We start from the raw sequence: 288358 nt of genomic DNA on the forward strand, positions 1-288358 counted from the left end.
AGTGATCCAAAATGCCAACGAGAAGAAGAATCTATTAAAAAAACAGAATTGACCAGATGGAAAAGGAGATTCAAAAGCTCACTGAAGAAAATAATTCCATTAAGATTAGAACGGAGCAGATGGAAGCTAATGACTATGGAAAATCAAGAAATTATAAAACAAAACCAAAGGAATGAAAAAAATAGCAATGTGAAATGTCTCATTGGAAAAAAACACTGAACTAGAATACAGAGACAGGAGAAACAACTTGAAAATTATGAGACTACCTGAAAGCCAGGATTAAAAAAAGAGCCTAGATATCATCTTTCATGAAATTATCAAGGGCAACTGCCCTGATATTCTATAATCAGAGGGTAAAATAAATATTGAAAGAAACCACCAACCACCTCCTGAGATTCCAAAAGAAAAAGTCCTAGGAATGTTGCTGTCAAATTCCAGAGTTCCCAAGTCAAATAGAAATTAATGCAAGTAGTCAGAAAAATAAACAATCTGAGTATTGTGGAAATACAATCTGAATAACACAATATCTATCAGCTTCTCCATTAAGGGATTGAAGGGCATATAATCTGATATTCCAGAAGTCAAAGGAGGTAGGATTAAAACCAAGAATCACCTATCCAGCAAAACAGAGTGCAATAATTCAGGGGATAAAATGGTCATTTAATGAAATAGAAGTCTTTCAAGTATTCTTGATGAAAACACCAGAGCTGAATAGAAAATTTGACTTTCAGACGCAAGAATCAAGAGAAGCATGAAAAGGTAAACAGGAAAGAGAAATCATAAGGGACTTAGTAAAGTTAAACTGTTTACATTCCTACATGGAAAGATAACATTTGTCACTCTTGAGACTTTTATCAGTATGTGGGTAGTTAGAGGGATTATATACATATAGACAGAGGGCACAGAGGAAGTTGAATAGAAAGGGGTGATAGCTAAAAAAATAAAATTAGGGGATGAGAGAGGAATATATTGAGAGGAGAAAGGGAGAAATTTAATAGGGTAAAGTGTCTCTCCTTAAAAAAGGCATGAAAAAGTTTTTTTTTTTTCAGTGGAGGGGAAAAGGGGGTAGGTGAGAGAGAAAAAGTGAAGCTTCCTCTAATGATATTTGGCTTAAGAAGTGAATAACATGCACACTCAATTTGTTATGAAAATCTATCTTACACTATAGGAAAGCAGGGGAGAAGGGGAAAAGTGGGATGTGGGGGGATGGTAGAAGAGAGGGAAAATGGGAGGAGGGGTAATTAGAAATAAACCATTTTGGGGAAGGACAAGATCAAAAGAGATAATAGAATAAATGGAGGGCAGGATAGGATGGAGGGAAATATAGTTTGTCTTTCACAACATGACTTTTATGGAAGTCTTTTGCACAACTACATATGTATAACCTATATTGAATTGCTTGTCTTCTCAGTGGGGATGGGTGGGAAGAGAGGAAGGGAGAGAAGCTGGAACTCAAAGTTTTAAAAACAAATGTTAAAATTTGTTTTTACATGTAACTGGAAAATAAGAGATACAGGTAATGGGTATAGAAAACTATCTTGTCCTATAAGAAAATTGAGGAGATGGGGTTGAGAGAAGTGTGGGGTATAATAGCAGGGAAGGCAGATGGGGGGAAGGAGTTGTCAGAATGTATGGTGTCTCAGGGTGAGGAAAGGAGAGAAATAAGGAGAAAATTTGCACCACAAAATCTTGTGGAAATGAATGTGGAAAAGTGAAATAAATTAATTAATTTAAAAAGAAGAAAAAAGACATAGGCCTTCCTACAAATCTTTCCTAATCAAACTCCCCTTAATGGGCAGGCCTATTAATGGGTGAGGAAGATTTTTAATCACATTAAAATAATTAGCAATACAAATACATATACTGTTTCTAGTTAAAGAAACTCTTGTTTCTGTACTTAGTCCTAGTAAAGATTCTTTGTTGATAAAGGCATGATTCATTCATAGGCATTTGATTGTACTAAAACAAAAACAGCAAAAGATCCCACTTTTCTTGCCATCACAGAAGGTGGGGACTGAAAGAAGGGAGGGCAGTTCAAGGGAGGTGGTAGACAAAAGCAAAACATTGATGATATAGGAAAGGGTAAAAGAAGAGAGAAGACAAATTGGAAGAAGAATAGGAGGAAGGTAAATATACAGGTATAATGAGATGACCTCACCCATAAAATGGAAGCAGAGAGAAGAGTGGACCAAAATTAGTATCCTATAATATGTTGCATTTTTGAAGCACAGAGACACTCACAGAGGACAACCTGGCAAGCAAGACTTCTAGGAACTGATGCAAAGTGAAATGAGAAGAATCAGGAATGTATTGTACACAGTATCGGTGACATCATGTGATGATCAACTATGAATAACTCAGCTTTTCTCATCAACACAATGATCCCAGACAAGTATAAAGGACTTATGAAGGAAAATGCTATCCATATATAGATAAAGAGTTAATGGACTCTGAAGACAGATAGAAGTATGTTTTTATTTTCACTTACCTTATTCTTTCTAGTCTTTTTCATATGGTTTTGATGTATTTCTTCTTCCACAATCATAATGAATATGGAAATATGGTTTACATGATGGTATATGTATAAACTATATCATACTGCCAAACATTTTCAGAAAAGAGGAGAGGAGAGAGGGAGAAAAAGAATTTGGAACTCTAAATCTTGTAAAAATTAACGGTAAAATTATTTTCTCGATTTGCAATTATTAGAAAAAATACTATTTAAACCAAAAAAATGGTAAAAATTGTCATGATATGTAATTGTGTGAAAAAGTAAAATATTATTTAAAGCAAAAACGTAAAATTAAAGGGTGAGAAAGGGATGCACTCGAAGAAAGGAAAAGGGGGAGATAGAATGGGATAAATTGTTTCCAGTAAAAGAGCTACTAAAGAGCTTTACTGCGAAGGGAAAGATGAGGAAGTTGGTGTATGAGGGGAAGCCTTTGAATCTTATTCTAATCAGAACTGGCTCAGAGGGAATAATATATACACACAGCTGGGTATAGAAATCTATCTTTCTCTACAGAGAAGTAGAAGAGGAAGCAAATAAGAGAAAAGAGGGCAGTTGAAAAAAGGCAGGGTGGATTAGGGGAGGAAGATCAGAAGCAAAATGATTTTGAAGAGGGGTAGGGTAAAATCAGACAGAGAGAAGGATAAATGGGAACATAGTATAAAATAATTTACAGCAAGATTTTTTTTGATGCTGTTTGTCCTTCCTTCTTGAAGAGGACCATGAGGAATTGATGAATTCACCTACTGAGAGGTTACAGAGGGGGAAAAATGTGAGAAACCAGAACAAAACCTTGGGAAAACCTACATGTAACTGAAATGACTTAAATGATGGATAAATGAAGAATACTGAGGAGTCAAACAGTTAGAAGGATTTCTAGAAGTTGCTGTTGATGTTGTTTGTCCTTCCTTCTTGAAGAAGACGATGACATCAGGGAGGTCATGCAATAACATGTAAGTGAATTGGATTTAAACGTGCTCTACTAGGAGAGAAAAATATCATAAAAACCCAGAGAAGGCATTATCCAGGAGAACAATGTGGTTTATAGTGGAGGTCAGATATAACCTCTGGGTCTGGTGGGTCAAGAAGGTTGAAAATTGAGAAAAGTAATAGATTTGGCAATTAAGAGTTCACAAGTAATTTGGAGAGAGGAGCTTCAATTGAGTGATGAAATCAGAAGAAAGGTTACAGAAAGTTAAGATGACACTAACAAAATTAGGATGCTAAAGCAATGATTATAAACAGTTTCTTTTAAAGGATTTCGACTGAAAGAGGTGAAATATATCATGATAGCTGGAATACATCCAATGACTTTTTTAATGATCCACACTTCAGAATTTGTAGGCATCAAAGAAGGGAAAAGTAAGAAGAGATCAAAAGTTAAAAATATAGAAGAAATTGGATCAAGATCAATCTTTTAGAGAATGTAGCAGGTGGTGGGATCAAGGCAACATTTATTTCTGACAGGTCTCAGTAAGAAGATCCATGTCTTTATTATACACTGGAGTAAGAGGGAAATAGTGTTTGGGGAATGTTACGTCAACAGATTAGGAATATCTGTTGATATTTGGGGAAAAAAAAAGAAAATTTCAGGGACTCAAGGTTTGGGGACTCATTACTTGAGAAATCATATTCAATGAATGAAAGTTTTAATCCAGTATCTCCAAGATTATAGAACAAGGTGTCCATTAATTTGGAAAGAATCTTTCTTTATGAAAAAAGAAAAATTGCATTATAAGGCACCGATTTTTCCCCTAATAGTCAAACTTGGCAGGACAGGAATATTTTATGTAGTACTTTCTCCCTAGTAATTTTTCAAGGTGCTGATAAGTCATTTTTTAATTTCTCAACTAGCCTGGTAGCAGAGTGAATAAATAGAGTGTTGAGTCTAGAGTGAAGATGACCTAGGTCAAAAGCAGCCTCTGACCCTTTCTGATCCTAGGCAAATAGCTTACTTTCTACCTTGTCTTTCTCAACTGTAAAGTGGAGATAAATAATCTTTCAAGGTTGTTGTAAAGACCAAATAAGACAATATTTACAAATTTGCTTAGCATAGTGCCTGTCAGATAGCAGATATTAGGTGATGATGATGATGATGATGATGATGATGATGATGATGATGATGATGATGATGATTTTAGCAGTGACATTCATAGGTGTTTTCCTTTGCTTAATCCCAGGAAATGAAGGTGATAGCACTTTGGGATACAATCAGTACTTTCAAAACAATTCTATAAGGCACTTGTCGTATTCTGTAAATTTTGATGTTGAATATAGCTCTCAAAAATCAGTATCATGATGGAGAAACATAGCAAAGGATTAAGAGATAAATCAGTAATTATGTTTACAAAGGATCTTTTAATTACTGCTAATACTCCTTTAGAAATCTAATTTCAGAAGAAAAAAAATTGAGTTTGCACATCTTTATGACCTCATAATTCCACAATAAAACTGCCTTCATGAACCGACTTTACTGTAAACTTCTCAGTCCTTTCTCTTTTCTTTTATCTTCAAAAATCAATCTTAAAAGATGCTACTTTTTTGCCCTCAGGAACACATTTTGAAGCAACCATTAAATAGGACTTCTTGTTCTCTCTTTCTGAATTTTCTACCTTTTCACCAATAGCCTTGTAATTTTGGAGATGCCTTCAACAGCGTGTCTCCCTCCTCCACTGTGATGGAGGAGTTCCTGCTCAGCACCAGCATTTCATGAAGTTTTCAGGACGTTGATATACATTTCTTTCCTATATTGATTCAACTCTCTGAACTTTTTCCTTTTGACCTGCACCCCATGCCTCCCTCTCCTATTGTCTCTCCTTCCAAGATACCTTTTATGTGCTGTCTTTTCTCATCAGATTGCAAGCTCCATGGGGGTAGGAATAAACTTCTTTGTTTGTTTTTGCGTTCTCAGAACTTAGGACAGTGTGTGGCATACAATAAGAACTTAAAAATTCTTTTAAGAATTTAAATGCTATAGTATTTGGTGCATTTCAACTCTTTGTGTATCACTCATTCTTAAACATGGTTTTTGATACAACATAATGTTGGATTTTTATTTTTAATACTTTCTGTTATTCTTTTCCGTTTTATGAGTTTGTTGATCTCATTCACATTCAAAGTTATAATTACTATTTGTGAATTTCCCTCCATCCTATTTTCACTATTGTCTTTCTCAGACTCTGTTTTTATCATACTCCCATTACCGTAGCCACTCCCCTTACCCTTCGATTTCTTTTTCTAGTCATGTCTCTTAAGAGTTTCCCCTTATCTTTTCCTCTCACTCTCCTGAATCTTAATCTACACATCTTTCTGAAAGTTCTTCCCTCATCCTGTTCCCTGGTTTTTCTTGTTTCTTTATAAAGTTAGAAGACCTTTGCACTCTTTTAGAGTGTTCCCTTTTTAACTCAGATCTGATGATAATAAGGTTGCAGCACTACCAGTCCTTCACCCTCACCTGCTTCCTCTCTATCAGTTCTCCCTTTCACAATTTTATGAGACAGTTATTCTTGTTTTTACCTTTTCTTACCCAATTTTGTGTTTTTAGAATCATCTCATCATAGTCAACTCAGCCCCAACCTTTCTTTCAAACTATCCTAGTAATGACGACAATCTTAAGCATATTGATAACATTTTCATATATAAGATTTTAATAGTTTTACATTAATGAGTCCTTTATAATAAGTCTTTAATGTTTTCCTTTTATTTCTCCTGAATCTTTTACAGCAAATAGTCCATTAATTTCTGGTCTTTTTGTCAGAAATGCCTCAGTCTTTCAGTTCATAAAATGTCCGTTTTTTTTTTTTTCATTCAGGATTATACTCAACTTCACTTATTAATACTTGGTTGCAACCTCAGCTCTTTTGGTCTTTGAAATACAGTCTTCTAATGCATTACAAATAAGAACTAAACTAGTAGCAAAAATGGCATTCTTTACACAGACGAAGCAGATATGATCCAGGGAAGCCCCAAAACAACAGAAGCATATTCACCACAGCTGGATAACTGTCTGTGATTATCACAAAGGGTAACAAGGTTTTGTTCAAAAAACCCTGTCCCTTTCAATGAACTCCACTTGCATTACCCCACCTTTCCCACTTTCTCATCACCTGCAATATTTCCACACAGCATAACATATTCATGTAACTATGTAAAACCCTTTAATTAACTACAAGTGAATTTCAAATTACAAACTACAATGAATAAGTAATATGTAACTCCTTTCACATAAGTCACTTCAATTTGGCAAGTTTTTGGAATTGCTTGACTTTCACTTTCACTTCTTCTTCCCCAAGTCTAAAACACTTGTTACTGCTTCTTTACTCAAAGATTAGAAGCTAACTATTAGAGAAGGAAGTACTTTAGAATACACTCTGAAATATGCTTTAAAAAGCCACGCCTGAGGTCTGAAACCATCACCATCAGTTCCCATAGTGATTCTAACCAATTCAGGTCATGTTCTCTCACAGCTTACTCCTGAAACCCAGAGACAAACAAGATAAGTGGAAAATCCCCAGAGATCATTAGTCTCCTAGGAGACACACACACACACACACACACACACACACACCGCACACCACACACACACATGCACACACACACACTTAACCCTTTGTGGTATGGGTTTCATGAATAGATTTCATAGAGATGTAGATAATTTACAAAAAGAATAGCATGAAGGATAGAGCTCTAGAACACTATGAGTGTGGATGCTGAGTCCTTTCTCTAGTTTTTTTTTTTTTTCCCTGTGAACAAGTACTGTCATTATTATCAGACACATTGTGGAGTTCAACTGATTTTGCCAATCATAAGTGGGAATATGACCCCTTTTATGATCTTTTACTTCGCAATAATTTTCATGAGGCCATGAAGGCGGAGAGTGACCCTAGGCTGCCTGCTGGTCAGTGTTCCCCTTACATGTAAATATGTGCTTCTCTATGCTACACAGTTATTGAACTCTGGGCACGGAAGTCTCTGAATTGATTAACTAATTTGTATCCTAGGAAAAGTTATTTGTATCATCTGTGGCCTTCACAGAGGAATTAAAATCATTTCTATTTTGGCACCAAGTCCATTCTTAGGTCTCAAGTTGAATACATTATACTCCTAGTCACATCAACCCCAGTTCAATAACTTGAATTCAGTCCTTCCTCATTTTTGTCAAGCACAGATCACCTGAATTGCCTTTGTACTAAAACATTTTTATGCTTTTGGTACCTACACAGTCCCTAAAATTTTCTTCAAAAATCTTATATTCCATTTTCACTATCAGACCTTCTAATCTACTAGACTATGTCTCCATACTAACCCTCATGGATTAATTTCTTGGTCTCTAAACTTTCTTAATACTAATATTAGCACAAATATTAGCAGAAATATCGCACCCAGTTACTCAACCTCTGAATTTAATTTTCCTTTTCAGTTTTCACCAGATTTAGAGCTGGAAGGAAACACAAAGATCACTCAGTCTGATCTTATTTTAAAGTCTGAGAAACTCAAGTCTACAGGGGTTGTCTGCCTTAATCCAAGGTCACACAGGTCCGAAGTAATAGAATCAGAATTCAAATGCAGGTTCTCTAATTTCAAATCCAGAACTTTTTCTATGGCATCCAATTGCTTAGAACTTGATCTTGCAAGTCTGTTCAATTATATCAGATAATTTAGTTGCATGTATTTCTTTGTTATCCACTTAGCTTTATGAAGTTTTATGATTGAGGGAAAGTACTTTATTTAAGCCTTATGTCTCCCTCCAGTGCCTAGCATAATACTGTGCACAGGACAGGAGAGCAATAAATATTTGCTGAATGAATGAATATTTATAATTCAATTACATATCATTTACTCTGCCCCTGCTTAAGCTGATTGGGGTTGGGGAAATCACTTTGAGTTTTGTTTTTAGGTGTTGTATTGTGCTTCTTCTAATAAATTATATAGGATCATTTTAAATATGGATAAGGATTCTAACTAGTAGTTCTTTAAATTCACTAATCATCATTGTACTATGTTGTGATCGTACATAGGATTTGCTTTAGTGTATCCTGTGAATATAAACACTCTTGGAACAAGAGCTGAACTGATAGAGGTCAACTGAGATTTTTGACAAGCAACGTCTTCTATTTCTCAACTTCATTAAGTTTAGAATATTTTGCTCTGTCTTGTCTTTTAAAAAATCATATTTCATTGTGAACATCCTGAGCCTATAATTAGGAAACCTACATTTATATCATATATGTATATATGTGTTTATGTGCTTATTTTCCTAACACCCCAAATATTGAATTTCTAAGGTACACAATATAGCTCTGAAAATCAGGCTTTCCAAGAAAACCAGATCCATAATGAGGTCACTGTAACTGATTCCCACCACTTGTTGAAAAGTTGTTTATCCACACGTGCACCAATATTTGCCAAACTAACAATGGTTTTGTAGGTTTTTGTTTTCTTTTCACTTTAGATTTTGACATTTAATTCCCCTTTCTCTGAAAAAAAAATCTGCTTGCTTTCTCAATTTGTTCTATTTTTCACACATCTTTCCACTTCTTAATAGAAATGGGTGAACGCTGTTTTAATCAATACTATTATAACACCTACTTCTTCAAAAATAAGCTAATGCCATGTTCAATAGACAGTCCACACTAGCAGTGTGCTGCTAATGTGTATAAGAGATTCCATTAGAAGAAAAATCCTGTCTGATCTATGATTTCACAGCTCAGTGTTGGCAGAGCAGGATTGCACATGTCAGTGCTCTGTGCTCAGTCAAATAGAGTACAACTCAAGGGTTCAACGCTAGAATAAGAGCAGGTCTCTGCAGATAGCAATAATACAGTAGCTATCTGACCAAGTTTCCAAATGGTTTGAGATATGCATGAGAGAGGGTAAATTCCGTGTCCTGGCTAGAAAGCATTTTATATCTGTGTTTGATTTTTAGCAAGATGTTGATACAACAGAAAATGTTGAATCCCCTCTCACCTGGTTCTTGTCCTACCTATCTGACTGGATTATCTATGATTTTTGTTAGATCTTTATCCATATCATAGTCATTAACCGTGCATTTCCCATGAAGTTCTAGGATGTAACTTTGGACTTTCTTCTCCCTGTATTCTGTAGTTATCCCTTCCACATCGTGGGGGCTAAGGACATACTGCCCCCATGCTCTGGAAAATCTATATAAAATTTTTGGCCCTTCTTTCATACCAGAAAACAGAAATTGATTATATTTGTGGCATTATAAGATAAAATATACTATTGTACAATACAATACATTTATTTTATGCATTTCTGAGTTTCTAAATTTTTCTGTATCATCCATGGGCCTTTCGATGCCATCTGTGGCTTACACAAAGCTCCCTAAAATTCCCATTTAATTTCTTATGCCTTAAATATATCAAAACTATGACAGGAAAAGTTGTGATGTGGAAGGGATAACTTTATTTCATTTGGTGATTCCATTAATTCCATCAACTTCCATGTATTCAGCTGTCATCACTGTGTAGATTGTTCTCAGATATATTTGTCCAGCCTCAGCCTCTCTCTTGATCTTCAGTCTCACATCTCCAATTGCTTATTGGACATCTTATTCTGCAGGTCTCAAAGTTATTTTGAGCACATAATATTCCAAACTGAACTCATGATCTTTCACCAAAAAACCCTTGAATCTTCCTTACTTCCCTATAACTTTTGAGGGTACTTCTTCTAGTCAACCAAGTTAATAGTAAACTCCTCATTTTCATGTAATCACCCACTGACCATATCTTACCAGTTGCCAAATCCTGTAGTTTCTACATTTCCAACTTCTTTGGAATATGCTTATTCTCTCTACTGACATTGTCATTGCTGAAGTTCAGATCCTCATCCTATGATGCCTGGACATCTTGCTATTTAGACTCACTCCTTCAACTCTCTCCCAACTGCAGTCCATCTTCTACTCAGCTGTCAAACTGATGTGCCTATAAAAGTGCAATTCTGATGATATCCCCATCCCCCATTCAGCAAACTCCAGGAGTTTTTCTCCAGGACAATTATTTTTAAATGTTTGACTTTTAAAACCCTGCAATACATGTCCCATTCCTACTTTTCTGGTCATCTTATACCTTCATTCTTCCCTTCCCACCTCCAGTGACAAGGATCATTCTGAGAGTAGGACAAGAGAATAGACTGAGAATTCTTAGTGGTCATTCTCCATTCCTGGAACTGTCTCCTTCATCTCCATCCCCTAAGTTCCCTGATTTCCTTCATGTCCCCATCCTAAATTTTCATCTTCTGTCAAAATTCAATCTCCATTAGTGCTGGTGCCATCCATCTGTTGTTTTCCTCAAAAAGTTATTTGCCTATTATCTCCCCAAATAGACTGTTAGCACCTTGAGAGCAGAGACTTTCTTACCATCTTTTTTTTTTAATTTAAATATAGAGTGCTTCACAGAAAGCCTGGTATACAGCTGGCTTACTGACTAAATGTAATGTCATTTCCCTTCAAGTTCATTAAAGAATTCTTGAGTTCTACTTGTTTGTTGCTGAACATCTTATAGAAAACAAACTAACATTTTTCAAAAGTACGTAATTCTTTAAAGAGAAAAAATAAATGAAAATATCTTTTTTTCTTTTTAATTAATTAATTTACTTTTAGTTTTCAATATTCACTTGCATAAGTTTTCAATATTGTGTCCCTTTCTCCTCCCTCCCTCCCCAAGACAGCACACAATCTGATACGGACTATCCACATACATTCCTATTAAACATATTTTCACATTACTCATGTTGCATAGAAGAAATATAAGGAATGAAAGACCATAATGAAGAAGACAAAACAAAAAGGAAGGGAAGTCAGTTTGCTTCACTTTGCATTTCAATTCCACTGTTTTTTCTCTGGATGTGGATGGCAGTTCACATCATGAGTCCTTCGGGATTATTTTAGGTCCTTGTGTTGCTGAGAAGGGCCAAATATATCAAAATCACTAATCACACCCTGTGGCTGTTTCTGTGAATAGTGTTCTGGTTCTGCTCACTTCACTCAGCATCATTTCATATAAATCTTTCCAGATTTTTCTGAAGTCCGTTCATTATTTCTTATAGCACAATAGTATTCTATTACATTCATATACCACAAATTGTTCAGCCACTCCTCAATTGATAGGCATCCCCTCAATTTCCAGTTCTTTGCAACCACAAAAAGAGCTGCTACAAATATTTTTGTACATGTGGTTCCTTTTCCCCTTTTTGTGATCTCTTTGGGATACCGCCCTAGAAGTGGCATTGCTGAGTCAATAGGTATCCACATTTTTATAGTTCTTTGGGCATAGTTAAAGAGAATAAAGAGAGATAGTAGAAAAGAAAAGAACAAAATCAAGAACTTAAGGCTGTAAATAAGGGTAAGCGATGGAACAGCAGAATTCCAGGTCCAGTTTCTGGTTCTGTATTTAACCTCAACAATATTTTCAATTAGTTAGGTCAAACATCAAAGTAGAAAATTTCACTGTTCTGATTCTTTCCACAATCCCTCAAAAATAAAAAATATGTGTATTAGAACCTCAGATACTAAAACAGACCTATTTTTGTAACTGCCCTAATTTACTTTAATGTATATTTATGTATGTATGTATGTGTATATATATATATATATATGTATATACATATACATATACATATATATATATATATATATATATATATATATATATATATATATATATGTTAGTATATGCTCAAACTGAATGAACGATTTTGCAACACATTATAAGCAAGATTAGCATAGGGGAGCCATTTCTACAAATGATCTCATTGTAAAGTCTAGTGAGCAGGTAAATAATCTAGAGATACTTGACTTTTTCAAATTGCCATCAGGAAATGAAACCTCAAGAGACAACGTGTCGGATGCAATAAACACAAGCAGCTTACTTTTTTATTCATCTGTTTTTATTGAACTTGATGTGTAATTATTTATCTCTCTCTTTTTCTAAACAAATACTTTCATGGTTTACTCTCCTTTAAAAGAAAGTCTGAAAGATGCCAGCACCTCTGTACTCCCATATGACCCTGCAATATCAGTTCACAAAATGTTTAGAAACACCAGTGAAAAAGTCAGTTTCTTTGCAGAGCACTTCACAGAGCATTAGTGATTTCCCTTTCATGGGCTTTTTGTGGGGACTCTAAATTTTTACTGGTTTTGCACTTAATGATTTTAAGTTAAATTTGCTGATTCTTAATTCTTGGAATCTTGATTAGGTATATTCTATTAAAATGGTAATTTTAATAGAATATCTAAAAAGATAAAAATGGAATAATGCCTTAAAACAAGTGAATCATGTTCTTAATAAATACATACAGACACTTATTTTTTACCAGGTACTATGCTTTGCACTGAAAACGAAAAGAAAAAAATGCATTCACTGCCCTTGAGGATCTCACAACATGGCCATAACAATAAGATATATGATTATGTTTGTCCTTCCTTCTTCAAGAGGACCACGACATCAAGATGATGACGACTTGCAGTTGACTTTGATTTGTGTGAAAGAAGGCTTTGCAAAGTCAACAAACTCACTTTCTTCTCCTCAGTCATCTGGGTCCAGTGCCCTGATATTCATCAGGAAGACTGGACATGGCCCAGGATGCAATGTGAGACACTGGCCCTTTCACTTTGAGAGAGATACGCTTATTCAAGGAATAAGCTTCTTTTACTCAAGGGATGGCCCCTTTAATTAAAAAAAAAATCAAACTGGGAGAAGACCCTCAGGGTTCCTGAGAAAAAGAGAAACAATTACTATTTAGTTCTTACATTCACTCTGTGCTAGGTGGGTGAGGACTTGTTGTCCAGTCTATGAGCTCCAGAACGAATTGGGTTTAAGGCTTGATCTTCTATACAGGGTAATCCTAGAAGAGAAAACATGGGAAAAGGCCTCCTTTAAAAGACAGCATTCAAGCCAAGTCTATAATGATACCAGGGATTCCAAGAGATGGAGGTAAAGGAGATAATTTCAGCAACAATGATATATGAAGAACATAAGTGAGTAGGAGGGGTGAGGAGAATAAAATGTAAAGTGAATGCAAAGACAAAGGATCAGGATGAGAAGAGCTGAAAGTGCCAAACAGAATTCAGACCTGTTAACTAGAAGTAATAGGGAGGCACTGGTGTTTATTGACCAATTTGGTCTATTTCTAAGGAGAAGTAAGAACATTTTTTGGCTCTACTGTGAATCAGAGCAGCAAAAAAAGAAAACAACTGGTAGGAGAGGAAGCTAACTCAGAAGGTTATTGTGGATAGTTGTTTTACATGTATGCCTGCTTTTACATGACCTGAATAGATTGCAGTGATCTCTCTCTTCACTTGATCTAAGAACTTCCTGTCTGTATTATAATGTCATTGGATGTTAGAGTAAGAAACAGAAGGGCCTTAAGAATTTATCTAAAATGATACCACAGTTTCATGAGGTGAAAACTGAGGTCCAAAGAGGTAAGATGAAATTCCCAGAGACACATAGATAGCAAGAAAAAGAGTCATGAATTTACCCAGATATTTTTTTTATTTCAAATCCAGTGCTCCTCAACTAACATTTTTAATTTGAAAATTAATCACTTCTAATAAGTCTCTGCATATTTTCCTCTTGTCATTTAGCTTTATTTTTGTTATTTAATTTTTCATGCATTTATGCATTATTTCTTCATCTAGACCTCAAGCTTCTTGAGGGCCTGAATGTAATAGCAGATTAATTTATATTTAACCACAATATTTCCTAGAACAGTATTTCCATAATTATTTCTTAATTTGATTTAATGAAGTTCTACTTTTTAATGTGATTATATTTTGGTGAATTTAAATGTAGAAGCAGCTATTCTTATCAATGAACTGTCATAATGATAAAGTTGAGAGAACATTAGTAAAATAATTATAAAATCCTAATGAAGGAAAAGATAACGTATCATTTTCCCACAACTTCTTTCTATGGCATAACTTGAATAATAACATCATCATCTATGTTTTTTTCAATAATCAAACAAGTTACGCATTTATGGCTAATCTTTTCTAAAAATTAATACCAGTTTTCCAGATTTGTAAAATATATAATGATATCGAGTTTGCAAATGTTTGAGTAAAATGGACAATGAAAGTAAGTTCTTTTTTAAAAGTTATTATCAATAGTTGATTAGGTAATGCAAAAAAGAAAGCTTCACAGACTTTGATTTTGAGATTTAGAAGATATGATTATTCCTTAGTTTGGGGACTTGGGACATTGAATTATCCCTGTTATTATGCATGTATATGTATGTATGTATGTATATCTGTGTGTATAATGCATGAATATATACATATATAGAGATACACACACACACATATATATATTTATATACGTGTGTGTATATGTATGTATACACACTCACATATTTCTTCCTTGGTCCACTCAAGGTTACTGATGTTAGTAGAAAGGGAAGCATAGCTAAAACAAAATCATTCATATTTAATTTTTGAATGTGTGCTTCTTTATTATTGGAATTTTTTGCACTTCAAACAAAGGGATGAAGCCACAATAACCTAATCTAGTTCCCTCTCTGCCCTTCTACACAACACTTTCCACCCCCAGAGCTCCTTACCACATGCAGAATTAAGTAGGAAGATTAGCAAATACTAAATAGATTATTGAAAGTAAAGAAACTCCATATCTAAGCCAAAATATGTATTTCAGTTCATGATTTCTTTTATCCACTTTGTTTTATTCTTTTAATCTCACTGTTGGCCTTTAGCTTCTTTTATATGGAAGAAGTAAATTATCATCTATAAACCCGATGTGAGAGCTTCTCTGGGTAATAATCATGAAGACGACGGGGTAGGGGTGGGGGTGGGGAGCAAATACTGCATAAACCAGAATACCCCCGTGACAAGAAGTTTGCAATTGTTGTTGTGAGGATTTATTTACTCTTCTTTCCCTTGAGCTTTGATATTCTGAAACAAAAGTCACTTAGTAACATGGCCTTTGCAGAATGGCTAGATCAAGCTCACCTAGATTATGAAGTAATTAAATGATCTGTCATAGAAACTCACTGACTTGTGCTCAGTATATCAAGAGTCATTGCTTTCCAATGCCTCTAGGGTAGATTTAGATAAGTTCAAAGGTCCATCAACACTAATTCAAAAGCCTGAAGTTGAACAAAAAACTTTTCTTTGGGAATGAAAGAGGTCTGCTATTCATCCTAGGAATTGTCACTACATAATTTGGATTTCACTGGGAGATAGTATAAAATAGTTTGGAATCTACCTGACAAGTCACCTCCAGGAACTATATAAACAAAATTACAAAACATTTTTCACACAAATGGAAGGCTGTGGTGTGTTATAGCATGTGCTGTATAATTGCAATAGAATACTATTGTCCTGTAAGATATGACTAAACAAATGTGAAAATGTTTTTAAATTAATGTTTTCCAAGGAGGGAGATAAGTAGGATAATAACTAAATGTCATGGGTGTTTCAGAATTTGACTTTTTTTGAATTTGTGGAAGATATGGATATGTTTGTAAGCAGTAGAAAGTCAGCCAGTAGACAGGGAAGGACTGAAAATAACTGACACAGGGGATAGAGCAAAAATGGCAGAGTACAGGTAGAGACTCACCTGAGGTCCCCCAAACTCTCTTTCAAATAACATTAAAATAGTGCAGTGGAATTGCAGTGGAATTCTGCAGCGGCAACCCTAACAAAAGGACTGTGCAAAATCACTTTCCACTCCAAGAAAAACAAAAGATCAGTAATAACAGTTTGTCTTACTATGGTAGAGTGGAGAACAGTCCAGTTTGGGCTGCACTAGCACTGGCTGAAACTGAGGAATCCAGCTGTAGGCCTCATGAGCAATTAAATCAGTAGCATGGATGATTCCTGAGACCTCAGCCCAAGGACAATAAGAGGGTCAGAAAACTGGTGAAAAGAATATTAAGAGACCATTTTGCTGCCAATGGGTATAGCATTTGGTTGCACTGCCTGTAGGTAGCTCTGGTTCACAGTCCCACAGTAAGCAGGAGGACTAGCAAGAGCAAAGGACTTGGAAACACTTCCAGGACAAAAAACAGTGCTTGTTGTCCCTCAGAGACCACAGCAGAGACCAGGAGAGTACTGATCACATCTCTCTTTACATCAAACTATCTTAGAATAATTGAAATTTATAGACTCCCAGAACTAGCTCTAAACACAGCAGAATGAAAAAACTACAGTTTGAAAGAGTGCAGTATCAATTCGGGTAGCAGAGCCAAACTGTGCTAAACGAAAGGAAAAAGACCAGAAAAACAAATATATACATATATGGTTTGCATGTATGTCCATATATGTATATATAATATTTATATGTGTATATATTATACACATATGCACAAACAGATACATGTGTGCATTTATACACATAGACATGTATACACATGCATGCATGCATATAGGCATATGTACAAGTATGTATATATACATATATGTGTATATGCATGTACATACATATGTGTGTGCATGCATGAATATACATAAGCATATACACATGCATATACACACACATATAAACTTTACTTTAAAAAGTTAATGTGGTAACAGGAAACATCAAAACACGACCTCATGAGAATTCAATAAGATCAAAGTATATGCAAAACCTCAACGTAAAATGTGAATTGACCTCAGGCTCTGGAAGATATCAAAAATGACTTTAAAAATTAAATAAGAGAGGCAAAGGAGAAAAATGGAAAAAAATGAAAGTGTGGAAGAAAGATCAACTGTTCAGTAAAGGAGGCACACAAATATACACAAGAAAATAATACCTTGAGGAAACAGAACAGATGAAATAGTTTTATTTTTTAAGGCACAAAAATCCCCTGAAGAGAAGACTACTTAAAAAGTAGACTATGCATTTAAAAAAAAAAAAAAGATGCTCAAAAATTCACTGAAGAAAGTTAAAAATTAGAATTGGGCAAATGTAAGTTGAGACATCAAAAAACATAAAACAAGATCAAAATAATGAAAAATAGAAGAAAATGTTTTCTCAATAAAAACAATTGACCTGGAAGATAGATTCAGGAGCAATAATTGAAAAAAAAAATAGTGAACTTTCTGACTTTCCAAAAACCCTGATGAGAGAGAGAGAGAGAGAGAGAGAGAGAGAGAGAGAGAGAGAGAGAGAGAGAGAGAGGAGTCTGGACATCATATATCAAGAAATTATCAAGAAAATGTCTGTGATATTTTACCAGAAAGTAAAATATAAACTGAAAGAATATAATGATCACAAAATGAAAACTCCCAGGAAATCCGAAGGCAAATTCTAGAGCTCCCGGATCAAGAAGAAAATATTAAAAGTATCCCAAGAAGAAAGAATTCAAAAATGATGGAACCAGTCAGGATAATACAAGATTTAGAAGCTTCTATGTTAAAGTATTGGAGTGCTTGAAATATGATATTTCAGAGGACAATGGAGCTAGAATCACAATCAAGGATCACTCACCCAGCAAAACTGAGCATAATCCTGCAAATGAAAATGGCTATTTAATGAAACAGAAGACCTTCAAGAATTTCTGATGAAAATACCAGAACTGAATAGAAATTTTGGTTTTGAAATACAAAAGTCAAAAGAGTATATAAAGGTAAACAGAAAAGGAAAATCATAAAGGGTTCAATAAGGTTAAAATGTTTACATTTCTACACTGGAAGGGGATACTTGTTAACTCTTAAGAACTTCATCATTGTTAGGACAGTTAGAATTATACAGAGATACAGGGTATGAGTACAAGTTGACAAAGATATATATATATATATATATATATATATATATATATATATATATATATATATATATATACATATATAATAGAATTAAAAGTGAGAACGAGACACTGGGAGAAAGGGGAATTGAAAAGTAGAACGGATTAACTTATCTCACATAAATCTTAGAACATGATATTGGGAAGGGAACAGAGATAGTAATACAACAAAGTGTCACCTACCAAGAAAAACTGTATATAATCCTACAAGGGAAAAACAAATCTTATTTAAGGAAATAGAGGACTTTCAAGCATTCCTAATGAAAAGGCCAGATCTCAAGAGAAAAATTGACAAACACGACTCAAGAGAAAGACAAAAAGTAAACAGAAAGGAAAAACCAATACTATTTCAATAATGTGAAGATATTTATAATTTATGTGGGAAGATGATATTTGTAATTTTTATGAATTATTATTTTTTCTTTATTAAGGAAGCTAGAAGTAGCACACATGGATAGAAGGCAGGGTTGTGATTTGATTATAATGGAATAATACCCCTCTTTGCCAAAAAAAAAAAAAAATCCACAAAATTAAGGGGTGAGAAAAACAGATGCACAGGGAGAAGGGGGAAGGGAAAGGTGGAGTAGTTTACATTATTTCACATATAAAAAGGTGCTAAAGAGCTTTGATAACTCATGAGATGATGGGGGGTGGCAGACAGTACATGAACCTTAATCTCATCAGAATTGTCTGAACTAGTGAATAACATAGATACTCAGTAGATTGTAGAAATATACCTCACTCTACAGAGAAAGAGGAGAAGAAGTGGATTAGAGAAGGGGAAGATTTGGTAGAAGAGAGGGCAAATTGGGGGAGGTGTTGGTCAGAAGGAAAACAATTTTGTGGAGGGACAGAAACAAAGGAGAAACAAAAGGATAACCAGGGAAAAAAGCAGGATGGAGGTAAATGAACAGTTAGTAATCATAACCACGAATGAGAATGGGAAGAATTCACCCATAAAATAGAAGCTTATAGAAGAGTGGATTAGAAACCAAAATCCTACTACATGTTGTTTATAAGAAAGACATCTAAAGTGCACAAGAACGCACATATGCATATACACACATACTCACACAAAAAGTCAGAGCAAGAAACTGGAGCAGAATGTATTATGCTTCAGTTGAAGATAAAAAACACATGTAGCAACTTTAGGCAAAGCAAAAACAAAAATAAATCTAATTAAAAGATAAGCAGGAAAACTACATTTGCTAAAGCGGCAATACAAAAAATGAAATAATGTCAATGCTAAACATATGTAGCAAATGGTACAGGATTTACATTTTAAAAGAAGTTTTACGATTTACATGAGGAAATAGATCATAAAATTATGATATTAATGGACCTCAACCTGTCTTTTCTGGACTAGTTAAATCTGACAAAAAAAAAAGAAATGGACAAGAAAGAAGTTAAGGAAGTGGAAGCAATTTTAGAAAAGTTAGACATGATAGACCTCTGAAGAAAACCAATGAGAAGAGAACGGAGTATTTTTTTCAGTTGTATGTGGCACCTTCACAAAAATTGACCATGCATTTGCACATAAAATCTCGAATCAAATGCAGAAAATAAGAAATATTAAATATATCTTTCTCAATTCATAATGCAATAAAAAGTACATTCAATGAAGGACTCTAGAAATACAGGTTAAAATTAATTTGAAACTAACTACTCCTCAATAATGAGTGAATTAAAGAGCAAATCAGAGAGGCAATCAATTATTTTATCAAAGAAAAAGACAGCAAAGAGAAAATATATCAAAATTTGTAGGATGCACCCAAAGTCATACATCAGGAAAAGTGTATATATCCAAATGCTTATATCAATAACGTAGAGAAAGGACAGGTCAATAAATCAGGCATGCAAATAAAAAATTAGAAGAATAGCCAATTAAACACCCCCAGTTGAACACCAAATTGCAAATCAAAGGAGAAATTAATAAAATTGAAAGAAAACCATCAAACTAAAAAATATGCTTGTTTTATTAGAAAGCACAATTAAATAGATAAAAACTGGATATTTTGCTTTAAAAGAAAGAAAGAATAAAATCAAATTTACCAGTATTAACAATTAAAGGGGTGAATTCAATACCAATGAAGATGAAATTAAATCAAGCATAAGGAGTCATCTGCCCAATTATGTACTAATAAATCTAATATTTTACATGAAACAGATGAATATTTACAAAAGTAGGAATTTATTATTATCAGAAGAGAAATTAGAATAGCTAAATAAACTTATCTTAGAAAAAGAAATTGGACTAATCATTAATGAACTCCCTAATAAAAACAAAACAAAACAAAACATTAGGTCCAAATGGATTCACAAGTGAATTCTCCTAACATATACAAACAGTTAATTCCAATACTATGTAAATTATTTGAAAAAAATAGGCAGAGAAATCCTTCCCAGTTAATTTTATGACAAAAATATGGTGCTTATAGCTTATAGAGAAAAAGCAGAGAAAGAAAACTATAGACCTAATACTTACTGAATATTGAGACTAAAATTATAAATAAAGTATAAACAAAGAGATTATGGCAACATAAAGATCATAAGGTATTATAACATGAGACCAACTAGGAAAGCAGGGATGGTTCAATATTAGGAAAACTATTAACATAATTGACCACATCATTTACAAAACTAATAGAAATCACATGATTATCTCAGTAGATGCAGAAAAAGTCTTTGACAAAATGCAACACCCATTTTAACTAAAAAAACAATAGAGAAGATAGGAATAAATGGAGCTCTCCTTCCAATGATAAATAATAGCTATCTAAAGCCATCAGAAAGCATTAGCTTTAGGGGGGATAAGTTAGATGCCTTTCCAAGCAGGTCAGGGGTGAATCAAAGATGTCCATTAGCACCACTATTATTCAATATTTCCTTGGGTAATCAAGTAATAAACCAGAATAATCATTAACAACTTTAGCAAAGTTGGAAGATTTAAAAATAACACGTAAATCTTTACCATTTCTATATATTACCAACAAAGTCCAACAGAAATTAGATTTAAAATACCTGTAGACAAATATAAAACACTTGGGTATCTACTTGCCAACTAGAAACACGGGAACTATATTAAAGTAATTGATAAACTCTTTTTGCACAAATAAAGCAAAATCTGAACACCTGGAAAAATGTTAATTACTCATGGGTATTGGCTGGGTCAATATAAAAAATGACAGTTCGACTTAAATTAATTTACTTATGCAGAGCCATAGCAATTAAGACACCAAAAATTATTTTATGGAGCCTAAAAAAATAAAAAAAATTATTTAGAAGAAAAAAATTCAAGAATATCAAAGGAATTAATGGGAAAAAAATGTGAGGAAAGGTAACCTAGCAATAATAGATGGCAAACCACATTTTGAAGCAGTAAATATCAAGACACTGGCTCTGATTAAGAAATAGAGTGGTGGATCATTGAAATGTATTTGGTACATGATACACAGTAGTAAATGACCACAGTAATATAACATTTAGTACGCTCAAAGATGAAAGCATTAGGGATGAGAACTCACTAATTGTTCAAACTCCAGGGGGTGGGGGAATGAGCCAAGACAGTAGAGTGGAAAGATGGACCTGTAGAAGCTCCACCACATAGCCCACAAAATACTTGTAAAAAATGACTCTAAATAAATTCTAGAGCAGCGAAAGCCACAAAACAACAGAGAGAAAGAGATTTCCAAACTGAGACAGTCTGAAAGGACGACAGGAAAGTTCTACTGCATGGAGTGGAGTGCAGCCCAGCATGGGCCGTGACATGACAGGGACAAGACCTGGAACAGGTTTCAGGGAGCCACCAGCAGAAGCAGTTCCAAGATTGCTCAACCCTCAAATGGCAAAGACAGATTCAAAGGTCAGTGAGAAAATTCTTTCACCCAGGAGAAGGGAACACGGTCTGGGCCTCCAGCAGCAGGCACTGCAGCAGCAGCATCCATTGTTGGCGGAGGTGTGAGCTGATCCAACTATTTTAGAGTGCAGTTAGGAGCTATGCTCAAAGGACTACAAAAATGTGCACACCCTTTTACTCAGCAATATTGCTTCTAGGACAGTATAACCAAGAGATCGTAAAAATTGGAAAAGATCTCACATGTACAAAAATATTTACAGCAGTTCTCTTATTGGTGACCAAAAACTGGAAGTAAAAACGATGCCCATCAGTTGGGGAATGACTGAAGAAATTGTGGTATATGAATGTAATGGCATGCTATTGTGCTATAAAAGATGATCAACAGGAAGATTTCAGAGAGATCTGGAAAGACTTATATGAACTGATGCTGAGTGAAAGGAGCAGAACCAGAACTTTGTACACAGCAAAAACCACAGAGTATGAGGATTTTTTCTGGTAGACTTAGTTCTTCACTACAATGCAAGGGCTTAAAAAATTCCCCATGGTCTCATAAGGCAACATGTCTTCCACATCCAGAGAAAATAATCTATGGAATTTGATCACAGAGTATAACAGATCATTTTCCTTTGTATTACGTTTTGGTTTGTTTTATGATTTCTCTCATTCATTTCAATTCGTCTATGCAATATGACTAAAATGAAAATGTATTTAATAAGAATGTATGTGTAGAACCTATACAAAATTCTATGCTACCTCAGGGAGGGAGTGGGGAAGTAGGGGTAAAGGGGGGAGGAATGGGAGAAAGCCAACATATATGGCAGCGATTATAGAACACTGAAAACAAATAAAGTAATAAAAAAATCCAATTAAAAATAAATCATTAAGGAAAGCTGTCCTGATATTCTGGAACCAGAGGGCAAACTTAATATCGAAAGAATGCAATGATCACCGCCTGAAAGATCTGAAAAGAGAAACTTCTATGAATATTGAAGCCAATTTCTAGCTTTCCCAGCTCAAGGAAAAAAATATTGCAAGCAACTAGAAAGAAAGAATTGGAGTATTTTGAAAATACAGTCAGGATAACATAAGATCTAGCAGCTTCTACATCAAGGAATCAAAGGACTTGGAATATGATTTTCCAGAAGTCAAAGGAGATAGGATTAAAATCAAGAATCTCCTACTCAGCAAAGCTGAGGACAGTATTTCAGGGGAATGAATGGTCATTCAATGAAATAGATAACTTTCAAGCATTCTTGGTGAAAAGACCAGAACCGAATAGAAAATCTAACTTTCAAACACAAGAATCAAGAGAAGTATGAGAAGGGAAACAGAAAAGAGAAATAGTAAGGGACTTTCTGAAGTTGAACTATTGACATTCCTACATGAAAGAAAATATTTGTAATTTTTGAGACTTTTCTCAGTATTTGGATATTTGGAGTGATTATACACACGCACACTCACACACACAGAGAAAGAGATAGAGAGACAGAGCACAGGGTGAGTTGAATAAGAAGGCACGATATCTTAAAAAATTTTATTTATTTATTGGCTTATTTTTTATTTTATTTACTTATTTTTTATTATTTATTTTTAACACAGTTTATATCAGATAAAGCAATTCCAACTTTTGGTCAGGTAATACTTCTTTTTAAAGCATTTACAATATGGACCACAAAAAAAAAATTTTTTTAAACATTAACCAACCGAGACACAAATGACATTTATGTTGCTAACTTCACAAGCTCTTGACCTAATTGTCTCCACATTATTACTAAGAATCAAAGGACCCTAACTTATTGTTGATGGTCTAAAGTCCTATGCCTAATAGCTTAATTTTAGACAACCTCAGATGTTACCGTACCCATAATCTATAATTGAATAGATCTGGTATTAAGCTTACAAATCTTTTGACTATAGGAAATTGCCACCAATAGTAAGGATACTGCAGGGATACAATATCTCCCCAACTTCATGTCAGTTCCAGGCTGGATTAGATTATCCACGTGCATTTAGTCAGGCTTAAAGACTTCCAGGTGTCAGTAGGGAAATTGAGTCAGGAGAATCCCACCTCAGCCCATGCTGAACAGCTGTTCTCCCACCCTTCCCTTGAGATCACCTAGGCAGTTCATACCAGCATCTCATCAGTTTACTGGCATCATGGACTGCAGGTTCAGATCACTTTTCTCATTACCCATACCTGGAGTTAGACTCAGAAGAACAGTCACTTAATAGTCCCATAGCATCTAAAAATCGCAAGGTCCAATAACCAGGTTTCAAATATGATTAGAGTTTCACTTTGGCTAAGGGACATCTTTTGAGGCAAGTCTTAAGTGGCTTACATGTCTTTCTATATATGTTCAGGTTCCTGATTAAATGGCAATCATAAAATCAAATTTGCCATTAAAACCTTGGCTTTTCCATCAATGCCAAATTTTACCCGAGGTTACCTTCCTCTAGGAAATTTAGACTGAAATTCTTTTCTCCAAACTAAAGATGTCACTGATTTATTCTCAGTAATTAGTTCAGTCTATTTTTTAATATTAATTGATTTTACCTCACTTTGTAACATGTCCAATTTTTCTCCCCATCACTCCCCTCCCCCTCCTTCCTAATACCTTGCATTCTGATTACTCCTTCCCTCAATATACCCTCCCCTCCATCACACCCCACTCCTCTCCTATGCCCATCGTCTCTCTTTTCTTGTAGGGCAAGAGAAATTTCAATACCCCTATCCCTGTAGTTATTATTTCCCGATTATATGCAATAAAAATTCTCAACATTCGTTTCTAATACTTTGAATTCCAACTTCTCTCCCTACCCCCTCCCTTCCCAGCCCTACTGAGAAGGCAAGCAATTCAATAGAGACTAAATATGTGTTGTTTTGCAAACGACTTCCATAGTGATCATGTTGTGTAATACTAATTATATTGCCCTCTGACCTGCCCTATCCCCTTTATTTTTACCCCCTACAAATGACCTTGTCCCTTCTTGAAAGTGTTTATTTCCAGTGACTCCCTTCTCCCATTTACCCTCCCTTCTCCCATTTACCCTCCCTTCTAACATTCCCCTCACTCTACTTGTCACCTCCTCTCCTACTTTCCTATGGTGTATATAAATTTTTATATCAAATTTAGTGAGCATGTTATTCCCTCCTTCAGTGACACTTAGGGAGAATAGCTTTATTTTCCCCCCTCTCCCCTTCTCCCTTATCTTCTCCATTGAATAAGATTTTTCTTATCTCTTTTATGAGTTGTAGCCTGTCCCATTCCATTACTCCCTTTCTCTTCATGGAATTTTCCTCCTTCACGCCTTAATTTTTATTTTATTTTATTTTATTTTTGTGTGTGTGGCTATCATCTTTTCTGATATAACACGCTCTGCACTCTCTGTCTATCTATGTGTATGTGTGTGTGTGTATACAATCTCTCCAACTACCCAAATATTGAGAAAAGATTCGAGTTAAAAATATTTTCTTTCCATGTAGTAATGCAAACAGTTCAGTTTTAGAGAGTATTTTATGATTTTTCTCTTCTGTTTACCTTTTCATGCTTCTCTTGATTCTTGTCTTGAGAAGTCAAATTTTTAAATACAGATCTGGTCTTTTTCTCAACATGAAATCTTGAAATTCAACTATATCACTAAATGACCATTTTTTCCTTGAAGTATTATATTCAGATTTGATGGGTAGGTGATTCTTGGCTTCAATTCCAGTTCCTTTGACTTCTGAAATATCCCACTCCAAGACCTTTGATCCCTTAATGTTGAAGCTGCCAGATCCTGTGTTACTCTGATTGTATTTCCACAGTACTAAAATTGTTTCTTTCTACCTGCTTGCAGTATTTTCTCCTTGTTCTGGGAACTCTGAAATTTGGCCACAATATTCCTGAGAGTTTCTCCTGGATCTGTTTTCCAGGTCAGTTGCTTTTCCAATTAGTTGTTTCACATTATCTTCTATTTTTTCTAATTTTTGGTTTTGTTTACTAACTTTTTGGTTTAACTCATAGTCAGTCGTTTCTCTGAACTCAATTCTCTCTTTCAACGAATTATTTTGGTCAGTGAGCTTTTGAACCTTTTACTCCATTTGGCTAATTTTGCTTTTTAAAACCTCTTTCTCCTCACTGACTTTTTGGACCTCTTTTTTCCAGTTGAGTTAGCCTCTTTTTAAAGGTGTTATTTTCTTCAGCATTTTTTTTGGTGCTCCTTTAGTAAGCTGCTGACTTGTTTTTTAAGGTCTTCTATTGCCTGAGCCCATTGTAAGTTCCCTTTGGAGGCAGAGGCCTTGACTTCCTCTGATAGTAAGCCTTGTTCTTCCTCACCCTAAAGGATGGGAGGAGACACCTCTTTTCCCCATTTTTTTGGCATTTTCCCATCCAATTACTTGACTTCTAAGTTTCCTCTCCACAACCTTCTGGCCTGAAGTTTGGTACAGCCAGCGCTTGGCGGCTGAGATTCAAATGCACTGCTCCCAAGCCTTGGGGGTTTTCAGCGGGGGCAGGGCTGCTATTCAATGTGAGATTAAGTTCAGCTGCTCAGGTCGGGGCAGGGCCACCACACTAGGCTCAGTTCCCTCCGGGGGTTTAGGAGAAGACCTTCAACAATGGATGTGGACTACTGCCTGCTTTGGGAGCCCCTGTCACCTGCTGCCTCTGCTGCTGCCTCCTGAGGGCATCTGAGTTATGTGGACACCCTGCTCCCCTCTCAACCAGCTGAAAAAACTCTCTCACTGACCTTTGGAGCCTGTGGGTTGAGGGATCTTCACTGCTGCTGGAGATTCCATCCCTGAAGACTGCTACTATCTGTTTCTGCTGTGTGGCCAAGGTAGGGCTGGGCCCTGCTCTAGGTCCAATACGTGACAGATCTTTCCTGTTGGTTTTTCAGGTCTCTCTGGAACAGAAATCTCCTCCATTCCATTGTTCTGTGGCTTCTGCAGGTCTAGAATTTGTTGATAGTTCTTCTTTACAGGTATTTTATGGGCTGTGGAGGAAGAGCTAAGCATATGTGTATCTTTCTACTCCATCATTTTGGCTCCTCCTTCACATCTTAAAAATTAAATTAAGGGGTGAGAAAGAAATACATTAGGAAGAGAAAAGGAGAAATGAAATGGGGCAAATTATCTCTCATAGGAGAGGCAATAAAAGTTTTTTTTTTTCCAATGGAGGAGAAAAGGGAGAAGGTGAGAGTGAAAAACTGAACTTCCTCTCTTCACATTTGGCTTAACGAGGGAATAACATGCTCACTCAATTTGGTGTGAAAATCTATCTTACCCTACATGAACGTAGGGGAGAATGGGATAAGCAGGTTGGAGGGGATGACTGAATGGATGGCAAATGAGAGAAGGGGGTAATTAGAGGTAAACACTTTTTTAGAGAGAGAACAGAATAAATGGTGGGCAGGAGAAGATGGAGGGAAATATAGTTAGTCTTACACAATATGACTGTTATGGAGTTCTTTTGCAAAACTACACATTTATAGCCTATATTGAATTGCCTGACTTCTTTCTCAATGAGGATGGGTATGGAAGGAGTCAGGGAGAGAATTTGGAACTCAGAGTTTTAGGAGCGAAAGTTGAAAATTGTTTTTGCATACAACTGGGAAATAAGAAATACAGGTAATGGGGTTTAGAAATCTATCTTGCCCTACAAGAAAGGAGAATATTTCTGAATAAGGGAAGGGAGGTTGCGACAGAAAGGAGAGGGCATTGGGGGAACGGGTGATCAGAATACAAAGCATTATGTACTGGGGGGAGATGTGATATGAGGAGAATATTTGCAACTCAAAATTTTGTGGAAATGAATGTTGATAACTAAAAATAAATAAACATTAAAAAATTAAAAAAAAAACTACTGGGGAAAAATAGTCTGGCAAAATCTCAGAACAGACCAAGATCTCAAACTGTACATGAAGATATGATCAAAATGAGTATATCATTTACACATAACAGGTGATACTATATGCATATTAGGGCAGCTTAGAATAGTTCTCCTGTCAGATATATGGAGAAGGGAAGAATTTATTGCCACATAAGAGAAAGAGAGCAGTACAAGATATAAAATGAATAATTTTTGTAATATTAAATTAAAAATAAAGGCTTTTGCAAAGTATATTCTAATTCTGTCAAGATTAGAAGGAAAGCAGAAATCTGGATAGGAAGGGCAATATATAACAGGTGTTTGTGTTAAAGAACTCATTTGTCAAATATATCTAGACCTGTGTCAAATTTATAAAAATACAAGTCATTCTCCAATTGATAAATGTTCACAGAATATGAACAGGCAGTTTCAGATACAGAAATTAAAGATCTCTATAATCATGTGAGAAAATATTCTAAATCAATATTGATTAGAGAAACACAAATTAAAGCAGATTTAAGGTTTCACCTCACATGTATCAGGTTGGCTAATGTCATAAAAGAGTAAAACAGCAAATGTTGGAAGAGATGCAGGAAAATTGGGACACTAATGTAATGTTGGTCCAGCTGTGAATTGATTCAACCCTTCTGGATAAAAATTTGGAACTGTGCTCAAAAGGTTATAAATCTGGGCATACCCTTTGACACAGTGATACCACTAACCACTACCAGATCTGTATTTCAAAAAGATGTAGAAGGAAAGAATGAAAGAAGGAAAGAAAGGAAGGAAGGAAGGAAGGAAGGAAGGAAGGAAGGAAGGAAGGAAGGAAGGTAGAAAGAAAGAAAGAGCATCTACCTTAGAAAAACAAAAATTGAGCACCTCTTTTTGTGGTAACCAGGAATTGGAAATTGATGGGATAGCTGATCAAATGATGGAATACTGTTTTCTTATAAGTAATGATGAAAATTATTTCAGAAAAAAATTGGAAAGACTTATATGAACTGATGCAAAGTGAAATGAGCAAAATTAGAGAATACACAGTAACATCAACATTGTGCAATGATCAAATGTGAATGACTTTGCAATACATTGATCCAAGAAGATTTCAAATGACTCATGAACAATGTTACTCATTTCCAGAGAAAGAAGTGATGCAGATTGAAGTAGACCATTTTTCCCCTTTTTCTGGTTTTTTGTTTGTATTTTTCTTTCACAACAAAACTATGACAGAATTATGTTTTGTAGCATTGTGCACATCCAGCCTACATCAAATTGCCAACCTACACCAAACCTAAATAAAATTATATCAGAGAGGAAGAGGTAACAAGGAGGGAGAAGATTTGGATGTCAAGGTTTTTAAAAATGTTAAAAAATTTTTACCTATAATGCAAAAAATAAAATATTAAAAAAGAAAATGTTTAAAAGAAAAATAAGTGTGGCAATCTAATTTAAAAAAAAAAAGGAAGAGGGAATGGGAACGCCTGTGCATGTAGAGAGATTTTCTTTGGCAAACAGAAGGGTTATATCTTCATGTGAGAAATAGTTGAAGCAGGAATTACTAGTAAAAGGCATCTGAGTGAAGTGAGATGAGGAGCAGAGAAAAAGGAGTTCTTGGTGAATTACCTCAATTTTTAAAATGAAATAAGAGAAATGATTTTCAGCTGAAAGAATAAGGACTCAGGGGACTGGGAGGTTTGAAAAGGCATGAAAAAATTTGGAACAGTCACTGTTGGAAGTAGCTTAGTTAATCAATTAGGTAACTATAAAACTATTACTTTGAATTATTAAGGGATCACTTGAGATTAGGTAACATATATTTATAGTGGACCCATTCAGCATGGTTTCCTGATTTTCTCCAGCTTCATTGAGCAGCATGGGAGTAGAAGAGAAGGCAGCTGATGGAGAAAGTACTCCAAGGGCTGTATTTGACAGGGCAAGACAGGATAAGGAGGCAAGGAACTTGGGGTAAAAAAAAAAAAAAAGAAAAAACCCAACAAGGTAGAATGTAATTGATACACGAAAGGGTGTAAAAACAACCAAAGTGGGATTTTTGTTGTTTTCTTTTTGGAGTTCAGTTTCCCAGACTCCTTGGAAGCATCTGAAGGCTCAATTTCCTTTGAACCCTGGTAGTTCTCAGCTGCGCTGAGTTACATGAGTTGTGATGCCTTCAACTATATATACTCAAAAATTAGCATTTTGCTTAAGGGGTTTGCTTAGGAGAAGGACCTTTCGGTTCCCTGGAAGGGACTCTGAGGAGCTGTCTGTTAAGAGCCCCTGACTATTCAGAGGTTTGTGCTCTTCCAATTTGTTGCTGTGTGTAGGAGTTTTTATTACTTTGATCATACAGTAGGGGCCTTATCTGTTGAATCTCTGTGCTAATTTCATAGCTTTTATTTTCTCCACTTTCAGGGTGTTAACCTTTCCCTTGGACTAGTGAATGACATATATGCTTAATGAAAGAACGATTGCTAATCCCCTCTGAAGCTGCCTTTCATTTATAAAGCAGATCAAATAACCGGTGCTAGCAGGCCATCCTGGATGTCCTAGGATGCTTGCTGGTAAAATGGGTAAATATGAGAAAGAGATTGTAGCCAAAAAAAAGGGAGAAGGCCTAGCATGAAACTGGGGTTTATGGACAGGAGATATGGTAGAAATAAAATGATTTAGAGTTGTATAAGAGAGGTGGAATGACAATAGATGTAATGAAAGAACTTCAGGGTTCATGAAATGTTAGTGGAAAACAAATTTGAGCAATTTTTGTCCATGGACAAGAGAAAGTCAATAGATCTGTACTGCAGGAGCTACTATGATTGCTGTCATAAGTTTTAAGTAGCTAGATTTACCTCCATATCACAGAGAGGTTAATGATAATTTAGGAGGTCAAAGTAAAACCTTTTTTTTTCCTTCGTAATTCTAGGCTTTTGATGAAAACCCCAAAGCAAATTAGACCCGAGAAAAGATTTCATTCCATTCACAAACAGGCAGATTTATATTGTGAGGGCAGTACTCATAACAAGGTTATAAGTTGTCTTTGATAGGTGGTTGACTAACAATAGTGAAACATGAATGATGCTCTGCTGACTCAAAGTTAAACAACTTACTTAAACATTTTCTAAACTAACTTTCTTACGGAACATTTTTGAAATTGTGATATGTTGCAGGTATTGAATTATAAGGTCAAAGCCAAAATGACACTTAGATTCTTTAAGCAATAAGAGATTTATAATACAGAGTTCATCTAAACTATTGGTGTCTAATGAATGAACTGCAAAGCAAAGAGCAGAGGTGTCATTTTCTTTTCTATCAGTCGTTAAATTAGTAAGCATTTTTAAGAGTAATAATATATCCTGGATATTGTTTGGGAGTCTAAGTATAAAAAGAAAAAAATTGAAATGCCCTCTAGTTTTAAGGAATTTATGACAGAAGACAGCTTGTACAAGAATATACAGAATAAATTCAAGTTAGTTAAATACAAGGAAGAAAGAGAAAAAGGGAGAGAGAGAGAGAGAGAGAGAGAGAGAGAGAGAGAGAGAGAGAGAGAGAGAGAGAGAGAGAGAGAGAAAGAGAGAGAGAATATGAGACAGAGACACACACAGAGAGACAAAGGGAAAGACAGACAGAGACAGAGAGACATAAAGTTACAGACTGAGAGACAGAGAGAGCCAAAGAGACAGAGAGAATTAACAATGGTGTTAGGTAAATCTGGAAAGACATTGGGTAAGAGGTGGTGCTTGAGCTTTATCTTGGAGGAAATAATAATCGTAATCATAAGTTATTAAACACATGATATTATGATAAATGCTTTATAAATATTATCTCACTTATGAATAATAAAGATACAATAATTAGCACGTTAAGGTTTGAAAAGAACTTTACATGTAATATCTCATCTGGTCCTTGCAATAACTGTGAGTTAGGTAGTATTCCAATTTCACATAACTGTAAAACTGAAACTGAAGCTTTCATTAGCCCAGGATTGAGATACTTAACCATACATGAGAATCCAAGTCAGCAGGGAACAAATTTTGAAAAGTGTATATTAATGTAATCTATTTTCTATTATATGTTTATTTGGTTTGTTAAAAATTTCCCAATGACAATTTTAAAACTGGGTGCATAGTACTTGGTTCATGTGTTTGACACCTCTGCCTTAGACACCGAGAATATTCACCGTACAGGCACATGAACACAAAATGAATTCTGCCAGCGAAGAATAGAGCTAGTTCATTTTGGCTCATTTGTAGAGAGGGGGAAAAAGAATAAAGTGTAATGAAGCTGCAAAGATAGGGTGATTCCAAGTCACCTTGTTTTGGTATACTTCTGGGAGAGGTAGGATATAGGAAATTCAGGTGAGAATTTACATGATTCTTGATGAAAAAAGATTGTGGGGGTAGGTTAAATTTTATCAAAAAGTGAAAATTCCCCCTATAGCAGGAGTGGGGAATCTATTGCCTCAAGGCTACATGTGGCCTTTAAGGTCCTGGTATGTGATGTTTTGACTGAACAGAAGTTTTGTAGAACAAATCCTTTTATTAAGGGCATGTGTTCTGTGAAATTTGGCTCCAAAAGTCCACCCTTGAGTACCGGGAAACCACATGTGGCCTTGAGGCCTGAGATTATCTCCTCCTGCTATATAGCCATAGTCCAGATGACTTGGGGTCAATTTTAGAGCCAAGATTAGAGAGAGGAAGAATATCAAGTCACAAGTACTATAGGACAGATAAAAGGAAGTATAGGAAGGGGAAAGGAAGCAATTTTATTTAGTTGCCTTTTATTTGCCTAAAATATTATCCCATTTAAGCCCCAATAATTCTGTAAAGTACTAGTACTATTATTCCTATTTTACAGAGGAGAAAACCCGAGGCAAGCAAAGGATCAGTGACTTGCCAAGGGTTCCCACAGATAGAAAGTTTCTTAAGCCAGATATGAGTTCAGGTCTTTCCATCATTGTCCAGCACAACTTTGCCACCTGACTACCACTTTATAAAATCTTAGATTCAGAGCTTGAAAAGACTTTAGTGGCCCTTTACTATAACCCTATTACTTTACAGAGGGAGAAACTGAGGTCCACATAAATTGAATGGTTTGCCCAAAGTCATTCCTTTATCAAATGGCCAAAGTGCGGTTTTTTTTAATCCTATTATTCTATTTTTCTCTTCAAATTGTATTGAATCTAATAGGGATCAGACGTTCTCAATTCTAAGTGTATAATCACTATTTTCCCAAACTGAAAATTAAGTTACAAGTGTGCGTATGTTTGTCCATATTTGTATACATACACAGCACTAAAAGACTCCCACTCCAAAGTAAAAAAAAAAATAAGCTTTTCTTGAATTTAAAAATGTCACAAAGTTTACCATAATAATCAGGTTTGTGTTTTAGATGATATTGTTATTAGAAAGGTATAATTTCTTCCAATGCATGTCATTACATTCTCTTTAACTTAAAGTCTTGGAGATTTGCATTACAATAGAAGTGATAAATATGTACTAGGGGTGTATGCTGCCAGCAAAACTCCTAGTTATTCCAGAATCACATGAAAATGTAATTGGGAAATATTTTTAAAGTGTCAGTATGAAACAACGAGTATCCCTAAATAAATATGTGTGACCTGTGTTTCAGTTTTATTTTGGCACTATTTGCCTAAGAGGTTAATTGACTTGCTCAGGGTTTGACAGCAAGTATGGGTCAGATGTGGGATTTAAAATCAAGTCTTCTGGTTTTTAGAATGCTTTATCTACTATTTTGCGTTGCTTGCACTTACTATATTTATTCTTTTTGTGTCACACTCCTCATGATCATCCACTGTCCTATGATTGCTTTTTTTTAAAGAAATACCCACACATATCTCACAAGCTTATTTTTTTTAACATTTTCACCATAGTATTATTGCATAGAAGAATTAAAATGCATGGGAGAAATCATGTAACAAATCAAAATGTAATACAAAATAAAATGGTCTACTACAATCTGCGAATGAATGTCATAATGCTTTCTCTGGCTGTGGAAGGCATTTTGCCTTAAAAAACCATTGGGAATTTTTTAAGACCTTGAATTGCAATGAAGTTCTAAGTATACCAGAAAAAATCCTCACACACTGTTGGTGCTGTTGTGTACAAAGTTCTCCTGGTTCTGCTCCTTTCACTGAGCATCAGATCATATAAATATTTCCATGCCTTTCTGAAGTCTTCCTGTTCATCATTTATTATAACTCAATAGTATTCCATTGCATTAACATACTATTATTTGTTCAACCATTCCCCAATTTATGGCCATCCCCTTGATTTCCAGTTTTTGGCCACCACAAAGAGTGCTTCTATAAATACTTTTGTACAGGTGGAGCCCTTTCCCATTTTTGTGATCTCTTTGGGATACAGTCCTAGAAGAAGTATTACTGGGTCAAAGGGTATTTGCATTTTGTAGCTGTTTAGGCATAGTTCCAAATTGCTCTCCAGAATAGTTTCATCAACTTACAGCTCCACCAGCAATGAATTAGTGTTCCAACTCTCCCACATCTTCTCCAACATTTATGATCTTCCTGTTCTGTCATGTTAGTCAACCTGATAGGTGTGATGTGGTATTTCAGAGTTGTTTTGATTTGCATCTCTCTAATCAATAGTGATTTGGAGCATTTTTTATATGAGTGCAGATATCTTTAATTTCTTCCTCTGAATACTGCCTGTTCAAAATGCTTTCTATCTCTTCTTTAGTCAAAAATTCTTCCCTTCTCCATAAATCGGATAAATACGCTATTCCTTGCTCCATTAATTTGATTATAGTATCAGTTTTTATACCTAGATTATGTACTCATTTGGACTTTATTCTTGTGTACAGTGCTAAGCATATGCCTAGTTTCTGCCACACTTTTATCCAGTTTTCCCAACAGTTTTTGTAGAACAGTGAGTTCTTATCCCAGAAGCTGGGATCTTTGGGTTTATCAAATACTAGATTGCTATATTCATTGCCTGCTGTGTCTTGAGTACTTAGCATATTCCACTTTCCTATCCTTCTGTTCCTAAGCCAGTACCAAGTGGTTTTGATAATTGCTGCTTTATAATACAATTTGAGATCTGGTAGAACTAGGCCACCTTCCCTAGCATTTCTTTTCATTAGTTCCCTTGATCTTCTGAACGTTTTGTTCTTCCAGAGGAATTTTGATATTATTTTTTACAGCTGTAAAAAATGATTGTCTGATTCTTTGATAGGTATGGCATTAAATAAGTAAATTAATTTAGGTAGAATTGTCATTTTTAATATATTGGCTCAGCCTACACACAAGCAACTGATATTTTTCCACTTCCTTAGATCTGACTTCATTTGTTCGAAAAGTGTCTTGTAATTGTGTTTGTGTAGTCCCTGGATTTGCTTTGGTAGGTAGACTTCCAAATATTTTATAGTGTGTACCCTAGCTTTAAATGAGATTTCTTTTTCTATCTATTGCTACTGGGCTTTTTTTAGTAATATATAGAAATGCTGAAGATTTGTGTGGGTTTGTTTTGCAACCTACAACTTTGCCCAAGTTGTTTATTATTTCAAGTAGTATTTTGCTTGATTTTCTGGGATTCTCTAAGTATATCATCATATCGTCTGCAAAGAGTGATAACTTAGTTTCTTCTTTGCCTATTCTAATTCCTTCAATTTCTTTATCTTCTCTAATTGCTACAGCTAACATTTCTAGTAGCATATTGAATAATAGTGGTGATAATGAACATCCTTGATTTACCCCCGATCTTATTGGAAATACATCTAGCTTATCTCCATTGCATATAATGCTTGCTGAAGGTTTTAGGTAGATACTGCTTATTACTTTATGGAAAATTCCCTTTATTCCTATGTTGTCCAGTCTCAAACAATGCTCATCTCCTTCCCCTCTTTTCCTCTATTGTAACATAATTTGTCTTACTTCCTGTGATATAATTTACCTTTTCTGCTTCCTCCTTTTCACATCTCCTGTTACAAACCCCTTTGCATGTTTAAATCTCACTTTTATTATTACACAATTTACTTTATACCTGCTCCCTCTATCTATCTCTCTGTCTATATATCCCTTTTATAATTCATAATAGATATAAAATTCTCAAGATTAACAAGTATCATCACACTTAATAGAGAGGTAAACTATTTGCCCAAGTTGAGGAACAAGCTTTCTTTTTCTATGTTTACCTTTCTATGTCTCTCTTGAGATCTGTGTTTGAAGATAGGATTTTCTATTGAGTTCTAGTCTTTTTATCAGGAAGGTCTGGAAACCTCTTCTTTCATTGAATGTCCACCTCCTTGCCTGAAACGTTATACTGAACTTTGCTGGGTAACTGATCCTTGGTTGTAATCCCAGCTCCTTTGCCTTGCTGAATATCATATTCAAAATCCTTCTAAATTTAATGTAGAAGCTGCAAGGTTCTGTATGATCCTAATTTTACCTCCTTGATATTTGAATAGTTTCCTTCTAGCTGCCTGTGGTATTTTCTCCTTCGCTTGATAGTTCTGGAATTTAGCAACAATATTTCTTGATGTTTTTAGTTTGGGATCCCTTTAGGGAGGTGAACGGTGGATTCTTTCGATGAGTATTTTGCCCTCTGGATCTAGCATTTCTGGGCAGTTTTCTTGGATGATTTCTTGGAAGATATTGTCCAGGCTCTTTTTTTCATCATGTCTTTCTAGTAGGCCAATAATTCTTAAATTTTCTCTCCTGGATCTATTTTCCTGGCCAGTTGTTTTTTCAATTAGATATTTTACATTTTCTTCTATCTTTCTATTCTTTGAATTTGGTTTGACTGATTCTTGATATATCACTGAGTCATTAGCTTGTACTTGTCCAATTCTAACGTTCATCAAATTGTTTCCTTCAGTTAACTTTTTCACCTCCTTTCCCATCTGTCAAATTATTCCTTTTAAGTAATTCTTTTCTCCAGTTAGCTTTTATACTTCATCATTTGTCCAAGTTTACCAGTTAGGTTTTGTGGTTCTTTTCCATTTGTCCAATTTTCCTTTTTAAAGTGCTGTCCTCTTCAGTGAACTCTTTTTTCACACTTTTAAAATCATTGTCCATTTTTTCTTCTATTTCCTTCTTCAGCTCTTCTCAGAGTGTTCTTTGTGCATATAAGCAGTTCATAGTCCATACTGAAGTTTCAGATGGAAGTATAGTCTCAATACTGACCTCTTTGATATTTATGTTTTGGTCTTTGTCCCAATAGAAAGATTCTATGATCTTTTCCTTCCCCCTTTGCTTCTTACTCATGATGGTGAGGCTTTGTGTTTTGTGGCCTCTGGTTGTTTCAACTAGAAACTAAAGACCCTGGTCCTGAGCTGGCTGGTGTGAGGAAGCAGAGGCAGGCTGGATTATTTATTCCCCCCTGGATTAGCCCTGATGCTGGTTTTTAAGTGTAGAGAAGGGGTGGTATGTTCACAGGAGATCTCCTCAGCTGCGGTAGAGCTAAGACAAGCTCAGCACTTGATGATCCCTGATGCCTTGTGGTCTTCCCGTTTTCCCTGAGGCACACCTGAGGTCCTGGTGTGGGCCTCCATCTCCCTGGTGCTCTGGTCCTCTGCCACAGTAAAAGAAAATCTCCTTAGAGATTTTCCTAGCTTTAGGTGCTGTGCAACTGTTTGCCCCTTCTGCTGATTCCACTAATCCAGGATTTTTCTGGGGAAACATTTTATGATTCTTTCAAGGTCAGCAATGGGAGGGGAAGAGAGCATTTACAGATTATTCCGCCGTTTTGCCTGCTGGAAGTTGAAGTAGGTGAGTTAAAGACATTTAATCTGTGGGTTGAAAGTCTCAGGTGCAGTTGCTGCAGAGATTCCTGGGGATACGTCTGTGGTTCTCACTTGCTCAGCTACACTTGACTCTCACCCTGAGCTGCAATCCCACTGTGCTGCTGCTTCCTCAGACTTCCCTGGGACTTTCCTGCTCAGCCCCCACTCATGGCAGGGACATGGGTGCTGTGTGCTATAATCTCCTCTGCCCCCATGGAACAGATTGTTCCTGTCAATTTCCAGTCTATTCTGGGCTGTGAAACTGCCACAGTCTGTCTCCTTTTGGATTCTGCACCTCTAAAATTTGTCAGATTCTCTTTTTAGAGATATCTGAGGGAATTTTTCCGAGAGCTTAGGTGAGTAGTTGCTCTTATTCCACCATCTTGGCTCTGCCTTCCATATTTTTTTTAAAAAGAGGAATTATTGTGGGCAGAGCCAAGATGAGGAAGTGGACAGAACTGTAGGAGTTCTCCCACCACAGCCCATAAAATACCTGCAAAAATGACTGTAAACAAATTCTAGAGCAGCAGAAGTTACCAAACTACAGAGTGAAAGATATTTCCAATCCAAAGCAGCCTGGAAAGCCTACGGGAAAGTTGGATAGCTCAGGTCTCACAGCAGAGCTCAGCCCAGCTTTACCCACACAGCAAGACACTGAGAACTTGAGCAGCCTTCAGTCCATGGAATACTGGGCAGCAGTTGTGATTCCCAGATTTCTCAAACCACAAATGCCAAAGACAGCTTTAAATGTCAATGAGAAAGCTCTTTCACCTGAGTGAGAAGGGAGCATGGTGTTACCCTAGTTCCAGCTGCAGGTGGTGGCACCAGCACACATTTTTTGGAGCCCTACAATTAAAGGATATGGGAGAATTGAGTGGCTGCCCTGAGTCTCAGCCCTGAGTTGCAGCCCTGGGGTGAGGAAGAGCCCTGTCCTGGGGGAGGTGATGGAGGCTCTGGAAAGGTAATTCTACATGCAGATACTGGGCAAAAAGCTTCTGATGGCTCCTACATTACAACACAGACCAAGAGAAAAGTAAATTCCTTTCCCTTGATTATGGAACCTTGGAGGAATTGAGAACTTATAGGTACCCAGATTATGCCCTCCTTTTGAAAAAGGATTCAAAAGTCAAGTAACTGTCTGGAAAAATGCCCCCAAAAGGGGAAAAAATACAACTATAGAAGATTACTTTCTGAGTGAACAGGTATTTTCTTTCATTCTTTTATATGAAGAAGAACAATGCCTAACTTCAGAGGAAGATATAAAAGTCAAGGCTTCTGCTTCAAAGACCTCCAAAATAAATATGCAACAGTCTCAGGCCATGGAAGAGCTCAAAAGCGATTTTTAAAAACAAGTAAGAGAGATGGAGGAAAAATTGGGAAGAGAAATGAGAGCATTGGAAGAAAATCATGAAAAGTAAGTCAGCAACATGCTAAAGGAGACCCAGAAAACGTTGAAGAAAATGACATCTTTAAAAATAGGCTGATTCAAATGGCAAAAGTAGTCCAAAAAAACAAGGAGGACAAGAATGTTTTATAAAGCAGAATTAGTCAAATGGAAAAGGAAGTTCAAAAGTTCACTGAAGAAAATAGTTCTTCAAAAATTAGAATGGAGCAGATGGAAGCCAATGACTTCATGAGAAACCAAGACATTACAAAACAAAATCAAAAGAATGAAAAAATGAAAGATAATGTGAAATATTTCATTGGAACAACAACTGATCTGGAAAATTGATCCAGGAGAGACAATGTAAAAATTATGAGACTACATGAAAACCATGATCGAACAAAGAGCCTAGACATTATCTTTCATGAAATTATCAGGGAAAAGTGCCCTGATATTCTAGAACCAGAGGGCAAAATAAATATTGAAAGAATTCACTGAGCATTTCCTGAAAGAAATCTGAAAAGAGAAACTGCTAGGAATATTGGAGCCAAAGTCCAGATTTCCCAGGTCAAGGAGAAAATATTTCAAGCAGCTAGAAAGAAACAATTCCAGTATTGTAGAAATGCATTCAGGATAGCACAAAATCCAGCAACTTCTACATTAAGGTATTGAAGGGCTTGGAATATGATATTCCAGAAGTCAAAGGAGATAGGATTAAAACCAAGAATCACCTAAGCAGCAAAACTGAGTACAATACTTCAGCAGAAAAAGTGGTCATTCAATGAAAGAGAGGACTTTGAAACATTCTTGATGAAAATATTTCTTGACCAAAGCTGAACAGAAAATCAGGAGAAGCATGAAAAGGTAAACAGGAAAGAGAAACCATAAGGGATTTATTAAATTTAAACTGTTTATATTCCTATATGGAAAGATAATATTTGTAACTCTTGAAACTTTTCTAAGTGTTTGGGTAGTTGGAGGAATTATAAACATACACATACATACACACACACGCGCACACACACAGAAGGTAAAGGGTGAGTTGAAAATAAAATTAAGGGGTGAAGGAGTAATGTAGTGGGAAGAGAAAGGGAGAAATTGAATGGGGCAAATTATCTCTCATAAAAGAGTGAAGAAAAGCTTTTTCAATGAAGGCATGAAGGGGGGAGGTGAGAAGGAAAAAGTGAAGCTTACTCTTATCACATTTGACTTAAGGAGCAAATAACACACACTCAATTTAATATGAAAATCTATCTTACACGACAGGAAAGTAGGGGAGAAAGGAATAAGTGAGGTGGGAGAATGATAGAAAGGAGGGCAAGTGGGAGGAGAGAGTAATTAGCAGTAAACACTTTAGGGGAGAGACAGGGTCAAAAGAGAGAATAGAATAAATGTGGGACAGGAGAGATTGGAGAGTAATAGAGTTAGTCTTTCACGACATGACTTATGGAAATCTTTTGCAAAACTTCACATATATATCCTATATTGAATTCCTTGCCTTCTCAGGGGAGACGAATGAGAACAAAGAATAGGAGAGTAGTTGTAACTCAAAGTTTTAGGAAGGAATGTTGAGAATTGTTTTTGCATGCAACTGAGAAATAAGAAATACAGGTAATGGAGTTTGAAATCTATCTTGACCTACAAGAAAAGAGAGAAAATGGGGATAAAGGGAGGGAGGGGTGTGACAGAGGGAGGGCAGCTTGGAGGAAGGAGTAATCAGAATGCAGAGGTTTTGGGGTGGGCAGAAGAAAAAGATGGGGAGAAAATTTAGAAACCTTGTGGAAATGAATGCTGTAAAAAAAAAAAAAAAAGGTCTCTCCCACACATTGATGGGACTGCCCATTGTGAGAAGCTTTATTTGGGGAGCTGTTTTGTAGGAGGGTACCAAGTACCATTTTTCTTTTTTATTGAGACACTGGGTCAAAAGCTTGTGATGCCCTCTGGCTCTAAAAAGGTATAAATATTCTGAATTGAGGCTTTACTTTGGGGCTTAGCTTTTGGTAAGAAGCTTTGAGTTCCAGATCAGGACTCTGGGAACCTGCTAAGGAGTCCAAAGTTTTGACAACCTGGATGTCATGCTTCCCTCTTTAGCAATGATAGTCAGACAGCTATAACTGGCTTTTGAATTATGGTCTTGCAGAGGAAGCCATATTTATTGATTACTTTGGGGCTTGCTTACTGGAAGCATTTGCTTCACCAGATGAGGACTCTTGGAAACCACTAAGGACCCCCCCCTGGCTTTGAGAATCCAAATACCATGCTTCCCTCTTTGGTAACTATCGTTAGAGAGTTGTGGTCCACTTACCAAATTCAGGAAAAAGAAGCCATATGTGTTGCTGAACTTTTAAGTTATCTGTGTTTTCTTTGAAATTCAGGGTGCTGACTCCTTGAACTAAATGAATGGTATATATATTTGATTAAAGAAAAAAAGAGGAATTATTTTAAGGTAAAGAATGATGGTGCATAGTAGAGGTGTCAAATCTTGGCAGAAACAGATTAAAATGAAAATAGTAAATGCTTAACTAAATAAGTAAAAATACTAAAAAAAACCCATAAATAATAGTAATTTGAAGCTTTTAAGACAATGGAGATACTTATGTCTGTACCCATTTTTTATTTGAGTTTCATACCATTTATTATTTAGAATAGAAAATGAACGCAAATGTAAATTGTTTTACTAATTATTTTAGATGCAAAGTAAACTAGAACATAGAATGCTCTATAACAGAACAAGAGAATAAAACCTTTTATGTTACTGCATTCCCATGGCAAGGAAGAAGATTTCACTGTCTAATATTTGGAATTTAGGCTGCATTCCTTGTTAGTGATATGAATTACTGGGTAGGTAGTATAGCCCATGTTCCAATTAGACTTAAACAAAAAAGTGCAACTTACGTTATGTACGAGTGGGAGTGCTTAGTCTCATGTTTTATATAACGGTCCGAAGTTCCTCCTCATAATTCAGTGCAAGGTGGGATTTGTACTTCTTGTCAGATGCATTTTTAATATCATCTGTTATATCTTTCTCCATGTGATTCTTTTGTGAGGTCTGAGCAGCGCATTCCATAGAGTCCTAATAAATCTCCTGCGACACATTCATAGGTTATATTATGGCCCTATGTTCATACATGGTTATTTTGGGATAGGGATACTGGTGGATTTCATCTATTCCAGTAGAAAGGGGTACAGGAGCAGGGTTTTGCCCTCTTAATTTGTGTTCCCTTTCTACAAACAGACAGGCATGTGCACGTGCACAAGCACAAACACACACACACACACACACACACACACACACCGATTCTGTTAGCAGACTAGAAGGGAGGTGAAGTACCTTTCAGGTACACAGACTAAATATTTGTTTTTGTTTTTTTCTGTGCTTCAAAGACACGATGTAAAAAAGATTTTTGGTTCCTAAATAAGAATAAAGTTATTTTGGATTACCTTTCACATACATATACATATGCATGTACACACACACATATATACATATACATATACATGTGTGTATGTGTATATATATGTATACAAGTTTGTGTATATATGTGTGTATGTATATATTTATACATGCTCTGGAAATGACTTGTTAATATTTTTCCTAATAAAATTGTTCTAACCAAGTATCTAAACAATTATTCTAAGCTTATATATGACTGTGACTATTGATGGCTGTATTGTAGAAAATATGAAGGAAACCTTTCTTCTTAATGTGCATTATGTGAGTAAGAAGATATTAGAGTTTAATTTGCTTAGTGTAAAAAAAACTTTATGATATTGATTAAGCTATTACAGCTACATATAACTTGAATTGAGAAGAATAAATGAAACTATGCAAAGAAATGACCAAATGATTGTGTAACAGAGGTTATGCAGGGAAGACAAATGAACAATGAAGTTTTGTCTTTGGTTTTTAGAAAAACTGGAATGCAAATGAAAATTTAAAAACTACTTTTCAGCCTTTAATCAAAAGCAAATTGAATAGAAACCTATGGATAAAAATTTAAATTACAATTTATAAAGTCTCAAATATTTTCGTCTGACTCATGATAAGAACTTCTGCAGAAATCTGGAATGCTTAACAGAGGTATATACCTTTTGGAAAGGATTGTAACTTAATAAAATATGTATCTATGTGGTTACTGGGGGGGGTACAGAGAGAGGGACAGAAAGAGAGAGACAGAGAGAAAGAGAAAGAGAAGAGAAGATATATCTATATAAATTTTTTTCTATATGTGGCTATTTATATATGTGTATAATCAGATGAATTAAAAGACAGAATAATGTATTAGGCTCGTATATAATTTTAAGATTATGACTCAGAGTTGTCTCACTATTGAGAATTTCAAACCCTTTTAAGGAAATTATATTTTGAAGAAAATACATTTTAAAATGAAAACCTTTTGTGAATGAAAATATAGAGAAAGGAACTATTAAATACTGCTATACTTCCAGGCATATTACATATGATTGTTCAAGTATCAGAAGGAACATTGTTATTATCTAAATTGGTCTCTCTTCTCAGAAAAAAAAATGTAGAGACCATGAAACACTGTAGCAGCAACTGCAGCAAGAAGTATTAAAAGTGAGGTAGGCAGAACAATTTCATATATGATTTACAATTCTCTCTGCCTTTAGGGAAAAAAAAAACAGAATATGAATTTTTAAAGAAATAATATGTAAACATTATATATAGAGAAAAAAGGTTTTTTTTGTGTGTCTCTACATCTGCATGGTGAGATGTTTATATTTATGAGCTTTTTTTTCTCTTCTAAGGAATTGAATATCTATTGGGACGTCATAAACAAGAAATGTAACTCATTGATGATCTGTTACTTTTCTTTCTCCTCTCTCCTCACTCCATGAAACTGAATAACCCTTCACACTCAGCAGTCTCGATTTCCAAAAAGGCATTCTATTCTTTCTCAAGTGTTTCTGCTGTAAGGCAGTAGTAGTGACTTCATGTCTGAGCTGTAGGGTCAGAGTCTAGGAAAGAATTTTAACATAAACAGAATTTGTCTTTGGCAGCCTCGCCTTCAATTATTGAACAATTTTACTTCCTTTGGCACTTATTAATGTAAAAAAATAAATGCTCTCAGAAGTACATTTAGTTTTGTCTGTCATAGTGGGAGGTGATCACATAAACTAATCCAAACTAAGGTGTAATCAAATAAATGTTTCGCCCTTCCATTTGGAGTACTCCCATTTCAAAATAAGTATTTAGCATACTTATAACACCTCACTCCTCAAATTACACTCTGAGCTTATTTACATGCTAAATTGGGTCATAACTAACCATATGAATACGTACTTTACATGCAGGGTTAAAAGAAATCTATAAGAGATTGTTTAAATATAAGATTTTCAAACTGAACTCTTGAGAGAAGATACTGATTTGATTCTGTGTTTGTATCCCTTGTGTTTTCTGTGGTTAATAAAATTTTTGCTCAATTGGATTTTTCGTGTTTTTTCTTTAATTTTAAAACCATTGATACATTGCAGAGTGAATAGAATTCTGAAGTTGAAGTCAAGAAGACGAATTTAAATTAAACTTCAGATATTTACCAATTGATTGACTTTGGGCAAGTCACTTAACCTCTGTCTGCCTCCGTTTCTTTGCTTTTTTAAATGAGAACAATTATTATTCCTTCATCCCAGAGTTCTTGTGAGAATAAAAGGAGATGACTTTATAAAAAGGTGTGGAAACTTTAAAATACTACATAAATGTTAGTTATTGTTATCATTGTTGTGTTATGATGGTGTAACAAGAAAGGCTGTAAACATAAGCACCAGAAATGGGAATAAACACAAAGCGTCCAAAGATAAGGGAGATACTCAGGAAGTATCTAAAAGAGATTCCAATTAGAGGATGAAAAAAATAATCAAAATATGTGAGAATTAGAAGGGACATCAGCAATCATCCACCTTAGCCCACAATCAAAAGTATTTTGCATTGCATTTTATCCAAGAAGATATCATTCAGACATTCCTTGAAGACTTCCAATAATATGGAATACTTCCTAAGGCAGCTCATTTAATGTCAGTAATTTCTTCTTAACATCAGATCTAAATTTGAAACTATTACCCTGTTGCTCTCACTCTATTTTGGACAATATAGAACACTTCCCATCCATTTTCCACATGATTATACTTTAATTACAGGATGATTCCCATCATCTTTCACCTGAATCTTCTCTTCTGTAGGCTAAATATTCTTAGTTCCTTCAGATGACTTTCATATGTCATGTACTCAAGCCCCTTAACTCTTCTGTTTGCCCTTTACTGATCACTCTATAGTTTCTCAGTGTTCTTTTATTGCTTGAAATGCTGACATTTAAGATACATTACAGTTTTAATTTTGTGTGTCTTACAGTGGTTCCAAAAAATGCTGTGTTAGTGTCATGGAAATGTACATTACTTCCAAAACTGCTTAATTAATGATAAATTAAAATGAACAGAAAACAAACAAACAGAAATACACTCAAGATCAGGCACAATGCATATAGTTCAATAAGACTAGCAACTTCCTGTTCCTAGAAGCTAAGGACATTTTAATGCAGCCTAAGTTTTCATTAGATTTTTTGGCTGCTATCATATACTGATGATCATATTGAATTTGCAGTATACTAACATTCTCTTATCTTACTGTGAACAATTGCTTTCTGTCTCTGTGTCCTCCACCTTATACTCAAGTTGATTTTCTCATATCCAAATACAAGAATTTGACATTGATGGCTATCAAATCTCATCTTATTATATTCAGTCTAAAAGCTTAACTCTTAAAATTATTAAGGTTTCCTGATTTTTATCCACCTTGTTGGTGATGCCTACCAGTTTTTGTAATATCTGTTGTGTCTATGTGTATACTATTTATATCTTTATTCAAGTCACTGATAATGATTGGTCAAGAGCATAGGGCCAAACATCTTACCATGTTTATAGTTGTCTATTTTAATGCATCTTTTTTATTTCATTATTTCCCAATTGCCTGTAAAAATTAGCAGTTATTAAAAAATGTTCCAAATTCTCCGCTTCTTTGTACCCCTTCCATGGTCACTGAGAAGGCAAGTAATTTGATGTTGATTATCCATGTGACGGAATGCAAATCTGTTTCTATAATAGTCATCTTGCAAAAGAAAGCAGAAAAAAAATCACATAAGAAAAATAGATTAAAAAGTATCTTTCAGTCTGCAATCAGAATTCATCAGATCTGTATCTGGAAATAGATAACATTTTTCATCAACATTATTTTTGGAATTTTCTAGGATCATTGTCTTTATTAGAATAGCTAAGTCTTTTACAGCTGATTTTCCTTTAAATATTGCTCTTACCATACGCAACATTCTCTTTCACTTTGCCTAAATTCGTATAACTCTTCCCAGTTTTTTTTCTTTCTGAAACTATCACGTCTTTCATTTTTAAATTATTTCTTTCGTTTCTTGTAGCATAATAATATACCAATCATATACCACAATCATCTTTCACAATCTGGTCAGCAATCTCACAACTGCTGACCATCCCCTTGATGTCCAATTCTTTGTCATCACACACACACACACACAAAACTGATATAAATATTTTGGTACATATACTTCTGTTCCACTTTTCTTTGATCCCTTTGGGAAAAAGACTTAGTAGTTCTTTTGCTGGATCAAAGAATATACAAAGTTTTATAGGTCTTCTGGACATAGTGCCAAATCATTTTCCAGAAAGGTTGAACTAGTTCACCACTCCACATCTGTTAGTGTCACAGATTTGTCACATCTCTTCCAGCATTTGTCATTTTGTTTTTTGTTCATGTTAGCCAATATGACAGGTGTGAAGTGGTATCTCAGAATTGTTTTAATTTGCATTTTTCTAATTAGTAGTGATATGAAACATTTTTCATTCAAATATGGGTAACTTTGATTTCTTCTCTTGAAAATCACTATTTCATATCCTTTGGCCATTTATCAACTGGGGAAAGGCTCTTATTTTTATAAATTGCCCTTAGTTCCCCATGTATTTGAGAAATCAGCCTTTTAACAAAGACACTTGCTGTAAATTTCTTATTGACCTTCCTATTTTAACTACATTAGTTTTGTTTCTGCAAAGCCTAATAAATTTAATTTAATCAAAATTTTCCACTTAACTTTCCATAATCCTCTCTACCTCTTATTAGCTCACAAACTTTTATATATAGACTTGACAGAGACATTGTTATGTATTTCCCTAACTTACTTATGATATCAGGTCCAAATTATTATTTTGACCTTATCTTGTCATATTGTGTGAGATGCTGTTCTATAGGTAGTTTCTGCTAAATGGCTATCTAGTCTCTAAGTAATTTCTGTCAGTTGTTGAGTTCTTACCCCCCCCCCTTAAAAATATTGGATCTTTGGTTTATCAAACAATAAATTTCTATGGTGATTTACTATTGTATACGTGTGATGTGGACATTGTATTTGTAATGTGAAAAAATGTAGAGGTAGAAATTATGATCTCAAATAAATTAATGTCCAAAAAAGGTTTAATTAAATTATATTAACAAAGCAGAGGTAAGATGGTGGAGTGACAGCAATGATTCACCTAAGCTCTTAGGAAAACTCTTTCAGATACCTTTAAAAAGAAAATCTGACCAACTTTTGGAGGTGCAGAATCCAATAGGAGACAGATTGTGGCAGATTCACAGCCCAGGACAGACTGGAAGGTTGATGGGAGGGATCTGTCAGAAGACAATAGAGCAGCCAGGATCACCAAACCCTGAGCTCGCCTTTGCCTCAACTCAGCTGAGGAGATCTCCCAAGACCAGACCACCTGTTCCCCAGACTTGACAAGTTACTCCCACTACTGATCTGGGAAGCACAAAACAAAAAGATAAAAAGGCATCTGCCGTTAGCTTTTTTACACCAGTCAGCTCAACATAAAGTTCCGCAGGTTCTAACTATAAGAACCAGAAACCACCACACAAATCATCATCATAAGCAAGAAAAAGCAAATCAAGGGTGAAAATGCCATAGAATCTTTCTATGGGGACAAAGACCAAAACACAAATACCAAAGAGGTCAGTAGTAAGACTGTACTTCCATCAGAAACTTCAGAAGGGACTATGAACTACTTGCATGCACAAATAGCTCTCCTGGAACAGCTGAAGGAGGAAATAGGAGAAAAGCTGGTCAATGATTTTAAAAGTATGCAAAATGAATTCACTGATGAGAACACCTTTTAAAAAGGAAAATTGAACAAATGGAAAAGGAAGCACAAAACCTAACTGGGAAAATTGGACAAATGGAAAAGGAAACACAAAACTTAACTGAGAAAACTGGACAAATGGAAAAGGAAGTAGAAAAACTAACTGGAGAAAATAACTGCTTAAAAGGAAGAATTGGACAGATGGGAAAAGAGATGCAAAAGTTAACCGAAGAAAACAATTTGATAAAAATTAGAATTGGGCAAGTAGAAACTAATGACTCTATGAGATATCAAGAATCAGTCAAGCAAAATCTAAAAAATGAAAAGATAGAAGAAAATGTAAAATATCTAATTGGAAAAACAACTGACCGGGAAAACAGATGCAGGAGAGAACATTTAAGAATTATTGGCCTACCAGAAAGCCAAGATGAAGAAAAAAGTCTGGATAATATCCTTGAAGAAATCATCAAGGGAAACTGCCCAGAACTGTTAGATTCAGAGGGCAAAATAGTCATCAAAAGAGTCAACTGTTCATCTCCCTAAAGAGATCCCAAACGAAAAACACCAAGAAATATTGTTGCCAAATTTCAAAACTATCAAGTGAAGGAGAAAATATTACAGGCAGCTGGAAAGAAACCATTCAAATATAGAGGAGCTACAGTTAACATCACACAGGACCTTGCAGCTTGTACATTAAAAGATCGAAGGAATTGGAATCCTATATTCTGTAAGGAAAAGGAGGTGGGACTACAACCAAGGACCAATTACCCGGCAAAGTTCAGTATAACATTTCAGGCAAGGAGATGGACATTCCATGTAATTAGGGATTTCCAGACCTTTCTGACTAAAAGGCCAGAACTTAATAGAAAATTAGATCTTCAAATGCACGTAACAAGAGAGGTATAAAAAGGTAAAAAGAGGAAAAGAAAAAAACTTGTTATTCAATTTGGGCAACATGTTTACCTCCCTATAAAGGAAGATGGTACTTGTTAATCCTGAGAATTGTACACCTATTATATAAAAGTGATATACATAGAGGGAACAGGTATAAAGTAAATGATACGATGATAAAAATGTGATTTAAGCGTGCAAAGGGATTGTAACAGGAGACATGAAAAGGAGGAAGAAGAAAATGGCAAATTACATCACAGGAAGAAGTACAAAATTATAGTAGAGGGAAAGAGGGGAGAGAGATGAGCGTTGTTTGTGAGGTGCTCATCTGATTTTGTTCAAGAAGGGAGCAATAAACAAGTATATAAATCTAACTAGCTTTACAGGCAGTAGCAGGAGAATGAGGAGGAAAGGGGAGGGGAAGATAAAAGGGAAGGAAGAAGTAGTAAGGGTAATGGGGATTAAAGGGGGGGAGGCTGAAAGAAGGAAGGGAAGACTGCGGTAGGTGGTGGTGAAAAGGAAAAACTCTGTTGAGGAGGGGAAGAGAGACAGAATAACTGAAAGCACTAACAATGGGAAAGAAAATGGAGGGGAAGACACACATTGTAATCATAACTGTGAATGTGAATGGAATGAACTCTCCCATAAAACGGAGACAGATACCAGAATGGATTAAAAACCATTGAAATGGGGGGATGCACACAGGGTTAAGGTAAAAGGTTGGAGCAGAATATATTGTGCCTCAGATGATGTAATAAAAGCAGGAGTAGCAATCCTAATCTCAGGCAAAGCAAAAGCAGAAATAGATCTAATCAAAAGATATAAGGAAGGAAAGTATATCCTGCTAAAAGGCATGATAAACAATGAAGCAATATCATTACTAAACATGTATGCTCCAAGTGGTGTAGCATCCAAATTCTAAGAGGAGAGGTTGGGGGTGTTGAAGGAAGAAATAGACAACAAAACTATACTAGTAGGGGACAATCAACCTCCTCCACTCTGAACTTGATAAATCTAACTTCAAAATAAACAAGAAAGAGGTTAAAGAGGCAAACAAAATTCTGAATAACGTATATATGATAGATCTCTGGAGAACGTTGAATGGGAATAGAAAGGAATATACCTTTTTCTCAGCAGTACATCGCACATATACAAAAACTGACCATGTTTTAGGGCATAAAAATCTCATAGTCTGTTGCTGAAAGGCAGAGATAGTCACTGCATGCATCTCAGATAATAATGCAATAAAAATTATATGTAATAAGAGGCCATGGAAAGATTAATCAAAAGTTAATTGGAAATTAAATAATCTAATCCAAAAGAAGGAGTGGGTTAAACAAGAAATGATAGAAACAATCAATAACTTCATTCAAGAGAATGACAATATCGAGACAGTCTGCCAAATCTTATGGGATACTGAAAAAGCAGTCCTTAGGGGAAGTCTTATATCATTGAATGCCTACATGAATAAAATAGAGAAAGAGGAGATTAGTGACCTGGGCATGCAGCTAAAAAAACTAGAAAAAGAACAAATTGAAAATCTCCAAGTAAATACCAAATTAGAAATGATGAAAACCACAGGAGATATTAATAAAACTGAAATTAAGAAAATTCTTGAATTAATAAAGAAAACTGATAGTTGGTTTTATGAAAAAAGCAATAAAATTGATAAACCTTTGGTCAATCTGATTAAAAAAAAGAAAGAAGAAGACCAAATTAGTAAAATCAAAAATGAAAAGGGTGGATTCACCTCCAATGAGGAGGAAATTAAGACAATCAGTAGAAATTACTTTGTCCAACTTATGCCCAGATTAACAGAAGAGGAAGTTCAATACTTAAACAACTCCATCTCATAAGAAGAAATTGAATAAGCAATCAGTGAACTCCCCAGCAAAAAATCTCCAAGGCTGGATGCAGTTACAAGTGAATTCTATCAAACATCTAAAGAACAGTTAATTCCAATACCATATCCAAGACTATTTTTAAAAATTGGGGAAGAAGGAGTCCTCCCAAATTCTTTTTATGATACAAATAAATACAAACCAGAAAGAGACAAAACAAAGAAAGACAATTATAAACCAATTTCTCTAAGGAATATAATGAGAAAATTTTGAATAAGACTTAGCAAAACGAATACAGCAAGGTATCAAGAGAATAATACAATATGCTCAGGTACGATTTATACCAGGAATTCAGGGTTGGTTCAATATTAGGAAAACTATTAACATTATTGATCATATCAACAACAAAACTAACAGAAACCACATGATTATCTCAATAGATGTAGAAAAAGTTTTTGACAAAATACAACACACATTCTTAGTGAAAACACTGGAGAATACAGGATTAAATGGAACTTTCCATAAAATAAGCAATATCTATCTAAAACCTTCAGCAAGCATTATATGCAATGGAAAGAAGCTATATGTGCTTCCAATAAGATCAGGGGTGAAACAAGGATATCCATTATCACCAATATTATTCAATATGGTGTTAGAAATGCATCGTGTAGCAAAAAGAAAAAGAAGTTGAAGGAATTAGAATAGGCAAAGAAGAAACTAAGTTACCAGTCTTTGCAGATGATATGGAGATATACTTAGAGAATCCAAAAGAATCAAGTAAAAAACTACTTGAAATAATAAACAACTTTGGCAAAGTTGCAGGTTACAATTTAAACCCGCAGAAACCTTCTGCATTTCCATATATTACTAACAAAGTCCAACAGCAAGAGAAAGATAAACCCCATTTAAAGTTATGGTAGACATTATAAAATATTGGGGAGTCTATCTGCCAAAACAAACCCAAGGACTATATGAACACAATGAGAAAACAGTTTGGGCACAAATAAAGTGTCAGATCTAAGTAAGTGGGAAAAATGGGATGAGCCAATAAAATAAAAACAATTCTAACTAAATTAATATACTTCTTCTGTGACGTACCAACCAAATTATCAGATAATTATTTGGTAGAGCTCAAAAAATATTATCAAAATTCATCTGGAAGAACAAAATGTCCAGAACATCAAGGGAACTCATGAAAAGAAATGCTAGGGAAGGTGGCCTAAATCTACCAGATCTCAAATTGTATTATAAAGCAGCAAATATCAAAACCACTTGGTACTGACTAAGAAATAGAAGGGTAGACCAGTGAAATACTTTAAGTACCCAAGACACAGAAGTCAATGAATGTATCAATCTACTGTTTGATATACCCATGGACCCCAGCTTCTGGGATAAGACTTAACTATTGGACAAAGATTGCTGGGAAAACTGGATAACAGTGTGGTAGAAACTAGGCATAGACTAATGCCTGACACTGTCCACAAGAATGTAGTCCAAATGGTTACGTGATGTATGTATAAAGACTGATACTATAAACAAAGTAGTGGAGTAAGGAATAGTATAATTATCAGATTTATGGGGAAGGGAATAATTTTTGACTAAAAAACAGATAGAAAACACTATGAAGTGCAAAATGGATAACTTTGATTAAATTAAATTGAAAAGTTTTGCACCAACAAACCCAATGCAACCAAGATTAGGAGGGAAGCAACAAATTTGGAAAGAAGCTTTGCAGCTAGTGTCTGTAATAAAGGCCTCATTTCTAAAATAAATAGAGAACTGAGTCAAATATACAAGAATACAAATAATTCCCCAACTGGTAAATGGTCAAAGGATATGAATAGGCAGTTTTCACAGGAAGAAATCAAAACTATCTATAGTCATATGAAAAAATGCTCTAAATCACTATTGATGAGAGAAATTCTAATCAAAACAACTCTGAAATTCCACATCACACCAATCAGATTGGTTAATATGAGAAAACATGATGATGACAAATGTTGGAGAAAAAGTGGGAGAGTTGGAACACTAATTCATTGTTGGTGGAGCTGTGAGCTGATCCAGACATTCTGGAGAGCAATTTGGAGCTGTACTCAAAGGGCTGCAAAAATGTCCATACCCTTTGACCCTTCAATACTTCTTCTAGGATTGTATCCTTAAGAGATTATAAACATGAAAAATGGTGCCACATGTACAAAATTACTTATAGCAGCACTCTTTGTGGTGGCCAAAAATTGAAAATCAAGGGAATGCCCATCAGTTGGGGAATGGCTGAATAAACTGTGGTATATGAATGTAATGGGATAGTATTTTGCTGTAAGAAACGATGAACAGGGATACCTCAGAGAGGCCTGGAAAAACTTATATGAACTGATGCTGAACGAAAGGAGCAGAACTAGAACTTTACACAGAGCAACAACCACAGTGGGTGAGGATTTTTTCTGGTAGACTTATAACTTCATTCAATGCAAGGACTTAAAAAATTCCCAATGATCTCTTAAGGCAAAATGCCTTCCACATCCAGAGAAAGAACTATTGAATTCGATCCTGAATGTTGCAGATCATTTTCTTTTGTATTATGTTTTGGTTTGTTTTATGATTTCTCCAACTCATTTTAATTCTTCTATGCAAGATGACGTAGGTGAAAATCCATTTAACAGGAATGTATGTGTAGAACCTATATAAAATTGCATGCCAACTTGGAGAAGAAAGGGGGGGGGGAATCTAAGTTTTACAGAGGTGATTGTAGAACACTGAAAACAAATACAATGATAATAAAATTTAAAAAATTAAAAAAAACTTAAAATTTACTATGATCATAATTATCCATTTTACATTAAAAATTTTCTCTGTCTCTTATTTAGTTATGAATTCTTCCCTTCCTTATATATCTGACATATAAACTATTCCTTGCTGTTCTAATTTGCTTACGGTAGTAGCTTTATGTTTAAATTCTACATCCATTTTGACCTTATCTTACTATATGGCATAAGATGTTGGTATATTGGTCTATTATTATTGGTCTTTTGCTTTACAGTTTTTCAATTTTCCCAGCATTTTTTTTCTTTTCTCTTTAGATATGCATTGACCATCTCTTTAGTGATTTATTCTAGAATTTACCTGTGCGCTGAATTCAAATTCATTGACCTGTGTTTTAAAGACTGTTCTTTTCATAGATTTTGAAAACTCATATTTGCCCTTCTCCAATTTTATGATATCTCTCCTGCTTTTGATGACCATTCAGCTCTCCCTGATTGACTCAGCAGTTACATTTGCACATTGTTTTAGAATATTAGGACATAGTTCGTTAGAGTCAGATAACATGAATGGTTGAGGAAGTTAGGTTTTCTTTAAAATTAATATATCCTTATTTATTCTGAGTATAAGCTTCTTGTTTGTCATTTCATTCTATCATTTCTAATGTAAAAGACATTGTCTTTTGGGACAGAAAGTAGTAAAATAAAAATTAAGTATCCTTGTCTTTCTTCTCTTTGTTATCAATGTCACTGTTCTATCTACTATAAACAAGTGTCCTTTTCATTCTTGAATTTTCCTTTCTCTCCCCTTGATATAAGGGGGAAATGTTATTCTTAACTTCTAAAGCTAATTTCTACTCATTCTTATTTCTGGCATTGCTGATATGTTTTTGTTACAAGATCATGCTATGCTCTAATATTAACATTCTGTTATTTGCTAATAACTTTACTTCTTACTTCAGTATATTTACTTTCAAAAATCTAAGTGGTTTTATGTTTCTTATAAATCTGCATCAATTCCATGAGGTAAATCTCCACTATGACTCATGTGTCCCAGAAAATATATATGGAAATGCAATCCATGCTGGCAAGATTACCTAGGGATGTGGTGTTAATCATAATGAGTTAGATCTCTGTGAAGACTAAAACATGGAAAGAATAAGAAAAGGGGAAAAATCCTTAAAGGTGAGAAGAATACTTTTTTTTAATTTATCGTAAAGCTGTTCAAGAAAATAATGGAAGTGGTGGGCAGATATTAAACTAAATATTTTAGTGGTAGTATTATGACTTCAAAATTTCAGGCCTGAGTATCTCCAATCCCTGTGAGCAGACTTAATCCTGAACATTTTAATCCATGGGATTGTAATTTTCTTTCCTCTGTATTGTTTAAAATCTTGATTCCCAAAATCAAGGATGTATGTGTGACTTTTGCAGAATTCATCTCCTTTTATATCCCAAATTCAAGGTTGCATAATCATTTATCCCTGGGTTTACCATCAATTTCACCTTAGAAATCATTATTTCTCTATGAGTATCAGCTTCATCATAGTCTTTTGATTTCTTGGTTTCTCCACTTTTGGAAGAGTGAAATTATTATGGAAGCAAAGTAAGAAGTTATCAGCTTCTCCAGTGCTTTTTTCCAGATGAATTTGCCATTGTGACACATTAAAAAGTTTGAGTGACATGATTTCTGGGTTATTAATCATTTTATCAATACCATAGAATATCATCAATAAAAGAGTCAGTGACACTCTTTAATGCCAAAGACCCCTGATGGAACTCACTGAAAGTTTATATGTCCTTGGGAGAGTGTGTATTCCTGAGGGTGGAAATCAACTCTGATTGGTTAATAATTAATGATAGAATGAATATTATGAGGGCTGGCTTGTTTTAATGAGGAACTGGGAGATGTGACTTTGATCACTAAGCTTTGGTCAAAGAGAATTATCTATATCCATATCACTTTATACTCAGAGGCAGAGTCCACACTTTCCTAAACCTGTCTGAGTAAATCACAATGATCCAGAATCCATCAAATCACCAAACTTTGCCTTTTGAATAGATGAGTTCTTTCTCTAAGTGTCATCCCTGAACTTCAAAAGCTACCTCAGTAACCTACAGGCACTGATTTCTGATTCAATAGTTATTGAATAGGGAGCCAAGACGGAGGAGAGAGGGTATTTGCCTCAGCTCTCCCGCAAACCTCACCAGAGACCTTTAAATAATGCTCTAACACACAAACTTAGAAGGTCAACAGGAAAGGTCTGTCAAACAAGAGTGAGTGGAACTCATTTCTATACTGGTTGTGCCAGTGCAGATTGAGCCACATCAAACCAGGGACTTGGGAGTGATATAATCATCTTTAGTAGCATCTGCTTGCAGAGCTGTCAGCTCATACATATAAAGAGGGTCAAAAAATTTGTCAGAAGGAGATGACAGGGGTATATTTGCTTGAACTGGGAGCAGAAGTCTGTTGCTTTGTCCATACTTAGATCCAATTCAAAGTTCTGAGTGGGAGTCCCAGGATAAGGAGGAACACTAGCACAATAGAGCTTGTAGCTAGAGTGAAGTGGGGACCCTCTTCATGGTTCCAGGGCAGAAAAGAGACTTTGTGGTCAATAACAGACATGACCATAGGCCAGAAGAGGAGCAAAGACCTCTTCTTAGATCATATCACTTGGGAATAGCTGAACACTTACAAGTTCCTAGAAGTAGCTCTGAAAACAGCTGCACAAACCCCCTGAAACTAGTGATAGTCACATTCTACTCTGGAATCAGAGAACTACTTTAAGAGAATGTTAAAATTCAATAAATAGACTGGCTAAATAAGCAAACAACAGAAAAATGTTGACCATGGAAAGTTACTATGGGGACAAAGGATCAAAAACCTCAGAAGAAGAGAGCAAAGTCAAAATTCCTACATCCAAAGCCTCTAAGAAAAATATCAATTGTTATTTGTCCATGAAAGGGCTCCAGAGGGATTTTTGAAAATTAAGTAAGAGAGACAGGAGAAAAATGGGGAAGAGAAATGAGAGTTATACAAGAAAATTGTGCATAAGCAGTCAACAGTTTAGCATAAGAGGAACAAAAAATAATAATTAACAAAATAATAGCCTAAAATAGAACAGACCAAATGGCAGAAGAGGTACAAAAATCCATTGAGAAGAAGAATGCCTTGAAAAACAGCACTGGCCAAATTGAAAAGGGTATACAAAAATTCCCTGAAAAGAAATCTTTACAAAAAAGAATTGGTCACTTCTTTGAGGAAAGGGTCGTGAGATCTCAGACTAACAGAACAGATCAGGAACTGCTTTGGGGGAAAGTAGGGGTTGTGGGCCATGTGTGAGAATGGGCTGCCTTTGAAGGGATCAGGCATAGAGGTGACAAAGGTGACAAGAAATCAACAGAAAAGGCTTTTGCATGTCTAAACCACTTTGTGGTATATACCATACAGTTCATTAACCAATTTTCTACAGTTTGTGAAGAGAAGCTGTCAACTCTTTCTCTTCAGATCCAACAGATTGAAACAACTCTTAATATTTTGAATGCAAGCCTAGCTTCTACTCTGGATTTGGACGTTAAATTTGAAATGACTGTAGATGTTAATGGTGTTACAAATATACTTGAAATCTCCCAGGTCAATACTGATCTCTATCTACTCAATCTGAGTAGAAGAGTATAGAAGACACTGGACCACAGAAGTGTGAAGTGGAAGTAGAACATATCTTAATTACCGCCAAGGATTCAAGATATGTCACATATTCAAAATGGTTCAAGTGAGTGTTTCTGTGATGACAATAAGAAAGTGATATCTGAATGATGGTACCCAGATCTTCCTGAAAGGACAGATTCCCCAGTGCCTGAAGGGGAAGGGAAAAGCAAAGAGAGTTCAGATAGTGAACTCCTTTTGGTGACTGAATTTCATGTTTACCATATAGAAATTATATATCTTTATAATATATAAGTGCAGAGAAGAAGGGATGTCTTGACAGCTTGTAAGATTCAGATGTAAGGAGAAATCCATGTCTATTATTTTGGAGGGCAACAATTTTAAGAGATCACTTCTCTTTCAAGATATTTACTAGCCGAAGACTTTTCAGGTTTTCATAATTATTTCAATCACAAGATGAAAAATTTATTAACAGAACTTCCAGGACCCAAGATGGCAAAATGAAAGTATTCTCATGCTTTCTTGTTGACCTTAAAACACCCAGATAATATTGCCCCCAGAAAAAAATCTGGGAATAATGGAGGCAGCAGAGGGGGTACAGCAATCTTTTAGCTCAGGAGACTAGGGAGAATGAAGGAAAGGTTCCCTCTTCTGTGGATGAAGGAGACAAGTGCAAGACTGGAGTTGTCCCTACATGCCCCACCTAAGAAGACCAGCAAAAGATCCTGAGCCCTGGGGGTGGAATTGGCAAGCACTGCCACCACTATCACAGGCATTCCTTAGCATAGCCAGGGAAATTGGGCCCACCACAGCACAGACAGGATTCACCATCTTCTGAGCCTGCCCATTCACTAGTACAACCCTAGAGGAAGAGGAGAACTCCCTCAGCCACACCACCCCAAACTCACATCTCACTCCACAAGCTTCAGTGAAATCCTGGGAAAACTCAGATAAGCCTCTAGCACTCAAAACAAAAAGCTTCAGACAGAGCCTCTTGTGCCCCAGAAGAAGAGATTGATGTTAAAAGTCAGGAAAAAGCAAGATATAGATAAGCAAGAAAGAAAATGGAAAAGTAAATAACACAGAACCTTGTTATGAAGGCAGGGAAGATCCAAAAATGAATTCAGAAGAGGAGCATTGACACTATAATCATATCTGAAACCTCAAAAGAGAATATAAACCGGTATCAATCACAAAAAGGATTCCTAAAAGAGTTCAAGAGGGATTTTAAAAGCCAAATTAGAGAGACAGAAGAAAAATTGATCAAGGATTTTGAAAATCCAATCAGCTCTTAAATACAAAATTGGCCAAATGAATAAGGAGATATAAAACCTAACTGGAGAAAATAACTCCTTTAAAGAAATGATTGGACAAATGGAAATGGAGGTGCAATAGCTAATTGAATGAAACAATTCCTTAAAAATTAGAATTGGGAAAATGAAAGCTAATGACTCTATGAGACATCAACAATCAGTCAAACAAAATCTAAAGAATGAAAAAAATAGAAGAAAATATAAAATGTTTCCCTGGAAAAACAACTGACTTGGAAAATAGACCCAGGAGAGAAAAATCTAAAAATTATTTGTCTACCAAGAAACTATGATGAAAAAAATCTGGACAAGCTATCTATAGTCCCATGAAACAATCTTAATCACTACTGATTAGAGAGATGCAAACAAAATCAACTCTGAGTTACCACATCACACCTATCTGTTTGGCTAAAATGACAAGACAGGAAGATGATAATTGTTGGAGAAGATGTGGGAGAGTTGGAACACTAATTTGTTGGTAGTGGAGCTGTGAGTTGATCAACCACTGTGGAGAACAATTTCGAATTATACCAAAGGGCTACAAAAAGGTGCATAAGTTTTGACCCAGCAATATTCCTTCTATGTAGGACTGTATTCCCAAGAGATCAAAAAAATGGGAAAACGACCCACATGTACAAAAATATTTATAACAACACTCTTTGTGGTGGTCAAGACCTGGAAATTAAGGGGATGCCCATCAAGTGGGGGAAGACTGAGCAAGTTGTGGCATATGAATATAATGGAATATTATTGTGCTGTAAGAAATGATGAACAGGAAGATTTCAGAAATTCCTGGAAGGACTTATATGAACTGATTCTGAGTGAATTGAACAGAAGTAGGAGACACAGTAGGGGCGGAACCACGATAGTGGAACAGAAGGACAGACATGGTCTAGGTCCACCTAGATAGCCCATAAAAAAAAAGTGACTCTAAGTAAATTATCTAACAGCAGAAACCACACAGAGTGAAGGAGATTTTCAGCCTAAGACAGCCTGAAAGACTGACAGGAAAGGTCTATTGCACTGATCTCACAGTGTAGCATAGCCCAGCAGGGGCCATGTAGCAGGACTGGAGTAGGCTTCAAGATAAAAAATCATGTTAGCAGCTGCTGTTACCAGATTTCTCAACCCACAAATGTCAAAGATGGCTTAAAATATCGAAAGAATGCTTTTTAACCTGGTTGAAAAGAGAGCTGGGTCTGGCCCCAGACCTGGCCCCAGGGAGGCAGCAGCCACTGCAGCAGCAGCATCCACTTTTACTGCGATCAATCTAAATACCCAGGGGGAATTGAGCAGTGGATTTGGGTCCCAGTAATGAGTGCCAGTCCTGGGGGTGAGGAAGAGTATTGTCATAGTGGAACTGATAGCAGTTTCTGAGAGGAAATCCTACCGGCAGATCCTGGTCAGAAGAGTGCTTTTGTTTGCTCCCAGACCAGAGTGTAGGGTAAGAGAGGAGAAAACTCCCCTCCCTTGATTGTGCCACCTTGGAGGAACTGAGAACTTACAGGTCCCTGGAGTATACCCCCACTCTTGAAAAAGGACTCAACATTCAAGTAACTAACTGGGAAAATGCCCCCAAAAGGGGAAAAATAAGGCTATAGAAAGTTATTTTCTTGGAGAATAGGTATTTTCTTCCATTCTTTTCGAATTGGAAGAATAAAGTATACCATTAGAGGAAGACATGAAAGTAAAGGTTTCTGCATCCAAAATCTCCAAAGTAAATATGCAATGGTCCCAGGCCATGGAAGAACTCCAAAAGGATTTTGAACACCAAGAGAGGTGGAGGAAAAATTGGGAAGAGAAATGAGAGCAGTGCAAGAAAATCCTGAAAAGTAAGTCAACAGCTTGCTAAAAGAGACCCCAAACTGCTGAAGATAATAATACCTTTAAAAATAGGCTAACTTAATTGTCAAGAGAGATCCAAAAAGCCAATGAGGAGAAGAATGCTTTAAAAAGTATAATTAGCCAAATGGAAAGGGAGGTTCCAATACTCACTGAAGAAAATAATTCTTTAAAATTATAATGGAGAAGCCAGAAACTAAGAACTTTTTGAGAAACCAAGAAATTACAAAATAAAACCAAAGAATGAAATAATAGAAGACGTGAAATATCTCATTAGAAAAACAATTGACCTGGAAAATAGATCAAAGCGAGATAGTTTAAAAAATATTGTTCTACCTGAAAACCATCATCAAAAAATAAATAAATAAATAAATAAAGCCTAGACATCATCTTCCAAGAAGTTATCAAGGAAAACTGTCATGAACCATAGGGTAAAAGAGAAATGGAAAGAATTCACAGGTCACCCCCTGAAAGACATCCCAAAAGGAAAACTCCTAGGACTCTTGTAACCAAATTTCAGAGTTCCCAGGCCACAGAGAAAATATTACAAGCAGGCAGAAAGAAACAATTCAAGTATTGTGGAAATACAATCAGGATAACATAGCATTTAGTAGTATCTACATTAAGGGACAGAAGGGCTTGGAATATGATATTCCAGAGGTCAAAGGAAATAGGATTAAAATCAAGAATCACCTGCCTAGCAAAATTGAGTTTAATACTTCAGGGGAAAATTGGAATTTCAATGAAATAGAGGATGTCCAAGCATACTTTTTGAAAAAGACTGGAGCTGAATACAAAATCTGACTTTCACTTATAAGAATCAAGAGAAAGATGAAAAGGTAGACAGGAAAGATAAGCCTTAAGGAACTCATTAACATTAAAGGGTTTACATTCCTACATAGAAAAATGTTGTCTTTAACTCATGAGACATTTTTCAGTATTAAAGTAGTTAGAGGTAACACACACACACACACACACACACACACACATATATGTAGGTTGGTATGGGCAGATCTGTATATGTACATGAATGTATGTATGCATATATACGTATGCATATATGTATATTATGTGTGTATACATATGTGCATATGTATACACACATGCATAGAGGGAACAGGGTGAGCTTAATATGAAGGCAGAATATCTAACAAAAACAGAATTTACTTTTGAATGGAATGTACTAGGAGAAAGAGAAAGGGAGAGGTAGAATGTAGCAAATAATCTCAAATAGAAAAGGGAAGAGCTTTTACAATAGAGAGGAAAAGGGGTAGATGAAAGAAAATAATTGAGCCTTACTCTTATGAGATTTGACTTAAGGAGGGAATAACACACGCTGAAATGGATATGGAAATCTCTTTTGTACTGCAGGAAGGCAAGATGGAAGGGGACAACAGAGGAAAGATAATAAAAGGGACAGCAAATTTGGGAAAGGGATAATCAGAAGCAAACACTTTCAGGTGTACAGGTCAAGGGAGAGATTGGAATAAATAAAGGGCAGGATAGGACAGAGGGAAATGTTCTTTTAGAACTTATCTATTGTTAAAGTAATTTGTGTTGTTCCACATGTGTAAGCTATATTGAATTGCTTGTTTTCTCAATGAGGATGGGTGGGGAGGAGAGAATATGGAACTCAAAACTTTAAGAACGAATGTTAAAAATTACTTTAGCAAGCAAATGGAAATTAAGCTATAGAGATAATGGAATATAGAATTCTATTCTGCCCTACAGGAAAATAGAGGGAATGGGGGATGGAAGATGGGTAGGTAATAGAAGTCAAGACAGATTGGAGGAAGGGGTGGATGGGAAGCATGCTATTTTGTGTGGGGGGTGGGGACAGATGGGGAGAAAATTTTGAATTCAAATTCTTGTGGAAGTGAATGTTAAGAACTGAAAATAAATAAGCTGTATATCAAAAAAAGAAGATTTATGAACATTGAACAAACTATCAGCCACAGTATGTGAGGACTATTTCTGCCTCAGAAGGTCTATTTCTGGTAGACCTAGAGCTTCATAGCAGCACAAGGAACTAAAATATTCTCAAATGACTATTGAGGCAATATGCCATCCATATTCAGAGAAAGTACTATGGAATCAGAGTGCACAATGAAGCAGAATATTTTCTCTTGTATTATGTTTAGTTTTGTTTTTTTTCTTTTCTCATGGTTTCTCCCATTCATTTTAATTCTTGTATGTGGCATGACTAGTGTGAAAATGTGGTTTATAAGAATGTATGTTTATAACGCATATAAGATTGTATGCCATCTCAGATAGGGAAGTGGGAAGGAGTGAGAGAAAATCTAAGACTTATGAAAGTGATTGTAGAAAACTGAAAACAAACAAATTAATTATAAAAAAGGAAAAAAGTGAATACAAATTCCTTGAAGTCCAGGAATCTTTACTTTGGTATTTATTTCTCCAGCAATTGCACAATGCCTGCTACATAGTATTCACTTAATAAATACTTTTTTATAAAAAATAAATTATAATAGTTTCATTTATGTCAATGACAAATGCTTACTTTGGCAAATATATTCCTGTGTATTAAAATACTAGTCCTCTGATAGAACGTGCAAAATAGATTTTAATAATCTTATTAAACTTTCCTTTTGTTAAAAAAAAGAAAAGAAAATTACCCAAATGGAAAAAGAGGGACAGTAATTCACTGAAGAAAAGAACATCTTGAAAAATACAATTGTCTGAAAGGAAAAGTCTAAAACTTCACTGAGGAAAGTAATTCCTTAAAAATTAACATTGAGCAAATAGAAATTAATGACTCTATGTGATATCAAGAAACAAGAAACAAAACCAAAAAGCATGAAAAGTTAGAAGACAATGTGAAATATCTCATATGAAAAGCAACTGACTGTGAAAGTAGATCTAGGAGAGATGATTTAAAATTATTGCACTACTTTGATTTAAAAAAAAAGTCTAGACATCACTTTTCTCAAAAAAATTATAGGGGAAAACTGCCTTGAAATTCTAGAACCAGAAGGTAAAATTGGAAATTGAGAGAATCTACCAATCACCACCTGAAAGAGATCCCAAAATGAAAACTCCCAGTAATACTGCAGCCAAAATTCAGATCTCCCAACTCAAGGAGAAAATATTGCAAGCAGCCAGAAAAAACATCAAATATCATTGAGTCACAGTCAGTATAAAATAAAATGTAGTGGACTCTACATTAAAAGATCAGAGGACTTGGAATATGATAATCCAGAGGACAAATGAGTTAGGATTACAACCCAGAATCACCTACCCATAAAAACTGAGTGTAACTCTTCAAGGGGAAGAGTGAGTGTTCAATGTATTAGAGGACTTTCAAGCATTCCTGATAAAAAGGCCAGAGTTGAATAGAAAATGTGTCTTTCAAATACAGCACTCAAGAGAGGTATAAAAAGACTAGCAAGAAAGACAAATCATGAAGGACTTTATAAGGTTAAACCTTGTAAGGTTACAGTCCTACATGGTAAGATGATACCTGTAACCAATAAAATCTTTCGCATTATTAGAGCAGTTAGAATGAGTGTATATAGATAAAGGGCACAAGTGTGAGTTAAATGTAATGAGATGATATTTAAAAAAAATAAAATTAAGGAGTGAGAAAGAGAAATGCCCTGGGAGAAAGAAAAGGGGAGAGGTAAAGTGGGGTAAATTATCTCTAATAAAGGATGCAAGAAAACATTTTTGCAATGGAGAAGAATATGGGGGAAATGGGAGTGGAACAGTGAGTGAAACTTACTCTTATCAGAATTGACTCAAAGAGAGGAACAAAAAAAAAAAATACATCCTCAATTGCCTATTGAAATCCATCTTATCCTACAGGAAGGTAGGAGGGGAAAAGGATGAGAAGGGAGGGATACTTATAAAATGGAAGGTTGAGTGGGGGAGGTAATAGTAAAAAAAAAAAAAAACAAACAAACTTTTGAGGGTTGTGAAAGGAAAGAATAGAATAAATGAGCAGAAGATTTGGATGGAGAAAAATAAAGTTAGTAACCAAAACTGCAAAAAAAATAAATGAATAAGGCAAATTTCTCTGATGGAGGCTTCATCTCTCAAATGTATAGAGAATTGAGTCAAATTTATAATAATAAGACCCATTCCACGCAGTCAAATGATAAAAAAATATGAAATAAGTTTTCAGAAGAAGTAATAGAATTAACTATACTCTTTTGAAAAAATGCTCTAAATAACTATTGATTGGAACAATGTAAATTAAAACAGCTTTGATGTACTCTCTCACATCTATTAGATTGGCTAACAGGATAGAAAAAGTAAGTGACAAATGCTAGAGGGGATGTAGGAAAACTCAGACACTAATATACTATTGGTGGAATTGTGAACTGATTAAAACGTTATGGAGAACAATTTGGCACTGTGTCCAAACCTTTATAGTAGCTCTTTTTTGTTGACAAAGAATTGGAAATTGAGTGGTGCCCATCAATTGGGAAACAGTTGAATAATTTGTCATGTATTATTAGAATAGAATACGATTGTGCCATGAGAAATGATGAGGTAGATACTCTCAAAAAATATACAGAAAACTTAAGTGAAATAATGCGATGCAAAATGAGTAGAAACACAAATGTTGCACACAATAATATCAGTATTGTAAGATGATCAACCTTGAATGGCTGAGCCATTCTCAGAAACACAATGATCCAAGATGTGAGCTGATGGAGTCTGAATACAGAATGAAGCATTTTATTTCTACTTTATTTTTCTTGGGGTTTAATTTGATCTGTGTTTTCTATTGCACTATAACTAAAATGGAAATATGTTTTGTCTGACTGCCTACGTATAATCCGTATCAAATTGCTTACCTTCTCAATGAGTGGGGTTTGGGAGGGAGGGAGAGAATTTGTAACTCAATTTAAAAAAAAAATGAATGCTGAAAATTGTTTTTGCATGTAATTGGGGAAAATGAAACACGAAATTTAAAAAAAAAACTACTTATGAAATACATGAGAGAAATAATCATTTCTATAAGTCTTAGGAAAATCTCTGTTAGGTCTTCCATAGGGCTGCAGAAAAGTATCAGAACTTTTTTATCATTTTAATTTAAACAAATTACTTACTTAGTGATCCTAAGCAAAGAGTGACTGAATACTGCTTTTCTTCCCCTGATTCTTACTGAATGAAGTCACCTGACAACTTTTTTTTAGCCACGATTTATTATTCTTTTATAGACAAGCAAATTCTTCTTTTTCAGAGTATACATTTCTTTCATTTTCAGAAAAAATCCTTAAATATTTTTTAAGGTCCAATTGAACAGATGCCATCTTCTTCCCTTTCCTTTTAAAGTAACATTCTGCAGCTTTCTAAAATAATAACAAATAAAATAATGGGGTCCCCTATATTCACCCTACCTGAATTGTAGAAAGGCAATCCTTTAGTTTTGCCATTTTCTCTTCCAGTTATATCAGCCTATCATGGCAACACAATATTCCATTAACGCATTGTAGAAATAAACATCTCACATTCACTGCAAGACCCTACATGGTTTTCCAAAAGCTCTATGATGATTAAGTTTGTGAACCTTATTCCTTTGAACTAATAGTCGGTGCTTCCACTTAAACATTAAGTACCACACAAAATGCTTACAGCCAATTATCTCCTCTTAATATATTGACAACCTCATTCAAAATAGTTTCCTTTGTCTCAACAATTCCATAACTTCAGAAACTTCCCCTTCAACCTTTCACCAACCCCCTTTCGATTTACCCTATCCATCACTCTACATTATTTACTTAATGCTCCATTTTTTTTACCTCACTTTTCACAATCCTGTGAATCATTATTTCTCATCTTTTCTGAGTTTATTTTTAAGTTTCTATTCCCATATGCTCATAGTATCAGCTTAATTTAAAAAAAAATCTCAATTTTGCTTGATCCTGCTTCTATTTCAATGTAGAAGCATAAATTAATCAGAATCTGGACCTTGAGATTGTTTTCCTTCAAATATTTTCCAGTTTCTCCCAAATTTTACCAAATTTTTCCTCTTTAAATTTAACTTTGAAAATGTTTCACTAGTCTAAATCCCTCCTATATGATTGATTTCCTTTTCCTTATTCAACTTAAATCCTTCTTTCTCTTCCTGTTCCTCTCACAACATTCTCCCATAGAATCTGGAAATAAACTCTAAAAACTCCTCCAGAAATATGGAGTTCAGAATTTTTTATCACTTGATGGCATGGTTCCTTTCTCCTTGTTCACCCAGTTTATGGATAGCTGTAATATGCCTTTTCATAATTAGGTTCTACTATTAGAGATATAATGACTTAAGAGGCTAAGAAAATTTATTATTTTGCTGTCTTTTGGGTGAAGAGACTGCCAATACTTCTCCAAAGCTAACATTTTTTAAGCTGAGTGGGGTTTTTATCATTGTTCAAGATGTCACCTGTCTCAAAATACATAATTGCCTTAAATGTTTCCCTTTGATAGTTTTACCAAAAAATGGCATTCTTCCAATCCAGAATAGCCAAAAGCAATCAATTTACTCTCTATCATTGATATTTAAATGTTTATTCTCAATAGCCTACATATTGGTCAAGAGCATTGAGGCACAGGAGATGTCTTCTGTCTTCTCACGGAGCAATAATTAAAAATGATTATGTCTTCCAGAAAGGGATTCAAAGAACAAAACACTTATCAATTTATACGGATGTCCTGATTAACCTGCTATTTATTCTACTAGGGAGATATAACACAGGTAAAGGTAAATAAATCAATTTGGGGGAGTGCCAACACTGGGCAAGATCAGGAAAGGGTAGACTTAGAAAGAAATACCTAGGCTGAGTTTTAATAGAAACTAAAGATTTTCTGACATGAAAATGAGGGGGTTGTGCAAGAAACGAAAAAAAGAAGTAAGAAAGAAAGATGGCAAAATGCACAAAGATTCAAGATGGAATATCAAAGTTGGGGAATAGTTAAGAGGTCAATTTTTCCAGAATATATAATATAATTCTATAATCTATAATATAGAAGGATAATGGTGTGAAAATGTATGAAAAGATAGGAGGGAATCATTTTATGGAAAACTGAAACATTTTTATTTTTATAATACAGGTAAAGCGGGTCAAGGGGCCTAAACCATTGATGTAGATTTCTGACCATCTACAGTACAAAAATTCAGGTCTAGGAGAAGCAGGATTGCTTTGTACTTGATGGATGTCTCACTGTCCTTCAAATCATCATAGCTTTCTCACCAGATGCATTTCCATATGGAAAGATTCAAGGCATTGTGTCTAATTCAATCAGGGTTATATACTGCTGAATATTATCTCTGTGTCAATGTTAACTCAATTTATTTTTTGTTCAATGTTATATGATCATGAGTATCTCTTTTCTTTTAAACCTTAAGCCTTAGCTACCATATCTACATGAATCAAATCTGGCCCATATTAAAAATTACTTGTCAGGATTAGAATAGAGTGATCTCACAGTTATCCTTATTATTGAAGTAAGGAAAGGGGTGGTTCAGATCCTCAAAATATTTAAATAATTGTATGTAATACAATTCCCATAACATATGTGATTATAGGTACACGTGAGGAAAATTCTCAAAGGGTAGGAGGTAAGGTCCTACCTAAACCAATGGAATTAGGACAATGGATGCTAAAGAGAGTTGCCATGGAGCGTAAGTAAAGTACTGGAGAATTATCCCCTACCTGTTATTAATAGACCTAGAAAAATTAGACTGCTAGTGTAAGGGAAAATGACATTAAATTGTCCTTACTAATTCAGAAAATAGAGTCACATCTACTAGTTTTAGTGTCTATGCATTAAAACCGGTATTTTTCAAAATCTTAGTAAAAACAGAAGCTAAAGGAGAGCGAGAGGTGGTGATGTTAGGAACAGGTGCCAATCAGATGTGATTAGAAAGAAAAGGCTGTAAAACACCATTCTCCAAGGAAAATACAGGGAATTCTGCCGAGATCAGGGTTAAGTGTAGCCACTATGGGCATTAATGGTTGCTAAGACTTTGGAACCCATGGGGGGGGAGGTGTCACAGCCAAGATGATACAGGAAACACAGGAACTTCTAGAGATCTTCCCCCAACTCCAGTCAAATACCTGTAAAAATGACTAAACAAATTCTAGACCTTCAGAAACCACAGAATGACAGAGTGAAGCAAATCTCCAGCCCAAAAAACCTGGAAATTTGACAAGAAGAATCTGTCAAGCAGGTCTTGGAGCAGAGCACAGTTCAGCAAGGGCCATGCTGGCAAAGATGGTACCTGAAAAGATCTCAGGGAGAATGACTCTCTGGCACCTGTGGTGATTTCCAGACTTCACAACTCCAAACTTCCACTGAGGACAAATTGGAAGTTCAGTGGAAAAAATCTGTCAAACCTGTTTGAGAGAGTAGAATGATTCAGTCGTAGCCTCAGGGCAGCAGAGGGGATGGAAGAGCCAGCAGCAGCCACAGCAGTAGAACAGGCAGCCACAGTGGCTCCTTCTGAAGCTCTGGGATCACAGATTGTGAGGGAATCAAGCAGCTGACAGAACACTACCTGATTCCCACAGTAAGCAGAGAACTGCCTTGATAAAGAGCCCAAAAGTCAAATAAATTGCTGGGGAAATGAGCAAAAACAAGAAAAAGAATGAGAATATATAATCTTACTCTGGTGACAAGAAAGAACAAAATATACACACAAATGAAGACAACAAAATCAAAATTCCTACATCCAAGTCTCCAAGAAAAATATGAATTGGTCTCAGGCTATGGAAGAGTTTAAAAAGGACTGAACATTAAATAAGAGAAGAAGAAGAAAAATTTGGAAGAGAAATGAAAGTGATGCAAGGAAATCACAAAAACAAAATCAACTGCTTGCTAAAGAGTACCCAAAATAATGCTGAAGAAAATAACCCCTTAAAAATAGACTAACCCAAATGTCAAAAGAGATCCAAAAAGCCAATGAAGAGAAGAATGCTTAAAAAAGCAAAACTGGCCAGATGGAGAGCGAGGTCCAAAAGGTCACGGAAGAAAATAATTCCTTAAATATTAGAATTGAGCAGATGGAAGCTAATGACTTTATGAAAAATTAAGAAATTTAATCCAAAACCAAGTAAATGAAAAAAAGCAGAAAATGTGAAATATCTCATGGGAAAAAGAACTGACCTGAAAAACAGATCAAGGGGAGACAATTTAAAAATTATTGGACTACCTGAAAGGCATGAACAATGAAAGGAATCATCTTTCCAGAAATCATCAAGGAAAACTGCCTTGGTATTCTAGAAGCAGAGAGTAAAATAGACATAGAAAGAATCCACCTACCACCTGCTGAAAGACATCCATAAAGGAAAACTCCTAGGAATATTGCAGCCAAATTCCAGAACTCCCAAGCTAAGGAGAAAATATTGCAAGTAATCAGAAATAAACAAATCCAGTACTGTGGAAGCAGTCATTGTAACACAAGATCTAGCAGCTTCTACGTTAAGGGATTGAAGGGACTGGAACGTGATATTCCAGAGATAAAGGAGCTAGGATTAAAACCAACCTACCCAGCCAAACTAAGTATAATACTTCAAGGAAAAAAAATGGTCATTGAATGAGATAGAGGACTTTCAAACATTCTTGATGAAAAGACCTGAAGAGACAATAGAAAAGAGCTGAATAGAAAATTTGACTTTCAAAACAAGAGTCAAGAAAAATATGAAAAGGTATACAGGAAAGAGAAATCATACGGATTTACTAAAGTTGAACTGTTTGCATTCATTCATGGAAAGATAATATTTGTAATTCTTGAGGCTTTTCTCAGTATTAGGATAGTTGGAGGGATCATATACATACATACATACATACACACATATATATGTGTGTGTGTGTGTGTGTGTGTGTGTGTATACACAGAGAGAGAGACAGAGATAGAAAGACAGAGGGACAGAGAGGCAGAGTCAGAGACAGAGAGACTGAGGGCACAGGGTGAATTGAATATGAAGGGATGGTATGTAAAATATACAATTAAGGAAAGAGGACTATATCATGAGGAGAGCGAACTAGAAAGGGGTAAATTGTATCTCACATAAAACAGGCAAGAAAAAGATTTTTCAGTGGAGGGGGAGAGGGAGGATGTGAGAGGGAAAGAGTGAACCTTACTGTCATGGGATTTGGATTAAGGAGGGAATAACATATACATTCAACTGGGTATGAAAATCTATCTTACAACACAGGAAAGTAGTGGTGAAGGGGTTACACGACCAGTGTGATGGAAATTATAGAAGGGAGGGCAAATGGGAGAAGGGGATAATTAGAAGTAAACACTTTTAAGGAGGGATGGGGTCAAAAGAGAGAATAGAATAAATGGGGGGCAAGATAAAGTGGAAGGAAATATAGTCTTTCACAACACTACTGTTATGGAAATGTTTTGCATGACTACACCTATACAGCCTCTATTGAATTGTGTACCTTCTCAGTGGGGAGCAGTGGGGAGGGAGGAAGGGAGAGAAGTTGGAACTCAAAGTTTTAAAAATAATGTTAAAATTTTTTTACATGTCACTGCAAAATAAGACACATAGGTAATGGGGTATAAAAATCTATCTTGCTCTGCAAGAAAATAGAGGGGAAGAAGATGAGAGAAGGAAGAGGTATAATAGAAGGGAGAACAGATTGGGGGAAGAGGTAATCAGTATGTCCAATCTCTTGGGGTGGCTGGAGAAGAGAGATGGGAAGAAACTTTGCAACTCAAAATGTTGTAGAATGTTGAAAACTAAAAAGTAATTAATTAATTTTAAAAGAGAACTGGGAACTCACTCCCACAGTGAGAGAAGGGTCAAATAAAGTAGTCAGCATAATCTCTGAAGCTTTTCCTGACATTGTTAAAACAATACCCCAGACCCAAACTCCAAGTAAGTACTATGCAAATATTTACCTTGTCAATATCTCTTCCTCCCCCTTTCAGTCAGTCAATGAACATAAAGTAGAAAAAGAAGGAAAAAGTTGTAAATATGAAAGAATTTGGAGAAAAGAAGAACAAGCAGTCACAGCTAATATATTTCTCAGAACGTCGTTGCTTTAGGATGCTCCTTGAATGTTAACATGTCATGGACACTGTGATATTCATTAATCAGTCACTTCTTTGGAGCCATTGAGTGTGACTTAATGGTACATAATGAATTTTCAGCCTCCTATAACTCCTTTTGTGTTCAGAAAGCATTAAGGTCTCTATGCCCTTATATTATACTTGACCTTTAAAGTCACTAATCCTTAGCTCAATCTTGTAAGTTCAGGAGAAATCAGACACTGTGACTATCTACAGTGAATCAGAGTGACAAACAATTTATCAAGCTTTAATTAGATTTCCTTCTTTACAACCAAAGACTCAATATCTCTTTCATAAAACACCATGGAGAGAATTGGTCTACATAGGCTCAAGACAGCTGGAGGAACAGGTTGGAAGTGAGGGGGTCACATAAGTAGTTCACAAAGATTATGGTACCAAAGACCAACTGTCTTTTAGATTTTACATGGAGCAGATTTTGTTTCATTTGTAAAGCAACATTTGATTTATAGATCTCTTTCATTATGTTTTTATCCTATAAAACTGACAGTACTGACAATTCAATTTGCTACTCCATTAGGATATCCCATAGGAATTATGAAATCTATCAGGTTCTCACATGAAAACAGATAAGACAAAGGGGGGAATAGTAAAGCTTTTTTTTTTTATCATTACCACCGACTAAACTAATGAGAACCACATCTTTAATGACTCTTTAATGAAGTCTTTGAAACTATTAGGTGCTGAAAGCAAGCATAGTGGCAATGCCAAAATAAAAACAAAAACCAAAACAAAAACAGGCAGGCACTGAAGCAATGTACTTTCTTTTTCTTCCCACATGTATTATTCAGATCAATTCTTCCCTTCTCAAGACACAAAAATGAAGAGGATTATAGCAATTTTAATGCTACCTCATATGATCATAAATTTAGAACTGGAAGGCTGTTGATTTAAGCTCCCTCATTTTAGAGATGAGGATACTGAGGCACACAGAGACTAAGTAGTTTACTCAAGGTAACATAGCTAATGAATATGTGGAGAAGAATTTGAACATATCCATGATCTATCCATGCTGCATCTCTACAGGGGAAGAAGGAGTGGACTCATTCCTTGGATTGTCATCCTCTCTTTCTCACTGCGTGGTTTTTGTTCTATTCAAGGGATGATAAGAGACAAATTTGGATTTCTGATAATTCATGACGAATTTTGGATACATATTTGCTTTTTTTTTTTTGTCTAACCTTCTGACTACATGAACTAGACACTACCTGAGAGCCATTCTAAAACACAGAATTTAAATTGGAAAGGATCTTAAAGATAATTTTGCATAACCATTTCAATTATGCATAAGGAAACTGAGGACCTAAGTAGTGTGTTCTTAATTATTCAGAATTTGAGTTGAGACCTTCGGGATTTTGTAATCCAGTTAAATAACATGTCTGCTTTCAGCATTTAAAACTTGAATGTAATAGAATAAGTATTTTAAATCTGGAAGATATAGAGTACACTTCTTCACATGTGTTCTCTTTTAGTCATTATAGAATGGTGTTTGCCTTATAACACACACACACAGACACACACACACACACATATATACATATATATATATTTAAAATATGTATCAAATGAATCCTATCAGTTATTATGGAACGTTATTATGGAATTATTATGGAAAATATTAATATGTGGTTTTGATTACTTTTAATATTGAATTGATTTTTCAAGGCGTTAATAGCATTACTAATTAATGTCTAAAGATAATTTTGGGTGAGCAAAAAATCAAATGTGAAATAACATTTTTTTCAGACTTCAATTTCATACAGTTTTAGAGTATCCATATGAGCAAGACCCAAATCCTGCCTCAGAGAAATTACAATCATACAGAATATCTATCCATTAGAATTTAAAGATAGTTGGTAAATATATATGTAATTACTGAACCTCATAGTCCATTGGTTCCTTAGCAATCATCTAACTTAGTCTATACTTTAAAAAAAAAAAAGTTAAACAGCATACTTGACAAGTGCTTCTTCACCAGAAATGATTATTATAATTGAGGGGAGACACTATTGAATATATTCAAATCTTTGAATATAGTTAACTACACATGCCTGCTTACCCTCCCACCCCAATCAAATCCTTCCCCACTACTTTTCCCCATTGCTCTGGCTAAATAAAACGTGGTACAAAGAACTATAAACAAAATTTCATATGTTTTCTGAAAAGGGCCTAATACACTCACTGGAACTATCAATTTCTTTCATGAATTTGTAGTTTGGAGAATACCTAGAGATCATCTAGTCTCACCCACTCACTTCATAGATGTGGAAACCAAGGATCAAAGATGTTAAGTGACATAAAAGAGGTCAGAAAATGCTGTGAGGAAAAGAACAGCAACAAAAACGTAACTTAGCTAGGTGGACTTCCAAATCAGTTTTTCTTTAATTATTCTATTACTTTTTTCTTTTAGTTTTTAACATTCACTTCCACAAGATCTTGAATTCCACATTTTCTCCCCATCTCTCCCCTCCCCCCAAGACAGTGTTTATTCTGATCACCTCTTTTCCCCATATGCCCTCCCTTCTTTTACCACCCCTTCTCTTATTCCCTTCCCCTCTATTTTCTTGTGGAACAAGACAGATTTCTGTAACCCTTTGCCTATATGTCTTACTTCACAGTTGTATGGAAAAACAACTTTTAACATCTGTTTTTTAAAACTTTGAGTTCCAACTTCTCTCCTTTCCTCCATCCCCACCCATCGTCATTGAGAAGGCAAGCAATTTGATACAGGCATGTGTAGTCATACAAAACACTTTCATAATAGTCATGTTGTGAAAAACTAATAATGTTTCTCTCCTTTCTGTCTTGCCCCTCCCCCCATTTATTCTATTCTCTCTTTTGACCCTGTTCCTCCTCAGAAGTGTTTACTTCTAATTACTCCTCCTCTCATTGGCCCTCCCTTCTATTATCTGCCCTCCTACTTATTCCCTTCCCCTCTACTTTCCTGTAGTGTATGATAAATTTTCATGCCCAATTGAGTGTGCATGCTACTCCCTTATTAAGCCAAATCCCATGATAGTTAGATTCACTTGTTCCCTCTCACCTCCCCCTTCCCCCTTCATTGTAAAGCTTTTTTTCTTACCTCCTTATTGGAAATACTTACATGAACTGATGCTGAATGAGGGGACCAGAAGCAGGAGAACATTATACACAGTTACAGCCACATGGTATGATGACTAACTTTGATAGACATGGCTCTTCTCAGCAATGGAATATTCTAAGAAAACTCCAAGCGACTCAGTGCAAAATGCTATCCATATCCAGAGAAAGAATTGTGTATTCTGAATGTAGATTGAAGCATATTATTTGCTCTTTTTGTTTTGTTTCTTCTTTCTTGTAGCCCATTCCACTGTTTCTAATTCTTTTTTTAATACGAATAATGTGAAAATACGTTTAATGTGAGTGTATATATGTAGAACCTATATCAGATTGCATGATATCTTGGGGTGGGAGGGGGAAAGAGAGAGATGGGGGAAAAGTTCGTGGAATTGAATTTTATAAATCATGTAAACTTAAAATAAATATATAAATACATTTTAAAAATTTTAAAATCACAGAAAAAAATGTTAAAAGGATTAATTCTGAGGAAAATTTACCTTTTGTAAAAAAATCTATAATGAAAGTGTCCTGATAAGTGCCTGATTTGACACTGTAACAGTCTTAATATCTAAACAAAGCAAAATCAAGAAAATTGAAAGGAAATTATAGGCCAATTATTCTAATGAATATTGAAATAAAATTAAATAAAATATTAATAAGGAGAATAGATAAATATCACACAAATGGCTCCAAATTAGGAAAATTATAAACATAATTGACTATTCACAGTAAAACACAAATATTAGGATTATTGCAATAGAAATAGAAAAAAATTTTAAATTACTTTTATTCCTGCTAACAGCCTGTTGAAGGTCCTCAGCAATAGTCAGACTGTGATTATAATTGTCTCAATTTTTTTTTATTTAACTTTTAACATTTATTTTCACATAATTTTGGGTTACAAATTTTCTCCCCTTTTATCCCCTCCCCCCCCCGAACCCAAGCTTTCTAATTGCCCCTGTGACCAATCTGCTCTCTCCTCTATCCTCCCTCCCTGCCCTTGTTTCCATCTTCTCTTTTGTACTGTAGGGCCAGATAGCTTCCTTGACCCCTTAACCTGTATTTCTTGTTACCTAGTGGTAAGAACATTAAATTTGGTCCTAACTCTTTGAGTTCCAACTTCTTTAGCTCCCTCCCTCTCCACCCCTTCCCCTTGGAAGACAGGCAATTCAATATAGGCCATATCTGTTTAGTTTTGCAAATGATTTCCATACTAGTTGTGTTGTATAGGACTAACTATATTTCCCTCCATCCTATCCTGTCCCCCATTACTTCTCTTTTCTTATGGTCCTTTCCCTCCCTATGAGTGTCGACCTCGTATTGCATTCTCCTCCCCATGCCCTCCCCTCCATCCTCCCCCACACCCTGCTTGTGCCCCTGTCCCCCACTCTCCTGTATTGTGAGATAGGTTTTCCTATCAAAATGAGTGTGCATTATATTCTTTCCTTTAGTGGAATGTGATGAGAGTAGACCTCATGTTTTTCTCTTGCCTCCCCTCTTTATCCCACCACTAATAAGTCTTTTGCTTGCCTCTTTTATGAGAGATAATTTGCCCCATATAACTTCTCCCTTTCTCCTCCCAATATTTCTCTCTCACTGCTTGATTTCATTTTTTTTTAAGATATGATCCCATCCTCTTCCGTTCACTCTGTGCACTCTGTCTCTATGTATGTGTGCGTGTGTGCATGTGTGTGTGTGTACTCCCACTCAGTACCCAGATACTGAAATGTTTCAAGAGTTACAAATATTGTCTTTCCATGTAGAAATGTAAACAGCTCAACTTTAGTAAGTCCCTTATGACTTCTCTTTGCTGTTCACCTTTTCATGGTTCTCTTCATTCTTGTGTTAGAAAGTCAAATTTCCTTTCCAGCTCTGGTCTTTTCATCAGGAAAATTTGAAAATCCTCTATTTCATTGAAAGACCATTTTTTCTCCTGAAGTATTATACTCAGTTTTGCTGGGTAGGTGATTCTTGGCATCAGTCCTAATTCCTTTGACTTCTGGAATATCCTATTCCATTCCCTTCTGTCCCTCAATGTAGAGGGTGCCAGATCTTGTGCTATGCTGATTGTATTTCCACAATACTTGAATTGTTTCTTTCTAGCTGCTTGCAATATTTTCTCTTTCACCTGGGAATTCTGGAATTTGGCCACAATGCTCCTAGGAGTTTCTCTTTTTGGATCTCTTTCATGCGGTGTTCTGCAGATTCCTTGAATATTTATTTTGCCTTCTGGTTCTAGAACCTCAGGGCAGTTTTCCTTGATAATTTCATGGAAGATGACATCTAGGCTCTTCTTTTGATCATGGTTTTCAGGTAGTCCCAGAATTTTTACATTGTCTCTCCTGATTCTATTTTCCAGGTCAGTTGTTTTTCCAATAAGATATTTCACTTTATCTTCCATTTTTCGAATCTGCACTGTATGTTCTGAGATATCTGTCTTTCTCATAAAGTCCTTAGCGTCCATCTGTACCATTCCAGTTTTGAAAGATCTATTTTCTTCAGTGAGCTTTTGAATCTCCTTTTCCATTTGGCTAATTCTGCTTTTGAAAGCATTCTTCTCCTCATCGGCCCCTTGCACCTCCCTTGCCAGCTAAGTTAGGCTAGTTCTCAAGGTGCCAATTTCTTCAAGATTTTTTTGGTTCTCCTTTAGCAGGGAGCTGATCTGCTTTTCATGCTTCTCCCTCATCCCTCTCATTTCCCTTCCCAGTCTTTCCTCCACCTCTCTAACTTGATTTTCAAAATTCCTCTTGAGCTCTTCCATGGCCCGAGCCCATTGGGTGGGCTGGGACACAGAATCCTCGATTTCTATGTCTTTGCCTGATGGCAAGCATTGTTCCTCCCCATCAGAAAGGAAGGGAGGAAGTGTCTTTTCTCCTATAAAGTACCCTTCAATAGTTTTATTTCTTTTCCCTTTTCTTGGCATTCTCTCCAACCAGTGACCTGACCTCTGAATGTTCTCCTCGCACCCACCTCGCCTCCTGGTCCTCCCAGCCAGCGTTTGGGGACTGAGATTCAAATGCTGCTTCCCATCTTAGGGTTTTTGGAGGGGGCAGGGCTGCTATTCAGTGTGAGAATTAAGTTCAAATGGTCAGGTCGGGGCAGGGCCACCTCTCAGGCTCTGTTCCCTCAGGGGGTTTATGCACAGACCTTCCACAATGGATCCAGGCTCCCGCCAGCTTGGGGAGCCCCTGTCGGCAGCCACCTCTCAGCTTCTATCTCCCGGGGGGGCCCAAGCCATGGGGGCAACCCACTCCCCTCTCAACCCGCCAAAGAGATTCTCTCACCTACCCCCGTCACTCACTTGTTGGTGGGGGGGCTTGTGCCGCCGCTGGAGATCTTGTCCCCGTAGCCCGCTCGGATCTTTTCCTCACGGTGTCGAGGCCGCTGCAGGGCTGCACTCAGCTCCCAGTCCTGGCGCCACGTTCGCAGCTCGAAGGACCCCCCGCGAGAGGTTTGCAGGTCTCTCCGGAACAGAAATCTCCCTCGCTCCAATATTCCGTGGTCTCTGGGTGCAGAATTCGCCCTGGGTTAGTCCCCTTTATCCGTTCTGTGGTTTGTGGGTTCGGAGCTATGTGTATATGCGTCTTTCTACTTCGCCATCTTGACTCCGCCCCCAATTGTCTCAATTTTTTATCCATCCTTCTTTTATTCCACCACCCCACTCCACCGTTCACCAAAGTTAATTTTCATAAGACACAGATATGAATATAGTTTTCCTCTACTTGGCATTCTCCAGTGGTCTCTATCATCACTTGGATCCTGATATCAGGTATACCTCAATGAGATAAAAAATAAAGAATACAAGTGGGTTTCAAGAAATAATAAAGGAGATTGTCTTTGAATGAAACCTTAGGAAACATGATGCAAAGTGAACAGATCTAGGAGACCAATTTACACAATAAAAGTAATAGTATTTTTTTCTTTTTTAATCATCATAAAATTTTTATTTTAATTATTTGTTTTCTAATCATTTATTTTGTTAAATATTTTAATTATGTGTGAAGTAATTTTAACAATCATTTAAAACATTTTGAATTCCAAATCACCTTCCTCCTTTTGGCTCCTCTACCTTCTCTGGAAAAGCAAGAACTTTTATTTCATTTATATATGAGAAATCATGTAGAATATATTTCCATATTAGCCAAGTTGCAGAAGAAAACACAGACAAAATTTTGAAAAAAATTTAGGAAGTTTGCTTCAGTCTTCAGAGTTCATCAGTTCTCTCACTGGAAGTCAATATTTATCATGAGTCCTTTGGAATTGTCTTGAATTATTGTCTTGATCTAAGTAGCTAGGTCTTTCAGAGTTGATCGCCTTTAAAATATTGTTTTTACTGTATACTGTACTGTACTGAGTACAGTTTTCTCCTGGTTCTGGTTGCATCACGTTGTATGAGTTCATATAAGTCTTCCCAGGTGATTTTTGTTTTCTGGAACCATCCTGCTCATTGCTCATAGTAAAACAGCATTCCTTAACAATCACATAACACAACTTTTTCAGGCATCCCCAATTTATGGGCATTGCCTCAGGTTCCAAATTTTTGCCACCAAAAAAAAAACTGCTATAAATATATTTTGGTATAAAGGTCTTTCCCCCCCCTTTTTACTTTGATCTACTTGTGATACAGATCTAGCTGTAGTATTCTTGGGTCAAAGGGTCACAGTTCCCACAGTTGTCCATTGTTGCAAATTATTCTTGAAATTGGCTGAACTAGTTCACAATTTCACCAACAATGCATTTATGTCTCCATTTTTCCACCTCCCATCCAGCTGTTGTCAGTTTCCTTTGTTGTCATGTTAGCTATTCTGATAATTCTAAGGTTGTATCTCAGAGTTGTTTTAAAATGTATTTCTCTGCTCAGTAGAGATTTTGAGCATTTTTCTTGTGACTACATGTAGCTTTGTTTACTACTTCTCAACACTGTTCATTTCCTTTGACCATATACGAAGTCATAAACGACACTTTTTAAAATAAATTTGCTTCTGTTTCCTACATATTTCAAAAATGAGTCTGTAATCAGAAAAAAAATTGATGTAAACATTTTCCCCTCTTTCCTATTTCCTTTCTGATTTTGGCTGCATTTCTTTTGTTTGTGCAAAAGATTTTTTTTTAATTTCATGTAATCAAAATTAGATAGTTTTCTTCCTGTAATTCCTTCCATCTCTTATTTGGTTATCAAGTCTTCCATTATTCATATATCTGACAGGGAAATTCTTCCATAGTCCTCTAATTCGCTTATGATATCACCTCTTATGTCTAAGTCAAGAAGCAATTTTGAACTTCTCTTGCTATATAATGTAAAATGTTGGTCTATGCCTAGTTTCTGTCAAACTGCTTTCCGATTTTCCTGTCAATTTCTTTTTTTTAAAATCAAATGTTGAGTTCTTACCTCCAAATCTTAATCTTTAGGTTTATCAACACAATATTACATTGGTCATTTACAGCATTGTGTTGTATACTCAGTCTACTTCACTGATGAACCACTCTCTTAGTTTGAAATATGGAATAACCAGGCTACCTTTCTTAATATTTTTCCTTTGATTTCCTTAATGTTCTAGACCTGTTGTTCCAGATCAATTTTTTTAAATTATAGTGCCCAAATTATAAAACGATACTTGGCAGTTTGACTTAGATATGGCACTAATAAAGTAAATTAATATAAGCATTTATATTTTCATTACATTGGCTTAACCTACCCATAAATAATTAATATTTTCCCAATTGTTAACATATGTGTGAAAAGTGTTTTGCAATTTTTTTCATGTAATCCCTGTGCCTGTGTAGACACAAAGACTCACAAGTATTTTATAGTGTTGTAATGGCAAGTAAAATAGGATCTTTTGCTATTTGTATTTTAGCATAATCAAGAAATTTAATGCCTCTATTTGAATGTGATTTAGGAGGATCTTTCTCACCCATTTTCTGGCCTGGAAAATTTGTACCTTTTTTTAATAAGGCACTTATTCTCAAGGGATGTGATGTTCTCTGGCTCTAAAAAGTGTATAAAGACTCTGATTTGCAGTTTTATTTGGGGACTTACTGACTGGAAGTGTTTGTTTGGTCAGATGAGGATTCTGAGAAGCCAATAAGAAGACCCCTGGCTTTAAGAACCCAGGGGTCATGTTTCCCTGTCTGGTAACTGGTCAGACAGTTGGAACTGTCTGTTGAATTCAGAGAGGAAGGCATGTCTGTTCACTTTTAATTTCTCTGAACTTTCTTTGAATTTCAGGATGCTGACTCCCCTGAATTAGGTGAATGATATATGTGCTTGGTTAAAGGAATGATATATGTACTTGATTAAAGTGATTGTTAACCCCTCAAAACTTGTCGTTCCTTATATGAATGCAACTCTACGAACCTGTGATAGCAGACTCCCCCTCCCCATGTATGTTGGGGTGCTTACTGATAGAATTGTGTGGATTTATTTTGGATATAATTTTGCTTTCTATCTCTGGCTGCTGGGTTTTATTGGTAGTATATGGAAATGCTGTTATTTTGTGTGGGTTCATTTTATATCCTGTAGCTTTGCTATAGGTGTTAATTGCTTCAACAAGTTTTTTTAATTGTTTGTCTAGGACTCTGTAGTTATATCATCACATTGTCTGCAAAGTGACAGTTTTGTTTTCTCATTGACTATTTTTATTCAATCAATTTCTTTTTCTTGTCTTATTTCTATAGCTAGTATTTCTAGAAAAATATTGAATAATAATGGTGATAATGGACATCCTCACTTCATCCTTGATTTTATTGAGAAGGCTTCAGGTCTATCCCTATTACAGATAATGTTTTGTTCTTGGTTTTAGGTATATACTACTTATCAGTTTAAGAAAGATCTCATTGACTTCCAGGTTTCCTAGTGTTTTGGTTGCAATGGTTATTATATTTAAAAATTAGGGAGAATTTGCCAACCATTAGGACAGCTTCTAAATTTGAAAGTCATTTCTCAGAGTCTTCAAGTAGTACAGTTTTTTCTAGAATATAGAGTGTACAAGATGGAATAATGTACCTATAACTGATCAGTCTGGCATCAATCTGTCAGGAAAGAGATTGGAGCCAGAAAATTTTGAGTATGTATCTTATCTGAGTTAATGCAAAGTCCCTGAAGTTTCTTGAGTAAGATGATCTTTCACAGCTGGTCCTACTCCTCACATTTTCTGTAATCACCATGGTTCAGGTGCTCATTTTGTTCCCTTTTCTACTCCCAAAGCTTCCAGTATTACCATGTTATCCACCAACTCAAACACTTTTCATTTCTGTCCATATGAAGAACATCATTATGAGTCTTGCATACAAGGTTTGTAAAATCTGACCCCAGTCCACCTGTCTAACTTTATCTCATATTATTACTTTTTGGTGCTTACATATGGCAAGCTTCATCAAACTGTACTACTCTCTATTCACTACTCTTTACTTACTGTCCCCTGTGACAGTAATTGTAATTCTGTTGTTGTTGTAATTGTTTAATCATTTAACCCATTCCTAATACTTTATGACTCCATTTGGATTTTCTTTCCAAAGGTACTGGAGTGGATTGTCATTTCCTTCTACAGCTCATTTTACAAATGAGGAAACTGAGGCAAACATGGTCAAATGACTTGCCTAAGACCACAAAGCTGTTCAGTATGTGAGGCCAGATTCAATTCAGTTCTCCTAGATACTAGGATTGGCACTCTATCCACTGCTCCACCTAGCTAGTGTTGACCACATGTCTAAAATAGACTTTTGTTTACTTTTATTACCATTCTCTGTTTGTTGAAACTTCTCAATGCCTTTAAGGCCCATATTACATATCATCCCATGGTATTATTTTCTTTGACACCCTGTCTTCCCTTCCACAAATGAATGTAACCAATGTCTCAGAATTGTTATAATATTTTTGGCTAGACTTCTCTCTTATTTTTTTCATTTAATCTCGATCCTGGCATCATAACTATTATCATTAAATCATATTATCATCACTACATATCTTTAATTCCACTAATTATTAAGTTATTTGATGTAGGAAACCATTTATTTATCTTTATACCCTCAACACTTAGAGCAGTCTGATAAATCAATCAGCAAATGAACAACCACTTATTTAGAGGCTTAACAAATGTGTGTTGAGCTGTTGCATTGAATTGCACTGGGGTAGATCTTGTTTAAGACATTATCTACTTTAAGTTCAACATGTGAAATTGAATTGCTTGAGAATTTGTGTATTCACCATTACGTTTCTTTCTTATTGTTTTATAGGCAGCAAGTGAATAAATCAATCAATAAACATTCATAAGTGCCTACTATGTGCCAAGCATTGTGCTAAGCTTTGTGGATATCAAAAGAGTCAAAACTTAGTCCCTCTTCTCTGGAGCTTACCATCTAAAGGGGGAGAAAACAAGCAATCAAATACATACAAAGTAAACTATATACAGGACAAGTAGAAAATAATTAACAGAGGAAAGGCATTAGAATTAAAAGGAGCTAGGAAAGATTTCCTTCAGATGGGGAATTAATTGAAGAAGGCAGGAAATATACTTGGAAGAGATCAGGAAAAAGAGCATTCCAAGCATGAGGCACAATCAGATATAATACCTAGAGCCAAGAGATACAGTGTTTTGTATATTGGTTTATCTGTTTTTTGGAACTTCCAGGAGACCAGTGTCACTGAGTCAAAAAATACAGTAGGATGAAAGGTATAAAAAGACTGGAAAGTAGAAAGGCGCTAGGTTATTGAGGGTGCCAGACAGCATTATATATTTGATCCTGAAGGTTGTAGGGAGTCACTGAAGCTTATTGAATAGGGAAATTACATGGTCAGACCTGAACTTTAGAAAAACATCTTTAATGGTTGAATTAAGTATTCATTGGAGTGAGGAAAGACTTAAGGCAGGCAAACACCCAAGCAAGTTATTGCAATAAGCCATGTGTGAGAAGATAAAGGCCTAAACTAGAATGGTGGCAGTCTCAGAAGAGAAAAAGAAGTATGTGCAAAAGAAGTGGTGGAGATGAGATTGAGAGGCCTTGGAAATAGTTTGAATGTGGGAGTATTGGAGAGATTATGAGGAGTTGAGAACAACAATTGCCTAGGTTTTGACTCTGAGGAATTGAGATTGTCCTGTAAAGAAACAGGTGTGTTCATCCTTCGTTGCAATACCATGCCATCAGAGAAATGATGACATGACTTGCACTTGACTTTGTTTTGAGTGAGGGAGGGCTGTGCAGGTCACCAGCCTCACTTCTCCTCCAGAGCCATCTGGGTTCAGTGGCCAGATATTCATCAGGATGACTGGAGATGACCCAGGATAAGGCAATTGGCATTAAATGACTTGCCCAAGGTCACATAGCTGGTGAGTGTCAAGGGTCTCAGATGAGATTTGAACTCACGTCCTCCTTAATCCTGCACTGATGCTCTATCCACTGCACCACCAGCTGTGGTAGATGGCCAAACCTTCAATCCTGATTAATATATTGAAATAATGTATTTACCATGCAAGTTTGATTCTTTCTTTCTTCAGTATATTACCTGAATATTGTGAAAGCCATCATGGAATCTTAAAAGTAAATCACCTAAATAGTCTTAAAATACCCTTTGTTATGAAAACAAAAAAATGTTTATTCTCTGGAGATAAAACAGTGGTAACAATTATGATCAAAGTATGTTTCTTTACATCAAATTTACAATAATGTCTCTTATATATCAAAGATGCTCCAAGTTGCCCCTAGAAGCCATAAGTTTGTGATATTCTATGAGGCGTTGAAATACTCCATTTTTATTGGAGAGAAAAAAAGTTTGAATCCAAATCAAAATGTATCCTTATTTTGATTAAAAGATACAAAAAGACTCCTGGACCCTGCACAGGACACACTAGGCTCAATGAGAGAAGCCATTTAATTTCATCTAGCTAAGAGAAGACCACCACCATGCTCCACATATACCCAACCCTGCCAGCTGAGCAAAAGAAGGAACTGTTGGACGTTGCTTTTCAGATTGTTGCTCTAAGCAAGGGAATTTTGGCAGCTGATGATTCAGTAGGCAGTATGGCAAAGGAGCTGAGCCAGATTGGGGTGGAGACCTTCTCTCCCCTCTCCTCTGTCTATCTTCTTCCTGTAATCATATGGTGGCAGCATAGGCTAGTGGGGAAATTCTGAATTTGGGTTCAGATCCTGACTCTGTCACTTAAGACCTGTTGATTCTTCAGAAAATCTACTACCCTTTCTATATCTCAGTTTCCATATTCCTTAAAATGATGACAGTTGAACTAAATTACATTTTAAGTGCTTCCGAGATTTAAGTGTATGAACTTAGACTCATTTCTCTTGGAATATTTCATCCCATGGGATCCTCCCACCTCTCATTTTCCCCTCTGCTTTGAAATTTTCTCTCCAAACATCTAAGGTATATGTCAGATTATGGTAAGAGTAACATCAACTCCATTTAGGACAGGCTATTTTCCCCAGAAAAGACAGTAAAACTGTCATTGAGACTGAAAAAAAGGCACAAAAAAGCTACAGCTAAGTAGGGATAAATTATTTAGATACAATCATCTTTTATCTAAAGAACTTAACTGATCTAATTTTTGATAAATGCAAAATTTCAAGCTTTGGGGGAAGGATATTATTTGAGAAATGTTGCTGGGAAAACTGAAAAGAACTAGTCATAGACCAACATCTCATACCTATATCAAGACAAATTCAAAATTGGCATATGATTAACATAATTAGGGAATTATGAGAAATTTTCTTATATATGGATAAGGAAAAAGTTTATGACAAAAGAAAAGAAGGAGAAGACCATGAGAAACATAACAGATAATTTTCATTATGTGAAACTGAAAAGTTTTTTGCACCCACCCACACACACACACACACACACACACACACACACACACACACAATGCAGCCAAAATTACAAAGAAAATTGGAAACTGGGAAAATTTATCAAAAATTCATTTGATAAACGTCTAATTTTTCAAATATATGAAGAACTGACAGAAATTTATAAAAAAAATATAGACCATTTCCCATTTGAAATATGGTCAAAGAATTCAAAGTCAGTTTTTGGAAATAGAAATCAAAACTACCAATAGCCATAGGAAAATACGTTCATTATCATTATTGAGTAGAGAAATGCAAAATAAAACAACTGTGAGAAATTACCTCTCACCTATGAGAATGAATAATATGATAGAAAAGGAAAATGATAAATGTAGAAGAGAATGTAGAGAAAGACTGAAGCAAATGTACTATTGGTGGAGTTATGAGCTGGTCCATTCTGGAGGACAGTTTGGAATTATGCCTAAAGGTCGTAAAACTATTTATACACTTTATTCTAGCAATATCAGCATAAGGTCTGTACAACAGAAAGATCAAGCAAAAGAGAAAAAGACATATATGCACAAAATATTTATAATATTTATTTTTTTGGTGGCAAAAGTGGGATATTGAGGGGATGCCTATTGACTGAAGAATGGTTGAACAAGTCATTATATATGATTGTGATATATTGCCATTGTGCTGAAGGAAATGACAAGCAGGGTGACTTCATTAAAAAAACAACAGCATCTTTGAAAGACTTTTATGAATTGATGCCAAAATGAAGAATCTAGAATCAGGAGAAAATATTATGCAGTAATAGCAATCTGCAATGAAGATCTACAGTGAGAGACTTAGCTACTCTGATCAATACAACAATCCAAAACAATTCTGAAGCACTCATGATGAAAAATGCTATCCACCCTGAGAGGGAAAAGTGATGAAGTCTGAATACAGATTAAATTAATTTTGACTTTCTTTTTCTTGGACATATTACTTGCCTTCTTAATGGGTAGGGAAGGTGTTGGAGGCAGTGAGAGAATTTAGAATCCATAATTTTAAAAAATGTTAAAATGAATGTAAAATGAGCTTTTAAAATTGAAAAAAAGAAATCTGTAAAACATCAAGTAAATCAAAATAGCTTGTTCTATAAATGTTTTGTTTGGGAAAGGAATATTTGGAATTTTTGAATATCTACCAGAAAATAAAATGTTGACTTATTACAATTGGCATAGTGATATTGATTGAGATTAGGGAAGTTGTTTTATGGTCATTTGTTTTTATTTAAGACATAAATGTGCTTATCTTAGTTTATTATATGAGGAGCAGAAAAAGATAATTAGAAAGACAATCAAGAGACTTTTTCTAAGTAATTAATTTGGATTAATTATCTGTGATATTTGAGTAAACCAAAAAACTGATTTATGAAGTGCATACAAATTAAAGGTATACTTTGTTAAGTGTACTTAGGAAGATATTTTATATTAACACTGCTTTTTGGGGAGCAAAATGGAGACTATTCTATGGCTCAAAATATTTAAATACTAAATTCTTGAATATGTTATTTTGTGAGAGATGCCCACAAAGTGAATTGGAGAATTGGTAATATATTTCCTAGGTTTCAGCACATTGAGAGTAGGGAGAAGTGTTCAATAAATAGGGCAGCAGACTGGACTATAAGACTATAGTTGTTTTGTTATTATATCAAGCCATTACCTGAAAGTTGCCCTTTCTTTCTTAGAAATTACCATTTCACTTTGAAATAGAAATGAATTAAAATTAGAACAAAATTAACATCTGACAAGTATACATCTTCTATATCTCTTTTCCTATATTCAGTTTGTTTCACAAATTCTTCAGAATCTCAAAATAAACCAAATACGTCTTAATGCTTTATTGATTTTTTTTTTTTTGGTAAGTGGAATTAGACAGAGGCTGAGTGAAAAAAATAACATACTCTCTGGAGGAAAACTTTCCTTATGTTGTAGTTAACCAGAGAAACTATGATAGAACTAATTTGCACCTAAATATTGTCCTGCCTCTTAGGCCATTGCCAGCAAAAGGAATGTCATGTAAACACAACAAACAAACAAACATGAATTTATGAAAAATATTTATTAAAAGATTTCAGCTGCCACGGGATACTTCTAAGATTTCAAGTATTTGTTTAATAATTATAGAGGAGAAAATGCATATTTGGTAGAGAAGGGAACAATTCTAAGTATGACTAAAGAGAAAAATACCACATGCCTGGGAACTTTCCATGCTTTACTTAAGCATCAGGGGGTATGCAAAACATTCTTTGAAAGAGGAAACCAAATTAAAAAAAAATGAAAACTTATTCTCATTTGACGACTGATACATCAACAATCTCTAAAGAACATTAAATATAGTGTAATAGTTGTTCATTGAGGTCAGAAGCAGCAGGCTATTTAGCCTATCCAGAATATAATCTCAAGTCCTTTGGATCAAAGACTTTCAAAAACTATGCTCCCTGATTTGGGATTTGTTTCCAACTACCATTCAGAGAGCTCTATCTCTTTTGAAATTTAAAACCAAAGTCAAGATTTCTGAAAATGCTTAACATTGTTTTGGGGTATAGTTACGTATACATGAGAGATCACTAGATGACTCAAATGCATAGAGTGCTGGACCTGGAATCAGGAGGACCTGAGATCAAATGTTGCCTCAGACACATATTGGCTATGTAAACTTCTGCAAATCACTTAACTTTTGTTTCCCTTAATTGCCTTAATCCACTGGAGAAGAAAAAGGCCAACCACTCTATTAACTTTGCCAAGTATGTTCCTTGGAATCACAAAGAGTGACACCCAAATGAATGAGTGAATAACAACAAATTTACACATTAAGACAAATTAATATTCCTATCCATTATTGTAAAATACTCAATTGACTCTTGGTCAACGATACCTTTAAAATAAAAAAACAGGATTAGTTAATGTTTTGCCTTTTTTCAGAGTCAATAGTGACATCCATGAGAAGAGACAAAAACAAATTAAATGAGCACTTGCAATTGTTTTGAGTAATTTTCCAACTCCCCCAGGAATAGAATTGGAATAATAGATATGACAGATTTAAAATCCTCCACTGGGACACTTGCCTACCTTGTGGTTTTCATTTTTGATTGCTCAAAGGTGACATACAAAGAGAAGTAGATTCCAGTTGAAAACATATGGGCATTAAAAATAAATAAATTTATTTTATCAGTATTTTAATTCCCCTCAATTCCTGGTAATTCAAGTCTATATTTGGAGATATTCTAGGGCCTTTTGGTTACTTTAAATATCATATTAACTTCTCACTTTTGATTAAAAATCTTTACATTTGTTAATGCCGGTTAAGTTGGTACAAGGGAAAACTTTGGTCTATGTAGATTATAAAAGATATTTCATTTTAATTAAAAGTATGCTGAACATGATACTAGAAAGTGAAGTAAACAACATTAATATATGAACTTTTCCAGTCAAATCAACTGCTTGATATACATCTTTGTTAATTTATAAAATATATATTCACATTTCAGGAGTTGTGCCATTTGGGAACATTTTCATATTTTTAAACAGATTCTGGGAACATGCCAATCTCTTACTACAATGATCTTGACACAACCTGAATGTTGACCTTGGAATGGGGAAGAGACAAAAGACAATTTTATTCCATACAGAAATACATTTAAAATATAACTACCAAGACATCTATTCACTATTTTTAAATTGCATTTTCAAAGCTTGATTTTGAGGAAATGAAAATTCCATACATTCTGCACTATATTTAGCATGAAATATCTTGCTCTAAGCATATCTATAGGGAAAATTTATGAGTTGTTATTCCCATTAGCTGTCTCCTCTTTGGTTTTAACTTTCTTTAAAATACAGAAACAAAGAAACAAAAAACCCTAATCTTAAAAAGACTTCGGGACCATGTTTCCTCAAGGGATGCTTATTAAAAAGAGAGAAATGATTGCAGTTGTATTCTGATTGTCGCCTTCTGAAAAATCAAGTACCCCACATTTCAAACACTGCTATCTTCTTTTGGTGAATACCAGTTGTTTTACTAGTATGGCCAGTGGTATCTCCTTGAAGAGAAGAAATGACATGTTGGGGATTGAAGTTCCACCAATCAGAAAGTATATTACAATTAAAAATGTACCTCTTGAATAGTTATTTGGAGGATGAACAATGGAGGCAAGTTGTGTATGTGGGGAGGCGGAGGGGTTGATTTTTGAGTTGAGGTTTCCTTGGGAGAATGAACTGTTGGATTAGTTTTTTGTCAAGTTAAAAGATGCAATGAAGGTCAAAGAAGATGGTGTGAGCCTTTTTATCTTTAGATTTTTATTTTGAAATTTAATGGTAAATAAATAAAACTATAACACTCCAAATCTCATGCATGGCTTGGTTTTCTCTTAAGATGTATAATAAATTCAACATGTGACTTTCAAGGTTGTCTTACTTATCCACAAATATTTTGGGTAATCCCTTTCTTGTCTTCTGTGCATAAAAAAATGCTTGATTTATGGTTTCTCTTCCTCCCTAACCCTAACCCTAACCCTAACCCTAACCTTAACCCTAACCCTAACCCTAACCCTAACCCTAATCTTAACCCTAAATGCGCTTGACTCAATTCTAACCTTCGATTCTAACCCTAACCCTAAATGTGCTCGATTCTAACCCTAAATGTGATTTTAACCCTAACCCTTCCCTTCTTCTTTTCCCTTCATACTTCCTTTTATTCCATTTCAATTTTTGGCTACCCTATACCTGGCATTCCTCTATCTCTCATTCCTCTACCTTAAAACAATAAGGACAGAAACAAAAACCAGAAAATATTGTTAGTCAAACAAAATATATTCTAATATTTTAATAAAATAAAATCTAATATTCCATTTCCAAAATCACATGATATATTATCCATATTAAGTACATCATCACTCTGTCAGAGTGTGGGCAGTTTTTTTGTTTGTTTTGTTTTATTTTATCATTAGTCCTGTGGAGGCAACTTTTGGTTGGTTGTTGCATTAATTGCAATTCTTGAATCTTTCAGAGTTCTTTATCTATACAAATATGTTGTAAAATAATATGTTCTCTTTTACCTAGGAACCCTGAAGGTCTTCCCCTCCGGGTTTGATTTCTGTTTTTTGGTTAAAGGGGCCTTCCATTGAGTAACTACTTAAAGAAGCCTATTCATTGAATGGGTATATCTCACTCAAAGTGAGAATGTGAAGACTTTAGCCTAAAAGGGCCAGGGTCTCACATTACATCCTGAGCCATCTCTAATTCTCCTGATGAATATCAGGCCACTGCACCCAGAAGGCTCTGGAAAAGAAAGTGAGGTTGGTGACCTTGCACAGCCCTTGCTCACTTAAATCAAAGTCAATTGCAAGTCATGTCATCATCTTGAATCATGGTTTTCACAAATGATTGACAAACACAATTTCACTCAGCATCAGTTTATGCAAGTATTGTCAAGTTTTTTTTTTCAATGAAGTCATCCTTTTCATCACTTGTTGTGGCACATTAATGTTAAGTTATAACCATATACAATAATTTGTTAATCAATTAACCAATTTGATGAGCTATCTCTTCATTCTCAGTTCTTTAGTCATCTAAAGAGTTTAAACTAAGAGTTGAAGAGGCTCAGAAATTTTGAACTGAGCATAAATGTCAGAGCATTTAGCACAGTAGATAGATTGCCAAGCCTAGAATCATGAAGAATCATATCATCATCCTGAATTCAAATCTGGCCTCGAACACTTGCTAGCTATGTGACCCTGGGCAACTCATTTAATCCTGCTGGCCTCAGTTTGCTCATTTGCAAAATGAGTCAGAAAAGGAAATGACAAACCACTCCAATATCTCTGCCAAGAAAACCCCACATAAGGTTACAAGGAGTCAGATATCATTGAAAATGACCAAGCAACAACAAAATTGAAAAGACTAGCTGCTTTGAAAGAAACAGGCAGTGGTTGGGTTAGGCAGGAAGCTGATGATTTTGAATTGAGTGTTATAAATTTAAATGGCTGTAGTAACAGTGGGAGCAGTGGGAACAGTGGGCTATAGGAACCACAGTGGTAGCCAAGATGTGTATAAAAGAGAGAGAGGGGAAACTACAAGAAGGAGGTCTCCTTTTTCCAGCAGGACAGATGGGGAACTTAGGACCAGAGTGGGGAGTTTTAGTCAATATTTCCTCTCCCTCTCCTTTCTTTTGAATGAAGGAATGTCTAAATCCATCGTGTTCTATTCTTTAAAATTGTTTACTTGCCATTTTACTTAATATCAAAGTAAGCCGACTTTAGATAAAAAAAAAAGAATCCAATTGTGTTTAAGCTTTGTCTGTCCTTATTTGGAACAGTGGGGCTACAACAGAGAGGAAGGATATAGAATATAGAAAGGGGTATAAACACAACGAACGTTCCAATATTCAAACCCTGGTCCAATGGTATCACAATTTCTCCTCACAAAGAGTTGAACTAAATCAAGAGGGAATCTTCTGATCTTATGATTTTGATTATGCATTAATATATTTTTATGAATTTCTTTTTTAATAGTGAATAAATATTTATTATATCTATGCTATGTTCCAGAAGATACAAATACAAAAAGAAAGACACTAATATACACATATTTCTATGTACACACGTGTGTTTATGCAAATATATGTATGTGTATGTATATTAATACACACATATCTACAGATAAATGTATATACATATACTTTATCAACACCAATTTTCTTTGCTCCTAGGCACATTTCAATTTATTTATTTATTATAGTTTTTAGCTCTCACTACCAAGATATTTTGAATTCTAAATTTTCTCCCCATCACTCCTCTCCCCCACCCCATGAAGGAGGGAATTCTGATTACTGCTTCCCTCATTCTGTCCTCCCTTCTATCACTCCCTTCACTCCTTGGAATATTTTCTCCTTGACTTGGGAACTCTGGAATTTGGCTACAATGTTCCTAAGAGTTTCACTTTTGAGATCTCTTTGAAGAGATGATCAGTGGATTCTTTAAATTTCTATTTTACCTTCTGGATCTAAAATATCAGGGCAATTTTCCTTGAAAATTTCTTGAAAGATGATATCTAAGTTCTTTTTTTGATCATGGCTTTCAGGTAGCCCAATGATTTTTAAATTATCTGTCCTGGATCTATTTTCCAAGTCAGGGTTTTTTTTTTCAGTGAGATATTTCACATTCTCTGCTATTTCTTCATTCTTTTGCTTCTGTTTTATAATTTCTTGATTTCTCAAAGAGCGATTAGCTTCCATTTGCTCCATTCTAATTTTTAAGTAATTATTTTCTTCAGTGACCTTTTGGACCTCCTTTTCCATTTCTCTCATTCTGATTTTTAAGACATTATTTTCCTCATTGCCTTTGTGAACCACTTTTGTCATTTGTTCTGGTCTATTTTTAAGGCTATTTTCTTCATTACTTTTTTTTGGTCCCTGTTAGCAAGCTGTTGACTCTATTTTTCGTTATTTTCATCATTCTCATTTCTCTTTTCCACAGTTATACCTTACTCCTTTCCAGGTCAGGCTTGTGCTTCTGTTCATCCAGTTAGCCAGGACCTGCAAATCAGGGTTTCACTTCCCTTTCTGCTCTCTTGCAATTAAAGCTATCAGATCTGTTGCCTGTAGGCTAGATGTGATTGTCAATATGATTGTGTCTGCTGCTGATAATATTGGTGCTACTGTAGCTACCAAGGTGTTATTGCTTTCTGCATTATCCTGTTAATACTATCACTTTCTGAACTGATAGTTAGAGCTCAAGTGTCAGTGCCCAAGTCTGGGCTGCTAAGGCAATGATGTCCCCTCACTTCTTTATATTTGTGAAAGAAGGCTCACTAGACTTAATATCATCTTCATAACCAATTATCTTGGTCATGTTTTCACATCTGGTGTAAAGAACTACTCAAGGCCTGAGTCTTAAGCTATAGATTGATAAGGAAATGGGCTGAACCCTTTTGTAACAAGAAATGAATAAAAATAGCTCTAAGACTAGGCAGGCAGCTTCTGAGACCTTAGGGAAATTCTTTGTAGGCTGCTTTAGTTTCATGTGGGGTAATTTGATTTCATTGATTAGTATTTTTATTTCAACTTAGGGGGTGAGATGGGGAGTTGCTTATTATTACATTATGTATCTTCCATTTTCAGTTGTACAACCACTACCAGATATTGGGCAAACCATTAAAAATTCATGCAAATTAAGAAAAGAAAATAAACCTGTTTTTATTTAGGTAACTATATATTCACACTACTGTATCAAAACTCTAACATGTTGGGTTCATCATTAAGACAGCTAAGATAACTATAATATAAAGGAAAGAGGACTGTATTTGGAGTTACAAGATCTGCTGGTTTTGAGTCTCAGTTGTGCTACCTACTAGTTGTCTAAGAGCAAATCTTTTAGATATTTCATCTGTAAATTGAGAATAATAATATTCCCATTACTTACATAACAAAGTTGTTGGAAGTATCAAATACAAATATAATGAAGTTTATAAAATGTCTTATAAACCGGAAAACAATGCTAAAATGTTACCTATTATTAGTTTACTAATACAACATAACTGACCATAATTGACATTAATTTGGTGTTTGCACTAGTATATACAGACACACTCAATGTTGTTTTTTAGTGAATATATTTCCACTCTTCTGAAAATATAAAATTATTTATAAAATATAATGATTATTTTCACTTCACTTTGACATGTAGATTTCTCTGTTTAACGTAACAGAGCCCCACTGGCCAAGAGTTTCAGATCATTCAAACTCCAAGAAAGTTTCATGCAGTTACCCATCCGACCCCAAGACCTTCAATTCCAAAAGCATTAGCTTCCTTTCTTACACTAAAGAGGAATGTATATTAAGTTGTAAATAATACTCATCCCCTAGTGGTTGTATTCCTTTCCAGCTTTCCACATTTTTGAAGGCAAAACTGTTGTAGTCTTCTCTATATTTTTCCCTTGTATTAGTAGCAACCAAACTACTGACAACAGCCAATGCCCTTCCAATGGTTCACTAATCATAACACATTCCTATTAACCTAAACATTTTTTTGATTTACTTTTGAAAATTGGTTTTCTTTTATGACCAATATAGGATACCAGGAAAAAACAAAAGCAAACCACAATTTTATACATCAGTAGTATCAATAAGGAGGGAAGGCAAATTCCTCTAACTTCCTTCAAAAGAAAATAATCTAAGTTCTCCAGATCACCCACTGGAAACTTCTCGTAATGATATCTTCCTTTCAGGGAGGTTGACTGGAAGTAAAGTAATATTCACCTATTATAATCACGATCTTCAACAAGACGGTCTTCTTAAAATCTAATGGCTCAAGAAAACAATACACATATGGTTTTAACGAGCTGCCTCAAAGCATAGGCTGAGAGCAGTGCACAAGAACAGCTTCAAAGTAGTATGCCATGGGCAATACAAAGGACAAAACAAACACTGGGTTTCAACTGCTCATTACTCTCTCCTGTTGACCACCCCTTATACACACAGATACAGACAAAGACACAGACACAAATACATACAGGCTTAGATATATACACACATAGAGCTACAAATCAAAATTTGGTATAAGGAAGCACCCTTTTAGAAAAAATGAAGTGAGGAGAGGAGCCAAGATGGTGGAGTAGAAAGATACACATATGCTAGCTCTGAACCCACAGCCCATAAAATATCTGTAAAGAAGAACTCCAAACAAATTCTGGAGAAGCAGAAGCCACAGAACAATGGAGTGGAGGAGATTTCTGTTCCAGAGAGCCCTGAAAAACAGATACAAAAGGTCTGGCCCGCACCGGACCTGAAGCAGAGCAGCCCTGCCTTGGCCACCCTGCACGGAGAGAAGCAGATCCCAGCAGGCTTCAGGGACGGAATCTCCAGCAGGCGCTCAGGTCCCTCCACCCACAGGTGACAAGTGTCAATGAGAGGGTCTCTTTCACTCCCCGGGAGGGGAGCAGGGTGTCTACATGGTTTGGGCCCCCTCTGCAGGAAGCAGCAGAGGCAGCAGTGGACAGGAGCTCCCCAAGTAGGCAGGAGCTCGGATCCATTGTTGAAGGTCTCTGCATAAACCCCAGAGGGAACTGAGCCCCATGTGGTGGCCCTGCCCCCAACTGAGCACCTAAATTTAATCTCACACTGAATAGCAGCCCTGCCCCCACCTAAACCCCTGAGGCTGGGAAGCAGAATTTGAATCTCAGACCCCAAGCGCTGGCTGGGCAGATGTGGAGGCAAGGTGGGGGTGGAGAGGATACTCAGAAGGATATTCAGATACTCAAGACACTGGCTGGGAAAATGCCCAGAAAAGGGGAAAAAATAGGACCATAGAAGGTTACTTTCTTGGTGAACTCCTCCCTTCCTTTTGGATGAGGAAGAACAAGGCTTACCATCAGTGAAAGACACAGAAGTCAAGGCTTCTGTATCCCAGCCCACTCAATGAGATCAGGCCATGGAAGAGCTCAAAAAGGATTTTGAAAATCAAGTTAGAGAGGTGGAGGAAAAACTGGGAAGAGAAATGAGAGAGATGCAAAAAAAGCATGAAAAGCAGGTCAACACCTTGCTAAAGGAGACACAAAAAAATGCTGAAGAAAATAACACCATGAAAAATAGGCTAACTCAATTGGCAAAAGAGGTTCAAAAAGCCAATGAGGAGAAGAATGCTTTAGAAAGCATAATTAGCCAAATGGAAAAAGAGGTTCAAAAGCTCACTGAAGAAAATAGTTTTTTCAAAATTAGAATGGAACAGATGGAGGCTAATGGCTTTATGAGAAACCAAGAAATCACAAAACAAAACCAAAAGAATGACAAAATGGAAGATAATGTGAAATATCTCACTGGAAAAACAACTGACCTGGAAAATAGATCCAGGAGAGACAATTGAAAAATTATGGGACTACCTGAAAGCCATGATCAAAAAAAGAGCCTAGACATCATCTGTCATGAAATTATCAAGGAAAACTGCCTTGATATTCTAGAACCAGAGGGCAAAATAAGTCTTCAAGGAATCCACTGATCTCCACCTGAAAGAGATCCAAAAAGAGAAACTCCTAGGAACATTGTGGCCAAATTCCAGAGTTCCCATGTCAAGGAGAAAATATTGCAAGCAGCTAGAAAGAAACAACTCAAGTACTGTGGAAATACAATCAGGATAACACAAGATCTAACAGCTTCTACATTAAGGAATCGAAGGTCGTGGAATAGGATATTACAGAAGTCAAAGGAACTAGGACTAATACCAAGAATCACCTACCCAGCAAAGCTGACTATAACACTTCAGGGGAAAAAATGGTCTTTCAATGAAATTGGGGACTTTCAAGCATTCTTTATGAAAAGACCAGAGCTGAAAAGAAAATTTGACTTTCAAACACAAGAATGAAGAGAAGCATGGAAAGGTAAACAGCAAAGAGAAGTCATAAGGGACTCACTAAAGTTGAACTGTTTAGATTCCTACATACAAAGACAATACTTATACCTCTTGAAACTTTTCAGTATCTGGGTAGTTGGTGGGATTACATACACACACACATGTGCATGCACGCACATACAGAGACAGAGAGGACAGAGTTAATGGAACAGGATGGGATCATATCTTAAAAGAAGTGAAATTATGCGGTGAGAGAGAAATATATTGGGAAGAGAAAGGGAGAAATGGAATGGGGCAAATTATCTCTCACAAAAGGGGCAGGGAAAAGACTTTTTAGTGGAGGGAAAAGAAGGGGAGGTGAGAGAAAAACATGAAGTTTATTCTCATCACATTCCACTAAAGGAAGGAATAAAATGCACACTCATTTTGGTATGAAAACCTATCTTACAATACAGGAAAGTGGGGAAGAAGGGGATAAGCAGGGTGGGGGGGGGAGGATGGAAGGGAGGGCAATGATAGGGGGGAGCAATTTGAAATCAGCATTTGGGGAGGGACAGGATCAAAAGAGAGAATAGAAGCAATGGGAGGCAGTATAGGATGGAGGGAAATAGTTAGTCTTATACAACATGACTATTATGGAAATCATTTGGAAAACTACACACATATGGCCTATATTGAATTTCTTGCCTCCCCAAAGGGAATGGGTGGGGAGGGAGGGTTGAAGAGAAGTTGGAACTCAAAGTTTTAGGAACAACTGTTGAGTACTGTTCTTGCTACTAGGAAATAAGTAATACAGACAATGGGGTATAGAAAGTTATCTGGCCTTACAGGACAAAAGAGAAGATAGGGACAAGGGAAGGGAGGGATGATAGAAGAGAGGGCAGATTGGTGATGGGGCAGTTAGAATGCTTGGTGTTTTGGAGTGGGGGGAGGAGACAAATGGGGAGAAAATTGGGAACCCAAAATTTTGTGAAAATGAATGTTAAAAGTTAAATAAATTAATTTTAAAAGAAAAATGAAGTGACTCATTTTTGAGCACAATGAATGTTTTAAATGACCTTTTTTTCTTTGCTGCTGATTTCTCTTCAGTTCAACTTGGGTTGTCACCATTGCTAGATAAAGGTCATTGTACAGGCCCAAATCCACCTTCTCTAGATTTTTGACTGATAAAAGTTACCAAAAGATTGAGCATTAATGATCACTTTTTTTTTTTTTTAGATTATCTTAATCTCACAAGCAAATGGCATTCTCAGGTCAAGAATCCTGCCCACAATCCCAACCATCAGAAATACTTGACTAGGTAGTAGGTAAATCAATTTTAACCATACATTCATGATTTTTAAAAGGGCATATTGTCTGGTTAGGAATATTTATTCAATACCTTTGCAAACTTTCACTTTTCACTAATAGCAAATGAAGTGACTTAGTATAGCACTATTTAAGTTAAATCATTTCTGTGGGCCTCATATTTCTCAGTTGTAAAAATACAGTGTATTAGATTACATAATCTTTATGGTTACTTTTAGCTCTAAATCCTGAGACTGTGAAATAGTGCTTCAAATGTTGTCGCTTCATTTGTATTTTAACTTGTTCAGCTAATCCCACAAGATAAACCTAGCTTCACTCTGGTGTCAAAGTGAAGTCTCTGTTCTTCATTTGACAGGCTAAATATCACACATATGTCAGTTAGTTCAAAAAAAAATTCAGTTTGTACTGAAATTGCCTTACCACTAGCATCCCTAGTCATGAGGGAGCACTAAGTCATCAAAGTAATTGTCCCATCTAGTTACTTCTGTGACATAATAAAAGATCCATATATCATATATTCAAAGCATAATATGTAGAGTGATTAAAAACACTTTTAGTTAATTTCTGCAAGTTTTAGGTCATGAACATTGAAGGATGTGGTTCAGATTGGTAAGTAACCGATACAATTATTCTTTCACCTTTTCATATACTGAAACAGGGCAAAGAACACTTCCCCTGCTTTCCTCTTCTCAAGAGATTGATAATGTCACTTGTGGGTATGACTAATCCTAGGTCAAGTTTTCAGACTCTTCGTGGAGCTATAGAAGTCTCCCTCTTCCATGTGTGGTTCTGTAATACTGATTTGTCATTAGCAATGTGTTATTTCCTTGAGAAAGTGTAACCATCTTTTGCAAAATATTTATTCCATTGAGACCATATTGAGGAAGATTTATTAATTCACAGCTTTCTTATGAATCTGAGCTTCCCCCAGGAAATGCTCTAGCTGTTTCAGATAGTTTCCTTTCCCAAGTGTGTTAGTAAGTATTTATAAACTGTGTCTAGGAAATTTCACATCCGAGCCCAACACAGTGGCTGGACACACCCTTTCTGAGCTGTGGAATATAGCTGTTGATCTTTTTTTTAAGAAAATTTGTCTTTTTTTCATATAGCCATTGTATTCTTTGGCTTTATCTTATAATAAATGTGAGGTGTTCTGGTGAGGAAAAAGTCATTCTTTGTAATGTTTCATAGGATATAGTCAGATTCTCTGATTCTTGTGCTCTGTTCAGCCATATTATCAAAGCGTATCTTTTCCTACACACACACACACACACACACACACACACACACACACACACACACACACACACACACACACTGTACTGTTGGCTATCAGTTACAAGCTTCAGAGAAGTCCAATGAATACTCTTCAAGTCAAGTGTTTACCCCAATAGCATTTCCAAGATTCTGTACCTCTGAAGAATGGTGGTAAACATTAAATTCTTAAATGTTCCAAAATTTCACCAGTCATTCTTCCACTTATATCATGTTTTCTATGAAGGAAACAAAGAAAGGCAGCATAATGTGCCTACAATAAAAATTTGTGTCTATGTCATAGACTTCGAATTGAAATCTGTCTTTCATTACTTAATGTATAGTTGACCATGGATAAAGTATGTAATCTTTTACTACCCTAGTTTCTCTATCTGTAAAATAATACTACTGGGCAAAATGACATTGAAAATCCCTTCCAGTTTTTTCACCTAGAATATAGTCTTGATGGAACTGATAAAAGTTGTTAGGTTGGGCATGCCTTTCTGTATATAATTTAACAACAAGTAATGCACATATTTCAATATATAATGTTGTTCTACCTCTACTATGCAAATTATCCATTTCTTCCAGAAACAAGTATCTTTAAATATGAAATATGATGACTAGGACAGAATACAAGGTTTGCAAGTTTCATATTTTAATCTTGTATGTTCTATAATTACAACAATTCAGATTTTAAGGCCAATTATATTCTTATTCAATTTTATTAAACAAAAAAGTGTTGATTAAATACTGTGTGGAGTTAATATGCTTAATATAATCTATGTGACTTTACTCCCAAAGTTCATGTTTAGTTAAGACCAATGCATATATACATATACAAAAAAAATCTGCATATGTGTGTATATATATAGGAGTCTAGATTAAAATATATGCATATGAAAAGCATCTTCATATTGGTAAAGAGAAAAATGAGAGAGACAGAGAGAGACAGAAAGAGAGAGAGAGAGAGAGAGAGAGAGAGAGAGAGAGAGAGAGAGAGAGAGAGAGAGAGAGAGTAGATAGAAACTGGAGAGGAGGGAGAGAGACCAGAGAGAGACTGGAGAGAGAGAGAATTTGCTGGGGCCATAGGAACCTGGAATGAATTATGTAACATAGCTAGATACATAGGATCTGGGACCTGCAATACGTCATTCCATATTTCCAAAGTAGATTGCAATTTCCCCTGAATAAGACGGGAGTTAGATGCTTACTCCTTGATTTTCATATGACCAAAAGAAGCCTTGACATATAATTATGCACACATCACATATTTTCAGTCTGGGAGTACATAAAAAAGTTCTCTTTGGAAGTTCTGAGTAAAATTTTCTTTCCCTAGTCCTGAGTGTGAAGTAGTAGTCTTGCCTTGGATCAGGAGAATTACAGTTAGTTTATTTCCACTCAGCATTTCTCTCCACCACCAAGCACTTGTTATACAAAAGGCAACCATAGATAGCAAGAAATACTATTTATACAAGTAACGTATAAAAGAGAAATGAGTAGTTTTACAAAATTGAATAGATAAAAAAAAAAAGTGAACACAGATTTGGATGCAACATAAAATTTCAGCTCAGCCCAGAGGAGAGGGATTGATCTTATCAGATAAGTCTTATCTTAGTTTTTGGGTAATGCTTTTTCTGGACATCAAGAAACATAATGGGAAATTTTCCTCATATTCCCATGCTTAAAAGAACTATTATTAGATCTTCAGAAATGGAAAACTTCCTCTTTCAAATTTTTCTATACTGATCCTTTCTCCAAACTTTCTCTCCTTCACATATAGTCTACTCAGGTTCATCCTTCAGGCAAAGGACCAAATTGTCTGGGAACAAGCATGTGTGCACACATGCATATACATTCACAATGCATACTTCTGTATATGTACATATGAACACACGTATTTACATGCATGTGTAAACAAAAATACTATTTCTGAAAAATTTCCAAACAAGCAGTTACTATTATTTGTGAAGAAATTAATGCCCTTCAAAGGTTTCATATCTAAGGGATAATGCTTTATATGAGACTGTACAGAAAAAAGTTACAGAAATTCATGATATATGAATGCTGTTGAAATATTATTTAACAATTAGATGTACCATACTTTCAAAATTGACTTCATTCAATATGTTGATTGTTCAAGGTGAAGAGATTCTATTCTTTCAAAGTCTGACTTTTTCTATAACTTAAATGGTCTTGTTTTCACCCATATCACATCTTTTCCCTTAGGCTCACAAAGTCAACAAAGCCTATTGTGATAGCCACACTTAAAGAGATATCTGTCAAAATAAAAACGAAAAAGAAAACACGTTATGCTACACATTTATGTCTAAAAACATACAAACTGAAATCCAATTTGTAGACATTGTTAAGAAACCGCTCACTAAATCCCTCTCCAGTTGTATAAATGCTTTAAGAAATATAGTTTCCACTGATAAGCACAGTATTTCTACTTCCATGCTTCACACACTTGCAACAGCATCAGTGGTCATTTCACATGCCCAGACTTACCTGTCTAGGGAGGTGGATTTGAGTGGCTATCTTTTCATTTAAAAGCCATCTCAATGTGTTTTCTGTTGTTTCCTGCTGCATGCAGATGCATCCTAATCACTTAAAAGCCATTTGGAAGAGAGCTCACTGATCTTGACTGGTAGTGCTTTTTCAGTCATTTTTCTCCTATGGAAGGAAATGTGTCATCACAAGAGCTAAGGCAACTTTGAGAAGTCATCTATTCCATTTTCCTCTCTCCAGAGAAAATTCTCTCAGGCGGAAGAGATCATCTATCTTATTTTAAAGTAAACATGGGTGAAAATGCGAACCAACACTAATGGACATCATTGGATAGCATGCATGAAGAAATAGGATAAGACATGTGTATATATGTGCATATATGTATGTGTATGTATGCATGTGTGTATATTTGTATGCTTATGTGCATGTATACAATATAGGTCCTAGGTATAGTTATTATGCATTGACCATATTATGTTTTTCAGATTCTTCAGTTCCTTGTAATTTCTCTTCAATTTCTTGATATTCAGAGATACCATACTAATCTCCATGGTTTCTGAAACACAGTCTGTGCATTTATACTGTAATGTTTAGGAGTCAATAAAAATGAAAATTTTTTTTATCAATATTGCTTTCCCTTTATTTGATTGAATTACTTCAGTGGCACCTTACAATTTTATAACTTAACTGGATGTGCAATAAAATATAAAGCAGCCTCTGACACTTTAACATTCTTTCATAACCTGATCTCCTGCTGAGATCGTCCTGTCTGCTTTTTCAGCACTTCTCTTAAAATTATCAGATGCAAACCATTTCAAAAGAAAGGATGGCTTGTCTTTAGAAGTATGCTACATCTTCTCCCTGATTCATGGAGGCCTAGACCCAATTAGTTTATATAAGCAAGCTGAGAATTTACCATTTAGCTTCATTTATTTCCCTATTTTTAAAAGATCAGATATGACTTGGTTATCTTTCCTTTGTGTGTCCCATATCTGTTCCATTTTCCTTCAATGGAGAAATCTCATTTTGCCCTTTATTTCAACCTAGAGGGTAGTAAGTCACTCCCTTAGGGCCAATAAACAGGCCACTAACTGTGATTCATTTAGCAAGATGGTGATAATGATAACAATATTTCAAAATCCTTTACCCCAGAGAACCTGCAAGATGCTGCCTGTACTTACTCTCCTACATTATGAGTTTCATGAACTGCACCTGAAGGTTTAAATGTAGCCCTAAGCAGAAAAGTATTTCTAAAAGTGGCACTTTGCTATTATTATAGCACACATCTGTTCCCTTTGAGCCTTCAGAGTTGTCTCTGCTTATGACAACAACAAGTTTTCACCCCTGTCAGCAAGCACAGGGCAACTGGGAAAAGGTGAGTGAGAATGTTTTATTCTTGTTTCCTCAATTCTCAATAAAAGGTTGGGACCTCCTTTCTTCTTCTAGATCTTGACTGAGGTGTGGATGTTTAAGGAGTTAATATGTCCTACATAGACACAAAGCATATAAAGTTACTTATTCAGAAAAGTAGAAAGGACTAATTCATTTTGTAAGAAAAATGAGGTTGGTGAATTTTGCATATTAAAATGTACCACCTTAGCTTCTGAAAAACAGTCTTTTTTTTTTTAATACTAAGCATATTTTTACACAGTACTTATTAACACCATGACCTTGCTGTCTCCTTTCTCTATGTTGCTGTTCATGCGATAAGAGTGAGAAGGAGAATTGGGATAGTATGATGTAAATAGCACTGGTTATGGACTCAAATGACCTGAGTTAAATCTTACCTCTGACACTTTCTTAATCACATTAGATAAATTATTTAACTTTGCTAGTACTTAGTTCACTTATCTTTAAAACGAAGGGGGTGAGTTAGATGATTTCTAAAGTTCATTGTTTCTCGAAGGCACTGATCTTGAAATTTGGGCACAAAGAAATTTGGGAGAAGAGATATTCGAGTTTTGAGACAGGGCTTTATTTTGAGTTGATTTTTATTGGGTTGCACAGTAGAATAATATAAGACAAGCAAAATTTCTACCCCCTTTGTGTTTGTCCTTCCTTGCTAAAGAAGACCATGCCATCAGAGAAATGATGAGATGACTTGCACTTGACTTTGTTTTGAATGAGGGAGGGCTGTGCAGGTCACCAGCCTCACTTCTCTTCCAGAGCCATCTGAATCCAGTGACCAGATATTCATCAGGATGACTGGAGATGACCCAGGAGGAGGCAATTGGGGTTAAGTGACTTGCCCAAGGTCACATAGCTAGTGAGTGTCAAGTGTCTGAGGTGAGATTTGAACTTAGGTCCTATTGCCTCCTACACTGGTGCTCTATCCACTGCACCACCTAGCTGCCCCACTACCTCTCTTAGTCACTGTGAAGTCACTGTGACGAGGAGGTGAGCTGAAGGAAGGAAGGTCTCAAATGTGATAGCAGACTAGCCAAGCTCAGGCTAGCAAAATGTACAAGTTTTGAGGACAGGTCTGGTAATAAGCTGTATGTTCATCAGTGGAGGCCTAGCCTAAATAAATTTGGGGAAGCTAATCATTGGATTACCTGTGAGGGAATAAACAGCAATTCCTGAAGTTCATCTACTAAACAGTAGTTCAGTATTTACCTGTGTTGATTGAAGAAGTCTCTCCCTACCCCTAACAAAATCACTGAAAATCAGAGTGCTGGATTAAGAAGTACTGTATTAGAAGGGTAGGTGGTAAATTTGGGGGAATAAGAGTGTGGGAAAACATCCCAGATTTGAGATTTATGGTACTATTTTGCAATTATTGTAGTACCTTAGAAAAAAAGATGAACTAGATCAGAAGCATGTTAGAGCCAGATCATACTGGCTGAGAGCTGACTTAAATTTTCATTGTGATCATTTATACCTCAGAAATTGGCAAATTTTATAGATCAAGTCTGGATTCATTGTTTTGTCTAGACTTAAGAAAGTGATGGGAAAAAGTGTTAATAATGTAGATTAGAAGTAAAAATGTTTCTTCTATTTTGTAGAATCATCAAACCAGCAAACTGAATTGAGTTCAAGTCCCTAATCTGACAATCTGTCTGACCTCTGTCAGGCCATTCAGTGTGCCAAGCAACTCTTCAAGACAATATATCTAAAAGAGTTTCTTATCTACTTTGCCATAGGAAAAGTTTAATCTCCAGGAATTTGTGCTTGTGGTTATATGTATAATTTTACATTTTACATATGAAGAAATTTGACTTTTAAATTGGTGTTTAAATGACTTTCTCTAGGTCACTCACAAAGTAAGAGGTAGATCCAAGTCTTGAATACAGGCCTTCTGTCTCAATTTGCAGTGATATTTTTTTTTCCTACAGAACTCTGCATTTTACGTTTGGTTAACATTGGGAAGTTACTAACTGTGAAACATAGTCTTATTCGAGAAATAGATTGAGAATAGTTTAATGATAATCCTTAGGGTTATCATTAAATTCCTAGGGAGTTGTATAGTAAAATGAAGATAGAAAACCTAATTAGAGGATTTTATTTGTTCATCTAGATGAGATTAAATATAAACTTTTTTTTTTTTGTAAACCCAGTTTTTGGTTTCATTATTTGTAAAGGCTGATTTTTTTCCTAGACAGTTTAGCAATAGTTTCTCTATGTGTGGAGTATGTACATGTTTATGTGTGTGTGCATATGTGTAATTGTAAATGAATATGAGCATGGAAGACAGGGTAATAAATAATAGAAGGGGAGAATGGAGAATAAATAATGAAAGGTGAAAAAATTTTTCCAAAATGTTACTGGCCAACAAAGCCTAAATATTTGATTCCTATTAAACAAGTAAGAAAGGTTTTTACATTCATTGTTGTCAAGGTCAGTGCCTTCCTTTTTGACAGTAATAGAATTACAGCATATATAGCAATCCTCCATGTGCCCATCTGAGCTCTCCTTCACAGAACGTGAAGCACAATAATGGATGTGCCAATGTTTTTATTACTTCAGATCATCTCAGATATTCATGACCATTTTCCTCCCTGCCAAATTCATCTTTCAGAGTCTTCAGAAAATATTTAATCACATTTCTTCAACAAAATGATTCTAAAGGCTTTTAAAATATATTTTGGATAAATGCAGGCTATGGAAGTTACAGAACTGAATTTTTGTTAACATGTTAAAGACCACATAGTGTAATAAAACATCAAATTGTATAATGTATGCGTATGTTTGTGTATCTATATGTAGCAACTTAATTAACGTTTATATAGCATTCTATGGTGGGTAAAGGACTTTATAAAGAGCATATCATCATATCTTTACAACAACCATGGGATGTAGGTGCTGTTATTACCCCCATTTTACAAAGGAGGAAATTAAGCCAAAGAGAAATTAAATGACTTGCCCAGCTTTACGTGACTTGTAAGTGTCTGAAGCCAGGTTTGAACTTTTGTTTCTAGGATTACCTTCATGGATAAATTGTAGTCTGGGTTTGGAGTTGGGAAGAAATAGCTAATTTGCAGCCATGGATTTGCCAACTAGGACCTCCTGGGTGACCTTTTAAGCAGGATTTTCAGTCAAATGGCAGGGACAGAAAACAGATTGTACACAGCTAAGGAGAAAATGGAGACAGTGAAGTTATTTCAAAAGTTTTTTAATGTCTTAATTCTAGAAAGCAGTTTCTAAATTTCTAATGTTATCCGTGTGTGTGTGTGTGTGTGTGTGTGTGTGTGTGTGTGATAGAACAGATCTCATTTTGTGGGAGTAATTCTAGGGAGTTCAACTGACATCCAAAACCCAGACGTATAATTTCTTCCTTTGCAATACAGAGAGAATATCATTGAAATTTCAGTGATTTTAAGACGGAAATATCAGCACTATATAGACTGTCTACCTGTCGCCTCTGTTGACTTGTGTACTGTTGACCATATGACCCCATGAAGGCTTTTTCTTTGGGTTTATATAATTTTCTATGAGAGAAGAGTCATAGACTGTGAAGACATATGGCAACTTCCTGAGGGTATCGGAGAAGGTATTATCTGGTTGAAACAACTAACACTCAATTGTTTCTTCAGAAGCAATCTTATTTTCACCTTCCGTGTCAATCCATATCTCGGACAATATTTTTAATCATGGCTTTTTGATCCAACACACTGTAACAGTTCTGAGGAGTCATTATGAACTACAATTTAAATTTTCCTTAGCTCACAGATTGCTCTCCTTTACCATAAATACTTCATCCTGTCTTATCAATATATTTGGTTATTGTTCATGGAGCTGAAGTCCACGTGAAATCGTTGTATTCATGTATGCATGTTATATGCTCCATACACACATATGTGTAATGGACCCACTGGGCAGTCTGGTGAAGCCATTGGTCTACTTTGCTGGATTTTTTTAAGTTATCAAAAATAGGATTTCAAAGAAAGCCAATGATATTGAAATATAGCTATCAAAACATTTAAAAAATATTAATGGATCTCAGGTTAAGAACTCCTGTCTTAGAGAACTGCTTAGAATAATGAAAGTTTAAATGACATAGAGCTAATAGTTGCAAGAAGCCTTACTTGAACTCAGGTCATCTTAGTCCTAAGGATAGCACTCTATCTATTATACTATATTACCTCTCATACTCACATATCCAGTACAAAAACACATAGAATAAATTTTTATGAAGTATTTATTTATAAAATGGATCATATATCATAATGAATAGAACACTGGTCTTTGATTCAGGAAAACCTTAATTCAAATTTAGCCTCAGATGTCTGCTACTTGTGTGACCCTAGGCATGGCATTTAACCTCTGTGCCTCAATTTCCTCATCTTTAAGTGAGAGTATCAAAACTGATGATCCCTAATGTTTCTCCTAACCCCAAACCTGCGAGTCTTTGAAGTTTCCCACAAATGGATGATTTTTTATCATTCCTTTATTTTTGGCATTTCCATTTCCACTTTGTAGGTCAAAATGTATTCTCTGCCATCTTGCAATCTGTTCTACTAAAAACAGTCTCAATAACAACCACTTGTCCATTGTATGATTTATTCCACAGTACTTTAAAAAAAATAGGTATTGGGTCTTTGAATGACTTGCTACACTACTTTTGGAAACAAGGTGGTTGTGATGATCTACCACTGTAAAAACATAGTGGGGGAAAACCAAACAAAGAAATAAAAAGTCCATAGATTTATATAGCAAAAGGGACTAATTTCATTAGTGAAAAGTTCCCAGTAAGGAACTCACTCTACCAATGTAGGTAGAGGATGAAAAGAAAACTAAAATTGATTCTTGATATTTAGTGTATTAAATTTTAAATGTAAATTGGCATTGCCTCAATAATAAAAGAAATTTCCTCTGCAACTTTAATTCAATGTAACTGCATGGCATGAAGAAGACATTGGGTTATTGAAAGTTATCTCAGCAATGCATGAGGTTAGGCATGTTCAACATAGTAGGGGAAAAATATTTTGAAGATGATGCTGCTAAGAGACTGTCAGCTTTCTGAGTACAAGACTAGCTAACTATAGACAAATTCATTACTGAGAGGCTTATTCAAATTTGCTTTCAAGTCTGTGCAACCTCCATTTGTTTCGGAGGTAGTGGTCTATAACTGGCACTAAAAAAAGAGTGATGGTGGTGGAATAGAGTGCTAAGAGACTTAGAGTATATCATAAACACGAAATTAGCTTCCCTCTTGCTTTTTATAGCACTAGATAGAAGTACTGATAGCTCTTTGCGAGAATTTTATTTTTATTTTATTTTTATTTTGCTGAAGTTATTAACCAGGTCAAGTAGTTTCTTTGCTTCTTTTCTTTGTCTAAGTAAATTATCATCTCATCTGCAAGTAGCAATAATGTTTCATGTCTCCTCTTTGCTGAATTAATACCTTTAATTTATCTTGTCATTTCATACATACCTTCTTAAACAATATTTTAGAATGTTGGGAAGGAAACATCGTTCTAATACTCTTGCACTTTGAGGGGAAAGCATGCAGTGTTTGTCTTTTGCAAATAATGTTAGTACTTGGTTTTTAGATATATAATTCTGATCATTAAAGACAGTCTCTGTGCTTTTCATGTTGGTATTTTTTGTTAAAGGTTGCTTTTTGTACTTAGCAATATAAGTTCATAGTACTTCTTTCACCCACAAAACTAATTTCCATGATTGAACACAGAACATATTGGAGGAATACATTTCTTACAAACTTTTTGTTAGAGTTTTATTAAAAATTGTGGTTAATTTTCATTGATGAACTGATTTATTGCCATCTTCTCCTACATTATCCCTCCATTATTAGCATGTCAAGATCATATTTTTCTTACTAAAAGAGATTGACAAAATGCCCTTTTTCTCAAACATTGAAAATATTTTTGTATCATGAATATTAATTGCTATGATTATATTTGATAGAATTCATTCGAAATTTATCAGGATTCATATTCCCTATACCTATGACTGGTGATTCATTTACAACTTCCACAGCTTCTCTTTTTGAGACCATACTGTTTATTTTATTTTTGTTAATGTGGCTCTTTTATATGTTTATATGTAAGCATCCACTTCCTTTATAATTTCTGTTTTGTTTGAATAAAATTTTGTAAATTAGCTTATGATAATTTCGTTGTGTTGCCTTTCTGTTCATTGTACCTTTGCCTAATTCATTTAAAAATTAGTAATCTGTTTTTCTTTATTTTAGCAAGCCAAATAATTATTTATCAATGCTGTCTTTTTAAAATGTAGTTTTGCCAATTCCTTAGTTCTTTTCTTTCCCAACTCAAATTCCCAATAGATCTTCTTTTATGTTTTTTTGAGAGCTGCTAATTTATTTTCTAAAGTGTTTTTGAAAATTGTAGAATGGTTCATTATTTAGCTCCTTTTCCCTTTGTTAATCTGTTTTCAGACATGCAAATACAATATTATTCAAATCAGTAAATAGACATACATATATATATATATATATATATATATATATATATATATATATATATATATATATATATATATATATATATATATACATATGTATGTGTGTGTACATATTTCCACATGATGAATTATTTAGCTTCAGTGTAACAATTTTAGTGTCTTATTATATTTTTATTTTTTTTAACGCACTTAAACATTGTTTCTTTAATTCTTCTTAGATACACATTCAGATTGTCGTTATCTACTTTAGATTTAGTTTTGTCTTTTCATTTATTGTAATTGCTACGTTGTTACCTCTGTGTGACTTCTGTATATCAAGTCAAAATTATTTTTTTAAATGTCACATCTTTATGAAAATATACACATTTTAGCCTTTGAATTTAAGAACATTACATGATCATGCAGGTAATAAGTTGCCAAATCAGAATTCAAATCCCACTCCTCTGGTTTTAAATTTGGTGCTCATTATATTGAACTGTGCTATTTCCCTACCCAACTCATTGATACTTTTCAGATATTTACTATAAACTTGTCAAAGTAAAGCATATCTGGTGAAATTAATAATTATGTGAAAACTGGAAATAATCATATTCATTGTTTGCCAAAAGGAAGCTAAATTTAATATTGTCAAACCTTCAGGGAAATAAAAATATTTATATGAATTTCCACATTAATCATTCAAACTGAAATATACCATTGATTGTCACCCACAACCATTTCCTATGTCAGGAATGACACAAGAAAATCAAGAGAACAAACTGCCAGTTTAGTATCAAACAGGAAACTTAAATTAATAACAGGTATTACCAAAAAAAAATGACAGATATTACAATAGAAGGATGTTGGTTATGTATGTGTATGGTTGGCTTGTCATATATCAGTTGTTAATAATATACTTGTTCCTTTGTATTCTTTATCCCTTGTTAGTATAGTGCTGTCTTGGTATTGCCAAGGAGATCAGGATGCTGTTGTAAAAATTGCCCACTAATATTGGGCAGAAATCACCTCCAAGATTCTCTTCAGTCTCCTAAGCAGTTGACCCCAACTTTCTTATCGACAGGGCTAGACGTTGTTTCAGGCTTTCCTACCATACTTTTGTATTTGTGAACATACTCTCTATTTCAACATGTCTTTCTCTCTCAGTCAGTTCCTTGACTCTCATACTATTCTAGAGAACTCTTCTTTCAACAGGACCCAAGAAGAAATGTAATGAAAAAATGGTAAATCTTTGTACTCAGTAACAGCTGTGTTAGTCATAGTCCTGCCCCACTTCTGAGTTGAGGCACTGTCAACACACTCATTCATTCCCTAGAGGGATGCTGGTATAGATATTTTTTCTGTGTCATAGGAGGTTAGAAAATTGAATCTGTAATTATTTTTCCATATCTAAATTCCCAGATGGGAATTTCCCCAAAGGAGGAAAAATAGAAAGAAGAGGAGGGGGAAGAGAAGAAGAAAAAAGGGGGAGAGAAAGAGAACAAAAAGGGACAGGAATAGGATAAAGAGGAAAAAGGATGGAAAGATGGAAGGCAGTTTTAAATCTGTCTCTCTAGCTCTACTTCAAAACACAATTCAAATGTTCCCTACAACTTCATTTGAATAATGACACAGAAAGATGAGCAATACTAACGTCAATTACATTTATCAAAATTGCCACTTAAGAGATCAAAAGTAAGCATAAAAGTAAATAAAATTTTTAGACAAGAAAGACCACCTCCCCAGAAGAAATCCAAAAAAGAAGAACGGGTAAAGGGAAAACCACAGTTTCTGTAATTCAGTGGGATTTCAACAATGCAGTATCTATCTAATCTCAGAATCTGACCATAAAGCTTTTGTCTTACAGTTTGAAACTCTATTTCTTCATACTTATGTATATTCTCTGGTTGTACTGACTTTAACATTGTCTGTACTCCATTTCAGTGTACTCATCTTTCCCCCTTCCCTTAAGATGGAAGTAACTATCTTGTTATTCAAATTCCAGCTCAATCAATCACATGGTTAAGGAATACATACTGGGGGAATCAAGGAGGCAAATGCTGGAATTCTGCTGTATACTAATGGAAAGTCATCTCCAGCATTCTGATCTTCTTGATAATATCAAGGAAATTCTAGACTGGTATTTCTTCTTAGATACTTTCTCTGTTCTTTCTTGACCCTCTTTTGCATTTAAGTGTGCTACAAATTATGTGAGGAAAAAGGAAAATGTATTAAGATGTATTTTACTAAAGAGAAATCCTTATATCAATCTTAATACTTCTTTTGATCATATTTCTTGAGGGCAATTTGGCTTCAGCTAATTTACATCTTGAAAGAACTTTGTACTTTATTTAATATCTGATTTGAGCCTTTCCACTTCATGAAACATGATTTTATTTCACCTGAAGCTTATTTGATGAATTATGCTGGGTCTGACACAGAGAAGGTATCTATCTTTACTTGTGATCCCATATTTCCCATTCAATAAGTAAACACCAGAAGACCTTAATTTTCCTTTGCAAAAGATCTTCAGTGAATGATAGTTTTCTCTTGTTTTCTAATCTGGTTGTTTTAAAGTCTTTGGAAAGGCATATGCAACTTGGCATATAGAGTTCCACGTAATTTGATGTCATGGAATGTAAACATTTTCTGAAAGTTAAAGACATAATTTGGACTTTCTTGTGATTTCAGGGCGTACTCTAGCGTCTTTGACAGATTCAGATGTGGTTAGGTATTAAGGACAAGTGAGGGAAAATAAAGAAACGGAAACATATGCACTTGAAGTCCCTTTTCTTTAAAAGACTATGTTCTGCGGTGCTATTTTGCCTCTTTACATGACTTTGGCAAATCTTTGCCACTGCTATTGCCAATACAACAACAGGATATTTGTATTTCCTGTGCAAAGTTTGAAGTGTGTCCCTCCACTGATAAAATTATCACCCCTTGGTGTTAGTGTCCATGGAAGTCTTTGACCCTTCGTTGTACGCATGTGATTTACCTATCACAAAATAAATGATGTATAGCACCCAAGAGAGGATGCTTTGGGGAATTTGTCAAACCTTGACTTTGTGTGAAATCATGAGATCTCATGGCTTGATTCTGACTTAAAATTTCTTCTCCCCTTTATCTTGTCTAATCTTTTATGTTTCATTTAGAAAACAAAGGCATTCATATAGCTTATTTATTCACAACAAATAATAAAGACATCCCTGTAATAGAGGCTTCATTTCCAACTGTAGAAATAAATCAGAAGTGTGTTAAATAGTAGGTACACCCAATGTCTTCCTTCCTGTCCCAGTACCTTCTACGTATTATACATAAACACCCAAAATGGCAGGCAGAGCTAAAGTGTAGCAGTCAAATTTCCTGTCATTCTAAATTGAGTTGTAAGCTGAGCTGTCACTTAGAATGATTTCCATTCATAAATGGACCATGTTCGATATGTTTCCATTGATGCAGCAGAAAGTTGCAGGGCTCTATCAGGGTTTTACCTAGTGACAAACCAGTACTAGGAACTCAAGTAGCTATATATCAGTTTCCTCACCTCTGGTGCTTTCCCTTAAATTTATTTAATTGTGCCTCTATCCCTTTCATTCAGAGTAAGCACAAAAAATTATTTCCAAAACATGGGATGAATGCTACATCAAGGAAAGCATATACCTGAGTTTTCTTACTGGTTCTCAATTTTAAATTTTCAGTACGATCATTGGCCCTTCAGTAATCAGCAACTACTTCAACTCAGGACTGAATTTATTGTTTTGTTGAATATCTGGACTTAAGAATGTGATGGAGAAAATATTCATCATTTAAATACTTGTTAGCACATTCTTGTCTATATGTAATAGTCTTTCTAGGACAGTTGGAAAAAGAAAAAGGTGGAAGATCTTACAAACATGGGTTATCTCCCACTTCATGTTCAAGAACCATCCTTTGTTTGTTTTTAAGTTTTTCATCTTGACCTGCTCTGTCACATTCACTGTCACTGACTCATAAAAGATCCTGGATGTCTGTATGGATGGGGAGGTCTTATGTCTCTATGCTGTACAGAAGAAAGTTTTCTGACATGTGTATCTACTGAAATATTATGTAAAAACTGCATTTTTTTGTTTCACATAGCTCAAACTAACTTGCTTGTATTTAGTTCAGGGTCTACATTTAACATCACTGGGCATGAGAGTCCTTGTCTTTAAAAGTAGGATGTAATCAATGAAATTCTAAGTGACTTGCATGGCTAAAATCTTATGATTCAACTAACTTTTCACTGAAACAGCATAGACAGATAAGGACCATTGAAGTAATTTTCACCCCATGCAGAAAAGCATGCTATAATACCATAGTTTCTGGTTAAAATTGTCTTTCCTTTTTTTTTTTTTTTAAGTTGAGAGAAGATATTTGATCCCAATAGTTCTGGATCCCACCAACTGAGTTAAATGAAAGCTGCTGAGAAGCTCTGTGACACATTTACTTTGTGGACTAAGCATTTGCATTAACATCAACTTCAGAACTTCTGATTTCAGAAGGGAAAGGGAGTGTCACACACTCTATCAAAAAATCTTTGTCTGTGAACATCTGATATCCCTAGGACACCAAATCAGAAACCACTTAAAATAGTTTCTGGGTCAGAAACACAAAAAAGAAGATGAGGATGAAATAGCCAAATCAGCAGGCAGGGTCTCCTAAAGTCCCTTAAACTAAGTTTATGTACAACGCGTTACAAGTTAGCAAGAGATCTCCTTGGACAACCTACACTGCAGGAAAGGCACTGAAAAAGGAAATTGTCATAAGAAATTGGTTCCAATGGAGCCTGCATATTGAAAGACAAATGGAAGGTTGGCGTGTATTATTCATTGTCCTTCTATGATGTGGTTTGTTTTTCAAAGTTTTCAAGATTATTTTAGTAAATATGCCATATCCAACATAATACATTTACAACTGCAAACCATCTAGATTAAGACTCTTATTTCATAGTTTAGGAAACTGAAGTGAAGAAAGGTTAAGTTACTTGTTCAAATTCAAACAGATTAAAAGAGACAAAGACAGGAATTTCATCCAGCAAGATCCTCCAACTCCAAAATCTGAGGTGTACTTTATTGTACGATACTTCATTATATTTATTCCCTCTTAAACATAACTAGGTGGTACAGTGGATAGAGTGCTGGGCCTTGAGTTAGGCAGATTTGAGTTTAAAACTGTACTGTAGAATTTATTAATTGTGTGAAGTTGGGCAAATCATTTGATATCTATTTCCTTCATCCGTCATCCTGATGAATATCTGGTCACTGAAACCAGATGGCTCGGGAGGAGAAAGTGAGGCTAGTGACCTTGAACAACCTTCCTTCACTCAAAACAAAGTCATTTCATCAAGTCACGTCATCATTTCTCTGATGGCATGGTCTTCTTCAGAAATAGAGGATGAACAAAATACAATTTGCCTCAGTTTTCGTAACTAAAAAATATAAATAATAATAATACTACCTCCCTCTCTGAGTTGTGAGGGTCAAATGACAAAATATTTAAAATGCTTAACATAATATCTGACACATAATAGGTACTTAAATGTTTGTTACCGATTCTCCCTTCTTCCTTTTTTTCCTTTTGTTTCTTGATGGACAATATTTAGTCTGGGTGAATTTAAGATCAATCTAGCAGGGACTGCACAAAACAGGAGAAGTTGCTACCTCATGATTAGTACTTACATAGTCTCTTCTAGACCCTTAGCTACAAAATATGTCTTTCCTTTTTCATATTTCTTTGACCCCATAGAATACTGGATAGAACATTGGACTAGGAGTTAGGAAGAACTAAGTTCAAATCTGGCCTAGACTCTTACTGGCTGTGTGAATCTGGGCAAGTCTCTTAACCTCTATTGCCTCAGTTTCCTCAGGTCTATAATTTAAATAGTAAAAGTAGCTACTTCCCCATATTGCTGAGAGGATGAAAAAGTTAGAAGATATTTATAAAAAAATGCTTAATATAGAACCTGGAACGTATTAGACAAAATACATATTTCTGGGCACTTATTTGGTACAGTGGATGGTGATGGACCTGTAGTCAAGAAGACTGATCTTCTTGGATACCAATATGGTCTCAAACACTTACTAGCTGTGGGATCTTGGGCAAATTACTTAACTTAGTTTGCTTCAGTTTCTTCATATGTAAAATGAGCTGAAGAAGAAAATGGCAAATCATTCAATATATTTGAAAGAAACCCCAAATGGGGTCACAAAAAGTAAGACACATCTGAAATGACTGAATAACATATATTTTTACTTAAAAAATTTAGTAAAGCAACTACTGAAAATATCATACTTTTAGTGGTATATTTTAATTACTTGTTCAGATTCTATAAGTATTAATACTTATAGAGTTCCTATAAGTATTATGTATTCTAAAGAATATATTATGTAATATATATTATATAAATATTAATGCTTATAACATTTTAAAATGTTAAATGAACATTAAAGCTGTAGTGAAGCCAAGATTGTTGAAAAAAGGCAGCAACTCACCTGAGCTCTGAACAAATCCCCTCTGATCACCCTTGAATGATGCCATAAAACAATTCCTAGAGCAGCAGAACCCACAAAAGGACAGGGTGAAATAACTTTCCAGGTGAAGAAAAATTAGGTCAACAAGAAAAATCTGGTTCCCTTGGGTGAGAGTAGAACAGAGTTCATTGAGGGGCATGCCAGCCCAGATGCAGGCCCAACAAACCAGGACTAAGCCATGAGAACCACTGATTCAATGGTGGTGGATCCTGCTTCCAGAGCTCTCAGCCCAGAGACCACAAGGGTGTTGAAAAACTAGTCGAAAGGAGATTACAGGGTTCTCTTTGCAGGCAGTGGGGGCAGGGCTCTGTTGCTTTATTCATATTCAGATCCAGGTCTCAGTCCAGGGTGGCAGACACAGGGTGAGGACAACTTGCAAACTGGAAGTAGTGGCCAAAGAGGAGCAGGGACATTCAGCCAATTCCAGGACAGAAAAGAATGCTTGTGGTTACTCACAGAACAGAGCACAGGCCAAGAGAGTAGTAAATAGAACTACTGGGATCAAATATCTTGTCTCAACTAAACCACCTTGGAAGAACTGAAAATATATAGATTGCTGTAGGTCTCTCTGAAAACAGCTGCAAAAAACCCCTGAAGCTTGGAACGGTGCACACTCCATCCTGGAAACAGAGCACTATTTTTATTTTAAAGATTTAAATTAATTAATTTAGTTTTAGTTCTCAGTATTCATTTCCACTTGATTTTGAGTTCAAATTTTTTTCCCCATTTCTCCCCTCCCTCACCCCAAGATGTCATGCATTCTGATTACCCCTTCCCCAACTCTGCCCTGCCTTTTATGATTCCCCCCTCTAATCCTCTTTGCATTCTTGAAAGGCAAGATATATTTCTATACCCCATTATGTGCATATTTTATATCCCACTTGCATGTAATTTTTTAACATTTGTTTTCAAAACTTTGATTTCCAAATTCTCTCCCACCCTCTCTCCCCATGCACCTCCATTGAGAAGGCAAGCAATTCAATATAGATTACTCATGTGTAGTTATGCAAAGCACCTCCATAACAGTCATGCTGTGAAAGATTAATTGTATTTACCTTCATCCTATCCTGCCCCCCAATTACTCTTTTTCTCCTTTGACTCTCTCTTCCAAAGTGCTTGCTTCTGGCTACCTCTCCCCCAATCCTCCTTCCCTTTTATCATCCTCCCTTCCTATCATCCAACTATCTTCCTGAAGGGCAAGATACCCAACTGAGTGCCTATGTTATTCCCTCCTTAAGCCAAATCTGATGAGAGCAAGGTTCATTCATTCCTTCTCATCTCCCCCCTCTTCCCCTCCATTGTGAAACCTTTTTCTTGCCTCTTTTATGTGAAATCATTTACCCCATTCCATCTGTCCCTTTCTCTCTCTCCCAATATAGGCCTCTCTCACCCCCTAATTTAATTATTTACATATTATCCCTTCATATTCAACTCACCCACACCCTCTATTTGTCTCTGTCTGCCTATCTATCTGTCTGCCTATCTATCTATCTATCTATCTATCTATCTATCTATCTATCTATCTATCTATCTGTCTGTCTGTCTGTCTGTCTGTCTGTCTGTCTGTCTGTCTGTCTGTCTGTCTGTCTGTCTATTTGTCTCCTCAAACTACCCTAATACTGAGGAAGGTCTCATGAGTTGCAAATATCTTTCTATGCAAGAATGCAAACAGTTCGATTTTAATAAGTCTCTTATGATTTCTCTTTCCTCTTTACCATTTCGTGCCTCCCTTGATTCCTGCACTTGAAAGTCAAATCTTCAATTCAGCTCTGCTCTTTTCATCAAAAATGTCTCCTCTATTTCACTGAATGTCTATTTTTGCCCCTGAAGGATTGCTGGGTAGGTGATTCTTTTTTTAATTAATTAATTAATTTTAAGTTTTTAACATTCACTTCCACAAGATTTTGAGGTCTAAATTTTCACCCCTTCTCTCTCCTCTGTCCACCCCAAGACATTATGCATTCTGATAACCCATTCCCCCAATCTTCCCTGCCTTCTATCACACGCCTCCCTTCTCTTATCCCCTTTCCTTCTATTTTCTTTTGGGCAAGATATATTTCTATACCCCATTGCCTCTATGTCTTATTTCCCAGTTACATGTAAAAACAATTTTTAACATTTGTTTTTAAAACTTTGAGCTCCAACATCCCTCCCTTCCTCCTACCCCACCCATCCCCATTGAGAAGGTAGGCAATTTGATATAGGTCATACATGTATCGTCATGCAAAACATTTCCATAACAGTCATGTTGTGAAAGACTAAATATATTTTCCTGCATCTATCCTGACACTCATTTATTCTATTCTCTCTTTTGACTCTGTCCCTTCTCAAAAGTTTTTACTTGTAATTACCACCTCCTCCCTTTTGCCCTCCCTTCTATCATCCCCCATGTCCTGCTTATCTCCTTCCCCCTACTTTCCTGTAGCATAAGACAGATTTTCAAACCAAATCGAGTGTTCATATTATTCCCTCTTTAATTAAATCCAATGAGAGTAAGGTTCACTCTTTCCCTCTCACTTCCCCCCCCCCTTCCCTTTCACTGAAAAATTCATTTTTTGCCTTTTTTATGTGAGATAATTTACTACATTCTATTTCTCCCTTTCTCGTTTTCCTAATGTATTTCTCTCTCACCCTTAAGTTTGTATTTTTTAGATATCATCCCTTCATATTCAACTCCCCTGTGCCCTCTGTCTATAAAAATATAATCCCTCCAACCAACAGTTGAGAGAAGTCTCAAGAGTTAAAAATATTATCTTTGCATATAGGAATGTAAATAGTTCAACTTCAGTAGCTGCCTTATGATTTCTCTTTGCTGTTTACCTTTCATGCTTCACTTGATTCTTTGGAAGTCAAATTTTTTATTCAGCTCTGGTCTTTTCATCAAGAATGCTTGAAAGTCCTCTGTATCATTGAATGACCATTTTTTCCCATAAAGTATTATAATAAATTTTGTCGGGTAAGTGATTCTTGATTTTAATCTTAACTTCTTTGGCCTTTGAATGTTATGTTCCAAGCCCTCTGATTCTTTCATGTAGAAGTTGTTAGATCTTGTGTTATCCTGATTGTGTTTCCACAATATTTGAATTATGTCTTTCTGCCAGTTTGCAATATTTTCTCTTTGACCTGGGAGCTCTGAAATTTGGCTACAATATTCCTAGGAGTTTTCCTTTGGGAATCTCTTTCAGGAGATGATCAGGTGATTCTTTCAAATTGTATTTTACTCTCTGGGTCTAGAATATTAGGGAAGTTTTCCTTAATATTTTCTGGAAAGGTGATATCTAGGGTTTCTTTTTTGATAATGTCTTTCAGGCAGTACAATAATTTTTAAAATGTCTGTCTTGAATCTATTTTCCAGGTCACTTACATTTACAGTGACATATTTCACATTGTCTGCTGTTTTTTTTTTCATCTATTTGTTTTTGTTTCACAATTTCTTTATTTTTCATGAAGTTATTAACTTCTATCTGCTCCATTCAAATCTTTATGGAATTATCTTCAGTGAGCTTTTGGACCTCCTTTTTCATCTGGGCAATTCTGTTTTTTAAGGCATTCTTTTCCTCATTTCGGATCTCTTTTGAGATTTAGGTTAGTCTATTTTTTGAGGTGTTATTTTCTTCAGTATTGCTTTTGGTCCCCTTAGCAAGCAGTTGGCTTATTTTTCATGATTTTCTCAAACCACTCACACTTCTCTTTTCAATTTTTCCTCCACTTCTCTTACTTGATTTTCAAAGATCATTTTTGAGCTCTTTAATGGCCTGAGACCAATTAATATTTTCTTGGAGGCTTTGGATGTAGGAACTTTGACTTTGTTGTCTTCTTCTGTTTGTATATTTTGCTTTTCCTCATCACCAAAGTAAGATTCTATAGTCTGATTCTTTTTCCTGTTTTTGCTCATTTCCCCAGTCATTTACTTGACTTATATTCTCTTTTGCAAGGTATTTCTCTGCTTCCAGTGGGGATGGAGAGGTATACTGTCAGCCACTCAATCCCCCCACAATCTGTGACCCTAAAGCTCTAGAAACAGCTCTGCTGCCCCTGTTGCTGTGGCTGTTTTGGATTCCTCCACCCCTTCTGCCACTGTGTGACTGAGAGCAGACCACTGTACTCTCTCACACAAATCTGATGTTGGCTTTTTTTTTTTCACTGACCTTCCAATTTGTATTAAGTGTTTTGGGGTTGTGACATCTGGAACCGGTAGAGGTGCCAGAGATTCAGTCCCACCAAGGCCTGCTCAGGTCTCGTTTGTGCGACAATGGCCCCATTTCATAGTGTTCTGCTCCCAGTGTAGCATGATAGATGCTTCCCATTGACCTTCTGGGCTGTCCTGGGCTGAACATTTGCTTCACTCCATCATTTTTTGGGTACTGCAGCTTCAGAATTTGTTTAGGGTTATTTTTATAGGTATTTGGCTAAACTTGGGGGTGGAACTCTAGAAGTCCTTGCTTCTATTCTGCCATCTTGGCTCTGCCTTGATTATTGGTTTTAATCCAAGCTCTTCTGACCTATGCATGTCATATTCCAAGCCCTTTGATCCCTTAAAGTTGAAGCTGCTAGATCTTGTGTTATCTTCATTGTGTTTCTACAATGCTCAAATTATTTCTTTTTGGATTTTTGCAATATTTTCTCATTGACCTCAAAGCTCTAAAATTTGACTACAATATTCTTAGAGTATTTTTTTTCTTTTGAGATATCTTTCAGAAGGTAACACCTGTGTTCTTCTAGTATCTGTTTTATTCTCTGGTTCTAGAATATCAGGGCAATTTTCCTTGATAATTTCTTGAAACATGATGTGCAGGCACTTTCTTTGATCATGGCTTCCCAGTAGTTCAATAACCCTTTAATTTTCTCTCCTGGATCTATTTTCCAGGTCATTTGTTTTTCCAATGAGATACCTCACATTGTCTTCTTCTTTTTCCATTCCATTTTCCAGGTCATTTGTTTTTCCAATGAGATACCTCACACTGTCTTCTTCTTTTTTCCATTCCTCTAGTTTTGTTTTATGATGTAGTGATTTTTCATAAAGTCATTAGCTTCTATCTGCTCCATTTTAATCTTTAAGGGGTTATTTTACTCAGTGAGCTTTTGGATCTCCTTTTCCAGTTGACCAGTTTTGCTTTTTGAGGCATTCTTCTTCTCACTGTCTCTTTCAACTTCTTTTGTCATTCAGGTAGTGTAACACCAATGTATTTTTCACAGCACCCACAACAGTCATGAATATCATGGCACAATACAGAATCATGAAATATTACAGACTCTCCACGTGGAAGGCAGAAACAAAATATTTATTCAAACCCATATCCATCACAGCAACAAAAATCTATACTCAATAAAAATGCATAGGGCAACACTATCCCCAAGCCTTCCCCCACTATGCTTCCCGCAAAACAGGTCCATTACACTCATCAAAAGCAGGCTGTCTTAAACAAAATCACAAACAATCACAAAATCACTCTGGCTACCCAGGGGGGTGCATCCTTCCTAGCTCTGACTACTCTCAAATCTACCTTGTTCTCAGCTCTACTCTATCTCTGCTTGCACTTGCTCCACTCATTCAGCAAACTTCTCCCACTACAGGCTTCATGTGATTTAATGGGCCTGTTCACGAATAGGAAAGATTTTCCAATTCAAATGACCATTACAATTAGTCCATTTTAATAAGGTGTTATTTTCCTCATTATTTTAGCAAGTTATTGACTCTAGTTTCATGGTATTCTTTCATCACTTTCATTTCTCTTCCCATTTTTTCCTCTGTTTATTTTGTTTGAATTTTGGTATCACTTTTACGCTCTTTCATGACCTGAGACCAATTCATATTTCTCTTGGAGGTTTTTGACATAAGACTCTGCTGTCCTCCTCTGGTTGTATGTCCTGGTCTTACTTTTCACCAAAGTAAGATTCTGTATCCTGAGTTCTTTCATGATGTTTACTCATCTTCCCAACCAAACACTTGACTATCAGACTCTTTGTAGAGGCAGGATTCTGCTTCCAATGGTGGTGAGAGTGGGGTGGGGTGTACATTCCCAGGGTTCAGGGATTTTGTAACAGCCTCTCCATCTTTCACCCTCTTTGGACCCAGAATTTCAGAAGCAGCCTCTGTCACTTATGATGCTGCTGCCATGACCACAGGCAGTCACCAGCACCACCCCCAACACCCTGGTGCTCCTCTTTCACCCAGTTCCCACAGTTTTCTCAATGACATTTTTGGTGTTTGTGGGTTTAGAATTTTGGAAGCTGCTACAGCTGCCACGGCCCCTGCAGCCTGCTCTGGCCTGTCTGTGCTGGTGTGAGCTCTGCTTCTTCCCTGGTGCAAAAGACTTTTCCTGTCACCTTTTTCAATTGTCTTTGGCTGGCGTTTTGTTTCACTCTGTCATTTTGTGGGTTTTGTAGCTCTAGAATTTGTTTAGGGTCACTTTTACAGATATGTGGAGGGCACTGGGGGCAGAACTCAGGGAAATTCTTGTTTTTCCCTTACCATTGTGGCTCTGCTGCCCCCTCTCACCCCCAGAGCACTGTTTTAACAAGGAGTTATAAATCAAGAAATTAGCTGGGGAAATAAGTAAACAACAGAAAAAAAATTCTCACCATAGAAAGTTATTATGATGACAAAGAAGATCAAAACACACAATCAGAAGAAGATAACAAAGTCAAAGCTACTATATCCAAAGCCTCCAAAAAATACAAATTCTTCTCAAGTCACAGAGGAGCTCAAAAAAGATTTTGAAAATTAAGTAAGAGAGGGAGAGGAAAAATTGAGAAGAGAAATGAGAGTGATCCAATAAATATTGATAAGTGAGTCAATAGTTTGGTAAAAAAGACACACAAGAAATATTGAAGAAATACTGTTAAAAAACAGACTAGTTTAAATGGTCAAAGAGATTTAAAAAGCCAATGAAGGGAAAAATGCCTTAAAAAAAGCAGAATTAGCCAAATTGAAAAAGAGGCAGAAAAATCCACTGAAGGAAAACAAATACTCCTGATAAATTAGAATTGCCCAAATGGAAAAGAAGATATAAAAGCTCACTGAGGACAGTAATTTCTTAGAAATTAGAATTGAGCAAATAGAAGCTAATGCTTTTATTAGAATTCAAAAAGGAATAAAAAGTAAAAAAATAAAAAAAGGAGAAAAGAATGTGAAATGTTGCACTGGAGAAAAACAACAGAACTGAAAATTGATGCAGTAGAGATAATTTTAAAATTTTTAGACTACCTGGAAGTCATGGTAGATAAAAAGGAGTCTAGACAAGGTATTTCAAGAAATTATCAAGGAAAACTCTCCTGATGTTTTAGAACCAGAGGATAAAATAGAAATTAAAAAAATTCACCAAACATCTTATGCAAGAGATCCCAAAAGGAAAACTTCCAGGAATATTATAGCCAAATTCCAGAGCTCCCAGGTAAAGGAGAAAATGTTGAAACAATCCAGAAAGAGAATTCCAGTGTCATAGAGCCATAGTCATTATACACCCACATTTAGTAGTTTATACATGAAATGAATTGAGGCCTTGGAATATTGTATTCTAGTGGGCAAAGGAACCAACTTTACAACCTAGAATCACCTACCCAGCAAAACTGAGTATAATCCTTCAGAGGCAAAATGAATATTCAATGAAATAGAGCCCTTTTAAGCATTCTTGATGAAAAGATGAGAGCTGAGTAGAAAATTTGACTTTCGAATACAAGATGCAAGAAAAGCACAACAAAGTAAACAGGAAGGGAAATTATATTAAGGTTACATTATTGACATAGCATACACACTTATGTGTAGTAAAAAATAAAGAAATCTATTACCATACAGAAAAGTAGGAGGGGAAGAAGGTAAGAGAAAGAGGTAAATAATAGAAGGTAAGGCAGATTGGGGGAGAAAGGTAGCCAGAAGCAAAACCTTTTTGAGAAGGGACAAGGTAAAAGGAGAGAGAGAGAGAAAATAGAATAAAAGGAAGGATAGGAAGGAAGAAAACACTGCAACAATGACTCAAAAAAAGCATTTGATTCAAGTTTCTCTGATAAAGACCTCATTTTTCCAATACATGGAGTAATATGTCAAATTTATAAAATAGGTGCCATTCCCCAATTGGTAAATGATCAAATGATTCAAATAGTTTTCAGACGAAGTAATCAAAAGTATCTATAGTCATGTAAAAATGTTCTAACTCATTATTGATTGGATAAATATAAATTAAAGCAATTCTGAAGTACTACCTCATATCATTTAGACTAACTAATAAGATGAAAGAGGAAAATGAAAAATGTTGCAGAGGATGTGAGGGAAATGAGACATTAATGAATTGCTGGGGGAATTGTGAACTGATTCCACAATTCTGTAGAGCAATTTGGAACTTGCAGGTAGACACCTAAGTATTTTATATCGGTTATGGTTGTCTTAATTTTTATTTCTCTTTCTATCTCTTGTTGGGTTTCATTGGTAATATTTAGACATTATCATGATTCATACAGATTTATCTTATATTCTGCAACTTTGTTAAGTGGTTAATCATTACAAGGAACTTTTTTTAGTTGATGTTGTAGGGTTCTGTAGGGATAACATCATATCATCTGCAAAGAAAGATAGTTTTGTTTCCTCATGGCCCAACCTAAATCCTCCGACTTATTTTCCTTCTTTTATTGTGATAGCTAACATTTCCAGTTTTATGTCGAATAATGGTGATGATAATGGGTATCCTTATTTCAACCCTGATCTCATTATGAAGACTTCTAGCTTATTCTCATTATAGATAATCCTTGCCAATGGTTTTAAAAAGATGCTACTTATCATTTTGAGGAGCATTTCCTTTATTTCTATACTCTCTAGCTGATTACTGTATTTTATCAAAACCTTTTTCATCATCTGTTGAGATAATCATGATTTCAGTTCGTTTTGATGCTAATATTTTGAGGGTTTTATGCCCTAGTGCATGTTCAATTTTTGTGCAAGTGCCATGTGCTACTAAGAAAAAAAATGTATATTTCTTTCTCTCACCATTCAGTTTTCTCCAAAGGTCTACCATATCTAACTTATCTAAAATTCTATTCACCTCCTTAATGTCTTTCCTGTTTAATTTGTGGTTCAATTTATCTAGATATGAGATGTGCAGGTTGAGGTCTGCCATCAATATAATTTTGCTATGTATTTCTTCCTGTAATTCACCAAACTTCTCCTTTAAGAATATGGATGCTATAGCACTTGCTGCATAATTATTTAATATTGATATTACTTCATTGGTACTTTTTAGCAAGATATTACTTCCTTCCTGGTGCCTTTTTTTTAGATTTTACTTGCATTATCTGAGATTGGATTTGCTAACACTGCTTTTCATTTCTTCAGTTCAACAGTAATATATTTTACTCCAGCCTTTTACCTTTAACCTGTGTGTATCTCTGTCTCAAATTAGTTTCTTATAAAGAACATATTGTAGGGGTCTGGTTTTTAATTTGCTCTACTCCCTGCTTCCACTTTATGAGGGAGTTCATCTTATTCACATTCAAGATTATAATTACTAGCTGTATAATTATCTCCATCTTATTTTCCCCATTTATACTTCTCTTTCTCTCTCATTTAACCCTGTCCTTCCTCACCGGTGTTTTGCTTCTGACCACTGCCTCCCTCAACTCTTCCTTCAATCAGCCCTCTCCTTTTTTATTCCTTTTCCCTTCCTATTTCCTCATAGGGTAAAACAGTTTTCTTTCCCAACTAAGCATGTATGTTCTCCTCACTTCTAGCCAAATTCAAAGGTTCACACAATGCTCACAGAATCCTTTCTCTCCTTCTACTATTATAGGTCTTTCAAGTTTCTTCATGTGAAATATTTTGCCCCATCATGCCTCTCTTTCCACCTTCTTCTAGTATAATCCTTTTTAGCACCTTAATTAAATTTTTGATCATCACATCAAAGTCAACTTACATCCACTTGTGTCTATGTATACTTACACTTTTTTCTATGTATACTCCTTCTACTTACCCTAATGGAGATACAGTTCTTAAGAGTTACAGGTATTGCCCCCAAGTCCTCCAAGTACCTGTAAAAGAATACTCTAAACAAATTATAGAGCAGCAGAACCCATAAAATGACAGAGTAAAACAAATGTCTAGCCTAAGACCACCTAGAAGGTCAACAAAAAACGTCTGTTATGTAAGTCTGAGAGAAGAGAGCAGTCCAGTACAAAATGTGCCAGCACAGACCTGATCCCAGCTACCTTGGAGCAGGCCTCAGGGGACTGAATCACTGGTAGATATGGCAGTTGTCAGATTTCTCAACCCACAAATGCCAAAGACAACTTAGAAAATCAGTAGGAAAGGCCTGTGAGGTCTGGTGAGAGAGGAGCATGGTCCATCCCCAGCCCTGGGATGGCAGAAGTGATGGTGGAAGCAGATACTTCTGGATTTCTTCACCAGAGGAGGAATCAAGCAGCTGATAACAGGGTAATTGCAGGGATCTCTTTGCTGGCACTGAGGCAGAATTCTATCACTTTTCTCATGCTTGGATCTGGGTCCCAGCCCTGGATGGCTTTCTTGGGATGAGAAGTGCTAGTGTGGCAGAGATTGTGGAGGTGGTAGAGAAGGAACCCCTTGACAATTCTAAGGCAGAAGAGAGTGTTTCTCATCACTAGCAGACCAGAGCACAGATTAGCAGAGGATTAAGCACTTCTCTCTTAATCATACCAATGTGGAAGAACTGAAAATTTACATGTCTCTAGAAGGATCTCTGAAAAGAGATGCACACAGCCCCAAACGCTTGGGACAATGCACCCTCCATGCTGAGAGCAGAGTATTACCTTAATAAAGCATTAAAAAGTCAGGTAATTGATTAGGAAAATGAGCAAATAGAAGGGGAAAAATCAGACTATAGACTCTTAGGTGACAAAGAAGATCAAAATGTGCATCAGAAGACAACAAAGTCAAAGCTATTACCTCCAAAGCCTCCAAGAAAAAAACAGCATAAAAATTGGTTGCAGACCATAGAAGACCCAAAAAAGTATTTTGAAAATCAAATATGAGAAGTAGAGAAAAAATTGCGAAATAAATGAGAGTGATGCAAGAAAACTATGAAAAATGAGTCAACAGGATGTTAAAGCAGATCCCCCAAAATACTGAAGAAAATATGACCTTAAGAAATAGACTCACTCAAACGGCAAAAGGGGTCCAAAAAGCCAATGAGGAGAAGAATGTCTTTAAAAGCAGAACTGGGCAAGTGGAAAAGGAGGTCCAAAGGTTCACTGAAGAAAATAATTCTTCAAAAGTTATAATGAAACCAATGCAAGCTAATGAGTCTTTGTGAAATCAAGAAAATATAAAGAGTAAACAAAATAAAAAAAATACAAGACAAAATGAAGTAACTCAATAGATAAGCACCTGACCTGGAAAATAGATCCAGGTGAGAGAATTAAAATGCAAATTTGTACATAACACACACACATATATACACATATGCGCATACATATATGTATGTGTGCATGTATACAAACATGCATGTGTATATATGTGTGTATATACATATATATGTATATATATATTGAACTGTCTGAAATTCACGATCACAAAAAGAGCCTAGACATCATCTTTCAAGAAATTACGAAAGAAAACTGCCCTCTAGAACCAGAGGGTAAAATAGATGTTGAAAGAATCCACCAGTCACTTCCTGAAAGAGATCCCAAATGGAAAACTCCTAGGCACATTATAGCAAAATTCCAGAGTTCCCAGGTCAAGAAGAAAATACTACAAACAGCTAGAAAGAAACAATTCAAGTATACATGGCACAGGGTGAGTTGAGTATGAACAGAGGATATCTAAAAAATAAAATGAAGGGGTGAGAGAACAATGTACTTGGAGAAGGAGAAAAGGAGAGGGAGAATGAGCTATGAGTAGAATTGAGTAGATTTATGATAGTAGTAGTAGTAGATAATAATAGTAATAAATAATGAGTAGAATTATCTCACATAAAAGAGGCAAGAAAAACTTTCACCCTGGAAAGGGAGAAGGGGATGTAAGAGGGAATGACTGAACCTTACTCTCATAGAATTTGGCCTAATACACATCCAACTTGATATAGAAATCTATGTCACCCTACAGGAATGGATGTGGGAAAGGAATAGAAAAGTGGGGAGGGGTCAGTGAGCAAAGGGAGATCAGATTGGAGGAGGGTTTAATCAGAAACAAACACTTTTGAGGAGGGACAGGGTCACAGGAGAGAATAAAATAAATGAAGGGGCAGAATAGGATGAAAGGAAATATAGTCTTTCACAGGATAACTTTTCTGGAAGTATTTTGTATGACTACATATGTACAATATACTGAATTGCTTTCCTTCTCAATGAAGATGGGTGGGGAGGGAGAAAGGAAGAGAATTTGGAACTCAAAGTTTTAAAAACTAATGTTAAAAATTGTTTTTACATGGAACTGAGAAATCAGACATATTGGCAGTGGGTTATAGAAATCTATCTTGCCCAATAGGAAACAGAAAAGAAGGAGATAAAAGTAGGGATAGGAGGGAGGATTGCAGGAAGGGTAATCAGAATGCATGCTGTCTTCATGTGGAGGGAGGGAAGAGATGGACAGAAAATTTAGAATTCAAAATTTTGTGGAAATGAATGGTGAAAACTAAAAATAAATAAATTAATAATTTTTAAAAGAGTTAAAAATAGGGGGAGGAGCCAAGATAGTGGAGTAGAAAGACACACGTATGCTAGCTCCAAACCCACAGCCCATAAAATATCTGTAAAGAAGAACTCCCAAAAAATTCTGGAGCAGCAGAAACCACAGAACAATGGAGTGGAAAGGATTTCTGTTCCAGAGAGACCTGAAAATCTGACGCGAAAGGTCCCTCGCGCACCAGACCCAGAGGAGAGCCCAGCCCTGCCTTGGCCACACAGCACCAAGAGGAGCTGATCCAAGCAGGCTTCAGGGACAGAATCTCCAGCAGCCATGCAGGTCCCTCCACTCACAGGTGAGAAGGGTCGGTGAGAGGGTCTCTTTTGCTGGTCAAGAGGGGAGCGGGATGTCCCCATAACTCAGGCCCCCTTAGGAGGCAGCAGTGGAAGCAGCAGCAGACAAGGGCTCCCAGAGCAGGCAGGAGCTTGGAGCCATTGTTGAAGGTCCCTGAGGGAACTAAGCCCTGTGAGGTGGCCCTGCCCCCACCTGAGCAGTTTAACTTAATCTCACATTAAATAGCAACCCCGCCCCCCCCCCCCAAAGCCCTGAGACTGGGAAGTAGCATTTGAATCTGAGATGCCAAGTGCCGGCTGGGTGGATCTGGAGGCAAGGTGGGTGTGAAGAGGGTGCTCAGAAGTCACTGGCTGGGAAAAGGCCCAGAAAAGGGAAAAAAAATAAGACCATAGAAGGTTACTTTCTTGGTGAACTGATATCACCTCCCTTCCTTTCTGATAAGGAAGAACAATGCTTACCCATCAGGGAAAGACATAGAAATCAAGGTTTCTGTATCCCAAACAGGCAAAATTAATATTCAGTGGACTCAGGCCGTGGAAGAGCTCAAAAAGAATTTTGAAAATCAAGTTAGAGAGGTGGAGGAAAAACTGGGAAGAGAAATGAGAGAGACGAAAGAAAAGCATGCAAAGCAGGTCAACACCTTGCTAAAGGAGACCGAAAAAAATGCTGAAGAAAATAACACCTTGAAAAATAGGCTAACTCAATTGGCAAAAGAGGTCCAAAAAGCCAAAGAGGAGAAGAATGTTTTAAAAAGCAGAATTAACCAAATGGAAAAGGAAGTTCAAAAGCTCACTGAAGAAAATAGTTCTTTCAAAATTAGAATGGAACAGATGGAGGCTAATAACTTTATGAGAAACCAAGGAATCACAAAACAAAACCAAAAGAATGACAAAATGGAAGATAATGTGAAATATCTCACTGGAAAAACAACTGACCTGGAAAATAGATCCAGGAGAGACAATTGAAAAATTATGGGCCTACCTGAAAGCCATGATCAAAAAAAGAGGCTAGACATCATCTTTCATGAAATTATCAAGGAAAACTGCCCTGATATTCTAGAACCAGAGGGCAAAATAAGTCTTCAAGGAATCTGCTGATCACCGCCTGAAAGAGATCCAAAAAGAGACACTCCTAGGAATGTTGTGGTCAAATTCCAGAGTTCCCTGGTCAAGGAGAAAATATTGCAAGCAGCTAGAAAGAAACAATTCAAGTATTGTGGAAATACAATCAGGATAACACAAGATCTAGCAGCTTCTACATTAAGGGATCGAAGGGCATGGAATAGGATATTCCAGAAGTCAAAGGAACTAGGACTAAAACCAAGAATCACCTACCCAGCAAAACTGAGCATAATAATTCAGGGGAAAAAATGGTCTTTCAATGAAATTGGGGACTTTCAAGCATTCATTATGAAAAGACCAGAGCTGAAAAGAAAATTTGACTTTCAAACACAAGAATGAAGAGAAGCATGAAAAGGTAAACAGCAAAGAGAAGTCATAAGGGACTTACTAAAGTTGAACTGTTTACATTCCTACATGGAAAGACAATATTTGTAACTCTTGAAACTTTTCAGTATCTGGGTAGTTGGTGGGATCACATATACACACACACACGTGCACATGCACACACAGAGACAAAGAGGATAGAGTGAATGGAACAGGATGGGATCATATCTTAAAAAAATGAAATTGTGTGGTGAGAGAGAAATATATTGGGAGGAGAAAGGGAGAAATGGAATGGGGCAAATTATCTCTCATAAAAGAGGCAAGCAGAGAGGGGGCGGAGCCAAGATGGCGGAGTGAAAGCAACGACTCACCTAAGCTCCTGGAAAAACTCCTTTGGATATTTCTGGGGGGAGAGTCTGACCAGACTTTGGAGGTGTAGAATCCAGTGGGAGACGGACTTTGACAGATTCGGAGCCCAGGCTGGACTGGAAGGTCCACGGGAGGGATCTGTTCCGCGGGGGTAAGACCCCGGCGCACAGCGCAGCGCGGTCGGCGCGGCAGGGCGGAGGCGACCCGAGGGGCCCGAGAGTGGCGGGCGAGACCAGCGGAGCAGGAGATAAGCCAGGCCGAGCCAACGATATCAGCGCAACAGCCTTTGAAATCTTCAGCCTAAAGACGGGACTTCAGTGGGTCACTACTTGAACATCCAGGAGCTGGGATGCCGGAGTGATCAGTAAGTGCTCTCCCCTCCCCCCCATGACCGTGAGGGAACCATAAAATTCTTCCCCAGATTAATCCTGGATCAGTGGGAACAGCAGAAGGGGGCGGGTGGTCTCATAATACCAGAGGCTGGAAAAGTGGCAAAGGGGGATTCTTCCCACCGTGGTGGAGGCTATCTGGAGGGACAGACGACCCAGGGCAGAGAAAATTCGCACTGAGACCCAAGCAAGCCTCAGCCCGGGAGACGAGCCCCAGGAGGGGCCGGAACACGCATTAGCCTCTAGGCGTGCCCCAGCCCTCCAGGGGAAAGGGAAGACAATAGGGAAGCTGGGATCACCATCCCCCCGGACCTTGCCTTTGCCTCAGGCCAGCTGAGGAGATATCCTGAGAACAGACCACACCTCCCACACACCTATCAAGCTAAACCCAGGGTTGATCTGGGAAACAACAACAACAACAACAACAAAAAAAAAAAAAAAAAAAAGCCTGCTTTTAGCCTAGACAAACATCAACTCAACTTAAAAGATCTGTATCTTCTGACTGAAAGAACCAAAAGCTACAACACTCAGCCAACATCATGAATCGGAAAAAGCAGACGAAAAGTGAAAAAACCATAGAATCTTTCTATGGGGATAAGGACCAAAACACAAACACCAAAGAGGTCAGAGCTGAGACTGTACTTCCATCTGAAACCTCAGAGGGGACTATGAATTTCTCGCAAGCACAACTAGATTACCTGGAACGTCTGAAGAAGGATATAAAAGAAAAACTGGCCAATGATTTTAAAACTATAAAAAAAGAATTCACTGATGAGAACATCAATCTGAAAAAGAAAATTGAAGAAATGGAAAAGGAAGTTCAAAAATTAACTGGAGAGAATAATTCCCTAAAAGGAAGAGTTAATCAAACGGAAAAGGAAACTCAAAACCTAATAGGGAAAATTGATCAGATGGAAAAGGAAACCCAAAACCTAACTGGGAAAATTGGTCGAATGGAAAAAGAAGTACAAAAATTAAATGGAGAAAATAGCTCCTTAAAGGGAAAAATTGGCCAGATGGAAAAGGAGATGCGAAAGCTAACTGAAGAAAACAATACGATCAAGATTAGAATTGGGCAAGTAGAAACTAATGACTCAATGAGGCAACAAGAATCAGTCAAACAAAATCTAAAGAATGAAAAGATAGAAGAAAATCTAAAATATTTAATTGGAAAAACAACTGACCTGGAAAATAGATCCAGGAGAGAAAATCTAAGAATTATTGGCCTGCCAGAAACCCATGAGGAAGAAAAGAGTCTGGACAATATCTTCCAGGAAATCATCAAGGAAAACTGCCCAGAAGTACTAGACTCAGAGGGCAAAATAGTCATCGAAAGAATCCACCGTTCCCCACCGGAAAGGGATCCCAAACTCAAAACCCCAAGAAATATAGTTGCCAAATTCCAGAGCTATCAAGTGAAGGAGAAAATACTACAAGCAGCCAGAAAGAAACAATTTAAATATCAAGGTCACACAGTCAGGATCACACAGGACCTTGCAGCTTCTACATTAAAAGATCGAAAGAATTGGAACCCAATATTCCGTAAGGCAAAGGAGTTGGGACTCCAACCAAGGATCAACTACCCAGCAAAGTTCAGCATAACATTTCAGGCAAGGAGAAAGTCATTCAACGAAATAAGGGATTTCCAGAGCTTCCTGACCAAAACACCAGAACTCAATAGACAATTTGATCTTCAAATGCAGGTCTCCAGAGAATCATAAAAAGGTAAACAGAGGGGAAAAAACAAAAACAAAAACTTGCAACTCAATTAGGGCAATCTGTTTACCTCCCTATAAGGGAAGATGATACCTGTCAATCTTGAGAACTGTGCAGCTATTATGATAAAAGGGATATATGTAGAGGGAACGGGCATAAAGTAAATGATGTCATGTCAAAAATATGATTTAAGTATGAGAAGGGAATGTAATAGGAGGTGTGGAAAGGGGGAAGCAGAAAATGGCAAATTATATCACAGGAAGAAGTACAAAACCATAGTAGAGGGAAGGAGGGGAGGGAGATGAGCATTGTTTGAGAGGTACTCTCATCTGATTTGTTCAAAGGAGGGAACAATAATCTTAAGCAGATAATCCTAACTAGCTCTATAGGTAGTAGGAGGGGAAGGGGGAAGAAAGGGGAGGGAGGCTAAAAGGGAGGAAAGAAGCAATAAGAGTAAAGGGGACTAAAAGGGAGGGGGGCTAAAAGAAAGAGGGGAAGGCTGCAGGAGGAGGGGGAGAAAAGTGAATACTATTGAGGAGGGGAAGGGAGACGGGAGAGTTAAAAGCACAAATGGTGGGAAAGAGGGTGGAGGGAAATACACAGATTGTAATCATAACTGTGAATGTGAATGGGATGAACTCTCCCATAAAACGGAGACGGATAGCAGAATGGATTAAAAGCCATAATCCAACGATATGCTGCTTACAAGAAACACATTTGAAACGGGGGGATACACATAGGATAAAGGTCAAAGGATGGAGCAGAATATATTGTGCCTCAGCTCATGTAAGAAAGGCAGGAGTAGCAATCCTAATCTCAGACAAAGCAAAAGCAGAAATAGATCTAATCAAAAGGGATAAGGATGGAAACTATATCCTACTAAAAGGCACCATAGACAATGAAGCAATATCATTACTAAACATGTATGCTCCAAGTGGTATAGCATCCAGATTCTTAGAGGAGAGGTTGGGGGAGTTGAAGGAAGAAATTGATAGCAAAACTATACTAGTGGGGGACCTCAACCTCCCCCTCTCTGAACTAGATAAATCCAACCTCAAAATAAACAAGAAAGAGGTTAAGGAGGTAAATAAAACTCTGGATAAGGTAGATATGATAGATCTTTGGAGAAAATTAAATGGGAATAGAAAGGAATATACCTTTTTCTCAGCGGTACATGGAACATTTACAAAAATTGACCATGTACTAGGACATAAAAATCTCACAATCCAGTGCAGAAAGGTAGAGATAATCAATGCATCCTTTTCAGATCATAATGCATTAAAAATTACATGTAATAAAAGGAAATGGAAAGAGAAACCAAAAATCAATTGGAAACTAAATAATCTAATTCTAAAGAAGGATTGGGTCAAAGAAGAAATCATAGAAACAATCAACAACTTCATTCAAGAGAATGACAATAGTGAGACAACATACCAAAACTTATGGGACACTGCAAAAGCAGTTATTAGGGGAAGTTTTATATCTCTGAATGCTTACATAAATAAAATAGAGAAAGAGGAGATCAATGACTTAGGCTTGCAGTTGAAAAAGCTAGAAAAAGAACAAATTGAAAATCCCCAAGTAAACACCAAATTAGAAATACTGAAAACCAAAGGAGAGATTAATAAAATTGAAATTAAGAAAACTATTGAATTAATAAATAAAACCAATAGTTGGTTTTATGAAAAAACTAATAAAATTGATAAACCTTTGGTTAATCTGATCAAAAAAAAGAAAGAAGAAAACCAAATTACTAATATTAAAAATGAAAGGGGTGAACTCACCTCCAATGAGGAGGAAATTAAAACAATAATTAGAAACTACTTTGCCCAACTTTATGCCCACAAATTCGACAATCTAAATGAGATGGATGAATATTTTAAAAAATACAAATTGCCCAGATTAACAGAAGAGGAAGTTGAATACTTAAACAACCCCATCTCAGAAAAAGAAATTGAACAAGCCATCAATGAACTCCCTAGGAAAAAATCTCCAGGGCCAGATGGATTCACAAGTGAATTCTATCAAACATTTAAAGAACAGTTAATTCCAATACTACATACACTATTCTTGAAAATTGGGGAAGAAGGAGTCCTCCCAAATTCTTTCTATGATACAAATATGGTTTTGATACCCAAACCAGGAAGAGACAAAACAGAGAAAGAAAATTATAGACCAATTTCCCTAATGAATATAGATGCAAAAATTTTAAATAAGATTTTAGCAAAACGAATACAGCATCTTATCACGAGATTAATACATTATGATCAGGTAGGATTCATACCAGGACTACAGGGCTGGTTCAATATTAGGAAAACTATTAGCATTATCGATCACATCAACAACAAAGCTAACAAAAACCACATGATTATCTCAATAGATGCAGAAAAAGCTTTTGACAAAATACAACATCCATTCCTACTAAAAACATTGGAGAACATAGGAATAAAGGGAACTTTCCATAAAATAATAAGCAGTATCTATCTAAAACCTTCAGCAAGCATTATATGCAATGGGGATAAGCTAGATGCATTCCCAATAAGATCAGGGGTGAAACAAGGCTGTCCATTATCACCACTATTATTCAATATGGTACTAGAAATGTTAGCTGTAGCAATTAGACAAGATAAAGATATTCAAGGCATTAGAATACCCAAAGAAGAAACTAAGTTATCACTCTTTGCAGATGATATGATGATTTACCTAGAGAATCCCAGAGATTCAAGTAAAAAATTACTTGAATTAATAAACAACTTTGGCAAAGTTGCAGGGTACAAAATAAACCCACACAAATCTTCTGCATTCCTATATATTAGCAACAAAGTTCAACAGCAAGAGATAGAAAGAGAAATCCCATTTAAAGTTAGGGTAGACAGTATAAAATACTTAGGAGTCTACCTGCCAAAACAAACCCAGGGACTATATGAACACAATTACAAGACACTTTTTGCACAAATAAAGTCAGATTTAAGTAAGTGGAAAAACATTAGTTGCTCATGGGTAGGCCGTGCTAATATAATAAAAATGACAATTCTACCCAAATTAATATACTTATTTAGTGCCATACCAATTAAACTATCAGACAATTACTTTCTAGAGCTGGATAAAATAATATCAAAATTCATTTGGAAAAACAAAAGGTCCAGAATATCAAAGGGACTAATGAAAAGAAATGCCTGGGAAGGAGGCCTAGCGCTACCAGACCTTAAACTGTACTATAAAGCAGCAATTATCAAAACCACTTGGTATTGGCTAAGAAACAGAGAGGTAGACAAGTGGAATAGACTTGTCACTCAAGATGCAGCAGGCAAGGAATATAGCAACCTTCTGTTTGATAAACCCAAGGACCCCAGCTTCTGGGATAAGAACTCATTGTTTGATAAAAATTGCTGGGAAAACTGGATAACAGTGTGGCGGAAATTAGGCATAGACCCATACCTGACACCGTACACAAGAATAAAGTCCAAATGGGTACATGATTTAGGTATAAAGATTGATACCATGAATAAACTGGAGAATCAAGGAATAGTGTATTTATCAGATCTATGGAGAAGGGAAGAATTCTTTACTAAACGAGAGATAGAATGCATTATGAAATGCAAAATGGATAACTTTGAGTACATTAAACTGAGAAGTTTTTGCACAACCAAACCCAATGCAACCAAAATCCGGAGGGATGTAGTAAATTGGGAAAAAATTTTTACAGCTAAGCTCGGGGATAAAGGCCTCATTTCTAGAATATACAGAGAACTGACCCAAATGTATAATCATACAAGTCATTCCCCAATTGATAAATGGTCAAAGGATATGAACAGGCAATTTTCAGAGGAAGAAATTAAAGCTATCTATAATCATATGAAAAAATGCTCTAAATCACAATTGGTTAGAGAGATGCAAATCAAAACAACTCTGAGGTACCACATCACGCCTATAAGATTGGCAAACATGACAGAACAAGAAAATGATAAATGCTGGAGAGGATGTGGGAGAGTTGGAACACTAATTCATTGTTGGTGGAGCTGTGAGCGCATCCAACCATTCTGGAGAGCAATTTGGAACTATGCCCAAAGGGCTACAAAAATGTGCATACCCTTTGACCCAGCAATATCACTACTAGGACTATATCCCCAAGAGATCATAAAAACGGGAAAGGGTCCCACATGTACAAAAATATTTATAGCAGCACTCTATGTAGTTGCCAAAAACTGGAAGTCAGGGGGATGTCCATCAATTGGGGAATGGCTGAATAAATTATGGTATATGAATGTAATGGAGTACTATTGTGCCATAAGAAATGATGAACAAGAAGACTTCAGAGAGGCCTGGAAGGACTTATATGACCTGATGCTGAGTGAAAGGAGCAGAACCAGGAGAACTTTATGCACAGCAACAACCACAGTGTGTGAGAGTTTTTTCTGGTAGACTTAGATTTTTGTAATAACACAAGAACTTCTGAAAAAAAAAATCCCAATGGTGGACCTCAAGGCAAAATGCCTTCCACACTCAGAGAGAGAAATATGGAAGTCACTCACATAATGTAGCAGATCATGTTTGTGTATGTGTATCTGTTTGTGTATCATGTTCTGATTTGTTATACGGATTCTTTCATCTATCTTAGTCTGACTACATAGCATGACTATAGTGAAAATATACTCAATAGGAAAGTATATGTAGAATCTATACAGAATTGTATGCAGTCGGGGGGAGGGAGGGAGGTAGTGGGGGGTGGGTGGGGAGGGATAAAATCGCAATTATATGGCAGTGATTGTTAAACATTAAAAAAAATAAAAAATAAAAAAAAAAATAAAAAATATAATAAAAAAAAAAAAAAAGAGGCAAGCAAAAGACTTTTTAGTGGAGGGAAAGGGAAGGGAGGTGAGAGAAAAACATGAAGTTTACTCTCATCACATTCCACCTAAGGAAGGAATAAAATGCACACTCATTTTGGTATGAAAACCTATCTTACAATACAGGAAAGTGGGGGAGAAGGGGATAAGCAGGGTGGGGGGGGAGGATGGAAGGGAGGGCAATGGGAGGAGGGAACAATCTGAAGTCAACACTCTTGGGGAAGGACAGGATCCAAAGAGAGAATAGTATCAATGGGGGGCAAGATAGGATGGATGGAAATATAGTTAGTCTTACTTAACACGACTATTATGGAAGTCATTTGAAAACTACACAGGTATGGCCTATATTGAATTTCTTGCCTTCTAAAAGGAATGGGTGGGGAGGGAGGGATAAAGAGAAGTTGGAACTCAAAGTTTTAGGAACAACTGTTGAGTACTGTTCTTGCTACTAGGAAATAAGAAATACAGGTAAAGGGGTATAGAAAGTTATCTGGCCCTATAGGACACAAGAAAAGACGGGGACAAGGGAAGGGAGGGATGATAGAAGAAAGGGTAGATTGGTGATAGGGGCAGTTAGAATGCTCAGTGTTTTTGGAAGGGAGGGGACAAAAGGAGAGAAAATTTGGAACCAAAATTTTGTGAAAATAAATGCTAAAACTTAAATAAATTAATTTTAAAAAATTAAAACAAGATTTATAAATATTATCCTCCCATGGAAGGAGGTAAACAGTTAAACATTAGTCAATACCATGTACTTTTTTTCTTTCCTATTTACTTTTTTATGCTTCTAATGAGCCATGTATTTGAAGACTAAATGAACTCTCGTCTTTTCATCAGGAAAGTTTGAAAGTCCTTTATTTTTTTGAAAGTCCATTTTTTTCCCTACAAGACTTTGCTCAATGTTGCTGGGTGGTTGATCCATGATTTGTAATCCCTCCTCTTTTGCCTTCTGGAATATTATGTTCCAATTTTAATGTAGAAATAGATTAGCCCTGTGTAATCCTGAGAGTAACTCCTTGATGTTTGATTATTTTCTGTTTGCAGTATTCTCTCCTTTACCTGATACTCCTGGAATTTGGGTGCATTATTCTTTGGAGTTTTCATTTTGGAGGTGATCAGTGGATTTCTTTCAATGACTGTTTTACCCTCTGGTTCTGGTATGGCAGAGAAGTTTTCCTTGATAATTTCTTGAAAGACACTGGCTTTCAGGTAGTCCAATAATTCTTAAATCATCTCTCCTGAATGTATTTTTCAGATCAGGTGCATTTCCACTAAGAGATTTCACATGCTTTTTTTTCCTACTCTTTTTCATTCTTTTCATTTTGTTTGACTGATTCTTGATGTTTCATAGCCATTCACTTCCACATGCCCAATTCTCCTTTTAACATTATTTTCTTCATTTGGCTTTTGTACCTCATTTTCCATTTGCTTTATTAAGTTAATTTTTTGTGCTTCATTTTCCAAGCTGTTGACTTTTTTCATACTTTTCTTGAATAATTTTCATTTCTTTACCCAATTTTTCTTCTAGTTCAACTACGTCATTTTTAAAATCCTATTTTTTAGCTCTACCAAGAGTTTGTGTTTAGATTTTCCCTATTTCCAGAGTACCTTTCTATGGTTAGGGTTCTTTCTGGTTTTTGCCCATTTTTAAAAGTTGATCTCTGCTCCTGGAGCACTGGTGGCACCATCCCAAGCTTCTTGCTGTGAGGTCAGGGGTCTGTCTGGTCACTGGATTTCTGCACTGGGGATTCTATGGCTAGTGTCTTGCTCAGTGCATTCTACTTCAAGGTTGAAAACCTTCAAATATAGACCCATTCATATTTTTCTTTTCATCTGAAGACCAGAGTACATATATTTGGAGAAATTCTTTGACAGTTTGGACAGAGAATAATATACTTTTGAGGCACAGTGTCTGAACGAATATCTATTAGTTTATAGAGCTGTTGTACCTCAAATCATGGATGTTTGAGTTACTGAAGTATATAACTTTTCAAGTTTATCATTGTAGAACATTATTCAAAGAGCAAAAAGCATTTTTGTGCCATGGAAGTTTTTTTTGGAATGTTAGTGTGTAAAATGTTCTGGAATGGAGAAGTTTATAAATCAGATATCAAAAGGACATTTCTAACCATAAGTGATAAAGAGGCAGGAGACAGAGATCCAGCCCTTGGTGACAAGGAAAAGATTTGGAGAAAAAATTTTAAAAGTCTATGGGCACTGCTTAAATAGCTAGTATTTCTGTGATCCAAAGACCTTGGCTCCTAGGGTTAGACTCTTCTTTTGAAGCAGACTCTCAAGGTTCTGTGAGGTCTAACAGACTTGTCTTATGAAAAGAGAAAAAAAAAACAGCTAGGTATTCTCCTCCTTCCAATCCCTCAATTTGATAACTGAGTGTGTAAAGGTCCTGCCCTTTCTAAAAGTGCTGTATTTCAAGCCTTTGGGCTTCAAGTTAAAAGAGGGATTACAGAACCAACGATTCCTCAAGAGGAATAAGAAAGAACCTCCTCTAAATACTCCAATTATATCTAGTGGTGAAAGTATAGGAAATGTCCACAAACTTGTACTTAGTCGACCCACACTTGGCAGAAACTCTCTGGAACTAAGGGAGTACAATCACACAGTCGCATTAGCCCAACAGGAAGAAATTTCCAGTAAAGTAGCTTTTTAGATACAGTTCTGAAAAAGGCAGAAACTAGCCAGATTGACATGTGAAATTACTAGGAAGCAGGTCCAGTGAAAGCAATTCAAAGACATCAGAAGAAATGATTCACAGTCGTGTAACCTTGGAAGGATAGGTTAACCTGCCTTAGCTGCACCTTAAGTCTTCCTATATGTGAATGCTAGTCAGATGCGGGTCCTACATATGCATAACTCCACAAGTGTATATTTAAGGGAGGGTATTTTCTATGTTTATGGATGGAATGTACTGTTTTTCTTTTTATTTCTGTTATTTTGAAGTAATTTATATTCTAAACATTTGCTACAAATTAATCATTTCACCTGTGTGACTAATTAAAGTAGATATGTTAGTGACAATTTGTGAGAAAGGGTTTCCCACAAATATGGGCTCACAAAATACCTTGAAGGTGAGATAGCTTGTCTGTGGTGACCCATGAATAAATGGGGGTGGAAGAGAGAGGTGAGGTGGGATAAGGAATAACCCCATGTTCTACAACATCATAATCAGAGCAAATTCATTTTCAAACTGTGTCTTAATTTTATCAACTGAGAAAGTTATTTCAATAAGTTGTTATACGTTTTAAAATGTTATAGTTTTATCACCATTTCATATATTATTGTTAGTTTTGAGTTCAAAGAATTTTACTTATCTCTGATAATATTATTAGTACATTATGCACTCCTCATTTAAGAAAAAAAATGTGATAGATTTGATGAAAGATAATTAACATTTTTAGATAAATCTAGCGTTTTGTAATAAAGAAAACAAGCTCTTTTGATGCAGAGATCTTCTCTATATGGAAAAACATCCAACTCTATGGACCCTTGGCAACTATCTAGAAAACTACTCAAATATAATTCAGGTAGTCAGTGGACTGCAATATTTACTGTTTTCCTTCAGAAACTTTTCTATTTACTTTCCTTCTGTCCATTTCAGACATCCAGACTGTCCATTTACGGAGTGTCTACCTAAAATACTCTTCACTTAATATGAAGAAAAGTATTACTCCATATTTTACCAAATGTCAAATTTTCCATTTAGGGAATTATAGTAAGGATTATAATAGTCATGTAAGTCTAATTCATCATTGACTAAAAGGAATCCACTCTGAAACACACAAACGATAATCATGTTTTTGCTGACTTTGGGTCAAATTATTAATTTACAATTTCTCATTTTTTCCTTCAATTTAATTACACCTGTGGTTATTTTGTCACTAAAAAGACAAATTAATAGAAAATATTGTCTTCTTCACTTTCATCTAAGGCTGGTATAAATCGTCTCAACAGTTTGGAAAAACTAAAGAATAATTTAAAACATTTTATTATCTTTTGAAATTACTATACCTGTTTTTAACTTAAAATTTTGTAATTGAAGTGGTTGTTGAAAGTGAAAGTAAAAAAAATTGGCATCAATTTTTATTTTTCCGACATTGATACATAGAAAATATTAACTAACAGAGTGATCTTAGGCAGAGTTAATGAAGCCTGAGTTTTTATGAAGTTTTTAATCCCTCATTAGAAAATGTAAATTTAACGTTATTGTATAGCCATTGTAATATTTCCTTGTATTCCTTATTAGTGTTATTTATCCTTTTCCTTTACTTAAAGCTCATTGATAGGCAAGCAGAAGACATAACAAAATAAGTTTCAATTAGCTCTGTATTAAAAATTTTAACTCAAATGCAACACTTAAATCTTTAGTAAAAATGTTAAGGAAATATTCCATCCAAATTTTTTATGACATGTGAGTATACAATTTAAATTCTAAAAATTAATAAAATAAAACCCCCTAAGAAAAACTAAGTATCTCTTTGTAAAAGAGAAATTATTTGACCCGAGGCATTTCACTTTTCTTATCTTCAGTTAATATTTCCATAAGGTGTCTAGCCTTATTAATTTTACTTAACTTGTCATAATCCAGAATACTTTAGATATATCTAAAGTATATTAAACCACAAAACATCCAGAAAATGGATAATTCAAGTAAGAATTTCTGTTTCTGATGTCATTAATCAGTTCTTGGTTATGGAAGAACATGTACCTTTCACCATGGCAAATGCTGAATTTTGGATTCATCATCTGATCACTTTTCAAATGTGTAAATATATATCTCTAAGTTGCTCATTCACTTTGGTTTCTATGTTTTTCCTTTTCAAATAATGTATTTGCTACTGGTTTCATATGGTTGACTCTTAAAATTCAAGGGGAAAATGTTTTGCCAATATTGGCAAATATATTTCCGAGTGAAGAATTTTAACTAAATAATGATGCATTTAGTTTGCATGAGTACATAAAACCATTGTTTCTTTTTATTAAAAAAAAAATCTATCCACACAAGCAAAATAAACATAAAACCAAACAAAGAGGTAGTGAATTTATCAGTAGAAACAGTGTGTCAAATTATAATTTTATATTAACTCATATAACTGCTTTCACAAAATGTTTTCCTCATAATACCTCCCTAAAGCAGTGGTGACATACTCAAATAAAGGTGTGTGTGTGCATTTGTGTCGTGTGTGTGTGTGTGTGTGTGTGTGTGTTAAGTCATATATAAGGAGGACTGCAGTCAGTATATAGACTTAGAAAATCACAATTTCAAGTTATGTTTTATTATACTTTTATGTGTTTTGTTAAGTATTTCCCAATTCCTTTTCTCTGGTTCCCTGAGGCATTGTATTATGAGACTGCATCGGGTCTCAAGCCATTGACACTACCTATATTTCACCTTTGCATTCTATACCTACAGAAGAAACTGCCGAGCCTTAGCAAATTTACATGACTTGCACAGGATCATAAAGCTATTAAATTCTGGAAAGAAGATACTAACCTTGAACTCTTCCCTGATTCCAAGTCCAGTACTCTTTTCATTACATCACAGGCCTATCACTTAAGGTGAAAACAAAAAAAATATCCTCTACCTTGCTTGTTATGTATCTATCTATAGACATAAAGATATATTTGCTTATTCATTTTTATCGTCACTACAGCATTGAGGATGGGGACCACTTGCCATAATTATCTCCATTTTTTAATATCCTAGGTCCAACACCAAAGCAGAACAAACCTAGTATAATCTGAGTAACTTTCGTAGCTTTGTCTATACTCAAACAGTTTTCCCTGTCCCATAAATCCATAGTGTCCTTTAAATTTTAGTTCAAATGTCAATAGCTCTATGAAGATTTTCTCTATCCACATAGTGGGCATTTTTTAAATTTGATGAAGGACTTAGTTTTGTAGCTCTATGGCTTGTTTTTCATGTGTAATGGGCGGGGTACTCACAGTGTTGAATCTCAAGCCTCTTACACAGTGCATATAAAAATATAGTAACTCTCTGGCCTGTCTCAGTCATAATAATCTATGCTTTCACCAAAAAGTCTACTTTCTCAGAGTATCACAAACACTTAGATGAATTAAAATCCTCTTACGATCCTGGGAATAACCCTGTGTATTTGAGAGGGAAGGGTGGATAGCACTTTGCCCTATAACATTTGAACCCCCATTGAAGTGTTTCTATTTATGAAAACCAAGTTTCTCACTATGATGTAACATTTGGATCTTTAACATAATCTTTTACTCAAAAAGTAAGACAAAATAAGTAATATCACAAGTATTCATACATTAAAGCAAACGCAGAAATAATAGATATATCACAACCCACCCTTAAACTTATGGTGTACCCTCCTACTATTATACTCAATCCATGGGGGAAAGCAGGCACATACTTACAGAAACCTGGCAGAGAAATACGTGAATGAAGAAAGGTCATGTGTTTGAAGAAATTCAATTCTGGATTACACATTGATGTCATTAGCATATTAAAGAACAACCAGACCATATAAAGTTATTGCTAACTGTTTTTCTCTTGGTAGTTCTCATCAACATTCAAACAGGCAAAACCTTTTTCTCTTCTTCCCTCAAGCCAAACATTTTCATGCCCTCCCATCCCATATAAAAAGCAATCCTTCTTTTCATTATTTTGGGTTTTTTAAGTTGCTTTTTATTAAGTTGAAATTATTTTCTCATCCCTTTCAGGCACCAAACTCTTCATCTGTGAGAGAAGAAATATCTTACACCTTTTGCCAGCAATTTCATTGCTTTTCTTTGTGTATTTTTTTTTTCTCTTTCAGTACCGCCTGTTTGATATAACAGGCAGTATGATGCATAGAGCACTTATGATGTACCTACTTCCCAAAAATTGTACTAAACATTATTTAATATTTTGTTATCTATGCATGTGCCATGTTCTTCCAATAGATTATAAGTTGACTTAGGGCAAGATTTACATTTCCCCTAGTATAATGATACTAATAACAGATTCTATAAGACTTACTGTGTGTCAAGCACTGTGGTAAGTAATTTATAGTTATTATCTCATTTGATCCTCACAACTACACTGTGAAATAAGTGGTACTATTTACTCCATTTTACAAATAAAAAAATAACTGAGGTAATCAGGTGTTAAGTCCAGTTCAAACCAATAAATATTTATTAAGTGTCCACTATGTGTTAGGTTGTGATGAGCTCTGGAGATGATTTTTCTCTTCCTCCTCCTCCTCCTCCTCCTTCTTCTTCTTCTTCTTCTTCTTCTTCTTCTTCTTCTTCTTCTTCTTCTTCTTCTTCTTCTTCTTCTTCTTCTGCTTCTTCTGCTTCTTCTTCTTCTTCTTCTTCTTCTTCTTCTTCTTCTCTATCTTCTTCTTCTTCTTCTCCATCTTCTTCTTCTTCTTCTTCTTCTTCTTCTTCTTCTTCTGCTTCTTCTGCTTCTTCTTCTTCTTCTTCTTCTTCTTCTTCTTCTTCTTCTTCTTCTTCTTCTTCTTCTTCTTCTTCTTCTGCTTCTGCTTCTGCTTCTTCTGCTTCTTCTTCCTCAATGTTGACAACTACTTTTACTACCACTGTAAGAACTACTACTGCTACTACAATAAGTCTAAAATGATCTGATCTCAAAGCAAAGAGGTCACAATCCAAAGAGGGAGACAACACACAAAAGAAGGAAAGATGCAGGATGGAATAATCCAAGTTTGGTTTCTACTCTCCATAAAGGAAGATTTTGGGAAGAGCTTAGGAATCTCTCCTCCAGGCCTCCAATCAAAGAGGAGAAGAGACTGAGAAAAGTGGTATCAATCAAGACTTGAGTTATTAACATGGTCTTGAGTTTAGAAGGGATGAGCTTATCCTGGAAGGGGACATCTTATTTTTTTTTAATTTACTTATTTGACATTCATTTTAACAAAATTTTGGGTTCCAAATTTTCTCCCCTTTTGTCCCCTCCCCCCCCAAACACCGAACATTCTAGTTACCCCATCACCAATCTCCTCTCTCTTCTATCATCTCTCTTTGCCCTTGTCTCCATCTTCTCTTTTGTCCTGTAGGGCCAGATAACTTTCTATACCCCTTTACCTGTATTTCTTATTTCCTAGTGGGAAGAGAATTACTTGACAGTTGTTCCTAACACTTTGAGTTTCAACTTCTTTACCTCCCTCCCTCCCTACCCCTTCCCTTTGGAAGGCAAGCAATTCAATATAGGCCAAATCTGTGTAGTTTTGCAAATGACTTCCATAATAGTTGTGTTGTATAAGACTGACTATATTTCCCTCCATCCTATCCTGTCCCCCATTACTTCTATTTTCTTTTGATCCTGTCCCTCCCCATGAGTGTCGACCTCAAATTGCTCGCTCCTCCCCATGCCCTCCCTTCCATCATCCCCCCCACCCTGCTTATCCCCTTATCCCCCACTTTCCTGTACTGTATGATAGGTTTTCATACTAAAATGAGTGTGCATTTTATTCCTTCCTTTAGTGGAATGTGATGAGAGTAAACCATGTTTTTCTCTCACCTCCCATCTTTTTCCCCTCACTAAAAAGTCTTTTGCTTGCCTCTTTTATGAGAGATAATTTGCCCCATTCCATTTCTCCCTTTCTCCTCCCAATATATTTCTCTCTCACTGCTTGATTTCATTCTTTTTATTTTTTAATTAATTTATTTAACTTTTAACATTCATTTTCATAAAATTTTGGGTTCCACATTGTCTCCCCTTTTGTCCCGTCCCCCCACCCCAAAACACCGAGCGTTCTAATTGCCGCTGTCTGCCAATCTGCCCTCCCTCCCTCCCCATCCCTTCCCTTTGGAAGGCAAGCAATTCAATATAGGCCAGATCTGTGTGGTTTTGCAAATGACTTCCATAATAATAGTGTTGTGTAAGAACTAATTATATTTCCCTCCATCCTATCCTGTCCCCCATTACTTCTGTTCTCTCTTTTGATCCTTACCCTCCCCATGAGTGTTAACCTCAAATTGCTCCCTCCTCCCCATGCCCTCCCTTCCATCATTCCCCCCACCCTGCTTATCCCCTTATCCCCCACTTTCCTGTATTGTAAGATAGGTTTTCATACCAAAATGACTGTGTGTTTTATTCCTTCCTTTAGTGGAATGTGATGAGAGTAAACCATGTTTTTCTCTCACCTCCCCTCTTTTTCCCCTCACTAAAAAGTCTTTTGCTTGCCTCTTTTATGAGAGATAATTTGCCCCATTCCATTTCTCCCTTTCTCCTCCCAATATATTTCTCTCTCACTGCTTGATTTCCTTTTTTTTTTTTAAGATATGATCCCCTCCTCTTCAGTTCCCTCTGTGCACTCTGTCTCTATGTGTGTGTACGTGTGTGTGCATGTGTGCATGTGTAATCCCACCCAGTACCCAGATACTGAAAAGTTTGAAGAGTTACAAATATTGTCTTTGCATGTAGGAATGTAAACAGTTCAACTTTAGTAAGTCCTTTATGACTTGTCTTTGCTGTTCACCTTTTCATGCTTCTCTTCATTCTTGTGTTTGAAAGTCAAATTTTCTTTTCAGCTCTGGTCTTTTCATCAAGAATGCTTGAAAGTCCTCAATTTCATTGAAAGACCATTTTTTCCCCTGAAGTACTATACTCAGTTTTGCTGGGTAGGTGATTCTTGCCCTTCGATCCCTTAATGTGGAAGCTGCTACATCTTGTGTTATCCTGATTGTATTTCCACAATACTTGAATTGTTTCTTTCTAGCTGCTTGCAATATTTTCTCCTTGACCTGGGAACTCTGGAATTTGGCCACAATGTTCCTAGGAGTTTCTCTTTTTGGATTTCTTTCAGTCAGTGTTCTATGGATTCCTTGAATATTTATTTTGTCCTCTGGTTCTAGAATCTCAGGGAAGTTTTCCTTGATAATTTCATGAAAGATGATGTCTAGGCTCGTTTTTTGATCATGGCTTTCAGGTAGTCACATAATTTTTCAATTGGCTCTCCTGGATCTATTTTCCAGGTCAGTTGTTTTTCCAATGAGATATTTCACATTATCTTCCATTTTTTCATTCTTTTGGTTTTGTTTTGTGATTTCTTGGTTTGTCATAAAGTCATTAGCCTCCATCTGTTCCATTCTAATTTTGAAAGAACTATTTTCTTCAGTGAGCTTTTGAATCTCCTTTTCCATTTGGTTAATTCTGCTTTTGAAAGCATTCTTCTCCTCATTGGCTTTTTGAACCTCTTTTGCCAATTGAGTTAGCCTGTTTTTCAAGGTGTTATTTTCTTCAGCATTTTTTTGGGTCTCCTTTAGCAGGGTGCTGACCTGCTGTTCGTGCTTTGACTGCATGTCTCTCATTTCTCTTCCCAGCTTTTCCTCCACCTCTCTAAGTTGATTTTCAAAATCCTTTTTCAGCTCTTCCAGGGCCTGAGCCCACAGAATATTTAGTCTGGATGTTTGGGATATAGAGGCCTTGACTTCTCTGTCTTTCCCTGATGGTAAGCATTGTTCTTCCTCATCAGAAGGGAAGGGAGGAGATGCCTGTTCACCAAAAAAGTAACCTTCTATAGTCTTATTTCTTTTCCCTTTTATGAGCATTTTCCCAGCCAGTGACTTGACCTCTGAATATTCTCCTCACACCCACCTCGCCTCCTGATCCTCCCAGCCAGAGCTTGGGGTCTGATATTCAAATGCTGCTTCCCAGCTGCAGGGCTTTATGCGGGGGTGGGGCTGCTATTCAGTGTGAGGTCAAGTTCAGGTACTCAGGTCAGGGCAGGGTCACCTCACAGGCTCAGTTCCCTCAGGGGGTTTATGCAGAGACCTTCAACAATGGATCTAGGCTCCTGCCTGCTTGGGGAGCCCTGGTCTGCCTCTGTGTCAGCTACTGCCTCCCAAGGGGGCCTGAGTTATGGGGGCACCCCACTCCCCTCTCGACCTGCCAAGAAGACCCTCTCACTGACCCCGTCACCTGTGGGTGGAGGGACCCGCGCAGCCACTGGAGATCCTGTCCCTGAAGCCCGCTGAGATCTGCTCCTCTCTGTTCCACGGCCGCGTCAGGGCTGGGCTGGTCTCTGCGTCCACAGCATGACAGACCTTTTGCGAGAGGTTTGCAGGTCCCTCTGGAACAGAAATCTCCTTTGCTCCACTGTGCTGTGGCCTCTACTACTCCAGAATTCGCCATGAGTTGCTTTTTACCTATGTTCTATGCGTTGTGGGTTTGGAGCTATGTGTATATGCGTCTTTCTACTCCGCCATCTTGGCTCCGCCCCCAGGGGACATCTTATTCTGCCAAGTTGAAACAAGACAAAGCAGCAGAAGCAAAGTAAAATGAGTAGCCAAATTTGAACTTCAGTGTTCCTGATCCTATGCCAAGTGCTTTATCTACTGCACCAACTAACATTTAGTGCAATGTGCTGATTGCTGCAAATGCATGCATTCATTAACAAATGATTATTGAAATAAATTAACAAGGAATAGATGGCCATATAAACTTATGTGAACATAATAAGGTCTTTAGTAAGGTCATGTTGAATGACCAATATAAACTACATATTAAATGATTTTTGTTAATTGCATCAAGTTCTGGGGATATTTAGAACCCAACCATCAAGCTGACATTCTCTCAAAGGAGAATTCACACATACACGCATATATACATATATATATATATATATGTATTTGTGTGTGTATACATATATGTATACATATATACACACATGTGTAGGTTTAGACCTATACATATGACAATTACAAGGGGTTCTCTCTCTTAGTCATTACTGGCAAAATTCTTGCTAAAGTCCTCCTTAACAGGGTGATCCTCCACCTGAAAGATGGTCATATTCCTGAGAGCCAACGTGGCTTCAGAAAAGGCCAAGGAACAGTCAATATGGTGTTTGCTGCCCGACAGCTCCAGGAGAAATGAAAATCAGGAACAGAACAGAGGTTTGCTTTGTAGATCTGACCAAGGCCTTTGACATTGTTAGTCCTGAAAGCTTATGGAAAATTGTGTCAGGATCAATGGATGAATTCTCCGCTGCCTGTGCTTACTGTGGCCTAATAATTAACACCAAGAAAACACAGGTGCTCCATCAGCCACCACCACACCATCCATATATGGAACCATCGATTATAAATGGAAAAGTTTTGAATGCTGTGGATAAATTCACTTGCCTTGATAGTGTACTTTCCAGGGATGTACACATTGAAAAGGTGGTTGATGTATGCATTGAAAGAGCTACATCAGTATTTTGGAGGCTCTGAAGAAAAGTTTGGGAGAGAAGAGATATTACACTTTACTACCAAACTGAAGTTATACAGAGTCATTATGCTAACCTCATTGTTGTATGCCTGTGCAACATGGACAGTCTACCAGCGCCATGCCAGGAAACTGAATCACTTCCATTTGAACTGTCTTAGGAAGATTCTGAGGATCACCCTGCAGGATAAGATGCCTTGTTGAACTGCCAAACATTCAAACTATGCTTCAGAGAGCATAACTCCAATGGGCTGGCTATGTTGTTTGAATGCAAAATGTATAGTTGCCAAAAAAGCTATTTTATGGAGAATTCACATGGGTCAGACAATCAGAAGGTGGGGCAGGTGGTCAGAAGAAGTGATAAAAGGACACTCTCAAGGTCTCTCTCAAGAACTTTGGATTTGAGTGTGTGATATGGGAGACACTGGTACAGGACTGCTCAGCATGGCATACCCACATCAGAAAAGGTGCTGTACTTTATGAGCAAAGCAAAATTGAGACAGCACAAAGGAAAAGTAGAATGCACAAATTTGGAGTAACTACCCCAAATAATCACAGGGACTGTCTGTGCCCAATCTGTGGTAGAGCATTTTGAGCTCATATTGGTCTGATCAGCCAGAGTTGGACACACTGAAATTTCACTTTATCCTGGTGATGTCATTTTGGTCCTCTTTGAGAATAAAGGAAAACTGCTGACTATAGGTATATGTATACATATATACACATACATGTAGATATTTACATAACATATATGTATATTTATGTATGTATAGATATATGTGGGGGAGAGAGAGGGAAAAAAAGAGACAGAGAAAGAGAGAGAGAGAGAAAGAGAGAGAGAGAGAGAGAGAGAGAGAGAGAGAGAGAGAATATAAATACAAGCTAGAGAGGGAAGGTATTTGCAATTGAGAAGAGGCTACCAAAAGAGGTTTTGTGTAGAAGGTGGTGACTGGGTTGAATCTTGATGAAAGTGAGTGTAATGGTAACTATGAGAGTTTGGAGATCTTCCTCATCCATTAATGGTCCTGCCCATTACGGGTAGTTTTACTCAGGAAGATTTGTAGGAAGACCCACACCTTTTGTGGATTTTCTAATGAGGCACTGGTTCTTAAGGGTTGTGATGCCCTGAGGCTCTGCAAAGAGTATAAATACTCTGACTTCAGATTTTACTTTGGGGCACACTCATTGTATGTATCTTTTTGGCCAGAGGAGAGTTTGGGCAGCCGCTAAGGAGTCACTGGTTTTGAAAACCCAGATGTTGATGCTACACTCTCTGGTAACTACATATGTATGATGAGGCAGTTATCTGTCTGTTGATCTGTCAGGCACTTGGAAGCCCGTCTCTTGATTTTCATTTCTCTGAATTTTCTCTGAAGTTCAGAGTGATGACTTTTTCCTCTGAACTAAGTGAACAATATACATGTGCTTGATTAAAGTAATTGCTGACCCCCCAAAAGTTGCCTTTCCTTTTAGAAAAGCAGATATGAGAACCTGTGATAGCATGTCATCCTGGATGTGTCAGAGTGCTTGCTTTTACACTGAGGTATTTTATGAGGCCATGGTATGGAAGTAGTACAGTTCAGGAAGTGAGGTGGGAATTGAAGTGTTATGTCGGAAAAACACAAGGAAGTCCTTCATAATGATAGCTAATGTCATTAAAAAAGATTTAAAAAAAAATCCTATACTTACTCCTTTTATTTCATCTACAGAGAGAAAGAGTTTAGATGCCTTTGAGAGATCCTTGCAGCATTTTCATCTTTTAACTGTTAAATAATTCAAAGTTTTAGCCATTAAGCTTTCCATGCATGAATCATCAATAAACTTTCCCCACCATATCCAAAATTTCTGTTTTGTTTCTTTTTTGGCTATTTAATTTCTTATATTTTGGTAAGAAAACTTTTTCTTTTCCAGTCTGACCATGATTTAAAAAAGCTAGATAGGTAGTTGTCACTGAAGGGACTTAGAAAAATCCCACAATTTTAAATCAAGATTCCAGTCATCTAAAAGCTTCCTTAATCCTATTTCTGAAAAGTATTTCTGTCATCTATCTGCTGCCTGAGATACCAAAATTCCCTGGAATGTGATGCAAGCAAGGACTACATAGTGTCCTATCCTCAATGTCATGTCAGTCTATCTACTTATTTGAACTCACTGGCAGCAATTACCTAAGTCCTCTGCCAAGAAGATAAGATTCTAGCTTTAAAAAGGTAACCAAAATTTCAAGTTTATGAATATAGTTTATCTCAATTTCATTGTGTTTTTGACACTGAGAATAACATACTTATGGAAACAACAGAGACTTACCAATTATAACATGGGGGATAAACCTTCAGAACATATCATGTGCTTATTTGTATAGGGTTTTAGAGAAACCTTTTGACAGAAAAACTGCCTCTTGTCTCAGTTGTTTAAACTACAGGTGCAGGAACTGCACTGGTCCTTTAAAAATGGTCTTTCCATTTTTTTTTTTAAGGTTTCCCTTCCATTTACCTTTTCCATGAAAGTTGAAAGTTTTTTGCTGACTTTTCTACCACTCATGCAGTGTTTTTGTAGGGACTTTAATATCTGTTGCTACATCTAAAAGATTCTCAACCTCCTCTAGCTTTCATATAGTTTATAGTCTTTAAAATAAAGTTTAAGGTCTATAGAGTAGCACAGTGTTTCTTCGGGGTTCCATTAAACCATGTTGGTTAAAGCTCAGGTAGGTGGCAAATTCACAGAGTATATTTGTCTTTGTTCCTGCAAAACACAATCAGAAATAGGTACTGTGGCTGAAACTCAAAGTTCATGAAATAAAAGAAAGTATCTATGAAAGCTCAACACAGGGTAACATTTAGTATGACACTGAACTTCTATAATTAAAACTTTAGAAATGGAGAGAAAAAAAGGATTCTCAGTAGAACTACCTTTAGGAAAATGTGTATGTGAAGTTACTTTCCTGCAAAGAAAGTGAAAGATATTTATGTGTGTATATGTACATATACATATATTCATCTATATGTACATATATGTATAAATGTATGTATGTGTGTTGTATACATGTATATATGTATATGTATGTATACATACACACGTACAAATTTAGGAATTTTAGTAAAGCTAGGGGAAGACAAACTTAAAATAACTATCACAAGATTTTGGTATGGACTTAGCACATGATGTGTTAGGTATTATATCCTTTGACTATGTAAAAAGTAAAAGATGTATACAGATTATTTTCATTATTTGAGTAGTGACCCTGTCCCAATTTACACTAGCACTTTGTTTTCTCTGGGGGAACTAGATTCAAGATACTTTGTGAGTTCACACTTGTAATTCAGAAGTCTTCATCATTGCTCATATTAATTTTAGTGAACTAGGGGATAAAATTGTCTCAAAAGAAAGGCATTTATTAACATATCCTACTAAAAAGAGAGGCAGCAAAATATCTCCTTTACAAACCTGAATTTCATGGTCCTATAAATTCAAAGCATTAGTAGGAAGAAAGAATACACATAGAAAATAGAAACACATATATTTAAGTAACATATGGTCAAGGGAGGTGTGACAGTGGGGGAATGGGAGGGAACTCACGTCTGATATTAGAGACATTCAGACTGTTGATATCCTTGACTTGCTACTGTCATCTTTGATCTCAAAAAATCTCTGCAGGACCCTGCCCTTTTGTTTGAAAGGAAATGTTTTTCCCAAAGGACTCTACAGTGTACTGCACTGATGGAAACTCTTTCACTGTTCAGACATAGTCATGATCAAATCTAAATTCTTGTTCAGCTGAAATCTACATGATTTCCGAGAAAAGACATAACATTCATTTTTAGAAAGTGTTGAAGTCTATGTCATAAAAATAAAAGGATATCAACTCTAGAGTGCCATGCCTGAGCCAGATTCAAGTTCTAAGCTCCAGAATCTCTAATTCTATTCTATTCTCCATTTAATACTACAAGCTGGACCAGGTCCTTTGTTTCTAAACTATAAGTTTCTCCCCTTAGCTTGAAACAGTGAACTGGGTGGAGGAAAACAGGGAAATATGGAAACAAAAGGTCTTTGCCAATCTTCAGGACTTCTTGACCTTTACATATATGAATAAATGACTCAAAGTTTCAAACTTTCCAATCTCCTTTGTCTAAAAATAAAATACTTATCAGATCTTTACCTTTCACCCTTACAATTGAATATATAGCAATCATCAATTTGACAGGCAGATGAGTAGTAGGGTATTATCTTCCAATAAATACAACATGGCATGTGATTTTTCACATCATGATATTTTGGATTACAATAAAAGTTTCCAACAAGAAAAGACAACTGTGATTGCCTGTGAGATGCTAGGGTTTTCTCTGGACAAACTGGGTTACTAAGGTTTGTTATAGTTTAATCTAGACTGTCAAAGAAGAAACTTGATGAAATAAAGATTATATTTTAGTAAAGACAGTACAGCATAATAATTCAAGAGAGTACATAATATTGGCTTTATCATTTCTTGAGAAATATGAATAATAACATTTACATATACAGAAATATAGTCATATATAAAATTATCATATACATATTGTTATAACAGTTGAAATAAATTTAGGAATAAGATTCCAAAGTATGCCTAATCATGTTCAAGATTTTTTAAAAATGTTTTTCCCTGTTTTATGATTATAAATTTTCATAAAGTCAGGCAGATAAAAATATGTAGATAGGAAAAGCAAGCACGTTCAGAAGCTAAGAATGGAAGAAAACACATTCCTTTAGAGGCTCATAGTAGTCAATGTAGTCCGTGGTTTGGGAAGTGTATTTTTTGTTGTTGTTATTGTTTCATGAAGCCCTTTCAAAATGACAACAAAACGTCTTTAATATAGTACTCGTGATATTTTTGTAAAATCTTTGAGTGCTCACAGTGATGATTTTATGCCAGAAAAACCCATCATAATATTTTTTTAATCACTGAAGAAAAAGCTGTGATACTTCAAATTTGCATATACACACATATGCAATCATTTGCTGCTTAAGGAGCTATTAAAGTTTGTGTGTGTGTAAGTGTGCGTGTGTGTATGAATTCCTTAGACTAACCACTATATTGCTAATTTATGTCAAACAGAGAAACAGGAGAACATTAGAAGGCATATAGCTGTGGGGAAGGCTCTTGTCTTGTGAGTCTTTAAAATCTCTGTGAAAATGTGATCAACCCCACAAAGAGTCATGCCTTATGCAGTTATTGGCCAGCCTCAATCATCACTTTTAATCTTCCAGGGATTAAGGGAAATGAAATGGGATGCTTGTGAAACAGGCAATCCTATGGAGAAAAAAAGGGTCATGATACGGTGCAGTTCAAGGTGGGGAACCTTCAGCTTCAAGGACACATGTGGGTTTCTAGGTCCTCAAGTGCAACTCTTGGACTGAATCCAAATTTCACAGAACAAATCTTCTTAATAAAAGGATTTATTCTATAAAACTTGGACTGAGTCAAAAGGTCACAGCCAAGGACCTGGAAGACCACATGTAGCCTAGAGTCCACAGGTTCCCTACACTTGACTTAGGCTTTGACCCTTTAGGCCAGATCCAAGAATCTAAAACCCAAAGTCCAAGCAGTTGGGTACAGGTCAAGTCTCTAAATATATATAGAAGCCTAGTTAGCTGTTTACAGGTCTTGCCCATACAATAATGTGAATTGCTCAAATACATCCAAAATAAAATTCATACGAGCTAAATCACAAATATAGGAAAAACACCACTAAGCTGTTTATAAACAGAACCAAGGGCTAGCCTTTGGGATATGGGAAATGTGTTATTGAATGTTTGTACCCACCAAATTGTATACAAGCAAGCAAAGAGAGAACAAGAAATGACTTCTGTTCTGTATATCTGAACCTATGCTGGTCACAATTAATTCACCATCATCTTCCTATGCAGGTATCATATGAGGCCTACCTTTAAACATGCCATCATAATAGGAGCCCTGGACAATAACGTTGTTGAATTACAGATTTTACTACATATCCAAAAATCAAGCACCATTGGCACATTGCATATCTGAGAGAATTGTGAGCCTAAAGATTTGTCACCAGTCTGATTTATTTTCAATACTTTCCTCATTTTTATCAGCCTATAATAATAGGAAAATTAGAGTGTTGATAATTAATGTAAGATTTCACTGCTTGTATGTATACACCAATAAATTTAATTGCAGACTCTACTCATATATTTATGCTCAGAAAATAAGAATACTTAGGTTAAATTTAATTGTTTGTTATTCACTGCATCATTTGCCATTATATTTCCTACTGTATTTATTGAAAATCCATGTTGTATTCCTACTTAGGCTCCTTTAACAGGAAATATTAACCTGGTCCATATTTGAATGGGTGACCTAGAAGTTTATATTGTCCAAAAGCTATTACCCTCTGATGGCTAGTCAGTTTTGTGGGTGAAATGAGTTTGTCATCTAAATCCAGTTCCTAATTAACAGGTGTGTCCCCACATAACAACTACCATCATAATTAATATGGATTGGCAACATGAGAAAAGAAATGAAGATTTAAATTTACTCTCTAATTCTTTCCAGAAAAAAAAAATAACTGTAAATGCTCTGTAGAAGATTCTAATAATTTTGCATTTATTCTTAGAAAAAATAAAACAAGCAAGCAATACAGAAAGGAGAAAGGAAGGAAAGGAGAAGAAAAATATTGCATGGGAGAGAAAGAGAGAGAACGGGAAAGAAAACAGAAAATAAAATAGAAACAGTGTGTTGTAATAGACTAAATTTGAAGTCAGAAGGTCTCTTGCCACTGACCACTAACACGACTTTAGGCAAATAACAATTTATTCGGGCCTCAGTGTTCTAATCTGCAAAAGGTCATAGGACTAGATGATTTTTAAGACCTAAAAATCTATGGTTTTATGACCACATTCATTTTTTTAAATTAAAAAAAAGGTTACTTTTAGTTAATCTCAAAAGCTTTCATTTCAAAACAGCAGTTTTAATTTCAAACATATGCATTTCTACCAAAGAAACTTTTCCCACTGTTTTAAAACTGGAAGAAGATTAATTACTTTAAGATTGTTAGGATCTCAGCTTACATCTAATCAAGATTTACAGTTTAAAGTACACAACTTCACTCCTCAGAATTAAAATAATCATGACATGTGATATAAATCAAAGGAATGAAGCTATGTTCCTAATCTTTCTAACAAATACAATTTTCTTTTTTCCAAACTAAAGAACAAATTATGATGAAAATTAAATGAGAAACATTCAATATAGTTTAACAGCCTCAGAACTGGCTGAAATCATCACTCACTGCTTGAACCAAATTTGAAATGTTTTCTTTTTCTTATAATATAGTACGAAGTAAAATTCAACATGTTCAACTCAACAAGAATTTATCAAACATCGATCGACTATGTTCCAAGCACTGTGCAGATTGTGCTGAAGATAAGACAAAAAATGAAATACTTTCTGCCTTCAAGGTGCCAATATTCTAATGGGGAAGTGGGAACAGAAGTATCACATGTATGAAAACTTAAAAAAAATATATAAAGTAATATGAGGATACTGAAAGCACGATTAACTTGTTGGATAAGGCTTCTTTAGTGCGGCATTCCTTGGAAGAAGAGAAAGATTTTGAAAGTCAGAGTACATGGAAGTATGAAACAATCTTTACTTTAACTAATAGCTATGAATTACAATTTGACTGAAACGTAGAACACATTGAAATAATATGAAATGATTCTGAAAATGTAGGTTGGATCCATATTCTCAATATGACTTCAATGTAAAAGCAAGAGAAGAAGAAATTACAAAAAGAGAATTACAAAAGAGAAGAGATTACAAAGGAGATTTGGAGAAACTGGAAATTCTGAAATGTTCCAGAGATTGGATTCAGAGGACAGGAAAGTGGAGAAGATGTGGTTAAATTGATCATAGAGAAAGCTTGAGGGGAAGGAGGAGACAGAAACAAACAGAAGGATCTGAGGAAAGAAAAGCACCTGTGAAGTCTTTTGTTTCAAAAGAATTATCTCTTTGTAAAACACGATTATTTTTATTTTTAAAAATAGATTTACTGATATTACCTTTGAGAAATAATTAGAAAACTGTAAATGATAATATTGTGGGAGTTTCCAAGACTGGATTGCATTACAGCTCAGTGAGATTATCACCTGTCATGAGGTCTGTAAGCCTAGAATTCCAAATGTACACAGACCAAAAGGACAATAAAGTTTTTAGAACTAAATAGACTAGATGGAGCTTCAATTTCTTCAGTAGAGATTTGATTTATATCAATTTTATATATATATATATATACATATATATATATATATGTATATATATATATATATATATTTCCTTTTTTAAGTTTCTTTTTTAAAACACACAGGCAATTAGCAGGTATTCTGTCAGAATGGAAATGGAGCAGTTTGTAACCCTTGGGGGGTCATAGGTCTTGAATAAAGGTCAGATTAGTTTGTGTAGTAGAATGCATTTCTCCATGATTAGTCTAATCTGAATATCCTGTGTTGGCAGTCCATCCCTAAAATGGTGAAGATTTCCATCAATATTTAATCAGCCAGGCTCTTCCAGTTGTTGGCAATAAGAAAGAAAATTGTAGCCTAAGGGCCTATATTTTACATAATCTTTCAGCTCTGTTTCCTTGGTCTCTGAGGCTTCTTTTTTTTTCTTGGGGAGCAGATGTTTTCCCCTGATTCACAATAATTCAATTCATTCACCTCTTCCACAGTACTATGTATTTTTTCAATTGAAATCATTCAATTGGATAACTTTTCTCAGAACCCCCATTATGGAGTCTGCCAAGTCTAGCCATCTCTTTATTTCTTAGCAAGTTATAGTCTGGCCTTCATCATGCCCCTACACTGGCTGGGTACACCTTCTTCCACCATTATTGTTTCATGTATTGTCTACTTCCATTAGATGGAAAACTCCTTGAGGGCAGAGTTTATATTTCCAGTCCCTGAGATCATAGTAAGCATTTACAAATGCTTGTTAACTGACTGAAATGATAGAAATATGTAAAAATAAGAACCTTCTCTCCATAGATAAATCATTATAATCAAAGAACTGAAATTCTCAAATAAATAAATATGAGCTATCAATTAATAGAAAATAAGTTCCAAATTAATATCAGAGAAAGATTTAACTACTTTCTCTTGTAAATCACTTTCACAGTCTTCATTTTCTCTCCTTCCTCATATTCAGTCATTTCTCAAGATTTGACACACATTTCCCCTTTTCTCTACTCATACAATAACCATCCTATGTAGATACACATGATATCCTTCCTACTCATTTGCAAACATATGATCTCATTGATTTCAGAATTCATTCCAATGATGCGGGTAGCAACCTATGCTCATCTTATGTCTTATCTGGGGGTCCATTCAATGTGTTGAAGGTCTTCCCCACTTTCTCCTAACATGGAGAAGGAACAATTGTAGCACTCTGTCTTCTCACACTCTTACTACATAACTTGCTGATCTCTTTCTGTCATATAACTTCTTGATGGCATCCTTTACCCCTATCTTTCTGTGAAGTTCTGCATTGGTTATATGTTGCATCATATTTATACTTACCATTTATGCTCTGTGTAATGCTCATTGCTAGTTCTTTTGGAGAGCCATCTATTTCAGATCTTGCTGTCAAATAGCAGCACCAGTAAAATGTTCATTAAAGGGGTAAAAGATGAATATTTGCTGTTATGTGTGACATGGGGTTTAAAAATATTGCAATTTTCAGAATGAAATTCACCCTTCTCTCCTACTACTACTCAACTCTGGACCCAGCTTATTATCCATCAATATTGTCTTTCCTAAAAATACATATCATTGGATGATGTCAACATAGTATTAATAGGGTGACCATTTGAATACAAATTAAAATCTGATCAATAGACTTTCTCTAGGAATGTGTTATTTCCTTTGAGAATGGATAGTACAAATTCCCTTGAAGGATTATAGATATCTTACAGAAGTCTTTGAAACATTAGAACAGGATATCCATTAATGGAAACATCTAAGTCTTCCTCATTATCCACAGTGAATCCTTCTTCAACTTGGGCTCTTCATTGGATCATCTTTCTCACAGTACTGAATACTTTTTAGTGAATATACATCTCCCTGCTTTATGTCTCACGTGATGTTTATTATCAGACTACTATTGACTATTTATTCATATAGTTATGTTTTTCACTGAATCCTTAATGATACTTATAATGTAAAAAGGATACACTTGCAAAAGAGCCTATGTGATGTTTTTAATATCAAGTTAAATGATTTTTTCATAAATGCCAAATAATAAGCACAATTGAATTTTATATTCTCTTCATTTTTCCTTGAATTGTTAGGTGGTAAAGAGTTGTTCCATGGTTGAATATAGCTTTTGAAAACCTATTTATTCTCTGCTAATATCCTCATCAAGGATACCCTCAATTTATGTATAGATGATACTCATAGAGATTTTGTATAATAGGAGAGTAAGTATATAATTAATTCCTGATGTTATCACATGGACCATTTCTTTTTAGTATTAACAACATTTAAATTGTTTCCTTCATTTTGTATCTTCTCATTTGCCATATGTCTTCTTTATCAGCTTCACATTGACCTCCAGCATTATTCTTTTATAAACGCTTGTTCTAATCTCTTGTTTTTCCCATCTTTGTTCTGTGTAATGCAATTTCTGTCTTAGGTACTGACATTAGAATCCAAGTATGATAGTTCTACTAGACTTCAAGAAAAAAGAAAAAAGTTTTTAGACATTTTTATCAAATCATTCCTGGTTTTTTCCATTTATTTTGCTATTCTCACTTTCACCCTTGAATACCCTTATCTGGCTTTCCTTGGATGAATATCTTGTCAAACTTTCTTTAAACTAGTTTTGTTGTTTTCTGATTTACTGTTTTTCAATGAGACAATATTGTTGATAATTATTAATGTTTCTTCTTTATATAATTTTTACTGATAAATGTATATTCTAACAATGTGCTGTCATTGGCAGCAACTTTTTGTCAGTTGGCAAGGAAATCATATATTTTACTGATCACAGAACATTTTGAACTCTTTTGTTCTCCATTTTAACAATGGATGGGCTTTGGTTTAACTTCTGAATTAAATTGCTACAATCAGTTGTTATGAGATTTTTGATCGTCCTTTGGAGTGTCCTGATTTATAGAGAAACATTGTCATTGAAATGAAGAATACTTGGTGGGCATTAAGGTATAAGAAGACTGGAAAAGTAGAAGGTGGTAGGTTATAAAGGACTTTGAATAAAAAGCAGGATTTTATATTTGATCCTAGAGGCAATAGGAAGCCCCTGGAACTTATTGATAGGAGAAAACAGACATGGTCAGATTTGTGCTTTAGGAAAACCATTTTGTTGCTTGAATGCAGGATGGTTTGGGTGGGGACAGACCTGAAGCAGGTAGATCAACCAGAAGGCTATTACAAAAGCACAAACATGAGGTGATAAGGGCATGTATCAGAGTCAGAGGAGAAAATGGCCAAAGGTAAAAATCAAGAGATGTGACATAGGTAACATCAACATTTCTTGGCAACAGGCTGTATATAGGGGTGTGAGAGAAAGCAAGAAGTTAAAGCTGACTCGTAGATTTTGACTCTCAGGGACTGGTAGGGTGACTGTATAAGGGAAGTTAGGAAGTGAGGGAAGTTTAGGGGGAAAGATAATGAGTTCAGTTTTGGACAATTTTAGATGTCTAAATGGCAATTGGAGATAAGAGACTGAAGGTCAGCCCTGAGACTGGGGCAAAATAAGCATATCTGAGAATCATCAGTAAAGATATGATAATTAAATCCATGGGAGCTGATGAGATCAAGTTAAGTAGTACAGAGGGAGAAGAAAAGAAGTTTCCATTGGACTCCTGTGGCTAGAGGGCATAACACAATAGAGAATTCAAGGAGGATGACAGAGAAACTCTCCCTTCACCCCAAACCACAGAGATCTCCTCTACATACAGATCCTAGCTTTCATCTCTTCCACTCTCAAACTTATGAAGTCAGTCTAGAGTTTATTTATTTAGGTTCTGGAAGGTTGACTAATTTGTTCATCTAATCATGATATTCCCTTCTAGACTCAAAAAAGAAGCATTTACACATCATAAAAGCTGTTAAACTTTGTTAGCATATTAAAATCTCATTATTGCAACCATATTTTGTGACAGATATGTCATAAAATTTTAGAGTAAAGTCCGGGCAAATGACACAATGACATGCAGCAGCCACAGTAAGATGGTGAAAATTACCTATTGATTCTTCCAACCAAACACAGCATAGACAGTTATTGAGTCAGGGATAGAATCACATGTGGCTTTCCTCATTGTCACCTTTCTACCCACTAGGCAGAATGCAGTGTGGTGGCTCATATAGGCAAAGAGATGTGCCCAGAAATTAAGTCTGTCTTGCCAGTTGAGGAACAGGATTAAGAAATGTGCACCAGAAGCAAGGAGAATTCTCTTAAAATTATCTAGAAAGTTCTGTTCTAATTGTGTCACAAAGCTATGATCACACAAACCTTCAGAATTATTAATGTGAAACCAGAATTGTTATATCAGCAAACCTCCAGGAGTATTTCAGCAGGCAGTTCTAACTACAAATGGGTTGACTTAAATCCAAAAAGCTATCCACAGAAGGCAAGCTTGCATTCGAGAAGCCAGAAGGTCATCTAACTATTCACTACATTAATTTACATGCATATGACATGATACAGTCTATGGGGGCCCTCTTGAATTCTCCTTGAATGTCACCATTTGAGATGACTTTTCATGCCCAAATCTGTTTTGCTTAACCTAGCCTAGCCCCCCAGTATCTGTTATCTCCAAGCAGTCTTCAGCAACTTCCCACTTTTAATCCCATTTTCTTGCTTCCTGGAGTCTGGACCTCTAGTTACCCCAGTCTACAGGTCATACCCATCAAGACCCTCCCCAAACCCCACCTCCAGTCACCTCAGACCACTTGGCCAACCCTGGATCCCTCCCATAATCTTTCTCTATCCAAGTTCCATCTTGCCTCTATCAAAATGCTCAGATTCAATCTAGTTCAGATTCTCCCATGGCCTACTTGTCAATACAAGCATCACAAATGTTTAAATAACTTAAGAGTCTATTGAATATGGTGTATCTTAAATAAGCTTTGTTTGCCTTTGGCTGAGGGAAGACTTGAATCAAATTCATTTGGGCAGGCCCCAGCATGTCAGTATTTTGGGTTCCCAAGAACCTTTAAACCTCAAGAGGTTGTAGGAGATCACATCCGCTTTCCCTTTCAAAGGTGATCCAAGTGATCTGTTTTAGTTTCCATTCATTCCCTTGTTTAGGTAAGACTTAATTCCCTCCAATAAAAGTATTCCCTAGCCATAGATGTGAAATGTTTTTGATTTGATTCCCTTGTATTTAAAAAAAAATTGATATCCAAGATTATACACACACACACATACACACATATACATTTTCACTTTATCATGATAAATATTATAAATAGTGCTATAAACTAGTTCATTCTGGATCTAGACTAAGTTCAAAACATATGTTAGACACTTGCTAGCTGTGTCATTTGCTTTCAGTTTGCTTCAGTTTCCTCATCTATAAAATAAAGTTAATAATAGCACCTTCTAGAGTTTTATAAAAATTAAATGAAGTAATATTTATAAAGTATTCAACAAACACTAAAGTACTATAAAAATGCTAGTTATTTATTGTTGTTGTTTCTGTCAGTATACTTTCTCATTTTTTTCCAGCTTTCTGCTCAAAAAGATTCTTCTCTCTTAGGTAATTTATGTCCTTACAATTATCAAATATTTTATTATTTGATTCAATTATTCCTGCAATTTCATTATCTAGAATGATACAATGATGTATATTTCTATTTTTAATCAGTAGCAAAGAGTTTATTATGGCTTTATAATATAGAGATCTAGAAACTGCATTCACTCTTTATTCCTACACCCCCCCCATCTCTAACAATTTGCTTTTAAAATCTGGCTCTTTAGTTCCCCAAAATGAATTTTGTTTTTGATTCATTTGCCTCTCCTACTACTTTTTTGTGACAGTTTTTATTTTTCTGCATTGTTCTTGCTTTGGTACTCGTCAAATCATTTTCTCATCTTTTGCTGATCAGTAAACCCCAGGCTAGGCTACAGGGATGCTTTCATCTCTTCTCACTGAGGGTGATTGTGCTTACTGGCTTAAGTCCCTGACCTGAGTCCCCCTCTAAGGGGACAGTATTCACACAAGATGGATTCTATTAACTATTCTTTAGGCCTAGTGCACTGCTACCAACACCTACCCTGATTTATCCCTGAGGTATCCTTTTTTCCCCCCTTATGACTAGGTAGATTTTAACACCATTTCTCATGGGTAAAGAATGGGAGCTATATAATCTGTAAAGCCTTTGTTGGAGGAGCAGGGGTATAACTATTATATACCTAGCTCAAGTCAAAAGGAAACCTGTTTTTAACTACTATGCTTCCTCCTCTGTGTAGCTTCCGCTTTTTAGTTTTAATTTCTTCAAGGTTTGAGGGGATGGAAGGGATTATTGTTCCAACAGAGCCTATGTAGCAGTGGTCCTAGCAGATCCCAAAATGGACCTCTGAAAAAAGAATTTGCCAATATATTCCTACCATAGGTTGTGGGTACTTGTGGGAGATTGGTGCTTTAAAGTGAATGAATGGACAATTTGAAGATTAGGTCTGTCTGGTATTAATTCACAGGTATTTTGCCTTGTCAGGGTCCTGCCTTACTTTGCCCATGAATTTAGATGCAACTATTCTAATTCTGGCATGTTTTTCCTTTTGTTTTTGGGAAGAGGGATTTTGAGTGTTGAGGTGGCTTAGACAAAGTGAATAAATTACTATTTTGCTGTTCACATATACTCTGAATACCAATTTTTTTAAACTGAATGTTAAAGACTAATGTAAAATCTTCATAATTCAGCATTAATCCTAAAGAATAAAACAAATATTTGACTAGTCAGATCATCCTAGTGTTCGTATTGTTCCCAGTTAATAGTATCAGCCGCATGAAATATTAATAGCTGTCCTTCAGTGACCAATAAGCACAACAATTCTTATTGCTTTTCTGTCATGTGGCCTTGAAGAACTCAATGTAAATTGTTGGATGTTCAGGCTTTTAATTTTTGCCTGATCATTAGTATAGACTCTTTTCCAATTACAACATTGCTTTCACTTTCTATTGGCTAAGAGGAACTTATTTTAAATGTTTCTTTTTAAAAGAAATTTTCAACTCAATTCATATCTTAGTGCCTCTTTTGTACTCAGGATTTTTCCATGATACACAAAACTGCTTCATGGAAAGATAGCTTTCTAATTGCTCCAGTTACATCTTTTGTTCTGATAACCACAAAATAAAAAATACGTCTTGCCTCTCATTCCCTGTGCTAAAGAGAACAAAGGACAGAGTGGCCTTTTGATGTGTGTGTACGTGTGTGTGTGTGTGTGTGTGTATACACATATTGACAATTGTAGGTTCATAATACACATAGAGACAAAGTCAAAACCTGTAATTAGTGGAAATTATAAAGCTGGGGAGTTAAAGACACTTTCAGAAAGCAAGTAAGATCAAAGATTCAAAAACATACAAATATTTTAAAAGCATTTGTGATTCCCCACAAAGCTTTCTAATTTTGTTCAATTGCCATGCATATTTTCATCTGAATGCCATTTTATGCATTGCTGAACCCTATAGGTTTCAAAAAGTGGAAAGTATTTCAAGGGAGCTAAAAAACAGATCTACAAACCGGTATGTTACAAAACACTTCATTTTAACTTATTTAGTCACATCTAGCACCCTTCCTTAGCACACCTTAAATGCTTCCCTATTCACAGCTGACTACAGTATATCCTGTGACTTCTCAAACATTATCACCACCTGTCAAACTTGGCATGAAATAGCTTGCAAGGTTTTTATGTTGATTTAAGGAATTAGAAATATCAAGCATGTTATTTATTCAGAGCTTATCTGCAGTGAAATACGCTGTTACCAATACCACTGCAATGCATCCTGAATATACTTTTCAGGATCAGCTGTTGAAGTATTATATTGTCATCTGGATTATGGCTGTATGTAATTTGCAACAAAAGATACCTTTTTTCAGAGAGATTTCAGTGTGTTAAATTCAGTCAACTAGAAGTCTAGCCTTCAGTAATTAGAAATTACAAGGGTAAATCAAAAAGATTGTGTGGCTATTAACTCCTCAGTCTTTTTTCAATCTGACGGGACCCTGGAGTATAATATTTCTTTTTGGTTTCTAAGAATTCATGTCTTTAAGATGTAACTTCCCATAGAAAAATAGCATTTTTTTCTGTATTTGTTTTCACAGTTATTGAACTCAAAGAAAACAAAAGCAGACAATTAATCCTGTTGCATGAGTATAGTCAATCAATTTCATGACTGTGCAACTTTTAGGATGACAGATTTAAAGTACTGAATTATCAACCAATGACAAGAATCTCAGGAGTGGAAGTGGGGTTAAAAAGTAAAGCAGTGGAACTCCTTCAATGTGACTCCTTTCACTTACAAATACAGGAAATATTCAAGTTTCTTAATGGTTTCCCCTATGCCTCCTGTATTACTTTTTGCTCTTTTTAAAGGAGCATTTGCCATACTACATCGCTCTCCAAGGGAAGAAGGGAAGAGAGAGAGGGTGCTCAACAGTTTATAAATTCCAAAAGCAGAAGAAAGGAAAAGAATAATCAAAATATATTGCCTTAATGTGCTATCAAAACTGAGAATGCCAAAGAAATAGAGAAATACCTTCAAAAGTACAAAATGCCAAACTATTAGAAGTCATTTAGAGATCTTAAATAACACAGTCTTGGAAAATGAAAGATATATAGGATCATATGAAGAAGCTACTAAAATTAAAAAAAAAATCTACTGATCTTGATAGATTCAGAAGAGAATTACATCAAACTTTTAAAAACAAATATTAACTATAGTTCACAAATTATTCTGAAAAACAGAGAAAGAAAACACTCTTCTAGAATCTTTTTATGAGAAAATGTTGTCCTAGTATATAAATCAGAAAAAAAAATGAAACAAAGGAAAGTTAAAAGTCAATATCGCTAATGAATATCCATTAAAAAATTTAAGCAAAATCTTATCAGATTACAGAAAGCTACCCAAGAAATCATTCATTATAACAAAGTGAGACTTATACCAGAGATGCAAAAATGGTTTAACATTGGGAAAACAATCAACCTAATTAATCATATTAAAAATCAAAACATCTAAAATCACATGATTATCACAATTGAAGCAAACAAAGCCTTATCTCTAACTAGTTGTGCATTTGAGTTGGCCTGCCTCCAATATTTTCAATATCAACATTGTTATCTCCACCTAAGAAACTGCCAATTAATCTAAAATTTTCAAATGCAACTTTAAAGTTTTAGTATAATTGAAAAACACAAAATTTAAAAGGAAAATCAAATTAGAGGTGAGTTACTAGTAGAGTAAAAGAAAAGGTTTTGACAATGGATTTATATTTCCAAGAAGGCAATTATTTTGCTTTAACTTAGTGAGGGTAAGGAGAAGATATGTTCATAAAATATGCATTGTTTGCATACAGGCATTTTGTTTTATTTTGTATTTTTTCCAGTGTTGGCAATGTGACTAACAAAATGAATTTTAAGTAGCAACCCTACAGATAACTCCCAAATTAACAGTCTGCTTTGGATGAGGTGTCAGTCACTCGTAACAATAGTTAACCTTTTTGTAGTTATTTAAGGTTTCTAAGTACTTTACATATATTTCCTAATTTAACCCTTTAATGATTAGTAACTCCAGTAGTTATAGTTGAAATGATAATTGAAAAAGATAATTTCCAGGAAAGCTTTAAATTCTAATATTATCTGGTTCCAAGGCAAGGATGTTTTCAACTTCTGTTTCTATGGAATACTTTTTCACTTCTTGCTCCTTTCCTGATCTTTCTTAGAAAACAAAAATCAGCAGGCAAGATTAGGATGCTCTTTAGATCAAAATCAAATTGTTATTGAAAGTAGAAATGAGTGAAGTTCAATAATTGTCAACAGTCAGAGTGATTACTTTCATTAGGGGCTTCCAATATAATATAATGCAGTAATTTCTGTGATGTAATCCCATTTAATCAGTGTTGATGATCAAAATAAACAAACAAACACAAACTTTTGTTTGAATTATGGCACTTCTCTTAAATTTCCAAAAGCTAGTTGCTTATACAAAAGGAATAATATTATCCAATTTTCTGCGCAACCTGTACTTAACAGTATACTTTTGCATTTTTTAATGACTGTGAAAGTCAAAAAATTGTGAAATATTACCATTTAAGCAGATACTTAGTGAGAAAAATGTATTTTGGTATCTTCTTAGGAGAAAAATACTAAACAAGTAAAATCCATAGAAGTACTTAAAGGGCTCCTTCATTAGGTCTTTTAATCTTTTCTTGTGTAGAATTCTGATCTACATGTAGTATTTTCTCAATCTACTTCTTGATTGTTGTGCTTCTAGAAGTTTGGTTTTTCTGAATGATACATGGGTAAATTAGCTATTGGTTTTCTGAAAGAATATAGGAATGGGTTTCCACTGGGAAATCACTTTTTTTAGAACAATGCAAATGCTTATGCTACTTGCTATAATCAATTACCCATTAATACTTTACTTCTTTCTCAGAATATCCTAACAATGTCTTCTCTTCCACAAAACATAATGGCTCCACTTGTAAGCCTTCTTATGTTTTCCCCTTCGTAAACTCCATTAATATCCTTCATCTGTACTCTTGTACTAATCTTTTTCCTGGACATCATTTGATTTTTTTCTTCTTCAAAGACTATAAAAAATTAAGCCTCGTACAATTTTATGCATGAGAAGCATCACTTCAATACTTTTCTTTCTGTTGAATGCTCTTTCTCTCTCTGTCTCTCTCTCTGTCTCTGTCTCTGTCTGTCTCTCTCTCTCTCTGTCTCTCTCTGTCTCTCTCTCTCTGTGTCTCTCTCTGTGTCTCTCTCTGTCTCTGTCTCTCTCTCTCTGTCTCTCTCTCTCTCTGTCTCTCTCTCTCTCTGTCTCTCTGTCTCTCTCTGTCTCTCTCTGTCTCTGTCTCTCTCTCTGTCTCTCTGTCTCTCTGTCTCTCTCTCTCTCTCTCTCTCTCTCTCTCTCTCTCTCTCTTCCCCCATCAGCATTAAAACTATGTTTTGATTAAGTTAAAATTCATTGCTCTGAATCAATTCTTTGATATTTGTGTAAGTTCATGGCATAGTGATACCTAATGATCATACTTCTTTCTTCCTTCAATATCTCTTAAACTGTCTCTTCTTTTTTCTTCATATATTGCTAACGTTCCCTCTCCAAAATGTTTACATATTTTATATGAAGAATGTACTGTTAATTTGTTTCTCATTCATTCTTTCAAAGGTAAAACAAACAAACAAATAATTGTTAAATGTGTGATTCCTTAGAGTATTTTTGCAATCTGACTTCAACAGGTCCATGCTCTCCTTGTCTCTCTAGCCATACTTTTGTGAGGCTAAAAATCAGATAATATTTTATATAAGACAGCCCCAAACATGTTACACCAGGTGAAACTTAACTTAAACCCTTCAATTTTTCTTTTCTATTTTTCTTATCCCTCCACTGGTGATGTGTGACAGAAAATGTCAGCTCTGTTAAGAAAGAGGAAGTTTTAAAATTCCCTTTGTATTTGAAATAAGTACAGCTTATCTGCTGAGGAAATGATTCTACCCCAACTCCTAAACACCATCCATACCTTGCCCCCAAAAGCAGATTTAAATCACATCACAATTCTTTAGAAAAAACTTTTCTTCCCACTGTGCTAATTCTTGCTACAATTCCTATTCTTATGTTTTTAAAGGCAATGCATTAGCTTATAACATGTACCTTGAGACTTTTTGTTAACTAACATTTCTCATATTCTCTAATTCTTCCTTCATTTTCTCATCACAAATATACATATCCTCCCCGCCCATTTTTGGATGCAAGGGCATGCCAATAGCATCAATCAAAACCAGTGAAATCAATCATGCAACTATGGAACAGCTAGATGACATCTGCCATAACACTGTTCTATGTTACAGTAATGCACTTGAATTTTGATGCAGAAGGTTATTGGTTTGCTAGATAGTAATCAATCAAAACATCTTTTCATGTGGAATATCTTAAAGGTGTGGCAAAAATGTTAATCACATATTCTTAGAGTATGGTTTGACATGAAGATAATATACTTTTATCTTGTTGAAATAATGCTGTGGTTAAAAATGTTGCTAACCACTATTACCATTTATAATTATTTAAGTTGTATAGAACAAACATCACAAATTCATATTGTTCTTTCAAATTGAGGGTTTTTCTCCTTGCCTTCATTCATCTTGTTGCACCGTTATCGTTGTTTCATTAAACTTCACCTGAGATTTGCAATAAGTGTGATGTTATGTAAATAGAAGCCGGTCCACCTTTACTTAACATCTATTTTGAATTGTTCAACATATAGACACTATATAATACCTAGTCTTTGTTAACTAACTTGGATTCTGATACAAAAATCCTAATATTCCATGAGTAATTGGAAGAAAAAAATGAAGTAAAATGTCAAAATTAAAATAATTATAATGCAATTAGAGACACAAAGGGTGTGTTTACGTCCCCTGTTTGCCTATATCTTGCAAGATAATCAGTGATCTGCCCCATATGTTTCCATAATAACTGCTGTCAGTAAATCAGTATTGAAGCAGCTTTTTAAATTAATATTTGCTTATTCTGTGATTTCAAATTCTAGTTTATTTGAAGATTTACATTTCTATACTAAAATGTAATGAAATGTAGAACCAACATGATGTCATTCAAAAATCTGGGAAAAGGAAGTTAACTCTGCCTGAATCAGGAATACTTGGTTTAAGCTCAATATAAAACAAAAAAAGTAACTATTTCTTACAGATTATTGTATTAGATGTTGAAGAAAATATAAAATTTGCCTTATTTTTCTCTTTTGGTTTTACCTTGAATCCTCAAGTGGAGCTACTTGAAGGCAGTTATTGTTTCTTTTTGGTCTTTATAATTGAGTCACCTACTTTGCATGTAATAACTGCTTAATATATGTTTGTGGACTTCACATCATCCCCACATTTCACTGAACTTCTTATCAAGTTGTATGATAAGATGCTCCCCGCCCCGCTCAAATAGTAGTGTAACATTACATCAAGAAATATTTGATCTCTTCAGTGTGAGAATCCCTGTCACAATCAAGTCAAAAGTATCTAATTTCCACTACTGGCTCCACAACTAACTAAATATGTGATAAAAAGCACTTTTCAGCTATAGCAAGTAAACAAATAAGTTTTTTTTTTATTAAATGCTTACTGTTAAAATTTTATGAAATTGAAGTAAGAACAAAAACTCAAGGACAGAAATCAAGTGGCAGAGGAGAGAATGAGATAGTGTTCTATAAATGAAATATGATATACACCAGTGACAGACACAACAAAATTAGGTACCCTCTTGCTATCTTGTACTCTCTGTGAGAGGCGGGGATCCAAAGTATATGGTGGTATTTCTGAAAGAGGCATAGTTTAAGTCAAAAGTACCAAGGTATTTGGAACTCCTGATTATGATAAAATGAATATAAGATAGCTGTATCAGAGAGCCACACTAGCCAGATGCCTAGAAGCATTCTAGGAGTTAGAATTTTCTTATATCAGTGGCTCTGTGATCCATTAGACATCAAAAAATATTACAAGGAGAGATTATAGAATCTTCTTGGGAAATTTATGAAAGAAAAAGGCAAGGGAGGTCAAAAAGTAGAGGAAATTCAGCTTTATCAGCCCTTTTCCCCACTTTTTTTTTATCTTCTCAACTATTTCATACCACTTATTGTTTTTATTTTTCTTTTAAACAACTATCATATGAACTCAACAGCTATGACAAAAAGGTTGAGTAAGTGATCAGCTCAAAAATGACAGAATGTCAGACTTGGAAAGGCCCATGTTATTTCTCTACCAAGGGTACTGCTGTGTTAATCTGGAGCATGACCTTGGAGTGTCCTTCATTCCTCTTTCCTGATTGTCTCTCATTTTTTAGTTTTTCCCTTTATTTTTCCTGAAATTACCACTGTTATAATTCAAGTCTTTATCACCTCTGGAAGGACAGCAATCAACCAGCTATAATAGTTTATTTACCATTCAGTTTGATTCCACTTTTTCCCTCTTTTTTCATGTCATTTTTCACACAGCTGCCAATCTTCCTAAAGCACAGGTCTAAAATATATATTGCTGGTGCAGGTGATAAAATACTGGACTTACAGTAAGGAAAATCTGAATTCCAATTTTACCTCAGTCTCTTATTAGTTGTGTGATCCTAGACAAATCATTTAAAGATTTCCAATCTGTTTCCGCATCTATGTACAATGAATATAATAATAGATATTTTCTGACAGAGTTGAGAAGTTTAAATAAAGCAATAGATAGAGTGCTTTGTAAATTCCAAAGAAATATATAAATATTAAGTGTTATATCACTACTCAAACACTTTTAGTAGCTATTTGTTGCTCAGAGTGGAAAATACAAGCTCCTTAATCAGGTATTTAAGATGCTACATAATTTGATTTCCACTTGCCAGTTTTCCCCTATTTTTTTCTTTTTTACCACTATGTCATTTCATATTTTACCCTTCAAATGGCCTGTAACCCTAATCCTCACTGGGTTTTCTATGTCCTTACCTCTACGTATTCTCAAAATTTGTTTTCTATGCCTGGAATGTACTCCCTCTTCATCTTTGCTTCTCAGAATCCTCTTCTCTCTTGCTTCTACATGGGTACAACTTCTTTATGTCTGCATAGGGAAATTAACACTAATGGAGGAAGCATCTCTAAGTGGCCTTCAAACCAACTTTGTAACTCATGTTGTGAAACTAATACAAGAAGTAATTCAGAATAATTCAATTGAGTGGAAGTGAAAAGTTGTTATTCTAGCAGCTTAAGGAATAGAATATTCTAACTATAGCTGTAACAGGAATAACTCTCCTGCTCAACCTCCTACAGAGAATGTAGGCATTTCCAGGATTATTGTTCTTTCTTGGATTGGAAAGTAGGTATGGCTTACTGCTTAGCATTTGCTGCTTACAGATGGAGGAATAACTGGAGGGAAGCTGACCATGAAATTAGAAGAAGGAAGGATAGTCATGGGAAGGGGTCTGATCAGGAATAGGTTGAGGATTTATTTTTGGAACTGAGAAGAGGAAAGAGCAAATAGGTTATATTTTTCTCAGCCCACAATTGTGGGGAATATGCATTACCTCATCTGCCTCTACTTCTCATATACCCTAGGAGAGTGTGGGAGCTCTTATCTTCAAAATGCCATTTCATTGGGTACAGCAAAGATGGTGGAGAAAAAACAGGAACTCAACCAGGTTTTCCTAAATTCCTCTCCAAATGACCTCAAATAATGAATCAAAATGAATTATAGAGTGGCAGAACCAATAAAAGATAGGACAAAACAATTTTATATTCCAAGAAAACTTAAAAGGTTGGAAGAAAATGTCTATCATACTAAAGGGAAAGTTAGCGAAGTCCAGCCAAGGTTGTATCAGTGAAGCCTGGGCCCTAGCAAATCAGCAGCAGGCCTTAGGCGTGACTGAATCAGCAGTGGTAGAGGCAGCTTCCATAATGATAAGGGGAAACTCAGACAACTGGGCAATATGAGCTTGCAAGGGTCTCTTTATTGCCACTGGGTGAAGAACTCTACTACACTGACCATATTCAGATTTGAGTTACACTCCCAGGATGAGGAAGGGCAGTAACAAACCAGAACTTGCAACCACAATGGAGTCAGGACCGTGGTAGAGTTCTAGGGTGGAAAAAGAATGTGGTTTTTTTTACAGATAAAAGCACAGACCAAGACAGTAGTAAATATACCTCTCCTTAGATGATAGAAACTAGGAAGAACTGGAGATTTATGGAGCCCTACAATGAGCTCTTAAAACAGCTACCAAAAATAAAAACTTAAAACTAGGGGCAGTGCCCCCTGTACCCTGGAAGCACAATCCAATTTTAAAATAAAGATAAAAATCAAGAAATAAGCTGAAAAAATAAACATACATCTCAAAAGAACCTGACCATAAAAAGTTACTATGGGGACAGTATGGATGAAAACAGAAACTAAGAAGACTATAAAGTCAAAACTGCTATATTAAAAGCTTCAAAGAAAAATCAGAATTGGTCTCATACCCAAAAAATAATCCTTGGGAGAACTCAAAAAAGATTTTAAAAATCAAATAAACGTAGTAGAGAAAAAGTGAAGAAAAAATAAATAAGAGTCATGCAAGATTTATTTCCCCATCAAGTAAGAAGGTAACGATGATCATAGTTGACTGGAAAGGCAGAGACATCCAAGGGTTTCTCTGAAATGTTAGAGTGAAGGAGAAACATTTCCTATTGACCTATATAAGGTCATGGCCTCCATGCAAACTGCACAATGATCATGTATTAAAGCAAAATAAATAAAAATCCTCACAACCAAGTGCAAAGAAGCACAAATGTTAAATACAACCTTTTCAGATTATGCAATAAAAATTACATCCAATAAAGGACTGTGGAAACAGATAGAATTAAGTAAACATTACTTAACCTAATCCTAAAGAATAAGTCAAAGAACAAACAATAGAAACAATCAATAATTACATTGAAAAGAAAAAAAAAAATGAGGCCAACATGCTAAAATTTATGGGATGCATCCAAATAAATATTTAGGGGGAAATGTATATCTTCATCACTTAAAACAATAAAAATAGAAAAGCAGGTTGGTGAATTGAGCATAAAAAAAGAAAAAAACTAGAAACAAATTAAATATCCCTAAGTGAACAATAAATTGGAAATCCTGAAAAATCAAAGGAGAAATTAATAAAATTGAAAGTAAGAAAACCATTGCAATAACAAAAAAATGAAAAAAAATCAATAAAATAGATAAAACTTTGGTAAATTTAATTTTATAGAGAAAGAAAAATAACAAAAAGCAAATTACCAGCATCAAAAATGAAAAGAGTGAATTCACCACCAATGAAGATGAAATTAAAGCAATTATTGTGGGCTATTTTGTCAAATTGTATGCCAATATAGCTGACAATCTAAGAGAAATGGATGAGTATTAACAAAAAATATAAATTGCTCCATCCCCAGGACCAGAGGATTCACAAGTGAATTCTGACATTTAGAGAACAACTAATTCCAATACTATATAAATTATTTGGGAAAACAACAATAAGCGCAAGAATGAATCTTACCAAATACCTTTTATGAGATATAAATGGTGCTGATACCTCAACCAGGAAAAGCCAAAAGACAGAAAGAAACTACAGACCACTTTTTATAATGAATATTGATGCAAAAATGTTAAATAAAATGCTATCATGGAGATTGCAGCCATATATGTCAAGGATCACAAACTATAACAAAGTGAGGTTTATGTCAGGAACACAGTGCTTGTTCAATATTAGGAAAACTATCCGTATAATTGACCATATCAATAAAACTAACAAAAAAATACAGGGTTGTCTCATATGATGCAGAAAATGTTTTGACAAAAATACAATACCCATTCTTATGAAAAACAAACAAACAAATAAAAGATTGAGAGCATAAGAGGAAACTGAGTTTCCTATAAATTGATAAATAATATATCTAAAACCATTGATAAGCATTTTCTATAATGAGGATAAGCTAGAGTAGCCTCCCCCATTAAATCAGAGGCAAGGATGTACCTTATCATCACAGTTGTTCAATATTGTACTAGACATGTTAGGTATAACAATAAGAGAAGAAAAAGAAATTGAAGGAATTAGAATATGCAACAGGGAAATCAAAACCATTTCTCTTTGGAGAAGATTGGATAGAATACTGGAAATCCTAGAGAAACAAGGTTAAAAAATAGTGAAATAATTAAAAACTGAAGCTGTTGCAGGATATAAAATAAACCCACACAAATCATCAAAGTTTCTATATATTACCAACAAAGTCTAGCACCAAGGGATAGAAAGATAAATTCAATTTAAAATAACTGTAAACAATATAAAATCTTTGGGAGTCTATTTGCCAAACAAACCCAAGAAATTTTGAGGATACAGAGTGTGAAAGGAGAATGCTGTTGCTGTTGTTAAGTCATTTCAGTCATGCCCAACACTTTGTGACCCACATGGGGTTTTCTTAGCAAAGATAAAAGAATCGTTTGCCATTTCATTCTTCTATTCATTTTATAGATGAAGAAGCTGAGACACGGAGGGTTAAGTAACTTCCTCAGAGCCACAGACCTAGCAAGTGTCTGAGGCTAAATTTAAATTCAGATTTTGATTCCAGAGTCAGTACTTTACTCATTGTACTACTTAGTTGCCCTGAGAGAACAGTAGGATAAATGGAGGAAATAGGATGAAGGGAAATAAACAGTTAGTAATGATAACTATGAAAAATACTACAAGTTTTATAATAAAGGTCTCATTTCTCAAACATATATATAGAAATAAGTCAAATTTACATATTAATAAAGTGTCATTCCCAAATTGACAAATGGTCAAAGGATATGAACAGGTAATTTTCAAATAAAGAAATCAAAGCTATCAACCATGTAAAAAAATGTAGTAAACCGCTATTGATTAGAGCAATGCAAATTAAAACATTTCTGAGGTAATAACCCATACTTATCAGATTGGTTAATATGATGGAAAATGAAAATCAATAATATGGAAAGGTATGTGGGAAAATTGAGACAATATGCTACTTATAGAGATGTGAACTGATTTCAGTTACTCTGGAGAGCAATTTGGAGCAATGCCCAAAGGAATCTGAAAAACTTATAAAAGAAAAAAGAATTATTTAAAATAATATCCACAAAACTATGCATACCTTTAATCTGGTAGTAATATTTCTAGATCTGTATCCCAAAGAGATTTTTAAGAGAGGAAAAAGACCTGTGTGCTTATGTGTGTGAATACACACACATATACATATACATACAAATATGTGTATGTATACAATATATATATATGTGCATACATACACATGTATGTGTGCATGAGTGTATATGCACACGTGCACACACATAATAAATGCAATATAAACATATGCATATGTTGCATATATGTATGTGTGCATGTATATATGTGTGTATATTTGTCTGCTTATATGTGTGTACATGTGATCTGTGCATATGTGCATGTATGCTTGAATGTGTGTGTATATACAGATATAGGTCTATATCTACAATTTTCTATATACATCATTTCTTTTAAAGGTGGTAGGTGTCTATCAAATGGGGATTGACTCAACAAACAAATTGCAGTATACTACTGTGATGGGATACTGTTATATTATAAGAAATGATGAGTGGGATGCATTCAAAAAACCCTAGAAATGTTTGCATGAACTGATGCAAAATGAAATTAGCAGAACTAGGAGAACGTTGTGCAGAGTAACAGCAATTTTGTATGATAATCAACAATGAATGACTTAGATATTTTCAGCAATATAGTTTTCTAAGAAAATTCTTATGATGAAAAGTACTTTACATTTCCAGAGAAAGAACTAGTGAAGTCAGAATGTAGCAGCATATTTTTTAAAACTTTATTTTGCTTGTTCTTCTTGTTTGGTCTTTTTTTTCTTTATGACTAAAATCTTTTTCATGACTTCACGTGTATAACCTATATCAAATTGTTTGCCTTCTCAGTGATTGAGTAGGGAGAGTGGGTAGGAAGGTAGAATTTGGAACTCAAAATTTGAAAGAAGTAATAATATTAAAATTGGTTTCACAGGAGATTGAATTTAAAATCAAATCGTACACACGTATATATCCTTACTTATATATGTATATTTATATATATATGTGTGTACGATTTATATATATATATATATATATATATATATACTTACTTATATATGTATATTTATATATATGTGTGTGTGTGTATGAATATATGTGTATATATATATAGGTGTATGTGTGTATATAGATTTTGTATATTATGTATATGTGTATATATGTATATGTAAGTGTATGTTGTTCCCTCTTTAATCCATTCCTGATGAAAGTACAGTTCTAGCACTACCAATCCTCCACACACTTGCTTCTTTTGTATCACTTTTCCCTTTTATGCCTCATTTGTATGAAATATCTAATCCTTTTTATCTCTCCTTACACATTTTTAATTTTTTTTAGAATCACCTCATAATACTTGGCTCAGTCCACACTTTTCTTTCAAATTACCCAAGTCTTGATGACAATCAAAAGAATACTGCTAACATTTTCACATATGTAAAGTAACCAATTTGACCTTATTGAATCTCTTATAATTGGTCTTTAATGTTTACCTTTTATTTCCCTTGGATGTTAAATTTAGAATTTTCTCTAAAGTTCTGGGAGTTTTGTCACAAAATTATGAAAGTCTTTAAGTTTGTTATTGTCCATTTATTTTTATTCAGGATCATACTTTACTTTGCTGCATAAGTTATCCTTGATCACAAATCCCAGCTCTTTGCCTCTTCAAAATAAAGTTCCAAGACCTATAGTCCTGTAACATAATAGCTGCTACGTCTTTTATAATCCTTACAGTATCTCCATGGTATTTATTTTTTACTTGTTGCTTCCAATATTTTCTACTTAATCTGAGAGCTTTGACACTTGACTCATATTCCTGTAAGTTTTTCTCCAGGGTCTCTTTCAGGTGTTGATCTGTGTGTGTGTGTGTGTGTGTGTGTGTGTGTGTGTATTTTCCATTTTTCCTTTTTATTCTTGATGTAGAACTTAAATTTACCATGATAATTCCTTGTACTATTATATCAAGATTCTTTTATTTAATCATAATTTTCAGGTAGTCTGATTATTCTTATATTATTCCTCCTTGATCTCTTCCCCAGATTGGCTGTTTTTCAGAGGAGATGTATCACTTTCTCCTCTATTTTTTACATCCTTTTGATTTTGTTTTATGATTATTTGGTGTCTTAGATCATCATTAGCTTCCCTTTGCCCAGTTCTAATTTTTAAGGAATTATTTTCCTCCTTAAGTTTTGATTCTCTATTTCAAATTGGTCTATTTTCTTTTCATAACTTTGATTGTTCTTATTTTTTCCTGAATTTTCCCTGGATCTCTCCTATTTGATTTTTAGAGTTTATATTCTTCCAAGAACTCTTTTTCTTTTGTGCCTGGGACCACTTGTTGGTTCTCATTGAAAAAGGAATGGCTTATTTAGCTTCATTATCTTTCTCTGAATATGAAACTCAGATCTTTTCTATGCCCACAGTAACAATCTCTGGTTGGGCTCTTTTTCCTTTGCTTACTCATATTTACTTGTCTATTTTGTCATGACTTTAGCAGCTATTAATATAATCAAGTTGTAGTCCCAGGTCCTGTTTAGTGTTATTTTCTGAAGTCTGCCTTAGGGATCAACTCTGATGTCTCCTCTCTACTCTTTAACCACAGCTAGTGCCCCAGTCACACTGTCCTGAAAATGGTCTTGCCAACTGCACTTCCTTTGATGAAAGCCAACTGCAGTTGTCCCCTCTGCCCCAGAACTGAAACTAGTGACAGTGGTCTCCTGCAAGTATTTACAGCCAATGGGGCTGCTGTTTCTCCCTGTTGCATTCACCTAGCTCATTCTTCCCACAGCCACATCCCTGGACAGGTCTGCTCAGCACAAATGTGCTTGGCATCCCTCAGAAATGGAATGTCCTTTAATCTTCTCCTACTCAGTAATCAGATACCCACACTGTCTTGGAAATTAAAGTTTCTAAGGCTGAGGCTGCAACTCAACCCAGCTGCCCCCAGGGTTTTTTGTTTGTTGATTCTGCAGAGTCGATTAGGAATTGTTTACTCTTCACTCAGGCTAAACCTGTACCCCTGGAGGTCAGCTCATTCCTGGGATCTTCTCAAATTGTCTTAGGAGGATATGTACTTTACCTCGTGTTTATGTGTTCCAATTTGGAGTGATGTTTTATATTCTTGTTTTGTTTGTGGAAGATATTTGGAGAGTTAAAAGTTTTCTGACATATTTCACCAATTTCCCAGAATCCTCTCTCAGAAAGGAATTTTAAAGAGGATGAACAAGAGGAAAGGTTTAAAAAATGATCTAGAGCAGTAGATTGAATTGCATAAGCAAAAAATAAAACAAAAATCATCTCTCTCTCTCTCTCTCTCTCTCTCTCTCTCTCTCTCTCTCTCTCTCTCTCTCTCTCTCACACACACACACACACACACACACACACACACAGAAAGCACCAGAGTTCACACACATTCACTTTCAATTGATATTTTCATCATATGTCACACAATTTCCCACATTTATCTGAAGCTACTATTTAATTTAAATAGTCAGTTGTTAACACTTTTCACCCAAAGTCAGATCTAAATAACTGGAAAAATATCACTTATTCATAGGTAGGCCAAGCTAATACAATAAAAATGATAATTTTACCTGAATCAGTTTACTAATTCAGTACCATACCAAGCAAACTAATAAAATTTATTTTATAGAGCTACAAAAAATAATGACAAAATTCAACTGAAAGAAAAAATGGTGAAGCATATAATGGGAATTAATGAAAAGAAATTCAAGGAAAGGTGGCCTAGCCATACCAGATCTAAAATTATACCATTAATCAGCAATAATCAGAAATGCTTGGTACAGACTAAGAAATAGAATAATGTATCAGTAGAATAGTTTAGGAACACAAGACATAGTAATCAATGACTGTATTACTCTCCTCTTTGATAAACCCTAAGACTCCAGCTTCTGGGGAATGAATTCACTACTTGAGGGAGTAGAGCCAAGATGGGGTAGTAGAAGCAGGGACTCTCAGGAGTACTTCTCCCAAACCCAGCCAAGTACCTCTAAAATAACTGTAAAATTCTGGAGCTACATAACCCACAGAAGGATTGAATGATCTCCAGTCTAAGACACCTCAGAAGGTTGATGGAAAGCACCTACAGCACTGCACAAGGAACAGATCACAGTGCAGAATGGGCTATGCTGGCACAGATGAGACCTGAGCAGCCTTGAGGGGAAACTGAGTCTCTTGCACCTGTAGAAGTCTCCAGACTTCATAAACCCAAAACACCAAAAACAAATTGGAAAGTCAGTAGAAAAAAAAACCTGTCAGACATGTGTGAGAGAGTAGAGTGGCCCAGTCATAACCCCAGGGCAGTGGAAATGGGGAAAGCAGCAACAAGGGCAGAACAGTGGCAGTTCATGGAGTTCAAGGCCCACAGGCTATGAGGGAATCAAGGGGCTGACACTATACCCACCCTTCACCTCCACTGGAAGCAAAGAGCTACCTTGATATAAAGCTCAAAAGTCAAGTAAATGACTGGGGAAATGAGCAAAAACTGGAAAAAGAATCACACTATAGTATCTTATGTTTTTGATATGGAAGACCAAAATATACAAATATAAGAAGACAATAAAGTCAAATCTTCTAATCAAAAGTTTCCAAGAAAAATATGAATTGGTCTCAGACCATGGAAGAATTCAAAAGTATTTTGAAAATTAAGTAAGAGAAGTAGTGGAAAAATTGGGAAGAGAAATGAGAACAACACAAGAAAATCATGAAAAATGAGTCAACTGCTTCCTAAAAGAGGCAAAAAATGCTGAAGAAAAAACATCTTAAAAATAGACTAACCAAAATGGCAAAAGAGATCCAAAAAGTCAAGAAGGAGAAGATGCCTTAAAAAGTAAAAATTAGCCATATGAAAAAGGAAGTCCAAAAGCACACAGAAGAAAATGATTCCTTAAAGACTGCAATGGAACAGACAGAAGATACTGACTTTCTGAAAAATCAAGAAATTATAAACCAAAACTAAAAGAAGGATAAATAGCAGACAACATGAAATATCTCATTGGAAAAACAAGTGACTTGAAAAATAGATCAATATAGAGACAATCAAATAGAGACAATTTTAGAATTATTGGACTACCAGAAAGCCATGATCAAAAAAATGAGCCTAAACATCATATTTCAATAAATTATCAAGAAAAACTGTCCTGATATTTCAGAAGAAGAGGGTAAAAATAGATATTGAAAGAATCTACCGATCACTTCCTGAAAGAGATCCCAAAATGAAAACTTTTAGGAATATTGTAACCAAATTCCAGAGCTCCCAGGTCCAGGAGAAAATATTGCAAGCAATCATAAAGAATACATTTGAGTATTATGGAAACACAATCAGAATAATGCAAAATCTAGCACCTTGTACATTAAGGGATCAAAGGGTTTGGAATATGATATTCCAGAGGTCAAATGAGGTAGGATTAAAACTAAGAATCACCCACCCAGCAAAGCCAAGTATAATACTTCAGGGGGAAAAATAAAGATCATTCAATTAAACAGAGAGCTTTCAAGCATTCTTGATGAAAAGACCAGAGTTGAATAGAAAATTTGACTTTCAAACACAAGAATCAAGATAAGAATGAAACGGTAAACTGGAAAGAAAGTTGAACTGTTTGCATTCCTACTTGGAAAGATAATACTTGTAACTCTTGAGACTTGTCTCAGTATTAGGGTAGTTGGAGAGATTACATATATAGACAAAGCGCAATGGGTGAGTGGAACATGAAGGGATGATATCTAAAAAAATAAAATTAAGGGTTGAGAGAGGAATATATTGGGGAAATGAGAAAGGGAGAAATAGAATGGGGTAAATTTTCTCTCACATAAAAGAGACAAGAAAAAGCTCTTTCAATGGAAGAAAGCGGGGGAGGTGAGAATGAAAGATGGAACCTCACTCTCATTGCATTTGGCTTAAGGAGGGAATAACATGCACATGCAATTGTTATGAAAATCTGTCTTACACTGCAGTAAAATGGGGCGTAAGGGAATAAAATGGGGATGGGGATGATAGAAGGGTGGGCAAATGAGAAGAGAGAGTAATTAGAGGTAAGTACTTTTGCTGAGGGACAGAGTCAAAAAAGAGGATGAAATAAATGGTGTTTCAGGACAGGATGGAGTGAAATATAGTTGGTTTTTCACAACATGACTCTTGGGTGGTATTTTGTATTACTGTATATGTATAACCTATATTGAACTGTTTGCCTTCTCAGTGGGGATGAGTGGGGAGGGACAAAGGGAGAGATAGAAACTCAAAGTTTTGGAAATAAATGTTGGAGATTTTTTTTCATGCAACTGGGAAGTTGGACATGCAGATTATGGGGTATGGAGATCAGTCTTACCCTACAGAAGTGTGGAAGGGATAGGAATGGGAGGGGAAGGTATATTGGGGAGATTCTTGAATCACATACTGTCTTGGAGTGGGGGGGGGGAATCTGGAACTCAAAATCTTGTAGAGGTGAATGTTGAAAACTAAAAAATTAACATAACAAATAAAAATTAAAAAAACATAAAGAACTCACTATTTGACTAAAAGTTATGTGAAAATTGGAAATATCATGGCAGAAACAAGGTATAGATCAGCATTTTATAAAATATACCAAGATAAGGTCAAATGTGTGCATAATTTAGGTATAAAAAGTGATACCATAAGCAAATTAGGAGAGCAAAGTGTTGTTTACCTATTGGATTTATCAAAAAGAATTTATGACCAAACAAGGGATAGAGGACATAATGAAATGCAAAGTGGATAATTTTAACTACATTCAGTTTAAACGGTTTTGCACAAACTGAGTCAATCCAACCAAGATCAGAAAGGAAGTAGACGGGCTGGTGCCAAGACAGCAAAGTAAAAGCAATGACTTGCTTGAGCAAACCCCTCCAAATATAGTTGGAAAGTTAAGTGTTTGGCTAGGAACAGGAGCAAACAATATAAAAAAAGAAATTCAGACTACAGAATCTTACTTTGGTAACAAAGAAGATCAAAACATACAACCAAAAGAAGACAACAGTGTCAAAACTCCTATATCCAAAGCTTCTAAAAAAATGTCAATTGGTTGTAGGCTATGGAAAATCTGAGAAAAAGTTTGATAAAGAAGTAAGTGTAATAGAGGAAAAATTGGGAAGGAAAATGAGAATGATGCAAGAAAATCATAAAAATGAGTCAGTAGATTGCTAAAGGAGACACAAAAAATAACTAAAATTTAACACATAAAGGCAGACTAAATCAAATGGCAAAAGAGATCCAAAAAAGTAATGAGGAGAAGAATGTCTTAAAAAACAGAATAAGCCAAGTAAAAATGGATGTCTGAAAACTCACTGAAAAAAATAATACCTTCAAAATTAGCTAACCCTAACCCTAAATGAAGCAAAGGGAAGCTAATGACTTTATGACAAGTCAAGAAGTTATAAAACAGAATCAAATGAATGAAACAACAGAAGAGAAAGAGAAACATCTCATTCAGAAAATCACTGAACTGGAAAATAGATTCAGGAGATGTATATATATATATATATATATATATATATATATATATATATATATATATATATATATATATATATATATATATATATATATATATATATATATATAATATATATATAATCAATGTGTGTGTGTGTTTGTGTTTATGTGTGTGTGTGTGTATTGGATTACCTGAAAGTTATGATAAAGCAAGAGCCTAGTCATCATCTTTAAAAAAGTTATCAGGGAAAACTACCCTGATAGTCTAGAACCAGAGGGTAAAATAGAAATTGAAAGAATCCATCAATACCCTCTTAAAAGTGATCCCAAGAGGGAATGGAGACAAAGTGATGGAATAGAAAGGCAAACCTGCAGAAGCACACCACCATAGACCATAAAATACCTGTAAAACTTACTCTACACAAATTCTAGAACTACAGAAGTCACAAAGCAACAAAGTGAAAGAGATTTCCAGCCCAAAACAGCCTGAAAGGCTATTGCACTAGGCTCAGAATGGAGCAGAGCCCAGCATTAGCAACACTGGGCTGCGGGGACAGGGCAGGAGCAGGCCTCAGGGCATGGAATCCCCAGCAACAGCTGCAGTGCCCTGATCGCTTAACCAATAAATGCCAAAGACAGCTTCAAAGGTCAGTGAAAAAGCTCTTTCACCTGGGTGAAAAGGAAACATGGTCTGACCCCAAAGGCAGCAGCAACTGCAGCAGCAGTCTCCGTTTTTGAAGCCATCAGCCTAAAACCTCTGAGGGAATTAAGTGACTGATCTGGATCTCAGACCTGATTGGCAGCCCTGGGGTGAGGAAGCATTCTGGTGGTGGAGGCTCTGGAGAGAGAAGCCTACTGGCAGATCCTGGGCAGAACAGAATGCTTTTGGTTGCTCACAGACAGGAGCACAGTCCAGAAGAGGAGTAGCTCTTCTCCTTTGATTGTACCACATTGGAGAAACTGAGAACTTATAGGCACAGAGTATACCCCACACTTGACAAAGGACTCAAAAGTAAAGTAACTGGCTGGAAAAATGCCCAGAAAAGGGAAAAAAATAAGAATATAGAAGGCTACTTGTTTGGTTAACAAGTGTCTTCTTCCATCCTTTCAGATGAAGAAGAAAAATGCATGCCATCAGACAAAAACCTAAAAGTCAAGGCTTCTTCATTCAAAACCTCCACTATAAAAATTCAATGCTCTAAGGTCACAGAAGAGCTCAAAAAGAATTTTGAATATCAAGTAAATGAGGTGGAGGAAAATGGGAAGCGAAAGGAGAGAAAATCATGAAAATTGAGTCAAAAGCTTGCTAAAGGAGACCCCCCAAAATGCAAAAATAACAACTTTAAAAATAAGGTAACTCAATTGGCAAAAAGGGTCCAAAAAGACAAAGAGAGGAAGAATGCTTTAAAAAGCAGAATTAGCCAAATGGAAAAGGAGATTCAAAAGCTCACTGAAGAAAAGAGTTCTTTAGAAATTAGAATGGAACAGATGGAAGCTAATGACTTTTTGAGAAATCAAGATATTGCAAAACCAAACCAAAGGAAAAATAGACGATAATGTGAAATACCTCATTGGAAAAAACAACTGTCCTTGTAAATAGATCCAGGAGAAACAGTGTAAAAATTATGAGACTACCTAAAAGTCATGATCAAAAAAAGAACATAGACATCTTCCAAGAAATTATCAAGGAAAACTTCCCTGATATTCAAGAACCAGAGGTCAAAATAAATATTGAAAAAATCCACCGATCACTTTCTAAGAAAGATCCAAAAAAGAAAGTCCTAGGAGGATCACAGTCAAATTCCAGAGTTCCGAGTTCAAGGAAAAAATATTGCTATCAGTTCGAAAGAAACAATTCGAGTATTATGGAAATACAATCAGGATAACACAAGATCTAGCACATTCTACGTTAAGGGATCAAAGGACATGGAATATGATAATCTAGAAGTCAAAGAAACTAGGACTAAAACCAAGGATCACCTACTCTGAAAAACTGAGTATAATACTACAGGGGAAAAATGGTCATTCAATGAAATAGATGACTTTCAAGCATTCTTGATGAAAAGACCAGAGCTGAAAAGAAAATTTGATTTTCAAAAAAAAGAAACAAGAATATCATGAAAAGGTAAACAGGAAAGAGAAATCATAAGGGACTTCCTAAGTTGAACTGTTTACATTCCTACATGGAAAGATAATATTTGTAACACTTGACATTTTTCTCATTATTTGGGTAGTTGGAGGCATTATACACACACACACACACACATACACACACACACACACATAGACAGACAGACAGATAGAGAGATAGAGAGAGAGAGAGAGAGATAGATAGATAGATAGATAGATAGATAGATAGATAGATAGATAGATAGATAGATAGATAGATAGATAGGTAGGTAGGTAGGTAGGTAGGTAGGTAGGTAGGTAGGTAGGTAGGTAGGTAGGTAGATAGATAGATAGATAGATAGATAGATAGATAGATAGATAGATAGATAGATAGATAGATAGATAGATAGATAGATAGATAGATAGATAGATAGCACAGGTTGAATTGAATAAGAAAGGATGATATCTAAAAAAATAAAATTAAGGGGTAAGAGAGGAATATATTCAGAGGTGAATAGAAATGGAATGGGGCAAGACAAAGCTTTTTCAGTGGAGGGGAAAAGGGGGTAGGTGAGAGGGGAAAAGCAAAGCTTACTCTCATCTCATTTGCTTAAGGAGGGAATAACATGCACACTCAATTTAGTATGAAAAATCTATCTTACACTATAAGAAAGTAGGGGAGAAGGGGTAAGTGGAGTGGAGGAATAGTAGAAGGGAGGGCAAATGGGAGGAAGATGTAATTAGAAGTACACACTTTTGGGTAGGGTTAAGGCCAAAAGAGAGAAAAGAATAATTAGGGGCAGGATAAGATGGAGGGAAATATAGTTAGTCTTACACAACATGACTATTATGGAAATCTTTTGCAAAACTACACTCATATAGCCTATATTGAATTACTTTCCTCCTCAGTGGGGATTAGTGGGGAGAGAGGAAGGGAGAGAAGTTGGAACTCAAAGTTTTAGGAACTAATGTTGAGAAAGAGTTTTGCATACAACTGGGAAATAGGAAATACTGGTAATGAGGTATAGAAATCTCTCTTACCCTTCAAGAAAAGATAGAAGATGTGCATAAGTGGGGGGATTTGATAGAAGGGAGGACAGATTGGGGGAAGAGGTAATCAGAATGCATGGGTTTTAGTGCTGTGGGAGGGGAGAGATGGCGAAAAATTTGGTACTCAAAATTTTGTGGAAATGAATGTTGAAAACTGAAAATAGGTAAATAAATAGAAAATAAAAAGTGATCCCAAAAGGAAAATTCCTAGGAATATTATAGCCAAATTCCAGAATTGGCAGGTCAGGGAGAAAATATTGCAAGCAGCCAGAAAGAAACAATTCAAGTACTGTGTAAATACAATAATGCAAGAACTAGCAGCTTCTACATTAAGGAATGAAAGAGTTTTGTATATGTTATTCCAGAGATCAAAGGAACTAGGATTAAAACCAATAATCATCTACCCAGAAAAACTGAGTATAATTCTCAATGAAAAAAAAATGAAGTTTCAGTGAAATAAGGACTTTCAAGCATTCTTGATGAAAAGACAAGAGTTGAATAGAAAATTTGAATTTCAGACATGAGATTGAAGAGAAACCTGAAAAGGTAAACAGGAAAGAGAAATTTGCGACTTATTAAAGCTGTACTGTTTACATTCCAACATGGAAAGATGATATGTGTAACTCATGAGACCTTGCTAAGTATTGGGGTAGTTGAAGGGAAGAGAGAGAGAGAGAGAGAGAGAGAGAGAGAGAGAGAGAGAGAGAGAGAGAGAGAGAGAGAGAGAGAGAGAGAGAAATCGCAGGATGAGTTGAATATGAATGGATGATATTGAAAAAAAATCAAGGTGTGAGAAGAATATATTTAGAGAAGTGTTGAGAGGTAGATTGGAATAAATTTTCTCACATAAAAGAGGCAAGAAAAAGGTTTCACAATGGAGTGGAAGAAGTGGGAGGTAAGAGGGGATGAGTGAACTTTCATTCATTCAACATTCATTCAACTCTCATTCACTTTGCCTTAACGAGGGATAACATACACACTCAACTGGGTATTTTACTGTACAGAAAAGCAAGAGGAAATGGATTGGGGGAGGTAATAGAATGTAGGGCAGATTGGGAAAGGGAATAGTAAGAATCAAACACTTTTTAAAAGGGACAGAGTCAAAGTTGAAAATAGAATAGGTCTGGGGAAGGATAGGATGGAGGAAAGTATAGTTAGTCTTTCACAATCTGACTATTATGGAAGTATTTTGCATAACTACGCATGTCCAACCTGTATTGAATTGCTTTCCTTCTCAGTGAGCCTTGGTGGGGAGGGAAGAATGAAGAGAATTTGAAACTCAAAGTTTCAAAAGCAAATGTTAAAAACTGTTTTTACATTCAACTTGGAAATAACCTATATAGGCAATGGGGTACAGAACTCTATCTTGCCTTACAAGAGAGGAAGGGGAAAAGGGGGTGATAAGAGGGAGGACAGAATGGGGGAGGGGTAATCAGAATACATACCGTCTTGGGGTAGGGTAGGGGAGAGATGGGGAGAAAATTTGGAGTTGACACTCTTGTGGAAATGAACGTTGAAAACCAAAAATAAATTAATTAATTTAAAAAATAAAAATGGAAACATAAAGGCTGCAGATGTTTTCATTTTCTTATAGCCAGTGTCTCTGATAAAGAGCTCATCTGTAAAATAGAGAACAGAGTCAAATTCATGAGAATACAAGCCATTACCCAATTGATAAGTGATCAAGGAAGTTTTCAGATGAAGCTATCTAGGAATATTTAAAAAAAAAACATTCTTTAAATCCCTACTGTCAGAAAAATGCAAATTACAATAACTCTGAGGCCTCACCTCATTCCTATCGGATTGCCTAATATGACCAAAAAGGAAAATGATAAATGTTGGAGAAGATGAGGGAAAATTAAAACACTAATGTATTCTTGGTGGAGTTGTCAACTGATCCAACAATTCTAGAGAACAATTTGGATCTACACCACTGGACTATGAAGCTATACATACCCTTAAATCCAGAAATATCATCACTACATCTGTATCCCAAGGACATAATATAAATGGGAAAAGAACCCACATGTACAAAAATATTAAGGACCCACATGTACAAAAATATTTATGGCATCTCTTTAAGTGGTAGTCAAGAATTGGAAACTGAGGGGATGCCCATCAGTTTGGGGAATAGCTGATCAAGTTCTTATGTAATAATGTAATGAAATACCATTGTTCTATAAGAAATTATGAGCAGGTGTGTTTCAGGAAAACCTGGAAAAAAGCTTACATAAACTGACGCTGAGTGAAGTGAGTAGAAGCTGGAGAACATTGCACATTGTGCTATGATCAGCTTTGATAGACTATTGCTCTTCCCAGCAATATAATGATCTATGACAATCCTAAAAGACTCATGATGGAAAATGCCATCCACATCCAGAGAAACAATTAAGGAGTCTAAATGTATATCAAAGCTTAATATTTTCTCTTTTTCTTTCTCTTCCTCATACTTCTTCCTTTTTGTTCTGTTTCTTCTCTAATAATGTAACTAATGTGGATATACGCTGAATATGACTGTGCATTTATAGACTATATCAGATTGCATGCTATCCTGAGGATTTGAGAGGGCATGAAGGGGAGCATATATAAAGCTAAATCTTATAAATGTGAATGTTGAAAACTAAAAATAATTTTAAAAAAAGAAAAAAATAGTCTATTATTTTTTCTTATGTAATAAATTGCTTCAAATACCTTACATAGCTAGACATAAAAACTAAGTAAATGTTGTACAACTCTATGAATATCCAGTAAAAATTGGGAAAAGAAGTGGAGAAAGTATTTAAGACTTTTATTATGATTATTTCTTTTTCCATCACTAATATATATATACGTATATATATTATACACATATATGTAAGTATATATGTGTGTATACACATATATGTGTATATATATAAGCTTTCTTTTCAGAAATGGAAGTTAAGAGATCTGATCTCTAAATGTGAACACCCTTCTCATATGATAAAATTACCATAAAAGTTTCCTTGCTCCTGTAGCACCTCTTGGGATGATGTAATAGAAGTGTTTGTTAATCACTTGCTAACTGGCCTCTTTTGAGTAGAAGTAATAATATTGACTGAGTCTCACTTATACCAGAGCCCTTGTAATTTAGTTCAATACTGTCAGAAAAAGAAACACTATTAAGTTAATGTAATGCTAATAGAATAGGAAGATCTTCCCCATCCATTAATAAGCATATGTGACCTGCTTTGAGCTTTGGCCCAGTTCAGAGCTGTGATACATCCTGAGGCACGTACAGCACATTAGGTGAAGGAAAGACTTGACAAGGAATACTAACAGAAAAGAATAGTAACAGAAAATAAGATGTAACAGAAAAGAATGCTAGAGAGGGAGGGACATGAGCAAAGGGAGAGCGAGAGCAGGGGCAGAGAGCACAAGTTAAGATAAAAGTAATTCCTTTAAAGCAGTATCATGCATCAGGAGGGCAAGATGAAATTACCAGTTCTATAAAGAAATATGTTGAGGCAGGAGTGCTGGTTTCCACAACCATTCAACGGAATATTCCTGTCTAGCCAGTATGAAAGTCAGATGGGATATGGAGAATGGTGATGGATTATACACAAATGAATAAAGTGACTCCCCCCACCCTTTTATGGTACTGTTCCAAATACCATTACCTTAACATAAAGGATCCAGAAATATGATGGGACATGGTATGCAGTTATTTATTTAGCAAATGCTTTCTTTACTATCCCAATAGATTTTAAACAATGGGACCAGTTTGCTTTCACTTGGCAGGCAGACAGTATACTTTCATGTACTTGCCACAAGGATATATGTAAAGTCTTATTTTTTTCTTTTACTTTTTTTCCCCAAGTTTATTAATCTTTTGGCTTTCAAAATTGACTTAGATAAATTCCAATTCCCCCCCCTACCTCTGCCCTTCCTCCCAAAGATAAAATGCAGTCTTATATGGGTTCTACACATACATTCTTACTAAACACATTTTCACATTAGTTATATTTTATAGAAGAATTAAAATGAATGGGAGAAACCATGAGAAAAACAAAACAAAGGAGAAAATATTCTGCTTCATTCTGTGTTCTGACTGCATAGTTCTTTCTCTGGATGTATATGGCATTTTGCATCGTGAGTCTTAGGAAATATTTCAGATCCTTGTGCTGCATTTTATTATGAGCATTTCATTATCTACCAGTAATATATATTTCTCTCTCTCTCTCTCTCTCTCTCTCTCTCTCTCTCTCTCTCTCTCTCTCTCTCTCTCTCTCTCTCTCTGTCTCTCTCTCTCTCTCTCTCTCTCTCTCTCTCTCTCTGAGCTTTCTTCTCTCTTAAGGGCTAAGTCTATCAAAAACAGTCCTCACACACTGTGGCTGTTACTATGTATAATGTTCTCCTGGTTCTGCTCACTTCACTCAGCTTCAGTTCATATAAATCTTTCCAGGTTTTGCTGAACTCCGCCTTTTCATCATTTCTTATAGCAAAATAGTACTCCATTTAATTCATATACCAGAACTTGTTTAGCCATTCCCTAATTGATGAACATCTCCTTATTTGCCAGTTCTTGACCACCTCCAAAAGATCCACTGTACATGTTTGTGTACGTGTGTGTCTTTTCCCTATTTTCATTATCTCTTTGGGACACAGCTTTTGAAGTGATATTGCTGGATAAAAGGGTATGCATATTTTTATACCTTTGGGCATAGTTCCAAATTGCTCTCCAGAATGGTTGGATCAGCTCTGCCAACTATTAATTAGTGTTCCAACTTTCCCACATCTTCAACATTTATCATTCTCCTGTTTTGTTATGTCAGCCAATCTGATAGGTGTGATGTACCTCAGAGTTGTTTAGATTTGCAGCTCTCTAATCAGTGGTGATTTGGAAATTTTTGTATGACTATAGATAGCTTTAATTTCTTCCTTTGAAAACTTATCACTTTGACCACTTATCAATTGAGGAATAGCTTTTATTTTTGTAAATTTGACCCAGTTCTCTATATATTTTGGAAATGAAAACTTTATCACAGACACTAGCTGTGAAAAATTGTTTCTCAGTTTTCTGCTTCCCTCCTACTCTTGGTTGCATTGGCTTTGTGCAAAAACTTTTTAATTTGATGTAATATGTTATCCATTTTGCATTTCATAATGTACATTATCCCTTGTTTGGTCCTAAGTTCCTCCATTCTCCATAAATCTGACAAATAAACTCTTTATTGCTCCCTTCATTAGTTTATATAGACCTACTCTTTGTCAGAGGAGTGTGGCTGAAAATTTGGATGAATTAGAGTTACCCAGTGTACACCTTACCTACTACTGATATTATGACACTGGGGAAAATGTAGAAGAAATAGGCAAGAATTTGATACTTTTACTTGAGCATATAAAAATCAAAGAATGGGAAGTTAAACCTGCAGATGTTCAAGAACCAGATCAAATATTAAGGGACCCAGTTTAATAAGGGACTTTGAGAGATTCTCCCATAAACTCAACAAAAAAATTCAGATTTTTCCTATCCCTGTCAATAAGAAAGAAACGCAAAAGTTTATAAGATTATTTGGATATTGGAGACCTCACATACCTCATGTAGGACAGATTTTGAAATGCTTATATAAGGTTACCAGGAAAACATATGAATTTGACTGGGGACCTGAGCAGAGTAAAACTTTTAAAGAAGCTAAGGCTGCTATAGATACACAACCTATACAAAGTGGCCTAGTGGAATTACAAGTGACTGCACAAGATGAATAGGCAAACTGGAGTTTAAGGCAAAAACAACAAAGCTGAAATGCACCCTTAAATTTTTCATTTAGGAAACTCTCTTCATCTGGAGTTAAATATACTTCTTTTGAAAAGCAGTTATTAGCTGCATACTGGGCTTTGTTAGAGATGGAATCCCAATTATGACACAGATAATGAGAACCCCAGCTTCCCATAGAATGGACATTCACAGGAAGCTGGCATAATTAAATGGAAATGGTATATTCAAAATAGATCTAAGATATGTCAAAGAGGAGTTTCTGCTTTACATGAATCTACAGCACACACATATACTGAGGAAAATGATACATCCCCTGAACCAAAGCAACAGTTGGTACAATACTCGGTAAAATGAAATGAGGGATATAATAGATTAGCAGAAGAACAAGAGAAACATGTATGGTTTACTGATGGGACAGCAAAATATTTAGGCCAAAAGCATATGTTTATATATGTATGTACTAGTGGTCTTTGTAAAGTATTGGGATAGGTGGGACTAGTAAATATGTTGAGCTTATATACATTAAGCTATTAAAACAGAAAAAGTGTCATATAATTATGGATTCATGGACTGTAGTTAATGGATTAGCAACATATATGGCCATGTGGAAAAATCAAAATTTGAAAACTCATGGAAAAGAAATCAAGAACAAAGAATTAAAGGAAGACCAATGGGGGAGGGGGTATGTCTTTGGTCATTATTTTGTCAGCTTTTCATGTTTTACATGACCCTCATCACACCAGAATGTGTGTACAATGTACATGCTAAGAGATTAACACAGATTGCTACTAAACATATTCTTTCTACTGTGAAACCAACTGATGATCCTACACTAGCAAAATGGTTCCATAAATAACCAGACATTTATGCATCCAAGTCACACACCAATGGACACAGATGAAGCTATTAGTACCTCCCATTCGATACTGAAACATGTAGCAGAATAATGTCATATATTTGAACTTAGAAAAGAACAAACTGTACCCTGAGTGGCACCTAGAGAGATAGCAAGGAGAAAAACAGTTCCAGTCCAGATTTCGCAAATAGATTATATTGAACCTTTACCCCAAGAGACAAGATTCAAATTTATATGTATTTGTGTGGACATCTATTCAGGTGTAGTAGTAGCTTGTCCCTATAAAAATGCAACCCAGGAATATACTTGTAGAACTCTAGATATCATAAGTCTATGTTATACAACCCCAACACAGACCCAAAGTGACAATGGGTCACATTTTAAAGGTAACCAAATGAAGAGATATTGTGCATTAAACAATATAGAAGGAATATATCATATTCCATATTATCCACAAGTGTCTGAGTTAATTGAAAGAATGAATGGATTATTGAAAGAAAAATTAAGGAAGTTAAATTCTAATAATTCTTATCAACATTGAAAAGATAATTTGTTCACTCTTTCACATAATTTGAATAATAGGTCATTGGGAGAAAGTACACCTTTAGCCAGAATGATGACCCCAACCTGCAAGTTAGAAAACAGAAAAAAAAATAAGATCCCAAATATTAAGTATTGAATGTTAGAACAAGATATCCCATAACTGTTTCCAGGAACATGTGACTCAGTTGGAAATGATTTCCATTGTTTGGAAGGCTTCTTGTTGAATAGGAAAGAAATAAGGAAAATCCCTATTGGAATATGTATGAGAATTCCTAAAAAAAACATTTTGGATGGATATTACCGAAATCAGGATTAGCAGCTTGAGGAATACATGTGCTAGCTGGAGTAATAGATTCTAATTATCAAGTATTAATTGTTATGGTATTCCAAAATTTAGATGAAGAAGCTATACAATGTTGTAAAAATGATAGAATGGTTGAAATGATCATTATGCCTTGTGAAATAATATCCCTTTGGAAAATGACCCTCCTTCTGAAATAACTATCAGAGGAACTGAAGTGTTTGATTCTACTGATACAATAAAATAACTTGCTAAAATACAGGCAAAATGAAAGCCTTATGGTGTTTCAAAGGCTGCAGAGATTATAGCACATGGAAAAGATAATACCATAACTGTTGTTTATTCAAGAGATGGTTACCAAATTGTTCTCTTAACTCACATATTTTATCTTGAATAAGGCTATGATAGTGGGTTCACGGACTCCAGAAGAATGGCTGATGCTATATTTACCTTCCTTCTGGTTATTGTTTCATTATTCTTATCGGTTTTTGTTTGTTTAACCTGCTTGCTAGATTTGTCTCCTCCAGGCTTGGTGCCCTCCACTTGTAGATGACTGACTGCTTAAACTGGATATCACCCTCTATGTCACCCCTGGACTTGGCTTTGATGAAGCTCTGGTTACTGGCTAAGGAACTGATCCCTCAAATAGGACCTCTTGAGGCAGAAACAGCTCTACATCCAATCTCAGCAGGAAGTAGTTTAAGAAAATGAGGCCTTAGCCCCTTACCCCCAGGGACTTTGAGTCCCAATCATTTGAGTGGGGAATGAACCCCTCTGATATTGTTTTATTTAATTGATACTTATTGTATTGGCATCATGATGCATTTATTTTATTATTCATTTCAAATTGTTATGGATATTATGTTGATAAGTTACCCCTAAAGTCCCATTCATCTATGCAAAAGACATGAAAGACCTTGCAGTCAAATGTAATGTTAATGGAATAGGAAGACTTTCCCCATGCATTAATAGGCCTATGAGATCTGCTTTGAACTCTGGCCCAATTCACAACTGTGATACATCCTGAGTCATGTAGAGCCCATTGGGGGAGTGGAGGCCTAAGAGAAAAGCATGCTAACAGAAAAGAATACTAACAGAAACGAAGGTCTAACGGAAAAAGAAAACTAGAGAGGGAGGAATGTGGGCAGAGAGAGAGCAGGGGCAGAGAGTGAGAGCAAGGTAGAACAGAGAGGGGAACATGCTTAGGGGAAATTTCTTGTGGGAAGACATTACAAAAATAATGTTTTGAGAAGTCAGTGCTCCCTGGATTGATGATGAGTGCCTTGCTAAATCTTGCCTTCTGGCATTCTAATAGTGATTTTCCAAATAAATATTTTTTTCTTGGAGGAAGAAAGTTTATTATATTTTGCAAATCTACCCTGGAAATATGCATGCATATACACAACAGCTGCTATTCTTATCACATTGGCATTACAGTTATTCAACAGTTAACAAAAAGGAGTTTTACTTACCTTGGATATCACCTTCCATGGTAGGGGAAGAATATTCAGTATGGGTATACCCTGATGACATTTCAAGTTGATTCAGGGAAGAGAAGTTACTTTGTCTTTATTATCCATCCTTCTCCACAATCTATCAGTTGATGAGGAAACAACAGCACTACTTTGAGCCTTTAGTTTCCTGAGTCAAAAGGAATTTTTTAAGGAAAAATGTCTCAAAATCTTTTAAGAAAAAAATAGCCTAAATTAAACAGATAATGGGATTGTTATACTGCTCTTGCTACCTAAAGATATCCTCTTACTACTTCTTGTCATCTAGGAGTATTTTGTTTTTATTTTAATTTTTTTTTGTTGGCTACTGAGGCACAATTCTACGGATATACAAAAAGGGCAGTCCACAGCCCTTTCATCACTCTTCTTTAAATTATCCTCAAGGCAAAAAGATGATTCTGGGGGCCCCACAATTTTTGTTTTGGCAATGCCTTTCTCCATACTAGGCTAAAGCTATAAATTCAAGGTTCTTACAAGCTTGGGTCCTGGGATGAGAAAGCGCCTTCTTTTTGCTAACTAGACTGTACTTAAGAGACAAGAAGTTTAAAAGAATAGGGCAAAGAGCAGCTCTTGAGAGGAAGTTTGTGAATGTCTCAACAAAGTCTCAGTAGATTCCCCAAATGACTATGGTCATTCTATGATTCATTATAGCTAGTGTGCCTTTTGATATGTGAAAATAAAATTGTTCCATGCCGGATATATGTTTGCATTCCAGATGTTTTTTTTTTTTAATTTCTCAGTGTCCTCTGCCTCTCTTTCTGTTCCTTCTACTTATGATCCCTTAGATGAGAGTAAAAAATAGAATTGTATCACAGAAATTGAAGGTTGAAATAGCTTGAGAAACCTAGTCACTCTATAGTAAAGAGATATAATCCCAGACCAATGAACCTAGGAAAAATTTTGTGGACAAGTAAAGGTTTGGTGATGACTTCAGTTTAACAATGCCTAGTCCACTATCATATGTATGCATATATACATATGTGTGTATTTAAATGACAATAAGATTAAGACTTAATTATGTTTTGATTATTTTGTGTCTGCAGTATTTCCCTTCTCTTAAACTCTGAGTTTAGTTTTAAACAATAGAATCAAAATAAATCTTACATATTGCATAAACAACTCAAAGAGATAGTTAATTTATGCTAAGCGTTTTTTTTTCTCTTTTACTCCTTTTGTAGTAGACCTACAGAAATAAAATTAAAGACATGAGGGGAAGTTCAGGAAAGACATGAACAAAATGGAGCATACTTAAAGTCTTTTTTTTTTTTTTTGGTAAACTTTTGTGTGCTCACATCTTTCTGTCCTATCCTGGTACATTTGCTTTGCATGTTTTAAGTGTTAACCTAACATTCTAACTTTTTGAGGGCTTCTTGGATCCTGATCATTGTGCCATCCAAAAAAAAAAAAACTGATAAAAGCCATCCATGCATTCATCTTAGTAACTGATAAAAATATTGACAAGCACACAACAAATGATATTTTATCAACAAATACTACTTATATCTACTTACACAGATATTTTTAAAAAGATCATATACGTGTACAGTATTTTACTCCAAATTCTTATATCTTGCCTAAAAGTCCACATCATGAGATTGTTTTGAAATACATAGTGAAATCAAGATATGCTGTGTTTATTTTTTTTCTTCTTCTATAGCAATCAAAGAACTGTCAAAAGCAACAAGTAAGGTTAGTCTTACCTGACATTTTTCTTTCAGTCTCTTAGGAACTATTATTTGTTTTTCTTAGTACTCAAAAACCATCCATTTGAATTTCCCCCCCTGGTGAAAAATTAGTGCAGTTTTTGTCTGGTGTACTCAGTCAGAAATTGAGCTCTTCAATTCCATTTGCATCTATGTGATAATCTTTGTGAGTGCTCCCTCTTTATATCAGCCTCCAGAATTGAACATGGTCCCCTTTGGTGTAAAACTTCTCCCATAGAGATATATGGTAATTGGATGAATAATGGTGATTAGAAGAATTCAGAATTAGTTGAATGTCCAGACCCAAAAGCTATCATTAAAATTTCAATGTCCATTTGGCAGGTCTCCCTTGGAGAGCCTTATGAATATGAAGTTGGCATTATGAAATTTAATATGTTTTTACCTTGTTTCTTGGATAGACATAGATGGCATGTTTATCAAATTTTCAAATAACACAAAGCTGGAAGGGATAACTAATAAATTGGGTAATAGATTTCAAAAAGATCTTGAAAAGCTAGAGAATTAGGCTGAATCTGATAAGGTGGAATTCAGTAAGGGGAAATATAAAGTTCAATTCAACTTCTCAGGCACAGTTTGAAGAAGGCATGATAATATAGCCATCGATCTGAAAAAGATCTATCGGTCTTGGTGGAGTGCAAGCTCAGCATGAGTCAACATTGTTATGGAGTGTCCAAAAAAATCCAGTGTGCTCTTAGGCACAATCAACAGAGTCACATTTTCATAGAATTAGAATTAGAAACTTGGAATGAATCTCAGGAGATAGCTAGTCCAATCCATATAAATAAATACCTTTAAGAGAGTATGTTTTATGCTCTATCCTTGTCTGAGAATATTTAGAGTATTACATGTTATACTGTGTATGAAAATTTTTGGAAAATGATAATGAACAATAATTCACATAACAATAAGATGGTATACACACACACACATACACATACACATACATATGGAGAGAGAGAGAGAGAGAGAGAGAGAGAGAGAGAGAGAGAGAGAGAGAGAGAGAGATCTTGACTTCTCATCATATACAAATCAGTAAAAGTAATGGAGTATGTTTAACCAGGAAAAGAGAAGACTTAGTGGGAAGGGAACATGGACTTGAAAAAATACCTACATTCAATAATATGAAGGGCTAACATATCGTAGAAGTTAGTATCATTCTAATTGGTCCAAGAAGGCAGTTGCAAGAACAGGGGTAGAAGTTGAAAAAAGGTATATTAGATTTTTGTGGTAGTAAGTATTTCCTAGCAATTAGAGGTTTTTTGACTTTGGAATGTACTGTCTTGCAAAACAGTGGGTTCCTTTAGATTGGAAACATATTTTTGGAATATTATAGTGGAAACTATTTTTCAGGATGGCTGAGGTTACTCTCAACTCTTTTCTTGTGATTCTGATTTTATTTTGTTACCTGAGTTAATGTAAACAGGAAGTTTGTCCTCATTTTCCTACTCTCATTTTCTGTGCTTTAAGAAGAGTTGTCCTATCCAAGGGAATTATCTCAATTTGCAAATGTATCATTTAAAAAAAAAATCTCTCATTAAGTAAGATTTAGGGGCAAAGAAGAGATAGTTTCCTCATGGAAAGATGAATTAGTGTTAATGATTTTACGTAATAAAAATTTATAGTTTCACCTAAATCATATTTATTCCTAGATTTAATATTGCATAGGTAGAATAAGATTTTTTCATATAGAATGTATTTTGCTTTCATTCATTAAAGAGATTTTTAAAGTCAGGATATCCTAATACATTTACCCATTTATTTTAAATTAATATTTTATGAATGTGTTCCTTAAAAATATTTCCATCATGATAATCCTTTCTAATAGTACTCTTCTCTATAAGAGAAAAAAATCTTTTAAAATAAATCTTATTATATATTGACAAAGTCTGATCAAGTTCACAACTTACCTCATTACCTCTCTGAAGAGGAAGAAAATACATTTCAAAAACTCTTATCTAGTTCTCCTAATAATCATTTCATTAGATCATATTTCCATCTATTCTATAATTATATTGATATAGCATTTAAATTTTTCAAAGTAACACATGTTATCTTACTTGAACCTCAAAACAATCCTATAAGGTATTTTCTACAGCTGCTTTTTACTGGCTTTGGTTTTGTTTGAATACTGAATATCCATTTGACTCTTACTGTGGTAAGGTAGAGGGTAAATGTTGCTTGTCAAAATCTTTTTTCTACTTTCCAGTTCTCCCAGAAAGCTGACCCTAATTAGGCTATGGTAGTAATACTTTTTACATTTCTTCCATGTATTTCAATATAGACATCCACTGATCTGGTTTTCTGTTTTGCTAACCTCTTCCAAGTAGTTTTAGTGATTAGCAATTCAAGGTGTAGATAGAGATCAGTTTATAATATGGCTCTCTCATTCCTTCTTTAAAAAAGCATTGTCTTGGGAGAAAAGGAGCCAAGATGGTGGAGTAGAAAGATACACATATGCTAGCTCTTAGCCCACAGCCCATAAAATATGTGTAAAGAAGAACTCTCAACAAATTCTGGAGCAGCAGAAGCCACAGAAAAACAGAGTGGAGGAGATTTCTATCCCAGAGATACCTGAAAGACCTAAGGGAAAGGTCTGTTACACACTTGACATGGAGCAGAGCCCAGCCCTGCCTTGGCCATGCAGCACCAAAGAGGAGCATATCTGAGCAGGCGTCAGGGACAGAATCTCCAGCAGCAGCACAGATACCTCAACCCACAGGTGCCAAAGGTCAGTGAGAGGGTCTTTTTGGCTGGCCGAGAGGGGAGCGAGGTGTGCCCATAACTCAGGCCTCCTCAGGAGGCAGTAGTAGAAGTAGCAGTGCACAGGGGCTCCCAAAGCAGACAGTAGTCCATATCCATTGTTGAAGGTGTCTTCGTAAACTCCCTGAGGGAACTGAGCCCTGGGCGGTGGCCCTGCCTGGACCTGAGCAGCTGATCTTAATCTCATAAGGAATAGCACCCCCGCCCCCGCTGAAAGCTCTGAGGATTGGGAGCAGCTCATTTTTATCTCAGCCCCCAAACCCTGGCTTGGCAGAACTGGAGGCCAGGAGGTTGTGGAGAGGAAACTCAGAAGCAAAATAACTGGTTTGTAAAATGTCCAAAAAAGGGGAAAAAAATAAGACCATAGAAGGTTACTTTCTTGGAGATCCCCCCATCCTTTCAGATGAGGAAAAACGAGGCATATTGTCAGAGGAAGTTAAGGCCTCTGCCTCCAAAGGGAACTTAAAATGGACTCAGGCAATAGAAGACCTTAAAAAACAAATTAGCAGCTTACTAAAGGAGAACCAAAAACATGCTGAGGAAAATAACAGCTTTAAAAAGAGGCTAACTCAATTGGAAAAAGAGGTACAAAAAGCCAAAAATAGGAGAAGGAGGTTTTAAAAAGCAGAATTACCCAAATGGAGGAGAAGGTTCAAAAGCTCACTGAACAAAATCATTCATTGAAAGAGAGAATTAAGTTCAGGGAAACGAATGACTATGAGTTAAACCAAGAAGCTAGTAAACAAAACCAAAAATTTGAAAAAGTAGAAGATAATGTGAAACAACTCATTGGAAAAACAACTGACCTGGAAAATAGATCCAGGAGAAATAATTTAAAAATTATGGGACTACCTGAAAGCCATGATCAAAAAAAGAGCCTAAATATTATCTTCCATGAAATTATCAAGGAAAACTGCCCTGATGTTATAGAATCAGAGGGCAGAATGAATATTGAAAGAATTCACCAATCATCTCCTGAAACAAACCCGAAAAGAGAAACTCCTAGGAATATTGTGACCAAATTTCAGAGTTCTCAGATGAAGGAGAAAATACTGCAAGCAGCTAGAAGGAAACAATTTGAGTACTGTGGAAATACAATCAAGACAACACAGGATCTGGAAACTTCAATGTTAACACATCCAAGGGCTTGGAGTGGGATATTTTAGAAGTCAAAGGAACTGGGATTGAAACCAAGAATCACCTACCCAGCAAATCTGAATATAATACTTCAAGGGAAAAAATGGTCATTCCGTGATATAGAGGAGTTTCAAGAATTCATGTTGAGAAAAAGACAAGATTTGTATTTAAAAATTTGACTTCCCAAGACAAGAATCAAGAGAAGTATGAAAAGGTAAACAGAAAAGATAAATCATATATGACTCTCTAAAACTGAACTGTTTACATTACTACATGGAAAGAAAATATTTTTAACTCTTGAATCTTTTTTCCATATTTGAGTAGTTGGAGAGATTGTACATACACACACAAACATACACATAGATAGATACAGAGTACAGGGTGTGTTATATCAGAAGAGATGATATCCACACACACACAAAATAAAATAAAATAAAATAAAAATTAAGGGGTGAAGGAGGAAAATTCCAGGAGGAGAAAGGGAGTAATGGAATGGGGCAGGCTATAACTCATAAAAGAGATAAGAAAAATCTTATTCAATGGAGGAGATGAGGGAGAAGGGGAGAGGGGAAAAAGTAAAGCTACTTTCCCTACTTGTGGCTGAAGGAGGGAATAACTTTCTTACCAAATTTGATATGAAACTTTCTCTATTTTATTTATGTAAGCATTCAGAGATATAAAACTTCCCCTAATAACTGCTTTTGCAGTATCCCATAAGTTTTGGTATGTTGTCTCACTATTGTCATTCTCTAATGAAATTGTTGATTGTTTCTATGATTTCTTCTTTAACCCAACCCTTCTGTAGAATTAGATTATTTAGTTTCCAATTGATTTTTGGTTTCTCTTTCCATGGCCTTTTATTACATGTAATTTTTAATGCATTATGATCTGAAAAGGATGCATTGATTATCTCTACCTTTCTGCACTGGATTGTGAGATTTTTATGTCCTAGTACATGGTCAATTTTTGTAAATGTTCCATGTACCGCTGAGAAAAAAGTATATTCCTTTCTATTCCCATTTAATTTTCTCCAAAGATCTATCATATCTACCTTATCCAGAGTTTTATTTACCTCCTTAACCTCTTTCTTGTTTATTTTGAGGTTGGATTTATCGAGTTCAGAGAGGGGGAGGTTGAGGTCCCCCACTAGTATAGTTTTGCTATCAATTTCTTCCTTCAACTCCCCCAACCTCTCCTCTAAGAATCTGGATGCTATACCACTTGGAGCATACATGTTTAGTAATGATATTGCTTCATTGTCTATGGTGCCTTTTAGCAGGATATAGTTTCCATCCTTATCCCTTTTGATTAGATCTATTTCTGCTTTCGCTTTGTCTGAGATTAGGATTGCTACTCCTGCCTTTCTTACATGAGCTGAAGCACAATATATTCTGCTCCATCCTTTGACATTTATCCTATGTGTATTCCCCCGTTTCAAATGTGTTTCTTGTAAGCAGCATATTGTTGGATTATGGCTTTTAATCCATTCTGCTATCCGTCTCCGTTTTATGGGAGAGTTCATTCCATTCACATTCACAGTTATGATTACAATCTGTGTATTTCCTTCCAACCTCTTTCCCACCATTTGTGCTTTTAGCTCTCCCGTCTCCCTTCCCCTCCTCAATAGTATTCACTTTTCTCCCCCTCCTCCTGCAGCCTTCCCCTCCTTCTTTTGACCCCCCTCCCTTTTAGTTCCCTTTACTCTTATTGCTTCTTTCCTCCCTTTTAGCCACCCTCCCCTTTCTTCCCCCTTCCCCTCCTACTACCTATAGAGCTAGTTAGGATTATCTACTTAAGATTATTGTTCCCTCCTTTGAACAAATCAGATGAGAGTACCTCTCAAACAATGCTCATCTCCCTCCCCTCCTTCCCTCTACTATAGTTTTGTACTTCTTCCTGTGACATAATTTGCCATTTTCTGCTTCCCCCATTCCACACCTCCTATTACATTCCCTTCTCATACTTAAATCATATTTTTGACATGACATCATTTACTTTATGCCCGTTCCCTCTACATATATCCCTTTTATCATAATAGCTGCACAGTTCTCAAGATTAACAGGTATCATCTTCCCTTATAGGGAGGTAAACAGTTTGCCCTAATTGAGTAGCAAGTTTTTGCTTTTGTTTTTTCCCCTCTGTTTACCTTTTTATGATTCTCTGGAGACCTGCATTTGAAGATCAAATTGTCTATTGAGTTCTGGTGTTTTGGTCAGGAAGCTCTGGAAATCCCTTATTTCGTTGAATGACTTTCTCCTTGCCTGAAATGTTATGCTGAACTTTGCTGGGTAGTTGATCCTTGGTTGAAGTCCCAACTCCTTTGCCTTACGGAATATTGGGTTCCAATTCTTTCGATCTTTTAATGTAGAAGCTGCAAGGTCCTGTGTGATCCTGACTGTGTGTCCTTGATATTTGAATTCTTTCTTTCTGGCTGCTTGTGGTATTTTCTTCTTCACTTGATAGCTCTGGAATTTGGCAACTATATTTCTTGGGGTTTTGAGTTTGGGATCCCTTTCGGGAGGGGAACGGTGGATTCTTTCGATGACTATTTTGCCCTCTGAGTCTAGTACTTCTGGACAGTTTTCCTTGATGATTTCCTGGAAGATATTGTCCAGACTCTTTTCTTCCTCATGGGTTTCTGGCAGGCCAATAATTCTTAGATTTTCTCTCCTGGATCTATTTTCCAGGTCAGTTGTTTTTCCAATTAAATATTTTACATTGTCTTCTATCTTTTCATTCTTTAGATTTTGTTTGACTGATTCTTGTTGCCTCATTGAGTCATTAGTTTCTACTTGCCCAATTCTAATCTTCATCGTAGTGTTTTCTTCAGTTAGCTTTTCCATCTCCTTTTCCATCTGACCAATTTTTCCCTTTAAGGAGCTATTTTCTCCATTTAATTTTTGTACTTCTTTTTCCATTCGACCAATTTTCCCAGTTAGGTTTTGGGTTTCCTTTTCCATCTGATCAATTTTCCCAATTAGGTTTTGGCTTTCCTTTTCCATTTGATTAGCTCTTCCTTTTAGGGAATTATTCTCTCCAGTTAATTTTTGAACTTCCTTTTCCATTTCTTCAATTTTCTTTTTCAGGGTGATGTTCTCATCAGTGAATTCTTTTTTTATAGTTTTAAAATCATTGGCCAGTTTTTCTTTTATATCCTTCTTCAAACGTTCCAGGTAATCTAGTTGTGCTTGCAAGAAATTCATAGTCCCATCTGAGGTTTCAGATGGAAGTACAGTCTCAGCTCTAACCTCTTTGGTGTTTGTGTTTTGGTCCTTATCCCCATAGAAAGATTCTATGGTTTTTTCACTTTTCGTCTGCTTTTTCCGATTCATGATGTTGGCTGAGTGTTGTAGCTTTTGGTTCTTTCAGTCAGAAGGTACAGATCTTTAAGTTGAGCTGATGTGTGTCTAGGCTAAAAGCAGGCTTTTGTTTTTTGTTTCCCCGATCAACCCTGGGGTTAGCTTGTTAGGTATGTGGGAGGGGTGGTCTGTCCTCAGGATATCTCCTCAGCTGACTTGAGGCAAAGGCAAGGTTAGGGGATGGTGATCCCAGCTTCCCTATTGTCTTCCCTTTTCCCCTGGAGGGCTGGGGCACGCCTAGAAGCTAACGCGTGTTCCCGCCCCTCATTGGGCTCGTCTCCCGGCTCTGAGGCTTGCCTGGGTCTCAGTGCGAATTTTCTCTGCCCTGGGTCGTCTGTCCCTCCAGCCGTCTCCGCTACCGTAGGAAGAATCTCCCTTTGCCACTTTTCCAGCCTCTGGTGTTATGAAACCGCCCGCCCCCTTCTGTTGTTCCCGCTGATCCAGGATTAATCTGGGGAAGAATTTTATGGTTCCCTCAGGGTCATCAGGGGGGAGGAGAGAGCCCTTACTGATCACTCTGCCATCCCAGTTCTTGGAAGTTCAAGTAGTGACCCACCGAAGTCCGTCTTCAGGCTGAAGATTTCAAGGGCTGCTGCGCTGATGTCTGGCACTCAGCGGCTCTCACTGGCTCGGCCTGGCTTATCTCCTGCTCCGCTGGTCTCGCCCGCCACTCTCGGGCTCCTCTGGTCCCCTCCGCCCTGCCGTGCCGACCGCGCTGCGCTGTGCGCCGGGGTCTTACCCCCGCGGAACAGATCCCTCCCGTGGACCCTCCGGTCCAGCCTGGGCTCCGAATCCGTCAAAGTCCATCACCCACTGGATTCTACACCTCCAAAGTCTGGTCAGACTCTCCCCCCGGAGATATCCAGAGGAGTTTTTCCAGGAGCTTAGGTGAGTCGTTGCTTTCACTCCGCCATCTTGGCTCCCCCTCCGATATGAAACTTTATATTACACCACAGGAAAGTAGGAGAGGAGGTGACAAGTGGAGCTAGGGGAATGTTAGAAAGGAGGGAAAATGGGAGAAGGTAGTCATTAAAAATAAAAACTTTCAAGAAGGGACAAGGTCAATTATGGGGGGGAAAATAAGGAGGGATAGGGGAGGACAGAGGGCAATATAATTAGTATTACACAACATAATTATTGTGGAAGTCTTTTGCAAAAGAACATATATTTAGTCTGTATTGAATTGCTTCCCTTTTCAGTGGCGCTGGGGAAGGATGGAGAGAGGGAGAGAAATTGGAATTCAAAGTATTAGAAACGAATGTTGAGAATTTTTATTGCATATAATCAGGAAATAAGAACTACAGGGAATGGGGTATGGAAATTTATCTTGCCCTGCAAGAAAAGAGAGAAGATGGGTATAGGAGAGGGGTGGGGTGTGATGGAGGGGAGGGTACATTGAGGGAAGGAGTAATCAGAATGCAAGGTATTAGGAAGCAGGGGGAGGAGAGTGATGGGGAGAAATTGAACCTGTTACAAAGTAAGGTAAAAGCAATTAGTATTAAAACAATAGAGTGAATTAATTACTGAAAATAAATAAATGACATCTTTAGTCTGGAGAAAAGAATTTCAGTCTAAATTTCCTAGAGGAAGGTAACCTTGGGTAAAATTTGGCATTGATGGAAAAGTCAAGGTTTTAATGGTAAATTTGATTTTATGATTGCCATTTAATTAGGAACTAGAATATGTATAGAAAGGCATGTAAGCCACTTAAGACTTGCCTCAAAAGATGTTCCTTAACCAAAGTGAAACTATAATCATATTTGAAACCTGGTTGTTGGAACTTGCCAGTTTTAGATGATACGAGTCTATTAAGTGACTGTTCTTCTGAGTCTACCTCCAGGTATGGGTAGCAAGAAAGGTGATCTGAGCCTCTAATCCATGATGCCAGTAAGCTGATGAGATGCTGGTATGAACTGCATAAGGTGATCTCAAGGGAAGGGTAGGAGAGCGACTGCTCAGTATGGGCTGAGGTGGGATTCCCCTGACTCAATTTCCCCACTGATACCTGGCAGACTTTAAGCCTGACTGAATGCAAGTAGATAATCTAATCCTGCCTGGAAATGACATGAAGTTGGGGAGATATTGTATCTTTGCAATATCCCTATTCTTGATGGCAATTTCCTATAGTCAAAAAGGTTGTAAGCTAAATACCAGATCTATTCAATCATAGATTATTGGTAAGGGAACATTTGAGGTTATCTAAAATTAAGCTATTAAGCACAGGACTTTAGACCAGCAACAACAAGTTAGGGTCCTTTAATACTTAGTAAAACTGTGGAGATAATTAGTTCAATAGCTTGTGAAGTTAACAACATAAATATTGTTTGTATCTCAGTTGGCTAATGTTTAAAAAAAAATTTCTTTTGTAGTCCATATTGTAGATGCTTTAAAAAGAGTTATCACCTGACCAAAAGTTTGAATTGCTTTATATGTTATAAACTGCGTTAAAAGTAAATTTTAAAAAAAAAGCAAAAAAAGAGAAAAAAATCCTGGTAACAAAAATGTGTAGTAGAATAAACAATTTCTCATATTATGAACATCAAAAAAAATAATTTTGTTAAGTGATCTTTTTCACATATCAAACAAGGCATAGTACAATAGAGGAACAGAAGGAGAAAGAGGAGGAAACTCACCAAAGTTATTTGTCACTGTAAGGAAGGATGAAGGGATAAAGTCCTGAAGCTAATAGCACAGAGGAGCTCTGAAACCATAGAATTTCTGAACTCTGAAACTGTAGTATTTATTAAGTATGTAACATATGCTGAGCCCTGTGCTCCATGGGGATACAAATAGAAAAACAAAGCTATCCCTAATCTCAAGGGGTTTAAATTCTAAGACATGGAGACAACACAGGAGGTTTTAGCTAGAAATCAGTTGGAAAGATCCATTAATAGGTTCTTAGGCTGCAGCCACAGCACTGCTAGTGATAATGCAGATCTACATTAGCATCATTCTCGTCTATAGAGCTGTACCTGTTTCTGGAACGATGCATCTGAAGATTTTGGACAAGGCAGTGATGTGTTCCTGTCTGTGCTCTAGCAATATGATTTTGGTAGTTGTATGGAAGACAAAGTAACAAGGGGAAACAATCAAAGGCAGAGGATGACCAATTAAAGAGCTTAAGCAAGAATTTGGTATCAAAAGAGTTGATACAAGAGATGTGATCTCGAGATTATCAAGAATTTGCATATAAGTGGCTATTATGAGTTGCTGTTTGCCCTTCATTCTTGAGGAGGACCATGACATCAGAGAGGTAATGCCATTATTGGATTTAAGTGAGGGAGAGCTGTGCAAGGTCACCCAGCCTCACTTTCTCCTCTGGAGTCATCTGGGTGCAGTGGCCAGATATGGATCAGGATGACTGGAGGTGGCCCAGGATACAGTGGGAGACCTTTGCCTTTTTCAGCTAAGGTCTTTAACAGAACTCAGTTTGATGGAGGCAGTACCCATTTGGTAATTAAGGCTTAATGAAAAATGAAGAAAAGAATAATCTCTTTTAAAAAATAAATAAGCAAATCGGAGAGGTGAAGACCCTGGGGGTTTCTGGCAGAAACAAAGAAACAAAAACTATTTTTTTGAAATGTCTAAATTTCTGACCCCATAAGTAAATTGTATTTTTCATCTTATTCTGTAAAGCAATTCATTCCCAGGATGAAAGGAGAATTGCTTTTATTACTATGCATAGTGTCAATAATAATATAAATCATTAACATTGATCCAATTACACAAATTTTCTCTAATTTCTTCCAAGACTGTTTTATAATTGAATTTCCCTAGTGTGTATAGTAAGTTAACTCCTAAACATTCTATAAACTGTTTTTTGCTCTTTGTGGCAATTTTGAATCAAATTTCCTTTTATATCATTTCTTTATTGGTCTTCTTAGTACTGTATGGAAATAAAGATGTTTTAATACACTAATTTTATAAATCCTATTTGGCAGGAATTATTAATCATCTCAATTAATAATAAATAGCATTTGAGTAGGAATTTAAAGATTATAAATTACTTTTCATGTATTGTCTAATGTGGACCTTGCAACAGTCCTCCAGAGTTGATAATACATATTATCTCCAATTTGTGTAAGAAAGACCAGAGGCTAAGTGAGTTGCATAAGGTTACAGAGTGATTAAATCATCAGAAACAGAATTAGAACCTCTTTTTTTCTCCCCATACCCATTGCTCTATTCATTGTTTTATGCTGTTTCATTTTCATTTATTCTTTCGGGCTTTTTTTAAAAAATAAATCAGTGTTTTCATTAAATAGGAATAATTTTGCTTTGTTTCAGTTGTTAATTTTTAGCATCTCATTTTTATATACTCACATAAAAACTGATATAATAAGGATTTCTTGTAGTACATCAAGTAATAAAAGGGAGAGGGGAGCATTCCTATTTTGACTCAAAACTCATGGAAAAATTTCCACTGTTTTACCATTATAAATACTGGTAGTTCTTAGTCTTAGGCTTAGACTTTTGATCATAGCATCTGGAATTTGTTTCAGAATTTTATCATTTATTGTTTTTTTATTTTTATGACATTAATCATAATTTGTGTGAATAATAATTTTAGCATTGTCTAGAACACATGATGGAAATTGAGCTTGTTTGTATTGGTATTGCACTGAATCTATTGGATTCAACAAAAAAATCTAACTTCATATTTAAAAGGAAGTTAATTATATATAGGACCACATTTTTTCCTCCAGTTCTACATGAAATGAATTACTGTTTGGTGCTCCAAATAGCAAAGAAAAAGTGAAACTGGCTACTACTATAAGCAAACAATTTATTTACTGACACTGAATACATTTACAAAAGGCCTGTTGACATTACAGAAACTATTGGAACTATACTACTAATCCTGCACTCATATATGCCTCCCTCCCTCTTCATAAAGTCATAATGTCGTTAATGAACAGATCAGTAAAAGAAACAAGTAGGGATTTCCCTCCCAGATTTGTCCATATATGTCTGTATATAGATATCATTTTCCCTACCTCCAAAACAATGCCTTTTGACCGTCTCTCACTCTCTACCTGTCTTCACAGTCCTGTGTTTTCTCTCCACCTAAGAATTCTTGCAAGTATGTCAGGTCACTTGCTAGTTGCCCAGAGCAACTGTAATGATGGGTATGAGAATGATCATTGACTATAGTAGATGGAAGTCGTACTGGCACCAGGAGAGTAAAATAGTAGAAAAAATAGTAGAGGACTGGAGGTGGGATGGAGTAAGGCTATTCTATATATGTAGAACATGAGCATGCATGGTAATTCAGGTTGAAGGCCAAGAGACAAGAAGAATATTTATTCTCATACATATTAAAACATTGGAATCTCCAAAACATACCACCAAATTCAGTTGAACTATCAACTGGGGAAAGACAGGAAATCTTTTCCTCTGCCCAAAAAGGTCAACCAATCTCTTCGCATCTCCATTTTTTCATATGAAAAATTAGAACACCAGTCACAATTGTGTTCTCATCAGCTCAAGCAAAATCTCTCACATGAACCTTTTTCTGATCTCTCTTAGATTCCATTGCCTTCCCTTCCTTAGACTACTTTGTGTTACATTATATAAATTGAGTACCTACTTAAATGTCCATGCTGCTTTCCCCATTAGAATGCCAGTTCCATGAAGGTAGGTAGAAATTATTATTCTCCCTGACCCATATCCTTAGCATAGAACATAATTCCTAACCCATAGGGAGTATTGAATAAAGGCTTATTGATTAATTAATTGAATCCCTATCACTGGTTTTAGTATCTCCATTCTTTGTATTCTAATAATGAGGATGAGGGATAGGGACAGGGATAGTCATGTACTTTCTGTACCATTAAAATTCAACATAATCACATATTTTGAATCTATAAAAATTGTTCAGTGATTATACTGATGATGTCAGGTTTGTGCAATCAAAAACCAGCTAAGAACTGGTAATTTCATGATAAAGATATATGATTAATTTGAAACAAAAAAATGGATTTTAGTCACGCAATAATCAGAGCTTACAGCAAGTTTAAATTGGCAGGTACCTTAGAGATTATCTAATAAAATTTTTTTGTAGAGAAAGAAGCTTGAGTCCAATAGGAAAAGTTATATGCCCAACATCGTACAGGCGATAAGTGACTAAGTTGGGACTAGATTTCAGTTCTCCTGAATTCTAATCAATCCATCAAACAATAAACATTTATTAGGTAAATCTAGTCTTTTTTTTTTAGCTATGCTATATTGACTTTACTATATTCAGGAACTTAAGGGATAAGCCATAAACTCAACAGATTGGGATAATTTTTCATATTGAATTACTTATGTACAGTGATCCAAATTCACAAAATAAGCCCTTCATTTTACTGTGAGCTATGTAAACACATATTCTTTGTAACTAGTTAAACACGACATGTCACGGCAGTTCTGCTATTTCTTTTTAAAACCTATTATCAAAAGTTTTCTGGAATCCACAGATTTTATTACTTGATTAATGCATCATCTATATGTGCTTCATGCCATACCTTCCTTTAAAATTCTAAACAACTGCCTAATTGAAGCTCATTGACCTTCAGTTTTTCTAAGTCTTCATATGTATTGAACCTAAAACCAACTATAGACCCAATACTATCCATGATACAAAAGTTGCTTATGCATTTGGTACAAAGGGAGTACCAATTCATTACTATATTTTATTTATGTTATAAAAAGCCTAGGAAAATCTAATGAAAAAAATTTTTCCATTGCTCATATGTTTAAATATTCTGTGTTACATAGCATCCAAAGATAAGACACAGGGTAATATGTGACAATACCTTGTTTTAAAATAGAATTTATGTTGAGTTGGCAAATGAATCATTATTTTAAATATAAAAATGAAATTTCTTAGAGAATTGTACTGAGTTCAAATTTGCTAGTTTTCTGATTCATTTGGCAACAATCTTGCTAGCAGTTCAAAAGTACTAAGGGAAACATATTTCATAATAATATACACCCAAATTGTGGTAAAAAATATTTGATATTAACCTTTTCCTATCATATATTGCATTTGGAAATAGAAAAATACTTACATTTCTAAAGCTGTCTTACAGTTAGTGTGGTGCCAAATTTTATTCTTCTTTAGTTGGCAATCATAAGACCCAGATGCTAAACACTGGAAGATATTTCTTCAAATAGCAGCATCTGGCATGTTGGCAGGCTCCATAAGCAATTTTGTTTTACAGCTTTAAAACTGCTTCTGGGTCTATTACATGGTTAATCTGATGGGCTGTCTGGGCTGCCTTGTCCCCCTGGATGCCATATGCCAACAGCTATAGATGCAATGAACTGTTTGCCCATTAGGTTCGCAATAAAGAATATACCTGAAAAAAAATAAAGCCTGCAAAATGTGTGCTTGACTTCTGTTCACCCATTAGTGTATAGGTGACAAGTGACCTGTCTGAGATAGTGCTAAACATTTTCAGACAGCATCAAAGACTATTGAGCATCAGAGAACACAGGGATTCTGATAATAATAGGATATTCAAGAAATCACTATATCCTCATTCAGATCTTTGCATAATTATTTCCTTCATTCTACTAACACAAAGAATATGAGTTAAGAGGTGGAAGAAGGGTACAGATTTGAGTTTCAGAAAGCATTTCTAACTGAATTCCATTAAAAAATCGAAATGCAAATGGATTGTATGGATTGAGCTAAGGATATGAGAAATTAATTTAGAGAATTTAATTACCTAGGGCTTGTTCCTGGCACCTAGTGTAGGAGAGATAGGTATTGTCTTCTTTTTTGTTTCTCCCTCTTCCTCATGGAACCCTTATCATGACTTATATATCCCTAGAATAAAGTCCTAAGGTGACAAAGGAAAAAAATGTTCAGTATCTATAAACCTAGGGACAGTGTAGAAAGGTAATCTAGAAAGTAAGGTTGAAAATAAATGTTTCTTAAAGAAAAATACATAATTTCTGTGGTTTGACTTATCAAGATCTACCATCCCCAATGCCTCAACTAACTGGAATAATTAATGGACATGAATACTTGCTTTATTCCTCAATTCTTATTGGGTGGATCTCTCCTGAGTCACTCATTTCCTCATCATACTGGGATAGCAGATACCTTAGACATGTTACTAATTCAGATCTTAGGGAATAAACTGCTCACAAATTCACATACTGTTTCTCTCATTGGCTGTATATGCATTTGAGAAACTGAAATCAAGTATCCGTTATATTTTCTTGCTTTCCATCTTAATCAGAAGCTTTAGTATGATAAACAAGAAACCAGATTGATAGAGATTTTTTTGTTTTTATTTACAATATTTTTAAGTGTTAATAAGACAGGGAGAACAGCATGAGATTATAGTTTAGGTATTCTCATAGGAACAGGTCAGAGAGAAAAGTTACAGAAGAAAGAAAAATAATTTCAAATGAATTTTGTTCCCCCACCTTTAAATGTGAGCATGTTAATCCAGAGCTTATTGTGGATACCTAAAAAGTATATTTTAAGTAAATATTTTACTCCAAATACCTAATCCTTAATTTTTCATATTTTAATCAAAATCTCAAATTATTTTAAAGTAAAGTAATAGGTTGCCAGAATCTGGAATTTGCATTTTTGTCTGAGGAATTTCTAGGAAAGATTTACCAATACTCTTACTCCCACTCTTTTTATTCTCTCCTGTTAGTGTGCCCTAGTCCCTTTATCATACACAGCCCTAAATTCCCAGGGTTCTTATGGTGTTCGGGATTTCATTATGCAGTGCTCCATGTAGACCTTATTTTAATGCCCTAGATTTACCCTTCTTCAATATTTCTTCTTCCACTTTTAAAAATGAACATAATTCTGGGGATACTGAAACCTAGATGCAAATACCATAGAACCTAGTTAGATAAACTGATACAATAACTATGGCTAAAGAATTAAGAGATGATATTACTCTCCCTCCTTGATTCCCAGAAAGGAACTTCAAGAAAGCAGGGACGTTGCTCAACAACGTCTTGAGCACCTAGGGTAGTTCTGATGACAAACATTTCCAAGTCAGAAGTAGGTTACAAGATGAGATATGTAGGAGCAGTGGCCTTTCAATATCCCTTGTATTCTATGGTGGGCTTCCAAACACTCCAGTTTACCTATAGAATTACTCCTATCATTTGCTGCAGAGCTAGAACAATCAATCATTATTAAAATCCACCAGTCCTACTTAAATCCCTCGTTTGTCTTTGCCCTTTACAAAAAATGGTATATCCTGTTTTTTACCCAGCTAATGACTGTAGCTAGTGTTCTACCCCCTTAAAAGATTCTGGTTCTATCAAATTCAAAACATACATCTCATTTGAACATATGATTTGAAACCAACAGTATCAAAAAAGCTATCAAATTATTTACCTAGAGAAAAGCCTCAGGATTCCATTAGATGCAACTTTTTGGTCTGAATATTCAGGGAGTCTCACAATTCTAGTTTATTTGATATCTATAAAATTTTTCTAATCGCTTCACTTTATTATCTCCAGTTTTTATGCAATTTATTGGTGCTAATAAACAAGTGAGACAATTGCTTAAATTTTATTAATCAAGAAAAGAGGGCATATTTACTTTTTTAAAGAATATAGTCAAATACAAAAACTGTGAAATACCACATTGAAGACAGCTTTAAAACTTTCCAGTTGAAATGGAAGATTTTTCAAAATATTTGTGAAGTTTTGAAATGGCATTTTCATTGAAAATTACTAAGATGTGTAGCAAAAGCATGTCTGTCTTGATTGTGGGCTAACCTCCTATATTGTGGTAGCACTATCGTGCTGTGCTTTGCCTATGATTGGTGACCAAAAGACATTATTTCCAGAGGATTCATATTGTCTGGAAGTGATAAGTCATGCTGCTCCACCACAAAGCAATCAGTAACGTGAAGATCCACTGGGCAGCAGAAAAGAAAAAAGAGATTGTTGAGACACCATTTTTTCAGATACCCAAGCCCTTAACAGCAATAATTTATAATAGACTGAAAAAAGTAACGTCAAATTTAGACACATGATTTTTTTCTTTGAACTTATATTTCATGACCTAAATTAAATGTTTTTTTTCAAGATGTATACGAGAAACATAGACTAGATGCAGTAGCATGAACTGTGAAATATTGTTAAAATAAGCAATTTATTGCCATAGAAAGAGTCGTGGATTTATCATCAGAAAATGTACATGAGCTTGAACCTTGTTTTTAACTACTTAAAACCACTTGACCTTAAATCTTAACCTCTCTGATTTCAGTTTTCTTACATGAAAGAGTTGGAATATATAGTTTCTAAATTCTAGAGGTCCTATTATATTTAATATTGGCCTTACATGAGTCTGATAAAGACTGGATAACTCAAGTGAAAATTAAATTGTATTTCCATCAAATTATCAATAAAAAGTCAAAATATTAATATCATCCATTAAATGACAAAGTGAAAGGCTATTCTTTCATTCATGTCTTTCTCACCATTTTATAGCAGTAAGAAATGCGCCAAATAAAATAATAACCACAATAATAACTATTAATAATAAACTTCACAATTCTCATACAGGAGGGAGAAAAAAGTATAATAATAATTCAACTATCACTCCCCATTGCACATTCAATGTACCTGCCAGTAACCTGTCCCCCTTACCTTCCACTGTAAGCTGAAAAGGGCTATGACTTCTTGAACTTTTGATAGAAAAAAAGGCTAGAACATGCATTATGTGAGGGTGATCAGTACCAGTAACCTACACCAGCCAGGATTCAACTATACTTTTCAAGAGTCAATACCTAGGGGAAAAAAAAAGTTAGAGGTCAAAGGAAATGAGAAAGTAAAACACAAATCTTAACAAAATTAAGAAAAATAATCACAGCACCAAACTCCAAAAGAAGCAAATAAATAAGCAATGACTAGAATCTTTAAAAATGAAATAGAAGGTCTGAATACTCAGAGGGCATTTGCCATCCTAGCAAAATAACTGTTTAGAAAAGAAATTGAGAAACTTTAACAAAACAATGAAACATTGAAAACTGGAAAGAGACTAATAAAAATTCAATAACATGAGAAGAAATTAAAAGATCAAGAGAGCAAGTTCAAATAATGCATGAGATAGTTACTATCAAAAGGCAATAGTATGAAAAATAGGAAGTAGAAGAAACATCTAAGAATAGTGAGTCTCTTAGAAGGGCTTGATGAAACAAATAAACAATATTAAAAACAATAAAAGCCCTGAATGTGATATATCAAGAAGTTTTAAAAAGAAAATTGTGCACAAGGCTATATTAAATAACAGTATCTGTATATCTATATCACTCTCTGTCTCTCTCAATCCATGCTCTTCTCCCAGGCCAGTGCAACAGATCCCTCCTGTCGACACTCTGAGCTGTCTAGAAACCTCCCACACTGTCTCTTTGTGGATTCTGCTACTCCAAAATCATCTCAGACTCACCCCTTACAGGAATCTGAAGGAATTTTTTGGAGAGCTCAGATGGGTCCTTGCTTTCACTCTGCCATCCTGGCACCATCCCCCAGGAGTTTATCTCTAATAGGAAGTTGGTGTTGTTTTTCCCTCTAGGTAACTTTTGTTTTTCACCTTATCAAACACTGCTTTTTTGAGTTGTGATTGTTTATGAATTTTCCTTGTGTGGACTATTCCATTGATATCTCTCTCTATTTTTTAGCTAATAGCAGACGACTTTGATGACTGCTCCTTTATAATAAAGTTTGAGGTCTGGAGTACTATATACTCCTTCATCTCTACTCCTTTTCATACTTTCCTTTGATGTTACAGTTTTTGCAAATGGATTTTGTCATAATTTTCTTGAGCTGTGTGAAGCATCATCTTGGTAATATGCTTATAACACCATGAAAAATGTAAACCAATTTTGGTATTACTGTCATTTTTTGTTATATTGGCATGACCTAGTCATGAGCACTGAGGATTCCTCCAGCTATGTAGGCTGTTCTTTAGGTCTTTAAAGAGTGTTTCATAACGGAATCTATACAAGTCTTTCCTGTGATTTAAGAGGATGATTTATTCATTTTGCAGTTACTTGAAATAGCATTTCCATTTCTATTACTGGTATTCCTGTTGTGTGAATACTTTATATAAATGCTGTTGACTTTTAAGGATTTTAGATCTGAGAACTTTGATGAAACTTTAAAAATCTCAACTATTATCTCTGCTCATTACCTGAGATTTTCCAATATGCTAATATATCATCAGTGGATGAGAACAAGTTTTATTTCTTCTTCAGCTATGTTTATTTCTTTAATTCTTTACACTTGTATTATTGCTATTAATGGTTGTTTCCAGAAATAGATGGAATAATGGTAGAGATAGTGAGTATTCTTACTTCTCATCTTTATTTAAACAAAAAGGCAATCTCATTGCATATGAAACTTACTTTTGTCTTTAGGTAAATATTTTCATGAGGTTTTTTTTATATATTATGTCTCTGTGTCTATACTTTTTAGGGTTTATGGCATTAAAAAAGTGCTATACTTTTCCAAATTCTTTTTTTTTCTTTGCGTCTATTGAGATAATCATGTGGTGTTGAATGTTTTGGTTTTTAGTATGGTTGGTTAGGTGGTTGTTCTTGTTGTTTTCTCCCACCTTGAAACCATACCTGCATCCCTGGTGTAATGATGACCATAATGAATGATTTCTTAGATAATTCTCTGTAATCTGTTTGGTAGAATTTTATTTAACGCTTTTGAGTCAATGTTCATTAATGATATGGGTCTACAATTTTCTTTCCCTAGCTTAACATTGCCTGGTTTAGATAATGCAACTACACTTGTTTCATTAAAGGATCCTAGTGGGGTTCCTTCTTTCTCATTGATTTTGCGGAAAAAAAGGTAGTATATATGAGTACTAACATTTCTTTATAAATTTGATCAAATTGTCCTGTGAAACCATCAGGTCTAGGGTTTATTATTTTTTTTTTCTTTCATAGAACCTTTATAGGCAAATCAATTTCATTTTGGAGATAGTATTATTTAACACCTCTATCTGATGTTGTGATCACTTGGGAATTTTATATTTACAAAGGTATTGCTCTATTCCTTCTGTGTTCTCAATGGTATTAGCATACAAAAGTGTATAATATGTTTTGACTCTTCCTTTTATTTCTTCTGGCTTGCTTTGATCTCATCTTTCTTATTTACTATTTTATTAATGTGATTTTCTTCCCTTTTAATTTTAATCGGATTAGCTAAGAGTTTATGAATTTTATTAGCTTTCAAAAACAGGTTTTGGTTTTCTTTATTATTTCTCTTGAGTTTTTATTTCTATGTAACCAATTTCCACTATAATTTTAATATCACCTTCCTTCTGCTTATTTTATCCTTGTTTTATTATTTCTCTAGTTTATTAAAGTGTGTACTCAATTAGTTAAACTTTTCTTTTTCTATTTTGCTAATGTACTTTTGTATAGATAAGATTTTTCCCCTGAGGACTACTTTAACTGAATTACAAAAATTTTTATACGTAACTACATCTTATCATTTAGTTTTATATAGTTGTTTCTATGAGTTGATATCTACTTTAGTCATTATGTAAGATTTTGTTGTTAAGTATTTTTCTGAGTCTGTATTTTTTTTTTTTTGTTCCATGAAGAAATTTCTATTCTTATTGAATTAGGGTATATCAAAGATGTATTATTATTTCTGGTTCTTGCAATTTGTTTGTAATATCTTTGTGCCCTACTATATCATCTATTTTTGTCAAAGTTCCATGTGGTACAGAGAAAAATATGTATATATATATGTATGTATGTATGTATGTATGTGTGTATGTGTGTATGTGTGTATGTGTGTATGTATGTATGTATTTTCTTTTGCTATCCCATTTAGAAGAAGACATAAATCTTTTAAGACTAGTATCTCCCAAAATTTGTTTGGTTCCATATTTCCCCTTTATCTTTCTGTTAGACTTAGCCAAAACTGATAGTAGGACATTAAAACCTCTTGTCATATTGCTTTAGGGTATAAGTATTCTTGAAACTCAGACAATTTTTCCTTTACAAATTTGGATGCTAAGTCATTTGAAGCATCTGCCTTTGTTAATAATATTGATTGGTTTTCTATGATTTCTTTTAGGAGAGGTCACTCTGGGAGGCTCATTGTGCTAAAGAGTTCTTCAAAACACACTCCATTCCCTCCTCATGCTTGTTTTTTTCTTTCTTTTTTTTTTCTTGCTAAAGTGAGTGCAGTTTCCTTTGTATTTGAAGGTCATTTTTTTTATGGTTCACAGAACTTGATAACTGTAAGTTGAACTTTAATTTTAGCAACTTTGTTTGCAAGTATTTTTTGTTACTTTCTGCAGTCCATTTATTAATTGCTAAATTGTAATTTCTTTTTCTATGTTCAGACACTATGGGAAATTTTATTTTATCATTTTCTTTATTATAGTATTAAGGCTTCTTACCCTGTAATATTCTTCTGAGAGACCTATGGTCATTATGTTGTCTCTATGAATACTGTCTTCATGATCTTTATGCTTTTCTTCCATAATGAGGATTTTTAAATATTATATTTTTAACTTCTCTTCTTTTAGATTCTGTTTCATGGGGGCAGAGCCAAGATGGCGGAGTAGAAAGACACACATACACTAACTCCGAACCCACAGCCCATAAAATATCTGTAAAAAAAGAACTCCCAACAAATTCTGGAGCAGCAGAAGCCACAGAACAATGGAGCGGACAAGATTTCTGCTCCAGAGAGCCTGTAAACCTCTCGCAAAAGGTCCTTCATGCTGCAGACCTGGAGCCAAGCCCAGCCCTGCCTTGGCCGTGTGGTGCTGAGAGGAGCGGATCCGAGCAGGCTTCAGGGACAGAATCTCCAGCAGCCACACGGGTCACTCCACCCATGGACCACAAAGGTTGGTGAGAGCGTCCTCTTGGTTTGCCGAGAGGGGAGTAGGGTGCCCTCATACCTCAGGCCCTCTCAGGAGGCAGCAGCGGAGGCGGAAGCAGACCTGGGCTACCCAAGCAGGCAGGAGCCAGGATCCATTGTTGAAGGTCTCTGCATAAACGCCCTGAGGGAACTGAGCCCCCTGAGGTGGCCCTGCCCCAATCTGAGCACCTGAACTTAATCTCACTCTGAATAGTAGCCCTGCCCCTCCCAAAGCCCTGAGGCTGGGAAGCAGCATTTGAATCTCAGACCCCAAGCGCTGGCTGGGCAGATCTGGAGGCAAGGTGGGGTGGAGAGGACATTCAGAAGTCAAGTCACTGGCTGGGAAAATGCCCAGAAAAGGGAAAAAGAATAACACTATAGAAGGTTACTTTCTTGGTGAACAGGTATTTCCTCCCTTCCTTTCTGATGAGGAAGAACAATGCCTACCATCAGGGAAAGACACCGAAGTCAAGGCTACTGTATCCCAGCCCACTCAATGAGCTCAGGCCATGGAAGAGATCAAAAAGGATTTTGAAAATCAAGCTAGAGAGGTGGAGGAACAACTGGGAAGAGAAATGAGAGACATGCAAGTAAAGCATGAAAAACAGGTAAACATCCTGCTAAAGGAGACCCAAAAAAATGCTGAAGAAAAATAGGTTAACTCAATTGGCAAAAGAGGTTCAAAAAGCCAATGAGGAGAAGAATACTTTCAAAAGCAGAATTAGCCAAATGGAAAAGGAGGTTTAAAAGCTCACTGAAGAAAATAGTTCTTTCAAAATTAGAATGGAACAGATGGAGGCTAATGACTTTATGACAAACCAAGAAATCACAAAACAAAACCAAAAGAATGAAAAAATGCAAGATAATGTGAAATATCTCATTGGAAAAACAACTAACCTGGAAAATAGATCCAGGAGAGACAATTTAAAAATTATGGGCCTACTTGAAAGCCATGATCAAAAAAAGAGCCTAGACATCATCTTTCATGAAATTATCAAGGAAAACTGCCCTGAGATTCTAGAACCAGAGGGCAAAATAAGTATTCAAGGAATCCACAGATCACCACCGGAAAGAGATCCAAAAAGAGAAACTTCTAGGAACATTGTGGCCAAATTCCAGAGTTCCCAGGTCAAGGAGAAAATATTACAAGCAGCTAGAAAGAAACAATTCAAGTATTGTGGAAATACAATCAGGATAACACAAGATCTAGCAGCTTCTACATGAAGGGATCGAAGGGCATGGAATAGGATATTCCAGAAGTCAAAGGAACTAGGACTAAAACCACGAATCACCTACCCAGAAAAACTGAGTATAATACTTCAGGGGAAAAATTGGTCTGTCAATGAAATAGAGGACTTTCAAGTATTCTTAATGAAAAGACCAGAGCTGAAAAGAAAATTTGACTTTCAAACACAAGAATGAAGAGAAGCATGAAAAGGTAAACCCCAAAGAGAAGTCATAAGTGACGTACAAAAGTTGAACTGTTTACATTCCTACATGGAAAGACCATATTTGGAACTCTTGAAACTATTCAGTATCTGGGTACTGGGTGGGATTACACACACACACACACACACACACACACACACACACACACACACACATGCACATGCACATGCACACACACATAGAGACAGAGAGCACAGAGTGAATTGAAGAGGATGAGATCAGATCTTAAAAAAATGAAATCAAGCAGTGAGAGAGAAATATATTGCGAAGAGAAAAGGAGAAATGGAATTGGACAAATTAGCTCTCATAAAAGAGGCAAGCAAAAGACTTTTTAATGGAGGGGTAAAGAGGGGAGGTGAGATAAAAACATGAAGTTTACTCTCATCACATTCCACTAAAGGAAGGAATAAAATACACACTCATTTTGGTATGAAAACCTATCTTACAATACAGGAAAGTGGGGGAGAAGGGGATAAGCAGGGTGGGGGGGATGATGGAAGGGAGGGCATGGGGAGGACGGAGCAATTTGAGGTCAACACTCATGGGGAGGGACAGGATCAAAAGAGAGAATAGAAGTAATGGGGGACAGGATAGGATGGAGGGAAATATAGTTAGCCTTATACGACATGACTATTATGGAAGTCATTTGCAAAACTACACAGATATGGCCTATATTGAATTGCTTGCCTTCCAAAGGGAATGGGTGGGGAGGGAGGGATGAAGAGAAGTTGGAACTCAAAGTTTTAGGAACAACTGTTGAGTACTGTTCTTGTTACTAGGAAATAAGAAATACAGGTAAAGGGGTATAGAAAGTTATTTGGCCCTACAGGACAAAAGAGAAGATGGAGACAAGGGCAGAGAGGGATGATAGAAGAGAGAGCAGATTGGTGATAAGGGCAATTAGAATGCTCAGTGTTTTGGGGTGGGGGGAGGGGACAAAAGGGGAGAAAATTTGGAACCCAAAACTTTGTGAAAATGAATGTTAAAAGTTAAATAAATAAATCAACATGGAAACCTGGATTCTGTTTCACATTTGTGTATTTGGATTTTAATTTATTCTTCTCTCTTTAATTTATTGTTTAGTTTTTTGGTGGGACTTGACATTGCAGTTTCAAATAGCTTTTTTTTTCTATTCTGCTCATTATTCTTTCTGTGAAGCATGCAAATTTTGCTCTCATAATTATCATTTCTATTTTTAAAGTGCTCAGGAATTGTGTATTGTTGTTGCATATTTTCCTCAATTTCCATATGGTACTCTAGCTCATCAAATGTTAATTGATTTTCTTTAAATTTTTAGTATTTTTTCAAAGATCTTAAAACTCATTTGTTTGATCTGGAAGCTATATTTCTTTCTCTTGTTACTATTTTTTCCTGCTGATTTATTGGTTCAGTGTCTTTGGGATTCCTTAATCCTAGAACTTTTGGTCCTTTCAGTCCTTTTAAATTTCTTCTCATTTTTCTTATCACTCACTTCTCACTCTCTCCCCTCCTATTAAGTTTTCCTTGGGTATTGGTCATCAAAACATTTCATCCAATTGACATACTCAGTAATTCATTAATCAGCACCCTAGTCCTCTATCCCAAATGACTTTTGGGTGGTTGGAACTGACCCCAGCTGGATGCCATACTTTCCCCTCACACTTTGTAGAGTGCTGAACAGTTCCCAGATGCACAGCTTCCTTTCCAAATAACATATTCCACTGCTTCTGTTTCTTGTTTTTTTTAACTGTTGTCACTAACCATTCAGAAGCTACTTTCTCCATCAACAGCAACTGATTGCTTCTAGCAGTAGTTTTCTGAACTTCTAACAACTTAGAAGTGCTGATAATTTAGTATTTATAGCTTTGGTGCTTGCTGATTATTGACCAAAAACCAACAGGTTTTTGCTGTTGAAACCTGCGGAAACTTCAGTCTGGAGCTGGGGACTCTATGGCATTAAAAAGACTGAAAAAGGATGACAGTGTGGGGATGGCTTTTGATATAAGCTTACGTCAGGTTCTAAGATCTTCTAGTGTCACCTTATTCTGACATTATAAGAGGTGGAGGAAGTATGTTGAATGAGATCAGGGTCACTTATCACTGATCAGAATTAGCTTCATCAATGCTGCGTTACTGAGATACCCCAGAGGTCTTTGGCTCATAAAAATCCTTCATGACATCATAAAAATGCTTTGGGTTCTTACTATCAGTATAAAATTCAATTCCATCTGCCTTCTTTCTGAGCCAAGAATCCTGCATCTCTCTAAGCTTTGTATTTTGCTATTGATGGAGTTCAATGCTGCTTTCTTAGAGATGGATGAACTACCCTGCTGGCAAACTCTGAGGTAGTCTTGTTTTTCTTTCAGCAGCTTCTGAATTTCCCCATCATTTTCATCAAACCATCTTTGATATATGTGGTTCTGGCCCAGATGAATAAAGGGGATTCTATAAACCAAATCTCTGAAAGCTTCCGATTTCTTTTTAGTTCCACTACTACCAAGAGTCTGTTGTCTGAGCTTTCTCTCCACATCAGTTAAATAAAGAAAACAAAACATACAAACAAAAAACTGTTCACCCTCTAGAAAAGCACTCTAACCTGTTGACATATATTATTTGTGTGTATACACATATATACACATATATATGTATACACACTTATACATACACACATATACACATATATACATGTATGTATAGATATAGGTATAGATACACATGTGTGTATATTATGTGTGCATGTGTTCATATACTTGTGTATGTATGTATATTTACTTCATCAGTGTTCATCACGATGGGAACAGAGGCACTGATGCTGGTGGCATAGAACTTTCCTGCTAGTGGCAATTGCATTGTCATGAGTCTGTTTGGGGAGGTGTACAAGCTTGCTGACAGATTAGTTTTTATTGCAAAACCTATGCCAGTGTCCAGCACTCCTATTCACTGCAGCAACTCTAGAAAAATGTGTATCCAGCTCTGACTTTGGTAAGCTGACTTTTCATTTGCCAGTCTTGTTTCACTCAGGCCTGCTATTTGGATGCAATAACTACTGAATTCTCTCACATTAAAAGCTGTTTGTTTCTTAGGTCTACTGAATTTCTTGTTCATAAGAATGCACAATGAGATACCTTTGTATCTTGTGCCTCAGTAAGCAGGAAAGGGTTAGGTGATACACAAGATTTTTAGGGCACCTTTTCTAGTATCTTCCTGACACCAGGAAGTGAGAAGTGTAGTGCAGTCTACAAGAAAGCAGGATCAGACACGAAGGGGACTGAAAAATGCAACTGCTGATTCACTCCAGTGAGAAGATGATCCTATGGCATGGGCTGCCTGTGTATAATGGTAAGCCTGCAGCTCCAAGTGTATCCACACCTGCTGCTTCATCACTTGCCTTTTGATACAGGATTTTGAGATAGGTAAAATAGTAGGAAAATAAAATAATAGCAGAGTAAAATAATAACATGGCAAAATAGATTAATAGTAAGTTACTAAAGTGATAAAATTATAAAATTATTGAATAGTAAAATAATGAAACAAAATAGTAAAATAATGTGGGCGATGCCTTTTGTTCATGTATAAATTGCACTTTAGCGAGACACAGTGAAGTTATCAGCCTCACCCTTTTTTTCAAGAGTCATCAGAGCCCAGTGGCTGAGAAAAACATGAAGTTTACTCTCATCACATTCCACTAAAGAAAGGAATAAAATGCACACTCATTTTGGTATGAAAACCTCTCTTACAATACAGGAAAGTGGGGGAGAAGGGGATAAGCAGGGTGGGGGGAGGATGGAAGGGAGGGCAATGGGAGGAGGAAGCAATTTGAAGTCAACACTCTTGGGGAGGGACAGGATCAAAAGAGAGAATAGAAGCAATGGGGGCAGGATAGGATGGAGGGAAATATAGTTAGTCTTACACAATATGACTATTATGGAAGGCATTTGCAAAAGTACACAGATATGGCCTACATCGAATTGCTTGCCTTCCAAAGGGAATGGGTGGGGAGGGAGGGATGAAGAGAAGTTGGAACTCAAAGTTTTAGGAACAACTGTTGAGTACTGTTCTTGCTACTATGAAATAAGAAATACAGATAATGGGGTATAGAAAGTTATCTGGCCCTACAGGACAAAAGAGAAGATGGGGACAATGGGAAGGGAGGGATGATAGAAGAGAGGGCAGATTGGTTATAGGGGCAATTAGAATGCTTGGAGTTTTGGGGTGGGGGAGGGGACAAATGGGGAGAACATTTGGAACCCAAAATTTTGTGAAAATGAATGTTAAAAGTTAAATAAATTAATTAAAAAAAAGAGTCATCAGAGCCCAGTGGTAAGAGAAAAGTCAAGATGATTGGAGACAGTTCTGGATGTAGTGGCTGACCTTAGCCATCTTTAATGTCTGGCCAAGGTCTAAGTGTTTAACAGAGCCTGCTTCCTCTGCCTTCATGGTCTCTTGAAACAAAATGTTCACATCCACTTATTTCTCTGGGGAAGTTTCCACTTGCTTGAGATAGAGGATTTCCTAACTCACTGATAGGTTTGAGGTCTCTTGGTTACCCTCAACATGGTTTAGCCCATCTTCTGAGATAGTTTTACCAGGGTGCCTTTGCTGTTATGATAGGTCAATACCAATGAACATCTGTTCAACCAGGCCTCATTCGATTTAATTAAATCCTTCAAATTCAGGATTAGAATGAAATCAGACACTTGTAGTTAACTTAATAGTTAACAAAAGCAAACTTTCTTAGCCAAAGTATAGAAAATGATTTCAACAAAGAGACTGAATTAATTTATCTGGGCATAGCCTCTCTGACTCCCTATTGGCCTCGATGTCACACCAGTCTTGTGTCAAGTCTTGGGGAGAAGGACTGAATCTCTTGACCTCTCGCTTTTGTACTTAGGTAACCAGGAAACCATATCAATGGATTAATCCCTTAGATTAAATATGCCTAGGAAACAATTTTAATACATTTTAAGAAAAAATGTTCTAATCTGCCTGTAGTAGGTATCATTCCTCTGACTGTGTCTCTTTTTAGTTGTCTGATTGTGTTATCAAGCAAAAGAAAATTCTGAGGAACACAGAACTGAACGGGACTAATACCTGAAAACTGAATAAAATTAAATAGTATATTCCACTAAATTGCACAAAGTCTATTGATGCAATTAATCATGTAAATCATTCTTGTCCCAGCCTAATGAATCATAGTAGTAGTCAGAAGTCTATTAAAGATGTAGATTAGAAATATGAGAAATGGAGACTCAAAGCTGAAGACAATTCATCTACTAACATTATCATCTCCTCTCAGATAATTGTAGGGACATTTTTCAGCCTAACTGGCATTGTCAAAATTTCAATAGCGCTTATACTAAACAATCCACATCTACTCATGATTTACTTTAAATTGTTTTCTAAATAAAGCATATATGTTGTCTGGTGAAATCCCCTAATATACAGGATGTGTCTCCCAGTTAATGTCTACTAGAGGTGCAAGTTAATATAAATACCCACATACCCTGAAAGTAGATCGCATGATTCCTCACCCATGTGTTTGTCTTTAGTGGTCATCTGCTGGGTACAATTAGTTTGAAGAAAAATAATTTAATGATTTGAAAGGGATTTTTTGTTTGTTCTTTAAATGTAGCAACCTATTTCTTCCATCACCCTTGAATGTATTGTCCCACAAATATAGATATAGATAAAGATATAGACATAGACATAGACATAGATATAGATATAGATATTGGTGGGAAATATGGACACAGGAGAAAATTTGCATAAGACACACACAATGAATATGACAGTGGGGACAATACAAGTTCATTGAAAGATGCATATTTATGCCACATATGTGACCACAAACCCATATGGATTGAAACTACTGATTCTATAGAGTCATTGATGTTTCCTAGTGATGTTATCATTCTATTTTCAATAAATCTGTTCTCCACTGGTCTCAAAGTCTTTGCTTAGTGTTGCTCTGTAGATGCTGCTTGACTGGCTACACTTTTTTTTCTGTTAGATCAAATTCCAGGCTACCTTTACCACATGAGAAGGGATGAAGTACTGCTATGTTTTTTTTTTTTACCCTAAAGATTATTGTGCTGTTTTACAAAAAAACACAAGTTATTGTCCATGACAGCAAAAAAAAAGTCTTTTCTCATTTTCTCCTTTCTTATTAAATTAAAGACATTTGACTGCTGACAGCTTTTATTTACCTAGTAAGAGTCTTAGCCCCAGGTGTCAAAAGATTTGGAATGCAAAGAGAAAACTATTTTCATAATAGTAAGACATTTTCATTTCTAATGTTAAATATTGAACGATGTAGCACATATAAAAACTCATTTGCATTGTCTTCAATAATATTTAAGAGTGTAAAGGGGTCCCAAGGATAAAAATTTGAAGAAACCCTACATTAGAGCAAAGGACACCATCCTTTCACTTACATAATGTCTTCAGTATTTTGCGGGACTCCTTAGCTTCCTCCTCTGCCTTGGTTTCCTCTATCAGATACTTTACTCTGGTTTTTGATTATTTAATATATCTTCCCAATGAGGTTTAAAATGCATATGTTTTCAAATTGTGAATGTCTTTTAAGTGTTATGTGCAAGATTAAGTGAGGAAAAGGTACAGATAAAACCTAAAACCCAGAAGGTAAGGTCATACCATCGATCATTGATTCTTCAGTTCTACCTGTCTAACTTCACTCTAGACCGTTTTTACAAATAGATGATAGCAGATTTGCAGCAAACATTACATAAATAAGTTAGTTTATATAATTTACTATATATTTAACCTCCCCAACCCCAAAACAACCATGACTCCAACCTGTGATTACCAGAGTGATGTGATAGTTAAAATGGTCTTTTTGTTTTTAAAGCAATTACTTCTTCTATGTGAAAAGAGAGGCTTTGGAGTGCCATTTAATAGAGTAATAGCTGTATTCCTTTGACATTCCTAAAATGGAATATTTAAGGGGAAAATCTCTAAAATGACACCTGTAAATTATAACAATATCAAATTATTGTGCCGTAAATGATGTCTGGAAGAAATCAGTGTCTCTTCCAAATGTGTACATGCATACACACATACACTCACATACATGCACACACATATGTATACATATATACATGTATACATGCACATATATGAATATATCAGGTATTGTATCCTCTCTATTGCACATGTATAGGATATTGGAATGCAAATAAACTCTAAAGGACATTAAAATAAATATATTATTAATTCACCTGCAATTATTTCATTTCTTCAAATGAGAAACAATTGGGATATATTTGTTTCAAACGAAGAAGAATGCTGACTCCAGAGTTTAGGGAGACAAAGAATTTCCCTTATTTCCCTTTCTAAACTCTTTCCTGCACTGTGAGACTAACTGCTTTTGTTACACAGGGTTTGTATCATTGTAGTGACATTTGTTTTATCTACATAAATATATAAATTTATTATATCCCTATAGAAGTAGAAGAGGTCAGCAAGAGCATTTGGTTGGTCAGGGGAATCAAAGATTAGATATTGACCTATTTTTTCTTGTTCACTAGCTGCATATAAAGTTCAGTCTATAAGGAATTAGTGTTCCTGAGACTTTTTAGAATTCTTACTTTCTCACTCAGAAAATGCATAGAAACAAACACCTTTGTAAATGTGAATCATTGGTATTTCCACATGTAATGTTTGAGCACACTTCTCTTTGCTAAATATTTTATGACTCATGACTATCACTTTTCCTTTTAATGCTGAGCCTAAAACGTGGGATAGTTAAGCCTATGCCATAACATTTGGCATTAGTCAAAATAATTCAGACATGATGACATTAAGGTGAATTTTGAATTGAATTGCACAAAGGGCAGTGCAGACAAACAGGAATCTTGCCTGCCTAGATGGAAAGACAGGAGAACACTGCCACGCTTCTAATCACATATGGAGAACTCTCACAATGGGGTAAGAAGGAAACTGCCATTGACCCTTTAGGAATGTTTTGTGGTTGGTGAGTCATTTAACTTGTGTCTTTTATGATGACATTTATGATGACATTTGGGGCCTTCTTTGCAAAGATACTAGGGTAGTTCATCATTTTCTTCTCCAGCTCATTTTACATATCAGGAAACTGAGGCCAACGGGGTTAAGTGATTTGCCCAAGGTCACACAGCTAGTTAGTAAGTGTCTGAGACTAGATTTGAAGTCAAGGAGATAAGTCGGTTCCACTCCTGCCCTGGTACTTTATCCACTGTGCTATCTAGTAGCTTAATGAAATATCTATATATCCATCTGTCTGTCTACCTATCTATGTATCCGTATGTATGTATATATGTATATGTATGTGTGTATTCATATTAATTTTATATACATACATATATACACGTAGAATTTATCCCATTTATCTTATACATTGTGTATATTTAATATATCACATATATTATTAAATATGCTGCATATGAATTATATTTTGAAAATAGAACCAATTAGTAATAGCACAAGTGTAAGAAATAATGCTAATTGGGGTGTGAAATTGCAATAGATGGGAAGATTAGATCCAGATATGTTGCAGAAATGAAGGCAGTGGACATTGTTTGACAAGGTGAATGCAGAATTTACATGGGACTCCTTGGGAAGACCCAAGGACAAACATAGAGGCCACAGGCTTACCTGCTGCTTTTGAGGTAATTCAATATTTCTTGGGAAGTCATCTAACAAGAAAACTTCATGTGTAAGCTTGACCAAACAAAATAATAGCTCTCGATTTTGACATTGAGCACCATGTATAGCTTAAGAGAGGTGCAGCCTCTCAGATTTGTTTATTCTTCTTTGGTGCCCCCTCTGGCTTGCAAGAGAAAGTTTTGGCAGCTGCTTTTCTGTGTAAGACTCAAAGCTGAGATCTAGTTGGAGGATAAAAAAACACTGCTGAATAATAACAATAACAATAAAATTGTCTAGTTTTGTTTACATTGCCCAGAGAGTCAACCTTAGCTGTTTTATGGTGTGTTCTGTTAGGAATGAATTATTTAACATACTGGTGAGTAAACAGGTAGCATGGCCTTGTTTTGTAGTTTTCTGTGGGTGGCAGATTGAATACTTTTTGTGGTTCTTTGTCTTATAAGGAATTACTAACCAAAGGAAGAAGTACGCTTTCTCAACACCCTATTAAGGGTGAGGATAAAAGGAAACAGCTGCTAAATATTGCACTAGTTCAAGAATAAAACAGAAGATTTGCCCAGCTGGAGAACCAGGACCAATATTCACAAGCAAGCCATCAGGCAAACATTCCTAAGAATTAGAACTATCCAGAAGCATAATTGTGTGCTTTGAGAAGTGTTTGGTTGCCTTTCTTTGTCAGTTTTCTAAGACAGGCTAGGTGACGAAACTATGAGTGGAGGTAGATGGCTGCTTCTAGTTTTTAAAATCTAAGGTTCTGTGAATACTGATTATATATATTCATATATACACACAAATATTCATATACACACATACATGCATGTGTGTATATATGTATATATACATGTATATATAGTAAACACATATGTGAATATATTAGCAAAGTAGTGACAACAGTACATTTAAAATGATTCCCTAAGACCAAATTGGTTTCACAACAGCAATTCAAAATTGATCTACTATTAGGACATTTTAAAATATATTTTCTTCTGGATCTGTGATTTCATTAGTGTGAAAATGTCCCAGAATAATGATTCTACTAATCAACATTGTCAAACTAGCTCTAACTTATGCTTCCATGGGGTTTATGCTTCATATAAAAAGTCACAAAGTCAATATGTGTTAGAGGCAGGACTTAAATCCAGGTCCTCTTGAACACTGGAATATCCCTCTATCTACTTTTCCACATTGCTTCTCAAAATTATCAAAAAATATATTAGTGACCAAAAATGTGTATCAACATTATAACAATAGACACAGTAAAAAGCTTCCAATTTAACATAATGGCTATTTATGTTTAAACACACACACACACAGAATAAAAGTTTTTCAAACATTTTAACATAATGAAAAGTGTCTAATTATAACCAAGAAATATCTGTACTTGTAAATGAGTAGCCATCACAGTTTTCCCAGTAAAACCAGAAGCAATTCAAGATTTTCCATTTTTCTACATGCCTCTAAAAATACTAGTGAACAAAAATAAAACACAGAAATTAAGAGAATAGAAATAGTCAAAGAAGATAGAAATAAACATACTTGCAAATAAAAGATCTCATTCTTAGAAATTCCAAGAAAAGCAATTAAAAAATTGAAACAACAGCTTAACTAAAGTATCATTATACAAAACAAATAAGCCAGAGAGAAAAATTCAGGAGGATGGTGGATTAGATTCACCTTTTCCCATAGTCCCTTCTAAACAGCAGAGCCAAAAAAAAAAGTCATGGGTTTTCTGAAACATTCTGGAGAAATGACATCCCCATCTTCAGGGATGCTGGCATTCAACTGAATGGCTATCGCTACTAGGACCCCAATCCACTGGAGCTATGGAAGACATTTCTAAAATCCCAGAACAAAGTGTCATCCTTCTGCATGCTGTTGCTCACAACCCTAGTGGAGCTAATCCTTGTTCTGAGTAGTGGAAAGAAATAGCATTTATGATAAAGCAAGGGGAACTCTGCCTTTTTTGACATGGCATACCAGGGCTTTGCCAGTGGAGATGGCAACAATGACGCCTGGGCTGTTTATGACTTCAGTCATTAATGTCGCCCTCTGTCAGTCATATGCCCACAACATGGGCCTGTATGTTGAATTGTGGGAACCTTCACCATGATTTGTAAAGATTCTGACGAAGCCATAAGGGTAGAATCTCATCTGAAAATCCTGATTTGTTCCATGTATTCCAATCTACCCTCAGTGAAGTCTGAATTGACTCCATTATCCTGAATATCCTGATGTGAGGAGCTAATGGTACAAGGGGTAAAAAGCATGGTAAATCATATCATTAGCATGTGCACCCAGCTGGTTTCCAACCTCAAGAAAGAGAGCTCCTCCCACAATGGATTGCACATCATTGCCCAGATTGCCATGTTTTCCTTCATAGGCCTGAAATCTGAAATCTATATGACAAAAGATGGCAGTATTTATGTAACAGGGGTCACATCAGACAATATAGGATACCTTGTCCACACCATTCATCAAATTACCAAATAATTCTTCCAGGTGAGATGAAACAGATATGACCCTCCACTTTCAGACTTGAGATTCAGAAAGATGATTGAGCTGACAACGATTAGAGTGGTGTGAGAGTTTCTTTAAACCACAGTGTTTAGTGTTTAGCCATTTATAGCATCTCAGAAAATGACCTGTGAGTAGGTTAAAGACGTCTGAAACTCTTGTTTGGAATATTGTGTGTCAACACAAACTCCTCAATCTATACTCCACAACTTTTCCAAAACAGTATATGCTTACAGTAACTCAACCAAAAATGCTACTTTAAAATCAGAATTTCTCTCCTTCTTCCCTTCCTCAAGTCTCAGATCTCCTGTCATTACAATGCTGTTCAAGAATTTTAATCTAAGTAATAAATATCACTTAGCCCAAAGAGCAGAAATTTCTGTGATACCTAAAGCTTCGAAAGAAGGCTTACCCCATTCTAACTCCCATCTCTTATTGTCTTCCCATGACTGATGGAGGCATCTTGGATCACAAAGTTTGCTTTAGAAAATCATAGATTCTGCTGTTGTACAGCATCTTGGTTTCAAGAAATAACAGAGAGGAGAGATGCATCTCACCCATTGGGCATGTAAGAATTTTTTAACTTTCTTCTCCTCCACCATTTTTTCCTGTCCTTTCCCTGTGACCACATATTCAAATCTGCCCTAGTTTCTCTCTCTCTCTCTCACTCCGCTTGAATTAACATTCATACCCTTTGTGTCAGGATCCATATACCTGGATTATTAAGTAAAATGCAATTGAAGAAATGAGAATGTTCTCTCCTCCCGTTTCTTAACAAAAGATGGAACAGAGATATCAGCATCAATGTAAAGTTTTTAATCGTCTCTCTTTCTGCCACCACCCCACCAGACATCATAATTGTGGTTATGTAATAAATAGCCTCTCTCATGAGACTGTATGGGGCAGTCAGTCCTAGGAGATGAATATTTTGAGCTATGATTGTAAACTTTTCTGTGTTACTAGAGTTCAAACTTTAACCTTGAAAAGATCATGCTCCTTTGTAATCACATAGGCCTTTATGCAGCCTGGTTTCTCCATTATAATAAAATTATTGCAGGTTGGAAAAACATAGTAACTTCCATGTTGAAACAGCAGAACATGATCTGGAAATTGAAGGAGTTGGGATTGCAACCAAGCATAAACTACCCTGAAAATCTCAGTATAATCCTTTCTTCGGAGTGGAAGATGGATATTTAAAGAAACAAAGCAGTTTAAGCATTCCTGATGAAAAGACCAGAGCTGACTAGAGAATTTGGCATTCAAACACAAGAATCAAGGAAGCATAAAAAGGTAAATGTGAAAAAGAAATAATAAGGGACTCAATAAGATTAAACTGTTTACATTCCTATATGGGAAGATGATCCATACAGTTACTAAGTACTAAATTATTATTAGGGAAGTTAAAATGATTTTACATAGACAGAGGGCATGGGTGTGAGTCAACTATGTTGGAATGATCAAAAAAAAACTGGAGTGGAAAAAAGGGATGTACTGGGAGAAGTGGGAAAAGAAAATGGAGAGGTAAAAAGGGGAAATTTTTTCCTCCAGAAAAAACGGTAAGCAAGGAAAACCTTTTTACTTTGGGGCTGGAAAATGCAGGAGTGGCAGGCAGCACTTGGTTCAAAGAAGGAATTGCTTCCAAGAAGGAAAAACATACAAATGCACTCAGTTGTGTATAGAAGCCTATCTTATGTAATAGTGAAGCAGGAGAGGAAGAGCATAAGAGAAAAGGAGGGTGAAAAAATGAAGGTCTGATTAAGGGAGGTGGTGATTACCAATAGCAAAGATTTTTGAGAAGGGATGGGATACAAAGAAGGAGAAAGAATAAACAGAAGAAATTTGGATGGAGTGAAATACAATTAGTAATGATAACTGTGAAGGTGAATGAGCTGAGTGCACTGTAAAAACAAACACCCCAACATGCAGAGGAGGGCCTTCTATTACAGGCTTTTATATCTGAATTTCCAAAAGAAAAGCAAATTTTAAGAGGTCAAGCACATATATCCTTCACTTAGTTCAGGGGGAAAAGTCAGCAACCTGGACTTCAGAGAAAATAGAGAGAAATCAATAAACATGACTTCTAACTGTCTGACACAACAAGACATACATCATAGATCAACAGACAGATCCAACTGTCTGACCATTACATGCATACATAGGTACCAGAGAGAGAGAAGCATGAACATCTGGTTTTTCAAAACCAAGTGTCTCCTTAGAGGCTGCCCAGAGTCTTGTCTGGCCAAAGAAACATTTCCAACGAGTAAGCCCCAAAGTAAAACCTCACCTCAGAATATTTATGCATTTTTTTACAGTCACAGAGCTTCATAACACTTGAGATCCAGTGCCTCATTAGAAAATTAACAAAATGTGTAGGCCGCCCCTAATCAAACACTGCTTAATGGGAAGGTCCATTAATGGTGGGGAATATCTTTAGTCTCACTAAGAAGCAAAGTTACATTAACAACAAACAAAAAGGCATTATCAATACACTCATCCATAAAATGCAAGTGGGTAGCAAAATGAATTAGAAACCAGAATCCAATAATATTATTTACAAAAGATATGCTTGAAACAGAAAGACACACACACACACACACATGAAGTTCTGGAGCAGAATATAATATGCTTAAGCCGTTGCTAAAAAAAAAGGCAAGGATAAAAATCATGATCTCAAACAAAGCAAAAGCAAGGATAGCTCTAATTAAAAGAGATGATTGGGAAAGTACACTTTGCTAAAAGGTACCACATAGGCAATGAAATAATATCAAAAACTTTTACACAAATTTCTCAAGTATATATAAAATTGAGTCAAATTTATAAAAATAAGTGATTAACCAATTAATAAAATGTCACAGGATATGAATAGGCTGCTTTCAGACAAAGTAATGGAAGCTATTTATAATCATGAAAAAGTGCTCTAAATCACTATTGATTAGAGAAATACAAATTAAAAGAACTCAGCGTTATCACCTCACACCATCAGAAATAAGAAATGTTGGAGAGGATAAGGGAAAATAGGATCATTAATGAACTGTTAGTGGAGTGGTGAATTGATCTTAACATTGTGGATCTAAACATTCCTCCCCCTTGCCCCAAATAAAAGGTTTTCTTCGCATGTCTTTTTATATGAGAAAAATTTCCCCATTCTAACTCTCCCCTCCCATTTCCTGATACATCCCTTTTTCTCACTTCACATTTTAATGGAGATCATTCCAACGAAATCGACTCCCACCTCTGTCCTCTGTCTATGTAAACTGCCTTAAGAGAGTAAAGAAAAGGATAAGAAGCTATATGTGCAAAGAAATTTATAGCAGCCCTTTTTGTGAGGGCAAAATAATGGAAATTGAGGGGAAGATTTCCGACTGGGAAAGGGCTAAACAAGATGTGACATATGATTGTAATGAAATGCTATTGTGCTATAAGAAATGATAACAGGAGTCATTTCTGGAGAAAAATAACAGCAAGATCTGTATAAACTGTTGTAAAGTTGAGTGAGGACAACTAGGAGATCCTTGTGCATAGTAATAGCAATAACTGAAGTGAAGATCAACTGTGAAAGACTTTGTCATGATGAAAAGCTAATGACTTCTGAAGAGAAAACTGATGAACTCTAAGAAAAAATTGAAATATAATTTTATTACTTTATTGTTTTTGCAATATGGCTAATATAAAAATATGTCTTACATGATTTCTCATGTATAATTGATATAATGATTGCCTTCTTAGTCAGTGCGGGAGAAGAGTCAGGGAGAAAAACTGAAAATCAAAATTTGAAAAAAATGCTAAAAATAAACGTAAGGTTATTAAAATATAGCAAAGAAATATTCTTGTAGCTAAGAAACCTCATGAAATCTAGAGAAATTCCATTCAAAGGTATTATAAAATGCATAACTCATTGGTTGATTGATTTAAATACCTGGAAGTCAAACTACAAAGAAACACTCATGAAACATAAATGCATCTTTAAAAGAATTGTTACAGAAATAAAAGAAGACACATAATTGGAATGACATTCATTGTTCATGGTTGGCCTACATCAATATAATAAAAATGGCAATTCTACCTAAAGTAATGTACAAATTTAGTGAAATGTCAATCAAACTACCAACAGGTTTCTTTATAGAACTAGACAAAACAATAACAAAATTCATTTGTGGGGAAAAGCTAGTCTGGAATTTCAACGGAAATAATGAGAAAAGAAAGAATGGTGGGTACAAAATTTTTTATGGCTCATAATTTTTACTGACTATGAGTTTCTAAATGAGTGGAGCAGATTAGCAACAAAGGAACAAAGTATCCCAGTATTTAACAAACCCAAGAGGACACTACATACATGTTTAAATACATACATATTTAATAAGGACTACAGAGGATATTATTCCCTATTCAATATTTCTGCATTGTGGAGAATACATGACAATTCTTTATAAGATGGATTGGAGAGAGAAGAAACTGGAGAAAGGGTAATAATTAGGATTGTCCAGGCAAAACGTGATGAGAGCCTAACTAAGGGAAAGAATATTTGAACTTAGAGATGCAGATAAAGACCTGATGATTGATTCCATTGAAGTTTAGGAAAAGGGAAGAATGAAGAATGATTGCAAACCTGGGTGATTGAAACAATAATGGTGCTATACACAAAAATTAGTTATTCTAAAGGTGAGATAGGTTTTTGAGAACACAGGTCATACATAATGAGGTCAATTGTTTTTAGTTTGGAATGATTTTGTGTGTTGTGTGTGTGTGTGTGTGTGTGTGTATGTTCATCCTTCATTGCCAAAAAAGACAATGCCATCAGAGAAATAACGGCATCACTTGCACTTGACTTTGTTTTTTGAGTGAGGGAGGGCTGTGCAGGTCACCATCCTCACTTCTTCTCCAGAGCCATCTGAATCCAGTGACCAGATATTCATCAGGATGACTGGAGATGACCCAGAATGAGGCAAATGGGGTTAAATGACTTGCTCAAAGTCACACAGCTAGTGAGTGTCAAGTGTCTGAGGTGAGATTTGAACTCAGGTCCTCCTGACTTCTGTACTGATGCTCTATCCACAGCACCACCTAGCTGCCCCAGTTTGCGATGATTATTGGATATCCAGAAGAAGATACAATGCGAGGCTGGAGTTCAAGGGAGAGATTACTGTCGGCTTACCTGTTACTTGTACTGATGGGGGTTGATAACATAATCAGAGGGCATATTATAAAAGAAATAAAAGAGACTTAGGACAGAATTTTTGGGAATGTCCACAATTAATATGTGGAAGGATGAGAATAATTAAGTAAAGAAGACCAGTAAAAATGGTGAGACGAGTAGGATGAAAACTCAGAATAAGCAGTTCACAGAAGGCAATGGGAGGAATATAATATGATAAAAAGGAAAATAATATGATAAACAGCTTTTAGAATTTCACACACACACACACACACAGAGAGAGAGAGAGAGAGAGAGAGAGAGAGAGAGAGAGAGAGAGAGAGAGAGAGAGAGAGAGAGAGAGAGAGAGAGAGAGAGAATTGGAATAAATGGAATTTTATTTAATATAATCAATGAGATCTCTCTAAAACCAAGAATTGGAAATATTTATAGTTGAGAAACATTCAAAACTTTACTCATAAAATCAGATGTACTACAAGGATGCAAATTTTCTGTATTTGTATTTGATATAGCTTTGGAAACGTTGGTACAGCAATTACATATAAGATACACAATGTAAACTGATGGAATAAATCTTGGTAAAGGAGATGGAAAATATTTATTTTGCTGCAAAAGATAGTTTCCTTTAACATTTCCAGAGAAGAAATGCAAAAAAAAAAAAATTACAATAGTTTACCCAAAGGTAGGTGGTGCAGTATATTCAGAGTGCGATTTCCCAAGGCATGATTGTTGACAAAAAAGTGAGATGTCATTATTATGGATAACTCTGTATAGTTGAACAAAGTAGCCAACTAAAGGATGAAGGAAGAAAAGTGAGGCCGGAACATGGGCAATCGACCTTGAGAACAGAGGGGATTTGTGAGTGATGAGGCAGAAGAAGTTGAAGAATATGAGGTTGCAACTACTTCTCACATCAATCTTTGTGCTCTCTTATCTAACCAATGATTAGAAACTACAACGATGGAAGGAGGGAGGGAGGAAAATAGGGAGAAAAAAGAAGAAACTACTTCTGTTACATACATAACAGGACAATCTTAGATCTACCCTTTTTGAGACTATGGTTTTGTCTCTGCTTTCTAAGTTTAGAAAAAAATTTTTTGTTGGTCAGTATTTCTGCCTAGGTAGAAGTTGTGGAGAGTCTGTCAAGATCATCCCAAGTTTGTCCTCTGTTTCTCTGAAGGTGGATAATATCTCCCTTCATAAGTTCAAGTCTTTCCATATATTTCTAAGTCCACTAATTCATCATTTTAAAGACCACAGCAATATTTCAACCTTACACTGTTTAGTTATTTAAGACAGTTTAGAACAATATTAATTAATATGCTGACGTATATTGCAGTTTCCATATTTTTTCTTTCTTGATTAAATGTATTTTAGCTTTAACTTTGTCTGAGATCATTATTACTACCGCTGCTTTTTTCCCTAATAAATTATACTCCTAATCTTTATATTATGTTTCTGTGTGTGTCTTATTTCTTATTCCTCCTGAGTGCTCTACTTTACTTCCATGTACTAATTTGCCCTCTTATTGCTTGACCCTCTCCCCTCCAAATATGCCTCTCTTATTCTCTTTCCCCACACTTTCCCTTTACCCTCTTGTTTCTATTTGAATTTAGAAGACTTCTACAGCCTTCCAAATACGTATGTTATCCCTCTTTATCCTTTTTATCCCTTCCCCGATAGTGTAGACACCCTTCTATAGCCCCCCTTTTATCCTATTCCCTCACCAGCTTACTTCTTTATAAATTTAGAACTTTTGTTCCTTTCTAAATGTATTGATTGTTCTCTCTTTAACCCAGATCTGATGTAAGTAAGCTGCCCACTAAAAACACCTCTCTTATCCTCTCCCTTGTCCCTTTCCCTTTAGACTTTTATTTCTTTCTGAATTTAGAAGACTTTTATACCCGCACATATGCATGCATGCATACATGCATGTGTATGTACATGCATGTATGTGTGTACATATACATTTGTGTATGTGTATATATGTATATATAACCACATACATATGTATACACACATACATGTGCATGTATGTAATTCCCTCTTTAAACAATTCCCAATGAGAGTAGGGTTCCAGAACTACCAATCTCCTCCCACCCATTTAATTCCTCTGTGTCAGTTCTTCCTGTCTTACCTCTGTTGTATAAGATAATTACCTTTTTGTGTTTTCTTAAATGGTTTTACTTTGTAAGATCACACCATACTCAACTATACCCCAATCTTTCTTTTGAACTACCCAATTACTAATAACAATCTTAGACATGCATTTTACATTTCCTCATATTAAAAGTAAACAGCTTGTTCTTACTGAGTCCTAGTAATTAGTCTTTGATGTGTACTTTATATTTCTCTTAGATCTTGTATGTCAAATTTTCCATGAAGTTGAGGGCTCTTTGGTAACAAAATCCTAAAAGTACACCAATTAATTAAATATTTTCTTTTCATTCAGGATTATGCCTAATTTTGCTGGGTATAATATTTTCAGCTGTAGATCCAATTCTTTTGCTCTTTGATATATAATATTCCAACATCTGTGGTCTTTTAGTGTTACCACTGCTAGGTCTTGTGTGATTCTAATTGTGGTTCTGATATATTTGAATTTTTTTTTCTTGTTGCTAAGTATGTTTTTACAGCCACCTCAAGAACTACAAAGCTCAAAGATAAATGGCACAAAAGACTCTCTCGTGGATTAGGAGATTCCCTATGGTGGGAAGGAGTCCAAGGAAATAAAAAAAGCTGCTGCTGAAAAGGCGGCTTCCTCTCTCCACTCTCTATTTTAACCTCAACCCCTGGAATTGGACAATGTAAACATCTTTTTTTGACAACTAGATGCTAAAAGCAACTTCTTCTCATATTTGACATTCACATGAGTGAGGTGAAACCTTTAGAACAGATTGATGTGGTGTGATAGTGGCCTGAAAGAGGGCTTAAACCAACACCTTGCTCTCCACATATTTAGCCGACCCATATCATAGTAAGATTAGATATCATTTAATTTCATCCCTTTTACATAATGCAGAAGTAGAAATTAAGACATCAGAGAAAAGTGACTTTCTGAAGTACAAAGGAAGCCTCATTCAACTCCTATTGAAGTTCAGGCTGAAGTAATGTGGAATAAAATGCCTATGTGTATGCACATACATACAAACATATATAGTGTGTGTGTGTGTATATATATATATGCATATGCATAAATATGTATAAATACACATACATAGGAACTGGCCTTTTAAAATGTAAACAGTTATTGAGCAAATTGAATACTTTTCATTTATGTTCAATGTTAAGTTTTAATACTATATACACACATATACATAATTAACTATACATGTGTCCTGGTCTAATTGCCTTGGGCTGCCAGGGTCATCTTACCTATTTCCAGGTCTTCAGCGGCCAGCCAGATAAACGTATTGAGAGAAGAGACTTCCAAGTTGTAGGCTTTATTCCGGATCTTAGCTACATGTCAGCATGCAGGGCGAGTTCTTCCCGAGGAGAAAGGAAGCCACACCTCCAAGTATGCAGGGCTAGTGTTCCCCACGGGAGCCCCCACACGGGACCCCCCCGTGGGAACCCCCTTCTCCTCCCGAGGAGCAAGGAAAAGAGAGGAACCCTCTGGCTTTCCTGTCCCCATTTAAGCTCTCCTCCTGCTAGTTCACTCGTGGACACTGTGCATGCTCTCAGCCCGTTAGCCAATTAACAACAGGTGTGCTCAGACCACGGACCAATCTCAAGGGTGGAATGCTCTCCCCAGCTCGTGTCTCACTCCTCAGTTCCCAGCTGTTCCCTGGGGGACCTCATGAGAGCTCACAATCAAGAAGCCCTCACCTTTACCTACCCAAGACCATTCACGTGAGAACTGAGCTTACACCCCAACATACATGTATGTGTGCATGCAAATATTCATTTGTATACACACATATGCACATACATATACACACCTATACGAATATATTGCTGTGTATGTATGCAATTGTTTTCTGGTAAATGTTTAACAACCTGTTTTCTGGAAATGCATATTTGAGCTTAATCAATATTATTAACACTTGCTCCATCACTTTCTTAACCTAGAGAACCAATAATAAATTGAGCCCTGATTTGTAGTATTTGCCAAATCTGAGGTATAGATGCTCAGAATGAAAAATGATCCATCTCATTAGGAGCTGGATTCATCAAACCACTGCATGTGAATGTACACGCACACAATATAGTGCTAAAAACTAGCACTGAATATAAATATGAATAACTCAAATTGCTCAAGGGCTATTGACATTTAAATTAATCAATTCCAATTAATTATCATGGTATTATTGTCATGATACTATCCATCATTGAATGCTCATCAGAATATTTCATCCATTCATTCTTATTTACATATTAACATATATATATATATATATATATATATATAATATACTCATGTAATAAGGTACATATGGATATAGTTAGTTCTCTATTCTTTTAGACCTGTTGGTTTCATTTTGAGTTATCTCATGAAAGTCTGTCCAGATTTCTTTGTTGTATTATAAACTTTCATTACATGAACATATAACTATTTCTTTATTTTTCTATTGGTGGAAATTTAGGTTATTTTTTTCCACTTCCCTATGAAGTCGATATGAAAATCTTTGTGTAAAATGGTGGTGATTTTGTTTTGATAACAATTGATATTCCCAACAACAGAACTTTTAGGTCAAAGAATATGGTTATCTTTATAATTTTTTACTGTGTAATGCCATATTGCTCTCCAAAATGATTCTACAAGTTCAAATTGGATAGATTCAAATGGATGATAACTCTCATCGACTCAGATTATCAGAGCAAGAAAGGACCTTTGTAACCCTTGTACAAAACACCCTCATTACATAGAGGAGAAAAAACAGATTTAGAGTCAAAATAGATTAGAACACATTTCTCCCAAATCCTGCTCTAGCTTTCTTTCAAACAGATTGTTGAAAATTGGTCTCCAAAGAGAAACGGGAAATAGAAAACGTTTGGTGAAAGACAAATTCCCTATATGAAGAAGCTAGAGTATTTTCAGGAAGAAATTTCTATAGTTTAACTTGTATAGAGACATTATTTCCTTTTCTCAACATTTGCCCTGTCCTTGAAGGTGTATATCCCCTACAGACCAGACTGATCATGGTTGAAGGAGTGGTGATCTTTCCCCACTTGCATCTATTCCCTAAGCTCCCCTGTTTTTCTAGACATCTGTTGGTTCACTAGCTCTGGGTACTAATGGGGTTGCCTGGATAGTTAGGAGAACAGTATCTTTAGGTCATTACCCACCTGTAGGTCAGACCATAGTTTAGATGTACCAACAATTGAGTCTCTACATATGGAACCTGAAAGATAATCTAGCAGCTTCCCTCATGTAATCTATCCATGCTCTACCCTCTTCACAACAACAGGATTCTCCGCTGCCTTGTTATTTGAATAAATCCAATCCACTGATCAAAAGAATCTTTAAATTTCCCACTATGTGGTTATTTTACTCCATCTTGGGGAGAATCTCCAGTCACCTTGCCTTATAGATCTTTTCTCCTACCCTACTGAGTAGGTGCTCACAATTTGGCTTTGGCTCTCACTATTTAGTCACATTTGCTTTGATTGTGTTCTAAAGAACCAAGCCAGCAAGTTTCAGTGCTTACAGCAACTTTACAATTTCATTGCATAGGAATCTTGCCCTTGGTAAAAATATACCCAAGTATAAGCAGTCTACAAATTGTATCTAAAAAACCATAGGGGGTCATTGCAATTTCCCTACAAGTAAACAAATCCTTGTCTCTCACACCCTAACTTCCAGGGATTTATTGTCAGAGTGTTTCACAGCATTGAACTAGAAATACATAATGAAAGGGGGGAGAAAGAACCACTTAGCTTTTTCTCATCAAGAAACAGAACCATATTTTTCTAAGCTGCTGTTATATCTCAGCAGGTTGCATATGGAAAGGCTAATATACATTCCAGAGTCCCACAGGCTCTTGAAACTTGAAGACCTCAGTGTCCTTGGCCTGCTTATGACTTACAGAAGACATAAATATGGCTTGGGGATTAGAGACAGAGACATTGCATGTTGCAAATCTTAAATTGTCAATTAGGCAGAGTCATTGAATCTAGAGTAGAAACACCAAGGACATGGTTGTCTGTAAAAGAATGGATTAATACAGACAGCTCCTATAGACATTGAAGATACATATCTGTAATTCATGACACCCAAGGATCCATATCTAAACAATACGATCACAATTCAAGTCCTGAGTGTAATTTGTGTCTTAGTAATGGAAGGAAGAAAGGGAAATATAAAGGTCCAAAAACTATTCGTCAATAACCTTTACATTCATCAGCAGCACACATGATACAACTACATGCTGAAATGAATGCCTCTAAGATGTAGTTTGGGGACACATTTTAAAAACAAAAAAAGATCCACTGGCATCTCTGTACCTCTTAGATCTTTTGATGTTAGATAGTGATAATTTCCTTTTATGATAGGAAAAAAATAACAAGTAGAAAACTACAAAGCTGGCTAAAAGTGGATAAAAGTATGGAGTGTAGTTAACTATCTTATTACTTATACTTGGCTGATTTGTTTTTTCTTTTATAGGAGAAAAAAAGGTAAGAATGAGCCCATAAGGCAACTGAGCAAGTCTAAAGGCTATAACTGTATTTGAAACTTTTTTGTGACATTCATGTAGAGAGGTGAAGAAAGGCAGGGTAGAAGTTGGGCGAAAGGTATTCTAGAATATTGTTTCTTAAGACGCTACTGCTTTTTAACTAACTTATTCTCTTTTGTGTATTGAAATACAAGATTAAATTAACTTGATCTCAGTCACAGCTATGTAGGAGCAGTCACTCTGAATAATTGCTCTTTTCCATGTAGAATATGCTTGAATGGTTTATAATAATTCTCAATAAAATGATCAATATGTAAAGCGTAAAGTGGGCTGAGGTAAGGGTTCAGTTTTACATTTGGCTAATATTTTGCTTTCAAAGTACTAAAATAGAATTAGATCTAGGAAAATAAAATCTTGGTACGTGGGGGAAACTTGTCTTTTATTAAGGGTCTAAATCATATATCTTGTTGGAATTGGTCTGAGCCCATTCCATATCCAGGGGAAAATGTTGTAATTGCCCCACACACAATCATACGAACCCTCAAATACAAAGCTGCCTAGGTTCAACAAGGAAGCAATACTATATACATGTCTCATGGGTTGCCAGATTTTCATTTTTACAAAGACTTGTCCCAACCTAAAAGAAGGGGAGGAAATGAGATACAAATTTTAACAAGAAAAACAAAATAACAAAAGTAAGGAAAAAGCAAGCTTTCCTTTTCAAAGAAAAATATATCTCAAATGAGTTCATAGAGCATGTGAAACTATAAGCCAAGATTAGTGGCTTTTGGTTTATTGGAAGTCACTCCCTCAACCTAAGAAAAATAATGCAAACTATTTTCAACAAAATTATCCTGATGAATCCTTTCAAGCACATAGGATAACATGTTTTTGTCTGATGCATCCATAACAATATATGGCAAAATTCAGGTTAAAAATGTCTGGTGAAAAATTTCTCCCTGGTTCCTATAATGATAGGGAAGAGAGTAGAAAGCAGAAGCACCAAGAAACTTGAGACCTAAGATTCACTTAGAAAAATATGTATTTTTGTTGTGAAAAGGATTTCTTTATTGACATAGGGGCTGTTGAGGGTGAGAGTGGGAGAGAGAAAATTCCTACTGCTACTACACCCCCAAACAAAAAGTCAAAAGAATAGCTGGTATTGACTGCATCCCAAAACAGAAACCATTTTGAAAGAAGCAAGAAGCTGTCTGTCCTCCCTCCATGTTGCTCATGGAGAAGATATTCTTCCTGGCTCAGTCAGTTATTATCTATGACCTAATGTTGTCACTGACTTTTTTACATAGAGATTGAAGAAAGGATCAGCTAGAAGCCTCTGATGATGTGTGCCCTTTAATAAGAGGTAGAATGAATGACTCACTGGATTTGTCCTGAGCAGATACCCAGTTCCATGAGAAGTGCTCCAATCAAATGTCCTTCAGTTCCTTGTCCTCATTAATATACATATATCTCTAGTCTATACAATTTTTTGCCATTTATATCTTAGGTCTTTTATCTCAATGTAACTTTTTGGGGGCAATAAAGACAATTGCACACCCTCTTACCCCAAAGACCACCTTTCAGCTTGTCCAACTTACATTCTGTTCCCTTACATTCTTCTTAAATCACTGACTGACTAACCTGATAAATGAATTCACAATAATGAAACTATTTTCATTCATAAATCCATTAATATTATTGTGCTGCTATAAACTAAATCACAAACTCCTCAGAGAAATTGCAATCTGTTATGAGAAAATAGAAATCATATATATTTGTATACACATGCTTGTGTGTTTCACATATATACATATATGTGTATATTCAATACTCTAAGTGATGTTTAAAATACTAAAAAGAGAAAGAAATAGGAATTTTAAAGAGAAATCCTGATAAGAGACCTAGGTTTGGAAATTGCTGGGAGTTGTATGTTTAAGTGAACGAATTATCTTGAGTATGATACATGCGGTGAAGTCCCTCAGGTGTTACTGAAATGATCAGAGAAAGAATTTTAAAAACATAAATAATGATGGCTGATACGGTATATTTTAATGTGCCAAGTAAAATATTGAAACTGGATGTGGCTACTACAATCCTGAAATTATATTTTTATTAAAGTTTATTAAATTTTAGTTTTAATTCAGTTCCAAGGAATCAAGGTAAGGACCAATGTTGACATGTTTACACCAAGAGCAGTTATAGAAGAGGAAACAGATGATCTTGATATACTAAGAATTTATCAAGCCCTGTTGTATCCCCCAACTAGATCCTAGTGTACTAGAAGGAATTTCCCTCCCTCTCACAGAGTCATCATTTTTGTGAAAAATTTAAAAAGAGAGGAAAAATGTTAAGCAAAACAACCAACACATAATGGTATCTAATCCAGGGGTGGGGAACCTGTGACCTTGTGGCCACATATGACCTTCTAGGCCTTTGGTTGTGACCTTTTGGCTGAGCCCAAAGTGTACAGAAAAATTCCTTTCATTAGCGAATTTGTTCTGTGAAGTTTGGATTCAGTCAAAAGGCCACACTTGAGGACGCAGAGTCTGGAGACTGTAAGTTCCCCACTCTTGGAAGCAATATTCTACACCCATAGTCCCCTACGTCTGATACATTTTCTCAACTCCTCTTTGTGATCAAACTTTGAGATATAACAATATTGTCATATTCAGTTTCATGATTTTCTTTGTCATATGTTACTGTTTTTTCCTCTTATCATTTGATGTGAGTAGATATGTCTATATGCATACATGTATGTGTGTATGTATGTGTATTTTTCCTGGTTCCATTTCTTCAATCTTTCTGGACCACAATTTTTTTAGATTTTCAATTGATACATACCTACTCTTCTTCTACTTCTTTGTGATCACAAACAGAAAGGTAACTTCCTGGGTTATATGACAAGCAGGAGGAAGTTTAAATGAAAGCTATGGATAGTTTTAATCACATTTTAAATGTAATTGCAAATTGCTTCCCAGAAATGTGGGACAAATTTACAATTTCACCAATACTCTGTTAGTGCATCTCTCTTTTCATATTTCCTCCAATGTTGACTATTTCCATCTTTTATCATCATTGTCAATTTGCTGTGTGTGAGGTATAATATCAGTTATTTTAATTTGTATTTACATTTTATATGTGATTTTGATCCATATTTCACATGATTGTTAATGTTAGGATTATCCTTTTGACTTTATTCATATCCTATAACTAATAACTTTTGGAGGAGTGTCTCTTCATCATATGTTTACATTTCCTTTATAATTCGAATGGTTGTCAATGATGTTTCAGTTTTCCTTGATGTTGTTGAACTTTTGTATGTGTGGAAGACTTTTTCATTTTGCTATCTATACGTGTATGAATGCATAACTCCACGTATACATGCACACATACATATACATATGTGTATGAGTATAGATATACACATATATACCTGATTATATGTGTGTGACCTCTGTTTTCTCTTGTTTTGGGGTGAAGAATTCTCCCTTAAGTCATACTTTTGAATGGCACTTGATATTGTCTTCTACTATGGTGGAGCTTTATTATGTAAAGGGCTACAAGAAGAAAGTGCTACCTTATGGTCAGTGACCTTAAATTTTAAGCAATAGGTCATTAGAGGAAATAATTTATTTCAATAAAGCAATTGCTAGCTCAAACCCATTGTAATGATTTCAAATTTCACTTTTGGGTGCTAATAATTTAATATATTCTTTAGTCCAATGTAGCAATTTAACAGAAATCTTCAGGGGATATAATATATAATCTCGATGGTGTTAATAATGATAGGAATGACAGGCACTATGACAAGCTGGTGGGTCTTTTGGTTCAATTGAAATAACAGCATGAAGATAGCTGTTTGTTAAGCCTAATTCACGTGTCCAACATGTTTTTTACTCACATGTCCATTATGGAACCAAAGTCCAACAAAGCCCTATTGTTGGCAATATTTTTTAAAGCAAAGTAAACATTTGAAGTAAAGAAAAATAAGCAGACTTTCCTTGTAACTGAAGGGAATGATTTCAGACCTCCCTTCCATTAAGAGCTGTAGAGAGAGAAGGTAAGATGAAAATACTGTCTTAATAGGGAAGGAAGAGAATTCGAGAAGAAAACATCTGTCTCTATACTTCTCATACCCAATCAATATGTTGAGACTGCATGTCTCCATAGTTCTGTTCTTAATTCCGTATAACTTCTCATGTATGTTCTTATCTATTCTTCTGCTATGTATGTCATCAGGGCTTATGTTCCTTTTTGGGTCTGCTTTTTACTTAGCCTGACTGAATCAACATTTAAAGATGAGGTGAGGTGTATGTGAGTGGGGGTGGGGGTGGGTAGGGCCAATCATTGTTCATTTGACTGTTTTCTTCTGTAACATTGACTATCGTGGTCCCCAATGCCTGAAGGCAATGTATTTTACCTGTCACCCCTCTCTGTGTTCTCTAATAATTTTGAGGTAATTTAGGCTTGTCCATACTTTTTATTAATGGCTCCAGTTGCCACTGATTGTTTTCCCTCAATTAAAGGAAAAGAGTCTCAAGGTGTCCAGTTCTGTCTGACTACTAGCAGTTAAATTGAATTTTTTTTGACAAAAGAATTTTTAACATTCGTTTTTAAAGGTTTGAGTTCCATATTCTCTCCCTCCCTCCCTACCCACCCTCATTGAGAAAACAAGCAAGGCAATATATTATACATGTGTAATAATGCAAGGCACTTCCATAATATTTATGTTGTAAAAGACTAACCATATTTCCCTCTGTCCTATCCTGCCATCATTTATTCCATTCTCTCCCTTGACCTATCCTCCCACCATAGTGTTTGCTTCTGATTACCCCTTTCCACAAGTTGCTATCGCTTCTATTATCTTTCCACTCCTACCCCCTTCCCCCTTGCCTTCCTTCAGGGTAATACACACACACACACACACACACACACACACACATATACATATATATGTATATACACACACGTACTATATGTACTGATACACACACATATATACATAAAACACATACACCGATGTACATATACATACCTATACATGTATTATACACACATACATACATGCCCATACACACCTACATATATATATATATATATATATATATATATATATATATATATATATATATATATATATATATATATATATATATATATATACATATATTCCCTCTAACTTCCCCAATATTGAAAAAGACCTCATGAGTTACAAATAACATTTTTCCATGTAGGAATGCAAACAGTTCAACTTTAATGAGTTCCTTAAGGCTTCTCTTTCCTGTTTACCTTTTCATATTTCTCTTAATCCTTATATTTGAAAGTCTAGTTTTCTATTGAGCTCTGGTCTTTTAAACAAAAATGCTTGGAAGTCCTCAATTTCACTGAAATTCCATTTTCTCCCTGAAATATTATACTCAGTTTTGCTGGGTAGATAATTCTTGGTTTTAACCCTATCTCCTTTGACCTGTGGAATATCATCTTCCAAGCCCTTCGATCTCTTAGTGAAGAAGCTGCTAAATTTTGTGTTATCCTGATTGTATTTCCACAATACTTTAATTGTTTTTTTTTTTTTTTTCTGGCTGCTTGTAATAGTTTCTCATTGACCTGGAAACTCTAGAATTTGGTTACAATATTCCTGGGGGTTTTCCTTTGGGGATCTCTTTTAGGAGGTGATCGGTGAATTCTTTCCATTTTCTATTTTACTCTATGGTTTTAGAATATCAGGACAGTATTCCTTGACAATTTCTGGTAAGATGGTGTCTAGACTGTATTTCCCATCATGGTTTTCAGGGGGACCAATACTTTTTAAATCATCTCTCCTGAAGCTATTTTCCAGGTTAGTGGCTTTTCCAATGAGATATTTCACATTGTCTTCTATTTTTTTCGTTCTTTTGGTTTTGTTTTGTAATTTCTTAGTTTCTCATAAGGACATTAGCTTCCATCTGCTCTATTCTAAGGCTTTAAGAACTATTTCCTTCTGTGAGGTTTTGAACCTCCTTATCCATTTGGCTAATTCTGCTTTTTAAAGCATTCTTCTGCTCATTGGCTTTTTGAACCTCTTTTGCCAATTGAGTTGGCCTATTTTTTATTTTTTTATATTAAATTTATTTATTTAACTTTTAACATTCATTTTCACAAAATTTTGGATTACAAATTTTCTCCCCTTTTCTACCCTCCCCCCCCCCCAAACACCAAGCATTCTAATTGCCCCTATGACCAATCTGCTCTCTCTTCTATCATCCCTCTCTGCCCTTGTCTCCGTCTTCTCTTTTCTCCTGTAGGGCCACATAGCTTTCTATACCCCTTTACCTACATTTCTTGTTTCCTAGTGGCAAGAATATTACTCGACAGTTGATCCTAACACTTTGGGTTCCAACTTTTTTACCTCCCTCCCTCTCCACCCTTTCCCTTTGGAAGGCAAGCAATTCAACATAGGCCAAATCTGTGTAGTTTTGCAAATGACTTCCATAATAGTTGTGTTGTATAAGACTAACTATATTTCCCTCCATCCTATCCTGTCCCCCATTATTTCTATTCTCTTTTGATCCTATCCCTCCCCATGAGTGTTGACCTCAAATTGCACCCTCCTCCCCATGCCCTCCCTTCTATCATCCCCCTCACCCTGCTTATCCCCTTATACCCCACTTTCCTGTATTGTAAGATAGGTTTTCATACCAAAATGAGTGTGCATTTTATTCTTTCCTTTAGTGGAATGTGATGAGAGTAGACTTCATGTTTTTATCTCACCTCCCCTCTTTATCCCTCCACTAATGAGTCTTTTGCTTGCCTCTTTTATGAGAGATAATTTGCCCCATTCCATTTCTCCCTTTCTCTTCCCAATATATTTCTCTCTCACTTCCTGTTTTCATTTTTTTTTAAGATATGATCCCATCCTCTTCAATTCACTCTGTGCACTGTCTCTATGTGTGTGTGCGTGTGTGCATGTGTGTGTGTGTAATCCCACCCAGTACCCAGATACTGAAATGTTTCACGAGTTACAAATATTGTCTTTCCATGTAGGAATGTAAACAGTTCAACTTTAATAAGTCCCTTATGACTTCTCTTTGCTGTTCACCTTTTCCTAGTTCTCTTCATTCTTGTGTTTGAAAGTCAAATTTTCTTTTCAGCTCTGGTCTTTTCATCAAGAATGCTTGAAAATCCTCTATTTCATTGAAAGACCAATTTTTCCCCTGAAGTATTATACTCAGTTTTGCTGGGTAGGTTATTCTTGGTTTTAGTCCTAGTTCCTTTGACTTCTGGAATATCCTATTCCATGCCCTTTGATCCCTTAATGTAGAGGCTGCTAGATCTTGTGTTATCCTGATTGTATTTCCACAATACTTGAATTGTTTCTTTCTAGCTGCTTGCAATATTTTCTCCTTGACCTGGGAATTCTGGAATTTGGCCACAATGTTCCTAGGAGTTTCTCTTTTTGGATCTCTTTCAGGCAGTGTTCTGTGGATTCCTTGAATATTTATTTTGCCCTCTGGTTCTAGAATCTCGGGGCAGTTTTCCTTGATAATTTCATGAAAGATGATGTCTAGGCTCTTTTTTTGATCATGGCTTTCAGGTAGTCCCATAATTTTAAAATTGTCTCTCCTGCATCTATTTTCCAGGTCAGTTGTTTTTCCAATGAGATATTTCACATTATCTTCCATTTTTCCATTCTTCTCGCTTTGTTCTGTGATTTCTTGCTTTCTCATAAAGTCATTAGCCTCCATCTGTGCCATTCTAATTTTGAAAGAACTATTTTCTTCAGTGAGCTTTTGAATCTCCTTTTCCATCTGGCTAATTCTGCTTTTGAAAACATTCTTCTCCTCATTGGCTTTTTGAACCTCTTTTGCCAATTGAGTTAGCATATTTTTCAAGGTGTTATTTTCTTCAACATTTTTTTGCGTCTCCTTTAGCAGGGTGCGGATCTGCTGTTCATGCTTTGACTTCATGTCTCTCATTTCTCTTCCCAGCTTTTCTTCCACCTCTCTAACTTGATTTTCAAAATTCTTTTTGAGCTCTTCCATGGCCTGAGCCCATTCGGTGGGCTGGGACACAGAAGCCTTGCCTTCTGTGTCTTTCCCTGATGGTAAGCATTGTTCTTCCTCATCAGAAAGGTAGGGAGGAAATGCCTGTTCACCAAGAAAGTAACCTTCTATAGTCTTATTTCTTTTCCCTTTTCTGGGCATTTTCCCAGCCAGTGAATTGTCCTCTGAATATTCTTCTCACACCCACCTCGCCTCCTGATACTCCCAGCCAGCATTTGTGGTCTGAGATTCAAATGCTGCTTCCAGCCTCAGGGCTTTCAGCGGGGGCAGGGCTGCTATTCAGTGTGAGATTAAGTTCAGGTGCTCAGATGGGGGCAGGGCTGCCTCTCAGGCTCAGTTCCCTCAGGGAGTTTATGCACAGACCTTCAACAATGGATCCAGGCTCCTGCCTGCTTGGGGAGCCCCAGTCTGCCACCACCCCTCAGCTTCTGCTTCCCGAGGGGGCCCGAGCCATGAGGGCACCCCACTCCCCTCTCGACCCGCCAAAGAGACTCTCTCACCAACCCCCATCACCTGTGGGTGGAGGGACTTGTGAGGCCGCTGGAGATCCCGTCCCTGAAGCCTGCTCGGGTCTGTTCCTCTTGGTTCTGTGGCTGCAGCAGGTCTGGTCTGGGCTGGGCTCCGCGTCTGCAGCATGACGGACCTTTTGCGAGAGGTTTGCAGGTCCCTCTGGAACAGAAATCTCCTTTGCTCCACTGTTCTGTGGCCTCACTGCTCCGGAATTCACCGTGAGTTACTTTATACCAACGTTGTATGGGTTGTGGGTTTGGAGCTATGTGTATGTGCGTCTTTCTACTCCGCCATCTTGACTCCGCCCCCCAGAAAGAGATCGAGTTAGCCTATTTTTAAAGGTATTATTTTCTTTAACATTTGTTTGGGTCTCCTTTAGTAAGCTGTTGACTCGGTTTTCATGATTTTTTTGCATCACTGTCATTTCTCTTTCCAATTTTTCCTCCACCTCCCTTACTTGATTTTCATAATCCTTTTGGAACTTTTCCATGACCTGAGACCACCGTATATTTTTTAGAGACTTTTGATGTAGAAACCTTGACTTTGATGTCTTCCTCTGATGGTATGCTTTGTTCTTCCTCATCTGAGAGGATGGAGGAAAATACCTGTTCGCCAAGAAGGTAACCTTCTATAGTCTTATTTTTCCCCTTTTCTGGGCATTTTCCAAGCCAGTTACTTAACTTCTGAGTCCTTTGTCAAGAGGAGGATATACAGTAGGGACCTGTAAGTTCTCAGTTCCTCCAAGGTGGCACAATCAAGGAAGAGGAGTTTACTCCTCTCTTGCCCTGTGCTCTGGTCTGTGAGCAACCACAAACTCTTTTCTGCCCTGGATCTGAGTATAGGATTCCCTCTCCATAGCCACCTCCAGCTTCACCACACCAGACCTCCTCCTCAACCCGGGGTAGTCACTCAGAAGTCAGACTCAGATCAGCTTCTCAGTTCCCCTAGAGTCCTAAAGTGGATGTTGCTGAGGTCCTGGGATTAGGACTGGGGCCAGACTGGGCTCCCCTTTCACCTAGGTGAAAGAGTTTTTACTGACCTTTGAAGCTCAATTTGGAATTTGTGGGTTGAGAAATCTGGGAACCACAGCTGCTACCCATGATTCCATTCTCTGAGTCCTGCTTCAGTCCTGTCCTTGCCATGCCACATGCCAGTGTTGGGTTGCGATATACATGCATACATACATACATACATACATACATACATATATTTTTATATGTATATATGTAAAGTCTGATGCAATAGACCTTTCCTATCAGTCTTTGAAGCTATCTTGGACTGGAAATCTGTTTCACTCTGTCATTTTGTGACTTCTACTGATTCAGAATCTGTTTAGAGTCATTTTTACAGGTATTTCATGGGTTATAAGGGGAGAGCTAGAACAGGTCCATCCTTTTACTCCGTCATCTTGTTTCTGCCTCCCCCCCCCAGTTAAATTGATGATTATCAAGTTGTATTTACTTCAAAATGATACTAACAAATATGCAGGCATAGTCTCCCAACACAGAGAGCTTAATTCCCGCTTTATATCACTTTAAGAAGGAAATTTTTCCCCTCCTCCCTTCTTACTAAGATGGCATGCAGTCTTATACGTTCTCTACACTTACATTCAAATTAAACACATTTTCACATTAGTTATGTTGCATAGAATAATTAAAACAAATGGGAGCAACCATGAGGAAAACAAAAACGCAAAACATAATAGAAGAGTAATTAGTCTGCTTCATTCTGTGGTCTGACTCTACAGTTCTTTCTCCAGATGAGGATGGTATTCTGCATCATGAGTCTTTGGGAAATGTTTTAGGTCCTTACATTGCTGTGAAGGACTAAATCTATCAAAAACAGTCCTCCTATACTGTGGCTGTTACTGTGTATAATGTTTTCCTGGTTCTGTTCACTTCACTGAGCATAAGTTCATATAAGACTTTCGAGGTTTGTCTGAAGTCTGCCTGTGCATCATTGCTTATAGCACAATAGGTTTCCATTATATTCATGTACCACAGCTTGCCCACCCAGTTCTCAATTGATGTGCATTTCCTCAGTTTCCAGTTCTATGCCAAGACAAAAAGACCTTCTATAAACATTTTTGCATACGTGACTCATTTTTCCCATTTTTATGATCACTTTGGGATAAAAATGTAGAAATGATATTGTTGGGTGAAAAGGTAAGCATATTTTTACAACCCTTTGGGTAGAGTTTCAAATTGTTCTCCAGAACCGTTGATCAGTTCACAGGTGAATTAGTGTTCCAACTTTCCCACACAGTTTTCAAAATTTACCATTTTCCTATTTTGTCATGTTAGCCAATCTGATAGGTGTGATGTGGTACCTCAAAGTTGTTCTGATTTGCATCTCTCTAATCAATACTGATTTAGAGTATTTTTTCATATGACTTTAGATAGCTTTAATTTCTTCCTCTAAAAACTGCCTTTTTGTATTCTTTGACAATTTATCAATTGGGGAATGACTTGTATTCTTCTAAATTTGACTCAGTGCTTTATATATTTCAGAAATGAGGCCTTTATCAGACACAAGTTGTAAAAATTGTTCCCCAGTTTTCTGCTTCCGTCCTAATCTTGGTGGCATTGTCTTTATTTGTGTAAAACTTTCAATTTGATGTATTCAAATTATCCATTTTGCATTTCATAATGATTTCCAATCTCTTGTTTGGTCATAAATTCCAGCATTCTTCATAAATCTGACAAATAAGCTACTCCTTGCTCTACTAATTTGTTTATTTAAGCAGCTTTTATACTTAGAATGTGTGTACATTTAGACTTTACTCTGGTATATGGTGTCAGGCATTGGTCTATGCCAAGTTTCTGTCACACTACTTTTCCAGTTTTCCTAGCAATTTTTGTCAAACAGTGAGTTCTTATCCAAGAAACTGAGGTCCATAAGTTTCTGAAAGAGTAGACTGTGATAGTCCTTGAGTACTGGGTCATATGTACCCAATTAATTCTGATAATCTGTCCCTCTGTGTCTTAGCCAGTACCATGTACTTTTGATGGTTGTTGCTTTAGAATACAATTTGAGATCTGGTAGGGCTAGGCCACCTTCCCTAGCATTCCTTTTCATTAATTCCTTTGATATTCTGGACTTTTTCTTTTCTTCCAGGTGAATTTTGCTATTATTTTTTCTAGCTTTATAAAATGATGTGTTTAGTTTGATTGGTATGGAACTGAATAAGTAAATTAATTTAGGTAGAATTGTCATTTTTATTATATTAGCTTCACCTACCCATGAGTAACTGACATTGTTCAAATTATTTAGATCTGACTTGATTTGTGTAAAAAGTGTTTTGTAATTGTGTCCCTGGGTTTGCTTTGGCAGGTAGACTTCCAAATACAACTTTAAATGAGACTTCTTTTTCTATCTCTTGTTGTTGGACTTTGTTAGTAACATACAGAAATGTACATGATTTATGTGGGTTTATTTTGTATCATGCAATTTTGCTAAACTCGTGTATTATTTCAAGTAGTTTTTTTTAAAATTTGATTCACTAGGATTCTCTCAGTACATCATCATATCATCTGCAAAGAGTGATAACATAGTTTCTTCTTTGCCTATTCTAATTCCTTTTCTATTACCATACTGAATAACAGTGGTCATAATGGACACTCTTGTTTCACCCCTGATCTTATGGGAAAAGCACCTAGCTTATCCCCACTACATATAATGTTTGCTGAAGGTTTTAGGCAGATACTGCTTATTTTATGGAAAGTTCCACTTATTCCTATGCTCTCCACTGTTCTCAATAGGAATGGGTCCCGTATTTTGTCAAAAGATTTTTCTGCATTTTCTGAGATAATCACATGTTTTCAGTTGGTCTTGTTGTTGATGTGATCAACTATGCTGATATTTTTTGAAACAGTGAACCAGCCATGCATTCCTGGTATAAATCCTACCCGATCAAAGAGTATTATTCTTGGTGCTTTAATCTTTTTTTTGCTAACGTCTTATTTAAAATACTTGCATGTATATTCATTAGGGAAATTGGTCTAAAATTTTCTTTCTCTCTTTTGGCTCTTCCGAGTTTAGGTAACTACACCATATTTATATCATAAAAAGAATTTGTTAGGAATCCTTAATTAATTTTCTCAAATAATCTATATAATATTAGAATTAACTGTTCTTTGAATGTTTGATAGAATTTGCTTATAAATCCAGCTGGCCCTGGAGATTTTTGCTTAGGGGATTCCTTGGTGGCTTGTTTAATTTCTTTTTTTCTGAGATGGGGTTATTTAAGTATTTTCCTTCCTCTTCTGTTACTCTGGGCAATTTATATTTTTGTAAATATGCATCCATTTCACTAAGATTGTCAAATTTATAGCCATACAATTGGGGAAAATAATTTCTAATTATTGTTTTAATTTTTCTTCATTGGAGGTGAATTTTTGATTTTCATTTTTGATACTGGCAATTTAGTTTTCTTTTTTAAATCAGACTGGCTACAGATTTATCAGTTTTATTTTTTTTCACAAAACCAGTTGTTGGTTTCATTTATTAGTTCAATAGTTTTTTTTTTTTAATTTCAATTTTATTAATCTCTTCTTTGGTTTTCAGCATTTCTAATATGGTATTTAACTGGGGGTTTTAAATGTCTTCTTTTTTAGTTGCATGCCCAATTCATTGATCTCTTTTTTCTCTATTTTATTCATGTAAGCATTAAGAGATACAAAACTTTCCCTAAGAACTATCTTTGCTGCATCCCATAAGTGTTGGTAGGTTGTCTCATTATTTTCATTCTCTTGAATGAAGTTATTGATTGTTTCTATGATATGTTGTTAGACCCACTCATTATCTATTATTAGACTGTTTTATTTCCAATTATTTTTAGTCTAGCTTTCCATTGCCCTTAATTATATAATTTTTTATTGAATCATGATCAGAAAAGGATGCATTGGCTATTTCTGCCTTTCTTCACTGAACTGTGAGGATCCTATGCCTAGTCAGTTTTTGTGTATGTGCCATATATTGCTGAGTAATAGGTATATTCCTTTTTATCCCCATTCAGTTTTCTCCAGCAGCCTATCATATGTACCTTTCCCTGAATTCTATTCACCTACTTAACTTCTTTCTTGTTTAGCTTGATTTTAAGTTTATCAGGTTCAGAAAAGGGGAGGTTGAGGTCCCCCACTGTTATACTTTTTTATCTATTTCTTCCTGTAATTCCCTTAACTCTAAGAATTTGGATGCTATGCCACTTGGTGTATATATGTTTTGTAATGATATCACTTCATTGTGTATGGTGCCGTTTAGCAGGATAGACTTTCCTTCCTTATATCTTTTGGTTAGATGTACTTTCTGCTTTTCCTTAGTCTGAGATTAAGATTGCTATACCTGCTTTCTTTTTTTACATTAGTTGAAGCATAATATGTTCTACTCCAGCCTTTTTCTTTTACCCTGTGTGCATTCCACTGTTTCAAATATATTTCTTGTTAACAACATATTGCAGGATTATGTTTTTAATCCTTTCTGCTATCCACTTCTGTTTGACAGGAGAGTTCATCCCATTCACATTCACAGTTATGATTGCTGTCTGTGTCTTTCTCTCCATTCCATTTCCCCCTTGTTTGTGCTTTTATTTCTCCCTTCTCCCTTTCCTTACACAAAAGTTTTACTTTGGACTACCTCCTCCCTCAATCTTCTCTCTCTTTTGTCAGCCCTGCCCCTACCTTTTCTTTCCCCTTTCCCTTCCTACTGCCTGTAGGGCAAGTTAGATTTCTATACTTAACTAAGAATGTTATTCCCTCCTTGAACCAAATGTGAGGAGAGCAAAACTCAAACAATACTCATCTCCCTTCTTTCTCTCTACTGTTATTTGTTTTTGTTTCTCTTAATGTGACATGACTTACTCCATTTCTGTCTCCTCCTTTCCTCTTCTCCCTTTGAACCCCTTAATTAGTTTTTTTATCATTACATCATTTAATTTATACCCACACCCTCTATGTATATTCCTTTTAAATGTTGTAATAGATATACAATCCTCCAGATTAACAAGTATCACCAGAGTTAAGAACAAAACCTTTTATTAAAGGGATTTGTTCTGTGAAGTTTGGATTCAAAGGACTGCACCCAAGGACCTAGAGAGTCACATGTAGCCTAGAGGCCCCAGGTTCCCTAGCCCTGGCCTAGGCACTTTGGCTCCTAATATTTCCCTTTTGGACTGCTTATCTACACTATCCCCCCTGAAATCCTGTCTCTAAGGTCATCATAGCTCACATTCCCAGATATGGTGAAGATTACCACAAACTCCTAAAAATGAGGACAAACAAAGCATAAGACAAACCTAAACACCCTAATTCATGGAATCTACAAGAAAAGTGAAGGAAGATATCTCCTATTCCTCATTGACTTAATGCTGACTGTAATGTGGGTAAATTCAGTGTGATCTTCACCCTTCAGACATTGAAAGAACGAGCATCCTGGAAAGAGCAGCTGTCCTAGTAGAGCAAGGGTCTTTTGCTTGTTTTCTTTTAAATAAAGCTTGTTCTGGCTATGTAGTCAATCGAAGTTATTACTTGCTACCCATGCAGAAGGAAATTATAGAGAAATAGAGTGCCTCCATGTTAAGCAATCTTGTCATGTTCCAAGGTTTCAAGGTCTCATTGGACTTATCTCTGGTCAAGCCAAAAAACAAAGTCTGGCTTGTGACAAGCAATATACATACCCATGGAGATATAAAGAAAGACAGCCCTTGCTTCCAAGGGGTTTACATTCTTCTAGGGGAGACAATATGTAAATAATCAGTTGTGTGTGTGTGTGTGTGTGTGTGTGTATACATATATATAATATTATATTATATTACATACAAAATAGAAGAGACTGGGAATGGGGGGAGGTATTAGCAGGGTGGGGATTGAGAAAGGCCTCTTGGAGTCATGGGAATTCATCTGAGTTTTGAAAGAAGTGACAGGAACCTGAGGGAAAAGGTGCAGCAGCAGAGTATTCCAAGCATCGAAGAATAATGAATTAAAAAACAGGTAGAAGGTATAAGAATGTTGTGTTAGAGGAACAGCTAACTGGTCAGTATTGCTTGAATATATAGAAAGGGGGGGAGATTAAAGTGTAAGACAACAGGAAAGGTAAGAAGTGGCTGGATTATGAAGAACTTAATTAACTCAAAGGACTTGTTAATATTTTGTAAAGTAAGGCCTTAGCATGGCTGAATTTTGCAGTTATTTTAATACCTTTTTATTGGCCATTTTTTCTATAATTAGGTCCTTAGTCTTCAAGTACTATCTCCTTTACATTCTCATCCTAGATAAATATTTACTATCCCTAGCAATTATATATGTGCTGTATGTGGACATATATATTCACAGTTCCAAATTCTAAAAATCTCTTTAATGAATATATTGTATACAGAACCCATATACATATCACAAAAAACCTAGATGCATATACATATATATATATATATATATATATATATACACACATACTATACATTATAAGTATAAGTGTATGTGTATATAATGTTTGTATGTGCATATGTAGGTGTATATGTTTATGTATTTATGCATATATATACATACGTACATACACATATATACACACATACATATGTATATAGTATATGAGGTATATTCAGAAAGGACTAGCACCTGTGTTGATGTAAAGGGCTTGCCAAGTATAATAGCATGGACCCCAGCATACACAGGAGGGCCTGCTGTATACATTCTTAGATCTGCTTTTCTAAAAGGAAAGAAATTTTTGAGGGGTCAATAATCTACTTTAATCAAGTACATATATCATTCACTTAGTTCTGGGGGAAAGTCAGCACCCTGAACTTCAGGAAAATACAAACACAAATTACAAGCAGAAATTGCAAATAGAAAAACCAACAGACAGGGCTTCCAAATGTCTGATCATATATCACAGATCAACAGATAGATCCAACTGTCTGATCATACATACATAGTTAGGAGACAGAGAAGCACCAATATTTGGGTTTTCAAAGCCTGAGACTCCTTAGTGGTCACCCAGAGTCTCATTTGGCCAACACTTCCAATGAGTAAGTCCCAAAATTAACCGCATCTCAGTGTGTTTATACACTTTTTGGACCTGGAGGGTACAACCCTCTGGACCCAGTGATTCAATACAAATTACAAAATAGTATTGAGGCCTATTAAGGGGCTGGGAAGATCTTTAACTCTTCCTTCCACACATCATTAACCTTAAATTACTATTACACCATGTTCTTTTCAGGGCTGCCCTTTGGTGTCCACCTCTCACCCAACTCCTAGCTCCAAAATGTTGCAGCATTTGCAGTGGCCACACTCTGGTAAAATCACCTGCTCAGAACAGCAAAGCAAGGTTGAGCATAACCAACAAGGCTCAATCCTGTCAGCCAGTTAGAGGGATGTCCTACTCCAAGTATGTAAAGACTTTCCCTGGGCGAACGAGGGAAAGAGAACACTTTGTTCCAAGGCTATGAATGCAGATGAATAAAGAGCTATGGAGTGCTTAGAACTTGATCAGACAGACCTCAAAGACACCAAGGTCATCCATGACATCCTAGATCATTATCAGTTATCTTGACTTTTGTCTTGTCACTGTATTTTGATGACTCTGGAAGAGAGAGTGGGACATCAGACTTCTTGAAACTCTGCTTCACTTGAATCCAATTTATTATTTCTTGTTGTCCTTGGTCCTCTTCAAAAATGAAGAATGAAATATATATTTATACATGTAATTGTGCATGTGTACATATACACACTTAAGCACACACATATACATAAATATTTATAACCAGAAAAACAAAGGATTGCAATATTAACATAAGCTGGTCTACATAAGTGGTAGAAATAAGTATATACAAAGGGATCTTGTAGTTTCTTTAGTATGCAAAACTTATGACAAAGAAATGTTCTCTATGAATGAGTGTGGGAAAACACCTTTTCTGAAACTCATAGTCTATGGCCACATAGCTAATTCGTGGCTATGGCAGTGTTTGAACTCAAATTGTTTTGTTTCATTTTTTGCTTTATTTTGTTTTGTTTTCCAATGCCATGGCCAACTCTTAATTCTATAAACTGTGAAACCTCTATTTTATGACAGAATTTTAAAAGATTCTTAAAATTAAAGCAGATAGTATTCAAAAGAAGAATGAGACATTGTATTACATTAGCATATATATTGTCACATGTTAATATTATTTTATGTTGACTGGGATTCTCCTATTTAAAGATTTAGGACTTGGGTATAACTATTGGTATTTTCTATACAAACATTTTTAAATGTGATTGATAATGATAGAATTATATCCCCCACAGACCATTACTTTTTTGGGCTACATTAAAACCTAATATAATCTGTTTATTCATGTAGTTATAGCTGCAAGGACTGAATGCATGCCTTTTACTTCTCCACAAAATTGCAAGAAAGAATACACAGTGATATGCATGAGAATCAATTATTCTTTCTGTTGTAAATTACCAGTACTAAATTAATAATATTAAAAATAGCTGTTATTCTTTGTTACCTCTTCAGTAGTGTGGAGGTGATTTTTCTTCCTCTTAGAGGTAAGAAGAATTTAAGCAGTGTGTTTAAACTGATAATAAAATTGCTAATTATTGTTCTTATCAATGGTTTCTCTTTTACATAAGTCTCTAGCAATTTAAACATTACTTTGTCCAAATCTAAGAACAAGTTAAACTTAGTCAATTTAGACAAAGCCAAATATCAGACATAACCTCTTATCAAGTTTCCAGGCAAATGTTCTATTAGAGGCTTCTGACTAGATAGGAGAAAACTTATCAGACAAAACTCAATCCAGGCTGTACCCATCAGAGCACTTGAGGAGACACGCTTATACCTCTGTCTGAAGGAAGAATTTAATGCTTTTGAATGAGATTTGGACGATCTTTAGGCCAAATGAAACAAAGTTCTTGTCTAGAAAAATTACATTCTCTAACTTTACTGGGACCCCTGTAAAGATATGAAACAACAGAGATAGGCTGACAAAGATCTTGGAGCTGTACCATTAAAAACTTTATACTTGACAACGAGCCTCTATTAATACAACTTTTTTCTGCTAACAATGCTGGGATTATGCTTGTCGCTGTTCCTGACCTTTCACATGGCCCTCATCTTGCCACTCTTTCAGATTTCCCCTTTTTTAAGCTGAACATTTTAACTATACATCTATCTGTTCACTGTTGTCTTGTGACTCTTTCTTCTCTACCTAGTTTGACTACTTCTAGAAAAAAAAAATCATTGGCTTTCTTCCTTCCTGAGTTCTATGCTGAAACTTGTCCATTTTGAACAGACTGTGGTCCCCTTGTTGTGCAGGGCAAGAACTCATGGCCAACTTTCAGTTACTACATAAAGAAAACATTTCCTTGTAAGTACAATTCTTCCATTTGCTGGGTCACTTGTGCTCTTTTGTCTTTAGGCAAGTTTATGGTCAATATACCAGTCACATGTAATGGGACCTAAGGAGGACTAATTAGTTTCTTGACCCAGGTCCAGCTGAACACTAAACAGAACTGCACAAATATTCCCACAGAATTAGTGAAAGCAAGCTTTTTCATTACCCAACTAAACATATAGGCTGCCTTTTGGGCTATTTCTTAGATGCTTAGATGCTTCCTGCTCAGCCACCATGAAACCATCATAACTCAACTTTAGCAGATGTCCAAAGACTCTAAACAGGCTGAAACCACCCACTAGTACCAAGTAGTATGATGAGGTGTGTTGATCATACATTTGTAGTTATTATTAAGGTAATTTTGTTTATAAATGGGAACATCTTTCCTATCCATTAATAGACCCATGTGACCTGCTTAAGTCGTATGAAACCTGAGTCACATGAGTCAAGTCACATGAAACACGAAGGGCTGGAGCAGGAAGGGTGCAACAAAAAGAGATAGAGCTAGAGCTGAGCTGAGTGGAAGTTAGAGAGCAATCAGAGCCGTGAAAGGCAGCAATTAGCATGAGTGGGAGAGCTTGTTTGTGATTTTATTTGAAGGAACCTGTTTGTGATTTGTTTAAGGAAGCTGGTTTGGGGGAAGCCTAACAGAGGGAAGGCTTGGGGATGGTAGTGCCCTCAGCATTCTTATTGTGTATGGATTTCTTTGTTACTATGATGGAATTGCCTTTCTGGTGCTGGGATTCTGCTTGTTGGTGTCTGAATAAATGTTTTGGTTCTGTCTCCCATGTGGAGAGTCTGTTGTATTTCATGATTAAGAATTGCACCAGCATACTCATGGCAGCCATAGACGCTGTGAGTCTATCCAGATGAGTTCAGGAAGAGAAAGACTAATTTTTCAAGATGGAGGAGTATGCATTTAACTAGATGAAAGTTGAATTTGGGGAACATAAAATGTCATAGTAAGTATATTAGATAAATCAGTTAAAGGATATATTCCAGAAAGAATTTGTATCCTTAATGTCAATTGATATTCTCTTCTCTCTAGGATTTTGCAAAACTGATTGTTTATTCTTAGTCTCTTTAGCTGGATCTCCCTCCAGGCTGGATCCACTGACTATATAGATGAACCCCAAAGCTCTATCCTTTGCTCCTTTCTCTTTTCCCCCTGTAGTATTTTGCTTAGTAATCTCATCAGTCCCCATGGATTCAATTATCATCCCTGTCCAGATCATCAAGCCCTAATCTCCCTCTTGACCTCCATTCTTGAATTTTCAGCTTTCTACTGGACATTTTGAATTGGATGCCCCATTGATATCTTAAAATTAAACATCTCTAACCCTGAAGTTAATATCATCCTCCAAAAACACTCTTTTCTTTCTAATTTCCCTATTTCTATCAAATGTACCTCCTTATTACCCCTAGGATCCAATAAAAAAATCTTCTAACAGACCTTCATAACCTGTCCTCTTTCTACCTTCGCAATTTTCTTACGCTAAAATTCCCTCTGTTTATTCTATGGTTGAGTGAACCTGTCCTTGTTGTTCCTCAGCAACCATTCTATCTCCTGACTCCTTGCACATTTACTTGACTCCTTATGCGCTATCCCATATACTTGGAAGTCTTTCCATCTGCATCTCCGCAGCGTGGCTCCCATAGTTTACTTTAGGTCTCATCTAAAACCATCTAAACTTAATCTGAATCTATCTTCTTAATCTTATTGTATAATGCTTTCCTCCTCACACACTATAGTTCAGTTAAACTGGCTTTTTTCTCATTCCTCATGAATTGTAATCCATTTCTAGTCTCCTTGCCTTTGTACTGGATGTTCTAATGAGTGTACCAATATCTGATGCAAATATTCTCTCAGCAGACAGTTTCTTTTCTAATTGTACATTCATTGCTTTTATTTCTGCAAGTTTGTTTACTAAAACATAATCCATGTTGATGTATATATATATTATATAGATTGCATATGTATATTGTGTATGTACCATATGTATATATTGTATATGTATATTATATATGTATCCATAATGCACATAATTGTATAATATACATACATACATAATATTTATGATCTCCTTAACCGCATAATTATTACTATGTTAACCCCAACCATTGTTATGCAATGCTAAGCCTTCCTTTTTTTTTCAATTCTTTTCTTTAACGATGTGAACTTCTGTGGTCATATGGTATATATATGTATATATATATATATATATATATATATATATATATATATATATATATATACACATATATATATATATACACATATATATATAGGATATGTATATATATGCATATACATATATATTATATATCCATTTGGTGATTATTATTGTATATTTTGCATTGTTCTGGTTTAAACTTAATTTCTGCAGAAAAAAACAGTTATCCTTTTTTGCCAGTAGATGTTGATAATAGGACATATTTATCTCAGTTGTTAGATTGCTAAAGTTATCAAAAGGTAACAGTATTTCCAGGTCATGTGACCAAAAAGATGGAGGATTAAACATTTTCTTTGATCTTCATAACCTCTCAGTCCTTTCCTAAACATAAATCAGCACCCGAAAATAAAACATTTTCAGTTGTCTCCATAGTCTTGGACATCAGGAGCCCACGAGATTTTTTTAAATCTGTGAAGTAATATCTACTTTCAGTTTTCCCAGCTCACCTTTCCCAACTGCCTTCTATACTAATATCAGTGAGGGTTCGATGACTGATCCAACTTGTAACCTGATTCCCTCTTCCTCTTTCCAGTGTCTTGGAGATCCAAGTTCCAAAATACAGAAATTTATTGATGTCATGATAATTGACACCCAAATAGCTTTCTGTCCTACAAAAGATCTCTGCCAGCTAACAGAATATGAAGGAAAAAGGAGCAGGGCACATTCTTGGGCTTGAAATAGAGTACAGCCACATACCCTCGCCTTCCCCCCTTTCCTAAAGACTTGGTGTTCCAAACTGCAGAGGACAAACTTGACCCTCATTGACTTAGCACCACTATGGCAGTGCCCTATACTACCAGGCCAGAAACCTGAGGAAAGAGAATAGATTAAGGGGGCTCTAGTCAGTTTTGTCCTCCAAAATTCACTTGCTGCAGAGACCCAGGCTGGTGAACTGTGAATTGCTCAATGTGGAAAGAGATTTTGAGATCTAGACCCAGGGAAAACCATCTTTAGAGAGGAGTGAGAGAAATTACTATTTCTCACATATATTAGTAACCAATTAATTAAGATTAAGATGTTTTCTTTCTGTTTCTTTATGCTAAGTCTAGTCTCTCAAGAGCATTTCTAACCTCTTGCAAAAGTTTACCCAACCTAGACCACCTTACCTAGGTGGAATTCTTACCCCTCCCAACTAGAATGCTTTACTAAGAAAGTCTAATGTGGGTGAATTCCCACCCATTCTGTTCTATTCAGGGGAGCTTAGGGGCAAATGGAGCCCTTTTGATTGCCTGAGGCTGAGGGTGATTTGGATAGAGAGGAGTAAGAGTAACAGTATCAAAGTTATGTCCCCCAGTCCTTCTTCTGAATAGGTACACCTCTCATTATAATATTCATTATATTATTGTTAACCACAGTTGATTTATGCCTGTTGAGCACATGCACTCTTCCAAGAGCATATATGTACTTATCAGCCTCCATGATTCATCTTTGATTTATGAAAGTCAAATGATCATCCTTTTATTAATTATTTACTAGCCATAATTAATAAAATTTTTATTCAATTTTATCAATTTTTATGTTTGTTTTTTAAACTGGTCAATACAAAACAGTTTTGGTTGTTATTGCTTTATAGCATAGATTTGATACTGCTAAGCTACCATCAATCCTACTTTTTTCCCCATTATTTTCTTCGATATTCTTTGATTTTTTACTATCAAATGTGGTTTTTATTTTGTCAAGTAAGAGAAAGTAACTACTGCTGATTTATTTGGTGTGATGCTAAATTGGTTGACACACTCATCTTTTGATAAATATATTAAATAAGTATATTAAAATGTATAACATTACCAACAATGACACTGAATATTAATAAAGTGTATCTTTTATTAGTGTAACCCAATCATGGCAATGAATAGCTCTGTAGCTATTTATTTCTTTAGTTCTGTAGGGTGTTTTGTTGTTGTTAACATACACCTTGTGAGTGTATTTTGTGGCTTTGTTATTAGATATATGTAGTAAGATATATAAAATGTGCTTCTGGGAATTTACTGTTAAGAGGAATAAAAAATTTAAAAATTAAGTTGAGGTGACAATTATTTCATTGATTTAAAAATAAGATTGAAAATGCTTTTGGAGTTCTCATGAATTATGCATTTTTCTTCAATCTCACATCTTCAGCATGTATCTAATATTGGTTGGTTGTTGTCTTTCACTCTTGAAGAGGACCAAAATGACCTGACCATGATAGAGTCAAGTTTCAATATGTCCAACTGTAGCTGATTGGACCAACACAAGTTTGGAATGTTTTACCACAGATTGGTCACAGATAGTCCCTGTGAACATTTGGGGTGGGTTCTCTAAATTTGTACATCCTACATTTGCTTTCTCTCAATTGTCTCAATTCTGTTTTGCTCATAGAGCACAGCACCCTTTCTGATATGGACATGCCATGTTGAGTAGTCATGTACCAGTATCTCCCATTTCACACAATCAAATCCAAAGTTCTTGAGAGAGACCTTGAGAGTGTCTTTGTTGTTGTTGTTTTCATCCTTCCTTGCTGAAGAAGACCATGCCATCAGAGAAATAATGACATGATTTGAACTTAACTTTGTTTTAAGTGAAGGAAGGATGTGCAGGTCACCAATCTCACTTCTCCTCCAGAGCCATCTGAATCCAGTGACCAGATATTCATCAGGATGACTAGAGATGACCCAGGATAAGGCCATTGGAGTGTGCTTGTATCACTTCTTCTGACCACCATATTATTGCCTGCCTCATGTGAGTTCTCCATAAAATAGTCTTTTTGGCTATTGTATATTTTGTGTTCAAACAGCATGGCCACCCATCAGAGTGGCACTCTACGAAACATAGTTTGAAAGCTTGGCTAAATTCGAGCAAGGACATCAGTGTCTGGTATGTTATCCTGCCAAGTGATCTTTAGAATCTTCTTAAGACAATTCAAATGAAAGCAATTCAGTTTACTGAAATGCCATACAACAATGAGGACAGCACAATGGCTCTGTAGACCTTCAGTCTGGTAGTTTATCTAATACCTCTCCTCTGTCATACTTTCCTTCAGAGCCTCCCAAACACATATGAAGACTTTTTCATCACATGACCTCATCACCAACATTGTTTTCTGTTTACCTAAACACAATGTTTCTATATAGGGAGTATACCAGAGGTGTAAATGTTAAAGGGTATACCTGCACTCAGATTTTGGGGAGACACCATATTTTAAATTATGTTGCTATTGTTTGTAACAAGGTGATTTTTCCTCATTTCTCTATGACTTTTCTTAAACAGTTGATTCCCATTAGGACTGTGACTAAGTTTTTGTTTTCTTTGATAGAACTTTTAAATAATGATTTTGTTATTTTATAAATTTATGAAACCATCAATTTTCCATATATACAGTCTGTTAATTGGATGTTAAATTTAAGACAAGTTTTATTGTCTTTTATTTGTTTTTTATAAAATGTTTTTATGCTATTTCTTACTTTCCTTTAAAAAAATCACAGCTGAGCCAAGATGGATGAGTAGAAAATCACATACACTCTACCACTTCCCCCACAGCCCACAAAATACTTGTAAATAATGACTCTCAACAAATTCTGGAGCAGCAGAAGTCACAGAACGACAAAGTGAAAAAGATTTCTAGCCAAAGGTAACCTGGAAGATCAACATGAAAGGTCTATCCCATGGGAAACTGAGTGGAGTGGAGCCCAACTCTGGCCACATGGCATGGGGAGGAACCGGACTGGAACAGGCCTCCAGCACACAATCCCCAGCAGGGAGGGTCCCACAAGTGTCAAAGAAAACTTCAAAGGTCAGTGTGGGAGGGCTTTCCCAGCTAGGAGAGAGGGGAGCAGGGTCCTCCCAGCACTGGTCCCAGGCAGTGGCAGAGCAGGCAATTACAGTGGCCACTGCAGCAGTGGGAGTCCACTGTCCAAGAAGCTCAGCTTAAAGCCTCTGGGGGAATTCAGTAGGGGATCTGAACCTCAGCCCTCAGTGGTGACTCTGCCCCCACCCAAAATCCCTGGAGGAATTGAGCAGCTGATCTGAATCTCAGCCCTGAGCAAGGTTGTGGGGGGCCAGAGGGGAGGAGGAGCACTAGGACCCTCCCCTTTACAAAGGATTCAGAAGTCAAGTAACTGGCTGGGAAAATGGCCAAAAAGGGAAAAAAATAAGAACATAGAAGGTTACTTTCTTGGTGAACAGGTATGTCCTTCCATCCTTTCAGAGGAAGAAGAACAATGCATAATGTCAGAGGAAGTCAAGGCTTCTGTATCCAGTACTTCCAAAATAAATGCAAAATGGGCTCAAGCCATAGAAGAGCTTGAAAAGCAAGTCAGCAGTCTGATAAAGGAGAACCAAAAAATTCTGAGGAAAATAGCACCTTTAAAAATAGTCTAAATTAATTGGAAAAAAGAGATCCAAAAAGCCAATGAGAAGCAGAAGGCTTTAAAAAGCAGAATTACCACTAGGAGACCTCACACCCACTACTGGAGGAACCGGGTTGTCAGCCTCATCTGGCTTCCTCTTCCCTGCAGAAGGGATGCGAGGGCTCAGGTTTCTGGCAAGGCTTCCAAGACAGTGACTACAGAGAAGAGAAGACGGCAGAAGAATTCAACGATGAAAAGAAGGCACTCACTAAGTTTGAGTTAGAACGGGAGACAGAACTCCATTTTGAGGTGGAGGCCTCCCAGTCAGCCCAGCTAGAACTACTAGCTGGTATAGCAGAAATCTTTGGCACAGAACTAACTTGAAACAAAAATTTCACTTTTGATGCAGGTGCCAAAGTTGCTGTCTTCACATGGCATGGCTGTTCTCTTCAGCTGAGTGGGTGCACTGAGGTGGATTATGTCTCCAAGAACACTCCCATGCTCCTTTATCTTAACATTCACACTTCCCTGGAACAAATGAGAAGGCAAGTCTAGCATGAGGAAGAGTGAGGTCTTCGAGTGATGGTAGTTAGCCCTACAGACGTGGGAAAATCCACAGTATGCCGCCTTTTACTCAATTATGCTGTGCAACTAGGCCAGAGACCCACCTATGTGGAGCTGCATAGTTGGCCAAGGCTCTGTGTCCATTCCTGGAACTATGGGGGCCCTTTATATTGATCCACCTGCTGATTTAGAAGAGGATTTCTCTATCCAGGCCCCACTAGTCTATCATTTTGGCTCCACTACACCTGGTACCAACATCAAACTTTACAATAAAATTATATCACGCCTTGCAGATATCTTTAACCAACGTTGTGGTTAGGGGCTCTCCAGCCCCTCACCCATTGCGTAAGAAGTTCCTCCTCATCATGGACATCCACTTCATGGATCTCAAGGGCTGAATCTGCTGTTGGCACCAGCCTTACCGAGGACAACTCAAGAGGCAGGCAGTAAATGTGGGGCAAAGTGTCAGATGTGCCCATCATCTTCAAGAGAGAGCTACAGAGGTGAATAAACAAACTAGCTCCCCTGTTGCTTATCTTGATACTTGGAGCCAATACTTGCTTCAGACTTCAAGGTAATTTAAGCCTTAATGTGGCAAAGAGCCAGACAGCCCATTCCTCTTGGAGAGACAGCTCCATTCCTAGGTAGGACAACATCATCTAATAGACAAGTTGTCAAGTGATGCTATTCCCTCAAACCCAAGATAGATGTAGGCACACCTTGGTCATCTTTGTACAGTTCCCTGCCCCCATGATCTCACAAGATACCTTGCCATGTGTGGCTATGAGTTAATGCTCTTTGAAAAAATATAAAGTGTATTCCACAGCAGTATTCTTAATTCCCTTATAACAAAACCAGTACTTACTTCAAGGATCAATGGGTTGCTTTGCTACCTTATGTTAAAATGTAAAGCTGAAACCTAGATTTGCCTCTAGATATGTCATAATATTTGTGCAATGTACCTCATAGAGGCTGCTGGAAGTTTATAGGTTATATACTAAATATTGTGAATGAAATATCCAGTTCTAGCTACATAATAGGTGCTCAATAAATTTTTGGCTAATGGGGGGGGGGGGGGAAAGCAGAATTACCTAAATGGAAAAGGAGGTTCAAAAGCTCACTGAACAAAATAGTTCTTTAAAAATAAAAGTGGAACTCAGGGAAGTTAATGACCAAACAATAAACCAAGAAATTACAAAACAAAACCAAAAGATAGAAAAAATAGGAGATAATGTGAAAAATCTCATTGGAAAAACAACTGACCTGAAAAATAGATCAAGGAGAGACAATTTAAAAATTATGGAACTGCCTGAAAGCCATGATCATAAAATAGAACCTAGATATTATCTTCCATGAAGTTATCAAGGAAAACTGCCCTGATATTCTAAAACCAGAGGGCAAAGTAAATATTGAAAGAATCCACCACCACCTCTTGAAAGAGACCCAAAAAGAAAAACTCCTAGGAATATTGTGGGCAAATTTCAGAGTTCCTAGGTCAAGTAGAAAATATTGCAAGCAGCTAGAAAAAAATAATTCGAGTATTGTAGAAATACAATCAGGATAACACAGGATCTGACAGCTTCTACAATGAGGGATCAAAGGGCTTGGAATAGGATATTCCAGAAGTCAAAGGAACTGGGATTTAAAGCAATAATCACCTACTCAGAAAAACTGAGTATAATACTTCAAAGGAAAAAATGGGCATTCAATGATATAGAGGACTTTCAAGCATTCATGATGAAAAGACTAGAACTGAATAGAAAATTTGACTTTCAAACACAAGAATCAAGAGAAGCATGAAAAGGTAAACAGAAAAGAGAAATCATAAAGGACTTTCTAAAGCTGAACTGTTTACATTCCTATATGGAAAGATAGTATTTGTAACTCTTGAGACTTTTCTCAGTACTTGGGTAGGTAGAATGATTATATACATACACACGCGCGTGCACACACACACACACACACACAAACACATAGACAGAGAGTACAGATTGAGTTACATCATCAGAGGAGATGATATCCATAAAAAAATAAAATTAAGGTGTGAGGGAGGAAAATATTGGGAGGAGAAAGGGGGAAATGGAATGAGGCAAAATATCACTCATAAAAGAGATAAGAAAAATCTTTTTCAATGGAGGACCAAAGGGAGGAGGTGAGAGGGGAAAAGTGAAGTTTATTCTCTTCACATTTGGCTTAGGGAAGGAATAACCTGCTCAATAAATTTAGCATGAAAATGTTTCTTACACTACATGGAAATAGGAGAGAAAGGGACAAGTGGTGTAAGGGGGATTATAGAAGCGAGGGCCAATGGGAGAAGGGAGTAACTAGAAGTAAACACTTTTGGGAAGGGAAAAGGTCAAAAGAGAGAATAGAAAAAAGGGGGGGAGACAGCATAAGATGTAGGGAAGTACAGTTAGTCTTACACAACATAACTATTATGGAAGTCTTTTGCAAAATGACACATATATAACCTGTACTGAATTGTTTGCCTTCTCAGTGGGGATGTGTGGGGAGAGAAGGAGGGAGAGCAGTTGGAATTCAAAATATGAGGAACAAATGTTGAGAATTGCTATTTCATATAACTGGGAAATAAGAAATATAAATAATGGGGTATAGAAATTTATCTTGCCTTACAAGAAAAGGGAGAAGATGGGGATGTGAAGGGTGGGGTGTGATAGAAGGTAGGACACATTGAGGGAAGTGTTAATCAGAATGTAAGGTGTTATGAAGTGTGGGTAAGGGAGAGATGGGGAGAAAAATTGGAGCTCAAAATTTTGTGAAAATGAATGTGAAAATCTAAAAATAAATAAATAAAATTATAAAACAAAATCACTATCATTACCTTCCAGTTTTCTCCACAAAACAAAAATTCTCTCATATGAAATAAGCATACTTAAGTCAAAGTAATTTTATATATAAGTCATAACTTAGACTTGCTTTACTTAGAGTCATAACTTCTCCACTTGCACCAGCCATAGGGCTCTGCTAAGAGGTAGGAAAACTTCCTTATAATTCTTTTGAAAGGATTGCAAAGGTCAGAGCTCTTAAGCATTTAAAAGCTTTTCTTTTTCTTTGCACCACACTATTCATTGTATATTTTTAGTCATCCCTCAACTGACAGGCACTCACTTTCTGATTCTTTGGGAATATTTAACTTGTACTGGTCATGCTGAGCCAGAAGATATAAACAGTTTAATTAATTGTTCCAGCTCCAACTCCCCTTTCTTGGTCTCCAAGTTAGCCTATTTAATAATCATGAATAGCTTTGGTTTCCTGGGGTAAGAGAAGAATTGATTAAGAGACATGGGTAATAAAATTGACAAATATTTGATTAGTCAGTAGGATGAGGGGCAACAAGGGAGACTGATCAGAAATAGTAATTTCAGAGCAGGCAATGGAATTATTTGGAATGATAATAAGATGATTATGATTGATGATGATGATAGCTAGCATATACATAGTGCTTTAAAGTTAATGAAACACAGATTTTTTTCTCACTTTATCCTCATAACAACCCTTTACCTCAGGATCAGTTTTCTATGCATTAAGTCACTCTAACCTCCTCTCCATTTCGTTGGCACATGCATATGATAAATTAGGGTTTCATAACTTGACTACTGCAATTAACTTATCATTGCTCTCCATTTACCTGAGAGGTAAACAGTTATTATTATTATTATTGCCATTTTATAGATGAGGAAACTGAGGCAGAAAGAGGATAAGTGACTTACCCAGGGTCAAACAGCTAGTAAGTATCTCAGGCTAGCTTTGACCTCTTGTCTTTCTGATTTAAGTTCTAACACTATCCATTGTGCCATTCAGCTATCACACTACTATTATATTGTTACTTTTATGTAAAGGATAATAATAACAAATAACCAGTGTTCATATAATACTTTTACTTTGCAAACTAAATTATTTTTTTACACATTATCTCATTTAATCTTCACAAAAGCTATGTGAATTAGGACTTATTATGTCTCCCTTTAACTAATGTCAGGACTAATAGAGAATCAGCCTCTTACACAGGGTATTTGGCAATACAGCTAACAAGTATCTGAAGCAAGATCAGGTCTTCATCACTCCAAATCCAGCTCTCTATGCATTGTGAGTGACTGAGGCAGAACATAGATGGTCATTAGGAGAGTGGGAAGAGTTGATAATAGGAGACCAGGAAGATAGAAGTGTCATTAAAATGAAAATTTCATCCACAAAGAATTATGGCAGAGTTTTAAAAAGGAACAAGTGAGCCAGTTAGTAAATAAAGGAAAGGGGAGTGGGAGAAAACAAGCACTTCTTAAGTGACTAGTATATACCAGGAACTGTGCTAAGTGCTTTACAAATATAGTGCTATTTGATCCTAACAACAGTCCTGGGAGATAGAAAATATTATACCCATTTAACAGATGGGAAAACTCAGGTAGAGAGAAGTTGTTACTTGCTTAGATTATTATGGCTAGAAAGTGATTGACACCACATTTGAATTCAGGCCTTCTTTACCTCAGGGTCAGTTTTCTATACATTAAGTCACTCTAGCCTCCTCTCCATTTCTTTGCCACATGCACATGATAAATTAGTGTTTCATTACTTGACTATTGCAATTAACTTCTCATTGCCCTCCATATCTCCCTCTCCTAACTGATTACACAAAGTGAAATCATAACCTTTCTTAAAAACAACCTCTAAAGACATTCCCCACAAAAACCTGAGTATCTCCGCAATCAATACCTCTTAAACTTAACCCAAAATCCTTAGCTGAGTTTTCCAGATCTTCCAAAATTCCAAGCCAAGACTTCATGGTTCAGTTGAAAGTGTTCTGGTTTTGAAGGACCTGAGTTTGAATTCTAGTTTCATACCTTTGTGACCATGGGCAATTTCTTTAAACTCCTGGACCTCCGTTGCTCCTCTGTTGAGTAAGCCTCTCTGGTTCTTTCTAACTTTAACTGCATTAGTCTAAGATCCTGTGCTCTTCTCTTTTCCTGAAACAGTTTTCCCCCACCTTATCTAACCTCTATTAAAATTTTGTTCCAATTCATGCAAAGTGATCCAAATTCAATCTAATTCATCCAAAAGTTTCTATATTCTTCCCAACTCAAAAGAATCCCTTCATACTCTGAATCCTCATGTTGATCTTTTGTGTCTAGATTATGTATAAAGCAGATGGATTTATTTGCATGCTTGTGATGTCTTCCATATTAGATTCTAAGTTGCTTAAAGATAGACTTAATCTTATTGTATGCCCAGTAGTATTTAACACATAACAGGTACTGTATAAATATTTACTAAATAATTTATTTAAACCAAGATATTTAGTAGAATGAAATTTGGTTAAATAATGGAATGCGAATCACTTGGTAGATGCCTTCGTGTTCAAACCAAGAAGTTATGCTATTTTGCCTACAATTTTTGCTTTGTCTCTAAGTATGCCATCTTGTATTGCATTGCTTATTTCTGACACCACATTTTACAGAGAACTATTATGGGTGGAGGAAGGAGTGTGTTATTTACAAAACTTCTGTTTTTTGATTTGTGATCCTTTAATGGAAACTCCTCAAAATACCTTATGGAAATGGATTAATTGTACCTTTTGTGAGGCTTCTTCCTTTACCCACATCCCTATATTCTTTAATTTTTTTTATGTCAGTTACTTTTTCCACAATGTCTCTGATTCCATCATGTGTCTGTGCAAAAGTGATAATGGAAAATATCATATTAAAATATAAATAGTTAAGCAAAAGTCATGTGTGACAGGCACACATTCTTAACTCTTTCAATTCAGTAACCTTATAGAAAGGTGAACTTTTACTCTTTAAGGTAGGGTAGAATGTCTTATAACTAAGGGACACAGAAATTTGCTGGATTCTAGTGGGGTTGGCATAGGATGATATGTTCTGTCCTTTCCAGTGATAGAGCATGGGGCTTCTTTAAATTCTGTTCAAAAAAGTTTTGGTAAAAGTATCAATAACAGCTTCTTCTATATTATCATAATTATTTATAATTCATGTAACAAAACCTAAATGTTCATGAAGTTGCATAACAGATGAAATGTGACAAAACAAAAAATCCCCAAGGAATTTATAATCAACTGTCTCTGACATCTTCAGCTATATTAAAAAAAAAAAACATGATCTGTAGAAAATCTTTGATATTTACCTGAGATATAATTAATATTCTCATTCAAAAACTTTCCACATGATTAAATACATGATTTTTAATTCATCCTTACACAATACAATTACTGTGGCATGATTTGTTTGATCCAAGTATAATTGTTACTGGTACCTACTTAGGCACAACTTAAACTTGCTCTACATCCAGGTCATCTTCCTTCTTCCTTTTTCCTACCACTTATCTGATTATTGGAATAATATGTACTTTATTTTGTAGACAAATTACAAAATTAGGAGCAGTAAGAACAATGAAAGCTTAAGATCTACGTGACAAGGTAGGAGCTCTGGTGGAAATGCAACACCTAAGATGGGCCTTGAAAAAGACTATCTCCTTCCCTGGTAACACAAAAGCATCACTAAGAGCTGCTCTTAAAAGTGAACCATGCATCAAGGTGTCCTATTGTGTGAGGTCCAGGAGCCAGGGAATGGTTTTCCATAGCACCTTTACCCTTCACAGCAACTAAAGTAAAGCTCTGCAGGATCCCAGTCCCACAAATAACTGAAATTGACAAAATTTTACAGAATTACACTATTCTAGGACTCCCTGCATTGACAGAAAGCAGTCATGCCCGACAACCCTTTCCTTCTTGTCTGTTTTCTCAGAATCAATAGCATAGCCTGATGTACAGAATAATGGCTATGGAATGTTCTGCAGGCCCTAGCCCATCTGGTCACTGAGGAAGACAGCAACATGGGCTTCTCATTGATCTGTGAGACACATGCTGCTACACAGAGGTGACCTCCAAGCTTCCACCTGGCCCATCCATATAGGAAATCTCCCTCCATAGTATACTCACACAGAAATGAAAGCAACTTTTACACCATAGCATATCCATCTTTGTTTTTAATTAAGAGTCTCTGCCTCTGTGGGATTAAATAGTGTTGTGCAAGCAAAAGAAGGTCATGAATCCTGTGGGTCAGAGACCAGGTTTTATGTAAATTCCTTACAGCACTGCAAAACCTCCACATTTTATAGTGCAATAATTAAAGCTAGCAATTTTGTAAAATCCCATATATGCAACCTTTGAAGATATTTCTCAGTTTTAGTGGTCCTAGTTATATGTTATTTTTATTAGCAAAGCTGACTCAAGTTTCTGGGAAGATTGGTATTTCCCAAGCTGGTTATTCTAGGTAGACTATCGATTTGTATTTAATTAGTAAAAGTTAATTTTATATAGCCTATGTGTTTACATTTTAAATTGATTATTGGGGAATTATAACAAAAAAAGATTCTGAAATAAAGCCACACAATTCTTCGGATATTTCCTGTTTTGTTATTTATTAAATGTACTTTTCAATTATTTACTGAGTAAGATTTTTGATCATTTCAAAGGAGAATTTTTTTTTTAATTCTTAGGGTTCTTTTTTACTAGTTAGTATTAGTTGTTTTTTATTTTAACATGTTAAACAGAAATACATAGAACAGGTGTGTTTTTTCCCCAGAATTTAAAACAGAAAACATCTTCATAAAAGTTCCTTCCTTCACAGTTCTGCTATGAAAAATTTAACATAACACTTAACTACCTCAGATGGATGTATCTTACCACAACAGTTACCATTTGTTCATGAACATACTATACACAGAGATTTTCTCCAGCACTATCACTGTCTATCTATACTTGACCCTGTCTTATCATATTTCATTGTCGATAGTAGAATTGTGTAAAAATGAGAACTTTTACAGCAAGATTTCTCCACTTGTTTTTCTTTTTGAAATTAAAAAGGTCCTCCCTCTGTGAGATTAAATGGTGATATCCAAGTGAACAGAAACTAATGGCATCTATGTGCCAGGAAGAGGTATAAGAGCAGCTCCTCCAAAAGAAAATGTGAGGAACCCTTGGTTTGTGGGATAAAAATCTAAATTCCTTAGGCTAAACTTTGAAGCCTTCCACGATCAGGCCCCAAATAACTTTGTTTGCCCTATCTTCCCTTACACCACTCTAGGACCTTTCTGTATGCCAGTCACACTCAGCCCCTCTTTTTCTCCTGAGCTCAAGTTCCACATCAGATTGTGCATCCTTTGCAGAATATTTCTTGATTATACTGGCCTGAAGAGATCTCTTAATTTTCTGAATCTTGAAAGACTTACTGCCTGAGTCCCTTGATATCAGAACTAATGTTTAGAGCTAAAACTAATAAAAAATGTGGTGTGTGTGTGTGTGTGTGTGTGTGTGTGTGTGTGTATGCCTTTCTTGAACTTAGGAATAGAAGAATGGTAGATGATTTTCATTTGTGAGATTCATAGCACAAACAACCAAGGAATAGGCATACAATTGTTGAAGAAGAAATTCCTGGTAGGAAACTGTCCTGGGTAGATGATACATGCAACTCTAAGGTTCTGTAATTCTGGAGTACTTTGGGATGATAAATACTTATAGGTGGTACTTGCTTATGTAGTGATTAAACTTGAGCAGTGAATTTAGCTGTGAGCAGCAGTTTCTAACGGTACATACATCCTTTGTTCTTTCTTCCAATAGCAGACATTTTTTCTTTACAAAGTCCCACTGGCATAGAAAATATGAGATCCTCTTGTTTACATAGTTAATTGATATTTATGAAGTCTTTGAATTTAATAGGACAAAATACAGCCTTGTGTGCTCTCCTTCAACAATATGTTCCCCATGAACTCAGTCAAATTATAGAAGATTATAATAGAAGAGACCTCAAAGCTAACTTTCTATTGCCAAGTATTGACCTCAATAGAGGTGAAAAAATAAGGTCCCAAAGTTATCCTACACAACATGCAAGCAAAAATATTATTTTAACAAGTACCATCAAAGATATAACTTAGGCTACTTTTGAAGAGGAAAAGAGTTATACATCAAAAATGAGAGACTAGAGAGCAACATAGATGTACTTGTGATATTAAAAGAACCAAAGGAAGGCCTTAAAGTAAGATTAATGGAGCAAGTACCCAAAATTTTAGAATCATATCCAAATATATCTTGCCTGATTTTTTTTTCATATTGAATTGTTACCAAAAAAAGAGTATCTTCAATACAAGAGGAACTAACACTATTTCTGACTGTTGTCAGTAGGTTAGGTTCCCATTCATCTTTATCTTTATTTACCAAGTTTTCTAGATCCATATAAAGTGAAGTAAAACCACATTTTGGAGCAAACATGGAATGTACCAAGACTAAAATTTACACTGTTATTTCATGTTGATAAAGTGTTTTTCACACAACAATTCTATGAGGTAGATGGTACAATATGCTTTTATTATATCCATGTTAGAATTAAAGAAATGGGATTTGGGTGAAGGGGAGAAAGTTAAGTGGTTTTTCTCATGATCACATAACTAATAAGAGCCCAGTAATGAATTGAATCCAAATATTTTGACACCACACTAAGCATTTTTGCCACTACAGTATTGTCTGCCTCCTAAAGCCTGAGGTTTAAGTATTTAATTTGGTTTACATAATCCATGAGTGATCCCAGAGAGTCACATTGTGGTAGCAAAATAAAACACACAACAACATTAACAATAACAACACAAAGAAACCCTTAATAAGCCAATTAAAATGAAAACAAATTAAAAAAAAAACTTTTATTGAATGCAGATAACCTCATGTGTCTAGTATGAGGAGATCCAAGTGGGGAGATCCTGGGAAATTATGCCTTACAAAGGAACCTTTTAGCATCACTAACTCAATACAGATCACTCCTAGCTATGTACCTTAGAGAATGTCACAAAGATCTCCAGGCAACTATTACAGATAAGGGGACTGAACTCACCTGACAGGTTCAAGTTCGGTGACTCTCTGGTTCAGCGGGTGCTGATGGTTCTGCTGACAAAGTTCAGACAGCAATTACCACTGGAGCTAAAAATGATCCCTTCGTACACTTTGTCTTTATAAAATCTCCTGCAAATTTTTTCTCCTATATGGCATTTTCTATATAACTCACAGAGTATGCTAAAAAAATCAAGAGTAATCAATAAAACATAGCCATATTGCTTTATAATTTGTCAGAGTATGTTTATTGAATTCCTGAGATAGAGTACATTGGAGAGAAATATTCAAAGCTGACTATTTTAGACATTTTGGGCAGAGAAGGAAGGTCTTAACCTGTGATTTTATCAATGCTGAGAATATCCAATGAGGAATTTATCCAATGCAGATCAGCAACTTTATAATTTATAATCTCAGAGAGTTGCCTGGGGCATTGAGAGGTTAATTGACTTGCTCATGGTCACATCACTGGTGTCAGAGACAGCATTTGTTGCCAAATCTTTCAGACACTAAACCTGGCCTTCTTTCCACTAACCACAATGTCCTTGTTTTATGTAATACGTAAATGAATAGCTGGAGATAAAGAGATATTATTATTATTGTTATTTTTATTGCATAATGAGTCATACCAAGCTCATGTAAATAAAATCTGAAGTACTGAAGTGATGACATTATTTATAACATCATTTGTCTATTTTCTCTGTAGAAGAATTGGCCGCCTTCAAACTATAAAAACAAATATTACATCTATTTCCCAGGGCACTCAAGAAATGTGTGGTCTCACTAGATTTTGAGAGATATAAACCACCAGGCAAAATGCATTAACCATGAAAAGAACAGGAAAACTAATTTGAATATGCCACTCTAAGTTGTTCCTTCAAAATCTCTGAAAAAAAATATTATTTAACATTTAGGACCCAGATCTTAAAAACGCTAAACACTAATTTTGAAACTAGGGAGAAAATGTAAATCTAAATTAGAAAATCTACAAAATTTGAACTGGATACTCTCCCAAACAGAACTCAGATTTCTCTCACCAATTTAAATATATGTTTTATGGTATCAATTTATCATTTTCATTGATTTCATTGTATTATCAATCATTTAATAAGCGTTTGTTAAACAGTGTCAGGCATGATGCTAAGTTGTGAGGTTGCAAATACCATTCTTTCTTCCCCTCCCAAAATACTTTCAATAGATCTATTGGAAGATAGATAAGTCATTTTTGTAAGAGGCAGCTCAACATCTGCATCTTGATGAACAGAAAAATTCTATGAAGTGAGAAAGGAATGCATTTGAGAAATGAGGAAATGTCAGTGCAAAAGCATGGGGATGGGAGAAAGACTGCCACATATGAGGAATAGAGAGAAGTCCAGCTTTACTAGAACATTGAATATGGGAAGGGGAATAATGTAAAATGGCTCTATTAAAATGGGTTGAGGCAAGGTTATGAATGACTTCAAAAGCTAAACAAAGGAGTTTACATTGTATGCCAGAGACAACTGGGATCCACTTGGATGTGTTGAATGAGTCAGTAACATAATCAGTTGTACTTCATCTAAAAAAAAAAAAACATTTTAGCAGCTACATCTCTGGAGGATGGACTAGAAAAGGATAAAGGTGAAACAAGGGAACTGATTAAGAGGTCATTACAGTAGTTTGGGTGAGAAGTGATGAGGGCTTGAATTAAGGTGGTAAGGTAATCCCATTTGATTAATGGGAGAAAGAGTAAGATGTGGGAAATATTGTTGAGAATGAAATAGCAACATATGTCTGCTATGTGAATGTGTTGGATAAACGAAATTAAGAAGTCAAGAGTAATATTGAGGCTATAAACTGAGGAGATTGGAAGAATGTGACATAGAAATGTGGAAGTCTAAAAGAGGGGTGAGATTTGGGGAAAAGTTAAGGAGTTTGGTTTTGGACATCGAATTTTAGCACTAGAACATCCAATTTGAAATGTACATAAGGGAGGTATTAATGTGGGAATGGAGTTCGGGGTGGAAATTGGAACTCGATATATCTGTGTAATGGTGATAATTGAATCATCAGAATCAGATAAGGTAATGTTGATATAAGAGAGAACTTTTTGAAGACAGCGTAGTGGCCAAGCTTCTGGTCCCAACTTCTTGCTTTCCCTCCTGGCAGGAATTAAGATTCTCCTAGAAAAGAGTAGCAAGAGAGAAAGCAATGTCTCTTTTCTCTCCCTTAAAGCTGTACAATGAAACTCCCATGCTATATATGAGGAACATGCCCTTCTACACTCATTTATGAATTTGTTTCCATTTCATTCAACAAACATTTATCAAACTCTTAGGTGCAGGGTACTTTGCTAGATACTGCTCATAAAAAGACAGCAAAGAAATTGTCTCTGCCTTTGAGGGATAAACTTGTGTATTTTCAGGTATGTTTCTTATGTTTTATTTAATAGAAACCTGTTTCAACCAATGTAGGGGCTTTGCATTTAGAAACTGTTCCATTTATGAATGTCAGCCATTCATCCCTAATTTAGACTTTCAGAGGTAATAAGACATCAAGTAACTTTCTTATAGTTACAAGGCTGGAATTGACAGAGAAAGGGCTTATGCTCAGATCTTCTTGAATTCAAATAAGTGGTGAGATCAGGGAAGGCATCACAGAGGAGATGGCTTCTGAGCTGAACTTGGAAGGAGGTTAAGGGTTTTCAGAGGTGAGAGACTCTTTATGTCTGTGCCAAAAATAAGGATATATAGCAAGGCATGTTCTGAAACCAGCTTTTACGACTTGAAAATCAGCAAATGGTACAAAATAGGGAATTGATTTATTGTTGTGTTGATCTTCTAAACTTAAGAAAGTGATGAAGAGGATACTAATAATGCAGTTTTAAGTTGAAAAAGGTGTCTCGTGCACTTTTTAAAAATTGTTTTCTCTCAGAAAGTAGATTGTTAAACATTTACTAACACACCGTTAGTTTTATGAAATGTCAGGGTAAAATAATTATCCACCATATATAAAAGGGCATTTTATTGCTCATGTAGAGGAAAAAGAACAATCCTTTTAGGGGGCGCTTCCTCCAAACCTCACAAAAGTAGATATGTTGGCTAAGTTCTGCCCAGATTTTCTGCTCTGAAATGCCTGAAGGAGATTAGATGACCTTCCTTAATATCTTCCTTCTCTGCCAATGCTCAGCCTGTTTTTAACCTTCATTTTCTCATGTTTCCCTTTGTTTCTTGCTCCTGAGATACCAGTTCTTTCTACTCTGCTCATTATGTCCCAGATGTTATGATCCCACTGTTCCTACTGCTGCTTAATTCTCTCAGGCCCCACTCCAGCTTCAGACTGTTGTTTCTTTAAAAATGCATGTCCCTAGAGCAGCTAGGTGGTTCCCTGGACAGAGCACTCACCCTGGAATCGGAAGAATCTGAGTTTAATCCATCCTCAGACACTTGACACTTACTAGCTGTATGATCCTGGGAAAGTCATTTAACTCCAATTACCTCACCGAAAAAAAAAAAAAAAGATATGTGTCCCCTAAAGATTTCCTGGATATCAATTAGATTTGCCTTCCACCTCAAAGAATATGATAGTCCCAAATCATTCTCAGGAATGAAAGGAGATATTTACCTTTTTGAACTACAAATCAAAAGATGTTAATCAATTCTCAAACCCATTTTTACAGAATTATGGGAAATAGAGTATCACTAAAAAACATTTGAGGTGATTGACATGGTTTGAATTGTGTCCTAATAAAAAATTGAGAGAGCTGGAGGCAGCATGGAAAGAAATGATGGAGAAAGACTGGAATCAGATAACCTAAATTAGAGACTACTGAAATAGTCTAGGTGAAAAATAATTAGACCTCAATTAGAGCATTTGTCTGACTGAAAGGAATGGAGATGCTGTGGTTAACAAAATAGGGCATAAAAACCTTGACAACTGAATGAAAATGGGCAGTGCAATAGACAAGAGAATCAACATGACCCTGAGGTTACATAGCTAGTTGACTAGAAGAAAGGCTTTTAACAAAAATAGGAAGTTTCTAAAGAGAGCCAACATTAGAAAGTAATGAATTCTATATTTGATGTGTTAAGTTTGAGATGACAAATGTAAACGAGATATATAGCAGGCAGTTCATAATGCCAGAGTAGAGTTTCAAAGAGACGTTAGGGCTGGAATAAGGACAGGCAATGTGTGCCGTTTTCTTTGTGCTTAAAACTGTGACAAGAAAAGTTTATAATAAATGGTTATTGGTTGACTTTTGATTTATGTGACAGGGTAAAAGGTGCACAAAAAGAAACCTTATCGGATCATCCAACATTTTCATTTTTCCTTTTTTTGTGAACCTTATCAATCTGATGAATGTAAGATGTAACATCAGAGTTTCTTTAAATATATTTGTTAAATTATTATTGATTTGGAGCATTGTTATATGACTATTGATAGTGAAATTTATTCTTCTGAAAACTGCCTTTTTCCATCCTTTGACTATCAAACAAGGAATGTCTCTTCTGACTACTTTCAATTGATATGCTCTCTCTCTCTCTCTCTCTCTCTCTCTCTCTCTCTCTCTCTCTCTCTCTCTCTCTCTCTCTCTCTCTCTCTCATTTCTGCATTTTCTACATTTACCTGCATTGGTTTCATTTCTGCAAAGACTTAAAAATTATGCAATATTAATTGTTTATTTTAATTTCTATAATATATAATATGTGTATAATATTATAAAATATATATATGTATATAATATTTAACTTTAACTTCTACAATACTCTTTTAGCCATTAACTCTTCATCCATAGAACTGAAAAGTAATTTCTTCCTTATTTCTCTAATTCATAGAAATAGAGTCTTTGATTTTTTTGGTCTTCTCTTAATGTATTTAGTTTTCATTTTCCACATTCACTTACACAAGATTTTTCATTGCAAATTTTCTCCCATCTCTTGCCTTCACTCTAAGATAGCATGCATTCTGACAACCCCTTCCCCAAATCTGCCCTCCCTTCTATCACCTCCCCCTCCTTCTCTTATCCCTTTCTATTTTCCAATAGGGAAATACAGACTGCATGAAAAACAATTTTTAACATTTTTTTTAAACTTGAAGTTCCAAATTCTCTCCCTTCTTCCCTCCCCACCCACGTTCATTGAGAAAGCAAGCAATTTTATTTAGGTTATATGTGTATAGTTATGCAAAAACTCATATTGTGAAAGACTAACCATATTTATCTCCAGCCTATTCTGACCCCATTTATTCTATCCTCTCCTTTGACTCTTCTCTTCTCAAAGTGTTTGCTTCTGATTACCTTCTCCCCCAATCTGTCCTCATTTCTGTCATTGCCCCTTTCCTTTCCTCTCCCCTGCTACTTTCCTATAGGATAAGATAGATATCTATAACCAATTGATTGTGAATACTATTCCCTCCTTAAGCCAGATCTGATGAAGGCAAGGTTCATTCATTCACTCTTGCCTTCCCTTCTTCACCTCCACTGTAAAAACGTTTTCTTGCCTCTTTTATGTGAGATAACTTACCCTCTTCTGCCTTTCCCTTTCTCCTCCCCCTTTATTCCTATGTCTCAATCATTAATTTCACTTTTTAAATTTCATCCCTTCATATTCAACTCATCTTGTACCCTCTGCCAATACACACACACACACACACGTGTGTGTGCTTGTGTGTGTTTGTGTATACATGGAGATGCAGATAGATGATAGAGATAGATAGATAGATAGATAGATAGATAGATAGATAGATAGATAGATAGATAGATAGGTAGACAGATACACAAACATATTCCCTCCAACAAATATCATCTTTCCATGTAGGAATGTAGACAGTTCAACTTGAATAAATCCTTCGTGATTTCTCTTTCCTATTTACCATTTCATGCGTCTCTTGAGTCAAATTTTGTATTCAGCTCTGGTCTTTTCATCAAGAATGCTTGAAAGTCCTCTTTTCAATGAATATCCATTTTTCTCCCTGAAGGATGTACACAGTTTTATTGGGTAGGTGAGTCTTGGTTTTAATCTTAGCTCTTTTTGAGCTCCAGAATGTCATATTACAAGTCTTTAACATAGAACCTGCTAAATCTAGTATTATCCTGAAGAGTTAAGTTGTTTTTGTCTGGTTGCTTGTAATATTTTATCCTTGACCTGGGCACTCTGTAATTTGATGAAAATATTCCTAGGAGTTTTCCTTGGCAGATCTCTTTCAGGAGGTGATCAGTGGATTTTTTTCAATTTCTATTTTACCCTATTGTTCTAGAATATCAAAGAAATTATCTTTGATAATTTCTTGAAAGATGATTCACACGGTTTTTTTTGTATCATGACTTTCAGAAAGTCCAATAATTTTTAAATTATCTCTCCTGGATCTATTAAACAAGTTAGTTCCTTTTTCAATCAGATAATTCACATTGTCTTCTTTTTTTTCATTCTTCTCATTTAAATTTCTCATAGAGACATTAGATTCTATTTACTCCATTCCAATTTTTAAGGAAATATTTTCTTCAATAGGCTTCTGGACCACCTTTTCCATTTGACTAATTCTGCTTCTTAAGAAATTCTTCTCTTCATTGACGTTTTGGACTTTTTGTGCCATTCGGTTTATTTTTAAGGAATTATTTTCTTCAGTATTTTGGGGGTCTCCTTTAGCAAGCTGTTGGTGTGCTTTTCATGATTTTCTTAAGTCACTCCCATTTCTCTTTAAAATCATTCCTCTACTTCTCTTACTTGATTTTCGAAATCATTTTTGAGCTCTTCCATGATCCAAGACTAGATCACATTTTTCTAGGAGGCTTTAGAATTAGGAGTTTTGAGTTTGTTGCCTTCTTCTGGTTGTATGTTTTTATCTTCCTTCTCAACAAAGTAAGATTCTTTACTCTGTTTTTTTTTTTTTTGGTCTGCTCTTTGCTCATTTTCACACGTAATTGACTTTTTAACTCTTTGCTAAGTTAGGGCTCTTCTTCCAGTGTGGAGTGTGAACTCTCCCAAGGTTCAGGGGTTTTGTGCAACTAGTTTTAGAGATACTTCTAGGGACCTGTATATTTTAAGTTCTTCCAAGGTGGTATGATCAAAGGAGAGGTGTTTACTCCTCTCCTGGCCTATGCTCTCGTTTGTGAGTGTCCACAAGCACTCTGTTTTGTCTTGGAATTGTGAGGAAGATTCCCTCTTCATTGTCACCACAAGTTCCATCATGCCAGCACTCCCCCTGATCCCAGGACCACATCCCAGGACTGTAACCCAGATACAAGGACACAATGCAAGACAATCCTTCCTTAGCACTAGCAAAGAGATCCCTGCATTCCCCCTCTGATCAACCGCCAAATATCTGCATGGTCCATGAACCAAGAGCTCCTGAAGCAGCTTCCCACCCAACAATCTTCATCATCCCTTCTAATCCCCCATGCCAGACTACACTTCTCCATCACCCTGGTCAGAT

The 288358-nt window shown here is 35.8% G+C and overlaps 3 pseudogenes; all 3 read left to right on the forward strand.

The window, feature by feature from the left end:
• The first annotated feature begins 57107 nt into the window (after window positions 1–57107).
• Window positions 57108–67695, forward strand: LOC140532188 (WASH complex subunit 3-like; annotated as a pseudogene).
• A 506-nt stretch (window positions 67696–68201) lies between these two features.
• LOC140532189 (aspartate aminotransferase, mitochondrial-like) lies at window positions 68202–233198 on the forward strand (annotated as a pseudogene).
• A 31560-nt stretch (window positions 233199–264758) lies between these two features.
• On the forward strand, window positions 264759–271363 carry LOC140532190 (polyribonucleotide 5'-hydroxyl-kinase Clp1 pseudogene; annotated as a pseudogene).
• The last annotated feature ends 16995 nt before the right edge of the window (window positions 271364–288358 follow it).

Source organism: Notamacropus eugenii, chromosome 3 (genome assembly GCF_028372415.1).
Source record: "Notamacropus eugenii isolate mMacEug1 chromosome 3, mMacEug1.pri_v2, whole genome shotgun sequence".
NCBI classification, from domain to species: domain Eukaryota; kingdom Metazoa; phylum Chordata; class Mammalia; order Diprotodontia; family Macropodidae; genus Notamacropus; species Notamacropus eugenii.